At 49.3% G+C, this 259,963-nt stretch overlaps 2 protein-coding genes across 10 annotated transcripts; one reads left to right on the top strand and one right to left on the bottom strand.

The window, feature by feature from the left end:
• Positions 1-21,023: 21,023 nt before the first annotated feature.
• LOC116956577 (uncharacterized) lies at positions 21,024-174,435 on the bottom strand. Of its 8 annotated transcripts, none has more exons than XM_076054384.1 (26): positions 174,012-174,435; positions 132,039-132,982; positions 123,118-123,280; positions 119,508-120,267; positions 117,137-117,436; positions 115,532-115,682; positions 112,546-112,661; positions 107,116-107,271; positions 102,275-102,376; positions 99,436-99,586; positions 90,923-91,104; positions 89,834-89,993; positions 86,624-86,716; positions 84,338-84,372; positions 75,714-75,843; positions 71,124-71,245; positions 69,220-69,394; positions 61,327-62,439; positions 59,586-59,659; positions 57,548-57,668; positions 46,627-47,508; positions 39,815-39,957; positions 35,304-35,397; positions 32,474-32,788; positions 26,699-26,771; positions 21,024-24,948 (listed from the first exon to the last, which is right to left on the bottom strand). In XM_076054384.1, exons 2-26 carry the CDS (start codon positions 132,694-132,696, stop codon positions 24,039-24,041), a joined length of 7,179 nt encoding a protein of 2,392 aa, XP_075910499.1. In that variant the 5' UTR covers positions 132,697-132,982; positions 174,012-174,435; the 3' UTR covers positions 21,024-24,038. The 8 variants fall into 8 exon arrangements, with proteins under 8 accessions (XP_075910499.1, XP_075910501.1, XP_075910500.1 ...); XM_076054386.1 differs by lacking the exon at positions 174,012-174,435 and adding an exon at positions 159,193-159,213; XM_076054385.1 differs by lacking the exon at positions 174,012-174,435 and adding an exon at positions 158,661-159,137.
• Positions 174,436-218,760: 44,325 nt separating this feature from the next.
• On the top strand, positions 218,761-238,500 carry LOC116956647 (uncharacterized). Of its 2 annotated transcripts, none has more exons than XM_032978419.2 (5): positions 218,761-219,149; positions 221,667-221,786; positions 226,230-226,644; positions 233,282-233,460; positions 236,658-238,500. In XM_032978419.2, exons 3-5 carry the CDS (start codon positions 226,237-226,239, stop codon positions 237,127-237,129), a joined length of 1,059 nt encoding a protein of 352 aa, XP_032834310.1. In that variant the 5' UTR covers positions 218,761-219,149; positions 221,667-221,786; positions 226,230-226,236; the 3' UTR covers positions 237,130-238,500. The 2 variants fall into 2 exon arrangements, with proteins under 2 accessions (XP_032834310.1, XP_075910495.1); XM_076054380.1 differs by having other exon boundaries at positions 218,762-219,149; positions 236,910-238,499.
• The last annotated feature ends 21,463 nt before the right edge of the window (positions 238,501-259,963 follow it).

Raw genomic sequence — 259,963 nt, 5'->3', positions numbered from 1 at the left:
GTTAAATCTTGACTTAAAGTTTGGGTCTTTGGGTAACGTCAGGTAGATAGTTTCAAAGAAAATAACACAAAAAATAACCAAAGAATCTAAATTTTTATTTAAAGCTTTCGTGACTGCAGGGATTCATATTCTTGGTTCTTTCGGTAAAGTCACCACGTAGAAGGGAAACAATAAAATAATATAAATATAAAACAATATTTGTTTCAGACAGAAAACGAGCGGCCTTTCACTGGAAAAACCACCTCTGCGGTACAAAATTCTACTCACCTGGTATCGACAATCAAGGGTATTTCTCTGTCCCCAAACGACCTGCTTGTCAGTTTTGATGTATTTTCCTTATTCACCAAAGTCCCTGTACCTGACACCATCGCAATCATTGAAGACTTGGTTCATCAAGGACTAAACACTGAGGTACCCCCCCCCCCCCCCCCTGGTGAGACACTGCTAAACCAATACATACTTCACTTGGAATGGAACTTTCTACAAACAAACTGAGGGCACCCCAATGGGATCCCCCCTATCTCCGGTTATAGCCAACATTTTCATGGAGAAATTTGAGACTGACGCCATCCAGACTGCCATTCTGCACCCAACCTTATGGAAGAGGTACGTTGATGACACCTTTGTCATCTGGCCACATGACCGGCCTACTCTAGACCAATTCTTCGACCACATCAATTCCATACACCCAGCCATCAGATTTACCATGGAAGTCGAAGAAGATGGCAAGCTACCTTTTTTGGATGTCCTAATAAAAAAGAGACCTGATGGTTCAATGAGCCACTCTGTCTACAGGAAAGCTACCCATACAGATGCTTACTTGAAACCGGATTCCCACCACCATCCATCACAGAAGAATTATCTCATCAAGACTCTATACCATAGAGCCCAATGCATATCCGACCAGGAACACATAGGCAGTGAACTCAAGCACGTACACCAAGCTCTTAAGGTTACTCCGACTACAATCTGCAAAGCTATCACTCAAATCATGAACAAGGACCCTCTTGACGAGCCTTTCAAAACCATCACTTTACCCTACATTGCGGGGATCACAAAAAAGATCTCCAAAATCTTGAATAAACACAAGATCCAGGTCCGTTTCAACACATTACATAAATCCGTGATCTGGTTCCATCTGTAAAAGATGTGATTCCGGACATACAGTACCCTGGTGTCTACAAACTAAGTTGCCTCTGTGGTAGTAGTTACATTGGAGAAACCAAACGCCATGTCTCGGACCGCATTCGTGAACACAAAGCAGACCTGAAACACGGTAAGACCAACACCTCGGCCGTGGCAGATCACTGTTATAATTCAGGAGGCTCACATGACATTGACTTCTCCAAGACAGAGGTTCTTTGCAAGCCATCGGGCTACCATGAGAGATTCGTTCATGAGGCTATCCACATATACAAGCACAGAGACAATTTCAACCGAGAAGATGGATTCTGGCTTAGCAATCATTGGAAGGATTTGATAAACCATTTCGGGTCTTAATTGATTGTTCACGCTTACGGTGGCTTTCAGACAGCATACATTAATTTGTCGTCTTCCCCCTCCTCTTTTCCGAACATAGATGGACTCGTCCATCTAAACACACTGTCAAATCGCTATCCGTGGTGCTAACGTTTATAAATAAATAAATACAAACCGCGACTTCTTTCAAATGTTCTCGCCGTTGGGTTTCACACTTGATGATGACTGCTTGTGTTGCAGTCGAAACGTCGTGAGAATTTTATTGTTTTATATATATTTTGTTATTTTATTGTTTCCCTTCAACGTGACTTTACCGAAAGAACCAAGAATATGAATCACTGCAGTCACGAAAGCTTTAAATCAAAAGTAAGAATAGGTTTTAATAGCCTTTCTCTGCCAATAAAACAGTGCGTTAAGATTTTTCCAACATCAAATAAACACAGCTGTTGCGAGGCATCGTCAAATCTGCATTGATCACACATACTCTTGGCAAAGACGCGCAAACAAACGTGCTCTGATAATATAAATAATTTTACGAGACCTCCTTTGTCAGAAACAAGATATAGGAATAGGTTTTTACCCTTTTTAACTGGCACAAAAACTGACACCTTTATTCAAGGCATCATGTTTGCAATAACCACAACACAAGCAGTCAAAATGCAAACAAAAAAGACAACTCTGATAATAATATGCACTGTCCTTGAATTTGATTGGTCCACACCCGAGACGGCTTTTCTTAGAGCCCTTAAGTCTCCACTGGTGTTGGACCAGAAGACGCCAAAAGGCGTACAACTCAAACAACAGCGCACCATCAGAGTATTGAGGGCTCGGGGTGAGCATTAACATTATGAGACCTCCTTTGCCAGTAACAAGATATAGGAATAGGTTTTACCCTTTTAACTGGCACAATAAAGGTGTCAGTTTTTGTGCCAGTTAAAAGGGTAAAACCTATTCTTATATAAATAATGTTACACGCAGGGCCGGATTAATATTGCGTAGGCACCTGGGCTACAGGTGACTTGTGAGGCCCCCGGTAATATTTCCAAAAGAAAAACTAAATTTAAAAGGAAAATTAAATTTACTTTTTTACAAGGCTAGCAACAAATAAAATTCAGCATCCACAAATGAAAAAAAACTTTTTTTTTAAAATTCATCTCTGGAGGCCCTCCTGCTGGCAGAGGCCCCCTGGGCTGCTGCCGCTAAAGCCCCCGTGCCTCGATCCGGTCCTGGTTACATGCGAGGTCTTTGAAACCGATTGGCCTGCGCCATGCAGACTTCTCTATGGCTTTGTCTCTGCACCCACCAGTGTTAGTGGACCAGAGAGAGCAAGGCGAACAAGACAAAGGCAATGCAAGTGTAGTGCCTTGGATTCACTCGGACGACAATCGCCGTTCTTCCACCGTAACTTTTATTTCCATCGTTCCGCACACACACGCACTATATAATTTCACACACACACACACTATGTATAATTTCACACACACACTATATATATAATTTCACACACACACACTATATATATAATTTCACACACACACTATATATAATTTCACACACACACACTATATATATTTCACACACACACTATATATAATTTCACACACACACACTATATATAATTTCACACACACACACTATATATAATTTCACACACACACTATATAATTTCACACACACACTATATAATTTCACACACACACACTATATATAATTTCACACACACACACTATATATAATTTCACACACACACACTATATATAATTTCAAACACACACACTATATATAATTTCTCCTCTCCGCGCTCCGCCAACTCGAACACTCGAATTCCCCTCAGCACCGTCCGCTCATACTCCTTGTCTCCCCACACAGTCTCTTCTTGTCTCACCGCACACACAGTGGTTCTATCTCTTCACACACAGTGACTTGTCTATCTCTATCTCCTCACACACAGTGACCTGTCTATCTCTTCACACACAGTGACTTGTCTATCTCTTCACACACAGTGACTCTGTCTATCTCTTCACACACAGTGACCTGTCTATCTCTTCACACACAGTGACTTGTCTATCTCCTCACACACAGTGACTCTGTCTATCTCTTCACACAGTGACTTGTCTATCTCTTCACACACAGTGACTTGTCTATCTCCTCACACACAGTGACTCTGTCTATCTCTTCACACACAGTGACTTGTCTATCTCTTCACACACAGTGACTCTGTCTATCTCCTCACACACAGTGACTTGTCTATCTCCTCACACACAGTGACTCTGTCTATCTCTTCACACACAGTGACTTGTCTATCTCTTCACACACAGTGACTCTGTCTATCTCCTCACACACAGTGACTTGTCTATCTCCTCACACACAGTGACTCGTCTATCTCCTCACACACAGTGACTTGTCTATCTCTTCACACACAGTGACTTGTCTATCTCTTCACACACAGTGACTTGTCTATCTCTTCACACACAGTGACTCTGTCTATCTCTTCACACACAGTTACTCTGTCTATCTCCTCACACACAGTGACTTGTCTATCTCTTCACACACAGTGACCTGTCTATCTCTTCACACACAGTGACTTGTCTATCTCCTCATACACAGTGACTTGTCTATCTCCTTACACACAGTGACTGTCTATCTCTTCACACACAGTGACTCTGTCTATCTCTTCACACACAGTGACTCTGTCTATCTCCTCACACACAGTGACTTGTCTATCTCCTCACACACAGTGACTCGTCTATCTCCTCACACAGTGACTTGTCTATCTCCTCACACACAGTGACTTGTCTATCTCTTCACACACAGTGACTTGTCTATCTCTTCACACACAGTGACTTGTCTATCTCCTCATACACAGTGACTTGTCTATCTCCTTACACACAGTGACTGTCTATCTCTTCACACACAGTGACTCTGTCTATCTCCACACACACAGTGACTTGTCTATCTCTTCACACACAGTGACTCTGTCTATCTCTTCACACACAGTGACTCTGTCTATCTCTTCACACACAGTGACTTGTCTATCTCTTCACACACAGTGACTCTGTCTATCTCTTCACACACAGTGACTCTGTCTATCTCCTCACACACAGTGACTTGTCTATCTCTTCACACGCAGTGACTCTGTCTATCTGTTCACACACAGTGACTTGTCTATCTCCTCACACACAGTGACTCTGTCTATCTCTTCACACACAGTGACTTGTCTATCTCCTCACACACAGTGACTTGTCTATCTCCTCACACACAGTGACCTGTCTATCTCTTCACACACAGTGACTCTGTCCTTCTCCTCACACACAGTGACTCTGTCTATCTCTTCACACACAGTGACCTGTCTATCTCTTCACACACAGTGACTTGTCTATCTCCTCACACACAGTGACTCTGTCTATCTCTTCACACACAGTGACTCTGTCTATCTCCTCACACACAGTGACCTGTCTATCTCTTCACACACAGTGACTTGTCTATCTCCTCATACACAGTGACTTGTCTATCTCCTTACACACAGTGACTGTCTATCTCTTCACACACAGTGACCTGTCTATCTCCTCACACACAGAGTGACTTGTCTATCTCTTCACACACAGTGACTCTGTCTATCTCTTCACACACAGTGACTTGTCTATCTCTTCACACACAGTGACTCTGTCTATCTCTTCACACACAGTGACTCGTCTATCTCCTCACACACAGTGACTCTGTCTATCTCTTCACACAGTGACTTGTCTATCTCTTCACACACAGTGACTTGTCTATCTCCTCACACACAGTGACTTGTCTATCTCTTCACACACAGTGACTCTGTCTATCTCTTCACACACAGTGACTCTGTCTATCTCTTCACACACAGTGACTTGTCTATCTCTTCACACACAGTGACTCTGTCTATCTCTTCACACACAGTGACTCGTCTATCTCCTCACACACAGTGACTCTGTCTATCTCTTCACACAGTGACTTGTCTATCTCTTCACACACAGTGACTTGTCTATCTCCTCACACACAGTGACTCTGTCTATCTCTTCACACACAGTGACTTGTCTATCTCTTCACACACAGTGACTCTGTCTATCTCCTCACACACAGTGACTTGTCTATCTCCTCACACACAGTGACTCGTCTATCTCCTCACACACAGTGACTTGTCTATCTCCTCACACACAGTGACTTGTCTATCTCTTCACACACAGTGACTTGTCTATCTCTTCACACACAGTGACTTGTCTATCTCCTCATACACAGTGACTTGTCTATCTCCTTACACACAGTGACTGTCTATCTCTTCACACACAGTGACTCTGTCTATCTCCACACACACAGTGACTTGTCTATCTCTTCACACACAGTGACTCTGTCTATCTCCTCACACACAGTGACTTGTCTATCTCTTCACACGCAGTGACTCTGTCTATCTGTTCACACACAGTGACTTGTCTATCTCCTCACACACAGTGACTCTGTCTATCTCTTCACACACAGTGACTTGTCTATCTCCTCACACACAGTGACTTGTCTATCTCCTCACACACAGTGACCTGTCTATCTCTTCACACACAGTGACTCTGTCCTTCTCCTCACACACAGTGACTCTGTCTATCTCTTCACACACAGTGACCTGTCTATCTCTTCACACACAGTGACCTGTCTATCTCTTCACACACAGTGACTTGTCTATCTCTTCACACACAGTGACCTGTCTATCTCTTCACACACAGTGACTTGTCTATCTCCTCACACACAGTGACTCTGTCTATCTCTTCACACAGTGACTCTGTCTATCTCTTCACACACAATTACTCTGTCTATCTCTTCACACACAGTGACTCTGTCTATCTCTTCACACACTGACTTGTCTATCTCTTCACACACAGTGACTCTGTCTATCTCCTCACACACAGTGACTCTGTCTATCTCTTCACACACAGTGACTCTGTCTATCTCTTCACACACTGACTTGTCTATCTCTTCACACACAGTGACTCTGTCTATCTCCTCACACACAGTGACTTGTCTATCTCTTCACACACAGTGACTTGTCTATCTCTTCACACACAGTGTCTTGTCTATCTCCTCACACACAGTGACTCTGTCTATCTCTTCACACACAGTGACTTGTCTATCTCTTCACACACAGTGACTCTGTCTATCTCTTCACACACAGTGACTCTGTCTATCTCTTCACACACAGTGACTTGTCTATCTCTTCACACACAGTGACTCTGTCTATCTCTTCACACAAGTGACTCGTCTATCTCCTCACACACAGTGACTCTGTCTATCTCTTCACACAGTGACTTGTCTATCTCTTCACACACAGTGACTTGTCTATCTCCTCACACACAGTGACTCTGTCTATCTCTTCACACACAGTGACTTGTCTATCTCTTCACACACAGTGACTCTGTCTATCTCCTCACACACAGTGACTTGTCTATCTCCTCACACACAGTGACTCGTCTATCTCCTCACACACAGTGACTTGTCTATCTCCTCACACACAGTGACTTGTCTATCTCTTCACACACAGTGACTTGTCTATCTCTTCACACACAGTGACTTGTCTATCTCCTCATACACAGTGACTTGTCTATCTCCTTACACACAGTGACTGTCTATCTCTTCACACACAGTGACTCTGTCTATCTCCACACACACAGTGACTTGTCTATCTCTTCACACACAGTGACTCTGTCTATCTCCTCACACACAGTGACTTGTCTATCTCTTCACACGCAGTGACTCTGTCTATCTGTTCACACACAGTGACTTGTCTATCTCCTCACACACAGTGACTCTGTCTATCTCTTCACACACAGTGACTTGTCTATCTCCTCACACACAGTGACTTGTCTATCTCCTCACACACAGTGACCTGTCTATCTCTTCACACACAGTGACTCTGTCCTTCTCCTCACACACAGTGACTCTGTCTATCTCTTCACACACAGTGACCTGTCTATCTCTTCACACACAGTGACCTGTCTATCTCTTCACACACAGTGACTTGTCTATCTCTTCACACACAGTGACCTGTCTATCTCTTCACACACAGTGACTTGTCTATCTCCTCACACACAGTGACTCTGTCTATCTCTTCACACAGTGACTCTGTCTATCTCTTCACACACAATTACTCTGTCTATCTCTTCACACACAGTGACTCTGTCTATCTCTTCACACACTGACTTGTCTATCTCTTCACACACAGTGACTCTGTCTATCTCCTCACACACAGTGACTCTGTCTATCTCTTCACACACAGTGACTCTGTCTATCTCTTCACACACTGACTTGTCTATCTCTTCACACACAGTGACTCTGTCTATCTCCTCACACACAGTGACTTGTCTATCTCTTCACACACAGTGACTTGTCTATCTCTTCACACACAGTGTCTTGTCTATCTCCTCACACACAGTGACTCTGTCTATCTCTTCACACACAGTGACTCTGTCTATCTCCTCACACACAGTGACTCTGTCTATCTCTTCACACACAGTGACTCTGTCTATCTCTTCACACACAGTGACTCTGTCTATCTCCTCACACACAGTGACCTGTCTATCTCCTCACACACAGTGACTCTGTCTATCTCTTCACACACAGTGACTCTGTCTATCTCTTCACACACAGTGACTCGTCTATCTCCTCACACACAGTGACTCTGTCTATCTCCTCACACACAGTGACTTGTCTATCTCTTCACACGCAGTGACTTGTCTATCTCTTCACACACAGTGACTCTGTCTATCTCTTCACACGCAGTGACTTGTCTATCTCTTCACACACAGTGACCTGTCTATCTCCTCACACACAGTGACTTGTCTATCTCTTCACACACAGTGACTCTGTCTATCTCGTCACGCGCAGTGACTTGTCTATCTCCTCACACACAGTGACTCTGTCTATCTCGTCACGCGCAGTGACTTGTCTATCTCTTCACACACAGTGACTCTGTCTATCTCCTCACACACAGTGACTCTGTCTATCTCCTCACACACAGTGACCTGTCTATCTCCTCACACACAGTGACTCTGTCTATCTCTTCACACACAGTGACTTGTCTATCTCTTCACACACAGTGACTCTGTCTATCTCGTCACGCGCAGTGACTTGTCTATCTCCTCACACACAGTGACTCTGTCTATCTCTTCACACACAGTGACTTGTCTATCTCTTCACACACAGTGACTTGTCTATCTCCTCACACACAGTGACTCTCTATCTCTTCACACACAGTGACTTGTCTATCTCCTCACACAGAGTGACTTGTCTATCTCCTCACACACAGTGACTCTGTCTATCTCCTCACACACAGTGACTTGTCTATCTCTTCACACACAGTGGCTTGTCTATCTCTTCACACACAGTGACCTGTCTATCTCCTCACACACAGTGACTCTGTCTATCTCTTCACACACAGTGACTCGTCTATCTCCTCACACACAGTGACTCGTCTATCTCCTCACACACAGTGACTTGTCTATCTCTTCACACACAGTGACTCTGTCTATCTCTTCACACACAGTGACCTGTCTATCTCCTCACACACAGTGACTCTGTCTATCTCTTCACACACAGTGACTTGTCTATCTCTTCACACACAGTGACCTGTCTATCTCTTCACACACAGTGACCTGTCTATCTCTTCACACACAGTGACCTGTCTGTCGCCACACACACAGTGACTTGTCTATCTCCTCACAGTGACCTGTCTATCTCCTCACACACAGTGACTTGTCTATCTCTTCACACACAGTGACCTGTCTATCTCACACACAGTGACCTGTCTATCTCCTCACACACAGTGACTCGTCTATATCCTCACACACAGTGACCTGTCTATCTCCTCACACACAGTGACCTGTCTATCTCTTCACACACAGTGACCTGTCTATCTCACACACAGTGACCTGTCTATCTCCTCACACACAGTGACTTGTCTATCTCCTCACACACAGTGACTCTGTCTATCTCTTCACACACAGTGACTCTGTCTATCTCCTCACACACAGTGACCTGTCTATCTCTTCACACACAGTGACTTGTCTATCTCCTCATACACAGTGACTTGTCTATCTCCTTACACACAGTGACTGTCTATCTCTTCACACACAGTGACTCTGTCTATCTCCACACACACAGTGACTTGTCTATCTCTTCACACACAGTGACTCTGTCTATCTCTTCACACACAGTGACTCTGTCTATCTCTTCACACACAGTGACTTGTCTATCTCTTCACACACAGTGACTCTGTCTATCTCTTCACACACAGTGACTCGTCTATCTCCTCACACACAGTGACTCTGTCTATCTCTTCACACAGTGACTTGTCTATCTCTTCACACACAGTGACTTGTCTATCTCCTCACACACAGTGACTTGTCTATCTCTTCACACACAGTGACTCTGTCTATCTCTTCACACACAGTGACTCTGTCTATCTCTTCACACACAGTGACTTGTCTATCTCTTCACACACAGTGACTCTGTCTATCTCTTCACACACAGTGACTCGTCTATCTCCTCACACACAGTGACTCTGTCTATCTCTTCACACAGTCACTTGTCTATCTCTTCACACACAGTGACTTGTCTATCTCCTCACACACAGTGACTCTGTCTATCTCTTCACACACAGTGACTTGTCTATCTCTTCACACACAGTGACTCTGTCTATCTCCTCACACACAGTGACTTGTCTATCTCCTCACACACAGTGACTCGTCTATCTCCTCACACACAGTGACTTGTCTATCTCCTCACACACAGTGACTTGTCTATCTCTTCACACACAGTGACTTGTCTATCTCTTCACACACAGTGACTTGTCTATCTCCTCATACACAGTGACTTGTCTATCTCCTTACACACAGTGACTGTCTATCTCTTCACACACAGTGACTCTGTCTATCTCCACACACACAGTGACTTGTCTATATCTTCACACACAGTGACTCTGTCTATCTCTTCACACACAGTGACTCTGTCTATCTCTTCACACACAGTGACTTGTCTATCTCTTCACACACAGTGACTCTGTCTATCTCTTCACACACAGTGACTCTGTCTATCTCCTCACACACAGTGACTTGTCTATCTCTTCACACGCAGTGACTCTGTCTATCTGTTCACACACAGTGACTTGTCTATCTCCTCACACACAGTGACTCTGTCTATCTCTTCACACACAGTGACTTGTCTATCTCCTCACACACAGTGACTTGTCTATCTCCTCACACACAGTGACCTGTCTATCTCTTCACACACAGTGACTCTGTCCTTCTCCTCACACACAGTGACTCTGTCTATCTCTTCACACACAGTGACCTGTCTATCTCTTCACACACAGTGACTTGTCTATCTCCTCACACACAGTGACTCTGTCTATCTCTTCACACACAGTGACTCTGTCTATCTCCTCACACACAGTGACCTGTCTATCTCTTCACACACAGTGACTTGTCTATCTCCTCATACACAGTGACTTGTCTATCTCCTTACACACAGTGACTGTCTATCTCTTCACACACAGTGACTCTGTCTATCTCCACACACACAGTGACTTGTCTATCTCTTCACACACAGTGACTCTGTCTATCTCTTCACACACAGTGACTCTGTCTATCTCTTCACACACAGTGACTTGTCTATCTCTTCACACGCAGTGACTCTGTCTATCTGTTCACACACAGTGACTTGTCTATCTCCTCACACACAGTGACTCTGTCTATCTCTTCACACACAGTGACTTGTCTATCTCCTCACACACAGTGACTTGTCTATCTCCTCACACACAGTGACCTGTCTATCTCTTCACACACAGTGACTCTGTCCTTCTCCTCACACACAGTGACTCTGTCTATCTCTTCACACACAGTGACCTGTCTATCTCTTCACACACAGTGACCTGTCTATCTCTTCACACACAGTGACTTGTCTATCTCTTCACACACAGTGACCTGTCTATCTCTTCACACACAGTGACTTGTCTATCTCCTCACACACAGTGACTCTGTCTATCTCTTCACACAGTGACTCTGTCTATCTCTTCACACACAATGACTCTGTCTATCTCTTCACACACAGTGACTCTGTCTATCTCTTCACACACTGACTTGTCTATCTCTTCACACACAGTGACTCTGTCTATCTCCTCACACACAGTGACTCTGTCTATCTCTTCACACACAGTGACTCTGTCTATCTCTTCACACACTGACTTGTCTATCTCTTCACACACAGTGACTCTGTCTATCTCCTCACACACAGTGACTTGTCTATCTCTTCACACACAGTGACTTGTCTATCTCTTCACACACAGTGTCTTGTCTATCTCCACACACACAGTGACTCTGTCTATCTCTTCACACACAGTGACTCTGTCTATCTCCTCACACACAGTGACTCTGTCTATCTCTTCACACACAGTGACTCTGTCTATCTCTTCACACACAGTGACTCTGTCTATCTCCTCACACACAGTGACCTGTCTATCTCCTCACACACAGTGACTCTGTCTATCTCTTCACACACAGTGACTCTGTCTATCTCTTCACACACAGTGACTCGTCTATCTCCTCACACACAGTGACTCTGTCTATCTCCTCACACACAGTGACTTGTCTATCTCTTCACACGCAGTGACTTGTCTATCTCTTCACACACAGTGACTCTGTCTATCTCTTCACACGCAGTGACTTGTCTATCTCTTCACACACAGTGACCTGTCTATCTCCTCACACACAGTGACTTGTCTATCTCTTCACACACAGTGACTCTGTCTATCTCGTCACGCGCAGTGACTTGTCTATCTCCTCACACACAGTGACTCTGTCTATCTCGTCACGCGCAGTGACTTGTCTATCTCTTCACACACAGTGACTCTGTCTATCTCCTCACACACAGTGACTCTGTCTATCTCCTCACACACAGTGACCTGTCTATCTCCTCACACACAGTGACTCTGTCTATCTCTTCACACACAGTGACTTGTCTATCTCTTCACACACAGTGACTCTGTCTATCTCGTCACGCGCAGTGACTTGTCTATCTCCTCACACACAGTGACTCTGTCTATCTCTTCACACACAGTGACTTGTCTATCTCTTCACACACAGTGACTTGTCTATCTCCTCACACACAGTGACTCTCTATCTCTTCACACACAGTGACTCTGGCTATCTCTTCACACACAGTGACTTGTCTATCTCCTCACACAGAGTGACTTGTCTATCTCTTCACACACAGTGGCTTGTCTATCTCTTCACACACAGTGACCTGTCTATCTCCTCACACACAGTGACTCTGTCTATCTCTTCACACACAGTGACTCGTCTATCTCCTCACACACAGTGACTCGTCTATCTCCTCACACACAGTGACTTGTCTATCTCTTCACACACAGTGACTCTGTCTATCTCTTCACACACAGTGACCTGTCTATCTCCTCACACACAGTGACTCTGTCTATCTCTTCACACACAGTGACTTGTCTATCTCTTCACACACAGTGACCTGTCTATCTCTTCACACACAGTGACCTGTCTATCTCTTCACACACAGTGACCTGTCTGTCGCCACACACACAGTGACTTGTCTATCTCCTCACAGTGACCTGTCTATCTCCTCACACACAGTGACTTGTCTATCTCTTCACACACAGTGACCTGTCTATCTCACACACAGTGACCTGTCTATCTCCTCACACACAGTGACTCGTCTATATCCTCACACACAGTGACCTGTCTATCTCCTCACACACAGTGACCTGTCTATCTCCTCACACACAGTGACTTGTCTATCTCTTCACACACAGTGACTTGTCTATCTCTTCACACACAGTGACTTGTCTATCGCTAACACTCCATGTACCTACCTATACCGTAATCTCCACTCTGCTAACGCTAACTCTCACTATCTCTATTTATTGTCGTCTGGGTTCGGCTCTCAATCTATTTCTCACTAACACTTGCCGGCTCCCCTCTTCGCATCTCTCTCTACCCGCTGCTGTCTCCACTTCTTGCCAACAACTCCCCCACCGTCCAAATCACCTAGCGTTTTTATCCCCTTTCCAATCAGCCTTAATAAATTGCCACGTGCCTCGCTGGCGGTGACCACCAAACTAACTACACTAGTTACCACGTGATTGGTGTAGTTAGCCAGGTGGTGACCACCAGGTTAACTACACTAGTTACCACGTGATTGGTGTAGTTAGTCTGGTGGTGACCACCAGGCTAACTACACTAGTTACCACGTGACTGGTGTAGTTAGCCTGGTGGTGACCACCAGGCTAACTACACTAGTTACCACGTGATTGGTGTAGTTAGCCAGGTGGTGACCACCAGGCTAACTACACTAGTTACCACGTGACTGGTGTAGTTAGTCTGGTGGTGACCACCAGGCTAACTACACTAGTTACCACGTGACTGGTGTAGTTAGCCTGGTGGTGACCACCAGGCTAACTACACTAGTTACCACGTGACTGGTGTAGTTAACCAGGTGGTGACCACCAGGCTAGCTACACAAGTTACCACGTGACTGGTGTAGTTAGTCTGGTGGTGACCACCAGGCTAACCACACTAGTTACCACGTGACTGGTGTAGTTAGTCTGGTGGTGACCACCAGGCTAACTACACTAGTTACCACGTGACTGGTGTAGTTAGTCTGGTGGTGACCACCAGGCTAACTACACTAGTTACCACGTGACTGGTGTAGTTAGCCTGGTGGTGACCACCAGGCTAACTACACTAGTTACCACGTGACTGGTGTAGTTAGCCTGGTGGTGACCACCAGGCTAACTACACTAGTTACCACGTGACTGGTGTAGTTAACCAGGTGGTGACCACCAGGCTAGCTACACTAGTTACCACGTGACTGGTGTAGTTAGTCTGGTGGTGACCACCAGGCTAACCACACTAGTTACCACGTGACTGGTGTAGTTAGTCTGGTGGTGACCACCAGGCTAACTACACTAGTTACCACGTGACTGGTGTAGTTAGTCTGGTGGTGACCACCAGGCTAACTACACTAGTTACCACGTGACTGGTGTAGTTAGTCTGGTGGTGACCATCAGGCTAACTACACTAGTTACCACGTGACTGGTGTAGTTAGTCTGGTGGTGACCACCAAACTAACTACACTTGTTACCACGTGACTGGTGTAGTTAGCCAGGTGGTGACCACCAGGCTAACTACACTAGTTACCACGTGACTGGTGTAGTTAACCTGGTGGTGACCACCAGGCTAACTACACTAGTTACCACGTGACTGGTGTGGTTATCCGTGTGGTTATCCAGGTGGTGACCACCAGGCTAACCACACTAGTTACCACGTGACTGGTGTAGTTAGTCTGGTGGTGACCATCAGGTTAACTACACTAGTTACCACGTGACTGGTGTAGTTAACCTGGTGGTGACCACCAGGCTAACTACACTAGTTACCACGTGACTGGTGTAGTTAGCCTGGTGGTGATCACCAGGCTAACTACACTAGTTACCACGTGACTGGTGTAGTTAACCTGGTGGTGACCACCAGGCTAACTACACTAGTTACCACGTGACTGGTGTAGTTATCCAGGTGGTGACCACCAGGCTAACTACACTAGTTACCACGTGACTGGTGTGGTTATCCGTGTGGTTATCCAGGTGGTGACCACCAGGCTAACTACACTAGTTACCACGTGACTGGTGTAGTTAGTCTGGTGGTGACCACCAGGCTAACTACACTAGTTACCACGTGACTGGTGTAGTTAACCTGGTGGTGACCACCAGGCTAACTACACTAGTTACCACGTGACTGGTGTGGTTATCCGTGTGGTTATCCAGGTGGTGACCACCAGGCTAACTCCACTAGTTACCACGTGACTGGTGTAGTTAACCTGGTGGTGACCACCAGGCTAACTACACTAGTTACCACGTGACTGGTGTGGTTATCCGTGTGGTTATCCAGGTGGTGACCACCAGGCTAACCACACTAGTTACCACGTGACTGGTGTAGTTAGTCTGGTGGTGACCATCAGGCTAACTACACTAGTTACCACGTGACTGGTGTAGTTAACCTGGTGGTGACCACCAGGCTAACTACACTAGTTACCACGTGACTGGTGTAGTTAGCCTGGTGGTGATCACCAGGCTAACTACACTAGTTACCACGTGACTGGTGTAGTTAACCTGGTGGTGACCACCAGGCTAACTACACTAGTTACCACGTGACTGGTGTAGTTATCCAGGTGGTGACCACCAGGCTAACTACACTAGTTACCACGTGACTGGTGTGGTTATCCGTGTGGTTATCCAGGTGGTGACCACCAGGCTAACTACACTAGTTACCACGTGACTGGTGTAGTTAACCTGATGGTGACCACCAGGCTAACTGCACTAGTTACCACGTGACTGGTGTGGTTATCCGTGTGGTTATCCAGGTGGTGACCACCAGGCTAACTACACTAGTTACCACGTGACTGGTGTAGTTAGCCAGGTGGTGACCACCAGGCTAACTATACTAGTTACCACGTGACTGGTGTGGTTATCCGTGTGGTTATCCACGTGGTGACCACCAGGCTAACCACACTAGTTACCACGTGACTGCTACTGCGAACCGGGACCAACGACTTCGGCCCTGGTCCACGTGTTGGAGACTCGTTGAACGGAGATCGTAGACGAAGGGTTTCTTCCAGGATGAACAACAACAACCCCGGTCCCTCTCGGAGACCCGGCTGATATTCTCTGTAGCGTTGCCAGCTCCGCCCTTGGCCACGCCCACCTTCCAGAATCCTCGGGAAGGGTCTGGGTCCCAATCACGTGGCCCCCCCTAGCCCCCTCTTGGGGCCCCTCTGTCAACTTAACCGGTCACGTGTCCTCCCGGGTCAACCAGAGTGCCATGGACTCGAGTAACCTCATCCTTCCGTAGGCACCCACACACCCTGTCCTGTTAGGGCCGGCACTGCACTTACAGCCTGGTGCCACCCAGCGCTATTATCCAGCGCACGCCGTGCCCCTCTAGGGCCGGTACTACACCCGCAGCCTGTTGACATCATCCAGCGATGCCACTAACACAAGTGTCAGAGCAACGTATGGCTGTGGTTGAGCGGTTGTATCAATGGGAAACATTATTGTCAGTATCAAAAATGATGAAAAGCAAGAGTATCTTTTCATGGCGTTTCTCTGGCAATGAAACACGTGTTGTGTGAAGATGTTCGAATACCGAATATATTGCTTTCTGCAAGGGAAACAAGTCTGCATGATCCACACACATTGCTTCGTGGCAAAACATGCAAACGTGCTCTTATAATAATGCCATGCATTGTCTTTAAAACTGATTGGCCCACACCAGAGGCGGCCTTCTGCGTGGTCTAGTCTCACCAGCAGTGTTCGTCGACGATAAAACAACGGCAAAACGGCGAACGTTACAGTGACAATGCCAAATATCACAGCGCTTACAGCTTGAGTCGAGCGTGTGCCACGGTGTGTGTAACGGTGTGTGGGGGGGCGGTGGACACGAGTTCGATTCCTGCTCACGGCCAACACCGATGACGATTATTTGAACCGCTCCTGGACCTCCACTAGGTCGACTCGGCCTTAAATGATTACCTGATGCGTTGTGACATTATTGACATTGGCGATACAAAGGCGGCCGGGAGGGTTGTGCAGTGATGACCTTCATAGGCGCTGCTCGCTAACTACTTTCCCAACACTCTGCACAGGCTACACGGGGGGTCTTTGCCTTTGGTTGTGATGGTGCTGGTGGTTGTGATGGTGCTGGTGGTTGTGATGGTGCTGGTGGTTGTGATGGTGCTGGTGGTTGTGATAGTTGTGCTTGTGATCGTGCTGGTGATGATGGTTGTGGTGGTGATGTTGTATGTAATGTAAAACAAATCTAACTAAGGTTGTGCTGGAGACCCCGGGGGGACAGGCGTCTATGACGCCTCCTGGCAAAACCCCATTTGGCGGAGCCAGGAGACTGAATCCTTACCCTCGGGGCTCCTCCAGACACAACAAAAAAAAACACTGCGTGTGGCCACGTGGAATGTTCGAATGCTCACTGCGTAGCAGAGGCTGCCACTCCTCTGTCGGGAGCTGGACCGTTAACGCTGGGATCTCTGCGGTATTCAGGAGGTCCGGTGGACCGGCTCTGGCTCCTGCCTCCATGAGGGGTGGACAGTCCTCTACTCGGGACAGGAGACTGCCAAACAACAGGGAGTGGCTCTTCATCTAAACAAAATAATGAAGGGGGCGTGGGAGCGTGGCGGTGTGGGAAGCTGTAAGCCCCAAGCTACTTTGGGCTCGCCTTCCCTTCAACCATAGGGGAGGAGTGAAGGTTGTGGTTACTTATGCCCCCATCGAAGACGAACATCAGTGGAGGGATGCAGGCAAGGTCGATGAGTCAGATGCCTTCTATGACCTCCTGTCACAGGTGCTAGCTAAAGTGGCCCCTCGGGATAGTCATCATGTTGGGTGATTTTAATGCCTGGTTGGGTCATGATGCTGGCACCTGGTCTAGAGTGATTGGAAGACATGGACCAGATTAGGTCAATAACAACGGTAGGGGGCTGCTAGACTTCTGTGCAGCCCATGAGCTTGTTATTACCAACACGCTGTTCGGCACATCCACAAATCATGGATGCACACTGGGTCCAAGCAAGAACATCTGCTGGACTACATAGTGACGGAATAGCGGATGAGGGCCAATGTCCTTGACACCAGGACCTACCGTGGAGCTGATCTGCCCACTTACCATTGGCTTGTCATCTGTAACATGTGCCTGCCATTCTTCAACTCCGGTGGTGGGTGGAGATCCAGGACCCCATTCAAACCCACAATGGCCTGGTCTCAGCTAGCTGATGAAAGTTGTAAGTAAGAATTTCATCATCGTCCCCCCCCTCCTCCTTATGCCGAGAGGAAATGGGTGAGGTTTAGGACTGTGACTCATGCAGCTGTAATGGCTGCTTTGGATACACGGTCCAGACCTGCCCAGAGACCCGAGCTGACAGGGGAGGTGTTCCGGCTGGCTCAGAAAAAGCGACAGGCCCACTCTCATCGTCTACAGCATCCCACGTCAGAGAATGAGGAGGCTTACCACAGCCTTCGCTCATCGGTTCGGAGAGCCGTAAGGCGCTGCAAGGATGGGTGGCAGTCGCGGGTTGCTCAGGAGATGGAATCTGCCTCAGTACCCGGTGATCACAAATCGCTCTTTAATTCCATTAAAAAAGTAACTTGCAGCACCACACCAACCACCATTTTTAGGGGAAAGAAAGGTGATATGATCTCCGACCCCCAAGAAAAGGTTTGCAGATTTGCTGAGCATTTATTTGAGGTCTTGGGGGAGGGGAAATCCCTCAGCCTGGAAAACATTAATGGGACAAGGTTTTTTTCCCCTTTTTTCTGGCAACAAAAAAAAAAACCTTTTACAAGGAATCATGTCTGCATTAACCACAACGCATAATGGGGCAAATTGGGGGTGACCCTGCTGATGCTGCGGTGCCTAAAATATTGGAAGTCACCCCCTGTGAGTGGCTGGCTGAGGTGCCATCCGTTGAGGATGTACTGAAGGCGATCTAGAGTCTGAAACCAGGAAAGGTAGCGGGCAGAGATGATCTCCCAAGCGAAATGCTGAGAGAGGGTGGCGTTTGTGCGCAGACTGCCCTATATGACATCATAACAACAGTCTGGGCCACTGGACGGGTTCCGCAGGATTGGAAGGATGCCCTGGTGGTCCCCCTCTTTAAGAAGGGGGACCGCACAGACTGTAACAACTACAGGGGCATCTCACCCCTCAGTGTGCCGGGAAAGGTCCTGGCAAGGATTATTCAACATCGCCTGAGAGGCTTGCGGAACCCCAATGAGGTTTCAGGCCAGGGTGGTTCTGCACAGATGCCATATGTTTTGCCCGTCTGCTATAGCAGAGGTGTAGGGAATTCCAACATAACTTACATCTCTGCTTTACTGACCTGGTCAAGGCACTCTGAAACCATCAGGAGGCCTAGGCTCTGGGTTGTTCTTCGTGCTTTCGGTGGCCCTGACTCTGCTCAGAATCATTAAGGACCTTCAGGATGGTGAGCGGGACCGGGTAAAGCTACGTGGCCGGGAGTCAGAGCCATTCCCCGTTCACCTTGGGGTGCGACAGGGATGTCCTCTGGCCCGTAGTTCATGAAGCCTTCAATAGCTGTACCGGGGGAATCTCCATTTGGCACACATATAATGGGAGGCTGAGCGAGCTCGGGTGTAGTCAAGGGGATGGCTCCCGATTGGTCAACCACGTTACGTATGCTGATGATCTGGTGATTGCAGCTCACTCGGAGGAGTTGGAGGCACTGTTGCTGAACCTAGAGCGTGCCACTAATAGGTGGGGCCTTACCAGCAGCCCCACCGAGTTATTTAATCAAACACTCAACCCCTCAACTCCCCATTAGTGGGGCAGTTGTGGAGAGAGTGGAAAGGTTTCCATACCTGGGCAGTGTGCTCATGACCGGCTCCGGTTTGGCAGCAGAGGTCTCGAATCAGTCGCACGGCATTTTATTTTTATTGGCTGCATAACGCTGCCTGGAAGCTGCCTGGCATGTCGCTCCACACGAAGCCTTGGGCCTTCTCGGCCATGGTCACGCCCTCCCTTTTCTATGTTTAGCAAACGTGGACCCCCCTAATGGAACATCTTGGACGGTTAGAAATATTCAGCCTGGCCTGCCTACGATCCATTCTGGGTTTAACCAGGTGAGATTGTGAGGGGCTCACAAATCCTCGAAAGATCTGGAATAAGTCCCATCGGCGAGCTCCTCCAGCATGCTGTGCAGGCTGGGTCATGTAGCCCACATGCCCAGCCACCGCATGCCCGAACAGCTTTTGTTCGGCCAGTTCGAGGGGGCTAAACGGGCATGGCTCATGAAGGACGCAGATGGAGGCAGTCGCTCTCCAACAACAACGGAGGGCGGACGAGCGACGCTCACATCAACGAGCAGAGACCCGGGTGGCTAAAACACAGCAGGTTGGCACAGTAGGGGGCACAGGTGGTGCATCAGCCACTCATCTCAGTCAGTCGACCCGTGGCACCTGCTGGGTCTGTCCCGTGACCTCCTGCCAGCGGCGTTTGTCACTTCGCGTGGCCTCAACGTGCACATAGCCTGGCACAAACGACGTGGTGACGTCACCGTCACTTAGTGGCGATTGTTGTGATGGTGGTTGTCATGGTGGTGTGTGTAAGGTGGGTGTGTGTGTGTGAAGCAGAGACGCACACATACACACAGGCCTGAGCAGAAGCGGTTGTAGTGAAAATGACTTCTCATTTATTCTTCACAAGAACTCGCGACGGAAACTTTTAACTAAACGCGGCCGCGCAGAATTTACAGCGTTCCACCCACCCGCCCATCCCTACCCCTACCCACCTCTATCCGCCTACTCACCTCTACCCCTAACAACCCATACCCCTACCCACCAACCGCTACCCCTACCCACCTATACCCCAGCCATGCCCAAAACCCCATGCCCACCCCTCCCCATCGCAACCATGAACCCCCTCGGCCTGGGTGAGGAGGATGAAGCTCCCCCCCCCCCCCCAGTCGAGGAGAGAGCGAGGAGGGAGGCTCCGCTGTCTTTAGGACGCCCCCATGTCCAGAAACTAAAAAATGACGCACGCACACGGCTCGACGAATCGCCACAACAACAGCAGCAGCACCAGCAGCAAATGAACCCACAGAGACTTCAGGCTCAACACCCCCCCCCCCCCCCCCCCCCGAGTCTCTAGACCCTGAGAACCTGGTCCCACAGAGTCTCTAGACCCTGAGAACCTGGTCTCCCAGAGTCTCTAGACCCTGAGAACCCGGTCTCCCAGAGTCTCTAGACCCTGAGAACCCGGTCTCACAGAGTCTCTAGACCCTGAGAACCTGATCTCCCATAGTCTCAAGACCCTGAGAACCCCGTCTCCCAGAGTTTCTAGACCCTGAGAACCCGGTCTCACAGAGTCTCTAGACCCTGAGAACCTGGTCTCCCAGAGTCTATAGACCCTGAGAACCCGGTCTCCCACAGTCTCTATACCCTGAGAACCCGGTCTCCCAGAGTCTCTAGACCCTGAGAATCCAGTCTCCCAGAGTCTCTAGACCCTGAGAACCTGGTCTCCCAGAGTATCTAGACCCTGGAAACCTGGTCTCCCAGAGTCTCTAGACCCTAAGAATCTGATCTCCCATAGTCTCTAGTTCCTGAGAACCTGGTCTCACAGAGTCTCTAGACCCTGAGAACCTGGTCTCCCAGAGTCTCTAGACCCTGAGAACCCGGTCTCCCGGAGTCTCTAGACCCTGAGAACCTGGTCTCCCGGAGTCTCTAGACCCTGAGAACCTGGTCTCTCAGAGTATCTAGACCCTGAGAACCCGGTCTCCCAGAGTCTCTAGACCCTGAGAACCCGGTCTCCCAGAGCCTCTAGACACTGAGAACCTGGTCTCCCAGAGTCTCTAGACCCTGAGAACCCGGTCTCCCAGAGTCTCTAGACCCTGAGAACCTGGTCTCTAGACCCTGAGAACCTGGTCTCCCAGAGTCTCTATACCCTGAGAACCCGGTCTCTAGACCCTGAGAACCTGGTCTCCCAGAGTCTCTAGACCCTGAGGACCCAGTCTCCCAGAGTCTCTAGACTCTGAGAACCTGGTCTCCCAGAGACTCAAGACCCTGAGAACCTGGTCTCCCAGAGTCTTTAGACCCTGAGATCCCGGTCTCCCGGAGTCTCTATACCCTGAGAACCTGGTCTCCCAAAGTCTCTAGACCCTGAGAACCTGGTCTCTCAGAGTCTATAGACCCTGAGAACGCAGTCTCCCAGAGTCTCTCGACCCTGAGTCTCTAGACCCCTGAGACCCAGTCTCCCCAAGTCTCTAGACCCTGAGACCCAGTCTCCCCGAGTCTCTAGACCCTGAGACCCGGTCTCCCCGAGTCTCTAGACCCTGAGACCCGGTCTCCCTGAGTCTCTAGACCGAGTCTCTAGACCCTGTGAACTTGGTCTCCGTGAGTCTCTAGACCCCGAGTCTCTAGACCCTAAGTCTCTAGACCCTGTGGACCTGGTCTCAGTGAGTCTCTAGACCCCGAGTCTCTAGACCAGACGTGGGCAAAGTACGGCCCGTTGGGCTTTTTAATCCGGCCCGCCGAATTTGTCTAACCTGTTAATGTAGATAATCAAGAAGTTCAAGTGAGGTAATTGGTTTGGGCGCAGGCCTCAGATGTTTTCATGATGTTTGATCAGTCACGTTACGACGGGTTTTTGTATTGTTCATGTTCGTGCAATTTGTTAAATTGCCTTGCAAATTAATGCTTTGCTACCTGTTAAAGGCCAAATCCTTTCATGTAATAATATTTACACGTCATTTATATGAGTTCACACAAACACTCCATCCATCTGTTCTTGGCCCAGCCCCTCTGTCAAATTTTAGAACCCATTAAAGCCCGCGAGTAAAAAAAATTTGCCCACCCCTGCTCTAGACCCTGAGTCTCAAGACCCTGTGAACCTGATCTCCGTGAGTCTGTAGACCGAGTCTCTAGACCCTGAGTCTCTAGACCCTGTGAACCTGGTCTCAGTGAGTCTCTAGACCCCGAGTCTCTAGACCCCGAGTCTCTAGACCCTGAGTCTCTAGACCCTGTGAACCTGGTCTCAGTGAGTCTCTAGACCCCGAGTCTCTAGACCCTGAGTCTCTAGAATCTGTGAACCTGGTCTCAGTGAGTCTCTAGACCCCGAGTCTCTAGACCCTGAATCTCTAGACCCCGAGTCTCTAGACCCCGAGTCTCTAGACCCTGAGTCTTTAGACCCCAAGTCTCTAGACCCCGAGTCTCTAGACCCCGAGTCTCTAGACCCTGAGTCTCTAGACCCCGAGTCTCTAGACTCTGAGTCTCTAGACCCTAAGTCTCTAGACCCTGTGAACCTGGTCTCAGTGAGTCTCTAGACCCCGAGTCTCTAGACCCTGTGAACCTGGTCTCAGTAAGTCACTAGACCCTGAGTCTCTAGACCCTAAGTCTCTAGACCCTGTGAACCTGGTCTCAGTTATTCTCTAGACCCCGAGTCTCTAGACCCTGTGAACCTGGTCTCAGTGAGTCTCTAGACCCCGAGTCTCTAGACCCCGAGTCTCTAGACACCGAGTCTCTAGACCCTGAGTCTCTAGACCCTGTGAACCTGGTCTCAGTAAGTCTCTAAACCCTGAGTCTCTAGACCCTGTGAACCTGGTCTCAGTTATTCTCTAGACCCCGAGTCTCTAGACCCCGAGTCTCTAGACCCTGTGAACCTGGTCTCAGTGAGTCTCTAGACCCTGAGTTTCTAGACCCAGAGTCTCTAGACCCCGTGTCTCTAGACCCCGTGTCTCTAGACCCCGAGTCTCTAGACCCTGAGTCTCTAGACCCCGAGTCTCTAGACCCTGAGTCTCTAGACCCTGAGTCTCTAGACCCTGAGTCTCTAGACCCTGTGAACCTGGTCTCAGTGAGTCTCTAGACCCCGAGTCTCTAGACCTTGAATCTCTAGACCCCGAGTCTCTAGACCCTGCGTCTCTAGACCCTCTTAACCCGGTGTCTCCCTGACTCTCTAGACTCATTCACTGTCTGATTCTTCACATTCGTAGCCACCGGAGCTCCTAAACTCTAGCAACGTCTCATCAGCATCATCGTCATCATCGCCATCGCCACCATCACCCCCGTCGCCACCGGCCCCATCGCCACCAGCACCATCGCCACCACCGGCACCATCGCCACCGGCACCATCGCCACCACCATCACCACCTCGAGCCCTTCCCCTCCCTCGCCCCCTGCCCCGTCGTGGGGGCCTGCCCACTAAGCCCCTGCCCCTCCCCCTGCCCCTCACCCCTCTCCCTCTGGCCCTGGCCCTACCCCTAGAGGAGGGGTCGCCCTGCGGGGGCCCCGGAGCGGAGGCGGCGCCCCCCCCCACGGAGCGGAGGGGCGGGAGGGGTCCCGGAGGCTCGGGGGAGGGGTCGCGAGGGTCCTGGGTGGGGTGGGCGGTGGGGTGGGTGGTGGGGTGGGCGGTGGGGTGGGCGGTGGGGTGGGCGGTGGGGTGGGCGGTGGGGTGAGTGGTGGGGTGAGTGGTGGGGTGAGTGGTGGGGTGAGTGGTGGGGTGAGTGGTGGGGTGGGTGGTGGGGTGAGTGGTGGGGTGAGTGGTGGGGTGGGCGGTGGGGTGAGTGGTGGGGTGGGCGGTGGGGTGGGCGGTGGGGTGGGCGGTGGGGTGGGCGGTGGGGTGGGCGGTGGGGTGGGCGGTGGGGTGGGTGGCGAGGAGGGAGGAGGGGCGGGTGCAGAGCGCGCGGGAGAGGAGGGAGCGCAGGGCGGGGGCCGGCAAGGGAGTGGAGGAGAACCACGGAGTGGAGGAGGATGAGGAGGATGAGGAGGATGAGGAGGATGAGGAGGGACCCTCCCCCGCCGGGGAGTCCAGGGGGGTCAGGTAGAGGGGCCCAGGGGGCGCCCCCTGGCTGGCACAGCAGGATGAGCGGGGGCTGATCACACGGGGGGGGGGGGGGAGCACAAGGAGGAGGGAGAGACGGTGATGTTAGTGAGCAAGAGAGTGCCGGTAGGCAATTAACACTCGTTTGGTTGTTGTGGTAGTGTAGCGTAGTTGTTGTGGTGGTTGTGGTTGTTGTGGTAGTGCAGTGTAGTTGTGGTTGTTGTGGTAGTTGTGGTTGTTGTGGTAGTTGTGGTTGTTGTGGTAGTTGTGGTTGTTGTGGTAGTTGTGGTTGTTGTGATAGTTGTGGTTGTTGTGGTAGTGCAGTGTAGTTGTGGTAGTTGTTGTGGTAGTGTAGTGTGGTTGTTGTGGTAGTGCGGTGTAGTTGTGGTTGTTGTGGTAGTGCAGTGTAGTTGTTGTGGTAGTTGTGGTAGTGCAGTGTAGTGTAGTTGTGGTAGTTGTGGTAGTGTAGTATAGTTGTTGTGGTAGTTGTGGTTGTTGTGGTAGTTGTGGTTGTTGTGATATTGCAGTGTAGTTGTGGTTGTTGTGGTAGTGTAGTGTGGTTGTTGTGGTAGTGCGGTGTAGTTGTGGTAGTTGTGGTAGTGCAGTGTAGTTGTTGTGGTAGTTGTGGTTGTTGTGATAGTGCAGTGTAGTTGTGGTTGTTGTGGTAGTGTAGTGTGGTTGTTGTGGTAGTGCGGTGTAGTTGTGGTTGTTGTGGTAGTGCAGTGTAGTTGTTTTGGTAGTTGTGGTAGTTGTGGTAGTGCAATGTAGTGTAGTTGTGGTAGTTGTGGTAGTGCAGTGTAGTTGTGGTAGTTGTGGTTGTTGTGGTAGTACAGTGTAGTTGTTGTGGTAGTTGTGGTTGTTGTGGTAGTGCAGTGTAGTTGTGGTAGTGTGGTTGTTGTGGTAGTGTAGTGTGGTTATTGTGGTAGTGCGGTGTGGTTGTTGTGGTAGTGTAGTATGGTATTTGTGGTAGTGTAGTGTGGTTGTTATGGTAGTGCAGTGTGGTTGTTGTGGTAGTGTAGTGTGATAGTTGTGATAGTGTAGTGTGGTTGTTGTGGTAGTGCACTGTGGTAGTTGTGGGAGTGTAGTGTGGTTGTTGTGGTAGTTGTGGTAGTGCAGTGTGGTTGCTGTGGTAGTGTAGTGCGGTTGTTGTGGTAGTTGTGGTAGTGTAGTGTGGTTGTTGTGGTAGTGTAGTGTGGTTGTTCTGGTAGTGTGGTTGTTGTGGTAGTGCAGTGTAGTTGTTGTAGTAGTTGTGGTAGTTGTGGTAGTTTAGTGTGGTTGTTGTGGTAGTGTGGTTGTTGTGGTAGTGTAGTGTAGTTGTTGTGGTAGTTGTGGTTGTTGTGGTAGCGTAGTGTGGTTGTTGTGGTAGTTGTTGTGGTAGTGTAGTGTGGTTGTTCTGGTAGCGTGGTAGTTGTGGTAGTGTAGTGTGGTTGTTGTGGTAGTTGTGGTTGTTGTGGTAGTGTAGTGTGGTTGTTCTGGTAGTGTGGTTGTTGTGGTAGTTGTGGTAGTTTAGTGTGGTTGTTCTGGTAGTGTGGTTGTTGTGGTAGTGTAGTGTGGTTGTTGTGGTAGTTATGGTTGTTGTGGTAGTGTAGTGTGGTTGTTCTGGTAGTGTGGTTGTTGTGGTAGTGCAGTGTAGTTGTTGTAGTAGTTGTGGTAGTTGTGGTAGTTTAGTGTGGTTGTTCTGGTAGTGTGGTTGTTGTGGTAGTGCAGTGTAGTTGTTGTAGTAGTTGTGGTAGTTTAGTGTGGTTGTTCTGGTAGTGTGGTTGTTGTGGTAGTGTAGTTGTTGTGGTTGTTGCGGTAGTTACATTTTAGAGAGGTAGGTTTCGTAAATGCGGACGGGACAACGCTCACGGTCCCAGAGATTTTCTGACATAATTCCTGAAATTATTGATAACATCATGATCACCAATACCATCACAAACAATAACATCACCACCACCACCACCACAATCATCATCATCATCAGTCGCTGCAACAGGATAAATAACCCATAACAGAGTTGTTTTTATGGGGTTAGATCGCGTAAATATATAAAAGCGGCCGTGGAAACCCGCCATCACGAACGTGTCCCCATCGCCTGCTGCCGCTTTCGCGACGGCAGGAATTCATTTTCACGTGGACGGGGGAAAAAAAAAAATAACAAGAAAAAATCGACGTCTCCATCGCCACGCTGGCAGTCGACTTCAGGAATCCATCAAAGCGCTCGTGCGTCTGTTGTGATCACGTGACGTTGTGATCACATGACAAAGCGTGTCTACACGTGAGTTACTGCCGCTCGTGTCGCTAAGGCCCTCGCTCGTTTATTCAAGTTAATATTTACTTACAAATGTTTTGCTCGTCTTGCAAAACCACTCGCAGGGCCAAGTCACTCGCAATCCAAGGTGTTTACTGTACTGGCAAAGGAGGCATCATGATGTAGTTTAAACAATTTTTTTTTTATTTCTTACCAGGTAAGGCCTCACAAGTGAGCTCCTTTTCAGAAGTGACCTCGCCAACACAAATTAACTAAAGTGGCCGTAGCATCGTCGTCATCGTCGTCATCATCGTCGTCATCGTCGTCATCGTCATCATCGTCGTCGTCGTCATCAACGTCATCGTCATCATCGTCGTCGTCGTCATCGTCGTCGTCGTCATCGTCATCATCGTCGTCGTCATCGTCGTCGTCATCATCGTCGTCATTGTCATCATCGTCGTCGTCGTCATCGTCGTCATCAACGTCATCGTCATCATCGTCGTCGTCGTCATCGTCATCATCGTCGTCGTCATCGTCATCATCGTCGTCATTGTCATCATCGTCGTCATCGTCGTCGTCATCGTCGTCGTCATCATCAACGTTATCATCGTCGTCGTCATCAACGTCATCATCGTCATCAACGTCATCATCATCGTCGTCATCGTCGTCATCGTCATCATCGTCATCAACGTCATCATCGTCGTCATCGTCGTCATCGTCATCATCGTCATCAACGTCATCATCGTCGTCATCGTCGTTGTCATCGTCGTCGTCATCATCGTCGTCATCGTCGTCATCGTCATCAACGTCATCATCGTCGTCATCGTCATCATCGTCATCATCGTCATCAACGTCATCATCGTCGTCATCGTCGTCATCGTCATCATCGTCATCATCATCATCAACGTCATCATCGTCGTCGTCGTCATCATCGTCATCAACGTCATCATCGTCGTCATCGTCGTCGTCATCGTCGTCATCGTCGTCATCGTCGTCATCGTCGGCGTTGTCGGCATCACCATCGTCATCATTGTCATCATCGTCATCAACATCATCATCGTCATCATCATCGTCATCAACGTCATCATCGTCATCATCGTCGCGTGGACATTCATGCCAGAGAGGGGGGAAAACCGGAGGACACGGGGAGAGAGACGCAGACTGCAAATATACAGCAGCAGCAGCAGCAGGCAGGGGTCGGGATCGAACCCACGACCTCCTGTACACCAGGCGAGGTAGTCAACATCTCCTAGCCACCGTGATGATGATGGTGGTGGAACCCACGACCTCCTGTACACCAGGCGAGGTAGTCAACATCTCCTAGCCACTGTGATGATGGTGGTGGTGGTGGAACCCACGACCTCCTGTACACCAGGCGAGGTAGTCAACATCTCCTAGCCACCGTGATGATGATGATGGTGGTGTAACCCACGACCTCCTGTACACCAGGCGAGGTAGTCAACATCTCCTAGCCACTGTGATGATGGTGGTGGTGGAACCCACGACCTCCTGTACACCAGGCGAGGGAGTCAACGTCTCATAGGCACCGTGATGATGGTGGTGGTGGAACCCACGACCTCCTGTACACCAGGCGAGGGAGTCAACATCTCATAGCCACCGTGATGATGATGGTGGTGGTGGAACCCACGACCTCCTGTACACCAGGCGAGGGAGTCAACATCTCATAGCCACCGTGATGATGATGATGGTGGTGGAACCCACGACCTCCTGTACACCAGGCGAGGTAGTCAACATCTCCTAGACACCGTGATGATGATGATGGTGGTGGAACCCACGACCTCCTGTACACTAGGCGAGGTAGTCAACATCTCCTAGCCACCGTGATGATGATGATGGTGGTGGAACCCACGACCTCCTGTACACCAGGCGAGGTAGTCAACATCTCCTAGCCACTGTGATGATGATGGTGGTGGTGGTGGAACCCACGACCTCCTGTACAACAGGCGAGGTAGTCAACATCTCCTAGCCACCGTGATGATGATGATGGTGGTGGTGGAACCCACGACCTCCTGTAGACCAGGCGAGGGAGTCAACATCTCATAGCCACCGTGATGATGGTGGTGGTGGTGGTGGAACCCACGACCTCCTGTACACCAGGCGAGGTAGTCAACATCTCCTAGCCACCGTGATGATGATGGTGGTGGTGGTGGAACCCACGACCTCCTGTACACCAGGCGAGGTAGTCAACATCTCATAGCCACCGTGATGATGATGATGGTGGTGGAACCCACGACCTCCTGTACACCAGGCGAGGGAGTCAACATCTCCTAGCCACCGTGATGATGATGATGGTGGTGGTGGAACCCACGACCTCCTGTACACCAGGCGAGGTAGTCAACATCTCCTAGCCACCGTGATGATGATGATGATGGTGGTGGAACCCACGACCTCCTGTACACCAGGCGAGGTAGTCAACATCTCCTAGCCACCGTGATGATGATGATGATGGTGGTGGAACCCACGACCTCGTGTACACCAGGCGAGGGAGTCAACATCTCATAGCCACCGTGATGATGATGATGGTGGTGGAACCCACAACCTCCTGTACACCAGGCGAGGGAGTCAACATCTCCTAGCCACCGTGATGATGATGGTGGTGGTGGAACCCACGACCTCCTGTACACCAGGCGAGGTAGTCAACATCTCCTAGCCACCGTGATGATGGTGATGGTGGTGGAACCCACGACCTCCTGTACACCTGGCGAGGGAGTCAACATCTCCTAGCCACCGTGATGATGATGATGGTGGTGGAACCCACTACCTCCTGTACACCAGGCGAGGTAGTCAACATCTCCTAGCCACCGTGATGATGGTGGTGGTGGTGGAACCCACGACCTCCTGTACACCAGGCGAGGTAGTCAACATCTCCTAGCCACCGTGATGATGATGGTGATGGTGGTGGAACCCACGACCTCCTGTACACCAGGCGAGGTAGTCAACATCTCCTAGCCACCGTGATGATGATGGTGGTGGAACCCACGACCTCCTGTACACCAGGCGAGGGAGTCAACATCTCCTAGCCACCGTGATGATGATGATGGTGGTGGAACCCACGACCTCCTGTACACCAGGCGAGGTAGTCAACATCTCCTAGCCACCGTGATGATGATGGTGGTGGAACCCACGACCTCCTGTACACCAGGCGAGGTAGTCAACATCTCCTAGCCACCGTGATGATGATGGTGATGGTGGTGGAACCCACGACCTCCTGTACACCAGGCGAGGTAGTCAACATCTCCTAGCCACCGTGATGATGATGGTGGTGGAACCCACGACCTCCTGTACACCAGGCGAGGGAGTCAACATCTCCTAGCCACCGTGATGATGATGATGGTGGTGGAACCCACGACCTCCTGTACACCAGGCGAGGTAGTCAACATCTCCTAGCCACCGTGATGATGATGGTGGTGGAACCCACGACCTCCTGTACACCAGGCGAGGGAGTCAACATCTCCTAGCCACCGTGATGATGATGATGGTGGTGGAACCCACGACCTCCTGTACACCAGGCGAGGTAGTCAACATCTCCTAGCCACTGTGATGATGATGGTGGTGGTGGTGGTGGAACCCACGACCTCCTGTACAACAGGCGAGGTAGTCAACATCTCCTAGCCACCGTGATGATGATGATGGTGGTGGTGGAACCCACGACCTCCTGTAGACCAGGCGAGGGAGTCAACATCTCATAGCCACCGTGATGATGGTGGTGGTGGTGGTGGAACCCACGACCTCCTGTACACCAGGCGAGGTAGTCAACATCTCCTAGCCACCGTGATGATGATGGTGGTGGTGGTGGAACCCACGACCTCCTGTACACCAGGCGAGGTAGTCAACATCTCATAGCCACCGTGATGATGATGATGGTGGTGGAACCCACGACCTCCTGTACACCAGGCGAGGGAGTCAACATCTCCTAGCCACCGTGATGATGATGATGGTGGTGGTGGAACCCACGACCTCCTGTACACCAGGCGAGGTAGTCAACATCTCCTAGCCACCGTGATGATGATGATGATGGTGGTGGAACCCACGACCTCGTGTACACCAGGCGAGGGAGTCAACATCTCATAGCCACCGTGATGATGATGATGGTGGTGGAACCCACAACCTCCTGTACACCAGGCGAGGGAGTCAACATCTCCTAGCCACCGTGATGATGATGGTGGTGGTGGAACCCACGACCTCCTGTACACCAGGCGAGGTAGTCAACATCTCCTAGCCACCGTGATGATGGTGATGGTGGTGGAACCCACGACCTCCTGTACACCTGGCGAGGGAGTCAACATCTCCTAGCCACCGTGATGATGATGATGGTGGTGGAACCCACTACCTCCTGTACACCAGGCGAGGTAGTCAACATCTCCTAGCCACCGTGATGATGGTGGTGGTGGTGGAACCCACGACCTCCTGTACACCAGGCGAGGTAGTCAACATCTCCTAGCCACCGTGATGATGATGGTGATGGTGGTGGAACCCACGACCTCCTGTACACCAGGCGAGGTAGTCAACATCTCCTAGCCACCGTGATGATGATGGTGGTGGAACCCACGACCTCCTGTACACCAGGCGAGGGAGTCAACATCTCCTAGCCACCGTGATGATGATGATGGTGGTGGAACCCACGACCTCCTGTACACCAGGCGAGGTAGTCAACATCTCCTAGCCACCGTGATGATGATGGTGGTGGAACCCACGACCTCCTGTACACCAGGCGAGGGAGTCAACATCTCCTAGCCACCGTGATGATGATGATGGTGGTGGAACCCACGACCTCCTGTACACCAGGCGAGGTAGTCAACATCTCCTAGCCACCGTGATGATGATGGTGGTGGAACCCACGACCTCCTGTACACCAGGCGAGGGAGTCAACATCTCCTAGCCACCGTGATGATGATGATGGTGGTGGAACCCACGACCTCCTGTACACCAGGCGAGGTAGTCAACATCTCCTAGCCACCGTGATGATGATGGTGGTGGAACCCACGACCTCCTGTACACCAGGCGAGGGAGTCAACATCTCCTAGCCACCGTGATGATGATGATGGTGGTGGAACCCACGACCTCCTGTACACCAGGCGAGGTAGTCAACATCTCCTAGCCACCGTGATGATGATGGTGGTGGAACCCACGACCTCCTGTACACCAGGCGAGGGAGTCAACACCTCCTAGCCACCGTGATGATGATGATGGTGATGGTGGTGGAACCCACGACCTCCTGTACACCAGGCGAGGGAGTCAACATCTCCTAGCCACCGCATGGGCTCCCCCTCATTCCCCCGAAAAGTGCCTCTCCCTCCTCCCCGCTGCTCCCGCTGCCTCCGCTCACCTGCGACGTCGCTCCCCGCGTCCGCCCCGCTCCCCCGGTAGGCGAGAGCCCTCCCCGCGGGGTCCCCGGCCGCCCCCGCGGTGGTGGGCCGCGAGCGTGAAGGGGGGGAGGAGGAGGAGGAGGAGGAGCGGGACGGAGCGGACCGCACGAGGAGCGAGCGCGTGGAGAGCCGCTCGTGCTGCGACGGGGAGTGCAGCCCGAAGCCCCAGGTGAGGTAGTAGAGGAGGGAGAAGAGGAGAGACCACGGGGAATGGAGGCCCATCAGGCCGCTCGCCCACAGGTGCTCCTCGCAGACACGCGACGACGGCCATGGGCCTGTCACACGGGGGGGAGGGGGGGGGAGAGAGACGCGGGGGGAGACGCGGGGGGAGACACGGGGGAGACAAGCGGGAGACACGGGGGAGACGCGGGGGAGACACGGGGGAGACACGGGGGGAGACGCGGGGGAGACACGGGGGAGACACGAGGGGAGACACGGGGGGAGACACGGGGGAGACACGCGGGGAGACACGCGGGAGACACGAGGGAAGACACGGGGGAGACACGGGGGAGACAAGCGGGAGACACGAGGGAGACACGGGGGAGACGCGGGGGAGACGCGGGGGGAGACACGAGGGAGACACGCAGGAGACACGGGGGAGACACGGGGGAGATGCGCAGGAGACACGGAGGAGACACGAGGGAGACGCGGGGGACACGCGGGGGACACACGGGGGGACACGAGGGAGACACGGGGGAAACGCGGGGAGACGAGGGGAGACACGGGGGAGACACGGGGGAGACGCGGGGGAGACGCGGGGGAGACGCGGGGGAGACACGGGGGAGACACGGGGGAGACGCGGGGGAGACACGAGGGAGACGAGGGGAGACACGCAGAAGACACGAGGGAGACGTGGGGGAGACGCGGGGGGAGACACGGGGGAGACGTGGGGGAGACGCGGGGGGAGACACGAGAGGAGACGCGAGGGAGACACGAGGGAGACAAGCGGGAGACACGAGGGGAGACGCGGGGGGAGACACACGGGAGACACGGGGGAGACACGGGGTGGACACGGGGGGAGACACGAGGGGAGACACGGGGGAGACACGGGGGAGACACGGGGGGAGACACGGGGGGAGACACGAGGGGAGACACGGGGGAGACACGGGGGGAGACACGAGGGGAGACACGGGGGAGACACGGGGGAGACACGCGGGAGACACGGGGGAGACACGGGGTGGACACGGGGGGAGACACGAGGGGAGACACGGGGGAGACACGGGGGAAGACACGGGGGGAGACACGAGGGGAGACACGACGGAGACACGGGGGAGACGCGGGGGAGACACGAGGGGAGACACGGGGGGAGACACGCAGGAGACACGCAGGAGACACGAGGGAGACGCGGGGGAGACACGGGGGAGACACGGGGGAGACACGGGGGGAGACACGAGGGGAGACACGGGGGAGACACGGGCGAGACACGCGGGAGACACGGGGGAGACACGGGGTGGACACGGGGGGAGACACGAGGGGAGACACGGGGGAGACACGGGGGGAGACACGGGGGGAGACACGAGGGGAGACACGACGGAGACACGGGGGAGACGCGGGGGAGACGCGGGGGAGACACGAGGGGAGACACGGGGGGAGACACGCAGGAGACACGCAGGAGACACGAGGGAGATGCGGGCGAGACACGGGGGAGACACGGGGGAGACACGGGGGAGACACGGGGGGAGACACGAGGGAGACACGAGGGAGACACGCAGGAGACACGAGGGAGACACGGGGGAGATGCGGGGGGAGACACGCGGGAGACACGCGGGGAGACACGCGGGGAGACACGCGGGGAGACACGCGGGGAGACACGCGGGAGACACGGGGGAGACACGGGGGAGAAACGGGGGAGACACGAGAGGAGACACGAGGGAGACACGGGGGAGACACGCGGGAGACACGCGGGAGACACGCGGGGAGACACGGGGGAGACACGGGGGAGACACGAGAGGAGACACGGGGGAGACACGGAGGAGACACGGGGGGAGACACGGGGGAGACACGAGGGAGACACGCGGGAGACACGGGGGAGACACGAGAGGAGACACGGGGGAGACACGGGGGAGACACGAGAGGAGACACGGGGGAGACACGGGGGAGACACGAGAGGAGACACGGGAGAGACACGGAGGAGACACAGGGGGAGACACGGGGGGAGACACGGGGGAGACACGAGAGGAGACACGGGGGAGACACGGAGGAGACACGGGGGAGACACGCGGGAGACACGCGGGAGACACGCGGGGAGACACGGGGGAGACACGGGGGAGACACGAGAGGAGACACGCAGGAGACACGAGGGAGACGCGGGGGAGACACGGGGGAGAAACGGGGGAGACGCGGGGGGAGACACGGGGGAGACACGGGGGAGACAAGGATATTCAACATCGACCTTTGACACGCAGCACACCGAGGCCAGAGGCTTTGCTACAGCGGAGGTGCAAGAGAATTCCAACAGGACCCACGTCTCCACTTTATCAGCCTCGTCAAGACCCGGGTTCCATTCCCGCTCACGGCCAACACCGGTGACGATTGTCTGAACCGGTCCTGGGCCTCACCCTAGGTCGACTCAGCCTCAAACGAGTAACCTGGAGCAGTGTGTAGTAAACATCGCCACTGGGGAGACAAAGGCGGTCGGGCGTGGTGCTGGCCACCCACCCCCTCGTGTACCGTTACCGGCCTTCATAGGCGCTCGCTAACAGCGCTTGCCCCAACAGTCCGTTTAGGCTACACGGGGGCATCTTTGCGAGTTTGCCAGCGCCACCACTCCCACGTGTCTCCGGCACGTACCGTTGGAGCTGAGGGTCTCGGTGAGACGCAGCTGGAAGTCTGAGTAGCATGCGTCCGTGAAGATGTTGTCTTGCCTGCCACAGTCGCCGAGGTGCTGCGCTCACGGCAAAACACAGGGTGCACACACACACACACACAAAGTGCTGTGTATGTGTGTCACTGTGTGTGTGTGTGTGTCACTGTGTGTGTGTCACTGTGTGTGTCTCTGTGTGTGTGCAGTCCGGCAAAACAACCCCCTACCTCCTCGCGGTGTCGTGGACAGTGCTGTGGGGGGAGATCCAATTTTGATTGGCTCCTCCCCTCATGGCATATGTGTCCACCACAGGGGCTAAACGGGGGCTCTGGACGGGTGCGAGGGGCTGGTAACCCCTCCACCTTCAATTAATTACCACGAAACCACGAATTAAACTGAAATATGTAACTAATAAGCTTGTGCCGGAGGCCCCGGGGGGCCAGGCGTCTATGACGTCTCCTGGCCAAACCCCAATTGGCGGAGCCAGGAGATTGAATACCTACCCTCGGGGCTACTCCAGAAACAACGAAAAGCCACTACGGGTGGCCACGTGGAATGTTCGAACGCTCACTGCAGAGGAGAGGCTGCCACTCCTCTGTCGGGAGCTGGACCGGTACCGCCTGGATCTATGCGGCATTCAGGAGGTCCGGTGGACCGGCTCTGGCTCCTGCCACCATGAGGGGTGGACAGTCCTCTACTCGGGGCAGCAGACTGCCAAACAACAGGGTGTGGGTCTTCTTTTGAACAAAAGAATGAAGGGGGCGTGGGAGCGTGGCGGTGAGGTATGGGAAGCTGTAAGCCCCAGGCTACTTTGGGCTCGCCTTCCCATCAACCGGAGGCGAGGAATGGTGGTCGTGGTTACTTATGCCCCCACCGAAGATGAACATCCGTGGAGGGATGCAGGCAAAGCCGATGAGTCAGATGCCTTCTATGACCTCCTGTCACAGGTGCTGGCTAAAGTGGCCCCTCGGGATAGAGTCATCATGTTGGGTGACTTCAATGCCCGAGTTGGTCATGATACTGGCACCTGGTCTGGAGTGATTGGAGGGCATGGGCCAGATCAGCTCAATAACAACGGTAGGAGGCTGCTAGATTTTTGTGCAGCCCATGGGCTTGTAATTACCAACACGCTGTTCCAGCATCGGCGCATCCACACAACATCATGGATGCTTGCCGGGTCCAAGCAAGAACATCTGCTGGACTGCATAGTGACGGACCAGCGAATGCGAGCCCATGTCCTTGACACCAGGACCTACCGTGGAGCTGATCTGCCCTCTGACCATCGACTAGTCATCTGTAAGATGCGCCTGCCATTCTTCCACTCCGGTGGTGGGTGTACACCCAGGACCCCATTCCAACATAAAGTGGCCTGGTCTCAGTTATCTGATGAAAGTTGCAAGCGAGAATTTCATCATCGCTTGCGGCTGGGGTTGGCATCGTCCCCGACTCCTCCTGATGTCGAGGGTAAATGGGCGAGGTTTAGGACTGTGACTCATGCAGCTGCAATAGCTGCTTTGGGTACGCGGTCCAGACCTCCCCAGAGACCCTGGCTGACAGAGGAGGTGTTCAGGATGGTTGAGAAAAAGCGACAGGCCCACTGTCATCGGCTACAGAATCCCACGTCAGAGAATGAGGAGGCTTACCGCAGCCTTCGCTCGGAGGTTCGGAGAGCCGTGAGGCGCTGCAAGGATGGGTGGTGGTCGCGGGTTGCTGAGGAGATGGAGTCTGCCTCAGTGGCCCGTGATCACAAATCTCTATTAAACTACATCAAAAAGTAACCTGCAGCGCCACACGTATTACCATCATTAGGGGAAAAAACGGTGATCCAATCTCCGACCCCCAGGAACAGGTTCGCAGATTTGCTGAGCATTTCTGTGAGGTCCTGGGGGAGGGAAAATCCCTCAGCCAGGAAAACATCGTGGCACAAAGTGAGGATGACCCTGCTGAGGCTGCGGTGCCTCAAATATTGGAAGAAGTCACCCCCTGTGAGTGGCTGGCTGAGGTGCCATCTGCTGAGGAAGTATTGAAGGCGATCCGGAGTCTGAGACCAGGAAAGGCAGCGGGCAGAGATGATCTCCCAAGCGAAATGCTGAGGGAAGGTGGCGTTTGTGCACAGACTGCCCTATATGACATCATAACAACAGTCTGGACCACTGGACGGGTTCCGCAGGATTGGAAGGATGCCCTGGTGGTCCCCCTTTTTTAAGAAGGGGGACCGCACAGACTGTAACAACTACAGGGGCATCTCACTCCTCAGTGTGCCGGGAAAGGTCCTGGCAAGGATTATTCAGCATCGCCTTGCCAGGCACGCTGAGGAGAGGCTTGCGGAGCCCCAATGCGGTTTCAGGAAAGGGCGGTCCTGCACAGATGCCATATTTTCTGTCCGTCTGCTACAGCAGAGGTGTAGGGAATTCCAACAAGACCTACATCTCTGCTTTATTGACCTGGTCAAGGCCTATGATACCATCAGTAGGCCTGGGCTCTGGGTCGTTCTTCGTGTTTTTGGAGTACCTGACCCTCTGCTCACGATCATTAAGGACCTTCATGATGGTGAGCGGGCCCGGGTAAAACTACGTGGCCGGGAGTCAGAGCCATTCCCTGTACACCTTGGGGTGCGACAGGGATGTCCTCTGGCTCCCACATTATTTAACATCTATTTTGACCACGTAGTTCGTGAAGCCTTCAATAGCTGTACCGGGGGAATCTCCATATGGTACAGATATAATGGGAGGCTAATCGATGCCCGGGTGCGGTCAAGGGATGGCTCCCTATTGCTCAACCACGTTATGTATGCTGATGATTTGGTAATAGCTGCTCAGTCAGAGGAGGAGTTGGAGATGCTGCTGCTGAGACTGGAGCGTGCCACTAAGAGGTGGGGCCTTACCATCAGCCCCACCAAAACTAAGCACCTGCCTGGGTATTTTGTACCATCGGACACTCCACCCCCACAACTCCCAATCAGTGATGGGGCAGTTGTGGAGAGAGTGGAGAGTTTCCCATACCTGGGCAGTGTGCTTATGACTGGCTCCAGTTTAACAGCAGAGGTCTCACTCCGAATCAGTCGAGCGGCAATATCTTTTCATCGGTTGCGTAACGCTGTGTGGAAGCTACCTGGTCTGTCACTCCGCACTAAGCTTCAGGTCTTCTCGGCCACGGTCATTCCCTCCCTTCTCTACGCTTGCGAAACGTGGACCCCCCTAATGGAACATCTTCGCCGGTTGGAAACATTTAGGCTGGCCTGCCTACCATCCATCCTGGGTTTAACCAGACTGGATTGTGTGAGGAGCTCACAAATCCTTGAAAGATCTGGGCAGGGTCCCATCGGTGAGCTCCTCCAGCAGGCAAGGCTGCGATGGCTGGGTCATGTAGCCCACATGCCTAGCCACCGCATGCCGAAACAGCTTTTGTTTGGCCGGATTGAGGGGGCTAAGCGGGCGCGGCACGGGCTAGAGAAGAGATGGAGTGATGTGGTACAGGAGGACGTGGAGCTGAGTGGACTTGCCGATGACTGGTACCAGCGGTGTCAAGATCGGCCTCTGTGGAGGAGGCTCGTGAAGGATGCTACTGGGCAGTTGGAGACAGTCGCCCTCCAACAACAACGGAGGGCGGAGGAGCGACGCTCAGAACAACGAGCGGAGCGCCGGGTGGCTAAAGCACAGCAGGTTGGCACAGTAGGGGGCACAGGTGGTGCATCAGCCAGTCATCTCAGTCAGTCGACCCGTGGCACCTGGGTCTGCCCCGTGACCTCCTGCCAGCGGGCGTTCGACACTTCACGTGGCCTCAGGGTGCACATAGCCTGGTACAAGCGTCGTGGTGACGTCACCGCCACTTAGTGGCGAATGGCGGTTGTTGTTGTAGTTGTATCTGTGTGTGTCAATGTGTGTCACTGTGTAAGTCTCTGTGTGTGTCTGTGTGTGTGTCTCTGTGTGTGTCACTGTGTGTGTATCTGTGTGTGTCTCTGTGTGTGTCACTGTGTGTGTATCTGTCTGTGTCACTGTGTGTATCTGTGTGTGTCTGTGTGTGTGTGTACACGCACCTTGTGTACACGCACACACAGGCAGCATAACGGAGTGGTTGTCTGTGTGTGTGTACACGCACCTTGTGTATGCACACACACAGGCAGTATGACGGGGGAGTGGTTGTCTGTGTCTGTGTACACGCACCTTGTGTATGCACACACACAGGCAGTATGACGGGGGAGTGGTTGTCTGTGTGTGTGAGTGTACACGTACCTTGTGTATGCACACACACACAGGCAGCATGACGGGGGAGTGGTTGTCTGTGTGTGTGTGTACACGCACCTTGTGTATGCACACACACAGGCAGCATGACGGGGGAGTGGTTGTCTGTGTGTGAGTGTACACGCACCTTGTGTATGCACACACACACACAGGCAGCATGACGGGGGAGTGGTTGTCTGTGTGTGTGTACACGCACCTTGTGTATGCACACACACACAGGCAGCATGACGGGGGAGTGGTTGTCTGTGTACACGCACCTTGTGTATGCACACACACAGGTAGTAGAGGCCGTCTGCCGAGTACTCGCGGCCACTCGGCCTCCTGGCCTCCCGCAGGAAGCGGCAGAGGCCGAAGCAGAGCTCCTTGGACAGACACGCGGAGACACGGTCTGCACACACCGCTACGCGGGAGACACACGGGAGACACACGGGAGAGACACGGGAGACAATGAGGAGACACGCCGAGACACGGTCTGCACACACCGCTAGGCAGGAGAGACACGTGAGACAATGAGACACGGTCTGCACACACCGCTACGCGGGAGAGACACGGGAGACACACGGGAGAGACACGTGAGACAATGAGACACGGTCTGCACACACCGCTACGCGGGAGAGACACGGGAGAGACACGGGAGACAATGAGGAGACACGGTCTGCACACACCGCTACGCGGGAGAGACACGGGAGAGAGACACGTGAGACAATGAGACACGGTCTGCACACACCGCTACGCAGGAGAGACACGGGAGAGACACGGGAGACAATGAGGAGACACGCCGAGACACGGTCTGCACACACCGCTAGGCAGGAGAGACACGGGAGACAATGAGACACGGTCTGCACACACCGCTACGCGGGAGAGACACGGGAGAGAGACACGTGAGACAATGAGACACGGTCTGCACACACCGCTACGCGGGAGAGACACGGGAGACACACGGGAGAGACACGGGAGACAATGAGGAGACACGCCGAGACACGGTCTGCACACACCGCTAGGCAGGAGAGACACGGGAGACAATGAGACACGGTCTGCACACACCGCTATGCGGGAGAGACACGGGAGACACACGGGAGAGACACGGGAGACAATGAGACACGGTCTGCACACACCGCTACGCGGGAGAGACACGGGAGAGACGAGAGACACGTGAGACAATGAGACACGGTCTGCACACACCACTACGCGGTAGAGACACGGGAGAGACACGGGAGACAATGAGACACGGTCTGCACACACCGCTACGCGGGAGAGACACGGGAGAGACACGGGAGACAATGAGGAGACACGGTCTGCACGCACCGCTACGCGGGATAGACACGGGAGAGACACGGGAGAGACGAGAGACACGTGAGACAATGAGACACGGTCTGCACCCACCGCTACGCGGGAGAGACACGGGAGAGAGACAGGAGAATGAGGAGACACGGGGGGGGGGGGGGAGGGGGGGGATGAGAGTGGACAGAGAAGAGGAATTCGCGAGGAAGCACAGAGAAGAGATTCTGGGAGCAGGAGGACAACGGAGACGCAGCTGCGATGGACGTGGAGGCAGACGGAGCACAAGGAAGTGATGTAGTGGTTGTGCGGAGTTGGAGTTCGTGTGTCCGTGTGCACGTGGTGCTGTCTCCCCTTGTCTCAACCTGTGTCCCCATGCCGTCCCACTGTCTTTGTGTGCCCGTGTCGTAGCCTCGTGTCTCCCTGTGCGTCTCCCCGTGTCTGCCACCCTCTATCCCCATGTGTCCCCGTGTGTCTCCCCGTGTCTTCATGTGTGTCTCGCCGTGTGTCTCCCCGTGTCCCCGTGTGTCTCCCCGTGTCTCCCCGTGACTACCCGTGTCTCCCTGTGACTACCCGTGTCCCCGTGTGACTCCCCGTGTCTCTCCCCGTGTCTCCCTGTGTCTGCCACCCTCTATCCCCATGCGTCTCCCCGCGTGTCTCCCCGTGTCACCCTCCCTCCCCGTGTCTCACTGTGTGTCTCCCCGCGTGTCTCCCCGTGTCACCCTCCCTCCCCGTGTCTCACCGTGTGTCTCCCCGCGTGTCTCCCCGTGTCACCCTCCCTCCCCGAGTCTCACCGTGTGTCTCCCCGCGTGTCTCCCCGTGTCTCACCCTCCCTCCCCGTGTCTCACCCCGCCGTGTCTCCCCGTGTCTCACCCTCCCCTCCCCGCGTGTGTTCCCAACGCGTCCCCGTACCCTCCTCTTCCTCATCCTCCGACACGCAAGCACGGTGCCTTTGTGTACCATTTGCGGTTCCAAGGGGGCTGTCAAACGCAGCAGACGGTTCCAGTAAGCAGGGAAGCGCAGGACTTCACCACGGCCAGCTGCCATGAGCGCGTCCTGAGGTGACACCCCTTCAGCAGTGCCGGTATTTCAGCGAGTCTGTCTGGCTCTAGACAGGCCACGAGCTGACGAGCCGTGCCATACCCACGACCGTTTTCGACGTGAAACGCCGAAACTGAAGATTGGCCTGTAGTTGTTGCTTGTCGGAGGGGGTCTACGCTCCGGTCAACCCGTGCTGTGACTATAGCGTGGGCAGACGACATCACGTGCCGGGGGGGGGGAAGGGGGAGGGGGGTGAAGCATTTCACGCTGCGCGTGACGAAAGGGCCGGGGGAGAGCTCTGGAAGAGACTCCTTCAAAGAAATGTGCGCCCGCATCAAAGGAAGGTCCGGTTGTACCGTCCGGTTGTACCGGACCTTCCTTTGACGGAGGAGCAGGTCACGACCATCCTCGGAGCGATTTCCTCGGCTGCGGATGGCACGGACGTAGCCGGAACGGTCGGAGCTGGTGGCCACAAATGACTCGGGGGGGCGGGGGGGGCGGGGGGGGGGGGGCGGGAGTCACTGCCTCTCCGTTTCTCGACGGGACGGCGGGCGACCTTCCGGGCGAAACGATTCACGGGGGTCCCTGCGCCGAAGAGGGACGATTTCCTCCCTGGGTTTTTCACTCCCTTTGCCGCGTCCGTCCCGAGGAGAGTCGCCCCGCACGCACGCACGCACGCGGACCGGAGCTCCGCGTGCAGCGGAGCTCCGGTCCGCTACACGCGGACCGGAGCTCCGCGTGCAGCGGAGCTCCGGTCCGCTACACGCGGACCGGAGCTCCGCGTGCAGCGGAGCTCCGGTCCGCTGCACGCGGACCGGAGCTCCGCGTGCAGCTCGGCCCGGCCGAGCTGACCGCGGAGCGGGTTTGCGGTTCCGGTACGGGCGACCCCCACTTCTGACGGTGGGCATGGCGCCCCGTTGCCGATCGTGCATCCGCCCAGGCACCTGCCTCGTCCAGCGATAGGTTTGTTGTTGTTGTTGTTGGGTTCGACGAAGTTGCCGGTACTCCGCGTCGCACCGGGTGAGGAGCGAATCGGTGCAGGTAGAAAAACTAAAATCCACCCCCCACCCCCCGCACCATCTAAGCCGGTGAGCTCCACAGAGATTCGGGCTGATAATAGCGCGGCTTGAAGCTTTCGTAACTACGGGAATTCATATTCTTTGGGTATTTCGGTAAAAGTCACGTAGATGGAAAAAAATTAACGAGCGATATCGACGTTTCGATCGCCACGCAAAGCGGTCGTCTTCAGGAATTAATTTGTTTCTGTCTCCGTGGCTTTAGCGGAAGAAAGAATACGAGTTGTAATCACTGGCGGAACGTCGTACTCAGATTGTGAATGTTGTGGCTTGGCTCTCAAACTCGCAACCGGTGTGCTGTACTAGTACACTACAATATACACTACACTATACACTACACTATATATACACTACACTACACACTAGTGCTGTACTAGTATACTACACTAAACACTACACTATATATACACTATTATACACTACACTATACACTACACTATACACTTCACTATACACTAGTGCTGTTCTAGTACACTATACTATACACTAGTGCTGTACTAGTACACTATACTATACACTAGTGCTGTACTAGTACACTACACTATACACTACACTATATATACACAACACTACACACTAGTGCTGTACTAGTATACTACACTATACACTACACTATACACTAGTGCTGTACTAGTACACTACACTATACACTACACTATACACTAGTGCTGTACTAGCACACTACACTATACACTACACTGGTGCTGTACTAGTACACTACACTACACACTAGTGCTGTACTAGTATACTACACTATACACTAATGCTGTACTAGTATACTACACTATACACGACGTTATACACTACATTATACACTAGTGCTCTACTAGTATACTACACTATACACTACACACTAGTGCTGTACTAGTATACTACACTATACACTACGCTAGTGCTGTACTAATATACTACACTATACACTACACTATACACTATACTATACACTAGTGCTGTACTAGTACACTATACACTACACTAGTGCTGTACTAGTACACTACACACTAGTGCTGTACTAGTATACTACACTATACACTACACTATACACTACATTATACACTAGTGCAGTACTAGTATACTACATTATACACTACACACTAGTGTTGTACTAGTATACTACACTATACACGACACTATACACTACACTATACTATACACTAGTGCTGTACTAGTACACTACACTATACACTACACTAGTGCTGTACTAGTACACTACACTACACACAGGTGCTGTACTAGTATACTACACTATACACTACACTACTATACACTACACTATACACTACACACTAAGTGCTGTACTGATGTTAACGTGCAAAATTAGCTACGTACACGGACAGGTTAAACTTCTCACACTAACAGCCGCCTTGCGTTGCCGGCAAGGCAGCGGGGCTCTGCGATCTCACATGAACGCGTTAATCTCTCTCTCGAGTAAACATCACCAGCAAAGCCGACTCGTTTTCCCTCCTGATGGAGATTCGCCGCTTGCCTTGTGATCGAAACGCCATGGGGGGGGTTGGGGTTTACGCGCGTTTATTTTTTTATTTAAAACTCACTCCCGTCTGTTGTATCCTAAAAAAAAGAAATCTTCTAACTCAATGTTTGTACCCACGTCCCAATGGTGGTATCGACTGCAAACTTGAAATACCTGTGTGTGTGTCATCACGATGACAAGACTGTATTCTATCATTAACAAAAAAAATCCAAAACATATATTTTTAAAAACATTTTACACGCTTTTATTTAGCTCACTCGGTCTGTTGTCGCACCCTGAAATCTTGTAACTCAAATTCAGCCGTATTCCCAATGTGGTATCGACTGCAAACTTGTTATAGCTATGTCATACTGATGACAATACTATATTATATCATTGAAAATTAAAAAAAAAATATTTTAAAACAAACTTTTTTTAAGGCTCTTAAGTGTCCACGCTCAACTCACGTTGCCTGTAAAACACCACGGTCCCCTTACGTTACGGCAAGTCTCGGGGAGCCTCACCGAGGGGCGGGGGATGTGGAAGGAGGGGAGTGGCGATGGGGGAAGGGGGGCAGGGGGAAAAAGCAGCTCGGACGGTACATTTCATTAAAGCGTGTTGTTTTAAAAAAAAAAGTATTTTTAAATATTTTATTTGTTTTTATTCAGCAAGGAAAAAGTGGTTTTCACACCTGATGATGATTGCTTGTGTTGGCAGTCGAAACGTCGTGATAATTGTATTGTTTTATAATTTTCATTATTTTAGTGTTTCCCTTCTACGCGGTGACTTTACCGGAAGAACCACGAATATGAATCCCTGCAGCCACCAAAGCTTCCAATCAAAATTGCATCCGTTGTTATTTTCTCTCAAACTAATATCCGTGACTCTTACCGAAAGACCCAAATAATTTCATGATAGCAGTCCCGCAATTTCTCCTTCATTCGACGCACCCCCGAGCCGCTAAGCTCCCCCCGCTGTACCGTCGCGAGCGGCCAGCCCCCGGGCGAGCTACGCTCCTGGGTCCGTTGTCTGCGTGGCTCCGCTGAAAGGCCCCTCCCCCAAGAGTCTGCCCCGACTTCGCCGACACCGCGAGGTCCGACTGTGGCACCGTCGCTCCGCGCGATCGAAACGGGGCGAGCAACGCCGGTCACGTGGATGTTTTAAAAGTCGCCGGCCGCTGCGATCCCGGGCGCGATGGGAGTCCCGGACGACACGCGGGGCCGAGTTCGGCGAGCAAAGCGTCGGGCATTGACCCTGGACGGCCGAGCAGCAGCACAACATCGGCGCCAGACGGAGCGGGCGGCAGAGAAACACGGCCGGGGGTGGAGGTTCCAACTTCTTTGGATGGAGCGGCGGGAGCGACGCACCTCCGCGCCGGCTTCTTCAGACACGACGGCGGCTGACGACACCCCGACGTGGTCCCGTCCCTCTGTGGCACCGTTGCGGGATGGACGTGGTCAACATCCAGACAGGCGGAGGCCGGCCCGTGTGCAACGCGAGGCGACGAGGCAACAACGAGGCGGTCTTCGCTCGCCGTGGTTCCACGCCTCGGTGACCGGGAGCACGGCGCAGCCGCCTCCAAGGACGACGCTGGCAACTGTGGCGGATGCGTGTCCCAGCGTGTCCCCGTGTGCATCTCCCCGCGTCTCCGTGCGTCCCAGTGTGCCTCCATGTGTCTCCCCGTGTCTTCCCGTGTCTCTCCGCCATTGTGTCTACACGTGTCCCCATGTCTCCGCCATGTCTCCCCGTGTCTTCCCGTGTCACTGTGTCTCTCCCCCTGTGTCTCCCCGTGTCTCTACCCCTGTGTCTCCCCGTGTCTTCCCGTGTCTTCCCGTGTCACCGTGTCTCTCCGTGTCTCCCCATGTCTCCCCGTGTCTCTCCCCGTGTCTCCCCGTGTCTCTCCCCGTGTCTCCCCACGTCTTCCCGTGTCTTTCCCCGTGTCTCCCCGTGTCTCCTTGCCTCTCCCCCTGTGTCTCCCCACGTCTTCCCGTGTCTCTCCCCCTGTGTCTCCCCGTGTCTCCCCATGTCTCCTTGTCTCTCCCCCTGGGTCTCCCCGTGCCTCTCCCCGTGTCTCTCCCCGTGCCTCTCCCCGTGTCTCTCCCCATGTCTCTCCCCGTGTCTCTCCCCGTGTCATCCCATGTCCCCGTGTCTCTCCCCGCGTGTCTCCCCGTGTCCCCTTGTCTCCCCAGTGCGTCCCGCGTACCGTTCTCCTCCTCCTCCTCCTCCGTGCCGTCCGCGCGTCTCCGCCTCCGCGTGGTCTCCGCGTGGTCCCCGCGTCTCCGTCGCCGCGTCTCGGCCACCCACTGCCTCCACGCGTCCGACCCGCACTCGGGGATCAGAGCCTCGGCTCTCGGCGCCTCGGGACCCAGGGGCCTCAGGGGGGGACCCGGGGACGCCCCCGCCAGGGGACCCGGACTATGGGGGCCCAGCGGATCGGGGGGACCCCGGAGACGCGAGGGCTCACGATCGGTTTCATCGATGGAATTCGCGCCATCGGTTTCATCGGCGGGATCAAGGGCACGGGAGCGATCGATGCGATCGGCGGACCCGTGCGGATCAATGGCGCCGCAGGGCTGATCAATGAAACCGAAGGGGCTCATCGGGGACAGCTCCTCGGGGGCTTCGCAACCAATTGGCCCGGCGGGATCGAGGCACTCCAAGGGATCGCGGCGGGGACCTCCGGAGGTGATGGGATGGGAAGGATCAATGAGGTCATCAATAGGATCGATGTGACCGCCAGGAAGCCCCGGGCCGAAGGTGCCGCAGGAATCAATGAGCTCCATCGGATCGGCGGGATCAAAGAGATCGGTGGGCTCGATCAGATCGATGGGATCGATGGCGAGATCGATATTATCGGTGGGATCAATGAGGTCAATATCGGTGGGATCAATCGAATCGGCGGGATCGACGAGATGATCGGTGGGATCAACATCGGCGGGCCCCCCGCGATTAATAGGATCGGTAGAATCGGTGGGATTGGAGCGAGGTGTGCAATGGAGTCTGGCAGCGATGGGCCGAGGCCGTGTGGGAGCCAAGAGGTCTGGGTTGAATCTGGGACCATGGGCTCGGGGAGGCAAAGGTGGACCTGGAACAGCAAACAGGGGCCAGAGCTTAGTCAGCATCGCAGCCATCAGCATCTACGAACGATATCGTGACCCGTGATCATACGTAGACACACGCAGACACACACAGATACACACAGACACACACAGATACACACAGAAACACACAGACACACCTAGATACAGACACATACAGATACAAACAGACACACAGATACACACAGACACACACAGACACACCTAGATACAGACACATACAGATACAAACAGACACACACAGATACACACAGACACACACAGACACACACAGACACACAGATACACCTAGATACAGACACACATAGATACAAACAGACACACAGATACACACAGACACACACAGACACACACAGACACACAGAGACACACACAGACACACACAGATACACACAGACACAAATACACACAGACAGACACAGACACACACACAGACACACAGAGACACAAGTAGATACACACAGATACACACAGACACACACAGATACACACAGACACACGTAGATACAGACAGACACACACAGATACACACAAACACACACAGACACACACAGACACACACAGATACACGTAGATACACGTAGATACAGACACAGGCACACACAGACACACACAGACAAACACACACAACAACAACAACCGCCATTCACCACTAAGTGGCGGTGACGTCACCACGACGCTTGTGCCAGGCTATGTGCACCCTGAGGCCACGTGAAGTGTCGAACGCCCGCTGGCAGGTCACGGGGCAGACCCAGGTGCCACGGGTCGACTGACTGAGATGACTGGCTGATGCACCACCTGTGCCCCCTACTGTGCCAACCTGCTGTGCTGTAGCCACCCGGTGCTCCGCTCGTTGTTGTGAGCGTCGCTCCTCCGCCCTCTGTTGTTGTTGCAGGGCGACTACTTCCAACTGCCCAGAAGCGTCCTTCACGAGCCTCCTCCACAGAGGCCGATCTTGACACCGCTGATACCAGTCATCGGCAAGTCCACTCAGCTCCACGTCTTCCTGTACCACATCACTCCATCTCTTCTCTAGCCCGTGCCGCGCCCGTTTAGCCCCCTCAATCCGGCCGAACAAAAGCTGTTTCGGCATGCAGTGGCTGGGCATGCGGGCTACATGACCCAGCCATCGCAGCCTTGCCCGCTGGAGGAGCTCACCGATGGGACCTTGTCCAGATCTTTCAAGGATTAGAGATACACAGAGACCCATAGAGATACACAGAGACCCATAGAGATACACAGACCCATAGAGATACATAGAGACCCATAGAGATGCACAGAGACCCATAGAGATACACAGAGACCCATAGAGATGCACAGAGACCCATAGAGATACACAGAGACCCATAGAGATACACAGAGACCCATAGAGATACATAGAAACCCATAGAGATACACAGAGACCCCGTAGAGATACATAGAGACCCATAGAGATACATAGACCCATAGAGATACATAGACCCATAGAGATGCATAGAGACCCACAGAGATACATAGAGACCCATAGAGATACACAGAGACCCCGCAGAGATACATAGAGACCCATAGAGATACATAGAGACCCATAGAGATACATAGAGTCCCATAGAGATACATAGAGACCCATAGAGATACATAGAGACCCATAGAGATACATAGAGACCCATAGAGATACATAAAGACCCATAGAGATACATAGATACCCTTAGAGATGCATAGAGACCCATAGAGATACGTAGATACCCATATAGATACATAGAGACTCGTAGAGATACACAGAGACCCATAGAGATACATAGAGACCCATAGAGATACATAGAGACCCAGAGATACAGAGACCCATCGAGATACACAACAACAACAACCGCTATTCACCACTACGTGGCGGTGACGTCACCACGACGCTTGTGCCAGGACATGTGCACCTTGAGGCCACGTGGAGTGTCGAACGCCCGCTGGCAGGTCACGGAGCAGACCCAGGTGCCACCGGTCAACTGACTGAGATGACTGGCTGATGCACCACCTGTGCCCCCTACTGTGCCAACCTGCTGTGCTTTAGCCACCCGGCGCTCCGCTCGTTGTTGTGAGCTTCGCTCCTCCGCCCTCCGTTGTTGTTGGAGGGCGACTGCCTCCAACTGCCCAGTAGCATCCTTCACGAGCCTCCTCCACAGAGGTCGATCTTGACACTGCTGGTACCAGTCATCGGCAAGTCCACTCAGCTCCACGTCCTCCTGTACCACATCACTCCATCTCTTCTCTAGCCCGTGCCGCGCCCGTTTAGCCCCCTCAATCCGGCCGAACAAAAGCTGTTTCGGCATGCGGTGGCTGGGCATGCGGGCTACATGACCCAGCCATCGCAGCCTTGCCCGCCGGAGGAGCTCACCGATGGGACCTTGCCCAGATCTTTCAAGGATTTGTGAGCTCCTCACACAATCCAGTCTGGTTAAACCCAGGATGGATCGTAGGCAGGCCAGCCTAAATGTTTCTAACCGGCGAAGATGTTCCATTAGGGGGGTCCACGTTTCGCAAGCGTAGAGAAGAGAGGGAATGACCGTGGCCGAGAAGACCTGAAGCTTAGTGCGGAGCGACAGACCAGGTAGCTTCCACACAGCGTTACGCAACCGATGAAAAGATATTGCCGCTCGCCTGATTCGGAGTGAGACCTCTGCTGTTAAACTGGAGCCGGTCATAAGCACACTGCCCAGGTATGGGAAACTCTCCACTCGCTCCACAACTGCCCCATAACCGATTGGGAGTTGTGGGGGTGGAGTGTCCGATGGTACAAAATACCCAGGCAGGTGCTTAGTTTTGGTGGGGCTGATGGTAAGGCCCCACCTCTTAGTGGCACGCTCCAGTCTCAGCAGCAGCTCCTCCTTTGAATGAGCAACAATTACCAAATCATCAGCATACATAACGTGGTTGAGCAATAGGGAGCCATCCCTTGACCGCACCCAGGCATCGATCAGCCTCCCATTATGTCTGTACCATATGGAGATTCCCCCGGTACAGCTATTGAAGGCTTTACAAACTACGTGGTCAAAATAGATGTTAAATCATGTGGGAGCCAGAGGACATCCCTGTCGCACCCCAAGGTGTACATGGAATGGCTCTGGACTCCCGGCCACGTAGTTTTACCCGGGCCCGCTCACCATCATGAAGGTCCTTAATGATCGTGAGCAGAAGGGTCAGGTACTCCAAAAGCACGAAGAACAACCCAGAGCCCAGGCCTACTGATGGTATCATAGGCCTTGACCAGGTCAATAAAGCAGAGATGTAGGTCTTGTTGGAATTCCCTACACCTCTGCTGTAGGAGACGGACAGAAAATATGGCATCTGTGCAGGACCGCCCTTTCCTGAAACCGCATTGGGGCTCCGCAAGCCTCTCCTCAGCATGCCTGGCAAGGCGATGTTGAATAATCCTTGCCAGGACCTTTCCCGACACACTGAGGAGTGAGATGCCCCTGTAGTTGTTACAGTCTGTGCGGTCCCCCTTCTTAAAATGGGGGACCACCAGAGCATTCTTCCAATACTGCGGAATCCGTCCAGTGGTCCAGACTGTTGTTATGATGTCATATAGGGCAGTCTGTGCACAAATACCACCCTCCCTCAGCATTTCGCTTGGGAGATCATCTCTGCTCGCTGCCTTTCCTGGTCTCAGACTCCGGATCGCCTTCAGTAATCCCTCAACAGATGGCACCTCAGCCAGCCACTCACAGGGGGTGACTTCTTCCAATATTTGAGGCACCGCAGCCTCAGCAGGGTCATCCTCACTTGGTGCCACGATGTTTTCCTGGCTGAGGGATTTTCCCTCCCCCAGGACCTCAGAAATGCTCAGCAAATTTACAAACCTGTTCCTGGGGGTCGGAGATTGGATCACCGTTTTTTCCCCTAATGATGGTAATAGGTGTGGCGCTGCAGGTTACTTTTTTGATGGTGTTAAATAGAGATTTGTGATCACGGGCCACTGAGGCAGACTCCATCTCCTCAGCCACCCGCGACCACCACCCATCCTTGCATCGCCTCACGGCTCTCCGAACCTCCGAGCGAAGGCTGCGGTAATCCTCCTCATTCTCTGACGTGGGATTCTGTAGCCGATGACAGTGGGCCTGTCGCTTTTTCTCAACCATCCTGAACACCTCCTCTGTCAGCCAGGGTCTCTGGGGAGGTTTGGACCGCGTACCCAAAGCAGCCATTGAAGCTGCATGAGTCACAGTCCTAAACCTCGCCCATTTACCCTCGACATCAGGAGTCGTCGGGGACGATGCCAATCCCAGCTGCAAGCGATGATGAAATTCTCGCTTGCAACTTTCATCAGATAACTGAGACCAGGCCACTTTAGGTTGGAATGGGGTCCTGGGTGTACACCCACCACTGGAGTGGAAGAATGGCAGGCGCATCTTACAGTAGACTAGTCGATGGTCAGAGGGCAGATCAGCTCCACGGTAGGTCCTAGTGTCAAGGACATGGGCTCGCATCCGCTGGTCCGTCACTATGTAGTCCAGCAGATGTTCTTGCTTGGACCCGGCATGCATCCATGATGTTGTGTGGATGCGCCGATGCCAGAACAGCGTGTTGGTAATTACAAGCCCATGGGCTGCACAAAAATCTAGCAGCCTCCTACCGTTGTTATTGAGCTGATCTGGCCCATGCCCTCCAATCACTCCAGACGAGGTGCCAGCACCATGACCAACTCGAGCATTGAAGTCACCCAACAAGATGACTCTATCCCGAGGAGCCACTTTAGCCAGCACCTGTGACAGGAGGTCATAGAAGGCATCTGACTCATCGGCTTTGCCTGCATCCCTCCACGGATATTCATCTTCGGTGGGGGCATAAGTAACCACGACCACCATTCCTCGCCTCCGGTTAATGGGAAGGCGAGCCCAATGTAGCCTGGGGCTTACAGCTTCCCACACACAGACACACACACACACACGCAGACACATGCAGATACACACAGATACACAAACAGACACACACAGACACACACACAGATACACATACAGACACACGTAGATACACACAGACACACGTAGATACACACACAGACACGCGTAGATACACACACAAGACACACGTAGATACACACAGACACAGATACACGTAGATACAGACACAGACACACGTAGATCCAGACACACACAGATACACACAGACACACGTTGATACACACAGACATACAGACACACAAAGACACACGTAGATACAACAACAACCGCCATTCGCCACTAAGTGGCAGTGACGTCACCACGACGCTTGTGCCAGGCTATGTGCACCTTGAGGCCACGTGAAGTGTCGAACGCCCGCTGGCAGGAGGTCACGGGGCAGACCCAGGTGCCACGGGTCGATTGACTGAGATGACTGGCTGATGCACCACCTGTGCCCCCTACTATGCCAACCTGCTGTGCTTTAGCCACCCGGGGCTCCGCTCGTTGTTGTGAGCGTCGCTCCTCCGCCCACCGTTGTTGTTGGAGGGCGACTACCTCCAACTGCCCAGTAGCGTCCTTCACGAGCCTCCTCCACAGAGGCCGATCTTGACATCGCTGGTACCAGTCATCGGCAAGTCAACTCACTGTTACAACGCTGTGGGTGATCACGATATAGTTTTATCCGATACCAAGGTTCTCTGCAAACCCACGGGTTTTTATCAGAGATTTGTCCACGAGGCAATTCAGATTTACAAAAACAGACACAATTTCAACTGAGAGGATGGTTTCAAATTAAGCACTCATTGGAAAGATGTTCTAAATCAAACCAAACATTACACTAATTTTGCAATGGTACAGTATATTTATTCAAGAAGTGGTATTCCAAACTTTCACAGCAGCTTATTTCCCTTCACACCAACATTATGTAACCCCCCCCCCCCCACCGTGCCGGTCCAGTACATCATTTTATGCTAATTCCTTTGTCAAGGCGTTTTTTTGTTTCCTCCAACACAGCTTAAAGGACGTGACCTGGGCTTGCTGTCTTCACTCCAACGCTGTCCTCTGGACAGTCCAGTCCCTTCACCTGATGAAGGCCACTTGTGTCGTGGCCGAAACGTCGTGATTTTTTGTTATTTTATTTTTACCTACGTGACTTTACCGAATAGAACCAAAGAGTATGGATCCTTGCAGTCACGAAAGCTTCAAATCTAGAATTGATAACCTCTACGGGGAGGGCTTTCACCTATCTGTTAGAGCTTTCAACAGACAATGGGACAAGAAGTCAAAGCTCATCGAGACGCTGACCTTCCTCAAAAGATGCCACGACCACAAGGTAATACCCATCGCTTTCACATCCATCTGCTGCTGTATCCTCACCGAATTCTAAACAGATTCCGTTTAAGGCCAGCCTATCTTTAATCTCAGAGAGGATAAGACTACTCCGTTTTGAACTCGATACTTTAGACAGGACTCTCCTACAAGCTCATTTAACGCTAACACAAAAAATGTCACCTTCTGATTGGAACCACGTAGACAACATGACTGCTCCTTCTGCCAAATCACTTTCAGTCAAATACAAAGCTAACCTGATTTCTAAATTCAACCACCTATCGAAGAAGAACCCAGTCCCACATATAACAAAACTAGACGTGAACAAAATCGTCATTAATCAGAGTAGCACCCCGATTTCGGACAATCTGAAAACAGTACTGGCTAGAGGGCTAAATTTTGCTGTCACCCCGAAACATATTCCTGTAGATGATATCATCTCTCAGGTCGATGTGGCCCTTAAAGGCATAGGACACATCCAAGCAGACGTTGCGAGAGCTGATATAGCCACTATTCTTAAGAATGCTAAGAAACCCATTAGCAACATCAGCAAAAATGAACGCTCTGAACTCGCGAAGTCATCCTCTCAGCCGACAAAGGCAACGCTACTGTAATTATTGATAAAGATTCGTACAACAAAATCCAGAACCTACTCAACGATGGAAGTTACTAAAAAATAAAAAAATGACCCTACTAATAGCCTAACTATAAAAACCAACAAGATCATCACAAGTTCGACCTCCCTAATCGAACCAACTAAACGTCAGTCCTTAAAACCTTCTGCTGCAAGACCCCCTAGATTCTATGGTCTCCCCAAGATTCATAAAGGGACTCCACTACGACCCATCGCATCCTCGATCAACTCCCCTACCTATAAGCTAGCACGTTTTCTGTCAGATACCTTGCTACCTTTCACTGGTAAGACCTCCTCAGCAGTACTTAACTCAGCTCATTTGGTGTCTATGGTCAAAGACGTTGTACTGTCCCCTGACGATATCCTTGTTAGCTTCGATGTGGTCTCCCTGTTCACCAAGGTCCCGGTACCTGACACCATTGAAATCATTGAAAATTTGGTACATGGACTAGACCCCGATACACCTGCGCTGATTAGACACTGCCTCACCAATACCTACTTTACTTGGAATGGCACCTTCTACGCCATCCAGACTTCCACCTTCAGATCTTCCCTATGGAAGAGATATGTGGCTGACACTTTCGTCATTTGGCCACATGGCCTCCCAGCTTTGAACCTTTTCCTACACCACATCAATTCTAGACATCCCGCCATCAAATTCACCATGAAAGTAGAGAAAGATGGCAAGCTACCATTCTTGAATGTTCTGTTTGAGAGGAGACCTGATGGCTCACTGGGGCATTCTGTCTACAGGAAACCCACCCACACAGATTCCTACTTGAAACCTGAATCCCACCACCACCCAGCTCAAAAGAATTCTCTCATCAAAGCGTTATACCACAGGGCACATTGCATTTCGGACCAACACCACCTGACCAGTGAATTAAAACATGTACACCTGGCCCTCAAGAGAAACGGATACTCTGACTGTACCATCCGCCAAGCTGTTTCTCCCTCCATACAGAAACAACCACTTGATACTCCGGTCAAAACCATCACACTACCATATATAGCAGGCGTTACAAAAAATATCTCCAAAATTCTAAACAAACACAAGATCCAGGTCCGGTTCAATACAGTACACAAAATCCGTGACCTGATCCCTTCCGTGAAGGATGTCGTTCCTGACTTACAGTACCCCGGGGTTTACAAACTGAGCTGCACCTGTGGTGACTGCTATATCGGGGAGACGAAACGACATGTCTCTGACCGAATTCGCGAGCACAAATCAGATTTGAAACACGGCAGAACAAATTCTTCTGCCGTAGCTGATCACTGTTACAACGCTGTAGGTGATCACGATATAGTTTTATCCGATACCAAGGTTCTCTGCAAACCCACGGGTTTTTATCAGAGATTTGTCCACGAGGCAATTCAGATTTACAAACACAGACACAATTTCAACCGAGAGGATGGTTTCAAATTAAGCAATCATTGGAAAGATGTTCTAAATCGAACCAAACATTACACTAATTTTGCAATGGTACAGTATATTTATTCAAGTAGTGGTATTCCAAACTTTCACAGCAGCTTATTTGCCTTCACACCAACATTATGTAAAATCCCCCCCCCCCCACCGTGCCGGTCCAGTACATTATTGTTATGCTAATTCCTTTGTCAAGGCGTTTTTTTGTTTCCTCCCACACAGCTTGAAGGACGCGACCTGGGCTTGCTGTCTTCACTCCAACGCTGTCCTCTGGACAGTCCAGTCCCTTCACCTGATGAAGGCCACTTGTGTTGTGGCCGAAACGTCGTGATTTTTTGTTATTTTATTTTTACCTACGTGACTTTACCGAATAGAACCAAAGAGTATGGATCCTTGCAGTCACGAAAGCTTCAAATCTAGAATCACTCAATCTCTTCTCTAGCCCGTGCCGCGCCCGTTTAGCCCCCTCAATCCGGCCGAACAAAAGCTGTTTTGGCATGCGGTGGCTGGGTATGCGGGCTACATGACCCAGCCATCGCAGCCGTGCCTGCCGGAGCTCACTGATGGGACCTTGCCCAGATCTTTCAAGGATTTGTGAGCTCCTCAAACAATCCAGTCTGGTTAAACCCATGATGGATCGTAGGCAAGCCAGCCTAAATGTTTCTAACCGGCGAAGATGTTCCAATAGGGGGGTCCACGTTTCGCAAGCGTAGAGAAGGGAGGGAATGACCGTGGCCGAGAAGACCCGAAGCTTCGTGCGGAGCGACAGACCAGGTAGCTTCCACACAGCGTTACGCAACCGATGAAAAGATAATGCCGCTCGACTGATTCGGAGTGAAACCTGCTGTCAAACCGGAGCCGGTCATGAGCACACTGCCCAGGTATGGGAAACTCTCCACTCTCTCCACAACTGCCCCATCACCAATTGGGCGTTGTGGGGGTGGAGTGTCCGATGGTACAAAATACCCAGGCAGGGGCTTAGTTTTGGTGGGGCTGATGGTAAGGCCCCACACCTTAGTGGCATGCTCCAGGTTCAGCATCAGCGCCTCAAAAATACAGACAGACACAGGTAGATATAGACACACACACACAGACATACAGATACACAAACATACATACAACAACAACCGCCATTCACCACTGGCGGTGACATGACCACGGTGCTCGTGCCAGGCTAGGTGCACATTAAAGTCACGTGAAGTATCCAACACCCGCTGGCAGGAGGTCACAGGACAGACCCAGCAGGTGCCATGGGTCGACTGACTGAGATGACTGGCTGATGCACCACCTGTGCCCCCTACTGCGCCAACCTGCTGTGCTTTAGCCACTCGACGCTCCGCTCGTTGTTGTGAGCGTCGCTCCTCCGACCTCCGTTGTTGCTGGAGGGCGACTGCCTCCAACTTCCCAGGATGATGCTGATGATGCTGATGATGATGCTCATGATGCTGCTCATGATGCTGTTGCTGATGATGATGCTGTTGCTGATGATGATGCTGATGCTCATGATGCTGATGCTCATGATGCTGATGCTCATGATGCTGATGCTCATGATGCTGCTGATGATGCTGCTGATGATGATGCTGCTCATGATGATGCTGATGATGCTCATGATGCTGCTCATGATGCTGCTGATGATGATAATGATACTGATGATGATGATACTGATGATGCTGCTGATGCTTTTGCTGATGATGCTGCTGACGATGTTGTCAACCCCTCCCTCTCCTCACCCTCCTCATCGGACGAGTCGTCCGTGGTGCCCGACGAGGTGGAGCCCACCGATGGGATCGCGCAATCCATCCGTGCGGCAACACCACACTCGGAGTCCACCAGAGATCTCTTGTGGCGAAACTGAGAGACGTGGGTGAGGGAGAGAGGGAGAGGGTGAGAGCGTGAGTGAGAGGGGGGTGAGTGAGAGGGTGAGTGAGGGGGTGAGTGAGGGGGTGAGTGAGGAGGTGAGTGAGAGGGTGAGTGAGAGGGTGAGTGACAGGGTGACGGGGTGAGTGAGAGGGTGAGTGAGAGGGCGGTGAGTCAGTGAGAGGGTGTGTGAGAGGGTGAGTGACGGGTGAGTGACAGGGTGAGCGAGAGGGTAAGCGAGAGGGTGAGCGACAGGGTGAGCGACGGGGTGAGTGACGGGGTGAGCGAGGGGGTGAGTGACAGGGTGAGTGAGGGGGTGAGTGACGGGGTGAGTGAGAGGGTGAGTGACAGGGTGAGTGAGAGGTGAGTGACAGGGTGAGTGACGGGGTGAGTGACAGGGTGAGTGAGGAGGTGAGTGAGGGGGTGAGTGACAGGGTGAGTGACAGGGTGAGTGAGGGGTGAGTGAGAGGGTGAGTGAGGGGTGAGTGATAGGGTGAGTGACAGGGTGACGGGGTGAGTGAGGGGGTGAGTGAGGGGGTGAGTGAGGGGGTGAGTGAGGGGGTGAGTGACAGGGTGACGGGGTGAGTGACAGGGTGAGTGACAGGGTGAGTGACAGGGTGAGTGACGGGGTGAGTGAGAGGGTGAGTGAGAGGGTGAGTGACAGGGTGAGTGACAGGGTGAGTGAGGGGTGAGTGACAGGGTGAGTGACAGGGTGAGTGACGGGGTGAGTGAGGGGGTGAGTGACAGGGTGAGTGAGTGACAGGGTGAGTGACAGGGTGAGTGACAGGGTGAGTGACGGGGTGAGTGACGGGGTGAGTGAGGGGGTGAGTGACAGGGTGAGTGAGGGGTGAGTGAGGGGGTGAGTGAGGGGGTGAGTGACAGGGTGAGTAAGGGGTGAGTGACAGGGTGAGTGACGGGGTGAGTGAGGGGGTGAGTGAGGGGGTGAGTGACAGGGTGAGTGAGGGGGTGAGTGACAGGGTGAGTGACAGGGTGAGTGAGTGACAGGGTGAGTGACAGGGTGAGTGACAGGGTGAGTGACAGGGTGAGTGAGTGACAGGGTGAGTGACAGGGTGAGTGACGGGGTGAGTGAGGGGTGAGTGAGGGGTGAGTGACAGGGTGAGTGACAAGGTGAGTGACAGGGTGAGTGAGGGGTGAGTGACAGGGTGAGTGACAGGGTGAGTGACAGGGTGAGTGAGTGACAGGGTGAGTGACAGGGTGAGTGACGGGGTAAGTGACGGGGTGAGTGACAGGGTGAGTGACAGGGTGAGTGACAGGGTGAGTGAGGGGTGAGTGACAGGGTGAGTGACGGGGTGAGTGAGGGGTGAGTGAGGGGGTGAGTGAGGGGTGAGTGACAGGGTGAGTGAGGGGGTGAGTGACAGGGTGAGTGACGGGTGAGTGAGGGGTGAGTGAGGGGTGAGTGAGTGACGGGGTGAGTGACAGGGTGAGTGACAGGGTGAGTGACGGGGTGAGTGACAGGGTGAGTGACAGGGTGAGTGACAGGGTGAGTGAGGGGTGAGTGACAGGGTGAGTGACAGGGTGAGTGACAGGGTGAGTGAGGGGGTGAGTGACAGGGTGAGTGAGTGACAGGGTGAGTGACAGGGTGAGTGACGGGGTGAGTGAGGGGTGAGTGAGTGACAGGGTGAGTGACAGGGTGAGTGACAGGGTGAGTGAGGGGTGACAGGGTGAGTGAGGGGTGAGTGAGGGGTGAGTGAGTGACAGGGTGAGTGAGTGACAGGGTGAGTGACAGGGTGAGTGGCGGGGTGAGTGAGGGGTGAGTGAGTGACAGGGTGAGTGACAGGGTGAGTGAGGGGTGACAGGGTGAGTGAGGGGTGAGTGAGGGGTGAGTGAGAGGGTGAGTGAGGGGTGAGTGACAGGGTGAGTGAGGGGTGAGTCTCTGAGAGTGTCACCCACATTGTCGAGGGTTTCCGTGAGTCTCCGTTTCCGTGACAGCGTCGCCATGGCAACCGAGGAGGTCTCCTCCTCTCCTGTATCAGAGTGAGAGAGAACCAGATGTTGACTACCTCGCCTGGTACGCGGGAGGTCGTGGGGTCGATCACTGGGAGATGTTGACTACCTCGCCTGGTACACAGGAGGTCGTGGGTTCAATCCCTGGGAGATGTTGACTACCTCGCCTGGTACACAGGAGGTCCTGGGTTCGATCCCTGGGAGATGTTGACTACCTCGCCTGGTATACGGGAGGTCGTGGGGTCGATCCCTGGGAGATGTTGACTACCTCGCCTGGTACACAGGAGGTCCTGGGTTCGATCCCTGGGAGATGTTGACTACCTCGCCTGGTATACGGGAGGTCGTGGGGTCGATCCCTGGGAGATGTTGACTACCTCGCCTGGTACACAGGAGGTCCTGGGTTCAATCCCTGGGAGATGTTGACTACCTCGCCTGGTACACGGGAGGTCGTGGGGTCGATCCCTAGGAGATGTTGACTACCTCGCCTGGTACACAGGAGGTCGTAGGTTCGATCCCTGGGAGATGTTGACTACGTCGCCTGGTACACAGGAGGTCCTGGGTTCAATCCCTGGGAGATGTTGACTACCTCGCCTGGTACACGGGAGGTCGTGGGGTCGATCCCTGGGAGATGTTGACTACCTCGCCTGGTACACAGGAGGTCGTGGGTTCGATCCCTGGGAGACGTTGACTACCTCGCCTGGTGTACAGGAGGTCGTGGGTTCGATCCCGACCCTGACGACGCCTGCCGCTGTAGATTTGGAGTCTGCGTCTCTCTCTCTCTCTCTCCGTGGCGGTCGCCGCGTGGACTTTCCCCCGGGGTTCTGCGTTGTTTTTTTTCCCCCTCCACATTTAGCATCGACACCACAGCGCTGAGAGTTGTGTGGCTGTCGCTCGACATTTCCGCGTGATGCTGATGATGATGATGATGAGCCACTCTGGATGAGCTGCTATCCTTGGTGATGGCCAGGGGGCTTGTGGCAAGAGATCTACGCAGCTTAGCGGGTCCCTTACGGGGAACAATAAAAAAAATAGTTTAATTCGTAGTTTAGTCTATGGGTGACTGTGTATCTCTTTGGGTCTCTATGGGTCTCTATGTATCTCTATGGGTCTCTGTGTATCTCTATGGGTCTATATGCATCTCTATGGGTCTCTATGCATCTCTATGGGTCTCTGTATCTCTATGGGTCTCTATGTATCTCTATGGGTCTCTATGTATCTCTACGGGGTCTCTATGTATCTCTATGAGTCTCTATGTATCTCTATGGGTCTCTATGTATCTCTATGGGTCTCTATGTATCTCTATGGGTCTATGTATCTCTATGGGTCTCTATGCATCTCTATGGGTCTCTATGTATCTCTATGGGTCTCTATGTATCTCTACGGGTCTCTATGTATCTCTACGGGTCTCTATGTATCTCTACGGGTCTCTATGCATCTCTATGGGTCTCTATGTATCTCTATGGGTCTGTGTATCTCTATAGGTCTCTGTGTATCTCTATGGGTCTATATGCATCTCTATGTATCTCTATGGGTCTCTATGTATCTCTATGGGTCTCTATGCATCTCTATGGGTCTCTATGCATCTCTATGGGTCTCTATGCATCTCTATGGATCTCTGTGCACGCCATCGACCTGGTAAAGAGTTCCCTGTGTGGTTTGGTGGTGTGGAGGAGTCCACGGCCCTCACCGTGCGTGGACACAGCAGCAGCAGCAGCAGCGTCCCCCACGTCGTCCCACTCCTTCTCCGCTTGCGAGTCCGCGTGGCTGTGGGACAGCCTGCCGTCTGCCCGCCTGTCCGCCTGTAAGGTCGTCTGCTTGTCCGTCTGTAAAGTTGTCTGTGTGTCTGCCTGTAAGGTCGTCTGCTTGTCCGTCTGTAAAGTCGTCTGCGTGTCCGCCTGTAAAGTTGTCTGCGTGTCTGCCTGTAAAGTCGTCTGCGTGTCTGCCTGTAAAGTTGTTTGCGTGTCTGCCTGTAAAGTTGTCTGTGTGTCTGCCTGTAAAGTTGTCTGCATGTCCGCCTGTAAAGTTGTCTTCGTGTCTGCCTGTAAAGTTGTCTGTGTGTCTGCCTGTAAAGTTGTCTGCATGTCCGCCTGTAAAGTTGTCTTCGTGTCTGCCTGTAAAGCTGTCTGCTTGTCTGCCTGTAAAGTTGTCTGCATGTCCGCCTGTACAGTTGTCCGCATGTCCGCCTGTAAAGTTGTCTGCTTGTCCGCCTGTAAAGTTGTCTGCATGTCCGCCTGTACAGTTGTCTGCATGTCCGCCTGTAAAGTTGTCTGCTTGTCCGCCTGTAAAGTTGTCTGCATGTCTGCCTGTAAAGTTGTCTGCTTGTCCGCCTGTAAAGTTGTCTGCTTGTCCGCCTGTAAAGTTGTCTGCTTGTCCGCCTGTAAAGTTGTCTGCTTGTCCGCCTGTAAAGTTGTCTGCATGTCTGCCTGTAAAGTTCTCTGCTTGTCCGCCTGTAAAGTTGTCTGCTTGTATTGTAAAGTTGTCTGCTTGTCTGCCTGTACCACTGTCTGACTGTGAGACAGCCAATCTCCCCGTCTGTCTACCTCCGAGTCGGTGAGCGAGTCCGTCCAACCGACCTCCTCTTTGTCCCGGAGTCTGTCTGCCTGTAATGTTGTCTGCGTGTCTGCCTGTAAGGTTGTCTGCCTGTCCGTCTGTAAGGTTGTCTGTGTGTCTGCCTGTAATGTTGTCTGCCTGTCTGCCTGTAATGTTGTCTGTGTGTCTGCCTGTAAGGTTGTCTGCCTGTCCGCCTTCGACTCTGTACAACTGTTCTTGCCTGGGTTTGTCCGTGCGTCTGTCCGTGCGTCTGTCCAGAGGCAGAGACACAGAGAGAGAGAGAGACAGAGACACCGAGAGAGAGACAGCGGAGACAGAGACACAGAGAGAGGCAGCAGAGACAGACAGAGACATGGCAGTTGTGCGTTAGCGTGTCCTAGCGTGTGTTAGCATGTGTTAGCATGTCCTAGCATGTGTTAGCATGTGTTAGGATGTCCTAGCGTGTGTTTGCGTGTTAGCATGTCCTAGCGTGTGTTTGCGTGTTAGCATGTCATAGCCTGTGTTAGCATGTGTTAGCATGTCCTAGCGTGTATTTGCATGTCCTAGCGTGTGTTTGCGTGTGTTAGCATGTCCTAGCGTGTGTTTGCGTGTGTTAGCATGTCCTAGCGTGTGTTTGCGTGTGTTAGCATGTCCTAGCGTGTGTTAGCGTGTGTTAGCATGTCCTAGCGTGTGTGAGCGTGTGTTAAACGTGTCCTTGTACACTTGTCAACATGTAAACCGGTAGAACTCGTGGGGCGCTGGGGTGAGCACATCGCGTTACTCAGCTCAACGATTTTAGGGTTGGATCGCGTCAATGTATAAAAGCGTCGTTAAAACCACGCCACCACCCGAAGCACAGCCAACTAGTGAGGGTTGTCACGTCAACAGAACGTGGCCAATTTGTTACTGATGTGGTGGTGGTGGTGGTATTGGAACGCGCGGACACCAACCAACTCCGGTTAACTCCCATTACTTACCTGTGCAGGGCGCTAGTGACACCCCGCTAGCCGGGGGCCCTCCCGAGGGGAGGGGGTCGTGGTGCTGTCCCCCCCACAGAACCCCCGCCCCCTCTCGAGGGGAGGGGGTCGTGGTGCTGTCCCCCCCACAGAACCCCCGCACCTCGGGGGGAAATCCTATAAAAGGCGGGAGCTTGAGAGCGAGGGGGCAGTTGTGAACGGGTCAAGAAGAAGAACCAGTTGAAGACGGAAGTCCGGCTAGCTAGACCCTGGGACTCCTCTGGGTCGCTGTCCTTCTAAGGGCCGGCCCTAGCAAGCCACTGGAGCGACCCCAGAGCCTCGATGTCCTTCTAAGGGCCGGGTCCGCGTGGCTGGTCGCCCGGGACCTGTGCCTTGGCTGGGCCAGGTCAGGTGGTCTCCTTGAGAGGAGGGCTGTGATACAGATGGGGAGTAAAGCGCGACTTAGCTTGGGGATACTTGCCCCTGAGAGAGCGGGGCGAGAAGAGGCCGTTGCCCCTTCAAGTATTCAGCCGTGTACGCGTTGCCTCCCGTCGCCGCATTGCCACTAGAACTGGGAAGACTCGCTCGCTCCCGCCTCGCAGAGTTGCTCCTCGCCGCCACCGCCGCCTCCTCTGCGCTGGAGGAGATAACTCGGGGAGGGGTGGGCGGTCGCAGCAGAGCGCGGCGAGGACCGGCGGCCAACTGCTGCAGCGGAAGCCGGGCGCAACCCACGTGGGGGGAGCGCGCGGGGTCCAATCGACGCCGTCCCAATCAACGGCGTTTCAGGGGCGACCGTGGGCAGCCGGTGACGGAGACAACGTTCACAGCGGCGGACCGATCGTCTCGGCAGCGTTCCGCGGCAGGAGGCGGCGTATCGGGGAGCGCTTTTGAGCGGCGGTTCCTCGCTCGCCGCGCAGATGTCGGGTTGGAGCGACGACGAGGCGCTTGCGCGTCCTTTTCCGGCGGCCCTGGACGATGGACGCCCCTCGCCACCCTCGCGACGACTCCACGGCTCTCTGCTGGGCCCCCCCGGGGCTAAAGCAGCCTTCCCACGCACGGACTGCGAAGGCATCGACGCCAAAGGGCGGCAGAGAGGCTTTTGGCGCTGGAGCAAGAGTCGGGCATCCGTAGCCCCTTGCCGCGGGCGAAGCAGACGGACGCGCCTTGCGCGCCGCGGGGAAACATTCACGCGCAGGTGGCCCCGGAACGGAAGCCACCCGCCTCGTCGCCAGCGCTCTTGACTTCGGCGGACCGGCCGGCAACGTCGGGCGACCAAGCCTTCCGAGGTGGCCTTCGCCGCGGGTCGGCCTCGGGGGACTGGAGGCCGGGTGGCCGACCGTCCCAGCGGACCGGCGCGCGAGCAGGAGCAGCCGAGGACTGCCCAAGCCCTCGTGACCTCGTGACCTGCCACAACCGCGGCCTCCGAGGCCACGCTGCTTCGGGATGCCGGGCCCCACAGTCGACGCAGCATTCCTCCGGCAAGTCGCGGCACCGCACGTGCTCGGCCCCCCCCCCCCACGCACGCGGGGGGGGCGATTGTCGCGACCCGGGCGTCGAATCGTCGGGGGGGGGGGGAGGGTGAGTCGGGTTCGTTGCGGCCGCTCGAGCTGGCCCATAGGGCGGGTTGCTGCATCGGCCGCTTCGCCTGCGGTCACGGGACCCATCGATGGTGTCGCAGAGGTTCGCGTGCCGGTCGGTAACAGGGGCGTCGGCAACGATGGTCTCCGACCTCGCCTATAACTTTCTTCCCGTCCAATGTCGGCCGTTGCTACCGGTTGACGTCCCGCGCTATGCGGCGAACGGAGGACCGTCGGGCATCATTGGTCAAATCAGGGCGAAAAATTTGCATCGGAGACATTAAATTATCCGGTACGATCCTGGGCTCATCCTTCTCTCGCGGTCCCATGCTTATTGGGGACGGATTTTTTTTTTGGGTGCCAAGATGCCGATCAAAATCCTCACTGAACAAGGGTGCACCTCGAGCTTCCCTCGGGCCGGCCTCCTCGACGGTGCAAGTCTCTCGGCGCGGGTATGATGGGTCCCGGTGTCCTGTTGGGTCCAATCCCGTGAGCGCGGTAACGGGATTGGACCGGGCGGTTGCGCAAACGATAGTCCGGGCGGGACAGGGACCCCTTCGTCATGGTTCTCAATGCCGAACTGCGGACGGCTGTGGTCCCCCAGGGGACCGTGCTCGCTCACGCCGCGCCCGTGGAGGGCCCAGCAGGAGGGCGTGTGGGTACTGGTCCTGCTCCGGGTCCGCATTCGGAGGACCAGGATGAAGGGTGGCTCGGCTCGCTTTTATTCCGGATCCAGTCACCTGTCCGGCTCCTTCACTCGAATGTTCGGACGTCTTCAGCAAACGTAAATATGACATTGGATGTACCAGCTTACTGCGTCACCACGTCGACACAGGTGAAAAGGATCATGTCAAATTGGCTGTCGATGACATGTTATCTGCAGATAGTATCTCCCCTTCCACCAGTCCATGGATGCCTGAGATTTTGCGGAGACTTTCGCTGGACGCTTTAGCGGGAGCGCGGTATTTCTCCACATCGGACCTGCTGTCGGGGTTCTGGCAACTCCCTCTTGATGACGCCGCAGGGCCTATTCCAGTTTCACCGGTTACCCATGGGACTTCACACGGCTCCCGCAACGTTCCAGCGATAAATGGAATTGGGTTTTAGCCGGGCTCCAATGGGACGCCTGTCTGATATATTTGGACGATGTGATCGTCTTCAGCAAGACGTTCGAGGAACACCTCGAGCGTCTGAGGGCTGAATTCGTGAAGATGAGGCCCGCTAATTTGAAGTTGAAGCCACAACAGTGTCCTCCGGGAGTCCGTGCGGTACTTGGGACACATTGTGAGTCGTTCGGGGTATCTCCACGGATCCTGCTAAGACGCAGTGCGTCAGCTCATGGCCTACACCCACTCCGGTCGGCGAAGTCCGTAGCTTCATCGGATTTGCCTCGTGCTATCGGCGGATTCGTCGCCAACTTTGCCACCATTGCAAAACCTTTACAACGCTTTGACGGCAAAGGGTGTGAAATTTTGTTGGGGTGAGGAGGAGGAGGGGGAGGCCGCTTTTCGCTCCCTTCGCAACGCCCTGGTGAGTGCTCCGCCCCCAAGTTACCCCGACTTCACTGAGCCTTTTCTGCTCGACACGGACGCCAGTAACACCGACGTTGGCGGAGTGCTCTGGCAGGTCGTCGGAGGTGTCGAACGCGTCGTCGCCTACTACGGTAGCAGAGTGTTATCATCAGCGGAACAGCGCTACCGCGTCACCCGTCGCGAGCTGCTGGCTATAGGTTTTTTTGTACAAGAATATCGGCCGTATCTCTACAGACGGCACTTCACCGTCCGTACTGACCATGCGGCACTGCAACATGCCCTTCGTGTTGACCAACCATCGGGGCAATTCCCTCGGTGGCTGGAGGTCCTCCAGGACTACAACTTCACGACCACCTACCGTAAGGGCGTTCGTCGCACGAACGCGGACGCTTTGTCGCGATTGACACCCGGCACCGAGTGTGCCTGTTTTCTTGGCTCGGGACGCTGCAAACCGCAGAGTGATGTCCCGTCAAATCAGATTTGAAACACGGCAAAACGAATTCTTCTGCCGTGGGTGATCACTGTTACAACGCTATGGGTGATCACGATATAATTTTCTCCGATACCAAGGTTCTTTGCAAACCCACGGGTTTTTATCAGAGATTTGTTCACGAGGCAATTCAGATCTACAAACACAGACACAATTTCAACCGAGAAGATGGTTTCAAATTAAGCAACCATTGGAAAGATGTTCTAAATCGAACTAAACATTAAACCAATTTCAATGGTACAGTATATTTTTCAAGTAATGGTACCCCAAAAAACTTTTGCAGCTCTTATAAATTCCCTTTTCACACCATCAATAGGTAAACTCCCCCTCCCCCACCCCCGCGCCAAACGGCAAGTCCACCGGCACGTACACCACCTCTTTTCTAAAGTCGGCCAATCAAATGCTAATTTTTATGCTAATTCCTTTGTCAAGGCACCTTGTTTTCTCGCACACAGCTTAAAGGTCCGCGGTCTGAGCGTGACTGTGTTTCACTCCAGCGCTGTCCTCGAGATAGCCTGATCCCTTCACCTGATGAAGGCCGCTTGTGTTGTGGCCGAAATGTCGTGATTTTTGTTATTTTATTTTTTACCTACTACGTGACTTTACCCAATAGAACCAAAGAGTATGATGTCCCATCCACAGTTCTGGCTGCCGCTGCCGTTGTGCTGGTCCCTGAGATCCCTCTCTCGCCCGAAGGCAGAGATTCATTACTCAATTTGACCCTTACCGATTGGTAAGGGTCAAATTGAGGGCCTGGTCGGGGTTGACTCTTGGGTAGTGGCGGGGGGGGGGTCTCCCCATGCGATGGGACGGTGGGTCCCTTCGCTATAGGATCGTTGTACCGTCCGCTCTGCGGGGTAGGGACATTGTAGCCGCGCACGAGCGACTCCTGCATCTGGGATCTCACAAGACCCTTGCCATGCTTCAGCTTGAGTTCTTCTGGCCAGGCATGGCAAGGGATGTGTCGGACATCCTTATGGGTTGTACTCAGTGGCGCCCAGCGGAAACCGCCACCCAAGGCGTCCAGTCCGCCGCTACAATCGATTCAGGTCAACCGCATCAACGAACCCGCTGCGCTTGACATTTTGGGGCCATTCCCTGCGACACCTGGGGGTAGTAAGCACCTGCTGGTTGGCGTTGAATATTTCACTCGATGGCCCATGGGCCTGGCCGCTAGCCAACCAGTCGGCAGCAGCCGTTACCGAGGCCTTCGTCCAGGGCCACGTCCTGGACAAGGGTGCTCCGGAACGGCTGCTGACCGACCAGGGGAAAGAATTTCTCGAGCTCCCCGCTGCGCGAGGTGTGCGACCTGTTGGGTACTAAAAAAGGTGCGCACCTCTCCGTACCACCCTCAGACGGACGGGATGGGTGGAGCGGCTCAACAGGGCGCTCACGCGCATGTCGTTTCACAAAGTGCTGCGACTCGCAAGTAGAATGGGATCTTCAAATTCTCGCCGCCTATAGGATGGCCCCCCACGCGGCAACTGGGTTTTACCCCTTCTTTCTGATGTACGAGCGGGACGTTGACCCTCCCGTGGAAGCCCAGCTGCGGGTTTCCGCGCCTCATGCAAGGTCTAAATTGGCTGGCCACGTTAAATTTAACGGTCTGAAATTGGCCGAGGCTGCAGCCCAAAACTCAAAACTCTCGCCAGAGGGCGAACGAACGTCTGGGCGCGCGCAGCAGACACACGCATGAGTGGAAGCCGGGCGACAAGTACTGGTACAGCACCAGTGTATAGTGTAGTGTATAGTGTAGTATATAGTGTAGCATACTAGTACAGCACCAGTGTATAGTGTAGTGTATAGTGTAGTATATAGTGTAGTATACTAGTACAGCACCAGTGTATAGTGTAGTGTATAGTGTAGTAAACTAGTACACCACTAGTGTATAGTGTAGTATATAGTGTAGTATACTAGTACAGCACTAGTGTATAGTGTAGTATATAGTGTAGTATACTAGTACAGCACTAGTGTATAGTGTAGTGTATAGTGTAGTATATAGTGTAGTATACTAGTACAGCACTAGTGTATAGTGTAGTATACTAGTACACCACTAGTGTATAGTGTAGTGTGTAGTGTAGTATACTAGTACAGCACTAGTGTATAGTGTAGTAAACTAGTACACCACTAGTGTATAGTGTAGTGTGTAGTGTAGTATACTAGTACAGCACTAGTGTATAGTGTAGTATATAGTGTAGTATACTAGTACAGCACTAGTGTATAGTGTAGTGTATAGTGTAGTGTATAGTGTAGTATACTAGTACACCACTAGTGTATAGTGTAGTGTATAGTGTAGTATACTAGTACAGCACTAGTGTATAGTGTAGTATATAGTGTAGTGTACTACTACAGCACACCGCTTGTGAGTTGGAGAGGGGTGAGTTATTCTTACCCGGTAAGATAAAAACAAAAAAGTTTAGTTTCTATATATTTTCGAAAGCGACTTTGATAACTTCTCCTGCAGCTTGGCAGTCTGAAGAGTTGGCCGCCTCTCACCGTGCGTGGAAGTCTCCGCTGTGAGCCTCCGCCCGGCCGTCCTCGCGAGTCTCAATTCGGCGGCGGCGGCGAAGGATTCGGTGACCTCCTCCATCTCCGCCCTCCTCCGCTTGGTTCCTCCCGTCCAGATGGACGACGGCGATGACGATGACGGGATGAGTATGGGGACCGGAATCTTCGAGACCACAGACGGCGGGGCAAAGACAAAGATCCCCCTCGTAGCCTTTAACAGACTGCCGGGGGCGGGGCAAGTGCAGCCAGTGGTGAGTGTTGTGTGTGTGTGAGCGTTGTGTGCGTGTGTGTTGTGTGTGTGAGTGTTGTATGTGTGTGTGAGTGTTGTGTGTGTGAGCGTTGTGTGCGTGTGTGTTGTGTGTGTGAGTGTTGTGTGCGTGTGTGTTGTGTGTGTGAGCATTGTGTGCGTGTGTGTTGTGTGTGTGTTATGTGTGTGTGAGCGTTGCGTGTGTGAGCATTGTGTGTGTGAGCGTTGTGTGTGTGAGCGTTGCGTGAGTGGTGTGTGTGTGAGAGTTGTGTGTGTGAGCGTTGTGTGTGTGAGTGGTGTGTGTGTGAGTGTTGTGTGTGTGAGTGTTTTGTGTGTGTGCGTTGTGTTAACGTTGTGTGTGTGAGTGTTGTGTGTGTGTGTGCGTTGTGTGTGTGTGTGTGCGCGTTGTGTGTGTGTGTGCGTTGTGTGTGTGAGCGTTGTGTGTGTGAGTGTTTTGTGTGTGTGCGTTGTGTTAACGTTGTGTGTGTGAGTGTTGTGTGTGTGTGTGCGTTGTGTGTGTGTGTGTGCGTTGTGTGTGTGTGAGCGTTGTGTGTGTGAGCGTTGTGTGTGTGTGTGTGAGCGTTGTGTGTGTGTGTGTGAGTGTTGTGTGTGTGTGTGCGTTGTGTGTGTGTGAGCGTTGTGTGTGTGAGCGTTGTGTGTGTGTGAGCGTTGTGTGTGTGTGCGTTGTGTGTGTGTGAGTGTGAGTGTTGTGTGTGAGTGTTGTGTGTGTGTGTTGTGTGTGTGAGTGTTGTGTGTGTATCTGTGAGTGTTGTGTGTGTATCTGTGAGTATTGTGTGTGTGAGTGTTGTGTGTGTGAGTGTTGTGTGTGTGAGTGTTGTGTGTGAGTGTTGTGTGTGTATCTGTAAGTGTTGTGTGTGTGTGTAAGTGTTGTGTGTGTGTGAGTGTTGTGTGTGTATCTGTAAGTGTTGTGTGTGTGTAAGTGTTGTGTGTGTGAGTGTTGTGTGTGTGAGTGTTGTGTGTGTGAGTGTTGTGTGTGTGTGTGAGTGTTGTGTGTGTGTGTGAGTGTTGTGTGTGTGTGTGAGTGTTGTGTGTGTGTGTGAGTGTTGTGTGTGTGTAAGTGTTGTGTGTGTGTGAGTGTTGTGTGTGTGAGGTGTGAGTGTTGTGTGTGTGAGTGTTGTGTGTGTGAGTGTTGTGTGTGTGAATGTTGTGTGTGTGAATGTTGTGTGTATGTGTGAGTGTTGTGTGTGTATCTGTGAGTGTTGTGTGTGTGAGTGTTGTGTGTGTGAGTGTTGTGTGTGTGTTGTGTGTGAGCGTTGCACTGTACTGGCGGTGTTGTACTGTACCGGCGGTGTTGTACTGTACCGGTGGTGTTGTACTGTACCGGTGGTGTTATACTGTTCCGGTAGTGTTGTACTGTACCAGTGGTGTTGTACTGTACCGGTGGTGTTGTACTGTACCGGTGGTGTTGTACTGTACCGGCGGTGCTGTACTGTTCCGGTAGTGTTGTACCGATGGTGTTGTACTGTACCGGTGGTGTTGTACTGTTCCTGTAGTGTTGTACTGTACCGGTGGTGTTGTACTGTACCGGTGGTGTTGTACTGTACCGGTGGTGTTGTACTGTACCGGTGGTGTTGTACTGTTCCGGTGGTGTTGTACTGTACCGGTGGTGTTGTACTGTACTCACGGGCACCGGGATGAAGAGGGGGAGGAGGGGGCCCTGGGAGAGGCCGGGCACGGGGATCGGCACAAACACCGGGACCGGCACCGGCACGGGGAAGCCTCCACCACAGCAGCACCGTGCGCTCTCTACACACGGGGAGAGACACGGGGAGAGAGACACGGGGAGAGAGAGACACGGGGAGGGAGAGACACGGGGAGAGAGAGACACGGGGAGAGAGAGACACGGGGAGAGAGAGACACGGGGAGAGAGAGACGCGGGGAGAGAGAGACACGGGGAGAGAGAGACACGGGGAGAGAGAGACACGGGGAGAGAGAGACACGGGGAGAGAGAGACACGGGGAGAGAGAGACACGGGGAGAGAGAGACACGGGGAGAGAGAGACACGGGGAGAGAGAGACACGGGGGGAGAGAGAGACACGGGGAGAGAGAGACACGGGGAGAGAGAGACATGGGGAGAGGGAGAGAGAGACACAGGGAGAGAGAGAGAGAGACACGGGGAGAGAGAGACACGGGGTGAGAGAGAGACACGGGGAGAGAGAGAGACACGGGGAGAGAGAGACACGGGGTGAGAGACACGGGGAGAGAGAGAGACACGGGGAGAGAGAGACACGGGGTGAGAGAGACACAGGGAGAGAGAGAGAGACACGGGGAGAGAGAGACACGGGGAGAGAGAGACACACGGGGAGAGAGACACGGGGAGAGAGAGACACGGGGAGAGAGAGACACGGGGAGAGAGAGACACGGGGAGAGAGAGACACGGGGAGAGAGAGACACGGGGAGAGAGAGACACGGAGAGAGAGAGACACGGGGAGAGAGAGACACGGGGAGAGAGAGAGACACGGGGAGAGAGAGACACGGGGAGAGAGAGACACGGGGAGAGAGAGACACGGGAAGAGAGAGACACGGGGAGAGAGAGACACGGGGAGAGAGAGACGCGGGGAGAGAGAGACGCGGGGAGAGAGAGACACGGGGAGAGAGAGACACGGGGAGAGAGAGACACGGGGAGAGAGAGACACGGGGAGAGAGAGACACGGGGAGAGAGAGACACGGGGGGAGAGAGAGACACGGGGAGAGAGAGACACGGGGAGAGAGAGACATGGGGAGAGGGAGAGAGAGACACGGGGAGAGGGAGAGAGAGACACAGGGAGAGAGAGAGAGACACGGGGAGAGAGAGACACGGGGTGAGAGAGAGACACGGGGAGAGAGAGAGACACGGGGAGAGAGAGACACGGGGAGAGAGAGAGACACGGGGAGAGAGAGACACGGGGTGAGAGACACGGGGAGAGAGAGAGACACGGGGAGAGAGAGACACGGGGTGAGAGAGACACAGGGAGAGAGAGACACGGGGAGAGAGAGACACGGGGAGAGAGAGACACGGGGAGAGAGAGAGAGAGACGGGGAGAGAGAGACACGGGGAGAGAGAGACACGGGGAGAGAGAGACACACGGGGAGAGAGACACGGGGAGAGAGAGACGGGGAGAGAGAGACGGGGAGAGAGAGACACACGGGGAGAGAAAGAGACACGGGGAGAGAGAGACACGGGGAGAGAGAGAGACGGGGAGAGAGAGACACGGGGAGAGAGAGACACGGGGAGAGAGAGAGACGGGGAGAGAGAGAGACACGGGGAGAGAGAGAGACACGGGGAGAGAGACACACGGGGAGAGAGAGACACTGAGAGAGAGACACGGGGAGAGAGAGACACGGGGAGAGAGACACGGGGAGAGAGAGACACGGGGAGAGAGAGACACGGGGAGAGAGAGACACGGTGAGAGAGAGACACGGGGAGAGAGAGACGGGGAGAGAGAGATGGGGAGAGAGAGACACGGGGAGAGAGAGACGCGGGGAGAGAGAGACACGGGGAGAGAGAGACACGGGGAGAGAGAGACACGGGGAGAGAGAGACATGGGGAGAGAGAGACACGGGGAGAGAGAGACACGGGGAGAGAGAGACACGGGGAGAGAGAGACACGGGGGGAGAGAGAGACACGGGGAGAGAGCGACACGGGGAGAGAGAGACATGGGGAGAGGGAGAGAGAGACACAGGGAGAGAGAGAGAGAGACACGGGGAGAAAGAGACACGGGGTGAGAGAGAGACACGGGGAGAGAGAGACACACGGGGTGAGAGAGACACGGGGAGAGAGAGAGACACGGGGAGAGAGAGAGACACGGGGAGAGAGAGAGACACGGGGTGAGAGAGACACAGGGAGAGAGAGAGAGACGGGGAGAGAGAGACACACGGGGAGAGAGAGACACGGGGAGAGAGAGACACGGGGAGAGAGAGAGACGCGGGGAGAGAGACACACGGGGAGAGAGAGAGACGCGGGGAGAGAGAGACACGGGGAGTGAGAGACACGGGGAGAGAGAGACACGGGGAGAGAGAGACACGGGGAGAGAGAGACACGGGGAGAGAGAGACACGGGGAGAGAGAGACACGGGGAGAGAGAGACACGGGGGGAGAGAGAGACACGGGGAGAGAGAGACACGGGGAGAGAGAGACACGGGGTGAGAGAGAGACACGGGGAGAGAGAGAGAGAGACACGGGGAGAAAGAGACACGGGGTGAGAGAGAGACACGGGGAGAGAGAGACACACGGGGAGAGAGAGACACGGGGAGAGAGAGACACGGGGAGAGAGAGAGACGCGGGGAGAGAGAGACACGGGGAGAGAGAGACACGGGGAGAGAGAGACACGGGGAGAGAGAGACACGGGGAGAGAGAGACACGGGGAGAGAGAGACACGGGGAGAGAGAGACACGGGGAGAGAGAGACACGGGGAGAGAGAGACACGGGGGGAGAGAGAGACACGGGGAGAGAGAGACACGGGGAGAGAGAGACATGGGGAGAGGGAGAGAGAGACACAGGGAGAGAGAGAGAGAGAGAGACACGGGGAGAGAGAGACACGGGGTGAGAGAGAGACACGGGGAGAGAGAGAGACACGGGGAGAGAGAGACACGGGGTGAGAGACACGGGGAGAGAGAGAGACACGGGGAGAGAGAGACACGGGGAGAGAGAGAGACGGGGAGAGAGACACGGGGAGAGAGAGACACGGGGAGAGAGAGACACGGTGAGAGAGAGACACGGGGAGAGAGAGACGGGGAGATAGAGATGGGGAGAGAGAGACACGGGGAGAGAGAGACACGGGGAGAGAGAGACACGGGGAGAGAGAGACACGGGGAGAGAGAGACACGGGGAGAGAGAGACACGGGGAGAGAGAGACACGGGGAGAGAGAGACACGGGGAGAGAGAGACACGGGGAGAGAGAGACACGGGGAGAGAGAGACATGGGGGGAGAGAGAGACACGGGGAGAGAGAGACACGGGGAGAGAGAGACATGGGGAGAGGGAGAGAGAGACACAGGGAGAGAGAGAGAGAGACACACGGGGAGAAAGAGACACGGGGTGAGAGAGAGACACGGGGAGAGAGAGACACACGGGGAGAGAGAGACACGGGGTGAGAGAGACACGGGGAGAGAGAGAGACACGGGGAGAGAGAGACACGGGGTGAGAGAGACACGGGGTGAGAGAGAGACGGGGAGAGAGAGACACGGGGAGAGAGAGACACGGGGAGAGAGAGACACGGGGAGAGAGAGACAAGGGGAGAGAGAGACACGGTGAGAGAGAGACACGGGGAGAGAGAGACGGGGAGAGAGAGACGGGGAGAGAGAGACGCGGGGAGAGAGAGACACGGGGAGAGAGAGACACGGGGAGAGAGAGACACGGGGAGAGAGAGACACGGGGAGAGAGAGACACGGGGAGAGAGAGACACGGGGAGAGAGAGACACGGGGAGAGAGAGACATGGGGAGAGGGAGAGAGAGACACGGGGAGAGGGAGAGAGAGACACGGGGAGAGAGTGACACGGGGAGAGAGAGACACGGGGAGAGAGAGACACGGGGTGAGAGAGAGACACGGGGAGAGAGAGAGACACGGGGAAAGAGAGACACGGGGTGAGAGAGACACGGGGAGAGAGAGACACGGGGTGAGAGAGACACAGGGAGAGAGAGACACGGGGAGAGAGAGAAAGACACGGGGATAGAGAGACACGGGGTGAGAGACAGCCAAAAAGACAAAATGAGACAGGAGCACGTGACTCCATCATCCTCCTCCTCTGTCTGCATGTCTCTCTCTCTCCCCCTGTGTCTCCTGTCTCTTCCGTGTGAGCACACCCTGTGTCTCCCTGTCTCTGTGTGTCCTCATGTGACCCCGTGTGTCCCCATGTGACCCCGTGTGTCCCCATGTGACCCAATGTGACCCCATGTGACCCAATGTGACCCCGTGTGTGTCTCTGTATCCCCGTGTCTCCCCGCGTGTCCCCGTGTGTCTCCCCGTGTGTGTCTCTGTATCCCCGTGTCTCCCCGTGTCTCCCCGTGTGTCTCCCCGTGTGTGTCTCTGTATCCCCGTGTCTCCCCGTGTGTCTCCCCGCGTGTCTCCCCGCGTGTCCCCGCGTGTCCCCGTCTCCCCGTGTCTCCCCGTGTGTCTCCCCGTGTGTCTCCCCGCGTGTCTCCCCGCGTGTCTCCCCGTGTGTCTCCCCGTGTGTCTCCCCGTGTGTCTCCCCGTGTGTCTCCCCGTGTGTCTCCCCGCGTGTCTCCCTGTGTCTCACCGGTCTGCGTCTCCGTGTGTGCACACACCGGACGGCACTGAGTGGCTTTGGTTTTGTTGAGCGGGCGGCAGAGGACCGCCTTGTTCCTCATCACGCAGGCGGGGGCACTCGGCGGGGTCTGCACAGACACCTACACGGAAAGAGACACGTACGGGGAGAGAGACACAGAGACACGGGGAGAGAGACACAGGGAGAGAGACACGGGGAGAGAGACACAGAGACACGGGGAGAGAGACACAGAGACACGGGGAGAGAGACACAGAGACACGGAGAGAGAGACACAGAGACACGGGGAGAGAGATACAGAGACACGGGGAGAGAGACACGGGGAGAGAGACACGGGGAGAGAGACACGGAGACACGGGGAGAGAGACACAGAGACACGGGGAGAGAGACACGGGGAGAGAGACACGGAGACACGGGGAGAGAGACACAGAGACATGGGGAGAGAGACACAGAGACACGGGGAGAGAGATACAGAGACACGGGGAGAGAGACACGGGGAGAGAGACACGGGGAGAGAGACACGGACACGGGGAGAGAGACACGGAGACACGGGGAGAGAGACACGGGGAGAGAGACACGGGGAGAGAGTCAGGGAGACACGGGGAGAGAGACACGGAGACACGGGGAAGAGAGACACGGGGAAGAGAGGCACGCACACAGTCATCATCCCTGACGCCACAGTGGCTATGAGATGTTAGCCACCTCGCCTGGTACGCAGGAGGTCGTGGGTTCAATCCCGACCCAGACGCCTGCTGCTGCTGCTGTATATTTGGAGTCTGTGTCTCTCTCCTCGTGGCCGCGTGGATTTTTCTCCAGGTCCTCGGGTTTTGCCCTCCACGTGTGGAATCAACGTCACCACCACGCGTTTGGAGCAGTTGGCTGCTGCTAGAAACTTCCACGCGATGGCTGGGCCCACTTCGTTGAGCGATCGTTTGCGCTTGGCCGGGGTCGCTTCTGAATAGAGTGCTAAATAGCAGCTCAGTGGGGGACTTACACCCTGGTGAAAATAAAAAAAAAAATACAAATATTGTGACTGCAGTACATCTGCTAAGAGCTGCTCGCTTCCGGGAGGGAGTTGGCGACGGTGATTGAGCGCGTGGAGAGCGTGGAGAGCGTGGAGAGCGTGGAGAGCGTGGAGAGCGTGGAGAGCGTGGAGAGCGTGGAGAGCGTGGAGAGCGTGGAGAGCGTGGAGAGAGTGGAGAGTGTGGAGAGTGTGGAGCGTGTGGAGAGCGTGGAGAGCGTGGAGAGCGTGGAGAGTGTGGAGAGTGTGGAGAGCGTGGAGAGAGTGGAGAGCGTGGAGAGCGTGGAGAGTGTGGAGAGTGTGGAGAGTGTGGAGAGCGTAGAGAGTGTGGAGCGTGTGGAGAGTGTGGAGAGCGTGGAGAGCGTAGAGAGTGTGGACAGTGTGGAGAGTGTGGAGCGTGTGGAGAGTGTGGAGCGTGTAGAGAGTGTGGAGAGCGTGGAGAGTGTGGAGAGTGTGGAGAGCGTGGAGAGCGTGGAGAGCGTGGAGAGCGTGGAGCGTGTGGAGAGCGTGGAGCGTGTGGAGAGCGTGGAGAGCGTGGAGAGTGTGGAGAGCGTGGAGAGTGTGGAGAGCGTGGAGAGCGTGGAGAGCGTGGAGAGTGTGGAGAGTGTGGAGAGCGTGGAGAGTGTGGAGAGTGTGGAGAGCGTGGAGAGCGTGGAGAGCGTGGAGAGTGTGGAGCATGTGGAGAGTGTGGAGAGCGTGGAGAGTGTGGGGAGCGTGGGGAGCGTGTGGAGAGTGTGGAGAGTGTGGAGCATGTGGAGAGTGTGGAGAGTGTGGAGAGTGTGGAGAGCGTGGAGCGTGTGGAGAGTGTGGAGAGCGTGGAGAGTGTGGAGAGTGTGGAGCGTGTGGAGAGTGTGGAGAGTGTGGAGAGTGTGGAGAGTGTGGAGAGCGTGGAGAGTGTGGAGAGTGTGGAGCATGTGGAGAGTGTGGAGAGCGTGGAGAGTGTGGGGAGCGTGGGGAGCGTGTGGAGAGTGTGGAGAGTGTGGAGAGTGTGGAGAGCGTGGAGAGTGTGGGGAGCGTGGAGAGTGTGGAGAGCGTGGAGAGTGTGGAGAGTGTGGAGAGCGTGGAGAGCGTGGAGAGCGTGGAGAGTGTGGAGCATGTGGAGAGTGTGGAGAGCGTGGAGAGTGTGGGGAGCGTGGGGAGCGTGTGGAGAGTGTGGAGAGTGTGGAGAGTGTGGAGCATGTGGAGAGTGTGGAGAGTGTGGAGAGTGTGGAGAGCGTGGAGCGTGTGGAGAGTGTGGAGAGCGTGGAGAGTGTGGAGAGTGTGGAGCGTGTGGAGAGTGTGGAGAGTCTGGAGCGTGTGGAGAGTGTGGAGAGCGTGGAGAGTGTGGAGAGCGTGGAGAGCGTGGAGAGCGTGGAGAGTGTGGAGCGTGTGGAGAGTGTGGAGCGTGTGGAGAGCGTGAAGAGCGTGGAGAGTGTGGAGCGTGTGGAGAGTGTGGAGAGCGTGGAGAGCGTGGAGAGTGTGGAGAGTGTGGAGAGTGTGGAGAGCGTGGAGAGCGTGGAGAGTGTGGAGAGTGTGGAGAGCGTGGAGAGAGTAGAGAGTGTGGAGCGTGTGGAGAGCGTGGAGAGTGTGGAGAGTGTGGAGAGTGTGGAGGGCGTGGAGAGTGTGGAGAGCGTGGAGAGAGTAGAGAGTGTGGAGTGTGTGGAGAGTGTGGAGCGGGTGGAGAGTGTGGAGAGTGTGGAGAGCGTGGAGAGAGTAGAGAGTGTGGAGCGTGTGGAGAGCGTGGAGAGTGTGGAGAGTGTGGAGAGTGTGGAGAGCGTGGAGAGAGTAGAGAGTGTGGAGTGTGTGGAGAGTGTGGAGCGGGTGGAGAGTGTGGAGAGTGTGGAGAGTGTGGAGAGTGTGGAGGGCGTGGAGAGTGTGGAGAGCGTGGAGAGTGTGGAGAGTGTGGAGAGTGTGGAGAGTGTGGAGAGTGTGGAGCGTGTGGAGCGTGTGGAGAGTGTGGAGCGTGTGGAGAGTGTGGAGAGTGTGGAGAGTGTGGAGAGTGTGGAGCGTGTGGAGAGCATGGAGAGTGTGGAGAGCGTGGAGAGTGTGGAGAGCGTGGAGCGCGTGGAGAGTGTGGAGAGTGTGGAGTGTGTGGAGAGCGTGGAGAGCGTGGAGAGTGTGGAGAGTGTGGAGAGCGTGGAGAGTGTGGAGCGTGTGGAGAGTGTGGAGAGTGTGGAGAGTGTGGAGAGTGTGGAGAGCGTGGAGCGTGTGGAGAGCGTGGAGAGCGTGGAGAGTGTGGAGCGTGTGGAGAGTGTGGAGAGTGTGGAGAGCGTGGAGAGCGTGGAGAGCGTGGAGCGTGTGGAGCGTGTGGAGAGCGTGGAGAGCGTGGAGAGCGTGGAGAGCGTGGAGAGCGTGGAGAGCGTGGAGAGTGTGGAGAGTGTGGAGAGTGTGGAGAGCGTGGAGCGTGTGGAGAGTGTGGAGAGTGTGGAGAGTGTGGAGCATGTGGAGAGTGTGGAGAGCGTGGAGAGCGTGGGGAGCGTGTGGAGAGTGTGGAGAGCGTGGAGAGTGTGGAGCGTGTGGAGAGCGTGGAGAGCGTGGAGAGTGTGGAGAGTGTGGAGAGAGTGGAGCATGTGGAGAGTGTGGAGAGCGTGGAGAGTGTGGAGAGCGTGGAGAGTGTGGAGCGTGTAGAGAGTGTGGAGAGTGTGGAGAGCGTGGAGAGTGTGGAGCGTGTAGAGAGCGTGGAGAGTGTGGAGAGTGTGGAGAGAGTGGAGCATGTGGAGAGTGTGGAGAGCGTGGAGAGTGTGGAGAGCGTGGAGAGTGTGGAGAGTGTGGAGAGCGTGGAGAGTGTGGAAAGTGTGGAGAGTGTGGAGAGCGTGGAGCGTGGAGAGTGTGGAGAGCGTGTGGAGCGTGTGGAGAGTGTGGAGAGTGTGGAGCGTGTGGAGAGCGTGGAGAGTGTGGAGCGCGTGGAGAGCGTGGAGAGTGTGGAGAGCATGGAGAGTGTGGAGAGTGTGGAGAGCATGGAGAGTGTGGAGAGTGTGGAGAGCGTGGAGAGCGTGGAGAGTGTGGAGAGTGTGGAGAGCATGGAGAGTGTGGAGAGTGTGGAGAGCGTGGAGAGCGTGGAGTGTGTGGAGAGTGTGGAGAGTGTGGAGCATGTGGAGAGTGTGGAGAGTGTGGAGAGTGTGGAGAGCGTGGGGAGCGTGTGGAGAGTGTGGAGAGTGTGGAGCATGTGGAGAGTGTGGAGAGTGTGGAGAGTGTGGAGAGTGTGGGGCATGTGGAGCATGTGGAGAGCGTGGAGAGCGTGGAGAGTGTGGAGAGTGTGGGGAGCGTGGAGAGAGTGGAGCGTGTGGAGAGTGTGGAGAGTGTGGAGAGTGTGGAGAGTGTGGAGCGGGTGGAGAGTGTGGAGAGTGTGGGGAGCGTGGAGAGAGTGGAGCGTGTGGAGAGTGTGGAGAGTGTGGAGAGTGTGGAGAGTGTGGAGAGTGTGGAGCGGGTGGAGAGCGTGGAGAGTGTGGAGAGCGTGGAGAGCGTGGAGAGTGTGGGGAGCGTGGAGAGAGTGGAGCGTGTGGAGAGTGTGGAGAGTGTGGAGAGTGTGGAGAGTGTGGGGAGCGTGGAGAGCGTGGAGAGTGTGGGGAGCGTGGAGAGAGTGGAGCGTGTGGAGAGTGTGGAGAGTGTGGAGAGTGTGGAGAGTGTGGAGCGGGTGGAGAGTGTGGAGAGCGTGGAGAGCGTGGAGAGTGTGGAGAGCGTGGAGAGTGTGGAGAGCGTGGAGAGCGTGGAGAGTGTGGAGAGCGTGGAGAGTGTGGAGCGTGTAGAGAGCGTGGAGAGTGTGGAGAGCGTGGAGAGTGTGGAGAGTGTGGAGAGTATTGAGCGTGTGGAGCATGTGGAGAGTGTGGAGAGTGTAGAGAGCGTGGAGAGTGTGGAGAGTGTGGAGAGTGTGGAGAGTGTGGAGAGCGTGGAGCGTGTGGAGAGTGTGGAGCGTGTGGAGAGTGTGGAGAGTGTGGAGAGTGTGGAGAGTGTGGAGAGTGTGGAGAGCGTGGAGAGTGTGGAGAGTGTGGAGCGCGTGGAGCGCGTGGAGAGCGTGGAGAGTGTGGAGAGCGTGGAGAGTGTGGAGAGCGTGGAGAGCGTGGAGAGTGTGGGGAGCGTGGAGAGAGTGGAGCGTGTGGAGAGTGTGGAGAGTGTGGAGAGTGTGGAGCGGGTGGAGAGTGTGGAGAGCGTGGAGAGCGTGGAGAGTGTGGAGAGTGTGGAGAGTGTGGAGAGCGTGGAGAGTGTGGAGCGTGTGGAGAGCGTGGAGCGTGTGGAGAGTGTGGAGAGCGTGGAGAGCGTGGAGAGTGTGGAGAGTGTGGAGAGTGTGGAGAGCGTGGAGCGTGTGGAGAGTGTGGAGAGCGTGGAGAGTGTGGAGAGTGTGGAGAGTGTGGAGAGTGTGGAGAGCGTGGAGCGTGTGGAGAGTGTGGAGAGCGTGGAGAGTGTGGAGAGTGTGGAGAGTGTGGAGCGTGTGGAGAGTGTGGAGAGTGTGGAGAGTGTGGAGAGTGTGGAGAGCGTGGAGAGAGTGGAGAGTGTGGAGAGTGTGGAGAGTGTGGAGAGTGTGGAGAGCGTGGAGAGCGTGGAGAGCGTGGAGAGTGTGGAGAGTGTGGAGCGTGTGGAGAGTGTGGAGAGTGTGGAGAGCGTGGAGCGTGTGGAGAGTGTGGAGCGTGTGGAGAGTGTGGAGAGTGTGGAGAGCGTGGAGAGTGTGGAGAGTGTGGAGAGCGTGGAGAGTGTGGAGAGTGTGGAGAGTGTGGAGAGTGTGGAGAGCGTGGGGAGCGTGGAGAGCGTGGAGAGCGTGGAGAGTGTGGAGAGTGTGGAGAGTGTGGAGAGTGTGGAGAGTGTGGAGCGTGTGGAGAGTGTCGAGAGAGTGGAGAGCGTGGAGAGCATGGAGAGTGTGGAGCGCGTGGAGCGTGTGGAGAGCGTGGAGAGTGTGGAGAGTGTGGAGAGCGTGGAGAGTGTGGAGAGCGTGGAGAGCGTGGAGCGTGTGGAGAGTGTGGAGAGCGTGGAGAGTGTGGGGAGCGTGGGGAGCGTGTGGAGAGTGTGGAGAGTGTGGAGCGTGTGGAGAGCGTGAAGAGCGTGGAGAGTGTGGGGAGCGTGGGGAGCGTGTGGAGAGTGTGGAGAGTGTGGAGCATGTGGAGAGTGTGGAGAGTGTGGAGAGTGTGGAGAGCGTGGAGCGTGTGGAGAGCGTGGAGAGCGTGGAGAGTGTGGAGAGTGTGGAGAGTGTGGAGAGTGTGGGGAGCGTGGAGAGAGTGGAGCGTGTGGAGAGCGTGGAGAGTGTGGAGAGCGTGGAGAGTGTGGAGAGCGTGGAGAGTGTGGAGAGCGTGGAGAGTGTGGAGAGTGTGGAGAGTGTGGAGAGTGTGGAGCGTGTGGAGAGTGTGGAGAGTGTGGAGCGTGTGGAGAGCGTGGAGAGTGTGGAGAGCGTGGAGAGTGTGGAGCGTGTGGAGCGCGTGGAGAGCGTGGAGAGTGTGGAGAGTGTGGAGAGCATGGAGAGTGTGGAGAGTGTGGAGAGCGTGGAGAGCGTGGAGAGTGTGGGGAGCGTGGGGAGCGTGTGGAGAGTGTGGAGAGTGTGGAGCATGTGGAGAGCGTGGAGAGAGTGGAGAGTGTGGAGCGTGTGGAGAGCGTGGAGAGTGTGGAGAGTGTGGAGAGTGTGGAGAGTGTGGAGAGTGTGGAGCGTGTGGAGAGCGTGGAGAGTGTGGAGAGGGTGGAGAATGTGGAGAGTGTGGAGAGAGTGGAGAGTGTGGAGAGGGTGGAGAATGTGGAGAGCGTGGAGAGAGTGGAGAGTGTGGAGCGTGTGGAGAGTGTGGAGCGTGTGGAGAGTGTGGAGAGTGTGGAGAGTGTGGAGAATGTGGAGAGCGTGGAGAGCGTGGAGAGTGTGGAGCGTGTGGAGAGTGTGGAGAGTGTGGAGAGCGTGGAGAGTGTGGAGAGAGTGGAGAGAGTGGAGAGTGTGGAGAGCGTGGAGAGCGTGGAGAGCGTGGAGAGCGTGGAGAGCGTGGAAAGCGTGGAGAGCGTGGAGAGTGTGGAGCTTGTGGAGAGTGTGGAGAGTGTGGAGAGTGTGGAGAGCGTGGAGAGCGCGTGGAGAGTGTGGAGAGAGTGGAGAGTGTGGAGAGGGTGGAGAATGTGGAGAGCGTGGAGAGAGTGGAGAGTGTGGAGCGTGTGGAGAGTGTGGAGCGTGTGGAGAGCGTGGAGAGCGTGGAGAGTATGGAGAGTGTGGAGAGGGTGGAGAATGTGGAGAGCATGGAGAGAGTGGAGAGTGTGGAGCGTGTGGAGAGCGTGGAGAGTGTGGAGAGCGTGGAGAGTATGGAGAGTGTGGAGAGTGTGGAGAGCGTGGAGAGCGTGGAGAGAGTGGAGTGTGTGGAGCGTGTGGAGAGCGTGGAGAGCGTGGAGAGAGTGGAGCGTGTGGAGCGTGTGGAGAGTGTGGAGAGCGTGGAGAGTGTGGAGAGTGTGGAGAGTGTGGAGCGTGTGGAGAGTGTGGAGAGTGTGGAGAGTGTAGAGAGTGTGGAGCGTGTGGAGCGTGTGGAGAGCGTGGAGAGCGTGGAGCGTGTGGAGCGTGTGGAGAGTGTGGAGAGTGTGGAGAGTGTGGAGAGAGTGGAGAGCGTGGAGAGCGTGGAGAGCGTGGAGAGCGTGGAGCGTGTGGAGAGTGTGGAGAGTGGAGAGTGTGGAGAGCGTGTGGAGAGTGTGGAGAGAGTGGAGAGCGTGTGGAGAGAGTGGAGAGCGTGGAGAGCGTGGAGAGCGTGGAGAGTGTGGAGAGCGTGGAGAGTGGGGAGCGTGGAGAGTGTGGAGAGTGTGGAGAGTGTGGAGAGAGTGGAGAGCGTGGAGAGCGTGGAGAGCGTGGAGCGCGTGGAGAGTGTGGAGAGTGTTGAGCGTGTGGAGAGAGTGGAGAGCGTGGAGAGCGTGGAGAGTGTGGAGAGCGTGGGGAGCGCGTGGAGAGTGTGGAGAGCGTGGAGAGTGTGGAGAGTGTGGAGAGTGTGGAGAGTGTGGAGAGTGTGGAGCGTGTGGAGCGTGTGGAGAGTGTGGAGAGTGTGGAGCGTGTGGAGAGCGTGGGGAGCGCGTGGAGAGTGTGGAGAGCGTGGAGAGCGTGGAGCATGTGGAGAGTGTGGAGAGTGTGGAGAGTGTAGAGAGTGTGGAGAGTGTGGAGAGTGTGGAGAGTGTGGAGAGTGTGGAGAGTGTGGAGAGTGTGGAGAGTGTAGAGAGTGTAGAGAGTGTGGAGCGTGTGGAGAGTGTGGAGAGTGTGGAGCATGTGGAGAGTGTGGAGAGTGTGTAGAGTGTGGAGAGTGTGGAGAGCGTGGAGAGTGTGGAGAGTGTGGAGAGTGTGGAGAGTGTGGAGAGTGTGGAGAGTGTGGAGCGTGTGGAGAGTGTGGAGAGTGTGGAGAGTGTGGAGAGTGTGGAGCGTGCCAGCCGCACAAATAAGCCAACGTGTGAGGCCATCCCAGCACCAAACATCTTGCCCGAGAATGTGCACCTAGCCTGGCACGGGCGCCACGGTGACGTCACGGCCACTTGGTGGGGGAAATGGCGGTTGTCGTGTGTGAATGTTTATTTGAGTGTGTTAGTGAGTGTGTAAGTGAGTGTGTAAGTGAGTGTGTAAGTGAGTGTGTAAGTGAGTGTGTAAGTGAGTGTGTTAGTGAGTGTGTGAGTGTGTGAGTGCTGCGGGCTGTTCACTCACGTCGTTTGTATTGACGCTTCTTTTCGTGTGCAGAGCTGCTCAGACACAGACACACAGACACACAAACAGACACACACACAGACACACAGACACACAGACACACAAACAGACACACAGACACACACACACAGACACACCCAGACACACACACACACAGACACACACAGACACACACACACAGAGACACAGACACACACACACATACACACACACACAGACACAGACACACACACAGACGCACAGACGCACAGACAGACACGCACACAGACACACACAGACACAGAGACACACAGACAGACACACAGACAGACACACAGACACACACACAGACACACACACACAGACACACAGACAGATACACACAGACACACAGACACAAAGACAAAGAGACAAAGGTCATTGCTGCCTCCTCAGTGCTGTGTCTCCCTTTCCATCTCTCTCCATCAACCCTCTCTCCCTCTCTCCATCTGTCTCTCTCCATATCTCCCTATCTATCTCTATAGATCTCTATATGTAGATCTCTATATATAAATCTCCATATATGAATCTCTATAGATATATATCTCTATATATAGATGTCTCTATATATAGATCTCTATATATAGATCTCTATACAGTGAGGGAAAAAAAGCATTTGATCCCCTGCTGATTGTGTACGTTTGCCCACTGACAAAGAAATGATTAGCTCCATTTTGGTCTCATCTGACCACAACACTTTCACACAGTTGTCCTCTCAATCATTCAGATGTTCATTGGCCAACTTCAGACGGGCATGTATATGTGCTTTCTTGAGCAGGGGCATCTTACGGGCACTGCAGGATTTCAGTCCTTCACGGCGTAGTGTGTTACCAATTGTTTTCTTGGTGACTATGGTCCCAGCTGCCTTGAGATCATTGACAAGGTCCTCCCGTGTAGTTCTGGGCTGATTCCTCACCGTTCTCATGATCATTGCAACTCCACGAGGTGAGATCTTGCATGGAGCCCAAGGCCGAGGGAGATTGACAGTTCTTTTGTGTTTCTTCCATTTGCGAATAATCGCACCAACTGTTGTCACCTTCTCACCAAGCTGCTTGGCAATGGTCTTGTAGCCCATTCCAGCCTTGTGTAGATCTACAATCTTGTCCCTGACATCCTTGGAGAGGTCTTTGGTCTTGGCCATGGTGGAGAGTTTGGAATCTGATTGATTGATTGCTTGTGGACAGGTGTCTTTTATACAGGTAACAAGCTGAGATTAGGAGCACTCCCATTAAGAGTGTGCTCCTAATCTCAACTCATTACCTGTATAAAAGACACCTGGGAGCCAGAAATCTTTCTGATTGAGAGGGGGTCAAATACTTATTTCCCTCATTAAAATGCAAATCAATTTATATAATTTTTGACATGCGTTTTTCTGGATTTTCTTGTTGTTATTCTGTCTCTCACTGTTCAAATAAACCTACCATCAAAATTATAGACTGATCATTTCTTTGTCAGTGGGCAAACGTACAAAATCAGCAGGGGATAAAATACTTTTTTCCCTCACTGTATATATAGATATCTATATATACATCTCTATATATAGATCTCTCTATATAGATCTCTATAGAGATAGATCTATTAGAGGCCAACAACATTCGTTCGTTTGGCTATAATTACTAAGTAAGTAACCTAAAGATTTGACAGTTAGCGACTCTTACTGCAGGCTCTGAATGATTCGTTCTAGATTTCATTATATTTTTTATTAAAGTAGCATTGCATCGTGACATATTTAACTTTCGGCTTCGGTTTGATTTAAAGCTTTCGTGACTGCAGGGATTCATATTCTTGAGTTCTTTCGGTAAAGTCACCACCACGTAGAAGGGAAACAATAAAATAATAAAAATATAAAAAATTAAATTCTCACTACGTTTCAACTGCAACACCAAGCAGCAATCATCATCAGGTGATGAGCAATCATCATCAGGTGATGAGCAATCATCATCAGGTGATGAGCAATCATCATCAGGTGATGAGCAATCATCATCAGGTGTGAAAACCACAGCAAGAAAAATTTAAAGAAGTGGCAGTCTCAGCCGAAACCAAAAATTTAGATTCGGTCGGCCTCGACTCTCTATATAAATCTATTTACAAATATCGATAACTATAGATCGATATCTATAGATCGATATCTATAGATCGATGTCTATAGATCGATATCTATAGATCGATGTCTATAGATCGATGTATATAGATCGATGTCTATAGATCTATATTTATAGATCGATATCTATAGATCTCTCTCTCCGTGGTATTTTTCCGTCTCCTCACCGGGGGGTGATGAGGGTGGTCGTGGCTGCGGCTTCATCGGCACCGTCGCCAGCGAGACCACGCTCGCTATGATGGGCACGGTCTCAACGGAGACTGACAAATAAACATCACCATCACTACCATCATCACTACCACCACCATCATCACTACTATCACCACCATCATCACCACCATCATCACCATCGCCAGCGAGACCACGCTCGCTATGATGGGCACGGTCTCAACGGAGACTGACAAATAAACATCACCATCATCATCACCATCACTACCATCATCACTACTATCACCACCATCATCACTACCATCATCACCATCACTACCATCATCACTACCACCACCATCACCATCATCAACATCATCACCATCATCGCCAGCGAGACCACGCTCGCTATGATGGGCACGGTCTCAACGGAGACTGACAAATAAACATCACCATCATCATCACCATCATCACCACCATCATCAACATCATCACCACCATCATCACCATCATCACCATTGCCAGGGAGACCACGCTCGCTATGATGGGCACGGTCTCAACGGAGACTGACAAATAAACATCACCATCATCATCACCATCATCACCACCATCATCAACATCATCACCACCATCATCACCATCATCACCATCATCACCATCGCCAGCGAGACCACGCTCGCTATGATGGGCACGGTCTCAACGGAGACTGACAAATAAACATCACCATCACTACCATCATCACTACCACCACCACCATCATCACCATCACTACCATCATCACTACCACCACCATCACCACCATCATCATCAACATCATCACCATCATCGCCAGCGAGACCACGCTCGCTATGATGGGCACGGTCTCAACGGAGACTGACAAATAAACATCACCATCACCACCATCATCATCACCATCACCACCATCATCATCATCACCATCATCATCACCATCATCAACATCATCATCATCATCACCATCATCATCACCATTATCACCAGGGAGACCACGATCGCTATGATGGGCACCGTCTCCATGGAGACTGACAAAAAACATCACCATAATCACCATCATCACTACCATCACCATCACCACCATCATCATCACAATCACCACCATCATCATCAACATCACCACCATCATCATCACCATCACCACCATCATCATCATCATCTCCATCATCACCACCATCAGCATTATTAGCATCATCATCAGAAGCAGCATCATCATCATTATTAGCATCATCATCCGAAGCGGCATCAGCAGGATCAAAATCATCCACATCATCATTAGCAGGATCATCATCATCAGGAGCATCAGCATAATGTTCCCCATGTCTCTCTCTCCCTGAATGTCTCTCTCCCTGAATGTCTCTCTCCCCGTGTCTCTCTCTCCCCGTGTCTCTCTCCCTGTGTCTCTCTCTCTCCCCGTGTATCTGTCTCCCCGTGTCCCCGTGTCTCTCTCTCCCCGTGTCTCTCTCTCCCCGTGTCTCTCTCTCCCCGTGTCTCTCTCTCCCCGTGTCTCTCTCTCACCGTGTCTCTCTCTCCCCGTGTCTCTCTCTCCCCGTGTCTCTCTCACCGTGTCTCTCTCTCCCCGTGTCTCTCTCTCCCCGTGTCTCTCTCCCCCCGTGTCTCACTCTCTCCCCGTGTCTCTCTCTCCCCGTGTCTCTCTCTCCCTGTGTCTCTCTCTCCCCGTGTCTCTCTCTCCCCGTGTCTCTCTCTCCCCGTGTCTCTCTCTCCCCGTGTCTCTCTCTCCCCGTGTCTCTCTCTCACCGTGTCTCTCTCTCCCCGTGTCTCTCTCCCCCCGTGTCTCTCTCTCACCGTGTCTCTCTCTCCCCGTGTCTCTCTCTCCCCGTGTCTCTCTCTCACCCCGTGTCTCTCTCTCTCTCCCCGTGTCTCTCTCCCCGTGTCCCCGTGTCTCTCTCTCCCCGTGTCTCTCTCTCCCCGTGTCTCTCTCTCCCCGTGTCTCTCTCTCCCCGTGTCTCTCTCAGCCCGTGTCTCTCTCTCCCCGTGTCTCTCTCCCCCCGTGTCTCTCTCTCTCCCCGTGTCTCTCTCTCTCTCTCTCCGTGTCTCTCTCCCCGTGTCTCTCTCTCCCCGTGTCTCTCTCTCCCCGTGTCTCTCTCTCACCGTGTCTCTCTCTCACCGTGTCTCTCTCTCTCTCCCCGTGTCTCTCTCCCCGTGTCCCCGTGTCTCTCTCTCCCCGTGTCTCTCTCGCCCCGTGTCTCTCTCTCACCGTGTCTCTCTCTCACCGTGTCTCTCTCTCACCGTGTCTCTCTCTCACCGTGTCTCTCTCTCCCCGTGTCTCTCTCTCCCCGTGTCTCTCTCTCCCCGTGTCTCTCTCTCCCCGTGTCTCTCTCTCCCCGTGTCTCTCTCTCCCCGTGTCTCTCTCTCTCACCGTGTCTCTCTCTCCCCGTGTCTCTCTCTCCCCGTGTCTCTCTCTCCCCGTGTCTCTCTCTCCCCGTGTCTCTCTCGCCCCGTGTCTCTCTCTCACCGTGTCTCTCTCTCCCCGTGTCTCTCTCTCACCGTGTCTCTCTCTCCCCGTGTCTCTCTCTCCCCGTGTCTCTCTCTCTCCGTGTCTCTCTCTCCCCGTGTCTCTCTCTCCCCGTGTCTCTCTCTCCCCGTGTCTCTCTCTCCCCGTGTCTCTCTCTCCCCGTGTCTCTCTCTCACCGTGTCTCTCTCTCCCCGTGTCTCTCTCTCCCCGTGTCTCTCTCTCCCCGTGTCTCTCTCTCCCCGTGTCTCTCTCTCCCCGTGTCTCACTCTCCCCGTGTCTCTCTCCCCCCGTGTCTCTCTCTCCCCGTGTCTCTCTCTCCCCGTGTCTCTCTCTCCCCGTGTCTCTCTCTCCCCGTGTCTCTCTCTCCCCGTGTCTCTCTCCCCCCGTGTCTCACTCCCCGTGTCTCTCTCTCCCCGTGTCTCTCTCTCCCCGTGTCTCTCTCTCCCCGTGTCTCTCTCTACCCGTGTCTCTCTCTCCCCGTGTCTCTCTCTCCCCGTGTCTCTCTCTCCCCGTGTCTCTCTCTCCCCGTGTCTCTCTCTCCCCGTGTCTCTCTCTCCCCGTGTCTCTCTCTCCCCGTGTCTCTCTCCCCGTGTCTCTCTCTCCCCGTGTCTCTCTCTCCCCGTGTCTCTCTCTCCCCGTGTCTCTCTCTCCCCGTGTCTCTCTCTCCCCGTGTCTCTCTCTCCCCGTGTCTCTCTCTCCCTGTGTCTCTCTCTCCCCGTGTCTCTCTCCCCCCGTGTCTCACCGGTGGTCTCCGTGCCAGGTTGGGTGTCCATGTGAGGCGCCCTCTGGTGGCTGTAGAAGAGGAGGAGGCAGTTCTTGTCGCAGAAATGTCTCCGCTGTCCCCTCCACACGAGAGACTCTTCCAGACGGCCCTGGCGCTCACAGCCGTCGCAACGAGATACCTACACGTGGGAGAGAGAGAGACACGGAGAGAGTGAGACATAGCAAGAGAGACACAGGGAGAGAGACACGGGGAGAGAGACACGGGGATGGAGACACGGGGAGAGACCCATAGACTCATCACACAGGGACCCATAGTTTGTTGTGTATGTGTGTGTCTGTGTGTGTGTCTGTGTGTGTGTCTGTGTGTGTCTGTGTGTGTGTGTCTGTGTGTGTGTGTCCTGGCACAAGCGTCGTGGTGACGTCACCGCCACTTAGTGGCGAATGGCGGTTGTTGTTGTTGTGTGTGTCCGTGTGTGCGTGGGGAGCGATAGTGTAGCGGTTAGCGCTACGCTGTGCTATGAACCTGGCGACCCGGGTTCGATTCCCAATTTACGGCCAACACCAGTGACGACTATCTGAACCGGTCCTGGGCCTCCACTAGGTCGACTCAGCCTCAAATGAGTACCTGGTGCGGTGTGTAGTAAACATTGCCACTAGGGAGACAAAGGCGGTCGGGCGTGGTGCTGGCCACCCACCCCCTCGTGTACCGTTACCGGCCTTCATAGGTGCTCGCTAACAGCACTTGCCCCTACAGTCTGTTAAGGCTACACGGGGGCATCTTTGTCTTTGTGCGGTAGTGCAGCGGTTAGTGCACTGAGTGCCTGGCGTACCGAGCTGCGATTCCCGCTCACGACCAACACCAGTGGTAGCGATTATCTGAACCGTACCTGGGCCTGCTCCCCCCCAGGGTCGACTCAGCCTCAAACGAGCACAAGGTGCAGTAACATCGCTAGCACTGGGGGAGACAAAGGCGGCCGGGCTGGGCGCCGTGGTGCCGGCCTTGATAGCCGCTGCCGCTGCCGCTACCCACAGCGCTTGGCCCCTGCAGCCTGGCTACGCGGGGGGAGGAGGGAGGAGGGAGGAGGGAGGAGGGAGGCGGGGGGTGTACCTGCAAGTGCCAGGTGTTGAACTTGGTCATGCACGCCTGGCTGCAGAAGTAGACGCGGTGAGAGCCGGGCAGGGCGAGCGACAGGGCCGGCGAGCGGGGACAGCGCTGGGAGCAGTACTCACAGCACACGGGATGCAGACCCAGATGCCTGAGGAACACTTGCTTGCACAGAGCCCTACAGCCTACAACACACACGCACACACACGCAGGTGTACACCGTTATATATTTAGATACGTAGATAAACACGAAGACAAAGACACCCCCACTCCCCCACCACCCGTGTAGCCTGTAACAGACTGCAGGGGCAAGTGCTGTTAGCGAGCAGCACCCGTGAAGGCCGGCAACGGCACACGAGGCGGTGGGATGGCCAGCACCACGCCCGGCCGCCTTTGTCTCCCCAGTGGTAGCGATGTTTACTACTACACACCGCACCAGGGTGCTCATTTGAAGCTGAGTCGACCTAGGGGAGGGCCCGGGACCGGTTCAGATAATCGTCACCGGGTCGCGGGGTTCGTAGCGCTAACCACTACACTACCGCTCCCCACATACACACACACACACACAGAAACACAGAAACACAAAAAATAAAGATCCCCCGTATAGCCTGGGCAGGCTCTTGGGGCAAGTGCAGTTCACGAGCAGCACCTGTGAAGAACAGCACGGGCAGCTGCAGCTGCCTCCAACGCCACTGCCCGGCCACCTTTGTCTCCCCAGTGGCGATGTCTGCACAAGGCACTGGGGCCGTGTTCGGCCCTTCACGAGCCATCGCCGACAGCACTTGCCCCAGCAGGCCTGTTAAGGCTCTACGGGGAGTTAATCTGTGTCTGCATCTGCGCGTCTAGTAGTGCACGTGCAGTAGCGTAGCGTAGCGCGGCAGTGGAGAGCTCCCGCGCAGCGTGCCAGAGCAGTGCCGTTCGTTCGCTTCTCAAATCCGCTTGTCCTGCCGGCTACGGCCTCCGTCTCTTTCCCGGAGAATTCCCAGGCAACAGCCGAGCGACATCGCCCTGCCAGCAGAGTGTCCCTGGGCTGACCACCCCCCCCCCCCACACCCCCACCCCGGGGTTTCTGCCCGGTTGAGTTTCACAGGGCGAGTCTACCGGGGGCGGGGGGGGGGGGGGCATCCTCACAAGATGCCTCAACCACCTCAACCGGCTCCTCCCACTCCGTAGGAGGAGCAGCGGCTCCACCCCAAGGCTCTCCCGGATCACCGAGCTCCTCGCCCGATCGCGGCGAGCCTCAGCGGAGAAACCTCAGCTTGGCCCCGCCGTGCCCGCGATGTCATCCGCCGCCTCAAAGCTCGTGGACAGCAGGCGAGGGTGGGAACGCAGATCGACCTGTGAACCGAGAGCTGTGTTCCTCCTCAGTCGGAGGCATCGGCTTGACCCGGGATCCCTCTGCAGCCGGAGAACACCCTCTGGGCAACCTTAAACACGGGGACCACGACGCCCGTCCGCCAACCCAGAGGGACCGCGCCCGCCCCTCCCGTGCAACATTGAAGAGGCGCGCTAACCGCGGCACTGCTACGCTTTGTCCGGCGCTTCAAACAACCCTGGGCGAATGTCGTCCGGCGCGGCAGCTTTGCCGCTACGACTTCACAAGCCGTGATGGATGGACACCCTCCACCCCACCCCACCCCCAGCTGTTTCCAGGGCTGCCTCCTGAGAGGAGGGCACTTCTCCGTACTCTTTGCTTCTATCCGGTAAAGTCACCACGTAGGTAAAAAAAATTAAAACATCAAAAATCACGACGTTTCGGCCACAACACAAGGTGAAGGGACCAGGCTGTCTCGAGGACAGCGCTGGAGTGAAACAGAGCCAAGCTCAGACCGCGGACCTTTAAGCTGTGTGAGAGGGATCAAGGTGCCTCGACAAAGCAATTAGCATAAAAAATTTGCATTTTAATAGGCGGACTTGGCATGATGAAAGGTGGGGAGGGGGTCGACCTGTGCAGGCTGGCGAGGTGGCACGGTATAGTCCACATGCTGGTGGTGTGAAAGGGGGATTTTAAGAAGCTGCGAAAGTTTGGGGTACTACTACTTGAAAAACTATACTCCTTAGTCGAGTTCCATCTTACACCGCCACCCTTGCCGAGAACAGCCTGAGCCACACCCCGTCGAGCCCTCCCCCTAAGGCGACGGGATGCTTTTTGGCCGGAACATCTTTGAGGCTAAAATGTTGATGTAAAGCTTTCGTGACTGCAGGGATTCATATTCTTTGCTTCTTTCGGTAAAGTCACCACCACGTAGGAGGGAAACGATAAAATAATAAAAATATAAAACAATACAATTCTCGATTTAAAGCTTTCGTGACTGCAATGATTCATCTTCTTTGGTTCTTTCGGTAAAGTCACGTAGAATGAGAATAAAATAATAAATTGATAAAATAAAATAACACTAATATTCTCACGACGTTTCGGCCACAACACAAGCGGCCTTCATCAGGTGAAGGGAGCGAGACTGTCTGGTAGGACAGCGCTGGAGTGAGAGAGCCACGTTCAGATCACGGCTTTTAAGCTGTGTGAGAGGAACAAAGAGCCTTGACTAAGGAATTAGCATAAAATTTAGCATTGAAAAGGCTGAATGATTAGCTTGTGACTGGTCACAGAAATAGCTATGTTAAAAGTTAAAGCATACACATCCGCAGAGGCACCCATTGTTAAAAGGAATTAGCATAGAATTTAGCATTGAAATAGCTAAATTAAGGCATTCGCTTGTAACTGCTACAGAAATAGTTACGTTGAAATCAGAGCATACACATTCACCGAGGCACTTAGTACAAATCAAAACAGGAGAATTTAGCATTGAAATAACTAGGCGAATTTAGCATTGAAATAACTGGGTGATTTGCTGGTGACTGGTCACAGAATACTATATACTATATAGTGAACCAATAAAAACTAAAATATAAATTACCTTCATGTTATCAATAAACTCTATATTCTCCAATCAGCTAAGCTACCAACCATAAGTCGTTATATATCACAATGCTATATGGCGAAAAAATGGGTGGATTCTTACCCTCAAATTTCCGTACCACGGATAGCTACGGGCCTCGTTCAGACGGACGAGTTCGTCCATGGTCGGAACAGAGGAGGGGGAGAGAGACAGCTGCGAAGCCCTAGTATACTCCATGTTGTAAACCATACCATTAACCGTGGTGTGAGAGGTATTAAGAGGCAATGCTGGCGAAAGAGCTGCGGTCTGAAGGTCATCGTAAAATTACAATTAATTAAGAACAGAAACTACCCTTTCTGGATGTCTTAATTAAAAGGAGACATGATGGTTCAATGAGCCACTCTGTCTACAGGAAAGCTACCCATACAGATGCTTACTTGAAACCGGATTCCCACCACCATCCATCCCAGAAGAACTGCCTCATCAAGACTCTATACCATAGAGCCCAATGCATTTCCGACCAGGAACACATTACCAGTGAACTCAAGCACGTACACCAGGCTCTCAGGGCTAATGGCTACTCCGACTACACAATCCGCAAAGCCATCACTCCAGTCATGAAGAAGGATCCTCTTGTGGAGCCACTCAAAACCATCACCTTACCCTACATTGCAGGGGTCACTAAAAAGATCTCCAAAATCCTGAATAAACACAAGATCCAGGTCCGATTCAACACAGTACACAAAATCCGTGATTTAGTTCCATCTGTAAAAGATGCTCTTCCAGACATACAGTACCCGGGCGTTTACAAACTAAAGTGCCTCTGTGGTAGTAGCTACATTGGAGAAACCAAAAGACATATCTCGGACCGCATCCGCGAACATAAAGCAGACTTGAAACACGGTAAGACGAACTCCTCTGCCGTGGCAGATCACTGTTACAATTCAGTGGGCTCACATGACATTGACTTCTCCAAGACGGAGGTTCTTTGCAAACCAACTGGCTACCATGAGAGATTCGTTCATGAGGCCATTCACATATACAAGCACAGAGACAATTTCAACCGAGAAGATGGATTCAGGCTTAGTAACCACTGGAAAGATGTGTTAAATCATTTCTGTTCTTAATTAATTGTAATTTTACGATGACCTTCAGACCGCAGCTCTTTCGCCAGCATTGCCTCTTAATACCTCTCACACCACGGTTAATGGTATGGTTTACAACATGGAGTATACTAGGGCTTCGCAGCTGTCTCTCTCCCCCTCCTCTGTTCCGACCATGGACGAACTCGTCCGTCTGAACGAGGCCCGTAGCTATCCGTGGTACGGAAATTTGAGGGTAAGAATCCACCCATTTTTTCGCCATATAGCATTGTGATATATAACGACTTATGGTTGGTAGCTTAGCTGATTGGAGAATATAGAGTTTATTGATAACATGAAGGTAATTTATATTTTAGTTTTTATTGGTTCACTATATAGTATATAGTATTCTGTGACCAGTCACCAGCAAATCACCCAGTTATTTCAATGCTAAATTCGCCTAGTTATTTCAATGCTAAATTCTCCTGTTTTGATTTGTACTAAGTGCCTCGGTGAATGTGTATGCTCTGATTTCAACGTAACTATTTCTGTAGCAGTTACAAGCGAATGCCTTAATTTAGCTATTTCAATGCTAAATTCTATGCTAATTCCTTTTAACAATGGGTGCCTCTGCGGATGTGTATGCTTTAACTTTTAACATAGCTATTTCTGTGACCAGTCACAAGCTAATCATTCAGCCTTTTCAATGCTAAATTTTATGCTAATTCCTTAGTCAAGGCTCTTTGTTCCTCTCACACAGCTTAAAAGCCGTGATCTGAACGTGGCTCTCTCACTCCAGCGCTGTCCTACCAGACAGTCTCGCTCCCTTCACCTGATGAAGGCCGCTTGTGTTGTGGCCGAAACGTCGTGAGAATATTAGTGTTATTTTATTTTATCAATTTATTATTTTATTCTCATTCTACGTGACTTTACCGAAAGAACCAAAGAAGAATACAATTCTCACGACGTTTCGACTGCAACACAAGCAATCATCATCACCTGATGATGATCGTTTTATATTTTAATTTTTTGTTATTATTTTATTGTTTCCCTTCTACGTGACTTTACCGAAAGAACCAAGAACATCTTTGAGGCTGCCCGGAAGTCCCTCCCCATGGCACCCGGCCCCCCGCCTCCCCCCGCCAAACTCCTCCCACGCCCCTTGGGACTTCGGCTTCAGCGACCGCTGCAGCCGCCCCGCCCTCACGGCAAGCCGGTTACCTCTCAATCGACCGCGGAGAGCGCAGCTCAGAGAGCCTCCTTCTTTCAACTTGACAGCTTCACCCTCCTCACCACCACCACCACCGTTGTCCACCAGGGGGCCTAGGGTCGCCGCCATGACAGGCACCAACTGCCCTTCAGGCCAAACAGCTTCTCGCAGCTGCGTCGACAGTCGAGATCCCGAACATCGTCCGCTCGGATGTTCGTGTTTGCTGGTACGCGAGCACACTCATGAACATGCCCGCGTTCCAACGCGGCGTGCGCTATTGACAATCCGCGACTGGCGCAGAATTCCAGCAACATCTCACCGGTTCAGGTTCAGATGAGGGGAGGGGGCATTCCTCCCAATCACGCCCGCCCCTCCAGGTATCTCCCACGCGAGCACTGAAGTCGCCCAAGTAAGATTGTGGAGTCGGCATGCCTGAACTCTGGTCGGGCAGTGCACCCACCGTCTGCAAGCGGCCCGAATACTCTGAGCTGCTGTTTGGTGCATAAGCACAGACAACAGAGTTTGTCTTTCCGATACCCGAAGTCTCCCTTTGAGGCGACCCTCTCATCACGCTGGGACAAACTCCAACTGAACAGCACCCAGCCGCGGGCTTGCGAGTATCCCCCCCCCCCCCCCCACAATCTCCCGGGGGCCACTCACCGGGGGTTACTCCGCAATAGGAGAGAGAGACCACCCCCCCCCGATCGAGAAGTTTCGGTTCCAGCGGCGAACGTCGCGTGCGGAGGCAAGGCCGACCCGCGTCCCAACCGATACGTTTCCGCCTCCTCCATCAGATCTGGCCTCCCCATCCAGCGACGGTGGACATTCCCACGTCCCAATAGCGGAGTTACCCCCCGCGGTCCGGTCCGTCCCACCAGACCGTCCCCTCCTCTCCCTGCCACGCCGGCACCGCCCCCTCACCCATCGGCCTGCGGACCGTGGGGGCCCGCAGGACGGACGCCTCACGTAGCCATCTCGGGGCTGGGCCCTGCCGGGTCCCGTGGGGGGTTACCCGGGCCACCAAGGCGCTTGCCGGCCAACACCACCCCCACTCCCCCCCACACCCCCCAACCCACCCCAGGGCCTGGCTCCAGAGGGGTGCCCCGGGGATAACCTTGTCCGGACGAGGTTCTCGTAAATTTGTTACATTTCAGAACCGTTCACGAGGGGGCTTTTGTTTGGACGGCAATGTGTGTGGAACCTCCCCTCCCCCCCCGAGACTTGCTCGCCCAGGGAGACCCGACCAGGAGTAAACGACTCCAGGCGACGTAGCTCCGAGTGCCAATGGAACGCACAAACGCCGCCACCACGATCAGGTTATGATCCTTCGGCGGTGTGTAGGGTAGTGTGTGGAGTAACGTAGTACGTATAGTCGTGTAGTGTGAATAGTAGTGTGGTAATGTACAGCATTGTAGTGTATAGTAGTGTGGTACGTATACGAGCGTAGTATGTATGTTAGTGTAGTGTGTATAGTAGTGTAGTAATGTATAGTATTGTAGTGTATAACAGTATAGTGTGTGTAGTAGTGTAGTGTGTATAGTAGTGTAGTAATGTATAGTATTGTAGTGTATAATAGTATAGTGTGTATAGTAGTGTAGTGTGCATAGTAGTGTAGTGTGCATAGTAGTGTAGCAATGTATAGTATTGTAGTGTATAATAGTATAGTGTGTATAGTAGTGTAGTGTGTATAGTAGTGTAGTAATGTATAGTATTGTAGTGTATAAAAGTATAGTGTGTGTAGTAGTGTAGTGTGTATAGTAGTGTAGTAATGTTTAGTATTGTAGTGTATAATAGTATAGTGTGTATAGTAGTGTAGTGTGTATAGTGTTGTAGTGTATAACAGTATAGTGTGTGTAGTAGTGTAGTGTGTATAGTAGTGTAGTAATGTATAGTATTGTAGTGCATAATAGTATAGTGTGTATAGTAGTGTAGTGTGTATAGCAGTGTAGTAATGTGTAGTATTGTAGTGTATAATAGTATAGTGTGTATAGTAGTGTAGTGTGTATAGTATACAGGTTATGATCCTTCGGTGGTGTGTAGGGTAGTGTGTGGAGTAACGTAGTACGTATAGTCGTGTAGTGTGAATAGTAGTGTGGTAATCTACAGCATTGTAGTGTATAGTAGTGTGGTAATGTACAGCATTGTAGTGTATAGTAGTGTAGTACGTATACGAGCGTAGTATGTATGCTAGTTTAGTGTGTATAGTAGTGTAGTAATGTATAGTATTGTAGTGAATAAAAGTATAGTGTGTGTAGTAGTGTAGTGTGTATAGTAGTGTAGTAATGTTTAGTATTGTAGTGTATAATAGTATAGTGTGTATAATAGTGTAGTGTGCATAGTAGCGTGCATAGCATAGTATTGTAGTGTATAACAGTATAGTGTGTATAGTAGTGTAGTGTGTATAGTAGTGTATTAATGTATAGTATTGTAGTGTATAATAGTATAGCGTGTATAGTAGTGTAGTGGGTATAGAAGTGTAGTATGTATGCTAGTGTAGTGTGTATAGTAGTGTAGTAATGTATAGTATTGTAGTGTATAATAGTATAGTGTGTATAGTAGTGTAGTGTGTATAGTAGTGTATTAATGTATAGTATTGTAGTGTATAATAGTATAGCGTGTATAGTAGTGTAGTGTCTATAGAAGTGTAGTATGTATGCTAGTGTAGTGTGTATAGTAGTGTAGTAATGTATAGTATTGTAGTGTATAATAGTATAGTGTGTGTAGTAGTGTAGTGTGTATAGTAGTGTAGTAATGTACAGTATTGTAGTGTATAGTAGTGTATTATGTATATTAGCATAGTATGTATGCTAGTGCAGTGTGTATAGTAGTGTAGTAATGTATAGTATTGTAGTGTATACTAGTAAAGTGTGCATAGTAGTGTAGTGTGTATAGTAGTGTAGTGTGTATAGTAATGTATGTATAGTAGTGTAGTGTGTATAGTAGTGTAGTAATGTATAGTATTGTAGTGTATAACAGTATAGCGTGTATAGTAGTGTAGTGTGTATAGTAGTGTAGTATGTATGCTAGTGTAGTGTGTATAGTAGTGTATTAATGTATAGTATTGTAGTGTATAATAGTATAGCGTGTATAGTAGTGTAGTGTGTATAGTAGTGTAGTATGTATAGTAGTGTAGTGGGTATAGTAGTGTAGTAATGTATAATATTGTAGTATATAATAGTATAGCGTGTATAGTAGTGTGTACAGTAGTGTAGTATGTATGCTAGTGTAGTGCGTATAGTAGTGTAGTGTGTATAGTAGTGTAGTATGTATGCTAGTGTAGCGCGTATAGTAGTGCAGTGTGCATAGTGCAGCAGTAGTGAGTGTCACCGTCAGAACAGAACGCGAGCTGAGAGTCGTGGACGCGCGCCGTGAAGAGCGGCTCACTCTCCGAGCCGCAGTATGAGCAGCGCCCTCGAGCCCCATGCTGCTGCTTGAACTCCTCGCAGCAAACAGGGCCACAGAGCTCAACAGGACAGCCCTAGGCAGGTCACAGCGATACAGACACACGCAGTAAAACATTGGGATTGCGGGCAATAATTCGTTCCAATCTACAACTCATTACTAATCGTAACCATTCACTGATTACCAATCGATAATATCATTACAATACCCCCCCCCCCACCTACGCCTCAAATCACTGCACCTGATATGAGTTAAGTGATGACGTCACCCTGCTGCTCTATTTAAGACCGGGAGCAAGCGAGGGCTTTACCATTCTGGTGAATTGCCCGATGATGCTGGATGTATTTACCAGCGAAACGTCGAACTACTCAAAGCTGTCAATGTTGTGGATTCACTCTTCAACACACCGGTGGGCTAAAGTCGTGAACTATTTTTGTCTTTTGTCAACGTGACACTTTTTTTTTGCCGATTGGCCGTGTCGGGTAGTGGAGGGTTACGACGCATTTATAAATGACGCGATCTCACCCAACAAAAACCTTTTATTATGAGTAATATTGGTCGCGAAAGCCTGCGCGTTAAACTCGCGTTTGTAATCCAAAGCGCTCGTACATCAAAGCGCTCGTATAACAGTTGTGATCAAGTGACGCTCGGCAGTACAAAGCGTGTCTACACGCGCTACCGCCCGTCATTGCAAGCCCCAAGTTACTCGCAATCCAAGGTGTTCACTGTACTATCACAATCATTTAGATTGACGCATACAAATATACAGGGTGCTTCAATGACATTTGAACACTTCTGAGAATTTTGCAACGAAACAACGAGGAGTGTCTTCCCTCCAGGCTCTGGAGACCACCGGGAGGAGATTCCAGGGCACGCGTTGACAGCGATGGGAAGACTCTCTGACTTGTTGAAGCTATTAACATTAAGATTCTTGGTTCGTTCGGTAAAGTCTCGTAGAAGGGAAACAATAAAATAATAAAATATATATAAAACAATACAATTCTCACGGCGTTTTATTTTTTTCTTGCCGTTGGTTTTCACACCTGATGATGACTGCTTGTGTTACAGTCGAAACGTCGTGAGAATTTTTATTGTTTTATATATATTTTATTATTTTATTGTTTCACTTCAACGTGACTTTACCGAAAGAACCAAGAATGTGAATCACTGCAGTCACGAAAGCTTCAAATCAAAAATTTATATTCTTGGTTCTCTCGGTAAAGTCGCGTAGAAGGGGAACAATTTAATAATAATAAAAATATTTCTTTATTATTTTTTATTTTATTATTTCCCTTCTACGTGGCGACTTTATCAAAAGAACTCAAGAATATGAATCCCTGCAGTCACGAAAGCTTTAAATCAAAATTTATTAACATTAAATTTCGTTTTAAAGCTTTCGTGACTGCAGGGATTCATATTCTTGAGTTCTTTCGGTAAAGTCACCACCACATAGAAGGGAAACAATAAAATTATAAGAATATAAAACAAAAAAATTATCACACGACGTTTCGATTGCAACGCAAGCAATCATCATCAGGTGTGAAAACCACAGCAACAAAAACATTTTACCGCCACTTTTTTCAAAACTTCCTTGCTGTGATTTTCACACCTGATGATGATTGCTTGTGTTGCAATCGAAACGTCGTGAGAATTTTATTGTTTTTTAATTTCATTTATTTTCATTATTTCCCTTCTACGTTACTTTACTATTAACATTACTTTTGTTATCATGTTAAAGTGTTATTGTCCGTTCGTTTTTCATTAAAAACGAGAGTCCCATAGAAGTGTTGACACTTTGTTTGAAGCACCCTCAATACACGGATATATACCTGTGGGTGGGTGAGTGGGTGAGTGGGTGGGTGAGTGGGTGGGTGGGTGAGTGGGTGGGTGGGTGAGTGGGTGGGTTAGTGGGTGGGTGAGTGAGTAGGTGGGTGAGTGGGTGGGTGAGTGGGTGGGTGAGTAGGTGGGTGAGTGGGTGGGTGAGTGGGTGGGTAAGTGGGTGGGTGAGTGGGTAGGTGAGTGAGTGGGTGAGTAAGTGGGTGAGTGGGTGGGTGAGTGGGTGGGTGAGTGGGTGGGTGAGTGGGTGGGTGGGTGAGTAGGTGGGTGAGTGGGTGGGTGAGTGGGTGGGTAAATGGGTGGGTGAGTGGGTAGGTGAGTAAGTGGGTGAGTGGGTGGGTGAGTGGGTGACTGAGTGGGTGACTGAGTGAGTGGGTGAGTGGGTGGGTGTGTGAGTGGGTGGGTGGGTGGGTGAGTGGGTGGGTGGGTGGGTGAGTGGGTGGGTGGGTGGGTGAGTGGGTGGGTGGGTGGGTGAGTGGGTGGGTGAGTGGGTGGGTGAGTGGGTGAGTGGGTGGGTGAGTGGGTGGGTGGGTGGGTGAGTGGGTGGGTGGGTGGGTGAGTGGGTGGGTGGGTGGGTGGGTGAGTGGGTGGGTGGGTGGGTGAGTGGGTGGGTGGGTGGGTGAGTGGGTGGGTGGGTGAGTGGGTGGGTGAGTGGGTGAGTGGGTGGGTGAGTGGGTGGGTGAGTGGGTGGGTGAGTGGGTGGGTGAGTGGGTGGGTGGGTGAGTGGGTGGGTGGGTGGGTGAGTGGGTGGGTGGGTGGGTGAGTGGGTGGGTGAGTGGGTGGGTGGGTGAGTGGGTGAGTGGGTGGGTGAGTGGGTGAGTGGGTGGGTGAGTGGGTGGGTGGGTGAGGTGAGTGGGTTGGTGAGGTGAGTGAGTGAGTGGGTGGGTGGTGAGTGGGTGGGGTGAGTGGATGGGATAGCGATGGCCACCTTGCACTGTAGAGTGATGGCCTTGCTGTTGCCCAGGCCGCGCTGGCAGTGAGCACAGCGCCGGCGTGAGGCGCCGGTGGCCACATCCACAGAGCCGTTCGTCTGAGACACGCGCACACACAAAGACAAACATCCCCCGTGTAGCCTTAACAGACTGTAGAGGCAAGTGCTGTTAGCGAGCACCTATAAAGGCCGGCACGGCACACGAGGGAGTGGGTGGCCAGCGCCACGCCCGGCCGCCTTTGTCTCCCCAGTGGCGATATTTACTATACAGCTACACCAGGTACTCATTTCAGGCTGAATCGACCTAGGGGAGGCCCTGGACCGGTTCAGATAATCGTCACTGGGTGTTGGCCATGAGCGGGAATCGAACCCGGGTCGCCGGGTTCGTAGCGCAGCATAGCGCTACCCGCTACACTACCTCTCCCCACTGAGACACACATACAGATACACACACACATACAGATACACACACAGATACACACACAGACACTCATACAGACACACATACAAATACACACACACAGACAGTCACACAGACGCACATACAGATAAACACAACAACAGCAACCTCCATGCGCCACTAAGTGGTGGTGGACGTCACCACGACGCTTGTGCCAGGCTATGTGCACCTTGAGGCCACGTGAAGTGTCAAACGCCCGCTGGCAGGAGGTCACGGGGCAGACCCAGGTGCCACGGGTCGACTGACTGAGATGAGTGGCTCATGCACCACCTGTGCCCCCTACTGTGCCAACTTGCTGTGCTTTAGCCACCCGGCGCTCCGCTCGTTGTTGTGAGCGTCGCTCCTCCCGTTGTTGTGAGCGTCGCTCCTCCGCCCTCCGTTGTTGTTGGAGGCCGACTGCCTCCAACTGCCCAGTAGCATCCTTCACGAGCCTCCTACATAGAGGCCGATCTTGACACCGCTGGTAACGGTCATCGGCAAGTCCACTCAGCTCCACGTCCTCCTGTACCACATCACTCCATCTCTTCTCTAGCCCGTTCCGCGCCCGTTTAGCCCCCTCGATCCGGCCGAACAAAAGCTGTTTGGGCATGCGGTGGCTGGGCATGCGAGCTAACTGGCCCAGTTAACGCAGCCTTGCCTGCCGGAGGAGCTCCCCGATGGGACTTTCAAGGATTTGTGAGCTCCTCACACAATCCAGCCTGGTTAAACCCAGGATGGATCGTAGGGAGGGAGGGAATGACCGTGGCCGAGAAGACCTGAAGCTTCGTGCGGAGCGACAGACCAGGTTGCTTCCACACAGCGTTACGCTACCGATGAAAAGATAATGCCGCTCGACTGATTCTGAGTGAGACCTCTGCTGTTAAACCAGAACCGGTCATAAGCACACTGCCCAGGTATGGGAAACTCTCCACACTCTCCACAACTGCCCCATCACCAATTGGTAGTTGTGGGGGTGGAGTGTCCAATGGTACAAAATACTCTGGCAGGTGCTTAGTTTTGGTGGGACTGATGGTAAGGCCCCACCTCTTAGTGACAAGCTCCAGGTTTAGCAGCAACGCCTCCAACTCCTCCTCTGAGTGAGCAGCGATTACCAGATCATCGGCATACATAACATGGTTGAGCAATAGGGAGCCATCCCTTGACAGCACCCGGGCATCGATCAGCCTCCCATTATATCTGTACCAGATGGAAATTCCTCCGGTACAGCTTTTGAAGGCCTCACGAACTACGTGGTCAAAATAGATGTTAAATAATGTGGGAGCCAGAGGACATCCCTGTCGCACCCCAAGGTGTACAGGGAATGGCTCTGACTCCCAGCCACGTAGTTTTACCCGGGCCCTCTCACCATCACGAAGGTCCTTAATGATCGTGAGCAGAGGGTCAGGGACTCCGAAAGCAGGAAGAACAATCCAGAGACCAAAACTGATGGTATCTAATGCCTTGACCAGGTCAATAAAGCAGAGATGTAGGTCTTGTTGGAATTCCCTACACCTCTGCTGTAGCAGACGGACAGAAAATATGGCATCCGTGCAGGACCGCCCTATCCTGAAACCACATTGAGGCTCCGCAAGCCTCTCCTCAGAGTGCCTAGCAAGGCGATGTTGAATAATCCTTGCCAGGACCTTTCCCGGCACACTGAGTAGTGAGATGCCCCTGTAGTTGTTACAGTCTGTGCGGTCCCCCTTCTTAAAGACGGGGGACCACCAGGGCATCCTTCCAATCCTGCGGAACCCGTCCAGTGGTCCAGACTATTGTTATAATGTCATGTAGGGCAGTCTGTGCACAAACGCCACCCTCCCTCAGCATTTCGCTTGGGAGATCATCTCTGCCCAGTGCCTTTCCTGGTCTCAGACTCTGGATAACCTTCAGTCCTTCCTCAACAGATGGCACCTCAGCCAGCCACTCACAGGGGGTGACTTCTTCAAATATTTGAGGCACCGCAGCCTCAGCAGGGTCATCCCCACTTTGTGCCACGATGTTTTCCTGGCTGAGGGATTTCCCCTCCGCCAGGACTTCACAAAAATACTCAGCAAATCTGCAAACCTGTTCCTGGGGGTCGGAGATTGGATCACCGTTTTTTCCCCTAATGATGGTAATAGGTGTGGTGCTGCAGGTTACTTTTTTGATGGCGTTAAATAGAGATTTGTGATCACGGGCCACTGAGGCAGACTCAATCTCCTCAGCAACCTGCGACCACCACCCATCCTTGCAGCGCCTCACGGCTCTCCGAACCTCCGAGCGAAGGCTGCGGTAAGCCTCCTCATTTTCTGACGTGGGATGCTGTAGACGATGGGAGTGGGCCTGTCGCTTTTTCTCAACTATCCTGAACACCTCCTCTGTCATCCAGGATCTCTGGGGAGGTCTGGACCGCGTACCCAAAGCAGCCATTGCAGCTACATGAGTCACAGTCCTAAACCTCGCCCATTTACCCTCGACATCAGGAGGAGTGGGGGATGATTCCAACCCCAGCCGCAAGCGATGATGAAATTCTCGCTTGCAACTTTCATCAGATAACTGAGACCAGGCCACTTACAGATGACTAGTCGATGGTCAGAGGGCAGATCAGCTCCACGGTAGGTCCTGGTGGCAAGGACATGGGCTCGCATCCGCTGGTTCGTCACTATGTAGTCCAGCAGATGTTCTTGCTTGGACCCGGCATGCATCCATGATGTTGTGTGGATGTGCCGATGCCGGTACAGCGTGTTGGTAATTACAAGCCCATGGGCTGCACAAAAATCTAGCAGCCTCCTACTGTTTTTATTGAGCTGATCTGGCCCATGCCCTCCAATAACTCCAGACCAGGTGCCAGCATCATGACTAACTCGGGCATTGAAGTCACCCAACAAGATGACTCTATCCCGAGGGGCCACTTTAGCCAGCACCTGTGACAGGAGGTCATAGAAGGCATCTGACTCATCGGCTTTGCCTGCATCCCTCCACGGATGTTCGTCTTCGGTAGGGGCATAAGTAACCACGACCACCACTCCTCGCCTCCGGTTGATGGGAAGGCGAGCCCAAAGTAGCCTGGGGCTTACAGCTTCCCACACCTCACCGCCACGCTCCCACGCCCCCTTCATTCTTTTGTTCAAAAGAAGAGCCACACCCTGTTGTTTGGCAGTCTGCTGCCCCGAGTAGAGGACTGTCCACCCCTCATTGTGGCAGGAGCCAGAACCGGTCCACCGGACCTCCTGAATGCCACAGAGATCCAGGCGGTACCGGTCCAGCTCCCGACAGAGGAGTGGCAGCCTCTCCTCCGCAGTGAGCGTTCGAACATTCCACGTGGCTATCCGTAATGGCTTTTCATTGTTTCTGGAGGAGCCAATGGGTAGATATTGAATCTCCTGGCTCCGCCAATTGGGGTTTGGCCAGGAGACGTCATAGACGCCTGTCCCCCCCGCACAAGCTTTATTAATTACATATTTCAGTCGTAGTTTAGTGGTAATTAAATGAAGGTGGAGGGGTTACCAGCCCCTCGCACCCATCCAGAGCCCCAGTTTAGCCACTGTGGTGGACGCAGACGCCATGAGGGGAGGAGCCAATCGGAATTGGACCTCCCCCCACAGCACTGTCCACGACAGAGTTCCCACGGCACACACACACATACACAAATGCGCGTACACACAGAGACGCACAGGGAGACACACACACACACAAGATAAAGACCCCCCCCCCCCGTGTGGAGCCTGTAACAGACTATTGGGGAAAGCGCTGTTAGCGTGTAGCGGCACTTATGAAGGCCGGCCCTATGGCCAGCACCACGCCCGTCCGCCTTTGTCCAACTTTAAGTAACCTGTGAAGTGGGGTGTGCGTTCAGTAACTTGTGAAGTGGGGTGTGCGTTCAGTAACCTGTGAAGTGGGGTGTGCGTTCAGTAACTTGAGAAGTGGGGTGTGCGTTCAGTAACCTGTGAAGTGGGGTGTGCGTTCAGTAACCTGTGAAGTGGGGTGTGCGTTCAGTAACTTGTGAAGTGGGGTGTGCGTTCAGTAACTTGTGAAGTGGGTGTGCGTTCAGTAACTTGTGAAGTGGGGTGTGCGTTCAGTAACTTGTGAAGTGGGGTGTGCGTTCAGTAACTTGTGAAGTGGGGTGTGCGTTCAGTAACCTGTGAAGTGGCGTGTGCGTTCAGTAACTTGTGAAGTGGGGTGTGCGTTCAGTAACGTGTGAAGTGGGGTGTGCGTTCAGTAACCTGGGAATTGGGGTGTGCGTTCAGTAACCTGGGAATTGGGGTGTGCGTTCAGTAACCTGAGAATTGGGGGGTGCGCTTAAGCAACTTGCTGGGTATGTGATGCTCAGCTTATGAAAAGCGGATCATTGAGTAGCGGGGGAGGATGATGATGATGAGGAGGAGGGGGGGGAGAGTGGAGGTTCGCAGCAGCTTCTCACCTTGTGGGAGTTTGGGGATTCGTCGGAGGTGGATGAGGAGGGAGGTGGAGGAGGTGGAGGAGGTGGAGGAGGAGGAGGGAGAGGCAAGGGGATGGAGAAGCTGGAGGTGGTGGAGCTCTTGAAGAGATGAGACCCCAGCTCCGTCAGACACACTCGCTGCTCACACACACACACACAGACATAGATATACACACAGAGAGATATACACAGAGACACACACACAGAGACACACAGACACACTCGCTGCTCACACACACACACAGACGTGTATATATACACACACAGAGACACACACAGAGACACACACACAGAGACATAGATATACACACAGAGAGACATACACAGAGACATACACAGAGACACACAGACACACTCGCTGCTCGCACACACACACAGACGTGTATATATACACACACAGAGACACACACAGAGACACACACAGAGACATACACAGAGACACACAGACACACTCGCTGCTCGCACACACACACACAGACGTGTATATATATACACACAGAGACATACACAGAGACATACACAGAGACACACAGACACACTCACTGCTCACACAGACATAGTTATACACACAGAGAGACATACACAGACACACAGACACACTCGCTGCTCACACACACACACAGACATAGATATACACACATAGACATACACAGAGACATAGATATACACACAGAGAAACATACACAGAGACACACAGACACACTCGCTGCACACGCACACACACATAGATATACACACAGAGAGATATACACAGAGACACACAGACACACTCGCTGCTCGCACACACACACACACAGACGTGTATATATACACACAGAGAGACATACACAGAGACACACAGACACACTCGCTGCTCGCACACACACACACAGACGTGTATATATATACACACAGAGACACACACAGAGACACACAGACACACTCGCTGCTCACACACACACACGGACGTGTATATATACACACAGAGACATACACAGAGACACACAGACACACTCGCTGCTCGCACACACACACACAGACGTGCATACATACACAGAGACACACACAGAGACATACACAGAGACATACACAGAGACACACAGACACACACGCTGCTCACACACACACACACAGACGTGTATATATACACACAGAGACATACACAGAGACATACACATAGACACACAGACACACTCGCTGCTCGCACACACACACACAGACGTGTATATATACACACAGAGACACACACAGAGACATACACAGAGACATACACAGAGACACACAGACACACTCGCTGCACACACACAGACATAGATATACACACAGAGAGACATACACAGAGACACACAGACACACTCATTGCTCACACACACACAGACATAGTTATACACAGAGAGACATACACAGATACACACAGAGACACACAGACACACTCATTGCTCACACACACACAGACATAGATATACACACAGAGAGACATACAGAGACACATAGACACACTCGCTGCACACACACACAGACGTAGTTATACACAGAGAGACATACACAGAGACACACAGACACACTCGCTGCACACACACAGACATAGATATACACACAGAGAGACATACACAGAGACACACAGACACACTCATTGCTCACACACACACAGACATAGTTATACACAGAGAGACATACACAGATACACACAGAGACACACAGACACACTCATTGCTCATACACACACAGACATAGATATACACACAGAGAGACATACAGAGACACATAGACACACTCGCTGCACACACACACAGACGTAGTTATACACACAGAGAGGTATACACAGAGACACAGACACACTCATTGTTCACACACACAGACATAGATATACAGACAGAGAGACATACACAGAGACACACAGACACACTCACTGCTCACACAGACATAGTTATACACACAGAGAGACATACACAGAGACACAGACACACGCGCTGGTCGCACGCACACACACAGATGTAGTTATACACACAGAGAGACATAGACAGAGACACACAGACACACTCGCTGCACACACACAGAGATGTAGTTATACACACAGAGAGACATACACAGAGACACACTCGCTGCACACACACACACACACACAGACGTAGTTATACACACAGAGAGACATACACACAGACACACTCGCTGGTCACACACACACACACAGACGTGTATATATACACACAGAGACATACACAGAGACATACACAGAGACATACACAGAGACACACAGACACACTCGCTGCTCACACACACACACACACAGACGTGTATATATACACACAGAGACACACCCAGAGACATACACAGAGACACACAGACACACTCGCTGCTCACACACACACACACAGACATAGATATACCCACATAGACATACACAGAGACACACAGAGACATAGGTATACACACAGAGAGACATACACAGAGACACACAGACACACTCGCTGCACACACACACAGATATACACACAGAGAGACATACAGAGAGACACACAGACACACTCATTGCTCACACACACACAGACATAGTTATACACACAGAGAGACATACACAGAGACACACAGACACACGCGCTGGTCGCACACACACACAAACATAGATAGACACACAGAGAGACATACACAGAGACACACAGACACACTCGCTGGTCACACACACACACAGACATAGATATACACACAGAGAGACATACACAGAGACACAGACACACTCGCTGGTCGCACACACACACAGAGATGTAGTTATACACACAGAGAGACATACACAGAGACACACAGACACACTCACTGCTCGCACACACACAAAGACGTAGATATACACACAGAGAGACACACACAGAGACACACAGAGACACACAGACACACTCACTGCTCGCACACACACAGACATAGTTATACACACAGAGAGACATACACAGAGACACACTCGCTGCACACACACACACAGTCGTAGTTATACACACAGAGAGACATACATAGAGACACACAGACACACTCACTGCTCGCACACACACAGAGACGTAGATATACACACAGAGAGACATACACAGAGACACACAGACACTCGCTGGTTGCACACACACACAGATATACATATACACACAGAGAGACATACACAGAGACACACAGACACACTCGCTGGTCACACACACACACAGACATAGATATACACACAGAGAGACATACACAGAGACACACAGACACACTCACTGCTCGCACACACACACAGACGTAGATATACACACAGAGAGCGCAGAAGAGTGGTCACCACATCTACGCCTCTCTATAAGGAAGGAAACTGGTGGACTTCTCCACAAATCTGGCTGTCGCCTGATGAAACTGGTTGTAATTACTGGCGGAATGTCGTACTCAGATTGTGAATGTTGTGGCTTGGCTCTCCAACACACAACTGGTGTGCTGTACTAGTACACTACAATATACACTACACTTTACACTACACTTTACACTACACTTTACACTACACTTTACACTACACTTTACACTAGTGCTGTACTAGTATACTTTACACTAGTGCTGTACTAGTATACTACAATATACACTACACTATACACTACAATATACACTACACTTTACACTACACTTTACACCAGTGCTGTACTAGTATACTTTACACTAGTGCTGTACTAGTATACTACACTATACACTACAATATACACTACACTTTACACTAGTGCTGTATTAGTATACTACACTATACATTACACTATACACTAGTGGTGTACTAGTAAACTACACTATACACTAGTGGTGTACTAGTAAACTACACTACACACTAGTGTTGTACTAGTATACTACACTATACACTAGTGCTATACTAGCATACTACACTATACACTACACTATACACTAGTGCTATACTAGTATACTACACTATACACTACACTATACACTAGTGCTGTACTAGTACACTACACTATACACTACACTATACACTAGTGCTGTACTAGTATACTACACTATACACTATACTATACACGAGTGCTATACTAGTATACTACACTATACACTACACTATACACTAGTGCTATACTAGTATACTACACTATACACTACACTATACACTAGTGCTGTACTAGTACACTACACTATACACTACACTATACACTAGTGCTGTACTAGTACACTACACTATACACTACACTATACACTAGTGCTGTACTAGTATACTACACTATACACTATACTATACACGAGTGCTATACTAGTATACTACACTATACACTACACTATACACTAGTGCTGTACTAGTACACTACACTATACACTACACTATACACTAGTGCTGTACTAGTACACTACACTATACACTACACTATGCACTAGTGCTGTACTAGTACACTACACTATACACTACACTATACACTAGTGCTGTACTAGTACACTACACTATACACTACACTATACACTACACTATACACTACACTATACACTAGTGCTGTACTAGTATACTACACTATACACTACACTATACACTAGTGCTGTACTAGTACACTACACTATACACTACACTATACACTACACTATACACATTGCTGCTGCGATGGCATTGCTGCCCTGCCCACGCTGCTGACACACTTGGGCTACGCCCATCTCCAAACCTTTATATAAACAGTTTGCCTTTAGAGGCTAACACCCCAATGAGTTGTGTCTTTCTCTAAAGTCACGTAGATAGGTTGAGAGAAAATAACGAAAAACAACAAAAAACTACGACGTTTCGATTGCAACCAAAGAACATGAATTCCTGAAGTCACGAAAGTTTCAAGTCGAAATAAAACCTCTCTTATGGATATTGGTCGCGAAAGCCTACGTCTTAAATATATAGATACAGAGACACAGAGATACACACAGGCACACACAGACACACACAGACACACAGACACACACAGACACACTCACTCCTCTCACACAGGAGGTGCGGGGGATGGACAACAAACTATGGGTCTCTGTGTGATGAGTCTATGGGTCTCTGTGTGATGAGTCTATGGGTCTCTGTGTGGTGAATCTGTGGGTCTCTGTGTGATGAGTCTGTGGGTCTCTGTGTGGTGAGTCTGTGGGTCTCTGTGTGGTGAGTCTGTGGGTCTCTGTGTGGTGAGTCTGTGGGTCTCTGTGTGGTGAGTCTGTGGGTCTCTGTGTGGTGAGTCTGTGGGTCTCTATGTGATGAGCCTGTGGGTCTCTGTGTGGTGAGTCTATGGGTCTCTGTGTGATGAGTCTATGGGTCTCTGTGTGAGTCTATGGGTCTCTGTGTGATGAGTCTATGGGTCTCCGTGCGAGTCTGTGTGGAGGAGTCCGACTCCCACCTGTAGAGTGTGAGGCAGGTCTGTGAGCACAGGTTGTATGTATGTAACATGTATGTAACATGTATGTAACATGTATGTAGTACGTTGTTACCTGGTAGAGCGTTAGGCAGCTCTGTGAGCACAGGTTGCGGATGGAGGAGTCGGCCATGGTGAGGTGGAACTGGGGGATGGCGTTGACCTTGCAGAAGAAGCACGCTACCTGCACACCTACACACGTGACACACGTGAAACACGTGAAACACGTGAAACACGTGACACACACTCGTGACACACACACGCGTGACACACATGACACACACTCGTGACACACACACACGTGACACACATGACACACACTCGTGACACACACACACACGTGACACACATGACACACACACGCATGTGACACACGCACGTGACACACACACACACACACGTGACACACGCACGTGACACAACGACACACAAAGACAAAGATCCCCCGTGTAGCCTTAACAGACTGTAGGGGCAAGTGCTGCTAGCGAGCAGCACCTATGAAGGCCGGAACGGCACACGAGGGGGTGGGTGGCCAGCACCACGCCCGACCGCCTTTGTCTCCCTAGTGGCAATGTTTACACACCGCACCAGGTACTCATTTGAGGCTGAGTCGACCTAGGGGAGACCCGGGACCGGTTCAGATAATCGTCACTGGTGTTGGCCATGAGCGGGAATCGAACCCGAGTCGCCGGGTTCATAGAGCAGCGTAGCGCTAACCACTACACTACCGCTCCCCACAACGTGACACACAGGCACACACACACAGACGCACACACACAGACACACACAGACAATACACAGATAGACAACAATCACACGGACACACACAGACACGCACAGACACACACAATACACTAACAGATACACAACAACAACCGCCATTCGCCACCAAGTGGCGGTGACGTCACCACGGTGCCCGTTAAGGCTGCCACGTGCAGCGTCGAACGCCCGCTGGCAGGAGGTCACGGGACAGACCCAGCAGGTGCCACGGGGTCAGCCGACTCAAGACGGCTGGACGATGCACCACATGCGCCCCCGACTCTGCCAATATACCCACACGAATACGGAGATCCCCCGTGCAGCCTGCACAGACTTTTGGTGGAAAGTGCCAGCACCACACCCGGCCGCCTTTGTCTCCCCAGTGGCGATGTTTACTGCACACCGCTACACCAGGTACTCATTTCAGGCTGAATCGACCTTGGGAAGGAGGCCCAGGACTGATTCAGATGACCGCTATCACCGGCGCTGGTGGCCGTGGATGGGAATCGCACTCAGGTCTCTGTGTGAGTCTAGGGGTCTCTGTGTGAGTCTATGGGTCTCTGTGTGAGTATATGAGTCTCTGTGTGAGTCTATGGGTCTCTGTGTGAGTCTAGGGGTCTCTGTGTGAGTCTATGGGTCTCTGTGTGAGTCTATGGGTCTCTGTGTGAGTCTATGGGTCTCTGTGTGAGTCGATGGGTTTCTGTGTGAGTCTACAGGTCTCTGTGTGAGTCTATGCGTCTCTGTGTGAGTCTATGGGTCTCTGTGTGGTGAGTCTATGGGTCTCTGTGTGATGAGTCTGTGGGTCTGTGTGTGATGAGTCTATTGGTCTCTGCATGATGAGTCTGTGGGTCTCTATGTGATGAGTCTGTGGGTCTCTGTGTAATGAGTCTGTGAGTCTCTGAGTGATGAGTATGGGTCTCTGTGCTGACGGTGAACACCAGTGACGATTATCTGAACCAGTTCCTGAACCTTCCCTAGGTCGACTCAGCCTCAAATCAATACCCGGTGTAGCGGTTTGTAGTTAACATCGCTACTAGGGAGACAAAGGCGGCCGGGCGTGGTGCTGGCCACCCACCCCCTCGTGTGTCATGCCGGCCTTCATAGGTGCTCACGAACAGCACTTGCCCCAACAGTCTGTTAAGGCTACACTGGGGGATCTTTGTCTTTGTTACGTATAAGCACCTGCCTGGATATGTTGTGCCATCAGACACTCGCAATAGGTGACGGGGCAGTTGTGGAGAGAGTGAAGAGCTTCCCATACCTGGGCAGTGTGCTTATGATCAGTTCCAGTTTTACAGCAGAGGACTCATTCCGAATCAGTCGAGCGGCAATATCTTTTCATCGGTTGCGTAACGCTGTGTGGAAGCTACCAGGTCTGTTGCTCCACACGAAGCTTTAGGTCTTCTCGGCCATGGTCATCCCATCCCTTCTCTATGCTTGCGAAACGTAGACCCCTCTAATGGAACATCTTCGCCGGTTAGAAACATTTAGGCTAGCCTGCCTACGATCCATCCTGGGTTTAACCAGGCTGGATTGTGTGAGGAGCTCACAAATCCTTGAAGGATCTGGACAAAGTCCCATCGGTGAGCTACTCTGGCAGGCAAGGCTGCGTTGGCTGGGTCAATGTGCACGCATGGCCCAACCACCGCAAGTCTAAATTATTTTTGTTCGGCCAGATAGAGGAGGCTAAACGGGTGCGGCATGGACTAGAGAAGAGATGGAATGACGTGGTACAAGAGAATGCGGAGCTGAGTGAACTTGCCGATGACTGGTACCAGCGGTGACAAGATCGGCCTCTGTGGAGGAGACTCGTGAAGGACGCTACTGGGCAGTTGGAGGCAGTCGCCCTCCAACAACAACGGAGGGCGGAGGAGCGACGCTCACAACAACGAGCGGAGCGCCGGGTGGCTAAAGCACAGCAGGTTGGCACAGTAGGGGGCACAGGTGGTGCATCAGCCAGTCATCTCAGTCAGTCGACCCGTGGCACCTGGGTCTGCCCCGTGACCTGCCAGCGGGCGTTCGACACTTCACGTGGCCTCAAGGTGCACATAGCCTGGCACAAGCGTCGTGGTGACGTCACCGCCACTTAGTGGCGAATGGCGGTTGTTGTTTTATGTATGTGTATGTGCGTGTGTGTGCATGTGTGACTGTGTACATGTGCGTGCGTGCGCGTGTGTACACGCGTGTGTGCGCGTGTGTACATGCGTGTGCGTGCGTGTGTGCGCATGTGTACGTGCGTGTGTGCGCGTGTGTGCGTGTGTGCGTGTGTGTGCGTGTGTACATGCGTGCGTGCGCGCGGATACCTGCAGCGCTGATGGTGCGAAGGCGGAACGACAGCTGGCAGGAGTCGCTGCAGAAGTGCCGCGTGCCCTGACCATCCACGCTCAGCTCCGCCATGTCGGCGCGGATGCACCGCGCCTGGCACCAGGCACAGCTCTCCAGCCTGCCCTGGGCCTAGACAACGACAAAGGTCACCCCACACGCGTCGCTGTGGCAGACTCTTCGGGAGGCAAGTGGGCGGCTGGCAGGCACAGCGCCCGGCCGCCTTTGTCTCCCCCAGCGGTGACGTCTACTACACATCAGCACTGGCACGGGGAAATCATTTGAGGCGGAGTAGATCTGGGGGAGGGGGCCCAGGACCGGTTAAGATAATAATCGCTCTTCTTTGGTTCTTTCGGTAAAGTCACGTAGAATGAGAATAAAATAATAAATTGATAAAATAAAATAACACTATAATATTCTCAAATATTCTCAAATATTATTGTGTTATTTTATTTTATCAATTTATTATTTTATTCTCATTCTACGTGACTTTACCGAAAGAACCAAAGAAGATGAACCATTGCAGTCACGAAAGCTTTAAATCGAAATATAATAATCGCTATCGCTGGTGCTGCTGGCCGTGAGCGCGGATGGGACTCCGGTGGATTGAATCAAAGCGCGGCCAGGCTAACCGCTGCACCTGAGGTCGTGGCTCATTTACCAGCTTCACATTCCCTATTGCCGTACAAATACTGCAGGAAGGGCCTTCGCTATTGATGCCCCCCAGGGTCTGGAATGCTATCGCCAATAAAACTGCAACTTGGATCACTGGCTGTGAGATCTTCACTCAAAACTGCTCTAGACGAGTTGTACACCCCCAGCTGCCACTGCTATCGAGAGTGGCCTGAAATCAAATGTGTATCGCTCCGGATGACAAAGTATGATCTTGAGTTTTTATTATAATGTGCTGATCTTTAAAGGTGCAATGAAAAATGTAGATTCTGCTGATGATACTCCTGCTGTTATGGAGTGACTTCTTGCAGCCAGCTATGGCTGCAAAGTTTGGTCGTACATGTTATGTGTATATCGTTTATTGTTAAATTTGAATCACAGCTCCTATGATCACCGTTACATTGTTTTCATAGATTTATTTTGGTGATTCAGCCATGTTTGCTTGTTGTAGTATGGAAGTTAGCCTGATAAACTTTAATCTAAATTGTCTTATGGTTGTTATTGTTTGACTAGCATCCCACTGGGATTTTTTGCACACAGCGTTGAAATGCGGTGTTTTTTTCCGGAAGACTTTTGCTATTTTTTTTCCTGGATTTTTCTGTTGCGTGTAGTCACTTTAAGATGTTTTCTTGTTCGTGTTTTAGTTTTTTGTTGCGGTTGCACCCAAATCAAGAGCCGCACGGCTCACGGGGTTATACCAAATACATTAAACTGAAACTGCACCACCGCTCCCCCTACGCACGAACACACACGCACACACACGCACGCACACACACACGTACACACACGTACGAACACAAACGTACGCACAGAGAGCGAGTGAGAGAGTGGCGATGCACGAGGGGAGGAGAAGGGGCGAGGGAGAGGCAGGGGAAGAGAGCGACAGAGGGAGCGCCACTGGTCGGCACACTCACTTGTCTGTACGAGTCTCTGCACTGCAGCGAGCAGAAGCCGTGTGGCTGTGTGTCAGCGTGCGATGCAGCAGCACCGGCAGCAGCACCGGCAGCACCGGCAGCACCGGCAGCACCGGCAGCAGCACCGGCAGCACCGGCAGCCGTGATAGCGGCGCCGGCGGCCGTCGTGTGCAAGGCCGGCTTGCCACACCAGGTGCAGCACGGCTTGCCCAGGAGCGTCGAAGCACAGGCGTCGCTGCACACGGACGCAGCAGCGGTGGCCCCGGGCTGCTGTTGATGCAGACGCACGGAGCGTAGCACCTGGCCAGCAGAGCGGGGGGGGGGGGGGAGGATGGGAGGATGGGAATCAAAATGGGTCTCTGCGTGAGTCTATGGGTGTCTGCGTGAGTCTATGGGTGTCTGCGTGAGTCTGTGGGTGTCTGTGTGAGTCTATGGGTGTCTGCGCGAGTCTATGGGTGTCTCTGTGAGTCTATGGGTCTCTGTGTGAGTCTATGGGTCACTGTGTGAGTCTATGGGTCTCTGTGCGAGTCTAAGGGACCCTCTGTGCGACTCTATGGGTCTCTGTGTGAGTCTATGGGTCTCTGCGCGACTCTATGGGTGTCTGTGTGAGTCTATGGGTCTCTGTGCGAGTCTATGGGTGTCTGTGTGAGTCTATGGGTGTCTGTGTGAGTCTATGGGTCACTGTGTGAGTCTATGGGTCTCTGTGTGAGTCTATGGGTCTCTGTGCGAGTCTAAGGGACCCTCTGTGCGAGTCTATGGGTCTCTGTGCGACTTTATGGGTCTCTGTGTGAGTCTATGGGTGTCTGTGTGAGTCTATGGGTCTCTGCGCGACTCTATGGGTGTCTGTGTGAGTCTATGGGTGTCTGTGTGAGTCTATGGGTCACTGTGTGAGTCTATGGGTCTCTGCGTGAGTCTATGGGTCTCTGTGCAACTCTATGGGTCTCTGTGTGAGTCTATGGGTCTCTGTACGTCTCCCACACACACAAACTCACACTCTCTTAAATCACACACTACACTCACTCAACAACCGCCGTTCACCACTAAGTGGTGGTGACGTCACCACGGCGCTTGTGCCAGGCTAGGTGCAGGTTAAGGCCACGTGAAGTGTCGAACGCCCGCTGGCAGGAGGTCACGGGGCAGACCCAGGTGCCACGGGTCGACTGATTGAGATGAGTGGCCGATGCACCACCTGTGCCCCCTACTGTGCCAAGTTGCTGTGCTTTAGCCACCCGGCGCTCCGCTCATTGTTGTGAGCGTCGCTCCTCCGCCCTCCGTTGTTTTTGGAGGGCGACTGCCTCCAACTGCCCAGTAGCAACATCCTTCATGAGCCGATATTGACACCGCTGGTACCAGTCATCGGCAAGTCCACTCAGCTCCACGTCCTCCTGTACCACGTCACTCCATCTCTTTGTCCAGATCTTTCAAGGATTTGTGAGCTCCTCACACAATCCAGCCTGCAGGCTAAACCCAGGATGGGTCGTAGGCAGGCCAGCCTAAATGTTTCTAACCGGCGAAGATGTTCCATTAGGGGGTCCACGTTTCGCAAGCGTAGAGAAGGGAGGGAATGACCGTGGCCGAGAAGACCTGAAGCTTCGTGCGGAGCGACAGACCAGGTAGCTTCCACACAGCGTTACGCAACCGATGAAAAAATATTGCCGTTCGACTGATTCGGAGTGAGACCTCTGCTGTTAAACTGGAGCCGGTCATAAGCACACTGCCCAGGTATGGGAAACTCTCCACTCTCTCCACAACAGCCCCATCACCAATTTGGGAGTTGTGGGGGTGGAGTGTCTGATGGCACAAAATACCCAAGGCAAGTGTTTAGTTTTGGTGGGGCTGATGGAAGGCCCCACATCTCTTAGTGCCACACTCCAGGTGTGAGCAGCAATCACCAGATCATTGGCATGCATAACGATGTTGAGCAATAGGGAGCCATCCCTTGACCACACCTGGACATCGATCAGCCTCCCATTATATCTGTACCATATGGAGATTACCCCGGTGCAGCCATCGAAGGCTTCACGAACTACGTCCTCGAAATAGATATTAAATAATGTGGGAGCAAGAGGACATCCCTGTCACACCCCAAGGTGTACAGGGAATGGCTCTGACTCCCGGCCATGTAGTTTTACCCGGGCCCGCTCACCATCATGAAGGTCCTTAATGATCGTGAGCAGAGGGTCAGGGACTCCGAAAGCACGAAGAACAACCCAGAACCCAGGCCTACTGATGGTATCATAGGCCTTGACCAGGTTAATAAAGCAGAGATGTAGGTCTTGTTGAAATTCCCTATATCTCTGCTGTAGCAGACGGACAGAAAATATGGCAGGCACACACTCACTCACACTCTATAATAACCAGCACTGCTTACCGCTCTCACCTCGCCACACACAGAGCACTGGGCCTTGGGGATGGATCCTCCCATTCCGGGGGCGTGGCCTCCAAGCGAGAAGGTGGAGCCTACGGTCCCGGGGGCGTGGCCACCGACCAAGAGGGCGGAGCCTCCGGTCACGGGGGCGTGGCCAACGACCAAGAGGGCGGAGCCTCCGGTCCCGGGGGTGTGGCCACCGGCCGAGAGGGCGGAGCCTCCGGTCACGGGGGTGTGGCCACCGACCGAGAGGGCGGAGCCTCCGGTCACGGGGGCGTGGCCACCGACCGAGAGGGCAGAGCCTCCGGTCACGGGGGCGTGGCCACCGACCAAGAGGGCGGTGCCTCCGGTCCCGGGAGCGTGGCCACCGGCCGGGAGGGCGGAGCCTCCGGTCACGGGGGCGTGGTCACCGACCAAGAGGGCGGAGCCTCCAGTCCCGGGGGCGTGGTCACCGGGCGACAGGGCGGAGTTTCCGGCATCGGGGGCAGAGCCAGACGCCCTGGGGGAGTGTTCAGCGGCCACGGGGGCGTGACCATCCGTCTCTGGGGCAGAGCCAGAGACAGAGTGGGCGGAGTCGGAGATGGAGTGGGCGGAGCCGCTGGCGGCCTTGGGGGCGTGGCCCACGTCTCGCTTCGCCGTGATTGGCCGGGTGGCGGTGGGGTTGGGGCTGAGCTCGTGGGCCGAGAGGCACGGAGAGGAGCAGAACTCCAGGAAGCGGTCCCCGTCCTCACGGGAGATGGAGCGACGAGAGTTCACCATGTCCCTGTGAGCAGAGAGACAGAGTTCACAATGTCCCTGTGAGCAGAGAGACAGAGTTCACAATGTCCCTGTGAGCAGAGAGACAGAGTTCACAATGTCCCTGTGAGCAGAGAGACAGAGTTCACAATGTCCCTACACAGACAGACAGAGTTCACCATGTCCCTGTGAGCAGAGAGACAGAGTTCACAATGTCCCTACACAGACAGACAGAGTTCACAATGTCCCTGTGAGCAGAGAGACAGAGTTCACAATGTCCCTGTGAGCAGAGAGACAGAGTTCACAATGTCCCTGTGAGCAGAGAGACAGAGTTCACAATGTCCCTGTGAGCAGAGAGACAGAGTTCACAATGTCCCTGTGAGCAGAGAGACAGAGTTCACAATGTCCCTACACAGACAGACAGAGTTCACAATGTCCCTGTGAGCAGAGAGACAGAGTTCACAATGTCCCTGTGAGCAGAGAGACAGAGTTCACAATGTCCCTGTGAGCAGAGAGACAGAGTTCACAATGTCCCTGTGAGCAGAGAGACAGAGTTCACAATGTCCCTGTGAGCAGAGAGACAGAGTTCACAATGTCCCTACACAGACAGACAGAGTTCACCATGTCCCTGTGAGCAGAGAGACAGAGTTCACAATGTCCCTGTGAGCAGAGAGACAGAGTTCACAATGTCCCTGTGAGCAGAGAGACAGAGTTCACAATGTCCTTGTGAGCAGAGAGACAGAGTTCACAATGTCCCTGTGAGCAGAGAGACAGAGTTCACAATGTCCTTGTGAGCAGAGAGACAGAGATCACCATGTCCCTGTGAGCAGAGAGACAGAGTTCACCATGTCCCTGTGAGCAGAGAGACAGAGTTCACAATGTCCCTGTGAGCAGAGAGACAGAGAGATCACCATGTCCCTGTGAGCAGAGAGACAGAGTTCACAATGTCCCTACACAGACAGACAGAGATCACAATGTCCCTACACAGAGAGACAGAGTTCACAATGTCCCTGTGAGCAGAGAGACAGAGTTCACAATGTCCCTGTGAGCAGAGAGACAGAGTTCACAATGTCCCTACACAGAGAGACAGAGTTCACCATGTCCCTGTGAGCAGAGAGACAGAGTTCACAATGTCCCTGTGAGCAGAGAGACAGAGAGATCACCATGTCCCTGTGAGCAGAGAGACAGAGTTCACAATGTCCCTGTGAGCAGAGAGACAGAGTTCACAATGTCCCTACACAGACAGACAGAGATCACAATGTCCCTACACAGAGAGACAGAGTTCACAATGTCCCTGTGAGCAGAGAGACAGAACTCACCATGTCCCTACACAGAGAGACAGAGTTCACAATGTCCCTACACAGAGAGACAGAGTTCACAATGTCCCTGTGAGCAGAGAGACAGAGTTCACCATGTCCCTGTGAGCAGAGAGACAGAGTTGACAATGTCCCTACACAGAGAGACAGAGTTCACCATGTCCCTGTGAGCAGAGAGACAGAGTTGACAATGTCCCTACACAGAGAGACAGAGTTCACAATGTCCCTACACAGAGAGACAGAGTTCACAATGTCCCTGTGAGGAGAAAGACATGCAGAGAGACTGAGAGACACAGAGAGACACAGAGAAACATGGTGAGAGAGACACGGGGAGAGAGAGAGGGTGTAGTGTCTCTCTCTCCATTCGTGTCAGCGTGCGCGTGTGTGTGTGCGTGCGTGTATATGCGTGTGTGTGTGTGTCTGCGTGTGTGTGTGTGTGCGTGTGTGCGTGTGTATGTGTGTCCGCGTGTGTGTGTGTGTGCACGCGCGTGTGCATGCGTGCGCGTGTATGTGCGTGTGCGTATATGTGCGTGTGTGCGTATGTTCGTGTGCGTGCGTGCGTATATGCACGCGTGTGTATGTGTGTGTACGTGTGTATGTGCGCGTGTGTGGGGAGCGATAGTGTAGTGGTTAGCGCTACGCTGCGCTATGAACCTGGCGACCCGGGTTCGATTCCCGCTCACGGCCAACACCAGTGACGATTATCTTAACCGGTCCCGGGCCTCCCCTAGGTCGACTCAGCCTCAAATGAGTGCCTGGTGCGGTGTGTAAACATTACCACTAGGGAGACAAAGGCGGTCGGGCGTGGTGCTGGCCACCCACCTCCTCGTGTACCGTTACCGGCCTTCACAGGTGCTTGCTAACAGCACTTGCCCCTACAGTCTGTTAAGGCTATATGGGGAATATTTGTCTTTGTTTTGTATGTGTGTGCGCGTGTGTATGTGTGTGTACGTGTGTATGTGTGTATGCGCGTGTGTATGTGTGTGTGTGTATGTGCGCGTGTGTATGTGTGTGTGTATGTGCGTGTGTATGTGCATGTGTATGTGTGTGTGTATGCGCGTGTGTATGCGCGTGTGTATGCGCGTGTGTATGTGTGTGTGTGTATGTGCGCGTGTGTATGTGTGTGTGTATGTGCATGTGTGTATGTGTGTATGTGCGCCTGTGTATGTGTGTGTGTATGTGCATGTGTATGTGTGTGTGTATGTGCGTGTGTGTATGTGTGTATGTGCGCGTGTGTATGTGTGTGTGTATGTATGTGTGTATGTGTGTGTGTATGTGTGTATGTGCATGTGTGTATGTGCGTGTGTATGTGCGTGTGTATGTGCGTGTGTATGTGTGTGTGTATGTGTGTGTGTATGTGCGTGTGTGTATGTGTGTGTGTATGTGCGTGTGTATGTGTGTGTGTATGTGTGTGTGTATGTGCATGTGTATGTGTGTGTGTATGTGCGTGTGTATGTGCATGTGTATGTGTGTGTGTATGTGCGTGTGTGTATGTGCGCGTGTGTATGTGCGTGTGTGTATGTGTATGTGTGTATGTGTGTGTGCGCGCGTCTCCAACTGACACTCCACAACGGTGGCAGGCGCGTGGAGGCAGCGAGGAGGAGGAGAAGGATCTGAGGCAGGCGGTGGAGCAGAAGAGGCGTGCGGAGCCTCGCTTCTGGTAGGCGACGCTGCCCGCGTGGAGGCTCGAACGGCAGTGGGAGCACAGCACCGGAGCACAGCGACCTGCAGCCACAACCACCGCAGCCACAACCACAGCACAACCGCCACAACTACAATCAGAGCACCACCACCACCACCACGACCACAACATACACAACCACACTTGGCATGACCACACCATGTAAGCGACTCTGTGTGTGTGTGTGTTGAAATTATTTCGCACCCTGCGTACGAAAGCGCGACACATTTTACCTGGCAAAATAAGAAAAAACATTTGCGGGTCTCTATGAGTAGGGATCTCTGTGGGTCTCTAGGAGTATGGGTCTCTGTGGGTCTCTAGGAATATGGGTCTCTATGGGTCTCTATGATTATGGGTCTCTGTGGGTCTCTATGAGTATGGGTCTCTATGAGTATGGGTCTCTGTGGGTCTCTGTGAGTATGGGTCTCTATGGGTCTCTATGAGTATGGGTCTCTGTGGGTCTCTAGGAGTATGAGTCTCTATGGGTCTCTGTGAGTATGGGTCTCTGTGGGTCTCTATGAGTATGGGTTTCTCTGGGTCTCTGAGTATGGGTCTCTATGTGTCTCTATGAGTAAGGGTCTCTATGAGTATGGGTCTCTGTGGGTCTCTATGAGTATGGGTCTCTGTGGGTCTCTGAGTATGGGTCTCTATGTGTCTCTATGAGTAAGAGTCTCTATGAGTATGGGTCTCTGTGGGTCTCTATGAGTATGGGTCTCTGTGGGTCTCTATGAGGATGGGTCTCTTTGAGTATGGGTCTCTGTGGGTCTCTATGATTATGGGTCTCTGTGGGTCTCTAGGAGTATGGGTCTCTATGGGTCTCTATGATTATGGGTTTCTGTGGGTCTCTAGGAGTATGGGTCTCTATGGGTCTCTATGATTATGGGTCTCTGTGGGCCTCTATGAGTATGGGTCTCTGTGGGTCTCTATGAGGATGGGTCTCTGTGGGTCTCTATGAGTATGGGCCTCTGTGGGTCTCTATGATTATAGGTCTCTGTGGGTCTCTATGAGTATGGGTCTCTGTGGGTCTCTAGGAATATGGGTCTCTATGGGTCTCTATGAGTATGGGTCTCTGTGGGTCTCTATGAGTATGGGTCTCTGGGTTTCTATGATTATGGGTCTCTGTGGGTCTCTATGAGTATGGGTCTCTGTGGGTCTCTATGAGTAAGGGTCTCTATGAGTATGGGTCTCTGTGGGTCTCTATGAGTATGGGTCTCTATGAGTATGGGTCTCTATGAGCATGGGTCTCTGTGGGTCTATGAGTATGGGTCTCTGTGGGTCTCTATGAGTATGGGTCTCTATGAGTATGGGTCTCTATGAGTATGGGTCTCTGTGGGTCTCTATGAGTATGGGTCTCTATGAGTATGGGTCTCTGTGGGTCTCTATGAGTATGGGTCTCTATGAGTATGGGTCTCTATGAGTATGGGTCTCTGTGGGTCTCTATGAGTATGGGTCTCTGTGGGTCTCTATGAGTATGGGTCTCTATGAGTATGGGTCTCTGTGGGTCTCTATGAGTATGGGTCTCTGTGGGTCTCTATGAGTATGGGTCTCTGTGGGTCTCTATGAGTATGGGTCTCTGTGGGTCTCTATGAGTATGGGTTTCTCTGGGTCTCTGAGTATGGGTCTCTATGTGTCTCTATGAGTAAGGGTCTCTATGAGTATGGGTCTCTGTGGGTCTCTATGAGTATGGGTCTCTGTGGGTCTCTATGAGTAAGAGTCTCTATGAGTATGGGTCTCTGTGGGTCTCTATGAGTATGGGTCTCTGTGGGTCTCTATGAGGATGGGTCTCTTTGAGTATGGGTCTCTGTGGGTCTCTATGATTATGGGTCTCTGTGGGTCTCTAGGAGTATGGGTCTCTGTGGGTCTCTATGATTATGGGTTTCTGTGGGTCTCTAGAAGTATGGGTCTCTATGGGTCTCTATGATTATGGGTCTCTGTGGGCCTCTATGAGTATGGGTCTCTGTGGGTCTCTATGAGGATGGGTCTCTGTGGGTCTCTATGAGTATGGGCCTCTGTGGGTCTCTATGATTATAGGTCTCTGTGGGTCTCTATGAGTATGTGTCTCTATGAGTATGGGTCTCTATGAGTATGGGTCTCTGTGGGTCTCTATGAGTATGGGTCTCTATGAGTATGGGTCTCTGTGGGTCTCTATGAGTATGGGTCTCTATGAGTATGGGTCTCTGTGGGTCTCTATGAGTATGGGTCTCTGTGGGTCTCTATGAGTATGGGTCTCTGTGGGTCTCTATGAGTATGGGTCTCTATGAGTATGGGTCTCTGTGGGTCTCTATGAGTATGGGTCTCTGTGGGTCTCTGTGAGTATGGGTCTCTGTGGGTCTCTATGAGTATGGGTCTCTATGAGTAAGGGTCTCTATGAGTATGGGTCTCTGTGGGTCTCTATGATTATGGGTCTCTGTGGGTCTCTCCGAGTAGGGCCCTTACACTCTGGTTAGAACAAAAAAAACCAACAGTAAAAAATACAATAAAAAAATAGGTGGCATTTCCCAGGAGCACAATCGACCCCCCCCCAGACGCCCACGCTCCCAGTGGCTACCTGTGTGACTGTGCGTGGGTGGGTGGGGGGGGGGGGTGACACGGCGACGGAGGGTCAAAGAAAGCAAAAGGCGACGCAAGTCGTGAATGGCGGAAACGGGGGGGGGGGGGCGACCGTGAGGACGTCAAGACGCGGATGCGATGGCGGAGAAGAACAGAGGCAACGTTTCGCTCACGCCTCGTAGCCTCAACAGACTGTTGGGGCAAGCGGCTGTTGGTAGAGAGTAGCAGCAGCGTCTATGGAAGGGGTCGGTGGCCATCAACCACACCTTTGCCACCTCCGTCTCCCCCTAGCGGCGGCGATGTTTACTACAGACCGACGCACCAGGTGCTCACTTGAGGCCGAGTCGATCTAGGGAAGGCCCAGGACCAGTTCAGATAGTCGCTGCCACTGGTGTGTTTGGTGGGTGCTTATAAGTATAGATGGGTGCTTATAAGTATAGATGTTAATAAGTAAGGGTGTTCGTAAATATGGGCGTTCATAAGTAGGGGCGTTCGTAAGTAAGATAGTTCGTAAGCATGGATGTTCATAAGCAAAGGTGTTCATAAGCACGGGTGTTCCTATGTACGGATGTTCATAAATAGGGGCGTTCGTAAGTAGAGGCATTCATAAGTACGGTTGTTCATAAGAATGGGCGTTCATAAGTGTGGGTGTTTTAAGTACGGTTGTTTGTAAGTATGGGTGTTCTTAAGTCGGGTATTCGTAAGAATCGGTGTTCATAAGTGCGGGTGTTCGCAAGTACGGGTGTTCGTAATTACGGGTGTTCGTAAGTAGGGGTATTCCTAAGTACGGGTGTTCGTAAGTAGGGGCTTTCGTAAATACAGGCGTTCGTAAGTGTGTTAGTAAGTCAGGTGTTCATAAGTACGTGTTCATAAGTGCAGGTGGTTCGTAAGTAGTGGCATGCGTAAGTACGGGCTTTCATGAGTATGGGCGTTCGTAAGTAGGGGTGTTCATAAAGAGGGGCTTTCGTAAGTACGGTATAAGCACGGGTGTTTATAAGTACGGGTGTTCATAAGTGCAGGGTGTTCGGAAGTAGGGGGCATTCGTAATTACGGGCTTTCATAAGCATGGGCGTTTGTAAGTACGTGTGTTCATAAGTACGGGTGTTTATAAGTACGTGTGTTCATAAGTACGGGTGTTCATAAGTACGTGTGTTGATAAGTATGAGTGCTCGTATGTCTGGGTGTTCATAAATGCGGGTGTTCATAAGCATGGGCGTTTGTAAGTACGTGTGTTCATAAGTATGGGTGTTTATAAGTATGGGTGTTCATAAGTACGGGTGTTCATAAGTACGAGTGCTCGTAAGTCTGGGTGTTCATAAGTACGGGTGTTCATCAACAAGGGTGTTCGTAAGTACCGGTGTTCGTAAATACGGGTGTCTACTGTAGATACCTTTTGCAAGGCATCAAGTCTGCATTAACCACACATTACTTGTGGCCAAACATGCAGACAAACATTTTCCGATTGAAATCATGTTGTCTGTGAAATTGATTGGCCTACACCAGAGACAGCCTTCTTTATGCTTTATGGCCTTCTCTGACCACCAGTGTTAGTAGACCAGAGAACAACACCCAAAAGGCAAACAGTGCACAGACAATGCAAGTGTCAGAGCACCTATAGCTCATGATGAGCAGTCAAATCTGCGGCCTTTTCCGACGATCGCCACCTTGCCGTGGTGAAACTTGCGTGCGTCCCTGAGACCCCAAGAGCGATGTCGTCTGGAGCTTAGCCACGCATGTGGGCCTAAACTCCTGGTAGGGGGTCACCAATGGCAGTGAGGTCAAGGGGGAGGTTTTCAGACAAAGCGCGATCCAACAAAGAGACCTCAACGTCGGAGCGGGCAGAAGATGATGGGCAAAGTCACAATGGTTGTGAAGGCCAGCGTAAAGGCTGCAACAATCGCTGTTAGCCTCCATGCCATTGGACCCTGTTCCCTCTCTGTCACAGGACCGTGCGGTGGCTGCCTGTGCATCAGTCTCCCCACGTTAAAAGAAATAACGCGCAGGCGTCCAAAAACTCTTGCAAATCCTGGATTCAAAGCCCCGTGGCAATCGGCCAATGGTGACGGGAGCAGGCGAATGATAAGTCTGGCAGCTCCTAGCCAGGAACTGGCACGCAGGCGGTGGGTGCTTGATTCAGTCGTCTTGGTCGGGGACACAGGCAGATTAGAGCTTTTCGGGCAGCCGCACCCATGACTGAGCGGCCCTTTTTAGGGTCCGCTCTGCTCACCCCAGTAGGGGAAGGGGCTGGGAAAGGTGCCCTAAATATAGCCTGCCTCAGAACTCCCGACAGGTTTACCGCATCGAGCGGGATCACCTCTTTGCGGTCAAAAACAAAGAAAATTAAATTTTGGTAACCTTGAACGTGCGAAACTTGACAGGACAATGAAACCGGTGATCACCATGGGAAGACGTACTGCGATCATCGCAAGAGAACTGGGAAGATTTTTGATCGAGCTTACTGCGCTCTTTGAAACCCGACCAAGAGGATGAAAGGCAACTGAAGGAGGAGAAATAGCGCCTGCTACACCTTCTTCTGGAAAGGTTAAAGCAGACGATGAACCCAGGAAAACCATGGAGTTGATTTTGCTATTAAGAACAGACTCATCAGCCACATATGGGCATCAATGAACGCCTTATGACCGTCCGTCTGAAGCTTGCAAACAACCAAATGGGCACATTTGTGAGCGCCTATGCCCCAACGATGGACTCGCAGGAGGAAGTAAAGGAGACCTATGCCAACTTGGACATAATACTCTTAAGTATTCCTAAGGAAGACAACGAGATCATTCTTATTCTTGGTTCTTTCGGTAAAGTCACGTAGAAGGGAAACAATAAAATAATACAAGCATAAAACAATAAAATTCTCACGACGTTTCGACTGCAACACAAGCAATCATCATCAGGTGTGAAAACCACAGCAAGAAAAAGTAGTTTTCACACCTGATGATGATTGCTTGTGTTGCAGTCGAAACGTCTTGATAATTTTATTGTTTTATATTTTTATTATTTTATTGTTTCCCTTCTACGTGACTTTACCGAAAGAACCAAGAATATGAATCCCTGCAGTCACGAAAGCTTTAAATCAAAAGAGACCATTCTTATTCGGGATTTTAATGACAGGGTCGGCTGGGGACCACAAGCTTTCGAGAGGCACGATTGGAACAGAAGGTTTCGGCAATACCGACTCGAATGGAGTCTTTCTCCTAACCAAACGTACGGAACATGACCTCGTGACTACCAACACACTCTTCCATCAGAAGAAAAAAACTAATTCAAAACATCCCGGATGCATCCCCCCGCTCCAAACTGCGGCATCTCATTGACCACGTCGTTGTCCGAGCCAAGGATTGTCATTAGGTGAACATCGCAATGGACAAGTGCGGGCGACTGTGGGACAGACCATCGCCTTATGCGCCTCGCCGTGTCCAATAGACTGATGCAAAAAAAGGGCTGAGCTGGCCAAGACGCAACATTGAAAGTCTGGGCGTTACCAGAAAACTACAACGCTTCCAGACTGTTCTTGTTGCAGAACTTCCCAAACAAATATCCTTGATGATACCGAAACACACCGGAGCATGCCCAAGTCCATCATCCTCAACACCTGGAATAATAACCATTGCCTATAGGATGATGAGAATGATACCGACATTGAACGGCTAGTCGACAGAAAAACTAAGAACCTTTTGCGCGTGGCAGAACGACACAAAACTGCGAGGCCACCGTGAAGGCGGATGTCCAACGTCGGGTGAGGGAGCTCAAAAACAAACGGTGGACAGGGAAAGCCCTGGAGATCCAGCAGCTGGCAGACGCCGGCTAAACCAGAGGCTTCTTCAATGCCACAAAGGCAGAATATGGACCCAGTTACCGTGGCCGAAACCCCTTTCACTCAAAAGATAGACAAAATCTGCTTAAGGATGATGAAGCAATAAAATCCCGGTGGAGCCAACACTTCGACAAACTCCTCAACCGAAGGTACAACCGTTGCGATGGAGGTCATCGACCGAATCCCTCAGCTACCCATAAAAGAGGACATGGAAGAACCGCCCAGCATGCAGGAGGTACAAGATGCCATCGGGAAGATAAGACATAACAAGGCCGCTGGTCCTGGTGGGGTTCCAGCAGACATTTTTTAAAGGAAGGCAGGTCGGAGCTCTTACAGTACCCATGTGCATGTCCTGCTCCTGAAGATCTGGCAGAAGCAGGAAATCCCCAGAGAACTCAGAGATGCCCCATGACTGTCTTTGAAAAGGGGGACAACAAGGCAGATTGTAGAAACTACAGCGGCATCTCCCTCATGTCCACCACTGAGAAGATACTTACCCACATACTGGCTCACCGACTCCTACCCTGTTAAAATAAATCCTTCCAGAATCACTGTGTGTGGCTTTCGCCCATCCAGAGGCACAACAGACATGAGTTCAACAGTACGACAATTTCAAGATAAATGCCGGGAACCAAAGCAACCACTTTACGCGGCCTTTATAGACCCTTACAAAAAGCCTTCGACTCTGTGAACCATCACGCCCTCCCCAACTGATTCTATAAAAAAATAATTGGCGGCCCTGACGATTTCACGAGGGTACTGGGACTGCTGGATGACGTGTCAGCAACAGTGCTCAGTAACAGTGGTGCAGAAACTGAACCCTTCAAGGTGGAAACCGGGGGGGTTAAATAGGGCTGAATCATTGTAGTCCACCATTTTTACAATCTTCAGTGTTACTATTCTTCACCGCGCAGGCCTAAATCTGCCTCTGGGAGTCCAAATCCTTTACAGAACAGACAGTAGCGCCCTTCAACTTTAACAGATTCAAGACAAAGAACAAAGTCTCCACCACTCCCATGCAGGTGACAATGCCATCACTGCCCACTCGGAAGAATACCTGCAGAATTGCATCCTGGATGCCTTCACAAAAGCATACAAAGCTCCTGGGTATGGCTGACACCTAACAAGACAACACCGAGCCCCGGCAACACACGCTGACAATAACCACCCTCGAAAATGTGGATCACTATCCCTACCTTGGCGGTCATCTCTCCTCCAAAGCCGAATTATCGACGCAGAAAAACTCCAAGCGACAGTGGAGCCTTTGCCAGACTGAGGAAAACAGTTCAGTAAAACCTTGGATTGCGAGCAATAATTCGTTCCGGTAACGTGTTTGTAATCCAAAGCGCTCGCATATCAGTTGTGATCACGTGACGCTCGGCAGTACAAAGCGTGTCTACACGTGAACTACTGCTCGTATTGCTAAGACCCTCGCTCGTTTATCAAATTAAAATGTATTTACCAATTTTTGCTCGTCTTGCAAAACACCCGCAGACCAGGTTACTCGCAATCCAAGGTTATACTTTGTATTTGAAGGTCACGACATCCAGGTCCAAAACGGAGCTTCTCGTCTACAAAGCCGCAGCTCTTCCCACCCTACCGAATGGGGCCGAAAAATCCTGGACCGCGTACGTTGGGGGCACCACCTTAAAGCCCTGGAGCAGCACCAACAAAGATGCCTCTGCAAAAAATCGCGAGGATCAGTTGGGCAGACGGGCGCACCCAACACCAATGTCCTTGAGGAGGCAAACATTAACGGCATCGCCACTACCATCAGCTCAGATGGACTGGCCACGTTGCTAGGAAGCCCAGCTGCCTGTACTCCCGGCTAAACGCAGGACAGCCGGGGGCCCCCCAGAACACAGACGGTGCGTTACAAGGACAACATCAGGATCAACCTCAATAAGTGGTCACCGTCAACCACCGCCAACTCGGGAGGAAATTATGCAGGACAGAACCACGTGGAGGAAGACCGTCCCCACGAGGGGGAGCGGTCGCGCGCTCTACGAAAACGATCTTCGCCGTGTCGCGGAAGAGGCAACAACGCAAGGAGAGGCTCGCCACCAAGAAGGCCCCCAATCATCATCCACCACAACCATCACTGCACCCCCCCCTTGCCCATACTGCAGCAGAATCTGCGGCTCTCGGATCGACATTTTCAGCCATTTGAAGATCCACAAACAAGTCCCACCAGTAGGAGAATCACTCGACCCCGAGTGACCGTCGCCGATGATGATGATACACCTTATGAGACATTTTTTTGCGAACACAAGGGGCCCCCGGGACTGGACAATTCACGCTGAACGCATTTTTTAGTTGAGCGATGTTGGCAAACATCGCTCCACATGGACAACCGACTCAACAACAGCAGCAGCAACAGCAATAACAACAGCATCAACGGCAACAACAACAACAGCGGCTTCCCTCACCTTGCAGCGAGCGCCTTCCCTTGTCCCGGGCTCCGTCCGGCTCAGCCTCTCCACCAACTCCTCGTCCGTCCTGTCCCTTTGTCGAGCCACCTCTCAACTCCACTCCCGGCTCTCCGCTTTCTACCCCGCCTCCTCCTCCTCCTCCTCCTCCACCGTGTCTTTGTCCCTTTGTCATCTCTCCCCTCTTCTCTCTGTTTTCTCCACCTCGTCGTCCCCTGGTCAGCTCCTCCTCCATCTCCCCCGTCGCATCTTTCCTGGACTCTCCTCCTACTCCCTTTCGCAACTCGTCCCTCGAGTTCCCTCTCACACCCCCTCCTGCTCCCTTCGTCGTCTCTCCAATCTCGATGGGGCTACCTCCTCCACCTCCTCCATCTCCCCCCGCTGCCTTCACCGTCTCTCCCGTCCCTCCTCCACCGCCTCCTCCTCCTCCTCCTCCTCCTCGTGCCCTCCCCATCTCTCTCGCGTTCCTCGGATCGCCTCCTCCCTTGCCGTCTCCGTGGGGCGGCAGCAGCAGCGAGCGCACATCGCTGACCCGCAGCTCCCCGAAGGGGTCCCTCGGGGACGGAGGAGCTGGAGCAGGCGGGGGTTCCCTGAGCCGCCGGGCGGAAGCGGCACCCCCGGCGTCGTTACCCCACCCGTCCTCGCTCAGCCCCTCCATGGCGGACGAGCCAAGCGCGGAGACCCACACCCGGGGCGGGGACGCGGAGTCCCGGCGGGAGGCAGAGTTGCGATCGGGGTTGCGGGAGCGGCGATCGGGACTGCAGGAGCTCGAGTTGCGGTCGGGGTCGAGGAGTTGCGATCGGGGTTGCTGGAGTTGCGATCGGGGTTGCAGGAGTTGCGATCGGGGTTGCAGGAGTTGCGATCGGGGTTGCAGGAGTTGCGATCGGGGTTGCAGGAGTTGCGATCGGTCTGCAGTAGTTGCGATCGATGGTGTGGGAGAAAACCTGGCACAAGTCACGGAGCCATCGCAGTCAACATTTGTACGTTTTTGGTTGAACTTGGTGTCTTTGTGGCTATCGATGGGCGTCTGTGTGTCAGTGTATGGGTCTCTAGGTGAGTCTATGGGTCTGTGCGACTCTATGGGTCTCTGTGCGAGTCTATGGGTCTCTGTGCGACTCTATGGGTCTCTGTGCGACTCTATGGGTCTCTGTGCGAGTCTATGGGTCTCTCTGAGTCTATGGGTCTCTGTGCGACTCTATGGGTCTCTGTGCGAGTCTATGGGTCTCTTTGCGAGTCTATGGCTCTCTGTGTGAGTCTACGGGTCTCTGTGTGAGTCTATGGGTCTCTGTGTGAATCTATGGGTCTCTGTGCGAGTCTATGGGTCTCTGTGCGAGTCTATGGGTCTCTGTGTGAGTCTATGGGTCTCTGTGTGAGTCTATGGGTCTCTGTGTGAGTCTATGGGTCTCTGTGCGAGTCTATGGGTCTCTGTGTGAGTCTATGGCTCTCTGTGTGAGTCTATGGGTCTCTGTGCGAGTCTACGGGTCTCTGTGCGAGTCTATGGGTCTCTGTGCGAGTCTATGGGTCTCTGTGCGAGTCTATGGGTCTCTGTGCGAGTCTATGGGCTCTGTGCGAGTCTATGGGCTCTGTGCGAGTCTATGGGTCTCTGTGCGAGTCTATGGGTCTCTGTGCGAGTCTATGGGTCTCTGTGCGAGTATATGGGTCTCTGTGAGTCTATGGCTCTCTGCGCGAGTCTATGTATGTACCCATGCATGATTGAACTTCTTTCCACCGTACGCAGCCAACCGCGCTAATTGTAGGTGCAAGGAATCTGCATTAACCACGTACTTTTGGTGAACATGCAAAGAAACATGCTCTGATAATATATATATACACATTATGTTTGGTGTTGGAACATCTGAACATTCTCCCGTTTTATTGCCAGAATGGGTAAAACATCTTCTTGTCTTTAGTACTTTAATGCTTGCAAACAGGTCCCTTGCTAAGGAATCATCAGGTCTGCACTGACTACACATCATCAAACTTGATTTGGAGCTTTCGTGACTGCAGGAATTACCCTTTGGCTCTTCCGGTAAAGTCACGTAGCAAGAGAACATAATAAATGAAACAACAGCGCACGACATAGCAATAGGTTTTACCCTTTTTAACTGGCACAAAAACTGACAACCTTTATTCAAGGCATCATGTTTGCAATAACCACAACACAAGCAGTCAAAATGCAAACAAAAAGAGACAACTCTGATAATAATATGCACTGTCCTTGAATTTTATTGGTCCACACCCGAGACGGCTTTTCTTAGAGCCTAGTCTCCACTGGTGTTGGACCAGAAGACGCCAAAAGGCGTACAACTCAAAAACAGCGCACTATCAGAGTATTGAGGGCTCGGGGTGAGCATTTACATTATGAGACCTCCTTTGCCAGTAACAAGATATAGAAATAGGTTTTACCCTTTTTAACTGGCACTTTTGTTTGCATTTTGACTGCTTGTGTTGTGGTTATTGCAAACATGATGCCTTGAATAAAGGTGTCAGTTTTTGTGCCAGTTTAAAAAGATAAAACCTATGACTATATCTTATTACTAGCAAAGGAGGTCTCATAATGTAAACAGCATACGACGTTTCGATTGCAACACGAGCAATCATCATCAGGTACAACGAACCAAAGAGTAATTCCTGCAGTCATGAAGGCTCAAAATCAAGTTTTAACCACCTCTACCGGGAGAGTCTTAAGTTTGTGTTTCCTCTCTCTGTGTCTCTGTGTTGTCTCTCTCTCTGCTTGTGTGTCTGTCTTTGTGTCTCCGTGTCTCGTCTCTCTCTCAAATTTCACACTTAACTTCTAATTTAAGGAATCTTTGGAAGAACGTAATCAACCAGGCCATGCGTCAATTGTGTGTTGACCGACTCTCGTTGTTGCATTGCATTATATTTACACATTTTACTAAGTTTGTTTGATTTAGTGTGGTTTCTCTCTCTCTCTCTCTGTCTCCCCTCGTTTTGTTGCTCTTATTTCCAGCAGTTACAAAGGCTCCAGGTCTCTCATTGACATGCTAATTTCTCTACCCCCCTCTCTGTCTATTTAAGGCCTCGACACAGAGGCGTTGTTTCTCTGTGTGCCTATGTGTGTGTGTGTGTCTCTGTGTGTCTATGTCTGTCTCTCTGTGTGTCTCCGTGTGTGTCTCTCTCTGCTTGTGTCTCTCTGTGTGTTTCCAGTTCTGTGTGTCTGTGTTATCACTCTGTGTGTCTATGTTGTGTGTCTCTCTCTGTGTTATCTCTGTATCTGTGTTGTGTCTCTCTCTGTGTGTCTCTGTGCTATCTCTCTCTGTGTGTCTATATGTGTGTCTCTCTGTGTGTCTCTGTGTTATCTTTCTCTGTGTGTCTATATGTGTGTCTCTCTCTGTGTTATCTCTCTCTGTGTCTATGTGTGTGTGTCTCTCTGTGTCTCTGTGTGTCTCTCTGCTTGTGCGTCTCTCTGTGTGTCTCCGGTTCTCTGTGTCTGTGTTATCGCTCTCTGTGTGTCTAAGTTGTGTGTCACTCTGTGTCTCTGTGTTATCTCTGTGTATCTGTGTCTCTCTCTGTGTGTCTCTGTGTTATTTCTCTGTATCTATGTGTGTGTCTCTCTCTCTGTGTCTCTGTGTTATCTCTCTCTGTGTGTCTATGTGTGTGTGTCTCTCTGCTTGTGTGTCTCTCTGTGTGTCTCCGGTTCTGTGTGTCTGTGTTCTCGCTCTCTGTGTGTCTATGTTGTGTGTCTCTCTCTGTGTGTCTCTGTGTTATCTCTCTCTGTGTGTCTATGTGTGCGTGTCTCTCTCTGTGTGTCTCTCTCTGTGTGTCTCTGTGTTATATCTCTCTGTGTGCGTCTCTCTCTGCTTATGTGTCTCTCTATGTGTCTCCGGTTCTGTGTTTTGTCTCTCTCTCAAATTTAGCAATCTTTGGAAGAACATTAATCAACCAGGTAGGGTGTTGACTGTTATGTTAGCCGACTGTGTTGTACTGCATTACATTTCTAAGTTTACTAGGTTTGTTTCCTCTTTCATTTGTACCTGATGATGATTGCTTGTGTTGCAATCGAAACGTCGTATGCTATTATGTAATTAATTTTGTTCTCTTTCTATGTCACTTTACCGAAAGAACCAGAGAGCATACACATCATCATCATTGCTTGCGATAAAAACATGCGAGCGGACGTGATCTAATAATAATAATGTACCCGCTGTCTTCGAAAACGATTGGCCTAGTCTCTGCACCACCGGTGTTAGACGAGAGACCAACGTTAAAAGGCGTTCTCTCGTCCCGAACATCTTAACACACATTCTTGGTTCTTTGGGTAAAGTCACGTAGAAGGAAAACAATAAAATAATATTTTTATTATAAAGTCACGTAGAAGGGAAACAATGAAATATTTTTTTATTATTTTATTGTTTCCCTTCTACGTGACTTTACCGAAAGAACCAAGAATATGAATCCCTGCAGTTACGAAAGCTTTAAATCAAAATCTTAACACACCTCCTGTGTGATTGCCAGAAAAAGTTCATCATATTCTTATTTTTGATTAATGCCCCCTCATCCCCCCATCTCCTCTCCCCACCTAGAAGCAGAACTGGGATCTACATCACCTCTGCGCAGAAACAGTCCCACGTTTAGTACCCAAAACTCTTAAACTATTTATACTTTTTTTACCAGGTGAGTCCCCCACTGACCTGCTAAATAAAAGCTCTTCATTACACGCTTTTTATTAACTCACTCTGCTGTTGTTGTCGTTGTTGTATCCTCAAATCTTGTAACTCAATGTTAACCCACTTCCCAATGTGGTATCGACTGCAAACTTGTTATACTTATGTCACACTGATAACAATACTATAATATATCATTACAAATAGATATTTTAAAAAATTATTTTTTACACGTTATGTTTCGGCTTGGGTCTAATTGTCCACGCTCAACTGACGTTGGCTGTAATTGACCACGGTCCCCTTACGTTATGGCAAGTTTCGGGGCCACTTCCTGGAGTCGTGGAGTTCTGCCATTGCTCGTACCGTACATTTCATAAAAGCGTGTTTAAAAAAAAAAAATTAAAAAATATTACTCATTCATAAGCAAGCCGGCTATCACAAATGATAGCTCAACGAAGTGGCTTATCATCACGTGCAAATTTATAGCAGGAGCCAAATACTCTAAACGCATAGAGACAAATAGAGACCCATTAGAGATATACAACGACCCAGAGACCCACACTCATAGATACCCACAGAGATCCACGGAGATCCAAAACAGCTCTAAACGCATGTCGCTGAAAAAAAATATCAGTGGGCCTGGAGAACAATCCACGCGACCACGGGGAGAAAGTTATGAAAAATATACAGCAGGCGTCAGGGGTCATGATCGAACCCACGAACTCCTCTATACCAGGCAAGGCAGTTAGCATCACCTCTGAGCCACAATGGCACCCCCCCCCCCCCCCCCCCGAGGCTTCCGTCAAGAATTTGTGCTCCCTGCTGGAAAGCAGAGACCCAAGGACCTGCTCCAACAACACAACCACACCGGGCAGCCCACAGCTTGCAAAAGGACCCCTCGCTAGAGAGTTTTTAGACTCTTTAGACCAGGGGTGGGGAGACTTTTTTTTCTGCCGAGGGCCATTTGGATATTAATGACATCATTCGCGGGCCATACAAAATGATCAACTTAAAAATTAGCCCCGTTATATTTGGTCAAACGTTGAATTAGCTCGCCCCTAATGCCATGAGCTGGAACTGCTTCTCTTTGGCGAGGCGTGGTGATGATGTTAGCCGGCTACTGACGATGTTGCCGCTACTCGCGACTGATTCTCCAGGTTTGCTCTCCTAGATGTGTTGAATTTCGAGTCCCGCCTGCGGTTGCCTTGGCAGGGCCAGGACCAAATGAATTCCGCGGGCCTCATACGGCCCGCGGGCCGGACTTTCCCACCCCTCTGCTTTAGGCTCTTGAGCGACCAAACGTCACCAATACAATGATTGAGACCATGTTGGAAGGTCCCTGGACTCCACACACATGCCACACACTCCACACACACACCACTCACACGACAACAAGCGCCATTATCCACTAAGTGGCGGTGACGTCACCACGGCGCTTGTGCCAGGCTATGTGCACTTTAAGGTCACGTGAAGTGTGGCAGGTCTTGGGGCAGACACAGGTGCCATAGGTCAACTGATTGTGATGACTGGCCGATGCACCACCTATGCCCCTTACTGTGCCAAATTGCTGTTTTAGCCGCCCAGCGCTCCACTCGTTGTTGCGAGCGTCGCTCCTCTGCTCCCCATTGTTGTTGGAGGGCAACTGCCTCCAACTGCCAAGTAGTGTCCTTCACGAGCCTCCTCCACAGAGGCCGATCTTGACGCTGATCTTGACACCGCTGGTACCAGTCATCGGCAAGTCCACTTCGCTCCACATTCTCTCACACGACATCACTCCATCTCTTCTCCAATCCGTGTCATGCCCATTTAGCTATTGGCTGAACAAAAGCTATTTCGGCATGCGGTGGCTAGGCATATGGGCGACATGAACAGGCCAACGCAGCTTTTCCTGCCGGAGTAGCTCACCGATGGGACTGTGTCCACATCTTTCAAAAATTTGTGAGCTCCTCACACAATCCAGCCAGGTTAAACTCAGGATGGATCGTAGGCAGGCCAGCCAAAAGGATTCCAAACGGCGAAGATGTTCCATTAGGGGGGTCCACGTTTCGCAAGCGTAGAGAAGTGGAGGGAATGACCGTGGCCGAGAAGACCCGAAGCTTAGTGCGGAGCGACAGACCAGGTAGCTTCCACACAGCGTTACGCAACCGATGAAAAGATATTGCCGCTCGACTGATTCGGAGTGAGACCTCTTCTGCCAAACCGGAGCCGGTCATGAGCACACTGCCCAGGTATGGAGGGAAACTCTCCACTCTCTCCACAACTGCCCGATCGCCCCGAGCTCCCAATGTCCTGACAGTGGCATTGTCCTTGTGCTGCTCGCCTCTTGGCGCGCTCTGGTCTAACGCTGTTTGAGACGAGGCTCTAAAGAAAGCTGTCTCTGGTGTGGACCAATCAGTTTCAAGGACAATGCCATCATCATCATCATCATCTACTATCAGAGCGTGCTCTTTGATTCTTTCGGAAAAGTCACGTAGATAAGAAAAACAACGAAATAAAATAAAAGCACGACGTTTCGATCGCAGCACACAATAGCAGTCGTCGTCAGGTGAAAAAATACGGCAGGCGGACTGCTGAGGCAGGAAGAAATGTAGCGAGAGAGGGCTCCTGCAGCCAAGGGTTACACAGTTAAAACCTCGGGATTGCGAGCAATAATTCGTTTCCGGAAACGTGCATTGTAATCCAAAGCGCTCGTACATCAAAGCGCTCGTTATATCGGTTGTGATCACGTGACGCTCGGCAGTACAAAGCGTGTCTACACGTGCTCTGCTGCTCGTATTGCAAGACCCTAGCTCGTTTATCAACTTAATATTTATTTTAAAAAAAATATTTTGCTCGTCTTGCAAAACACTCGCAGACCAAGTTACTCGCAATCCAAGGTGTTTTACTGTATTTGTTTGAGATTATTTTGTTATTTTTCTTCTGCCTACGCGACTTTACCGAAACGCCCGAAGAGTGTGAATGCCTGCAGTCACCAAAGCTTCAAGTCAAGAGTCTACCAGAGCATGTTGTTTCTTTTGCATGTTCACCGCAAGTATATGTAGGTTAATGCAGACGTGATGCCTTGCAAAAGATCTCAGTTTGGTGTTTTAACATCTTAACACGACTGTTTCATTGTGGCCATAAAGGGTAAAACCCATTATTATATTTGGATACTGGCAAGGAATGTCCCCATGATGGATGCAACACGGTTCGGTGATCGGCACCAAAAACAATGTAGCTACTACGTCGATAAAACCACGCCATCACCCGACACAGCCAACTAGTAAGGGTTGTCACGTAAACAGAACGTGGCCAATTCGTCACCACAGAGGCGGAGCCAGGGGGGGTGACATTCTGCGTGTGAGTGTACGACACTCGGTCTGGCGGACTCCGTGCAACTGCATTGTCAGAGCGTGTCCGCCAACCGATGGTCGTATGGTTCAACAGCCTGACTCTCTCTAAATCATTCTTGAGATTAACATTTGTTGAATGTCACCCCGGCCTGGAATCCTGGCTCCGCCCCTGTGTCACCAGTACAGTACTAGTGTATTATGTAGTGTATAGTGCAGTATATAGTGTAGTATACTAGTATAGCACTAGTGTGTAGTGTAGTGTATAGTGTAGTATACTAGTACAGCACTAGTGTGTAGTGTAATGTATAGTGTAGTATACTAGTACAGCACTAGTGTATAGTGTATAGTGAAGTATATAGTGTAGTATACTAGTACAGCACTAGTGTGTAGTGTAGTGTATAGTGTAGTATACTAGTACAGCACTAGTGTGTAGTGTAATGTATAGTGTAGTATGCTAGTATAGCACGAGTGTATAGTGTAGTGTATAGTGTAGTATACTAGTACAGCACTAGTGTATAGTGTAGTGTATAGTGTAGTATGCTAGTATAGCACTAGTGTATAGTGTATAGTGTAGTATACTAGTACAGCACTAGTATGTAGTGTAGTGTATAGTGTAGTATACTAGTACAGCACTAGTGTATACTGCAGTATACTAGTGCAGCACGAGTGCATGGTGTAGTGTATATTGTAGTGTATAGTGTAGTATACTAGTACAGCACTAGTGTATATTGTAGTGTATAGTGTAGTATACTAGTATAGCACTAGTGTATAGTGTAGGGTATAGTATAGTATACTAGTACAGCACTAGTGTATAGTGTAGTGTATAGTGTAGTGTACTAGTACAGCACTAGTGTATAGTGTGGTGTATAGTGTAGTGTATAGTGTAGTGTATAGTGCAGTGTATAGTGTAGTATACTAGTACAGCACTAGTGTGTAGTGTATAGTGTAGTATACTAGTACAGCACTAGTGTATACTGTAGTGTATAGTGTAGTGTACTCGTACACCACTAGTGTGTAGTGTAGTGTATAGTGTAGTATACTCGTACAGCACTAGTGTATAGTGTTGTTTATAGTGTAGTATACTAGTACAACACTAGTGTGTAGTGTATAGTGTAGTATACTAGTACAACACTAGTGTGTAGTGTAGTGTATAGTGTAGTATACTAATACAGCACTAGTGTATAGCGTAGTGTATATTGCAGTGTATAGTGTAGTATACTAGTGTAGCACTAGTGTATAGTGTAGTGTATAGCGTAGTGTACAGTGTAGTGTATAGTGTAGTATACTGGTACAGCACTAGTGTAGTGTATATTGTAGTGTATAGTGTAGTATACTAGTACAGCACTAGTGCATAGCGTAGTGTATATTGCAGTGTATAGTGTAGTATGCTAGTATAGCACTAGTGTATAGTGTAGAGTATAAGTGTATAGCGTAGTGTATAGCGTAGTGTACAGTGTAGTGTATAGTGTAGTATACTAGTACAGCACTAGTGTAGTGTATATTGTAGTGTATAGTGTAGTGTACTAGTACAGCACTAGTGTATAGTGTAGTGTATAGTGTAGTGTATAGTGTAGTGTATAGTGTAGTGTGTAGTGTAGTGCGTAGTGTAGTGTATAGTCTAGTGTATAGTGTAGTGTACTAGTACAGCACACCGGTTGTGTGTTTGAGAGCCAAGCCACAACATTCACAATCTGAGCGCGACGTTTCGCCAGTGATTGCAACCAGCATCATCAGGCGACAGCCAGATTTGTGGAGAAGTCCACCAGATTCGCTCCTTACATGGAGGTGTGCGTTGTTGAATTAAAGAAGTGGTTCAACTATCCTCCGACTCCTCTTCCTATGTAAGAGAGGGCGCGGACGAGCCAGTTGCACCCGAAACGTCGTGATTTATTTTTTATATATACTTGCGGTGAACATGCAAAAGAAACAACACGCTCTGATAGAATCTTGACTTGAAGCTTTCGTGACTGCAGGAATTCACACTCTTTGGGTGTTTCGGTGAAGTCACGAAGAGAGAGGAGAAAAATAATAAAATTATCTCAAACAAATACAGTAAAACACCTTGGGATTGCGAGTAACTTGGTCTGCGAGTGTTTTGCAAGATGAGCACATTTTTTTTTAAAATAAATATTAAGTTGATAAACGAGCTAGGGTCTTGCAATACGAGCAGCAGAGCACGTGTAGACACGCTTTGTACTGCCGAGCGTCACGTGATCACAACTGATATAACGAGCGCTTTGATGTACGAGCGCTTTGGATTACAATGCACGTTTCCGGACACGAATTAATTTCTCGCAATCCCGAGGTTTTAACTGTGTAACCCTTGGCTGCAGGAGCCCTCTCTCGCTACATTTCTTCCTGCCTCAGCAGTCCGCCTGCTGTATTTTTTCACCTGGCGACGACTGCTATTGTGTGCTGCGATCGGAACGTCGTGCTTTTATTTTAATTGTTATTTGTTCTACCTACTAACTGCGTGGGGACTTTACCGAAAGAACCAAAGAGTATGGATTCCTGCAGTCACGAAAGCTTCAAATCAAAACGTAAAACTATTTTTATTTATTTATTGACCAGCTAGAGACCCATTGAGCTATATTTGCTCTTTATCAGAAGTTACCTGCCCGCAAATGATAGCTCAACGAAGTGGGCCTTTAATCATCATCATCATCATCGTGTTGTGTAAATTTAAAGCAGCCCAAACGCTCTAAACGCGTGACATCGATTCTAAATGTGGAGGGGAAAACCAGCGGACCCGGAGAAAAATCCACGCGACCACCACGGGGAGAGAGAGAGACACAGACTCCAAATATAAAGCAGGCGCCACAGGGCCGGGATCGAACACACGACCCCCTGCACACCAGGCGAGGTAGTTAACATCTCACCACCATGCACACACTTAGGAAAATTAAAATACTGCACGACATATAAATAAACTAATCACCCCTGTGATGCAGATTCTTAGACACTGGAGTGGTAAGTCAAGAATACAAATTATAATCTGTATCTATACTGTAGGAAGAATCCGAAGAGCTATAAAGCTTTTTGTTCACAGACGTGTCCAGTAGGGGCACGGCATAAGAACGTTACAACAAACACGATAGTACAGTGTGCGGCTAAATGCGGTAACTTTCTGTCTATAAGGGATATTTACTTTTTTTTAATCCGTCTGTGTGTGTTTATTTATGCCAATTTCACAGAGCAACCAGCACATTTAAAGCGCTAAACACACACAACATGTCGTGCGAGAACGCGCAAAAAATAAGCAATTTTAAACAATAAAAGTCACGATTCTAGATTTGAAGCTTTCGTGACTGCGAGGATCCATACTCTTTGGTTCTATTGGGTAAAGTCACGTAGGTAAAAATAAAATAACAAAAAAATCACGACGTTTCGGCCACAACCCAAGTGGCCTTCATCAGGTGAAGGGACCGGACTGTCACTTGTGTTGTGGCCGAAACGTCGTGATTTTTTGTTATTTTATTTTTACCTACGTCACTTTACCGAATAGAACCAAAGAGTATAAAAGTCACGATCATTTAGTTGACCATTCGCAGTCTTTGAAAAGTCTGTGCACCCCTGAAGCGTCCGGATAATCGACGATCTCCTGCATAATCCATGAACTACAATCGACGACCCAATGTGTAATCGATGCCCTATAGACCTATACAATCAATATTACACTGTACAACCGATCCATTGTTCAATCGACGATAATCCTCTGTCGAATGAGAAAACTGTTCCACTTTGGTTTGAACTGCCCGTGGCTGGGTGATGGAATTTCACTGCAACTCCTGGAATGCGAGCCTCATTGTGCGGAGCCATCATACCACACAAGGACAAAGATCCCCCATGTAGCCTCTAGCAGGCTGTTGGGTGGGGGGGGGCAAGTGCTGTTAGTAGCAAGTAGCACACACAAAGACAAAGATCCTCCATGTGGCCTTTAACAGACTGTTGGGAGCAAGTGCGGTTATGGCAAGCACCATGCCCGGCCACCTTTGTGTCCCCAAGTGGCGACGTTTTACTACGCACGCTACACTATGCATGTATGCACGTTGAACCTCTTTCGCACCGTACGAAGCCAACCACGCTAATCGGAGGGGCGGTGGAAGTATAACAAACTATGGGTCTCTGTGCGAGTCTACGGGTTTATGTGCGAGTCTGTGGGGTCTGTGTGAGTCTATGGGCCTCTGTAGAAGTCTACAATCAAAATACTCCGAACTGATGCTCCTGCTGCTGTGGAGTGGCTCATGCAGCCAGCCATGGCTGCAGGGTTTGGTGGTACATGTTGTGTATGTCGTTTATTGTGAAATTTCGGTCACCGTTCCTATGATCACTGTTACATTGCTTTTATGGCTTTATTTTGGTGATTTCGAAAACGTTTGCTGTTTTCGCCTGGGTTTTTCTGTTTGCGCAAAGTCACTTTAAGATTCTAGATTTGAAGCTTTCGTGATTGCAAGGATCCATACTCCTTGGTTCTATTCAGTAAAGTCACGTAGGAAAAAAATAAAACAACAAAATTCACGACGTTTCGGCCACAACACAAAAGCAGAACAGCTGAGGTGCACCGCTCTGTCCTCTGTTGCATTATAACTATGCTATAAACTGGACGACTATACAATACATGCTTGACAGTCTTCTCTCAAGCTCTGTCTCCTGGACAGACCTGTTTCTTCACCTGATGAAGGCCACTTGTGTTTGTGGCCGAAACGTCGTGATTTTTGTTGTTTTATTTTTTTTACCTACGCCACTTTAAGATGTTTTCTTGTTCACGTTTTGAGTTTTTGGTTTGTTGCGGTTGCACCCGATTCAAGAGCCGAATTGCTCACAGGGCTCTACCGAATAAATGAAACTGAAAAAAAAAGTAAGTACGTGTGCATGTCTTCTTGGTTCTTTCGGTAAAGTCACGTAGAATGGAAATAAAATAATAAAAATAAAACGTAAAAATAAAATTCTCACGACGTTTCGGCCACAACACAAGCAGCCTTCTTCAGGTGAAGAAACAGGTCTGTCCAGAAGACAGCGCTTGAGTGAACACTGCCAAGCCTGTATTGTATAGTAGTCCAGTTTATAGCATAGTTATACTGGTAGGAACGAAGTTGTAAACTGAGTGTACCAGCCTGCAATAGATTAATGTGTCCGTCCGTCCGTCCCCTTTCAATACTTTAACGAAGTGAAATCTCGTGCTGTTGGGTGTAAAATCAGCAATAGACAGCGCAGAGACTTGTCCTACCAGCCCACCCTGCAGGGACCTGTTAATGCAACACAGGACAGAGCGGCACACCTTGGCTGTTCTGCTTTTTTTCTGTGCCCAGCCGCCACCCTCCTCCGCTCCAGAGGTGGTGCTGGGTAACATGCTAATTGATGTTAACTCCGCCCACACAGCTGAAAAGACGCGGTCCAGGCTTGGCAGTGTTCACTCAAGCGCCGTCTTCTGGACCGACCCGTTTCTTCACCTGAAGAAGGGCTACTTGTGTTGTGGCCGAAACGTCGTGATAATTTTATTTTATTACCTTTTATTTTCATTATTTTATTTCCGTTCTACGTGGTGGTGACTTTACCGAAAGAACCAAGAAGATGAATCCCCGCAGTCACGAAAGCTTTAAATCGAAATTTATGTGCGTATGGTTGAACTTCTTTCGCAGCCAACCGTGCAAGATGGGTTGGAGTGGGGGTCGTGTCGCACGGTGTGTGTTGCTGCATGGGTCAGATCAGCTCAATAACAATGGTAGGAGGCTGCTGTACTTCTGTGCAGCCCATTGGCGCATCCACACAACATCGTGGATGCACGCAGGGTCCAAGCAAGAACATCTGCTGGACTACATAGTGACGGACCAGCGGATTCGAGCCCATGTCCTTGACACCAGGACCTACCGTGGAGCTGATCTGCCCCACTGACCATCATCTTGTCATCTGTAAGATGGCGCCTGCCATTCTTCCACTCCGGTGGTGGGTGTCCATCTAGGACATTCAAACTCACATTTGCCCGGTCTCAGCTAGCTGATGAAAGTTGCAAGTGAGAATTTCATCATTGCCTGCAGCTGGGGTTGACATCGTCCCCCACTCCTCCTGATGCTGAGTGGTCCCACGCTTTAAGAAGGTGGACCACATCGACTTTAACAACTACAGGGGCATCTTCCCTCCTCAGTGTGCCGGGAAAGGTCCTAGGAAGGATTATTGCCAGGCACGCTGAGGAGAGGCTTGCGGAGCCCCAATGTGGTTCGTAACGATTCCCGAACTGGGGTCACCGGTGACGATTTTCTGAACCAGCCCTGGGCCTCCCTTGGTCGACTCAGCCTCAAATGAGTACCTGGTGTGTTGTGTGAAATCATCGCCACCGGGGAGACAAAGGCGGCCGGGCGTGGTGCTGACCACCCACCTCCTCGTGCCGGCCTTCATTAGGTGCTGCTACTCGCTAACATTTACAGATTTTAATTCTGATTCTGTACCTATCACTCCAAAGTCGAAGGCTCTGCATCATGGCGATGATGCGTAAATATATATATACACAGGGTGCTTGAACAAATGTTAACACTGAAATGGGACTATTGTTTTTAATGGAAAAATAACGGATAATACACTTTATAACATGATAACAAATGTAACGTTAATAACTTCAAAAAGTCAAGGGAGTCTCCACGTGTTCACAATCGTTGTCAACACGTGGCCTGGAATCTTCTCCAGGTGGTCTACAGAGCCCGGAGGCGACAGCACATTTCTCCAGGTGGTGTTGTTGAAAATTCTCAGAAGTGTTAAAAAAAAACACGCACACATTTAAGCACCGTATGTAACGTACAGTATTTTCAGTGTCTAATTATGTTTGCTTGTAGTGTATAATGTAGTGCATATCGTAGTGTATAATGTAGTGTATATTATAGTGTACATTGTAGTGTATAATGTAGTGTATATTGTAGTGTATAATGTAGTGTATATTGTAAGTGTATATTGTAGTGTATAATGTAATATATAATGTAGTGTATATTGTAGTGTATAATGTAGTGTATAATGTAGTGTATATTGCAGTGATTAATGTAGTGTATAATGTAGTGTATATTGTAGTGTATAATGTAGTGTATATTGTAGTGTACAATGTAGTGTATATTGTAGTGTATAATGTAGTGTATATTATAGTGTACATTGTAGTGTATAATGCAGTGTATATTGCAGTGTATAATGTAGTGTATATTGTAGTGTATATTGTAGTGTATAATGTAGTGTATATTGTAGTGTATATTGTAGTGTATAATGTAGTGTATATTGTAGTGTATATTGTAGTGTGTAATGTAGTGTATAATGTAGTGTATATTGTAGTGTATATTGTAGTGTATAATGTAGTGTATAATGTAGTGTATAATGTAGTGTATATTATAGTGTAAATTGTAGTGTATAATGCAGTGTATATTGTAGTGTATAATGTAGTGTATATTATAGTGTAAATTGTAGTGTATAATGTAGTGTATATTGTAGTGTATATTGCAGTGTATAATGTAGTGTATATTGTAGTGTATAATGTAGTGTATATTGTAGTGTGCAATGTAGTGTATAATGTAGTGTATATTGTAGTGTGCAATGTAGTGTATAATGTAGTGTATAATGTAGTGTATATTGCAGTGATGAATGTAGTGTATATTGTAGTGTATAATGTAGTGTATATTGTGGTGATTAATGCAGTGTATATTGTAGTGTATAACGTAGTGTCTATTGTAGTGCATAATGTAGTGTATATAAATTTTGAACACTGAAATCAAGCGTAGTAGCTACTATGTTTTTGGTGCCGATGACCGGGCTGGGTTGCATCCCTTAAAGCGGTTTTGTCCATTTCACCGCCTGATAAATTTGACAATGATCGGTAAAGTGACGTAGGTAAAAAATACAAATCTAATCGCGACGTTAAGGCCGCCAAACAAGCGACCGTCATCAGGTACTGTGGTTGTCGCACCTGATGATGGACGCTTGTGTTTCGCCCGAAACGTCACGTGAATTCATTCATTTTATTTTCTACCCACGTCACTTCACCGAAAGAACCAAAGAGTATGGATCCCTGTAGTGACGAAAACTTCAAATCTAGATTACAATTATCGACGATGATGATGATCATCATCATCAACTATATACTCGAGAATATGAGACACTACAGGAGTTAGTACCGTAGCATATACCATTCCCTCGCTTAGCGTAGTAAGTAGTAGGATGCGTTCCTGAACAGCGCCCGTGTTAAAAATATTTTCCCGAACCCCGCCACGAAGCGGTAATAATGACGATAATAACGTTTCGCGAGATACGACGTGGGTATCGCCGTGACTACTGCTGATAGCACAGTACCTACTACTGTGCCCTGTTGGATAATACGGCTCTCGTGGGTGGGTGAGTGAGTGGGTGAGTGGGTGGGTGGATGAGTGAGTGGGTGGGTGGTTGAGTTGGTGGGTGGGTGAGTGGATGAGTGAGTGGGTGGGTGAGTGAGTGAGTGGGTGGGTGGGTGAGTGAGTGGGTTGGTGGATGAGTGAGTGGGTGGGTGAGTGAGTGAGTGGGTGGGTGAGTGGGTGGGTGGGTGGGTGGGTGAGTGGGTGGGTGGGTGGGTGAGTGAGTGGGTGGGTGGGTGAGTGAGTGGGTGGGTGGGTGGGTGAGTGAGTGAGTGGGTGGGTGGGTGAGTGAGTGGGTGGGTGGGTGGGTGAGTGGGTGGGTGGGTGGGTGAGTGGGTGGGTCGGAGAGTGAGTGGGTGAGTGAGTGGGTGAGTGAGTGGGTGGGTGAGTGAGTGGGTGGGTGAGTGGGTGGGTGAGTGGGTGGGTGAGTGGGTGGGTGAGTGGGTGGGTGGGTGGGTGAGTGAGTGAGTGGGTGAGTGGGTGAGTGACTGGGTGAGGGAGTGGATGAGTGAGTGGGTGGGTGAGTGGGTGGGTGAGTGAGTGGGTGGGTGAGTGGGTGAGTAGGTGAATGGCTGGGTGGGTGGGTGAATGAGTGGGTGGGTGAGTGGGTGGGTGGGTGAGTGGGTGAGTGGGTGGGTGGGTGAATGGCTGGGTGGGTGAGTGGGTGGGTGAGTGGGTGGGTGAATGAGTGGGTGGGTAAGTGGGTGAGTGAGTGGGTGAATGGCTGGGTGGGTGGATGGCTGGGTGGGTGAGTGGGTGGCTGGGTGGGTGAGTGAGTGGGTGAGTGGGTGAGTGACTGGATGGGTGAGTAAGTGACTGGATGGGTGAGTGACTGGGTGAGTGACTGGATGGGTGAGTGAGTGACTGGATTGGTGAGTGACTGGGTGAGTGACTAGATGGGTGAGTGAGTGACTGGGTGAATGACTGGGTGGGTGACTGGGTGAGTGACTGGGTGAGTGACTGGGTGAGTGACTGGGTGAGTGACTGGGTGGGTGAGTGAGTGACTGGGTGAGTGACTGGGTGAGTGAGTGACTGGATGAGTGAGTGACTGGGTGATTGACTGGGTGGGTGACTGGGTGAGTGACTGGGTGGGTGAGTGACTGGGTGAGTGACTGGGTGGGTGACTGGGTGAGTGACTGGGTGGGTGAGTGGGCCCTACGCACAGTGCCTACTACTGAGGCCGATTGGATAATTTGGCCCCGGATGCCAGCGCGCACCGGTGACGGTGAAGTGGGGTAACGTGTGGGTAACTCTTCACCCCTATTCAAACGTCTGGTCAGGATGGAAGAGTAGGCCAATTCCCTCTGGGTTGGGGGGAAATCCTCTCTGTAGAGCTACAGCAGTGCCAGCAAAGGCACTTGCAGGGCTTCAGCCCCTTGCAGTAACTCTGCCTTAACAACTAAACAATAAACTATTACTCACTATTTGTATTTGGATTTAAAGCTTTCGTGACTGCAGGGATTCATATTCTTGGTTCTTACGGTAAAGTCACCATCACGTAGAAGGGAAACAAAAAAATAATAAAAATATTAAACAATAAAATCCTCACGACGTTTCGACTGCAACACAAGAAGCAATCATCATCAGGTGTGAAAACCACAGCAAGAACATTTGAAAAAAGTGGCGTTTTTTTTAACGTTAGCACCACGGATAGCGATTTGACAGTCATTCAGATGGACGAGTCCATATATGTTCGGAAAAGAGGAGGGGGGAGACGAAAAATAATGGATGCGGTCTGAAAGCCACCTTAAGCGTGATCAATCAATTAAGACCCGAAATGGTTTATCAAATCCTTCCAATGATTGCTAAGCCAGAATCCATCTTCTCGGTTGAAATTGTCTCTGTGTTTGTACATGTGGAGCGAATCTCTCAAGGGAGCCAGATGGCTTGCAAAGAACCTCCGTCTTGGAAAAGTCAATGTCATGTGAGCCTACTGAATTATAACAGTGATCTGCCACGGCCGAGGTGTTGGTCTTACCGTGTTTCAGGTCTGCTTTGTGTTCACGAATGCGGTCCGAGACATATCGTTTGGTTTCTCCAATGTAATTACTACCACAGAAGCAACTTAGTGTCCCTTCTACGTGATTTTACAGAAAGAACCAAGAATATAACTACTTGTACTTCACCAGGTAAGGTCCCCACTGAGATGCACTGTAGCTCATTGTCCAGAAGTGACCTGGCAATCACGAATGAAAGCTCAACTGAGCGACCTAACATTATCATCATCACGGGGACATTTATAGCAGCAGCAAAATACATGGATACTCATTGAGATACATAGAGACCCATTGAGATACACAGACACCAGAGAGATACACAGAGACTCGTAGAGATACACAGAGACCCATACAGATACATAGAAACCCATAGAGATACACAGAGACCCATAGAGATACATAGAAACCCATAGAGATACACAGAGACCCATAGAGATACATAGAGACCCACAGAGATATACAGAGACCCAGAGATACATAGAGACCAATAGAGATACATAGAGACTCATTGAGATACATAGAGACCCATAGAGATACATAGAGACCCATAGAGATAGAGACCCATAGAGATGCATAGAGACACACAAAGACCCATAGAGATACACAGAGATACACAGAGACCCATAGAGATACACAGAGACGCATAGAGATACATAGAGACTCGTAGAGATACAAAAAGAGACCCATAGAGATACAAAGAGACCCATAGAGATACATAGAGATACATAGAGATACATAGAGACCCAGAGAAATACATAGAGACCCATAGAGATACAAAGAGACCCATAGAGATGCATAGAGACCCATAGAGATACATAGAGACTCGTAGAGATACAAAGAGACCCATAGAGATACATAGAGACCCATAGCGATACATAGAGACCCATAGAGATACATAGAGACTCGTTGAGATACAGAGACCCATAGAGATACAGAGACTCGTAGAGATACATAGAGACCCATAGAGATACACAGAGACCCGTAGAGATACATAGAGACGCGTAGAGATACATAGAGACCCATAGAGATACACAGAGACCCATAGAGATACATAGAGACCTATAGAGATACATAGGGACCCATAGAGATACATAGAGACCCATAGAGATACATAGAGACCCAGAGATACATAGAGACCCATAGAGATACATAGAGACCCATAGAGATACAAAGAGACCCGTAGAGATACATAGAAACTCGTAGAAATACAGAGATACATAGAGACCCGTAGAGATACATTAAGACCCATAGAGATACATAGAGACCCATACAGATACATAGATACCCATAGAGATACACAGAGACCCATAGAGATACACAGAGACCCATAGCGATACACAGAGACCCATAGAGATACATAGAAACCCATGGAGATACATAGAGACTCGTAGATATACATAGAGACCCATAGAGATACATAGAGACCCATAGATACATATACATAGAAACCCATGGAGATGCATAGAGATCCATAGAGATACACAGACCCATAGAGATACATAGAGACCCATAGAGATACATAGAGACCCATACAGATACATAGACCCATAGAGATACATAGAGATACACAGAGACCCATAGAGATACATACAGACCCATAAAGATACATAGAGACCCATAGAGATACACAGAGACCCATAGAGATACATAGAGACCCATATAGATATATAGAGACTCACAGAGATACATAGAGACCCATAGAGATACATAGAGATAAATAGAAACCCAAAGAGATACATAGAGACCCATAGAGATATACAGAGACTCACAGAGATACATAGAGACCCATAGAGATAGAGACTCGTAGAGATACATAGAGACCCATAAAGATACATAGAGATAAATAGAAACCCATGGAGATACATAGAGACCCATAGAGATACACAGAGACCCAGAGATACACAGAGACCCATAGAGATACATAGAGACCCATAGAGATACACAGAGATCCATGAAGATACATAGAGACCCGTAGAGACACACAGTGCTACCTCGGCATGTCGTTAATTCCTTCCAGCAGGGAGGACTTACACCGAAAGTGACGTCTACCAAACGAATTCTTCCCACAAGAAATAATGGGAAAGGAAATAATCCGTTCCAGAGTGTAATAAATAATATTTTAACTGGCATATTAAACATTAATGTGGCTGTATAACATAACTTAGACACTACTTAGCACTAAAATGCACACAGACATTAAAATGCATAAATACATTAAAATAAATTGAAATAAAAATTCAATGTAACGTCACGTTACCTTGCTGAGAGGAGTTGATATCCAGTCCTCCTCTTAAAATTATCAAACCAGCCATGGCTGGCTTTAAACGCTTCACTAAAATCTTCACTCGTTCCTGGCACGTCTTTTAAAAGATGAGCGTGCAACACTTTCGCCTTCTCGCAAATTACCGCCTCTGAAACACGATCGCCGGCTAACTGTCTTTCGTCCAACCACACCGCCAACAACTTTTCCACTTGCTCCAATGTCCCCGATCTTTGTTTCGATATAAACTTCACCCCCTTTGCGACGTCAGCCGATTTGATGGCTTCCTTATTTTTCACGATCGTCGAAATTGTCGATCTCGCCATGCGGTATCCCGCGGCGAGATCAGTCACGCGCACGCCGCTTTCATACTTTACTACGATCTCTTTCTTCATGTCAACCGTGACCCTAACCATTCTCTTTGCGGCTTGGCTTTTCGCGCGAACCTTCTTAGGCCCCATCCTTGAATGAATTCGCATGGGGGGGTGGGGGGGTGGGGGGTGGGAGAATCGCGTTCAAACGACGAAACAAAACACGTGGAAATTCGCGGAGGGTTACACACGGTAAGAAGGGTCGCGCGTGCACGCTCTGAACGAGATCTACTGTACAGGCAGACTGAGGAGCGGCGGCGGCTTTGTCTCAGTCGTGAACGGGGTCTAAGCGGGGACGCGGTGACTCATCCCGACCCAGACAAGTTCCAGCAAGCGCCTCGTATCCCTAGCAAGACGTATCCCAAGCAAGACGTATCCCAAGCAAGACGTATCCCAAGCAAGACGTATCACAAGCAAGACGTATCCCAAGCAAGACGTATCCCAAACAAGACGTCTTATCCCTAGCAAGACGTATTATCCCTAGCAAGACGTATTATCCCTAGCAAGACGTATCCCTAGCAAGACGTATCCCTAGCAAGACGTATCCCTAGCAAGACGTATCCCTAGCAAGAAGTATCCCTAGCAAGACGTATCCCTAGCAAGACGTATCCCAAGCAAGACGTATCCCTAGCAAGACGTATCCCTAGCAAGACGTATCCCTAGCAAGACGTATCCCTAGCAAGACGTATCCCTAGCAAGACGTATCCCTAGCAAGACGTATCCCTAGCAAGACGTATCCCTAGCAAGACGTATCCCAAGAAAGACGTATCCCTAGCAAGACGTATCCCAAGCAAAACGTACCCCTAGCAAGACGTATCCCTAGCAAGACGTATCTCAAGCAAGACGTATCCCTAGCAAGACGTATCCCAAGCAAGACGTATCCCTAGCAAGACGTACCCCTAGCAAGACGTATCCCTAGCAAGACGTATCCCTAGCAAGACGTATCCCTAGCAAGACGTATCCCTAGCAAGACATATCCCTAGCAAGACGTATCCCTAGCAAGACGTATCTCAAGCAAGACGTATCCCTAGCAAGACGTATCTCTAGCAAGACGTATCCCAAGCAAGACGTATCCCAAACAAGACGTATCCCTAGCAAGGCGTATCCCTAGCAAGGCGTATCCCTAGCAAGACGTATCACTAGCAAGACGTATCCCTAGCAAGACGTATCCCTAGCAAGACATACCTCAAGCAAGACGTATCTCAAGCAAGACGTATCCCTAGCAAGGCGTCGTATCCCCAAGATATTTTTTTCTCGCCAAAACATGACGTGTTACCAAATCCGACGTATTCCAAAGCGGTCGTATACCGAGGTATGACTGTATACCCATAGAGATACATAGAGACCCGTAGAGACACATAGACATACATAGAGACCCATAGAGACCCATAAAGACTCGTAGAGATACATAGAGACTCGTAGAGATATATACCCATAGAGATACATAGAGACCCGTAGAGACAGACATATATAGAGACCCATAGAGAATCGTAGAGATACATAGAGACTCGTAGAGATATATACCCATAGAGATACATAGAGACCCGTAGAGATACATAGAGACTCGTAAAGATACATAGAGACCTGTATAGATACATAGAGACCCATAGAGATACATAGACTCGTAGAGATGCAGAGACGCATAGAGATACATAGAGACTCATAGAGATACATAGAGACCCATTTAGATACATAGAGACCCATTTAGATACATAGAGACCAGAGAGATACATAGAGACCTGTAGAGATAAAGAGACCAATAGAGATACATAGAGACCAATAGAGATACATAGAGACCAACAGAGATACATAGAGACCCATAGAGATACATTTTTTCAGTTTAATTTATTAGGTATAGCCCTGTGAGCCATTCGGCTCTTGAATCGGGTGCAACCGCAACAAACAAAAACCAAAAACATGAACAAGAAAAACATCTTAAAGTGACTATGTGCGACCGTGCAAAACAGAAAAATCCAGGAAAAAAACTGCAAAGTCTTACATTACAGCAAAAGCACCGTGCACCAACGCTGTGTGCGAAAAATCCCAGTGGGATGCAAGTCAGACAACAACAACCACAACCACAAGAGAACTTAGAATAAAGCCATCAGTTTAACTCCGTACCACATCAAACATGGTCAAACCAAAAAAAGTTTTCGACATCACCAAAATAAAGCCATAAAGGCAATGTAACAGTGATCATAGGAAATGTGACCGAAATTTCACAATAAACGACATAAACAACATGTACCACCAAACCCTGCAGCCATAGCTGGCTGCATAGAGATACATAGAGACCCATAGAGATACACAGAGAGATGCGTAGATACAGAGACGCATATAGATACATACAGATGCACAGAGACCCATAGAGATACATAGATACCCATAGAGACCCATAGAGATACATAGATACCCATAGAGACACAGAGATACATAGATACCCATAGAGAAACATAGATACCCATAGAGATGCATAGAGACCCATAGAGACACATAGAGACCCATAGAGATACATAGAGACACAGAGACACATAGAGACCCATAGAGACACATAGAGACCCATTGAGATACAGAGACCCATAGAGACCCAGAGATACATAGAGACCCATAGAAATCAATAAAAACGCATGGAAACACCCACAGAGATACTTAACGATACATAGTGAACCCATAGACGTCAACTATTACGTTAACTATTTTTTTATTTTACCACGTAAGGCCCCACTGAGCTGATGTAGCTTTTTATTTTTTTCAGAAACGAGCTGGCCATCACAAAATGCTAGCGGCTCAACTAGCTGTACTGCCCGGCTTCGCCCGGGACTTGGATCCACCACGCGCGGCCGCCTTTGTCTCCCCAGTGGCGATGTTCACACACCACAGCAGTTACTCGTTTTGAGGCCGAGTCGACCTAGGGGAGGCCCAGGACCGGTTAAAATAATCGTCGCCGGTGGTGGCCGTGAGCGGGAATCGAACTCGGGTCGCCGGGTTCGTAGCGCGGCGTAGCGCTAACCGCTACACTACAATGCGTTACGCTTCCACACACACACAGATACACACAGACAACGCTAACCACTACACTACAATGCGTTACGCTTCCACACACACAGATACACACACACAGAAATACACAGACACACACACAGACATGCACACAAACACACACACAGACACACACACAGATACAACAACAACAACCGCCATTCGCCACTAAGTGGCGGTGACGTCACCACGACGCTTGTGCCAGGCTATGTGCACCCACACACAGATACACACAGACACACACACATACACAAACACACACACGGACACACACACAGACACACACACAGACACACACACAGACACACACACAGACACACACACACACAGATACACACAGACACAACGCTAACCACTACACTACAACGCGTTACGCTTCCACGTGTGCGGGTCACGTAACATAATTGACGTCACAGCTCACTTGCCGTGCAAAAAAATATATATGCATTAAATCGAAATATATCTGCATTATTGAGCTCCCCCCCCCCTATAAAAACACAAAAGTGTATTTGTATAATTGTTGCATGGTGTACAGTCTGGAAAGTACCCACATGCCAAATTTCAAGTTTGTTGCATGTCGGCAAGTACGCTAAACATTTGGAACAGACACACACACACAATCACAACCTTGCCTTTCATATATATGGAGACAACAACAGCTATCATCGACATCGTCACCACCACGGTGACATTTACAGCCGCAGCAGAGGCAGGCAGACAACTCGAAACGCGTGACCCGGAGAGAAATCCACGCGACCACCATGGAGCGGAGCGAGACGCAAACTCTCAATAATGTTCAGCAGCAGGCATCGCCAGCGTCGGGCTGTGGATAATCGCGAACTCCCCGTACACCGGGCGAGGTAGTTAACATCTCCTGGCGTATCATTTACTTTGAAACCAAAATAAATTATTTGTAGTTTGCTCTGTTGCTATTAAGGGCAACTCGACGACACCGCACACGCGCACACATCGACGAAAGGGTTTACGCTACTAAACGTTAATAAGAATATGTAAATTGTCGGTTAACAACAACAAAGAGACCGACCCCCCTCGGGCCTTGTCGCGCCTGCCGGCCGAGGAGCGCCCTCTCCCGGCAGAGGCGTCTATCCGAGCCCCGGTATCTCGATCCGAAACCCTCGTCGGTTAACAACAAAGAGACCCCCGGACCCCCTCGGGCCTTGTCGCTCCTGCCGGCCGAGGAGCGCCCTCTCCCGACAGAGGCGTCTATCCGAGCCGCGGTATCTCGATCCGAAACCCCTCGTCGGTTAACAACAACAAAGAGACCCCCCACCTCCCCCGACCCCTTCGGGCCTTGTCGCTCCTACCGGCCGAGGAGCGCCCTCTCCCGGCAGAGGTGTCTATCCGAGCCCCGGTATCTCGATCCGAAACCCTCGTCGGTTAACAACAAAGAGACCCCCGGACCCCTTCGGGCCTTGTCGCTCCTGCTGGCCGAGGAGCGCCCTCTCCCGGCAGAGGCGTCTATCCGAGCCCCGGTATCTCGACCCGAACCCCTCCCCCGTGCCACGTGAGAAAGCCGCGCGGCTTTGCTTGGATTCGCTTTTTTTATACTTTCTGACTTTTTTTATTGAAGGCGTCCGAAGCCATGAATAATAAAGTCACAGGGAACTCTTTAGCGTGCCACTCACACAAAGACAGACACACAAACATATACATACGTATACACATACACACAAAGACACACAAAGACACACACATATACACATACACACACAAACATATACACACATACAAAGACAAACACACAGAGACAAAGACACACAAACATATACACATCAACAACAACAACAACCGCCATTCGCCACTAAGTGGCGGTGACATCACCACGACGCTTGTGCCAGGCTATGTGCACCTTGAGGCCACGTGAAGTGTCGAACGCCCGCGGCCAGGAGGTCACGGGGCAGACCCAGGTGCCACGGGTCGACTGACTGAGATGACTGGCTGATGCACCACATACACACACACAGACAAAGACACACACAAACATATACACACAGAGACAGACACACAGAGACAAAGACACACACAGAGACAAAGACACACAAAGACACATACACACACGTACACCACAAACCTACATACACACCCCCCACATAGCACACAAACACTGCACACACCACATACGTGTTGGACAGGCTGGCAGAGTGGTGGTGGTGATGCTACACATATAATCTGCGTGTGTACATCCATGCGTGGTGGACGCTTTTTATTCCTTAGTTTAAAACGCAAAAACAGCAATAATCATCATCAGCTTTCACCTCGCTCGCCACAAACCAAATACCACCACCAACACACTACACTGTACATCACACCACACAGTACATTACACACTGCACTGTACACTACACTATACACTACACCACCTTTAGGTAGCCATCGAACAAAGCCGGTCCACTGGATCGCGCGGCGCTTTCAGATGAAGTTTCCGCAGCCGTCTGTAAGTTCTTCCTTCCGATATTAAGAAGCGACGGGGAGCTATGAAACTTTTAAAATCATCGTCTCGATCAGGGATGGGTAACGTCCGGCCCGCGGGCCGCATGAGGCACCGCGGAATTCATTTAGTCCTGGCCCTGCCAAGGCAACCCGCAGGCGGGACTCGAAATTCAACAAATCTAGGAGAGCAAACCTGGAGAATCAGTCGCGAGTAGCGGCAACATCGTCAGTAGCCGGCTAACATCATCACCGCGCCTCGCCAAAGAGAAGCAGTTCCAGCTCATGGCATTAGGGGCGAGCTAATTCAACGTTTGACCAAATATAACGGGGCTAATTTTTAAGTTGATCATTTTGTACGGCCCGCGAATGTTGTTAAAAATATCCAAATGGCCCTCGGCAGAAAAAAAAAGGGTTCCCCACCCCTGATCTAGATCGACAAACGAATCTCTTTAGAATTGCTTGTTGTGTTTGCCGTATTTTCCCGCATACAACCCGCGGGGTATACCACTTTTTACAAACCAAACAAAACCCTGCGGGCTATCCCAAAAATATTTTCATGACTCGTAGATGTTTTTTCATGGTAGGACGACTATCCACTATGCAACACTTGCCCTTGACTAAAGCACTGCTGAATAAACCACCCACACTAAAATTGCACACGTTATCACGTTTTAAATGAAATGTTTGTACAATTAAAACGACAATGAAGTGCGCGCACTGTTTACCGGCTACGGGAGAGCTGTGGGGAGAGGTGGGGGTGGGGGGTGGGGGGTGGGGCAGCTGGGGGGAGAGAGAGGTGGGGGGTGGGGCAGCTGGGTTGGGGGTGGGGCAGCTGGGGGGAGGGAGAGATGGGGGGTGGGGCAACTGGGTTGGGGGTGGGGCAGCTGGGGGGAGAGAGGTGGGGGTTGGGGGGTGGGGCAGCTGGGGGGAGGGAGAGGTGGGGGTTGGGAGAGGTGGGGGGTGGGGCAACTGGGGGGGAGGGAGAGGTGGGGGTTGGGGGGTGGGAGAGGTGGGGGGTGGGGCAACTGGGGGGGAGGGAGAGGTGGGGGTTGGGGGGTGGGAGAGGTGGGGGGTGGGGCAACTGGGGGGGAGGGAGAGGTGGGGGTTGGGGGGTGGGGCAACTGGGTTGGGGGTGGGGCAGCTGGGGGGAGAGAGGTGGGGGTTGGGGGGTGGGGCAGCTGGGGGGAGGGAGAGGTGGGGGTTGGGAGAGGTGGGGGGTGGGGCAACTGGGGGGGAGGGAGAGGTGGGGGTTGGGGGGTGGGAGAGGTGGGGGGTGGGGCAACTGGGGGGGAGGGAGAGGTGGGGGTTGGGGGGTGGGAGAGGTGGGGGGTGGGGCAACTGGGGGGGAGGGAGAGGTGGGGGTTGGGGGGTGGGGCAGCTGGGGGGAGGGAGAGGTGGGGGGCGGGGCAACGGCGTTACCGTATTGCCGCTATTGTATGCGCATTGCACAATCTACCAGTGCTAAAACTGTACTTACTTAGCTACCAGTTACGTGTTACTTATTGGATATTTTTGTTACTTATTTACTGTTTTAAGATCACTCGTTTCCCGTTAGTCTGTTTTCTTTGTGCACGTTATGATTTTAATGTTAACAATTGATTGCGGAATGTATTACAAATATAAACTTCTTATCAATATGATGGAATTAAGCTGCGGTAACGACGTTAAATATATGAATGCATGCGGGGTATATGGAGGTGCGGGCTATATGCGGGAAAATACGGTAGTCGTGTTGTCCTTCCACTCGCACCTCCCATTAGCGCGGTTGGCTACGTATGGTGCGAAAGAAGTTCAACGTACATAAACTGTCCATGAGAGGTTTTTTTGGGGGTTAGATCGCGACACAGCCAACTAGTACTGTCACGTAAACAGACCGTGGCCAATTCGTCACTAGTACAGCACTAGTGTGTAGTGTAGTGTATGGTGTAGTGTATGGTGTAGTGTAATGTATAGTGTAGTATATAGTGTAGTGTATGGTGTAGTGTAATGTATAGTGTAGTATACTAGTACAGCGCTAGTGTATAGTGTAGTGGATAGTGTAGTGCATAGTGTAGTGTATAGTGTAGTATACTAGTACAGCACTAGTGTATGGTGTAGTGTATAGTGTAGTATACTAGTACATCACTAGTGTATAGTGTAGTGTATAGTGTAGTGTACTAGTACAGCACTAGTGTATTGTGTAGTGTATAGTGTAGCATACTAGTACAGCACTAGTGTATAGTGTAGTGTATAGTGTAGTGTACTAGTACAGTACTAGTGTATTGTGTAGTGTATAGTGTAGTGTATAGTGTAGCATACTAGTACAGCACTAGTGTATATTGTAGTGTATAGTGTAGTGTATAGAGTAGCATACTAGTACAGCACTAGTGTATAGTGTAGTGTATAGTGTAGTATATAGTGTAGTATACTAGTACAGCACTAGTGTATAGTGTAGTGTATTAGTACAACACTAGTGTATAGTGTAGTGTATAGTGTAGTATACTAGTACAGCACTAGTGTATAGTGTAGTGTATAGTGTAGTGTATAGTGTAGTATACTAGTACAGCACTAGTGTATAGTATAGTGTATGGTGTAGTATACTAGTACAGCACTAGTATATAGTGCAGTGTATAGTGTAGTGTATGGTGTAGTATACTAGTACAGCACTAGTATATAGTGTAGTGTATGGTGTAGTGTAGTATACTAGTACAGCACTAGTGTATAGTGTAGTGTATGGTGTAGTGTATGGTGTAGTATACTAGTACAGCACTAGTGTATAGTGTAGTGTATAGTGTAGTGTATAGTGTAGTATACTAGTACAGCACTAGTGTATAGTATAGTGTATGGTGTAGTATACTAGTACAGCACTAGTATATAGTGTAGTGTATAGTGTAGTGAATAGTGTAGTGTATGGTGTAGTATACTAGTACAGCGCTAGTGTGTAGTGTATAGTGTAGTGAATAATGTAGTGTATAGTGTAGTGTATAGTGTAGTATACTAGTACAGCACTAGTGTATAGTGTAGTGTACAGTGTATACTTTAGTGTAGTGTGTAGTGTGGTATACTAGTACAGCACTAGTGTATGGTGTAGTGTATAGTGTAGTGTATAGTGTAGTATACTAGTACAGCACTAGTGTATAGTGTAGTGTACAGTGTAGAGTATAGTGTAGTGTACTGGTACAGCACTAGTGTATAGTGTAGTGTATAGTGCAGTGTATAGTGTAGTGTGTAGTGTAGTGTAGTATACTTGTACAGCACTAGTGTATAGTGTAGTGTATAGTGTAGTGTATAGTGTAGTGTACTAGTACAGCACTAGTGTATAGCGTAGTGTATTAGTACAACACTAGTGTATAGTGTAGTGTATAGTGTAGTGTATAGTGTAGTATACTAGTACAGCACTAGTGTATAGTGTAGTGTATAGTGTAGTATACTAGTACAGCACTAGTTTATAGTGTAGTGTATAGTGTAGTGTACTAGTACAGCACACCAGTGTGTGTTGGAGAACCAAGCCACAACACAATCTGAGTACGACGTTTCACCAGTGATTACAACCAGCTTCATCAGGTGACAGCCAGATTTGTGGAAAAATCCTCCGGTTTCGTTCCTTATTTAGAGGGTTAGATGTGATAGCATCACTTGTGAGCACTTCCTGAGCGATCTGGAGGGGGATTCATGAATACATATAAATGACGATGGCCATCCATTGGCGGTTGGGTTATTTTTATGGTAATCAACGTACATTATGCATGCACATTATGCAAGCCCATCGTTCTTGGACCTCGTGTCGTTTGTGTACTAAAATTGCCATACCAAAGGTAATCTCTATTGAAGTATGGTGACCTGTATAAGCATGCATTTAGTCAATGTATTATTTGATGATTCGCTTCCAAGCAGCATGAAGTCTGCAGCTATCATTTTTTATTTCTCTCAATTTCAATAGATTCTCTAATTAGCCTTGGCCAGTAGTAACTAGTTTTGCACAGAACTTCAACATTATCAAAATCAATTGAGTGTCATTGTTGGAACGAGTTTTCTGCCACTGCCGACAGTTATATTTGGGAGTATTTCAAATATTTATTTGGTGTTCTTTTAGTCTCGTGCTGATCATTCGCCCTGTTTGTCCAACATAGCATTTGCCACAAGTGCAATTAATCCGGTACACACCTTCTATTGGTAGCTTCGATAATACATCTTTTATAAATTTCTGTATTTTATGGAACGTGCCAAATCTAGTTTATCAGTTACTCCTGCAATGTACGGTATTTTAATAGTTTTAATTACATGGTCAGTTTCAACGGTCATGTTATTTTGATTTGGCCATGCCATTCAATTCCCTGTTGATTTGTGCATAATTGTAACCATTCAATTGCAGCGCTTCTTTAACATGTTTAATTTCACTTCTCAGACGATCGCCATCTGACACTTTCTTATCCCGATGTAAGAGCGTCTTGATGAGAGAGGATTTCTGTGCAGGGTGATGGTGTGACTCATTCAGATAGGTGTCAGTGTGAGTTTTCTTTCGTTGAACTCGGTGAGTTATTTTACCATTTAGACCGCGCCCGAGCAGACTATCCAGATATGGTAGAGTTCTGTCAGCTTCCACTTCCTAATAAGTAATATTTAAAAATAGTTTTTTTATAAACACGCTTTAATGAAATGTACCGTACTAGTAATGGCAGAACTCCGCGACTCCAGGAAGTGGCCCCGAAACTTGCCACAACGTAAGGGGCCGTGGTGATTTACAGCCAACGTCAGTTGAGCGTGGACAATTAGACCCAAGCCGAAACATCTCCATATATATTCTTGGTTCTTGAATCACTGCAGTCACGAAAGCTTTAAATCAAAATCTCCATATATATAAAAGGCAAAGTTGTGATTATGTGCGTCTGTTCAAAATGTTTAGCGTACTTCCCGGCATGCAACAAACTTGAAATTTGCCATGTGGGTACTTTCCAGACTTACACTATGCAAACAATTATAAAAATACACTTTTTGTTTTTAGGGGAGGGGAGGTGGGTAGCTCAATAATGCATTTATTTTTTGCACGGCAAGTGCGCTGTGACGTCAAATCTGTCACGTGACCCTCGCATGTGGAAGCGTAACGCATTGTAGTGTAGTGGTTAGCGTTGTCTGTGTGTGTCTGTGTGTGTGTCTGTGTATGGGGAGCGGTGGTGTAGCGGTTAGCGCGTTGCGCTATGAACCTGGCGACCCGGGTTCGATTCCCGCTCAAGGCCAACATCAGTGACGATTATCTGAACCGGTCCCGGGCCTCCCCTAGGTCGACTCTGCCTCAAATGAGTACCTGGTGCAGTGTCTAAACATCGCCACTAGGGAGACAAAGGCGGTCGGGCGTGGTGCTGGCCACCCACCCCCTCGTGTACCGTTCCGGCCTTCATAGGTGCTCGCTAACAGCACTTGCCCCTACAGTCCGTTAAGGCTATATGGGGGATCTTTGTCTTTGTCTGTGTCTGTGTGTGTGTATCTGTGTGTGTGTGAAAGCGTAACGCATTGTAGTGTAGCGGTTAGCGCTACGCCGCGCTACCAACCCGGCGACCCGAGTTCGATTCCCGCTCTCGGCCACCACCGGTGACGATTATTTTAACCGGTCCTGGGCCTCCCCTAGGTCGACTCAGCCTCAAAACGAGTAACTGCTGTGGTGTGAACATCGCCACTGGGGAGACAAAGGCGGCTGGGCGTGGTGGATCCAAGTCCCGGGTGAAGCCAGGTAGTACAGCTAGTAACATATAAAAAAGAATGCTTTAAAATATATTTATGATAGAATATAGTTATTGTCATCAGTATGACATAAGTATACCAAGTTTTCAGTCGATACCACATTGGGAAGTGGGTAAAAATTGAGCTACAAGATTTGAGGATACGACAACAACAGACAGAGTGAGTTAATAAAAAGCGTGTAAAAATAGTTTAGTTTAAAGTTTAATCTGTGAGTCTCTATGCGTATCTCTGCATTTAGAGTACCTGGCTGCTGCTATACATTTCTTCATGATAAGCCAACTTAACGGAGCCATCAATTTGTGACGGTCAGGCGCCCACTAAGCTGCTACATAGCAGCTTAGTGGGGGCCTTACATCGTAGTAAAATAAAATAGTTAAATAGAGCAGATTAAAGTTTTTTTTATAGATATATAAAAAAAACATTTGTAGTCCACATCCTCCCTCAAATCGTACATTGGAACATCCTGACGTTCTGGAATGCACTACCAGGCTCATCGGAGCAGGCGGGGTGGGCGAGGAAGGGATCTTCTTTGGGTGAGGAGGGGGTTTGTGGGCCAGGTCATTGCCATTTTGGGCTCAGGTATTTAAGGCTTCTCTCAGGTTTAGGAATGGACCCCCATGTACGTGCTGTATTCCTCTCGCTTGTCTCCGTGTTGATAGCTCAGATGGCTCCGGTGCTGAGATTGGGCCCTAATGGATACAGCCATTGAGTAATGGGATGGGGGGGGGTCGTGATTTTTCCACGTACTAAAGCAGACTAAACTAAAATTTTGATTTAAAGCTTTCGTGACTGCAGTAATTCATATTCTTAGCTCTTTCGGTAAAGTCACGTTGAAGGGAAACAATAAAATAATAAAATATATAAAAAACAATAAAAAATTCTCACGACGTTTCGACCATAACACAAACGGTCATCATCATTGAAGGGAAACAATAAAATAATGAAATATATAGAAAACAATAAAAATTCTCACGACGTTTCGACCATAACACAAACGGTCATCATCATCAGGTGATGACCGTTTCGACCATAACACAAACGGTCATCATCATCAGGTGATGACCGTTTGTGCTATGGTCGAAACGTCGTGAGAATTTTTACCGTTTGTGTTATGGTCGAAACGTCGTGAGAATTTTTATTGGTTTATATATTTTATTATTTTATTGTTTCCCTTCAACATGACTTTACCGAAAGAGCTAAGATCAGAATAAAGTTAGCACCATCTTTCCCATTCCCAGATCGATGGTGGTGGGGGGGGGGACACGGCATAAAAGCAAAGACGCACGATAACTTTAATCGGTGTTGTCGAGTTATTGTTACCTTTAAAAAAAATGTTTTATTATAACTGTCACGTGTAAGACCGTCTTTCCTTCAAACCCAACAATACGCGGTGCTAATTAAAAATAAATTACATACACAGTAGGACTCTCTATTATTCAAGTTTAAGGGTGTATCCGATTTGCGGATTAGCCGCGGCACCTGAGACTTCGACATGCATTAACAACGTATGGATTTTCCCTCGAGCCCAAATAAATATTCTCATGACAGTTACACATTGTGCGATTCTTGTAAATGTCTGTTACAAGTCACACACTCGGTGCTTATACTGAACAAATACACGTCCCTCGGGTTAATCCGAAATCCTCACGACCGCCTCTACAGTACAGTAGTTGCCATGTCTTAACAAAAGCGGGGCGGAGTTTGATTGTCTGTCCGATTCGCTGTGGCTCTGCTGTCATCCACTCAGTGAGCCGAGTCTTCTGCCGATGGGCGGGAGCCAGGAAAGTGTTATATCATCACTGAGCATGTGCATTAACGATCGGTCGATCGTTAAGCATCCATTACAAATCGATTTATCCGATCATTTATTTTGTGAATTTTAATTAACAAAACTCTGCAATGGCAGGGAAACGTCAGCATGTCGCTTTAACTTTAAATCAGAAACTGGATATTGTATACGTACATTGCAAGACAGCAGTTCCATAAAACATCTTTGCTGCAAGTCATGGCATTGATGTAACAACTGTCCTCAACATAACAAGTAACAAGGACCATGTCTTTGATTTAAAGCTTTCGTGACTGCAGAGATTCATATTATTGGTTCTTTCGGTAAAGTCACTTAGAAGGGAAACAATAAAATAATAAAAATATAAAACAATAAAATTCTCACGACGTTTCGACTGCAACACAAGCAATCATCATCAGGTGTGAAAAAAAATTATTGCTGTGGTTTTCACACCTGATGATGATTGCTTGTGTTGCAGTCAAAACGTCGTGAGAATTGTATTGTTTTATATTTTTATTATTTTATTGTTTCCCTTCTACGTGGTGACTTTACCAAAAGAACCAAGAATATAAGGACCTTTTGATTTAAAGCTTTCGTGACTGCAGTGATTCATATTCTTAGCTCTTTCGGTAAAGTCACGTTGAAGGGAAACAATAAAATATATAAAACAATAAAAATTCTCACGACGTTTCGACCATAACACAAACCGACACACCTGATGACGACCGTTTGTGTTATGGTCGAAACGTCGTGAGAATTTTTATTGTTTTATATATATTTTATTATTTTATTGTTTCCCTTCAACGTGACTTTACCGAAAGAGCTAAGAATATAATAAAAGGACCATGTCACAAACGTCACCAGCAGCTCAGATTATTCAAGTTATTTTAACTTAAACATCATTTACACCGAGATAATTGGGATTTGGCATAGAGATCCACTGGAAAATTGTTATATTTTTGGGTTTTGCCGCAATGTTTGAATTATCCACGGCTGTCCCTGCCCATCTTTAGAGCGGACAATCGAGCGTCCTACCGAAGTTACAGCCTACATATGATTGTGATATTACAGTAAAACCTTGGATTGCGAGTAACTTGGTCTGCGAGTGTTTTGCAATATGAGCAGTGCACGTGTAGACACGCTTTGTACTGCCGAGCGTCACGTGATCACAACTGATCTACGAGTGCTTTGATATACGAGCGCTTTGGATTACAAACTCGATTCCGGAACGAATTACGCTCGCAATCCCAAGGTTTTACTGTACAGGGTTGAAGAAACATGTTTCCACCTCCATGTTTGACGGTGGGGATGGTGTTCTTGGGGTCATAGGCAGCATTCCTCCTCCTCCAAACACGGCGAGTTGAGTTGATGCCAAAGAGCTCCATTTTGGTCTCATCTGACCACAACACTTTCACCCAGTTGTCCTCTGAATCATTCAGATGTTCATTGGCAAACTTCAGATGGGCATGTATATGTGCTTTCTTGAGCAGGGGGACCTTGCGGGCGCTGCAGGATTTCAGTCCTTCACGGCATAGTGTGTTACCAATTGTTTTCTTGGCGACTATGGTCCCAGCTGCCTTGAAATCATCGACAAGATCCTCCCGTGTAGTTCTGGGCTGATTCCTCACCGTTCTCATGATCATTGCAACTCCACGAGATGAGATCTTGCATGGAGCCCCAGGCCGAGGGAGATTGACAGTTCTTTTGTGTTTATTCCATTTGCGAATAATCGCACCAACTGTTGTCACCTTCTCACCAAGCTGCTTGGCAATGGTCTTGTAGCCCATTCTAGCCTGGTGTAGGTCTACAATCTTGTCCCTGACATCCTTGGAGAGCTCCACTGCCAGCCTGTTCTCTCTCACTCTCCTAGCCTCTCCACTGCTAGCCTGTTCTCTCACTCTCCTAGCCTCTCCACTACTAGCCTGTTCTCTCTCTCTCTCACTCTCCTAGGCTCTCCACTGCTAGCCTGTTCTCTCACTCTCCTAGCCTCTCCACTGCTAGCCTGTTTTCTCACTCTCCTAGGCTCTCCACTGCTAGCCTGTTCTCTCTCTCACTCTCCTAGTCTCTCCCCTGCTAGCCTTCCGCTATATACTCTGCAAGCTTCTTCACTGCTAGCCTTCTCACACTTAGGATTCCGCTAGCTTCTCTACTGCTAGCCTGTTCTACCCTCGCCTCTCCAACCTCTCCCTTGCCTCCAGTGGGGGTTAAGCCATCACCGCTGGAGAGGGCGAGGTGTGGAGAGCGGGGCCTTGGACGTATCTCGTCTTTCCTCTTATCGTCACTCTGACCAACTAGTCCACTCTCTCTCTCTCTCCCACGCTCCCGTTTATATCCCCCTCCTTATTAACTCCTCATTAAGCTGGCGACCTCCCGTCGCCTCACGCCCCGTGGCTGCCGCCGCTATCGCCTCAATCTCCCGTCAGCCTGGCGCCTGTTCCGCGCCTGCGTCTGCAGCCAGCCAGCCAATCACCGCTATGCATCTTAATTGGCTGCCTGCATTTGCAGCCAGCCAATCACCGCTATGCATCTTAATTGGCCGTCCCCTTTTGCTCTCTCTCGCCGCACCTGCTCGCCCCGATGCGACCTCACTGTCCGTAACTCGCACATGCGTGCACACCGCTTGCAAACCCCCCTCCCCTCCTCCCCCGCAGCGCGCGTTACTCCACTACAGATATACCGATAGCCCCCGAGTTACGATGGTCCGACTTACGATATTTCGATCTTACGATGGCGATACGACAAAATCGTTCAATATTTTAAATTTCCGCGCGGCGGGCAAACGTACAGCAGCGTACCACGAGGTACGATATTGTATGTTGGCACGCTGCCTGGATGTACGCGTCTCCCGCCTTGTGTGGTGATGCCTCACTCTCACCAGCGGTCGACGGAGTTAAGTTGTCTCGGCGAGGACAGTACAATATGATACGTTATGATACGTTCAATGCATGTATGATAAGTAGCTTCAGCGATTTCATTTTAGGGTTACCACGATACGTTACGATACGTTCAGTGCACGTTAGATGTTTTTTTATATATAGCAGATAGGATTGTTTCCTGAACAAAAACTTTCTATTAAATTGCAGTGCACATAGGTAGGCTAAGAATTAACCTTGTTTTTTTTACTTTAAATTTTACTGTGCAATACTGTATTGCAATTAATAAATACATACAGTATATAGTTTATACAGTACGGTACTGTAAATTGCTCTGTTTTTGCTAAATTATCACCATTCTTTAAGACTCCCGGGTAGGCTAAGGCCATCTTCGACTTACGATATTGTGGACTTACGATGGGGTCGTCGTAACGCATCTACATCGTAAGTAGAGGACTACCCTGTATAACTCCTTGAACCCGAGCTGTAAGTTCTCTGACACTTGGCTTGTCTCTGGTCTACTTACACCGGTAGCACAGAGACTAGGAATTCAGTTTAAGTAATATTTAAAAATACTTTTTTTAAAACACGCTTTAATAAAATGTACCGTACTAGTAATGGCAGAACTCCACGACTCCAGGAAGTTTCCCCGAAGCTTTGCCACAACGTAAGGGACCGTGTGGTGATTTACAGCCAACTTCAGTTGAGCGTGGACAATTAGACCCAAGCCGAAACATAACATGTAGAAAATCTTGTTTAAAAATATATATTTTTTTATTTTTTAATGATAGAATATAGTATTGTCATCGGTATGACATAAGCATACCAAGTGTGCAGTCGATACCACATTGAGAAGTGGGTTAAAATTGAGTCACAAGATTTGAGGATACGACATCAACAACAGACACAGTGAGTTAAATAAAAGCGTGTAACAAAAAGACAATGCTATATACGTTATCATTATCAGAGCATTGTGTGTTTGCACGTTTGGGTTAATGCAGTACTTGATGATGCCTCGCAATAGCTGTTTCTATTTGGTGTTTGAACATCCTAACTCCTATTTTATTGCCAGATGCCCATTATTATTTTTCATCAGCACCATCAGCAGCATCACGTAACGTAACTTTATCTATGGGACCTTTTCGCCAGTACAGTAGAGTAAAACCTTGGGATTGCGAGCATAATTCGCTCCGGAAACGTGTTTGTAATCCGAAGCACTCGTATATCAAAGCACTCGTGTATCATACTCTTTAGTTTTTTTCGGTGAAGTCACGTAGCCTCTCCACTGCTAGCCTGTTCTCTCACTCTCCTAGCCTCTCCACTGCTAGCCTGTTCTCTCTCACTCTCCTAGTCTCTCCACTGCTAGCCTGTTCTCTCACTCTCCTAAATTTAGTTGTTTTCATTTATTTTATTGAATTAAAACTAAATTGAGTTGTTTTCATTTATTTTATTGAATTCTACGTGACTTTACCGAAAGAACCAAAGAAGATGAATCATTGCAGTCACGAAAGCTTTAAATCGAAATAAAACAACTAAATTTAGTTGTTTTCAATTATTTTATTTAATAAAAACAACTAAATTTAGTTTTCATTTATTTTATTGAATGAAAACAATAAAATAAATGAAAACAACTACATTTATTTGTTTTCATTCATTTTATTGAATGAAAAAACTAAATTTAATTCTAGATTTAAAGCTTTCGTGACTGCAAGGATCCATACTCTTTGGTTCTATTTGGTAAAGTCACGTAGGTAAAAAATAAAACAACAAAAATCACGACGTTTCGGCCACAACACAAGCGCCCTTCATCAGGTGAAGGGACCAGACTGTCTCGAGGACAGCACTGGAGTGAACACAGCCAAGCTCAGACCGCGACCTTCGAGCTGTGTGAGAGGAAACAGAGCGCCTTGACAAAGGAATTAGCATAAAAATGAGCATTTAATTGGCGGACTTAGCATGATGAACGGTGTAGAGGGGGTGAACATGTACAGGTCGGGGAGGGGGAGTTTACTTTTGTCAATTTGGCCACATGGCCTCCCGGCTCTGAACCTTTTCCTAGACCACATTAATTCCAGACACCCCGCCATCAAATTCACCATGGAAGTGGAGAAAAATGGCAAGCTGCCATTCTTGGATGTTCTGTTTGAGAGAAGACCTGATGGCTCATTGGGACATTCTGTCTACAGGAAACCCACCCACACAGATTCCTACTTGGAACCTGATTCCCACCACCACCCGATGAAAAATAATTATCTCACCAAAACGTTATACCACAGGGCTCATTGCATTTCGGACCAACACCACCTGACCAGTGAATTAAAACATGTACATCTGGCCCTCAAAAGGAATGGATACTCTGACCGTACCATCCGCCAAGCTGTTTCTCCCTCCATACAGAAACAACCACTTGATACTCCGATCAAAACCATCACACTACCATATATAGCAGGCGTTACTAAAAATATCTCCAAAATTATAAACAAACACAAGATCCAGGTCCGGTTCAATACAGTACACAAAATCCGTGACCTGATTCCTTCCGTGAAGGATGTCATTCCTGACTTACAATACCCCTGAGTTTACAAATTGATCTGGACGTGTGGTGACTGCTATATCGGGGAGACAAAGCGACATGTCTCTGACCGAATTCGCGAGCACAAATCAGATTTGTAACACGGCAGAACGAATTCTTCTGCCGTAGCTGATCACTGTTACAACACTGTGGGTGATCACGATATAATTTTCTCCGATACCAAGGTTCTTTGCAAACCCACGGGTTTTTATCAGAGATTTGTTCACGAGGCAATTCAGATTTACAAACACAGACACAATTTCAACCGAGAGGATGGTTTCAAATTAAGCAACCATTGGAAAGATGTTCTGAATCAAACCAAACATTAAACTAATTTTCAATGGTACAGTATATTTTTTCAAGTAGTGGTATCCCAAACTTTCGCAGCTGCTTAAATTCCCTTTTCACACCATCAATATGTAAACTCTCCCCTTCCCTCCCCCCCTCGCCGACCTGCACATGTTCACCCCTCTACACCGTTCATCATGCTAAGTCCGCCAATGAAATGCTAATTTGTATGCTAATTCCTTTGTCAAGGCGCTCTGTTTCCTCTCACACAGCTTAAAGGTCGCAGTCTGAGCTTGGCTGTGTTCACTCCAGCGCTGTCCTCTAGACAGTCTGGTCCCTTCACCTGATGAAGGCCACTTGTGTTGTGGCTGAAACGTCGTGATTTTTGTTGTTTTATTTTTTACCTACGTGACTTTAGTGAATAGAACCAAAAACTACATTTAGCTGTTTTCATTTATTTTATTGAATTAAAACAACTCAATTTAGTTGTTTTCATTTATTTTATTGAATTAAAACAACTAAATGTAGTTGTTTTCATTTATTTCATTAATTGAATAAAAACAACTAAATTTAGTTGTTTTCATTCATTTAATTGAATTAAAACAACTAAATTTAGTTGTTTTCATTCATTTTATTGAATTAAAACAACTAAATGTACTTGTTTTCATTCAATAAAACATTTATTTTATTTTACCTACGTGACTTTACCAAAAAAAAAACAAAGAAGATGAATCCTTGCAGTCACGAAAGCTTCAAATCTACGCTCGTATATCGGTTGTGATCACGTGACGCTCGGCAGTACAAAGCGTGTCTACACGTGCACTACTGCTCGTATTGCAAGACCCTCGCTCGTTTATCAAATTAATATTTATTTAAAAATATTGCTCGTCTTGCAAAACACTCGCAGACCAGGTTACTCGCAATCCAGGGTTTTACTGTACTATCAAAATGATGATGGCACTAACACAGGCATTGGTGGTAAGGAATGTTCAAACACCAAATGGATACATTTGGCAGGGCTTAAAGTCTGCATTAACCAGACTAAATTAAAAGCATGTTTTATTTTACCAGGTTTGGCCCCAATGAGCTGTTGTGTAGCTATTCTGTCAGAAGCGACCAGGCCATCACGAATGATAGCAGCTCAACCGAGTGGCTCGCTTTTCATCATCACGTGGAAATTTACGTCAGCTGCCAAACACTTTAAATGCATAGAGACACACGGAGATACACAGAGACCCATACTCATGGAAACCCACAGAGATCCAGACTCATAGAGAACCAATACTCACAGAGACCCACACTTAGTACTCTAAATACATGCTGTTGCTTCTAAATGTGGAGGGAAAAACCAGAGGATCCAGAGAAAAATCCACGCGGCCACCACGGGGAGAGAAACACAAACTCCAAATGTACAGCAGCAGGCATCGTCAGGGTTGGTTGGGATCGAGCCCACGACCTCCTGCGTACCAGGCGAGGTAGTTAACGTCTCCTAGCCACCGAGACGCACACACATACGCATGTTGAACTTCTTTCGCACCGTACGTAACGTACCGTGCTTAATCACGCTCTGATAATAATAGTAGTAGCCGTTGCACAGCATGCTAACTAATCATGCTATAATAGTAGTAGTAGTACACAACATGCTCACTAATCATGCTATAATAGTAGTAGTAGTGTACACAACATGCTCACTAATAATGTTATAATAACGATGATGTTGTTACGCACTGTCTATGAAACGGATTGACCTTACAACAGGGGGGAGTGGGGGGTTAAGGGGGTACAGGGTCAGAGAGTGGGGGGTTAGGGGTAAGGGAGTGGGGGGTTAAGGGTAAGGGAGTGAGGGTCAAGGGGGTACGGGGTAAGGGAGTGGGGGGTTAAGGGTAAGGGAGTGGGGGGTTAAGGGGGTACAGGGTAAGGGAGTGGGGGGTCAAGGGGATAAAGGGGTAAGGGAGTAGGGGGGTTAAGGGGGTACAGGGTAAGGGAGTGGGGGGTCAAGGGGGTAAAGGGGTAAGGGAGTAGGGGGGTTAAGGGGGTACAGGGTAAGGGAGTGGGGGTTTAAGGTAGGGAATAAGCTGGGGGGGTCAAGGAGGGGGTGGGAGGTAAGGGGGTTAAGAAGGGGGGGTTAAGGAGGGTGGTGAGTTAACAGGGGGGTTATGTGGGGGGGAGGGGGTTAGGGGGGGGCGAGGGGGTTGGGGGGGCGAGGGGGGGAGGGGCGAGGGAGTGTAAAGGGGGGGCGAGGGGGTTAGGGGGGGGGGTGTTGTTAAGGGGGCCTCGTGGTGTCTGCGGGGGTGCCGCTGTGGTGGTTACCGGAGCGCGCGCCGAGCCTCAGCCGTAGACGGCGCCGATGCCGCGCGTGGACGCCGCCGCCGTGGGGAGGGGGCTGTAGTGGGGGGCTGTCTAGTAATGGGGGGCTGTAGTGAGGGGCTGTGTCTAGCAGTGGGGGGCTGTAGTGGGGGGGGCTGTGTGCTGTAGTGGGTGGCTGTAGTGGGGGGGCCGTAGTGGGGTGGCTGCAGTAGGGGGCTGTAGTGGGGTGGCTGTAGTGGGGGGCTGTAGTGGGGGGCTGCGGTGGGGGGCTGTAGTGGGGGGCTGTAGTGGGGGGCTGTAGTGGGGGGCTGTAGTGGGGGGCTGTAGTGGGGGGCTGGGGTGGTTTTGAGGCTTCACGCGCGGCCTTTCGCGCGCGCCGCAGCCGCCGCCATCTTGGCGCCTCGCCCACAATGCACCGCGAGCCCGGCGTTCTATTTATTTATTTATTTCGTAGCTCCTTTATATCTGTGTGTGTAAGTGGATGTGTGTGTGTAAGTGGATGTGTGTGTGTAAGTGGATGTGTGTGTGTGTAAGTGGATGTGTGTGTGTAAGTGGATGTGTGTGTGTAAGTGGATGTGTGTGTGTAAGTGGATGTGTGTGTGTAAGTGGATGTGTGTGTGTAAGTGGATGTGTGTGTGTAAGTGGATGTGTGTGTGTAAGTGGATGTGTGTGTGTAAGTGGATGTGTGTGTGTAAGTGGATGTGTGTGTGTAAGTGGATGTGTGTGAGTGAGTCTCTGTGTGTGTGAGTCGCTGTGTGTGTAAGTGAATGTGTGTGTGTGGATGTGAGTCGCTGTGTGTGTGTAAGTGGATGTGTGTGTGTGTGTGGATGTGTGTGAGTGAGTCTCTGTGTGTGTGAGTCCCTGTGTGTGTGTAAGTGGATGTGTGTGTGTGTAAGTGGATGTGTGTGTGGAAGTGGATGTGTGTGTGTGTAAGTGGGTGTGTGTGTGTAAGTGGATGTGTGTATGTAAGTGGATGGGGAAAAAACGGTGATCCAATCTCCGACCCCCAGGAACAGGTTTGCAGATTTGCTGAGCATTTCTGTGAGGTCCTGGGGGATGGAAAATCCTTCAGCCAGGAAAACATCGTGGCACAAAGTGAGGATGACCCTGCTGAGGCTGCGGTGCCTCAAATATTGGAAGAAGTCACCCCCTGTGAGTGGCTGGCTGAGGTGCCATCTGTTGAGGAAGTACTGAAGGCAATCCGGAGTTTGAGACCAGGAAAGGCAGCGGGCAGAGATGATCTCCCAAGCGAAATGCTGAGGGAGGGTGGCGTTTGTGCACAGACTGCCCTATATGACATCATAACAACAGTCTGGACCACTGGACGGGTTCCGCAGGATTGGAAGGATGCCCTGGTGGGGCATCTCACTCCTCAGTGTACCGGGAAAGGGCCTGGCAATGATTATTCAACATCGCCTCGCCAGGCACGCTGAGGAGAGGCTTGCGGAGCCCCAATGCGATTTCAGGAAAGGGCGGTCCTGCACAGATGCCATATTTTCTGTCTGTCTGCTACAGCAGAGGTGTAGGGAATTCCAGCAATACCTACATCTCTGCTTTATTGACCTGGTCAAGGCCTATGATACCATCAGTAGGCCTCGGCTCTGGGTTGTTCTTCGTGCTTTTGGAGTACCTGACCCTCTGCTCACGATCATTAATGACCTTCATGATGGTGCTTTCCGCTAATATCTTGATGTAGTTTTACTTACGTCTCTATATTTTAACTTTATTTATATTTCTGTATTTACTTTATATATCAATACATATTGTTACTTTATCTTTTATCTGTCATTTTCTTACTTTGTCTCTCTACCTCTATATATGCTTTATTTCTCTAAATATAATTTATATATATCTTTAAAAACTTTATTCCTCTATATATAATTTATGTATCTCGTTATCTCGACATATACCTTATCTCTATATATACTTTATATATCTCTATTTATATACTTGCTCTATCTCTACAGTATATATACTTTATCTCTACCTATCATATACGTTATTTCACTATCTCTCTATAACTTTATCTCTATATATATACTTTATTTCTCTATCTATATATACTATATCTCTCTACATATACTTCTCGCTCTAAATATACTTTATCTATATATATGTAGGGGTGCTATGGGGAATAAACACATGACACGGGAAGGTGTGGGTCACCCACACCTTGGTGGCTACAACAACGTCCGCTAAGGCTCCAGTGGGTATAAAGTGCGGGGAGCCAGGGAGCTCGGGGCAGAGTGTGGGGCCCGAGGCTGAAGCAACCAGTGAAGAAAGAAGGCCAGCTAGGTGAGACCCTGGAACTCCTGTGACCGCTGCCCTTTTCAGGGCCGGCACAGCAAGCCAGTGGTGCGGCCCCAGAGCCCCAGAGTCAGAGTCCTTCTAAGGGCCGGTCTGGTCGGCAGGGTGCCGAGATCTGTGCCTAACCAGGGCCGGATCTGATAGCCTCCCTTAGAGCCCTACCAGGAGGAACTGGGAGCCTAGAGCTTAGGCTAGAGAGCCTGGGGTGTGTTCCTGAGTTTTACGGGTGGAGGGGCCCCTACCCCTTCTAGTGTAACCCTTGTTAAGGTTTAAATAAATAGTGCTGCTTCTATTCTGCCGTCTCCGTGTCCTGGAACCCACTACAACTGGTGTCAGAAGTGGTCTTAAAATGGACACAAGGAGTACAAACCGATGACAGGAACCCCAGGAGGAGGACGGCTCGCCTGGGATTGTGCCAGAGGCCGCGGCCGACGATCCTAGGATGCCCCAGACGCCCCAACAGCAGCCGCCGCTGGAGGAGTGGCCGCCGATGGAGGACGGGTTGCAGGCGGCTCACTCTCGACTGGCTGAGCTGCTGTATGCCGCGGCTTCCACGCTGGAGGAAATCAACCGCGCGGGGCTGCGGGCGCAAAGGCGGCAGAGAGACGAACGCCGTTCAATGGCCATTCCCGCCGAAACACAGCCACCAGATTTCGGATTTGCCGCCATGACAGTGTCCACCACGGCGATTGGAGGGTCGCAGCCCCACGTGGACGCTGTGGGCCAATCAGCGGTGGTGACGTCATCACCAACGGACGCCCGCTGTCAGGACCAATCGGCGGGCGCTTCGTCATCACCTGCGCGACCGCCGATGGGTGTCCCCAGCCCCTCTATCACCGGCGGAGAGGCCGGTGATGGCGCGCGGCACCTCTCAGAGACGAAGCCATCGTTTCAACAACGCCTGCCGGTGTTGAAGGAGTTCGTTTCAGATGGCGGCGACTGGGGGTCCTTTCAACGCCGCTTTCTCGCTCATCAAGAGATGGCCGGCTGGACGGACAACGAGGCGTTGAGTGCGCTACCGGCCATGCTGGACGATGACGCTCTTGCTACGCTCATCACAGCTCCCAGATCAACGCGATCTACGCTACAGTCGGCGCTCCAGGTCCTCACCATAGTCTATGGGCCATCGTCGGACTGCCGCAAACTCTTCCACGAGCGGTGCAGGGGCCAGAAGGAGCCACCGCTGGCGTATCGCACGGCTCTCCTGGCCCTCGCAAAAGCGGCTTTCCCGCGGATGGACGGCGAAGGGGTGGACGCGATGGTGACGGAGAAACTCCTGGCGTTGGCCCAGGAGCTACAGATCGCCATCGTCACAGCGGACGACGCGGACATGTGCTCCTTGCGGGCAGCAAGACACATCCATGCGCACCTGATAGCGCAGCGTCGATCACCTCTCGTTCCCAAGGGCGCAGCTGCGGTGTGCGCTGGGACGCCGACCATCCCCCACTAGGAGGAGGTCTTCGCGGCGGGTCGCCCGGTGGAGTGGAGATCCGGAGGGAGGCCGGCTCGGACAACACTGGATCGCCAGGAGCACCCCAAGGCGCTCATCACGTGCTACAACTGTGGCCGCAAGGGCCACGTGGCTGCGGAATGCCGGGCGCCTCGTCAACGACAGCCGGGACGGTCGGACGGCGCTCCAGCCTACAGGCCTCCGCATCGCAACCCGGCAAGTCGCGGCACCTCACATGCTCGGCCTGTGCACACACCTGTCCCCACCTCGCGCGTTTCGGTGTACGGGCCTCGGGGTACGCCCATTGGTTTGTTGGGTGGCGGCGGGGTCGAGAGGGTGCTCGGGCCGGGGCAGTGGACGGAATTGGCCCACCGCATTGTTGCTGCGTCGGCAGGCTCGTCCGTGGTCGCGGGTCGCATTGACGGGGTCGAGGTGCGTATCCTCGTCGATACGGGAGCTTCGGCGACCATTGTGTCAGACTTGATTTATAATATTCTTCCCGTTCAAAGCCGCCCCTTGCTCCCAGTCACCGTTCCGTGTTACGCAGCGAACGGGGGTTCGCTGGGTATCATAGGCCAAATTCGAGCACAAATTTGCATTGGCGATATCAACCTCTCCGGGCCGATATTACTCTCGTCCTCGCTGGCGGTTCCGTGCTTGTTGGGGACAGACTTTTTGGGCAAAATGCCGATTAAAATTCTAATTGATCAGGGTTGCATCGAGCTTCCCTCGGGCCGACGGGTAACATTCCTGCCTTCCCCTGTCACCTCAAGGGCAGCGTGCGCGTCGATACAAGCGTTCGTCACTCGGACGGTGCGTGTACCTCCCGGGGCGCAAATGCTCGTGCCCTTTCGCTTGCGTCGGCCTTTCGTGCCCGGTGTTCTGGACCAGGGAATTCTGTTAGGGCCCTCGAGGGCTGGGGAAAACGGGCTGGATCTGGTGGCCGCTCAAACGCTCATTAAGGGGAGCGATGACCCGTTTATCCTCGTCCTTAACGTTGGCGTACAGACGGCCGTCGTTCCTCAGGGAACTGTGCTCGCGCACGCGACGCCGGTCCCCGTGGTAGACACGGTTATGGGTAATGTGGGGACCGATCCTCTGGCTCAACCGCATTCTGAGGGGGACGATAGTTGGATGGACGCACTATGTTCGGGCACGAGTGATCTGTCCGACTCCCAGCGTGCCGGCCTACGCACCCTTCTGACGGAATTTTCCGATGTCTTTAGTAAACACAAATATGACATTGGGTGCACGAAATTGTTGCATCACCACATTGACACGGGTGACAATGCCCCGGTACGCCAGAATCCTTTTCGGTTAAGTCCGGCCGAAAAAGATCATGTCAAATCGGCAGTGGATGACATGCTGGCTGCAGACATTATAGCCCCTTCCACCAGTCCATGGGGAGCACCCATAGTGCTTGTCAAAAAGCACGATGGGTCCTTGCGATTCTGTGTGGATTTTCGCCGCCTTAATAAGATCTCCGTGGCCGACGCGTATCCACTTCCCCGGATGGACGAATCTCTGGATGCTCTGGCTGGCGCACGTTTTTTTTCTACGTTGGACTTGTTATCCGGATTCTGGCAACTCCCATTGGATGATGAGTCCAAGCTAAAGACTGCGTTTCGCACACCACACGGCCTATTCCAATTTAACCGGTTACCTATGGGATTACACTCCGCTCCGGCGACATTTCAGTGCCTTATGGAACTGGTTTTGGCTGGCTTACAGTGGAACGTCTGTTTGATCTATCTGGATGACGTCATCGTGTTCAGCAAGACATTTGACGAACACCTTTTGCGCTTGCGCGCCGTGTTCCTCAAAATGCGTACTGCGAATTTGAAATTTAAGCCGCAAAAGTGTCACCTGCTACGGGAATCCGTACGCTATTTGGGGCACATCGTCAGCCGCTCGGGCATATCCACCGATCCCGCAAAGACGCAGTGTGTCAGCTCCTGGCCAACCCCCACCTCGGTGGCTGAGGTCAGGAGTTTCATTGGATTTGCGTCTTATTGCCGGCGGTTCGTCGCGGATTTCGCGACCATTGCTAAGCCCTTACACGCTCTGACGGCGAAGGGAGTGAAATTTCACTGGGGCCAGGAGGAGGAGGTCGCTTTTTGTTCCCTTCGCGACGCTCTCGTGCGGGCCCCTCCATTGAGCTACTCCGATTTTTCGGAACCCTTCCTGCTCGATACAGATGCCAGCAATACGGGCATTGGGGGTGTGCTCTCACAGGTGATCTGTGGTGTGGAACGCGTCGTGGCTTATGGCAGTAGGGTTTTGTCTCCGGCGGAACAGAGATACTGCGTCACGCGTTGGGAACTCTTGGCTATTGTATTTTTTATGCAACAGTATCGCCCATACCTGTACGGTCGGCATTTCACTGTCCGTACGGACCATGCGGCATTACAATATGCCTTGCGGGTGACGGAGCCTTCGGGGCAATTGTCCCGATGGCTCGAAATCCTTCAGGATTATGATTTCACGACCACATATCGGAAGGGTGCTCGGCACACTAATGCGGATGCGCTGTCTCGCCTGCCGCCCGCCTCAGATTGCGCTTGTCTCAGGGGATCGGGGCGTTGTAAGCCGCCAGAGGATAGCCCCCCCTTAGATATCCCGGTTCTCGCTGCTGCCACTGAGGACCCCTTGCCTGAGGGTCCTGTCGGGGAGGGAGGTGCGGACTCCTTGCTGGGGTTGTCCGTTGCGGAATGGGGGCGCCTCCAGATGGAGGACGCATCCCTCCTCGCGTTGCGTCGTCGCGCAGGGGGTTCCGTGCGGGGGGTCGCGGGGATTGATTCGTACGGGCTGCTCCAGGGGCTCCTAATGCATTGGGATGGGAGGGCCTGCCGGCACAGGCTTGTGGTGCCATCCGCTTTGCGGGGTAAGGCCGTTTGGGCCGCACACGAGCGGCTTTTGCACCTGGGGACCCACAAGACCCTTGCCGTGCTCCAGCTGGATTTCTTCTGGCCGGGTATGGCAAGGGATGTGGATGACCTCCTGGGTGCATGCACTCAGTGCGCCCAACAAAAACCACCAGCGAAAGGCGCCTGCCCACCGCTACAATCTATCATGGTCTCTCGGGTTAACGAACTCGTCGCACTCGATATTTTGGGGCCCTTCCCTGCGACCCCTAGGGGTAACAAGCACCTGCTGGTTGGCGTGGAATATTTCACCCGATGGCCTATGGCATGGCCTCTCGCTAACCAGTCAGCAGCAGCCGTTGCCGAGGCCTTTGTCCAGGGCTATGTCCTCGACAAGGGTGCTCCCGAACGGCTGCTGACTGACCAAGGGAAGAACTTCTCTGGCGTCCTTCTGCACGAGGTGTGTGCGCTTCTTGGTACGAAAAAGATTCGCACTTCCCCCTATCACCCAAAATCCGATGGCATGGTGGAGCGGCTGCATAGGACGCTTACATCTATGTTGTGTCACCAGGTGTGTGACTCCCAGACCGATTGGGACCTTCACATTCTGGGGGTTTTGGCCGCCTATAGAATGGCTCCTCACGTGGCAACCGGCTTCTCGCCGTTCTTTTTGATGTACGGTCGCGACGTTGACCCACCAATTGCGACTCAGCTCCGTGTCTCGGAAACCAGCAGAAAATCGAAATTGGCCGACCACGTTAAATTTAATATCCTGAGGTTGACCGAGGCGTGGGAGGCAGCGGCCCAAAACTCTTCCTCTCGACAGAAGGCCAACGAGAGGTTGCGATCGCGCCAATCACGCACACATGCGTGGAAGCTAGGCGATCAAGCCTGGCTGCACTGCCCTCAGGTGCCGTTGGCGACCTCGGCGAAATTGTTGCGGCCTTGGAGGGGCCCTGTGGTTATTGTGAAGGTTATGCGGCCGCAGTGCGTTCGTATCCAGTGGGGGAAACGCCGCTGGTACGTACACCCCTCGCGTCTGAAGCCGTTTGTGGCGCCGCGCGTCCCTCCACCACATTACACGGGCCGAGCATGTGATGTGTCCGCTGACTCCCGGACGGCGTCTTCGTCACCTGTCCTCGATGCTTCGCTAACTGTTCCACCTTCAGGCGCCTCAAGAATGACGGCTTCCAGCGCGCCTGCGCCACCCGGTGGGGACGGAGTTTGCCCTTCCGGGGTGACGGAAGACGGTGCACCTGCACAGCCGGTGCCCACTGCCGGGCCGACCGGACCCTCCCCCTACGATGGACCCGCAAAACGGACTCGCGCCAAAACGCGCCGCTTGTTGTAATAATGGTTCTTGTTACTCTTGTTGTTCACTGTTAAGTTTTCTTGCTGCGTTGATGGGGGGGGGGGGTACAATGTATATGTGTATATAGTGTAATTTTGTATAGGTGGGTTGGGTTATTTATTGGGGTGTTCGTTCTTATGAGGCACGCATGGGTGGGGGTTTGTTGTGTTTATTGTTCGAGTATTGTTGCAGCCGGGACGGCTGCGGGTTACACGGGAGGGGGTGATGTAGGGGTGCTATGGGGAATAAACACATGGCACGGGAAGGTGTGGGTCACCCACACCTTGGTGGCTGCAACAACGTCCGCTAAGGCTCCAGTGGGTATAAAGTGCGGGGAGCCAGGGAGCTCGGGGCAGAGTGTGGGGCCCGAGGCTGAAGCAACCAGTGAAAAAAGAAGGCCAGCTAGGTGAGACCCTGGAACTCCTGTGACCGCTGCCCTTTTCAGGGCCGGCACAGCAAGCCAGTGGTGCGGCCCCAGAGCCCCAGAGTCAGAGTCCTTCTAAGGGCCGGTCTGGTCGGCAGGGTGCCGAGATCTGTGCCTAACCAGGGCCAGATCTGATAGCCTCCCTTAGAGCCCTACCAGGAGGAACTGGGAGCCTAGAGCTTAGGCTAGAGAGCCTGGGGTGTGTTCCTGAGTTATACGGGTGGAGGGGCCACTACCCCTTCTAGTGTAACCCTTGTTAAGGTTTAAATAAATAGTGCTGCTTCTATTCTGCCGTCTCCGTGTCCTGGAACCCACTACATATATACAGTAAAACCTTGGATTGCGAGCATAATTCGTTCCGGAAATGCGTTTGTAATCCAAAGCGCTCGTACATCAAAGCACTCGTAGTATTCATAAAAAAAGGTTTTTGGGTTAGATCGCGTTTATTTATAAATGTGTCGTAACCCTCCACCACCCGACACGGCAATCAGCAAAAAAAGTGTCACGTTGACAAAAGACAAATAATTCACTACTTTAGCCCACCGGTGTGTTGAAGAGTGAATCCACATTTACAGTTTGAGTACGACGTTTCGCTGATAAATACATCCAGCATCATCGGGCAATTCGCCAGAATGGTAAAGCCCTCGCTTGCTCCCGGTTTTATATAGAGCAGCAGGGTGACGTCATCACTTAACTCATATCAGGTGCAGTGATTAGAGGCGGAGGGGGGGGGGTATTGTAATTATATAATCGATTAGTAATCAGTCATTGGTTATGATTAGTAATGAGTTGTAGATTAGTAATTCTTTAAATCAAAATGTAATGTGTATTATTTAATAATACGCTTACAGGCCGCACTAAGCCGGTAGCTGTCAGAGCGATTAAAGTTATTCTTGTTCCTCTCAATTTCAATGGATTCTCTAATTAGTCTTTGCCAGTAATAATTAGTTTTACACACCACTGCAACATTGTCAAAATCAATTGAGTGTCCTTGTTGACAAGCATGTTCTGCCACTGCCGACAGTTGTGTTTGAGATAATTTAATATTTCTCTGATGTTCTTTTAGTCTTACGCTGATGTTACGTCCCGTCTGCCCAATGTAGCAGCTGCCACATGAACAATTAATCCGATATACACCTTCTGTTGATAGTTTAGGTAATGCGTCTTTAGTGCAAGATACTAGTTTTTGAATTTTGTGTACTGTACCAAATCTTACTGTAATGTTTTGCTTTTGCAAAACACGGGCTAATTTGTCAGTTACTCCTGAGATATATGGAATTTTTATTGTTTTAACAATCTGGTCGCTTTTAGCAGTATTGCTTTGCGATCGTGATTTGGCAATAATACTTAAATTAACAGCGCACTGAATGCCAAATCACGATCGCAAAGCAATACTGCTAAAAGCGACCAGATTGTTAAAACAATAAAAATTCCATATATCTCAGGAGTAACTGACAAATTAGCCCGTGTTTTGCAAAAGCAAAACATTACAGTAAGATTTGGTACAGTACACAAAATTCAAAAACTAGTATCTTGCACTAAAGACGCATTACCTAAACTATCAACAGAAGGTGTATATCGGATTAATTGTTCATGTGGCAGCTGCTACATTGGGCAGACGGGACGTAACATCAGCGTAAGACTAAAAGAACATCAGAGAAATATTAAATTATCTCAAACACAACTGTCGGCAGTGGCAGAACATGCTTGTCAACAAGGACACTCAATTGATTTTGACAATGTTGCAGTGGTGTGTAAAACTAATTATTACTGGCAAAGACTAATTAGAGAATCCATTGAAATTGAGAGGAACAAGAATAACTTTAATCGCTCTGACAGCTACCGGCTTAGTGCGGCCTGGAAGCGTATTATTAAATAATACACATTACATTTTGATTTAAAGAATTACTAATCTACAACTCATCACTAATCATAACCAATGACTGATTACTAATCGATTATATAACTACAATACCCCCCCCCCTCCGCCTCTAATCACTGCACCTGATATAAGTTAAGTGATGGCGTCACCCTGCTGCTCTATATAAAACCGGGAGCAAGCGAGGGCTTTACCATTCTGGCGAATTGCCCGATGATGCTGGATGTATTTACCAGCGAAACGTCGTACTCAAACTGTAAATGTGGATTCACTCTTCAACACACCGGTGGGCTAAAGTAGTGAATTATTTGTCTTTTGTCAACGTGACACTTTTTTTGCTGATTGGCCGTGTCGGGTGGTGGAGGGTTAGGACACATTTATAAATAAACGCGATCTAACCCAAAAACCTTTATTATGAATAATATTAGTCGCGAAAGCCTACGTGTTAAACTCACTCGTAGTATATCAGTTGTGATCACGTGACGCTCGGCAGACAAAGCGTGTCTACACGTGCACTGCTCGTATTGCAAGACCCTCGCTCGTTTATCAAATTAAAATGTATTTAAAATATTTGCTCGTCTTGCAAAACACTCGCAGACCAAGTTACTCGCAATCCAAGGTTTTACTGTACTGTATCTCTCTCTGTATATATATAAAATGTATCTCGCTATATATACTTTATCTCTGTATATATAATCTATCTCTGTATATAATCCATCTCTGTATATAAATCTATCTCTGTATATAATCTATCTCTATATATAATCTATCTCTGTATATATAATCTATCTCTATATATTGACTTTACTCCTATCTCCAATGTGTGTGTCTGTTCGGTCAATGGGGAGCGGTGGCGCAGCGGTTAGCGCTACGCTGCGCTCCGAACACGGCGGCACGAGTTCGATTCCCGCTCACGGCCAACACCACCAGTGACGATTATCCGAACCAGTCCTGGGCCTCCCCTAGGTCGACTCAGCCTTAAATGAGTACGTGGCGAGCTGTATAAACATCGCCACTGGGGAGACAAAGGCGGCAGGGCGTGGTGTTGGCCACGCTCCCCCTCGTGTGCTGTGCCGGCCTTCATAGGTGCTGCTCGCTAACAGCACTTGCCCCTACAGTCTGTTAAGGCTATACAGGGGATTTCTTCTTATTATTTTTTTCGGTAAAGTCACGTAGAATGGAAATAAAATAATACAAATAAAACATAATAAAATACAATTCTCACGACTTTTTCGGCCACAACACAAGTAGCCTTCTTCAGGTGAAGGAACAGAACTGTCGGGACGACAGCGCTTCCATGAACACTGCTAAGCTTCGCAGCATCTTTTAAGCTGGGTGGGAGGAGCAGAGCGCCTTGACAAAAGAGTTTACATATCAGCAGCAGAGGTTAGGGGATTTATTTTCGAAAAGTCGTGGGATTTTTGCTCTTATTTTTATTTTGTATTTTATTTTTTGAATTTTATCTTCTATTTACGTGACCTTACCGAAAGAACCAAGAATATACAGGGGATCTTTGTTTTTGGTCCGCCTAGATTTTTCTTATTCGTAAAAAAAGAATTTGGTGAAAACCGAACAAGCTTTCCATGCACGCATGTTATTTTAACCCCGGAATTAACATGCCGTGTTAACCCACATGGTTTACCCCGTAATATTGTCCAGGGAAATTGAGTTTTCAGGTCCATACTGCATACAGCCGTTTCAATACGGGCAAAACAAAGAATGTGTCCATTTGTGTTTCTCCCTTGTGATGGGACTTTGTAGGATGAACGTTGAGATTTATAAGGCCACGGGGTGACCAATAAGGTCTGATTTGGTCTGTTATAAGGTAGGCATTGATTCCGTTTCTTTATTTCAGTTTCTTTATTTTGGTATAGCCCTGTGAGCCATTCGGCTCTTGAATCGGGTGCAACCACAACAAACAAAAAAACAAAAACACGAACAAGAAAAACATCTTAAAGTGACTATGTGGCTGTGCAAACAGAAAATCCATGAAAAAAACACGGCAAAATATTCCTGAAAAAAGCACCGTACACCAACGCTGTGTGCAAAAAATCCCAGTGGGATGCAAGTCAAATAACAACTTAGAAAACTTAGATTAAGGCCATCAGTCTAACTCCGTACTACGACAAAAACAATCATGTCCAAACCAAAAAACGTTTTCGAAACCACCAAAAAATAAAGCCATAATTGCAACGTAACAGTGATCATAGGGACTGTGACCGGATTTTTACAATAAACTACATAAATAACATGTAACACCAAATCTTAGAGCCATAGCTGGCTGCATGAGTTACTCCACAACAACAGAAGCATCAGTCGGAGTTTAAAAATTTTCAATGCACCTTTAAGATCAGCACGCAAAATCAAAATACAGATAATACTTTGCTGCGTCATCCGGAGTGAAAACATTTTATTTTATTTTACGCCAATGAATAGCAGTGGCAGCTAGGGGTGTACAACTCCTCTAGAGCAGTTTTGAGAGAAGATCTCATTGGTGGCGATTCAAGTTACAGTTTATTGGCAGTAGCATTCCAGACCCTGGGGGCATCAATAGCAAAGGCCCTTCCTCCAGTTTTTGTACGGCAATAGGGAATGTGAAGCTGGTAAATGAGCGAAGGCCTGAGGTCAAATTTGTTCTTTGAAACAGAGAGGAGATCCAGCAGGTAGTCTGCGGATTTTTTTGTAAGTACATCGTGAATAAATAAGATCTGGTGCACAAGCCGTCGAACATTAAGAGACGTTAAGTTTGACCCAATGTAGAGATCACAGTGGTGAGTGCTATATGAGTGATATATGGAATCAAGCTTCTTCAGTACAGTACTTGGGGCTGATTTATACACGCTGTCACAGTAGTCAATCCGGGGTAAACACAGATTAACACACAAGCGGAAAAGAAAAAATATATATATACGTGTAGGCCGAGCGCGAGAAAACGTCTTGCCGCACTCGTCACACATGCACGGCTTCTCGCCCACGTGCTAGGGTTGAACAGCGCCCACCCCCTCCCCCCCAGACAGGGACAGCAGATTCTTGGCTGTTGTGGGCTCGGCTGAACCGCTTGCACCGCCTCCTTTCCCCGCCGCAGGATGGTGCTCGAGCTAGCCCTCCTTGAGCTCAGCCCACGACTGGAATGTCGTTTCTTGGCCTCTCGTGTCTCTGAAGCCCGACCAGATGACACCCCACTGAAGCCCACACAAGGGACTCTGCATTCACGACCCTTGGCCGTCTTGACGATCTCAACCCATTGATGATGGGTTGACAAGTAATGTTGTTAATTCCTCATAGTTTTTGTGCGTAATTGTTGGTCTCGCGCTAAAGGAACAAGAGGGCAGCCCGCAGCTGCCGCTTGGGCGCCATAACAAGCAGCGATATTTGCGCCCCTATCATTAGTCATAGGCTGGCCCAGCAACAGCTGCTCTGCTTAGAGCAGACATTTTTTCTTCGTCGGTGTGAGCGCGACTATTAGTGATTTCAAAAAGGAAGGGGGGGGGGGGGTGTAAATATATTATTAATTCAAAAAATTGTACGATTTTTAATTTGTAAGATGCAGTTCAAAACTCGAATAGGACCTGGAGCGTTTTTTTTTCCCATGAAATCTTCAATTGTCACACGAGGCGGTGGGTCTGTGTAGAAAGTTTTAGCTCGTTAGGCTTCGTAGATCTGAATATGTTAAGCGTCAAATATTCCAAACATTATAAACAGACAACACGTCGAGTTCAATAAAAGTGTGTAAAAAATAAACTATCTCCCGCGCCGATGGCTTTTCTTTAATGAATAAATTTACCTAGGGTGCCGCAGTCCCTCTGAGATGTTAACTACAGTACCTCGCCCTGTATACAGGAGGTTGTGGGTTCGATCCCAACCCTGACGCCACAGTGGCTAGGAGGAGATGTTAACTACCTCGCCTGGTGTACAGGAGGTCGTGTATTCGATCCCGAACCTGACGCCTCTTGCTGTATATTTGGAGTTTGCGTGTCACTTTGTCTCTCCCCGTGGTCGCGAGGATTTTTCTCCGGGTCCTCCGTTTTCACATTTAGAATCAGGCGTTTGGAGTTATTTGGCTGCTGCTATAAATTTCCACGTGATGATGATAAGCAACTTCGTTGGGCGATTATTTGTGGCCAGGTCACTTCTGAAAAGCGCTACATAGCTCAGTGAGCCTTACCTGATAAAATAAAAATAATTAATAGCTTCGGATGCTCTGCTACTGCAGACGTCTGGAACGCTATTTTTTCCGATATTAGGGAAAAACTGAGGAGCTATGCCACTTTTAAAAATCTAATATTAACAAATTCATTTCCTTAAAACTGTTTTGTTGTACAGTAAAACCTTGTATTGCGAGCATAATTCGTTACAGAAACGTGCTCGTAATCCAAAGCACTCGTATATCAAAGCACTCGTATATCAGTTGTGATCACGTGACGCTCAGCAGACAAAGCGTATACGTACTACTCGTATTGCAAGACCTCGCTCGTTTATCAAATTAATACTCACTTAAAATTTTTGCTCGTCTTGCAAAACACTCACAGACCAAGTTACTCGCAATCCAAGTTTTACCATATTTAGTTTGTTGTTCTTCCCTCCGCACCTCTGATTACCACGGTTGTCAACGTACAGAGCAAATGAAGTTCAATGTATATACTGTACGTGTGCAGTGCAGTGACTTCGGAGGCGATATTTGTCGAGGCACCTTTTATTAACACCCACGATCTCACTTGCACATACCCTGTACTCGCTAGCCTATGACACAACACAAGCCACCTAGCAACGGCGGCGCTGACTCAGACAGTTAACAGGCTATCTAGGGACGCAATGTCGAGGGAAGCCGGCAGCGACGATGGTGATGAGACAACAGCAACGACGAGTCAATGCAATTCCCACAACGACAGCCTCAAGCTCCCGCTGTCAGCCCCTTTTATCCTAGCAGCGTGGTCTGGCTCCGCCCTGGCCGCGCCTCCCTTCTCGAACCCACTAGCAGGTTCCAGGGGCGTCCAGATGGGCCCCTCCATGACCCTTGCCCCAGTTTTTCCGCCCTGCCGACACACACACCGTGTATACGCTCACCGGCGTGTGCACTGTTTGTGCACCGCAGTTGCCGCTGCTGGTCACCAGCCGGCGCTATTATACTACACGTGCACTGGAATATGTTTGCAGTACATTTTTTACTTAAAACTTTCGTGACTGCAGGAATTCATATTCTTTGGGTTTTTGGTAAAGTCACGTAGATAGGTTCAAAGAAAATAACAAAAAAACTACGACGTTTCGATCACAACACAAGCGATTGTCATCAGGAGGAAAGATGACGATCGCTTGTGTTGTGATCGAAACGTCGTAGTTTTTTGTTATTTTTCTGTTCTTTTCTTTGAACCTATCTACGTGACTTTACCGAAAGACCCAAAGAATATGTTTGCAGTTGTTTTGAAGGGTTTGTTATTATTATTGTGTTTACCTTTCCTATACTTTGCACTCCTCTATCAGTGTTTTGTGAGTGTTATGTTTGGTGTTGTAGATTTACACACACATATCGACTCACACACACACATACATAAACTCAACAACAACCGCCATTCACCACTAAATGGTGGTGATGTCACCATGACGCTTGTGCCAGGCTATGTGCACCTTGAGGCCACGTGAAGTGTTGAACGCCCGCTGGCAGGAGGTCACGGGCAGACCCAGGTGACACGGGTTGACTGACTGAGATGACTGAGATGACTGGCTGATGCACCACCTGTGCCCCCTACTGTGCCAAGCTGCTGTGCTTTAGCCACCCGGCGCTCCGTTGTTGTTGGAGGGCGACTGCCTCCAACTGCCCAGTAGCGTCCTTCCCGAGCCGCCTCCACAGAGGCCGATCTTGACACCGCTGGTACCAGTCATGGAGTTCACTCAGCTCCATGTCCTCCTGTACCACATTACTCCATCTCTTCTCCAGCCCGTGCCGCACTCGTTTAGCCCCCTCGATCCGGCCGAACAAAAGCTGTTTAGGTATGCGGTGAATGGGCATGCGGGACACATGACCCAGCCAGCGCAGCCTTGCCTTCCGGAGGAGCTCACCGATGGGACTTTGTCCACATCTTTCAAGGATTTGTGAGCTCCTCACACAATCCAGCCTGGTTAAACCCAGGATGAATCGTATGCAGGCCAGCCTAAATGTTTCTAACCGGCGAAGATGTTCCATTAGGGGGGTCCACGTTTCGCAAGCGTAGAGAAGGGAGGGAATGACCGTGGCCGAGAAGATCTGAAGCTTCATGCGGAGTGATAGACCATGTAGCTTCCACACAGCATTACGCAACCGATAAAAAGATGCCACTCGACTGATTCGGAGTGAGATCACTGCTGTTAAACTGGAGCCGGTCATGAGCACACTGCCAAGGTATGGGAAACTCTCCACTCTCTCCACAACTGCCCTATCACCAATTGGGAGTTGTGGGGGTGGAGTGTCCGATGGTACAAAATACCCAAGCAGGTGCTTAGTTTTGGTGGGGCTGATGGTAAGGCCCCATCTCTTAGTGGCACGCTCCAGTCTCAGCTCCAGTCTCAGCAGCAATTGCCAGATCATCGGCATACATAATGTGGTTGAGCAATAGGGAGCCATCCCTTAACTGCACCCGGGCATCGATCAGCCTCCCATTGGCTCTGTTCCAGATGGTAATTCCTCCGAACGACGTGGTCAAAATATATGTAAAATAATGTGGGAGCCAGAGGACACCCCTGTCACACCCCAAGGTGTAGAGGGAATGGCTCTGACACACGGCCATGTAGTTTCACCATAATGAAGGTCCTTAAGGATTGTGAGCAAAGCATGAAGAACAACCCAGAGGCCAGGCCTACTGATGGTATCATAGGCCTTGACCAGGTCAATAAAGCACAAAAAACAAAGACAAAGATCCCTCGTATAGCCTTGACAGACTGTAGGGGCAAGTGCTGTTACCAAGCACCTATGAAGGCCGGAATGGTACACGAGGGAGGGTGGGTGGCTAGTACCACGCCCGACCGCTGTTCTCTCCCCAGTGGCGATGTTTACACACCACACCAGGTACTCATTTGAGGCTGAGTCGACCTAGGGGAGGCCCAGGACCGGTTCAGATAATCGTCACTGGTGTTGTCCGTGAGCGGGAATCAAAAACAGATCGCCGGGTTCATAGCGGTAGTGCGCTAATCGCTATACTATCGCTCCCCTACTGATGGTATCATAGGCCTTGACCAGGTCATTAAACCACACACATGGACTCACACGTACACATGGACCTAGAGACATGCAAAGAAATGGACTAACCCACACGCACATGGACTGACACACACACACATATCGACACACACACACATATGTCGACTCACACACACAAACACATCGACTTTCACACACACACACATATGGACTCACACACATAGACATCCACTTTAAATACACACGCATGGAGTTACACACACATATCGACGTACACACATACAGTGACTCACACACACACACATCGACTCACACACAGACATACGTGGACTCACAGACACATTGACGTAAACACACATATGTACTTACACACACACACACATATCGACTAAGACACACACACATGGACTTACACACGCACACATTGACTGACACACATAGACACACAAACGCACATTGACTTACACACTCACATGGAGCCATGCACACACACAAACACTTCGACGTACACACACACATCGGGCGGTGTCCGTTTGAAAATGACAGACACACACGTGGACTTACACACACGCATGGACCTACACGCACACACATATGGACTCAAAACACACACACATCGACTTACACACACATCGACGTACACAGAAATCTCCGATGATGGCACAGCTATCAGCATCGCAGTACTACGTGTCAGTAAATAGCGTGACGTGTAGTAATAGGTTTTACCCTTTTAACTGGCACAAAAACTAAAAACCTTTATTCAAGGCATCATGTTTGCAATAACCACAACACAAGCAGTCGAAATGCAAACAAAGGAGACAACTCTTGATAATAATTTTGGCACTGTCCTTGAATTTGATTGGTCCACACCCGAGACGGCTTTTCTTAGAGCCCTTAAGTCTCCATTGGTGTTGACCAGAAGACGCCAAAAGGCGTACAACTCAAAAACAGCGCACTATCAGAGTATTGAGGGCTCGGGGTGAGTATTTACATTATGAGACCTCCTTTGTCAGTAACAAGATATAGGAATAGGTTTTACCCTTTTAACTGGCACAAAAACTGACGTGATCAATCAAAACACTAGCAATGCATTGAAGAAATAAGCTGAGATAAGTATACATTAAAGAGCAGCAGTACACACAGGTATATTGAGAAGCAGGCTTCAGGCTAGATTATAGACTGCCAGTACGCCGACTCAATGACATAAGCCTACGTGTTAAACTGACATAAGCGTTGCTACAGTCGACATAAAAATCTGGCAATACGGTCAGCAGCTGAAAATGCAGAATACAGTTGACATGAAAGGCTGGCAGTACACTGAGTGAGGTAAAGAAGCAGGCAACAGATTATAGACTGGCATACACTCATAATGGCCAAAATAAAAATTAGCAGTGTAGATAATAGATTGCCAGTGCACTGACGTTAATTAATGAGCAAGCAGGAGGCAACAGCACAGACTGGCAGTACACAATCGCAGTGTCATATAAACACACCTAAAAAAAGGAAATATTTAGGAACCTAATAATGAAATATTAGTTTTATATTTGCCAACTTATTCGTTTCATAATAGTAAACAATGAACCAAAGTTCTTATCTGCACACAAACATAATTACTGTAATATGTGCCAACTTATTAGTGTCATAATAGTAAACAATGAACCTGAGTTCTTAGCAAAAGATTCAATAAAATTGTACTTTACATTGCCGTGGTGAGGCCTAGTCCCATGCAGAGCCAGCGGCCTAGCCTAGATTTCCCAGCCGGAGGAGGCGACACATTGCCAGGCTGGGGGCTGGGCCATTAACCCCCCCCCCTCCACCATCTCCCTGCCGCGCTACAATAATACCATCTTAGTGCTATAATGTTAGTATCTACCGACCCTATAGTAGTAAGTGCACACATTGGGGTGGGGGGGTGGGAGAGAAGAAGACATGACACTTTGATGAATTTACCTCAGCGTTGCGTGCATTTTTTTACATGCTTTCATTTATCTCACTCTGTTGTTGTTGTCGTTGTTGTATGCTCAATTATTGCAACTAAATTTTAACCCACTTCCCAATGTGGTATCGACTGCAAACCTGGTATACTTATGTCATACCGATGACAATACTTGATTATATCATAAAAAATATATATATTTTTAAACATGATTTTTTAATTTTTTTTATTTAAACCTTTCATGACTGCAGTAATTCATATTCTTAGCTCTTTCGGTAAAGTCACGTTGAAGGGAAACAATTAAATAATAAAATGTATATAAAACAATAAAAAATTCTCACGACGTTTCGACCATAACACAAACGGTCATCATCATCATTGAAGGGAAACAATGAAATAATAAAATATATATAAAACAATAAAAATTCTCACGACGTTTCGACCATAACACAAACGGTCGTCATCAGGTGTGAAAAACCGACACACCTGATGACGACCGTTTGTGTTATGGTCGAAACGTCGTGAGAATTTTTTTTATTGTTTTATATATCTTTTATTATTTTATTGTTTCCCTTCAATGTGACTTTACCGAAAGAGCTAAGAATATGATTTCTTATTTTATATTTCGGCTTGGGTCTAATTGTCCACGCTCAACTGACGTTGGCTGTAAATCAGCGCGCGGTCCCCTTACGTTGTGGCAAGCTTCGGGGCCACTTCCTGGAGTCGTGGAGTTTTGCCATTGCTAGGAGGGTACATTTCATTAAAGCGCGTTTAAAACAAAAGGATTTTAAAATATTACTCATTTGCATTTTGAACGCGATTGAGAAATCCCCCCCCACCCTCCACCGATGATGTGCGTGCGTTGCCAGGGGCAACCCCCATGCAGCTTGAGTGGGGGGCGGGGAAATAAATAAATAAATAGACATAGATACATCGCACAAAAACACTATTTTTATTTAATTTAAAGGTGACGGACGTGGAAAAGGAATAGCCTATGCCAAGCACGGGGCTTACGGCGTGGTACCCGGCTAATTTTATTACGTAAACCCCACGGTTCACGAGCCAAATCCTTCGGAAGCGCGCGTACGCAGACAGACGGACAGACAGACGGACAGACAGACAGACAAAAAGTGACGTTTATAGGTAAGATACTTAAGCCTCTTTGGGTGCTAGTTATTTACTGTTATTATTATTTGGGTTTATAATTAAAAAAAACTTCCTTGGTGCGTGGTATTTGCAGCAGCGGATGCTGGCAGGGTTGTTACCGCTCCAGCTCCACCCGCGTATATCTGTTAGTATTTTTAGTTTAACCTTTTTAAAAACTTATTTTTATATTTTAATTGCTTAATTAAACATTCCTTAGTGTTATAAAGTCGCCCTCCAGTTTTGAGTTTAACACAATAGAGTACATCTTGACTTAAAGCATTCGTGACTGCAGGAATTAATATTCTTTGGGTCTTTTGGTAAAGTCACAGAGATAGAACAATAAAAAAATACAAATGAAAATAAAGTGAATTAAAAAAACCCTTTAAAACAGCCTGCCTTAGCAGCTTTCCCCCTATTTTGTCTCCTGATGACGATTGCTGGTGTCGAAACGTCGTGATATTTCTTTATTTTTTTATTCACTTTAATTTAATTGTTATTATTTTATTGACTTTACCAAAAGACCCAAAGAACACATTAGAGTAGTTATTTCGAATTAAAGCTTTCGTGACTGCAGGGATTCATATTCTTGGTTCTTTCGGTAAAGTCACGTAGAAGGGAAATAATACAAATAAAGCAATCAAATTATCACGACGTTTCGATTGCAACACAAGCCATCATCATCATCATCAGGTGTGAAAACCACAGCAAGAAAATTTTAAAAAGTGTCGTTTTTTTCTTAACGTTAGCGCCACAGACAGCAACTGGCGATTTTTCAGACGGACGAGTCCATCTATGCTCAGAACGGAGGAGGGGGGGGGGGGGATAGAAATAGAATGGAATGCGGTCTGAAAGTGACCGTAATCGTGAACACAATCAATTAAGACCGGAAATGGTTTATCACATCCTTCCAATGATTGCTAAGCCAGAATCCATCTTCTCGGTTGAAATTGTCTCTGTGTTTGTATATGGGCATCCTGCGGCCACTGTCTGAGCGTACTCAGCACATGACATCACCTGATGTACCTGACAGCTCCACACGTGTCGGCGCTTTTAATTTGCACTCTCTGAGTTATAAGGCTCCTTTGATTGGTGAGTTGATCACGGATGGCCATCTTGATTAGCTATGCCTCACAGAGACATGGCACCAGCCAGATGATCACCTCCTTCTGAACTAGGTATTACCCAGCGAATACACATTTAAGGACACGGTGGAGGTCTTGCAGTTCTCCATCGCTCATCCACCATTCTCCGCCAAACTTCTATGTCGACCTTCCAGTCGTTTGAGCATCTAGTTCTGGAATGGAAGGCTACCCAGCCTGTCACAATGGTGCCCCTTTTATTGTCCCCCCAAGGCCGCCGATTCTTTTATTGGGGTGATAACCGAGCTTTCTTCCGCACCCTGAATTGTTTTAATTTAACTCAGCATGTAATAATAGGGTTTTTTTTCCCTTTTTTCTAGCAACAAAACTGAAACTTTTTTTTACAAGGATTCATGTCTGCATTAACCACAATACCTGCAGTCAAAATGCAAACAAAAAACATACTATGATAATATATGCATTGTCCTTGAAACTGATTGGTTCACACCAAGGGACAGCTTTCTTTTAGTCAAATTGGGTCGAGGCTCAAATGAAAGCCGTCCCTTGGTGTGGACCAATCAGTTTCAAGGACAATGCATATATTATGATAGTATTGTTTCTGTTTGCATTTTGACTGCAGGTATTGTGGTTAATGCAGACATTGAATCCTTGTAAAAAGGTTTCAGTTTTGTTGCCAGATAAAAGGGGAAAAACCCTATTATTACATTTTGGTACTGGCAAAAAACCACAATGGCCAATAGCTCCCGGCGCGTTACGCTGTACCACTGCTCGGCCAGAGACAGCACCCTGCTGCCATATGTTACCACATGCTCCATGCCATTTACGACTTGGGATAACACCGCACCCATGCCGGTATTACTGGCGTCCGTGTCCAACAACAATGGCAACGAAAAGTCGGGATAACGCAGGAGAGGGGCGTTAACCAGCCCATCATGAATAGAGCAGAACGCAGCTTCCTCCTCTTCCCCCCCAATTACATTTTTGGCCCTTTGCTGTCAAGGCATGGAGAGGTTTTGCTATAGATGCGAACCCCACGACAAATCGGCAATAAATTTCGATTTAAAGCTTTCTTGACTGCAAGGATTCATCTTCTTTGGTTCTTTTGGTAAAGTCACGTAGAATGAGAATAAAATAATAAAATAAAATAAAATAAGACAATAAAATTCTCACGACGTTTCGGCCACAACACAAGTAGCCTTCATCAGGTGAAAGAATAGAACTGTCGGGACGACAGTGCTCCAATGAGCGTTGTTAAGATTAATCTCTTCAAAAAGGTGAGAGACTCAATTAGTTGAGCCTTCTTGTCACCTTTGCGAACCCCACGACAAATCGGCAATAATAAGAGGCAAAGCCGATAAAACTGCGCACCTTGCTGACCGAGGTGGGGGTCGGCCACGTCCGAACGCAAGCAGTTTTCTCCGGGTCTGCCGCGATTCCCGATTCGCTGACTATATGGACCAAGAATCGAACCGATTTTTGGAGTAAGTGACATTTTTGGGGCTTGAATTTCAGGTTGGCTGCACGCATCTTAACGGAAACAGCCCGCAGGCAATCCAAATGGTCATCAAATGTGCAAACGAAAACAATGACGTCGTCCAAATATATTAGGCATGAATCCCACTGGAGGCCCTCCAAAACCAATTCCATCAAACGCTGAAAGGTGGCCGGCACGGAGTGGAGCCCCATCGGAAGTCGGTAAAACTCGAACAACCCTTGCGGTGTTCGAAAAGCCATCTTGGGCCTTGAAGCCTCGTCAAGCGGCAACTGCCAAAAGCCCGACAGAAGGTCAAGGGTAAGGGTATGCATCGGCAACAGAAACCTTCTTAAGCTTACGGAAATTGACACAAAACCGCAAACTGCCGTCGTGCTTCTTAACAAGGAGGATCGGAGCACCCCATGGACTGGTGGATGGCGAGATGATATCTGCGGCCAACATCTCATCAACCGCCGCCCGAAAGTGTTCCTTTTCGGCCGGGCTCAGGCGGTAAGGATTCTGCCGAATGGGGGCGGCATTTCCCGTGTCGATATGGTGGCTCAAAAGGGACGTGCGACTGATATAAAATTTACTTTTACTAAAAATGTCGGCAAACTCCCGCAGGAGCGCTCTCAGCTTTCCCATTTGCCCCACGGACAAATCACCGCATTCAGAGCACAGTCTATCCATCCAGCCCTCATCCACATCCCGAGGTCCGTGAGCCCAAACACCGACCCCGACATTCTCCACGACATCCACCTCCGGACACGCTGGAGACGCATGTGCAATCACGGAACCCTCCTGAATGATCGTAGTGTCCGACCCACCATTAAAGACTTGGATGGTGCCTGGTCCCGGGACACCAGCGTGTGAGCGGCTACAAGAGCCATCCCCCGACTAAGCTTATTGGAGGGACCCAACACGATACCGTCCTCCACAGCGTGCGCATCGAGTGGTTTACGCAATCGAAGGGGCACCAACATTTGCGCACTGGGCGGAATCCGCACCATTCGGCACGTAAGCGCTCACACCGTGGCGTTAGCAGAACACATGCGGGTCGGAGACGGGAGAAATGCCATACGCCGTCCCGACGGCAATTCCAAACAGCCCTGATCGATACAAATCTTCAGACGCATTTTGCTGAGAAAATCAGTCCCCAGAAAGCACGGAATAGCAAAGATTGCTAAATTAGAAGTAAAGTGTGAGTTGTGAGTAGTAAAGTGTGAGTTGTGAGTACGTTAATCAACCAGGCTATGCGTTAACTGTGTGTTAGCCGACTCTCTGCGTTGCATTACATTACACTCTCTAATTTTACAAAATATGTTGTCAAACTCCCTACATCTCTCTCTAAATTTATCCTTGCTTGTCTGTTCCACACTTAACTTCTAATTTAGCAATCTTTGGAAGAACGTTAATCAGCCAGGCTCTGCGTTAACTGTGTGTTAACCGAGCCTCTGTATTGCATTGCATTACACTTCTTAATTTTACTAAATTTGCTTTCTAAAACTTTCGATTTTCTTGCTCTAAACCATTGTCTCTCCTGCGGCCACTGTGGTCCGGAATTCCACACTGCTCCACTCATTTGCCCTCCGCAGTCCTCTCTCTGCCCCAGCCCCTCCCCCCCCATCTCTCTATTTAAGGCCTTGGCACAGAGTCGTTGTCCTCCTGTTTGTCTTGGTGTGTGTCTCTCTCTGCATGTGTTTCTGCCTGTGTTGTTTCTGTGTTTTATCATTCCTTCTTACATGATGACGGTTGCTTGTGTTGCAACCGAAATGTCGTATTCTATTATTATTTGATTTGATTTTCTACGTGACTTTACCAAAAGAACCAAAGAGTAATTCCTGCAGTCACGAAAGCTTCGAATCCACTGAAAGCTCTTATGCACTTTGAAATCATCATCTAGATTGACAAACTAATTTCTTTAGAACTGCTTTTTGTTGTGTTTTTGTTTCCCTTCCTCCCGCGAGCATGCCCCGTATGTGTGTGTGTGAGTGTGAATGTGTCTGTGTGTGTCTGTGTGTCTGTGAGTGTGCCTGTGTGTGCATCTGTATGTGTGTGTCTGTGGGGAACGGTAGTGTAGCAGTGAGCGCACTGCAGATTGAATCCTTACCCTCGGAGTTCCTCCAGAAACATCAAAAAGCCACTACAGGTGGCCACGTTGAATGTTCAAATGCTCACTTCGGATGAGAGGCTGCCACTCCTCTGTCGGGAGCTGGACCAGTACCGCCTGTATCTCTCTGCTATTCACGAGGTCTGGTGGACTGGCTCTGGCTGGGACTTTACAATCAGCCCCACCAAAACTAAGCACCTGCCTGGGTATTTGTACCATCAGGCACTCTACCATCAGACACCCCCACAACTCCCAATTGGTGATGGGGCAGTTGTGGAGAGAGTGGAGAGTTTCCCATACCTGGGTAGTGTCCTCATGACCGGCACCGGTTTTACAGCAGAGATCTCACTCGAAATCACTCGAGCAGAATTATCCTTTCATTGGTTGCGTAACGCTGTGTGGAAGCTACCTGGTTTGTCACGTCACATGAAGCTTCAGGTCTTCTCGGTCACAGTTATGCCCTCCCTTTTTTACGCTTGCGAAACGTGGACCCCCCTAATGGAACATCTTCGCCGGTTAGAAACATTTAGGCTGGCCTGCCTACGATCCATCCTGGGTTTAACCAGACTGGATTGTGTGAGGAGCTCACAAATCCTTGAAAGATCTGGGCAAGGTCCCATCGGTGAGCTCCTCCGGCGGGCAAGGCTGCGATGGCTGGGTCATGTAGCCCGCATGCCCAGCCACCGCATGCCGAAACAGCTTTTGTTCGGCCGGATTGAGGGGGCTAAGCGGGCGCGGCACGGGCTAGAGAAGAGATGGAGTGATGTGGTACAGGAGGACGTGGAGCTGAGTGGACTTGCCAATGACTGGTACCAGCGGTGTCAAGATCGGCCTCTGTGGAGGAGGCTCGTGAAGGATGCTACTGGGCAGTTGGAGGCAGTCGCCCTCCAACAACAACGGAGGGCGGAGGAGCGACGCTCAGAACAACGAGCGGAGCGCCGGGTGGCTGAAGCACAGCAGGTTGGCACAGTTGGGGGCACAGGTGGTGCATCAGCCAGTCATCTCAGTCAGTCGACCCGTGGCACCTGGGTCTGCTCCGTGACCTCCTGCCAGCGGGCGTTCGACACCTCACGTGGCCTCAGGGTGCACATAGCCTGGCACAAGCGTCGTGGTGACGTCACCGCCACTTAGTGGCGAATGGCGGTTGTTGTTGTTGTATCTGTGTGTATCTGTGTTTCAGTGGCCACTTGTGTGTGTTTGTGCACGCGTGTGTGTGAGAGTCGACGCGCCCCGTGTGTCTTTGTGCGTGCAATTATAGTGACTCATTACCCCCCTTCCGACAAGCAAGCCAGTATCCAGGACTCAAAGTAAGTTAAAATAAATAAATAAATCTTCTATTTGTGTTACATTACTGTATGTTACATTTACTGGAGAGTAATGTTTTGCTACGGCATTCCATCCAAATGTACAACATTTATTTTTTATTGATGAGCTTAACATGCTTCCCGTTTTCTTATTGTTGAACCGTAAAATATTTCATCACACTGACTGCATGACGCAGTGCATACATTGGTGTGTCTCGACTTACGAACAGGTCTCAGTAACGAAGTGCGTTCGTAAGCCGAGGACGGCCCATACACATTTTTTTGATTGATGAGTTTAGCAATGTTTACCTTTGCTTGTTCCACCGTAAAAAAAACATTTCATAACACTGACCTTATGGCGGGTGGGGGGGGGGCATTTAAATGCAGTGCATACATTGTTGTGTTCCGACTTACGAACCGTTCCACTTACGAACGGGCCCCAGAAACGAATTGTGTTCGTAGGTCAAGGAGGATTGCCCCAACCTCAACCACAATTGGCAAACTATTAGAACGCCTCGGCCTGAAATGGCTTCGCCCTCATCATATTCCGTCAAGCTACGATTTCAGGCCTGTCCAATCAGTACATGTGGCCAGCTGTTACACTCAGATGGCTCCAGTAGTCCCTCAGTTCATCGTTTTTTAATCCATTACATGTTCAAAACATTAATCCATTACCAAGACGATCGGAAGTTGACCTTTTTGACCCTAAAAACGTAGTTCATAACGTTTAAACACTCAATATTAATAAAGAATCACAAGAACATGTTAAAGGATTAATATGAACATAAATATTGCAATCTCTATTAATTCTCTTACAAGTTGAATAATGAAAATCACTGAGTCTGCAAGAGGAGCTGTTTTTTTCCACTGCCAAAAACAGAACGCGACTAATGTTAAACAAAGCCAAGTTGAGGTCTCAACGGCTCATAAATGGGCATAATTGATTGGTTGAGGGCATGGCTCAGCCCCGCTTACGAGCACGCTCTGATTGGCGGAAATTAGCGCCCCTGCGTGCAAACAACGTGAACACAGCGTTACCGTTACATCAAGATGTTAACGTTATTCAAAACCATAGTGGTGTCACGATGGGAGGACGAAACGTTAACCGAAATGTAAAAACCCAATGGTTACCGTTAACCGAGGGACAACCATACTCTGAACGAATACACTGCATGTGTTCTTGTCACAGCAGCCCCTTTTGCCCACTTCAGCAAATTGCATCTTGCTTTGGTTGTCCCGCCTGATGACGGACGCTTGTGTTGCGCCCGGAACGTCACGTGATTTCATTTATTTTATTTTATACCTTACGTGACTTTACCGAAAGAACCAAAGAGTATGGATCCCTGCAGTCACGGACACTTCAAATCTAGATGTGTTCATTATTGAGAAGAAGAGATTTTTTTGGTGGTCTGCATGTGTTCATTGACACACTGCATGTGTTTATTGTCACAGTCCTGTACAAAATGCACACCAACCACTGCCCTCCCCACCCAGATCTTCAGGCCATGCTTCCACCCCATATCATAGATGCTGTGCCACCCGATTATACACGACCCTGCCCAGCCACGCTCCCCCCGCCGCCCCCACGTTGCCAGACAATTGCTCCATGGACACAAGCTCCCTTCTTCAACTCTGCTGTCCGGATATGGAACTGCCTCCCTGATTAAGACATTGTCAGCAAAGTCACTGATTCTGTACTCTTTGTGTTTTTTTTTTCCGGTAAAGTAACATCGGTAAAAAAAATAAGTGAAATAAATGAAAACAACTAAATTAAATCACGACGTTTCGGGCGCAACACAAGCGTGCTTCTTCAGGTGGGGACAACGTAGCGAAAGCACAAACGCTTCAGTGTGTCCCAGAGATGGTTTGTGACGAGGGATTATATAGAAGTCGTGGGGCATGGAGAGAGGGGGGGGGCATGGTGAGTGTGGGGGCGGGGTGTGGGCTGGGAGGCAAAGTTGCGAAACCGAGGATGCGCTGGGAGGCAACTGGTGGAGCCGAGACTGAGGCTTTGTGATGTAGATGGCGGAATCAGATAAGCAAGCTAGGATTAAGCCGCCTTTTGTTATGCTGCCGGGTGGGTAAGTGAGAAGTGCGCAGGCTAACAACGTATGGAGTTCAAACTGAAATGTGCAAGCTAAAAAACAACTTGTGGTACACACGACCATGGCAATGGTAGTGTGTAAAACTAGGGGTAACACTGATTCTGGCCTTCAGGCCTTTAAATGCCGAGCTGTGCACACGGGACATTCTCCTAACTTCACCGCACGCCTTGTAGGGTACTGAGTTTTTGAGCTGCAGTGAACCATTGATTATGCTGATTAGATTGTACTCATGTCTGATATGGCTATTGTTAACAATTGCACCTAAATAGAAAAACATCTGCATCTATCCTCGTGGCACTGGACCAATCCTGCAGCTTTCGACTCGACAAGACCATGGAACATTGGATTGTGTCATCCGCTTCCAGTTCGAACGCAGGTTGTCAATGTGTGACAAGCCGTGTTTGACACAACTTATTGATCCCATACAAACCGGAATTTTAAGACGTTGTATTACTATTCGGCCTATATATATAAAAAAAAATAACATAATGGACAAATTGATGCGAAAGTAGCACCAAAATAAATCCACAAAACAGGGCTTTGACTTTGTAAATATGCAAATTTATATTTTTATCCTCACAGATATAATTTACCAAAGGCTTCCATACTGCTAAAACAGGGAAAAGGTTCTGAGCTGGTCAAAATGGCTGCGACCAGGGAGCTCACCTTGCCCAATTACACCGAGGCTGGACAATGGACGAAGTAACAAAAAACAGCAACGGTATTATGTCCAGCTACGAGACCGTGTGATGGAAGGGTCTCTTGCTGAAGCTGACAAATTTCACAACTTGGTGTTCTCCCAACGACCGGAACGGGGTAGGTTTCGAACTCCGTGCCCTGGTCCACGGTGAGATGCTCGGGGTTCTCGTGCGCGCGCACACGCAAAGAGTAGCCAATGCCTCCGCCACTCTTTCTGTACACGTGTCTCGTATGGCCACTGCCACCAGCCAACGTGTATTAGTACTCCATGGCCACCGGGGTGTACTTGTTCCTTGCCTCGGCGGTCAGGAATGGCCCCATCAGGCCCAACCCAACCGGCTGATTCCTCCGGGTTACCCGACGAGGCCTCAGTGGCACCGGGTAGCACGCTCGAGCTTCCGATCCTGTCGCTGGCAGTCCTGGCACCATTAGACCCAGGCCTGTGGCATCCTCGTGCCAACTTAGGCGAGCGGTACGAGCGATGGAGGACGTCCCGCGTACGTCGCTCTCTATCACGTCTACCGGGAGGATGTCCATGCACCAGATTGAGTAGATCAGACCGCACGTATATCTGCAGCCTCCCTCCGTCCTCCCCTGGGCCGCCCTCTTTCACTCGTCACAGGACTTTACAGAGGTTAATGCGATGAATATATATATCATAGATATGATATGTATGATAATACAAATGATAGCCGGAATTGGTGTAGTATTAAATCTTGACTTGAAGCTTTCGTGACCGCAGGAATTCATATTCGTTGGGTCTTTCGGTAAAGTCGCGTAGATAGGTTCAAAGAAAATAACAAAATAGCAAAAAACTACGACGTTTCGATCGTAACACAAGCGTTCGTCATCAGGAAAAGGGAGGTTAGTTGTCTTGAGAAGCTAACCTCCCTTTTCCTGATGACGACCGCTTGTGTTGCGATCGAAACGTCGTAGTTTTTTGTTATTTTCTTTGAACCTATCTACGTGACTTTACCGAAAGACCCAAAGAACACGTAGGTGCAGTATTATAGTTGAGTGAGGCAAAGCGTAGCATTATATAGGACAGCTATAATTAGTATGACATTATGAATCATAGATAAGTATAGGGAATTTACAATATTGTCAAGCTATATATTTACATAATACCGGTCACGTGACTGCTGGATAAGGAGATCTTGACGAGAGGAAGGCCCGCATTGAGGGCCAATAGTGACGCCAGCAACGTCGATATTACAGGCTCCATTGGCATACCCCGTGTGTGTGTGTTTGTGGGGAGCGGCAGTGTAGTGACGAATATCTGAACCGGTCCTGGGCCTCCCCTAGGTCGACTCAGCCTCAAATGAGTACCTGGAGCAGTGCGCAAATATCGCCACTTGGCAGACAAAGGCGGCCACCCACAACCTCGTGTACCGTTCCGGCCTTCATAGGTGCTCACTAACAGCACTTGCCCCAACAGTCTGTTCAAGGCTATACAGTGGATCTTTGTCTTTGTGTACATGTGTGTGCTTGTATGTGTAGTGACATAAAATTAGCGCTGGCTGCTGGCAGGGAAGGGGATTTGCAGAGTGAAGCAGCCCTGATTGAGAGCAGGCAACGTGATAGACCAGAGAGGGATCTAGAGTAAAGATTACGGAGGAGACGCGTCGAGAGCCCACTCGTGGGTTCCAGAAGGGGGTGTGGCCGGGGCAGAGTGAGGCTACGCTAAGAGGATAAGAAGGGGACCCTGAGTAAAGGCTCGGGGCCGTCGTTGGAGTAGGATCCCCTCGCCTTCGCCGCTGTCGCCGTCCACTTGATTTTCGTGCTGCTAGCAGTAGTTGGCTGTCTTAGCTCAGCGCCGTCAGTATCAGGCGGCTAGCGTTGCGTTGTAGGCTAGCAACCAGAGTAGAGTTGTGTTTAAGCGAGAGACAGAGCATTGTGTAACAGTGTAGGGTGTGTATTGTATAGAGCGTACAAAGTGTGCTCGTTGTTAAATTAAAGAATTGTCTCAAAGAGTTACGTCTCCAAGTCAGTTCGATTCCGATCCTGACGCCTGCGTATTTGGAGTTTGCATCTCCTTCTCTCTGTGGTGGATTTTCCCTTCCAACATTTTAGAATGGACATGCGTTTAGAGTATTTGGCTGCTACTACACACGGTGAGCTACTTCACTGAGCTATCATTTGTGGCCAGGTCGCTCCTGAAAAAGAGCTACACAGCTCAGTGGCCCTTACTTGATTAAAAAAAAAATATATTGTCTTCTTGGTTCTTTCGGTAAAGTCACGTAGAATGGGGATAAAATAATAATAATAAAAATAAAAATTCTCACGACGTTTCGGAGGCAACACAAGCTTCCGTCTTCAGGTAGGACAGTCACAGCAAGATCGCTGATATTGTAGCGGACTGTTGGGGCAAGTGCTCAGACCCCCCTCAAATATGACGTCACAAAGCTCTGCCCCCCCCCCACCCCGCAAAAAAAATAAACATGCTTCAAATCGATTTAAAGTATTGTCATTGTAGTGCGTATTTAACGTGGCGCTGCACTCTGATGTTGTAGGAGAAAACATTTATTAACAAAGTCTATTTAATTAAGTAGAACGTGTTGTCTGTGTTTATTTAAAGTTGCGCATTTTGATGTGACGTCACATTTCTCAAACTCCCTCCCCCCCTTGTCACACATCGTCACAAATGTCGTCACCCCCCCTCCCCCACTAGGTGCGTGACGTCATTTATGGACGGTCCCTAGGAAGGCCAGCACGGAACATAAAGGGGGTGGGTGGCCAGCATCATGCCCGGCCGCCTTTGTCTCCCCATTGACACGGGTTGGATCGCGTAAATATGAATGTGTGGTTAAAGCCAATTATATTTTATCAAGGGTTTGTCACGTTATCACCGCGTAGTCAATTAGTTACTACTTCAGCACACCTCGTTGAATACACAATAATAGTTTAAGGTGTTCTTGATAGTATGATTAATTAAATGAATGTCCCCGTGTCCTCGCCTAGCCCCAGTGTGTCCCAGCCACGACCCTGACACCTCCATAGTGCCGTGTGCACACGGGCACGTCAGCAGAGGGCAGTGCAGCTCAATCCTGCAGATCCACAGTGCAGGTTCCCCATCACAGCGTAGTGGTGGTGGGGGGGTAGTGGTGGTGGGGGGGTAGTGGTGGGGGGAGGTGGTGGGGTGTGGTGGGGGGAGGTGGTGGGGTGTGGTGGTGGTAGAGGTGGGGGGAGTTGATGGGGTGTGGTGGTGGTGGGAGGAGGTGGTGGGGGGGGGGGTAGTGGTGGGGGGAGGTGGTGGGGGGAGCGGGTGGTGGTGGATGTGGGGGTGTTGGGGGTGGTGGGGGGTGGTGGTGGGGGTGGTGGGGGTGGTGGTGGTGGTGGTGTTGGTGGTGGGGGTGCTGTTGGTGGTGGTGGGAGGAGGTGGTGGGGAGGTGATAGTGGTGGGGGGAGGTGGTGGGGTGTGGTGGTGGGGGTGGTGGTGGTGGTGGTGTTGGTGGTGTTGGTGGTGTTGGTGGGGGAGTTGGGGGTGGTGTTGGTGGGGGAGTTGGGGGTGGTGTTGGTGGTTGTGGCGGCTTTACAATATCCGATTGTGGTGGTCCCCACCTCTCCTTTTTGTCTGAAAAAGCTACTGCGGATGGTTGTAGCCCACCCTGTATATATATACAATATGATAAGACTAACTAAATGTTATTTGAGTTGCACTGTATATTGGTGGGTTCAGAGGAATCTTCTTTGGTTCTTTCGGTAAAGTCACGTAGAATGAGAATAAAATAATAAATTGATAAAATAAAATAACACAATAATATTCTCACGACGTTTCGGCCACAACACAAGCGGCCTTCATCAGGTGAAGGGAGCGAGACTGTCTGGTAGGACAGCGCTGGAGTGAGAGAGCCACGTTCAGATCACGGCTTTTAAGCTGTGTGAGAGGAACAAAGAGCCTTGACGAAGGAATTAGCATAAAATTTAGCATTGAAAAGGCTGAATGATTAGCTTGTGACTGGTCACAGAAATAGCTATGTTAAAAGTTAAAGCATACACATCCGCAGAGGCACCCATTGTTAAAAGGAATTAGCATAGAATTTAGCATTGAAATAGCTAAATTAAGGCATTCGCTTGTAACTGCTACAGAAATAGTTACGTTGAAGTCAGAGCATACACATTCACCGAGGCACTTAGTACAAATCAAAACAGGAGAATTTAGCATTGAAATAACTAGGCGAATTTAGCATTGAAATAACTGGGTGATTTGCTGGTGACTGGTCACAGAAATGACTACACATCTGAGCTATTCACAGTACTATATAGTGAACCAATAAAAACTAAAATATAAATTACCTTCATGTTATCAATAAACTCTATATTCTCCAATCAGCTAAGCTACCAACCATAAGTCGTTATATATCACAATGCTATATGGCGAAAAAATGGGTGGATTCTTACCCTCAAATTTCCGTACCACGGATAGCTACGGGCCCCGTTCAGACGGACGAGTTCGTCCATGGTCGGAACAGAGGAGGGGGAGAGAGACAGCTGCGAAGCCCTAGTATACTCCATGTTGTAAACCATACCATTAACCGTGGTGTGAGAGGTATTAAGAGGCAATGCTGGCGAAAGAGCTGCGGTCTGAAGGTCATCGTAAAATTACAATTAATTAAGAACAGAAATGATTTAACACATCTTTCCAGTGGTTACTAAGCCTGAATCCATCTTCTCGGTTGAAATTGTCTCTGTGCTTGTATATGTGAATGGCCTCATGAACGAATCTCTCATGGTAGCCAGTTGGTTTGCAAAGAACCTCCGTCTTGGAGAAGTCAATGTCATGTGAGCCCACTGAATTGTAACAGTGATCTGCCACGGCAGAGGAGTTCGTCTTACCGTGTTTCAAGTCTGCTTTATGTTCGCGGATGCGGTCCGAGATATGTCTTTTGGTTTCTCCAATGTAGCTACTACCACAGAGGCACTTTAGTTTGTAAATGCCCGGGTACTGTATGTCTGGAAGAGCATCTTTTACAGATGGAACTAAATCACGGATTTTGTGTACTGTGTTGAATCGGACCTGGATCTTGTGTTTATTCAGGATTTTGGAGATCTTTTTAGTGACCCCTGCAATGTAGGGTAAGGTGATGGTTTTGAGTGGCTCCACAAGAGGATCCTTCTTCATGACTGGAGTGATGGCTTTGCGGATTGTGTAGTCGGAGTAGCCATTAGCCCTGAGAGCCTGGTGCACGTGCTTGAGTTCACTGGTAATGTGTTCCTGGTCGGAAATGCATTGGGCTCTATGGTATAGAGTCTTGATGAGGCAGTTCTTCTGGGATGGATGGTGGTGGGAATCCGGTTTCAAGTAAGCATCTGTATGGATAGCTTTCCTGTAGACAGAGTGGCTCATTGAACCATCATGTCTCCTTTTAATTAAGACATCCAGAAAGGGTAGTTTGCCATCTTTTTCGACCTCCATGGTAAATCTGATGGCTGGGTGTATGGAATTGATGTGGTCGCGGAATTGGTCTAGAGCAGGCTGGCCATGTGGCCAGATGACAAAGGTGTCATCAACGTACCTCTTCCATAAGGTCGGGCGTAGAGTGGCAGTCTGGATGGCGTCAGTTTCAAATTTTTCCATGAATACGTTGGCTACAACCGGAGATAGGGGGGAGCCCATTGGGGTGCCCTCAGTTTGTTTGTAGAAAGTTCCATTCCAGGTGAAGTATGTGTTGGTTAAGCAATGTCTCACCAGGGGGGGTACATCAGTATGCAGTCCTTGATGAACCAGGTCTTCAATGATAGCGATGGTGTCAGGTACCGGGACTTTGGTGAACAAGGACACCACATCAAAACTGACAAGCAGGTCGTTTGGGGACAGGGAAATGTCTTTGATTGTCGATACCAGGTGAGTAGAATTTAGTACCGCAGAGGTGGTTTTTCCAGTGAAAGGTCGCAGTATATCAGCCAGAAAACGTGCCAGTTTGTAGGTGGGGGAGCTGATAGTAGAGACGATGGGACGAAGGGGTGTATCTTCTTTGTGTATCTTTGGAAGGCCATATAATCTTGGTGGTCTGGCAGCAGAGGGTTTCAACAAGAACTGTTTGTTCTCATCAATTAATGCTGTTGAATCAGATATAATTTTGTTCGTTTTGGTGACCAGGCTGTTGGTGGGATCTCTTTTTATTTTTGTATAGCTGCCATCGTTGAGTAGTTCTTGAATTTTGTTGTTATATTCTGTTTTGTCCATGATGACAGTGGCATTGCCTTTGTCGGCTGAGAGAACGACAATATCATCCCTCTTTTTTAATTGAGATAATTCAAAACGTTCGTCTTTGCTGATGTTGCTAGGTGGCAACTTAGCGTTTTTGAGGGTTGCAGCGATTTCAGATCTTGCTACGTCTGCAGAGATGTGACTCAAGCCCTTGAGTGCAACGTCGACATGGGCAATGATATCATTAACCGGTAAGTGTCTCGGTGTGACAGCAAAGTTTAGACCTTTAGCTAAAACGGATTTCAGACCATCAGAAATGGAACTGTTACTGCGATTAATTACGACTTTGTTGACGTCTATCTTTTCGGTGTGTGGATCCGATTTTTGCTGGAGAGGTGATTGAATTTGGAAATCAAATTGTCCCTACATTTGTTCGACATAGTGGCAGCCGAAGAGGTAGTCATATTGTCTACATGTTCCCAATCCGATGTAGACATTGTTGCTGTCAATTTTAAGTGTGATTTGTAGAGTGTCTTGTCTAACTGATCGAGTTCGGTGCGTGTAAGTCTGATTTTTTCCGAGATAAGAGCGAAGCTAGTTCTAGCTAGAATTCGTTTTGCATTGAGAGAAGTTGCAACAGCAGAGGTTAGTGTAAATGCGGTTGGTATTACCTTAGAGTCGCGGCATCTCTTCAGAAAGGTGAGAGACTCGATTAGTTGAGCCTTCTTATCCCGAAGTCTGTTGAATGATCTTAAGGATGTGTGGAATCCCTCCCCGTAGAGGCGGTTAAATTTCGATTTAAAGCTTTCGTGACTGCAATGATTCATCTTCTTTGGTTCTTTCGGTAAAGTCACGTAGAATGAGAATAAAATAATAAATTGATAAAATAAAATAACACAATAATATTCTCACGACGTTTCGGCCACAACACAAGCGGCCTTCATCAGGTGAAGGGAGCGAGACTGTCTGGTAGGACAGCGCTGGAGTGAGAGAGCCACGTTCAGATCACGGCTTTTAAGCTGTGTGAGAGGAACAAAGAGCCTTGACGAAGGAATTAGCATAAAATTTAGCATTGAAAAGGCTGAATGATTAGCTTGTGACTGGTCACAGAAATAGCTATGTTAAAAGTTAAAGCATACACATCCGCAGAGGCACCCATTGTTAAAAGGAATTAGCATAGAATTTAGCATTGAAATAGCTAAATTAAGGCATTCGCTTGTAACTGCTACAGAAATAGTTACGTTGAAGTCAGAGCATACACATTCACCGAGGCACTTAGTACAAATCAAAACAGGAGAATTTAGCATTGAAATAACTAGGCGAATTTAGCATTGAAATAACTGGGTGATTTGCTGGTGACTGGTCACAGAAATGACTACACATCTGAGCTATTCACAGTACTATATAGTGAACCAATAAAAACTAAAATATAAATTACCTTCATGTTATCAATAAACTCTATATTCTCCAATCAGCTAAGCTACCAACCATAAGTCGTTATATATCACAATGCTATATGGCGAAAAAATGGGTGGATTCTTACCCTCAAATTTCCGTACCACGGATAGCTACGGGCCCCGTTCAGACGGACGAGTTCGTCCATGGTCGGAACAGAGGAGGGGGAGAGAGACAGCTGCGAAGCCCTAGTATACTCCATGTTGTAAACCATACCATTAACCGTGGTGTGAGAGGTATTAAGAGGCAATGCTGGCGAAAGAGCTGCGGTCTGAAGGTCATCGTAAAATTACAATTAATTAAGAACAGAAATGATTTAACACATCTTTCCAGTGGTTACTAAGCCTGAATCCATCTTCTCGGTTGAAATTGTCTCTGTGCTTGTATATGTGAATGGCCTCATGAACGAATCTCTCATGGTAGCCAGTTGGTTTGCAAAGAACCTCCGTCTTGGAGAAGTCAATGTCATGTGAGCCCACTGAATTGTAACAGTGATCTGCCACGGCAGAGGAGTTCGTCTTACCGTGTTTCAAGTCTGCTTTATGTTCGCGGATGCGGTCCGAGATATGTCTTTTGGTTTCTCCAATGTAGCTACTACCACAGAGGCACTTTAGTTTGTAAATGCCCGGGTACTGTATGTCTGGAAGAGCATCTTTTACAGATGGAACTAAATCACGGATTTTGTGTACTGTGTTGAATCGGACCTGGATCTTGTGTTTATTCAGGATTTTGGAGATCTTTTTAGTGACCCCTGCAATGTAGGGTAAGGTGATGGTTTTGAGTGGCTCCACAAGAGGATCCTTCTTCATGACTGGAGTGATGGCTTTGCGGATTGTGTAGTCGGAGTAGCCATTAGCCCTGAGAGCCTGGTGCACGTGCTTGAGTTCACTGGTAATGTGTTCCTGGTCGGAAATGCATTGGGCTCTATGGTATAGAGTCTTGATGAGGCAGTTCTTCTGGGATGGATGGTGGTGGGAATCCGGTTTCAAGTAAGCATCTGTATGGATAGCTTTCCTGTAGACAGAGTGGCTCATTGAACCATCATGTCTCCTTTTAATTAAGACATCCAGAAAGGGTAGTTTGCCATCTTTTTCGACCTCCATGGTAAATCTGATGGCTGGGTGTATGGAATTGATGTGGTCGCGGAATTGGTCTAGAGCAGGCTGGCCATGTGGCCAGATGACAAAGGTGTCATCAACGTACCTCTTCCATAAGGTCGGGCGTAGAGTGGCAGTCTGGATGGCGTCAGTTTCAAATTTTTCCATGAATACGTTGGCTACAACCGGAGATAGGGGGGAGCCCATTGGGGTGCCCTCAGTTTGTTTGTAGAAAGTTCCATTCCAGGTGAAGTATGTGTTGGTTAAGCAATGTCTCACCAGGGGGGGTACATCAGTATGCAGTCCTTGATGAACCAGGTCTTCAATGATAGCGATGGTGTCAGGTACCGGGACTTTGGTGAACAAGGACACCACATCAAAACTGACAAGCAGGTCGTTTGGGGACAGGGAAATGTCTTTGATTGTCGATACCAGGTGAGTAGAATTTAGTACCGCAGAGGTGGTTTTTCCAGTGAAAGGTCGCAGTATATCAGCCAGAAAACGTGCCAGTTTGTAGGTGGGGGAGCTGATAGTAGAGACGATGGGACGAAGGGGTGTATCTTCTTTGTGTATCTTTGGAAGGCCATATAATCTTGGTGGTCTGGCAGCAGAGGGTTTCAACAAGAACTGTTTGTTCTCATCAATTAATGCTGTTGAATCAGATATAATTTTGTTCGTTTTGGTGACCAGGCTGTTGGTGGGATCTCTTTTTATTTTTGTATAGCTGCCATCGTTGAGTAGTTCTTGAATTTTGTTGTTATATTCTGTTTTGTCCATGATGACAGTGGCATTGCCTTTGTCGGCTGAGAGAACGACAATATCATCCCTCTTTTTTAATTGAGATAATTCAAAACGTTCGTCTTTGCTGATGTTGCTAGGTGGCAACTTAGCGTTTTTGAGGGTTGCAGCGATTTCAGATCTTGCTACGTCTGCAGAGATGTGACTCAAGCCCTTGAGTGCAACGTCGACATGGGCAATGATATCATTAACCGGTAAGTGTCTCGGTGTGACAGCAAAGTTTAGACCTTTAGCTAAAACGGATTTCAGACCATCAGAAATGGAACTGTTACTGCGATTAATTACGACTTTGTTGACGTCTATCTTTTCGGTGTGTGGATCCGATTTTTGCTGGAGAGGTGATTGAATTTGGAAATCAAATTGTCCCTACATTTGTTCGACATAGTGGCAGCCGAAGAGGTAGTCATATTGTCTACATGTTCCCAATCCGATGTAGACATTGTTGCTGTCAATTTTAAGTGTGATTTGTAGAGTGTCTTGTCTAACTGATCGAGTTCGGTGCGTGTAAGTCTGATTTTTTCCGAGATAAGAGCGAAGCTAGTTCTAGCTAGAATTCGTTTTGCATTGAGAGAAGTTGCAACAGCAGAGGTTAGTGTAAATGCGGTTGGTATTACCTTAGAGTCGCGGCATCTCTTCAGAAAGGTGAGAGACTCGATTAGTTGAGCCTTCTTATCCCGAAGTCTGTTGAATGATCTTAAGGATGTGTGGAATCCCTCCCCGTAGAGGCGGTTAAATTTCGATTTAAAGCTTTCGTGACTGCAATGATTCATCTTCTTTGGTTCTTTCGGTAAAGTCACGTAGAATGAGAATAAAATAATAAATTGATAAAATAAAATAACACAATAATATTCTCACGACGTTTCGGCCACAACACAAGCGGCCTTCATCAGGTGAAGGGAGCGAGACTGTCTGGTAGGACAGCGCTGGAGTGAGAGAGCCACGTTCAGATCACGGCTTTTAAGCTGTGTGAGAGGAACAAAGAGCCTTGACGAAGGAATTAGCATAAAATTTAGCATTGAAAAGGCTGAATGATTAGCTTGTGACTGGTCACAGAAATAGCTATGTTAAAAGTTAAAGCATACACATCCGCAGAGGCACCCATTGTTAAAAGGAATTAGCATAGAATTTAGCATTGAAATAGCTAAATTAAGGCATTCGCTTGTAACTGCTACAGAAATAGTTACGTTGAAGTCAGAGCATACACATTCACCGAGGCACTTAGTACAAATCAAAACAGGAGAATTTAGCATTGAAATAACTAGGCGAATTTAGCATTGAAATAACTGGGTGATTTGCTGGTGACTGGTCACAGAAATGACTACACATCTGAGCTATTCACAGTACTATATAGTGAACCAATAAAAACTAAAATATAAATTACCTTCATGTTATCAATAAACTCTATATTCTCCAATCAGCTAAGCTACCAACCATAAGTCGTTATATATCACAATGCTATATGGCGAAAAAATGGGTGGATTCTTACCCTCAAATTTCCGTACCACGGATAGCTACGGGCCCCGTTCAGACGGACGAGTTCGTCCATGGTCGGAACAGAGGAGGGGGAGAGAGACAGCTGCGAAGCCCTAGTATACTCCATGTTGTAAACCATACCATTAACCGTGGTGTGAGAGGTATTAAGAGGCAATGCTGGCGAAAGAGCTGCGGTCTGAAGGTCATCGTAAAATTACAATTAATTAAGAACAGAAATGATTTAACACATCTTTCCAGTGGTTACTAAGCCTGAATCCATCTTCTCGGTTGAAATTGTCTCTGTGCTTGTATATGTGAATGGCCTCATGAACGAATCTCTCATGGTAGCCAGTTGGTTTGCAAAGAACCTCCGTCTTGGAGAAGTCAATGTCATGTGAGCCCACTGAATTGTAACAGTGATCTGCCACGGCAGAGGAGTTCGTCTTACCGTGTTTCAAGTCTGCTTTATGTTCGCGGATGCGGTCCGAGATATGTCTTTTGGTTTCTCCAATGTAGCTACTACCACAGAGGCACTTTAGTTTGTAAATGCCCGGGTACTGTATGTCTGGAAGAGCATCTTTTACAGATGGAACTAAATCACGGATTTTGTGTACTGTGTTGAATCGGACCTGGATCTTGTGTTTATTCAGGATTTTGGAGATCTTTTTAGTGACCCCTGCAATGTAGGGTAAGGTGATGGTTTTGAGTGGCTCCACAAGAGGATCCTTCTTCATGACTGGAGTGATGGCTTTGCGGATTGTGTAGTCGGAGTAGCCATTAGCCCTGAGAGCCTGGTGCACGTGCTTGAGTTCACTGGTAATGTGTTCCTGGTCGGAAATGCATTGGGCTCTATGGTATAGAGTCTTGATGAGGCAGTTCTTCTGGGATGGATGGTGGTGGGAATCCGGTTTCAAGTAAGCATCTGTATGGATAGCTTTCCTGTAGACAGAGTGGCTCATTGAACCATCATGTCTCCTTTTAATTAAGACATCCAGAAAGGGTAGTTTGCCATCTTTTTCGACCTCCATGGTAAATCTGATGGCTGGGTGTATGGAATTGATGTGGTCGCGGAATTGGTCTAGAGCAGGCTGGCCATGTGGCCAGATGACAAAGGTGTCATCAACGTACCTCTTCCATAAGGTCGGGCGTAGAGTGGCAGTCTGGATGGCGTCAGTTTCAAATTTTTCCATGAATACGTTGGCTACAACCGGAGATAGGGGGGAGCCCATTGGGGTGCCCTCAGTTTGTTTGTAGAAAGTTCCATTCCAGGTGAAGTATGTGTTGGTTAAGCAATGTCTCACCAGGGGGGGTACATCAGTATGCAGTCCTTGATGAACCAGGTCTTCAATGATAGCGATGGTGTCAGGTACCGGGACTTTGGTGAACAAGGACACCACATCAAAACTGACAAGCAGGTCGTTTGGGGACAGGGAAATGTCTTTGATTGTCGATACCAGGTGAGTAGAATTTAGTACCGCAGAGGTGGTTTTTCCAGTGAAAGGTCGCAGTATATCAGCCAGAAAACGTGCCAGTTTGTAGGTGGGGGAGCTGATAGTAGAGACGATGGGACGAAGGGGTGTATCTTCTTTGTGTATCTTTGGAAGGCCATATAATCTTGGTGGTCTGGCAGCAGAGGGTTTCAACAAGAACTGTTTGTTCTCATCAATTAATGCTGTTGAATCAGATATAATTTTGTTCGTTTTGGTGACCAGGCTGTTGGTGGGATCTCTTTTTATTTTTGTATAGCTGCCATCGTTGAGTAGTTCTTGAATTTTGTTGTTATATTCTGTTTTGTCCATGATGACAGTGGCATTGCCTTTGTCGGCTGAGAGAACGACAATATCATCCCTCTTTTTTAATTGAGATAATTCAAAACGTTCGTCTTTGCTGATGTTGCTAGGTGGCAACTTAGCGTTTTTGAGGGTTGCAGCGATTTCAGATCTTGCTACGTCTGCAGAGATGTGACTCAAGCCCTTGAGTGCAACGTCGACATGGGCAATGATATCATTAACCGGTAAGTGTCTCGGTGTGACAGCAAAGTTTAGACCTTTAGCTAAAACGGATTTCAGACCATCAGAAATGGAACTGTTACTGCGATTAATTACGACTTTGTTGACGTCTATCTTTTCGGTGTGTGGATCCGATTTTTGCTGGAGAGGTGATTGAATTTGGAAATCAAATTGTCCCTACATTTGTTCGACATAGTGGCAGCCGAAGAGGTAGTCATATTGTCTACATGTTCCCAATCCGATGTAGACATTGTTGCTGTCAATTTTAAGTGTGATTTGTAGAGTGTCTTGTCTAACTGATCGAGTTCGGTGCGTGTAAGTCTGATTTTTTCCGAGATAAGAGCGAAGCTAGTTCTAGCTAGAATTCGTTTTGCATTGAGAGAAGTTGCAACAGCAGAGGTTAGTGTAAATGCGGTTGGTATTACCTTAGAGTCGCGGCATCTCTTCAGAAAGGTGAGAGACTCGATTAGTTGAGCCTTCTTATCCCGAAGTCTGTTGAATGATCTTAAGGATGTGTGGAATCCCTCCCCGTAGAGGCGGTTAAATTTCGATTTAAAGCTTTCGTGACTGCAATGATTCATCTTCTTTGGTTCTTTCGGTAAAGTCACGTAGAATGAGAATAAAATAATAAATTGATAAAATAAAATAACACAATAATATTCTCACGACGTTTCGGCCACAACACAAGCGGCCTTCATCAGGTGAAGGGAGCGAGACTGTCTGGTAGGACAGCGCTGGAGTGAGAGAGCCACGTTCAGATCACGGCTTTTAAGCTGTGTGAGAGGAACAAAGAGCCTTGACGAAGGAATTAGCATAAAATTTAGCATTGAAAAGGCTGAATGATTAGCTTGTGACTGGTCACAGAAATAGCTATGTTAAAAGTTAAAGCATACACATCCGCAGAGGCACCCATTGTTAAAAGGAATTAGCATAGAATTTAGCATTGAAATAGCTAAATTAAGGCATTCGCTTGTAACTGCTACAGAAATAGTTACGTTGAAGTCAGAGCATCTCACGGTGTCAGCTATTAAAAATAGTAAAATAATATTTTAATGTTATAATTACTCATAATTAAGTTATCGTGCGTTTTGGATTTCATGCCATGTCCCCATCGGTCGAGGATTTCCTCAAAACGAGTGGATGGATCGCCGCGACTTTATCCTACTCTATTGTTGATATGATGATAGCCACAGGTGCGCCTTAGTCGGGGCTTGGTCCATGGTAGACCGGAGGTATTTTTATTTATTTATACATTTATTTGAATTATTGTTCTTAACATGTGTACTTATATTTATGTACAAACACGGAGACAATTTCAACCGAGAAGATGGATTCTAGCTTAGCAATCATTGGAAGGATTTGATAAACCATCTCGGGTCTTGATTGATTGTTCACGCTTACGGTGGCTTTCAGTCCACATCCATTACTTTTCGTCTTCCCCCTCCTCTTTTCGGAACATAGATGGACTCGTCCATATGAATAACTGCCAAATCGCTCTCCGTGGTGCTAACGTTAACAAAAACCCGCCAGTTTTTTTTCAAATTTTCTTGCTGTGGTTTTCACACCTGATGATGATTGCTTGTGTTGCAGTCGAAAAGTCGTGAGAATTTTATTGTTTTATATTTTTATTATTTTATTGTCTCCTTTCTACATGGCGGTGACTTTACCGAAAGAACCAAGAATCTGAATCCCTGCAGTCACGAGAGCTTTAAATCAAAATTTATGTGTGTGTGCTTGTTTATGTGTTGATTCGGGGGCTCCCTTGTGGCCGACTTAGACGAGCAATGCGTGGCAGAACGTTGCCACACAGCCACCCACGGCCACACACCCTGACACACCATACCCATAACAACACCCACCCATCCCCTTCCACGTCCACTGACACCCACGCCCACCCCTCCCCCCAACATCCACCCCCATCCCCAAACACCCATCCACACACGTCCATAGTTGCGCCCTCTACTGGTGCGACTCCGTCTCTCCACGCTGCTCACTGCGAGTCGGTGAAATGCGAGGCGCCAGGCAGGCACCTTATCAGGAGCTGTCAACCATCCTCGCAGCAACGGAGACGTCTTTTGGCTTAGCCATCGCACAAAGACGGTCACCACATCGCCCTGATGAGGCGTGTTGTGGTTGTTGTTGTTGTTAAGGGTGAAACGTCACGGTTACTCGAATTGTGAATGTTGTTGTGGGTTTACTCTCCAACACTCAACCTGTTAGTGCTGAACCAATGACTAATTGCCAAAGTTTGTGCTACGTGACACAAACCTTACAATATTTACGTGATCTCACCCAAAAAACCTCTCATGCGATGTGTGTGCGTCTGCGGCCGTCTGGAACGCTCTTCCAAAATTCGGAAGCCACTGGAGCCATGCACTTTTAAATCATCATCTCGATTTTTTTTATATATATAGAACTGCTTGTCGTGTTCATTTTGTTGTCCTTCCCCCGTACGGTGCGAAAGAAGTTCAACACACATACGTGTACATGCGTATCGCTCAGCGGCAATGTTGGCTTCAGCCGTGGCTGCCAATCAAAAGTCTCTGGCCGGCCTGGTTTGCAGCGCAGTTTCTCTATCCACTGCGCCACCGATCCACTCTGCCGCAGTTTCTAATCATCGCCGCGTGCAGAACCCCTGGGATTTCCTGTTGCACAGTCTACACTGAACGTCGTTTAATACCCGAGCCTCGGTCAGGTGCGGGTCGACTACAACGCATCGCCATGGGTTTGGTCGGCTGGCAGGCGCAGGGTTACCTCTTGGAATGCCATCTCAGTACGATTACACAGCGGAGAGTTTGAACGCGACCACCGCATCTCAAGACGCCGTACAGAAGTAATGGGGTGCGTGTTTATATTTAATCATTTGAGGGAGGCAATCTTAGGGCTCTACACGAGTCCACTGCGAATCCGTGAATCTACAGTTAAATGTAAGCCTGTGGGGCTTGCATGTGCGTGTGTGGGTGGCTACGTGCATGTGTGGGGAGCGGTAGTGTAGCGGTTAGCGCTACGCTGCGCTACAAACCTGACCACCCGGGTTCGATTCCCGCTCACGGCCAACACCAGTGAGGCAGTGACGATTGTCTGAACCGGTCCTGGGCCTCCCCTAGGTCGACTCAGTCTCAAATGAGTAGCTGCTGCGATGTGTAAACATCGCCAATAGGGAGACAAAGGCAGCCGGGCGTGGTTCTGGCGGCCCACCCCTCGTATGCCGTGCCGGCCTTCATAGGTGCTCGCTAACATCACTTGCCTCTACAGTCTGTTAAGGCTACGTGGGGGATCCTTGTATTTTTCTTTTGGGTAAGTACATATGCATGTCCATGGCTCGGTATGAAATTATTTGAGTTTCTATGCGAGTCTACAGGTGTATGCGTGCATCAATAGATGTGTATGTACGATTTTGAGTCTATGTGAGTCTTTGCGTTTGTGTGCGTCTCCTCTGAGTGTTGTGGGCTTCTATGCTCGTTGGGTGGTTGACATGTAAATTACGCGAGTGCGTGGGTCTCTATGCAATGTAAAACATGACACGTACCTCTCGTTTTATTGTGGGAGTTGTGTTCTTGATAAACTGCGCGGTACTCGGAAATCATGTAAATGGTTGGTATTCTTGGTTCTTTCGGTAAAGTCACGTAGAAGGGAAACAATAACATAATAAAAATATAAAAATGTGTTTATTATTCTATTGTTTCCCTTCTACGTGACTTTACCGAAAGAACCAGGAATATGAATCCCTGCATTCACGAAAGCTTTAAAAACAAAATTTAAATGGTTGGTGTTAGGGAGAGCACGCTACTGAGCCTCATTCCCTTACGTCTGCATATTTCACCGGTTACAGTGACATATTCACAATACCACCACACACGTTGTAAATATAGTAACAGCCTATTTAAAGAAAACAAAAATACGTGTAACATGTAAGTGAGATGCTCGAGCGATGGAGCCCCCCCCCTTGTCCTGGGGCTGGTGGAGGGGAAGAGTAGAGTTTGGTGGAGTTAGTGGGGAGAGAGGGGGGTGGGGATCATCTTCATTGAGACGCCGCATCCTTGGATGGAGCTGGACATATTTTAACCTTGTGGCCGGACCCCGGGGTCCCGAATAAACGAAAGTCTGAATCGTAATTGATTTGTTTCATCCTCTCCTCGTTCTTCGCCAAGCACCCGTCGTTGCCAACATTTCCGTAGTCACAAACAAAACTTTGAAACTTTGATTAGCGCATTGTGTAGAGCTCGTCGTGAGGAACAGCTTGCCGTATCATTCGCCTTCACCAGACATAAAATTACGTCGCAACGCAGTTTTACGTGAGAGCCGGGGGCTTTCGCAACCCCAAGGGTCCCGCCAGGAGGTTCATTTATTGGATGCACGGGTAGGCGAATCCGTGCACAAAACAAAGTTCACAAGAGCTTCAAAATGGGGCACGAGATGCTGTCCCGTGGCTTGTGGTTTTTCTCTCGCTGCTGCACCCTCAGGCACCATCGGTTCATGAAACTTTGCCGCCCTGAACTAACGATTCAGCTCGCCGTGCGTTACGCGACAACCGTGGCCCAATGCACTGGGGCGCGTTATTCCACCGACAGTTTGCAAGCGCAGAACTCTAATAAGTGTACATTATAATGGAACGCAACGCTTGAAAGTCGCAAAACGCGAGGCGACTGCATTTCGAATTCCTCTTGTTTCATGACACCACTCTCGTCATAGCAGCCCCCCGCCCATAGCACGTGGTCTCTGTCTCCATAACGAGCAATATTCACGTGTGCCAACATCAATCTAGATTTGTAACAGACAACGGGACGAGAAGGCGCAGCTAATCGAGTCGCTAACTTTACCCACTTCCGCAATTGTGTCTTGCTGTGGTTGTTCAACCTGATGACGGACGCTTGTGTCGCACCTGAAACGTCGTGATTTAATGTATTTTATTTTATACCTACGTGACTTTACCGAAAGAACCAAAGAATGTGTCTTCTTTGGTTCTTTCGGTAAAGTCACCACGTAGAATGATAATAAAATAATAAATTGATAAAATAAAATAACACAATAATATTCTAACACGACGTTTCGGCCACAACACAAGCGGCCTTCATCAGGTGAAGGGGGCGAGACTGTCTGGTAGGACAGCGCTGGAGTGAAAGAGCCACGTTCAGATACGGCCTTTAAGCTGTGTGAGAGGAACAAAGCGCCTTGACAAAGGAATTAGCATATAATGTCAACGTCATCCACACCTAGGCTCTCTCTCCTCGAAACTTTTCCCTCCACACGTGCAGATCTGCTGATGGTGTATAACGATGATAACAGTTCTATCCTGCAGTGGGCAGATCGTGGCTGTCGATGATTGATGATGACGCCTTCTTGTCTCACCCTCCATAGCGACGGTGATGGCGGGTTCGTCTAACGACGAGAACGACGTCGAAGACATCAACATTACCAGGAACCGCGGAGTTGTGGTTAAATAACAAATAACACGAAGTTCACGTTGGGAGATGCGAGGTGAGCACCAAGAGCAGCTAAAAGTGTAGCCGGACCGCCCTGTCCCTCTCCCCCCCCCCCCCCCCGTCGTGAATCCTAACAAGGGGGACAGGTCGGCTACATAGCAATAAAAATAATAAAGTTCGGACACAATGACGAGTAGATACTCCGCATTGCATTATGTCCTCTGGAGAAGTGGGCGACTCCACAGCTGAGCACCGGAGATTTGTGGAACGGAATTTTTTTTTATTTAAAAGTATTTTTATTCAGGGCTTTTGTGCATCTGCAATAGTGACCAGACACAGCCTCCACGTCACAACACCGCAGCTCAATCCCTCAGCATGGACAAATCTCAATTACGATAACAGCACCTTATATCGACTGACATTTAACATACAAACATCCGCCCAAAAACATCTGTAATGCCCCCTAAATTTCCTACTTCCTGATCATACTTTAAACGAAACAATACGTGCCTACATAATGAATAATAAGTAATAATACATAAATTTCGATTTAAAGCTTTCGTGACTGCAATGATTCATCTTCTTTGGTTCTTTCGGTAAAGTCACGTAGAATGAGAATAAAATGATAAATTGATAAAATAAAATAACACAATAATATTCTCACGACGTTTCGGCCACAACACAAGCGGCCTTCATCAGGTGAAGGGACGAGACCAAAGAAGATAATAATACATAGTTTTTTTACATCAAATTATATTAACAATCTGTAAATCCGAGACGTATTTTACTGACAACATATAAAACAATAATAATTTGTTTTTATATAATATAACCTCATGAGTGCAATGTTAAAACCAAGCGCTAAGTGTGCCTTCCCAATGAACATCACAACGCAACACGACGACACCAGAAGTTATCAACTATTACAAAAACAACCTCTATTTGGATCACCAAAACACTCTAATCATCTCCCAACTCCATTTGAGCTACTTAGTCAAGTTGGATTGATCAAAATAAACAAGTTGTTAATACTCGTAACAATAATTAACTCCCCACGAGGACGGTGCCATCTTATTATAAGATTCCCCACGAAAAAACGGCAAACAATATAATAGAACTAAAAAATAAGTGAACATCTCGTACCTGCAAGTAACCAGACACAGCCTCCACTTCACAACACAGCAGCTCAGTCTCTCTCTCTCTCAATGGGATTGAGCACCAGTGTTAATATTCTAGAGCAGTGGTTCTTAACCTTGTTGGAGGTACCGAACCCCACCAGTTTCATATGCGCATTCACCGAACCCCTCTTTAGTGAAAAATAAAATGTGATTTTTTTCAAATTCAAGACATAGATATGTTTTTTACTGGTACACAAAATGAGCCGTGCATGAACATTACCTTGTTCAAAGAATAAAACCAACACAATGCATAAACTCACAACAAATTACATACCTGGAAATCAATGTGACTTCTGCTGTTGCCTTTGAGAGATCAGTTCAGATATGCGTGGCTTCACCTTGGCAAGTGCCACTCTCATGTCATTTTCACAGCAAAGTCTGTTCCTTTTCTTCGTTTTTATGTCCAGCATCCTCGAAAAGGATTGCTCACAAAGATATGTTGTAACAAATGGTATAAAAAAAATCCAGGGCTTTCTTAGCAATAACTGGATACTTGTTCATTTGTCGACACCAAAACGTTGAGAGCGTTGTTGTTCTGAAGAGTTGCTGTTGAACCTGGCTCTGCTGAATTTCAATGATTTCGTCGAGGAATTCATCATTGACATCTGCTGTTTCAACAGCAAACGTGAACGGCTGTCTCACCCATGCTGGATATGACTCTCTTGTAGGGAAATATCCGTCGAGAGACTTTGCAAGCTCATCTAAGTGCGTGGCAATTGTTTGCTTCAGTTCCGTGGATACAGAAATATCTCCGATTCCAGACACATCTTCGATCTTACTTGCACAGTCGTCCAGAAGCGGGAAGTTTGCGAAGTTATTGTTCTCTGTTCGTCGTTTCCATAACGGTAGCTTTTTTTGAAAAGCCTTCAGGTGTTCTTCCGCTTCCATGATATTGACTCCACCACCCTGCATCTGCTGATTGAGATGATTGAGAGCTGCGAATATATCAGCCATGTACGCTAAAATGAGAATGAACTCAGGATTTTTGAAGCAATCTGCATGGTAGTGTTGGTGCTCTTGCAAAAACAGGGCTAATTCCACACGCATGGCAAAAACACGATTCAGCACCTGTCCCCGGGATAACCACCGAATATTAGAATGGAGCAGAAGTACCTCAAATTCAGAGCCCATTTCTTTACACAGCTCACTGAAGATGCGGTGCCTCAGAGCACTTTTTCGCACATCGTTCACACATTCCACCACAGTTTTTAATACTTCTGCCATTTTTGGAGGTAAGGTTTTTGTTGCCAACGCATGCCTGTGCAGAATACAATGCGTCACAATGATGTGTGGTGCATCGGCCTTTACTAGCGCACCAAAACCAGACTTTCTTCCCAGCATGACTGGAGCTCCGTCCGTACAAACTGCAGAAACCATATCCCATGAAAGATTGTTGTCTCTGAAGAAGTCATCCACAAGCTTCTTCACATCGGCTGCCTTCGTTGTTGTTGTAAGAGGCTTACAAAATAAAAACTCTTCTTTTATCATGTCGTCTTTCACATAGCGTACAAAAACAGCAAGCTGGCTTAGATCAGAAACGTCTGTGGTTTCGTCGAGTTGAAGGCTGAATTTTGCCGGGCTTGAAATCAGATCCGCGACTACTTGAGCCAAGATGTCTTTACTCATGTCTTCTATTCTGTCACTGACGGTGTCATTTGAAAGGGGAATTTGGGATAATTTACCTTCGGCCGCTGTTCCGAGTATCAGATTCGCCATCTTTAATGCAGCTGGTTTCACAAGTGTTTCACCAATGGTGTGTGGCTTGCCCTGCTTTGCGATCAGGTAAGCAACTTCGTACGATGCTGTCAGGATCGGTTTGTTAACAGGTACAAATCCAAGAGCAGGCAGAGTGGCCCTTTCATCGAATCTGGCTCTCTTCACCCTGAATTCAGCAAGTGTTGTGTTCTTGTATTCCCCGTCTCCATGCAGCTTCAAGAAGTGTTCCTTTAGTTTTGCCGGTGCAAGACTAGAGTTGCTCAACTTGGCGTTGCAAATCATGCAGATAGGACGCTCACTCCCATCACGTTCCGTGATACATGAGAATCCATGTTGTACATATTCGTCCGACCACTTTCTTCTTTTGCCCGACATAGTATGGATAAAATATTAAAGAAATCACACGACGTACGACAACAACAATCACACGTTGACTACTGAGTACGCACTAAATTCCCCGCAGCGCTGATTAGCCAAGCAGTGTAGCATGATCATCTGCAGCCAGTGATGGCCAAGCGGGCCGTGTGTGTCATCACAAATTTACACAATAATTCAAGTGTGTCCGGACCTCCGTGGCGGGGCTCTGCCGAACCCCTGAGATCGACTCACCGAACCCCTGGGGTTCGATCGAACCCAGGTTAAGAACCACTGTTCTAGACCCAATTATTATAAGTATTTCATATATTTAAATCAACTTTAATATCAAAGTATTAATTGTGCATATCTTCATTGCCACCAATAACGTAATCAGTAGTCAATTAACATGACCGAATTCCTATCAGTCGATTAACATTCAAATAATATCAATTTAACAGTTATATATTATTGGAGCTTGTGTAACATGCAGCTCACCAACACGGAATCGGCCGAAATTTAAATTGGAGCCGTGCCCCGTACACTACAGTGTACGTGGGGCTCGGGGTCCTATGCCGAGTAATCATTGCCTTTTCATAGAATACAACATTTCACTTGGCTCTCCATAGCAATTAGCAGTGCGCAATTATGCGTGTGATTAATCAAAGTTGAGCTCACACCAGCTACACATGCACATTTCACACACAGCCACACACTATGAAGGAGATCAGAGACACGGACATCGACAAATAAAATGCATATTCTTAGCTCTTTCGGTAAAGTCACGTTGAAGGGAAACAATAAAATAATATATAAATATAATATGTATAATCTATATAAATATATAAAAAATATAAGTATATATTTTATTGTTTCCCTTCAATGTGACTTTACCGAAAGAGCTAAGAATATGAATTACTACAGTCACGAAAGCTTTAAATCAAAAAATAAAATGCAGCTAAAAACGACAACTGCGGAAAGAGGCACACGTTTGGAATTCGACTGAGAGGCAGAGGGGAGAGCATGGGGAAATCGAGAACACACACAAGTTGAGAGACATCATGTTGACTGTTAAAACAATGGCTTAGGCAGGACATGGATGATGGCCGGTTGGAGAGACCAACCATGTAGTGGCAGTGAAACGGTAACACGCGAGCTTAAGGAGACATTCATGAAGCAATGGATGGCTGCTGCGAATGATTGGCTGAAAGAGGGTTTGGTGTGAAATTGAGTTGTTGTTGCTGTCCTAGGTACTACATGGAGAGTGGAACTCACAAAGCCTTCCCTAAAGCCCCCATAAAGCCTGGAGGGCAAGGCCTCTACGGCTTCCATAAGAAGATTGGGCTGAGCGGCTGTCATGGGACCATGGCTCTCCGCTTCAGCGGCCACGATCCCTGCCTGAAAATCTTCTTCAAAAACACACCGGGTCCCGGCTCCAAAACGTTATCCGTGTGCGTCGAGAATGACCCCGTGTACGACATCGGCCCGCGCACGCAAAATGAGATGATCAGGAACCAAAAAATCCCGAGCAGCACGTTCAGACAAGTGCCGGCGGGCAACGAGGTGTCGGTGACGAATGAGGAGCTCGCGGTGCGGACGAGGGCATCAATGAGCGAACAGAAGAAGGCGGTTATCTTGTTAACGGTGGAGTCGATGATGCCCAAGGTAAGATGAGGATGACGTTACATCCCCTTCATTGATTTAAGATACGGGGTGGGGGAGGGTAAGGGGGATTCCAATATTCGTCGAGGGCTTGGGACCGGAAAGTTGCGATTTATATTGAAATGAACCACAGAACCATTTTGTTCGGCTGAGCAATCCTCTACGACAATAGAAGTTTTTGTTTGGGTTAGATCGCGTAAGGGTTGTCACGTAAACAGCACATGCCAATTCGTCACTAACTAGCAATATGTTTGGAAAAACAAAACATCCACGTCAGATTTGGCATGGTACATAAAATACAGAAATTAATATCTGGTACAAAAGATGTAGTACTGAAGCTATCAACAGAAGGTGAGTACCGGATTAATTGCACTTGTCGCAAATGCTATTTTGGGCAAACATGACGAACGATCATCACGAGACTAAACGAACACCAAAGATATATTAAATACTCGCAAATACAACTGTCAGCAGGAGCAGAACACGCGTGCCAACGAGGACACTCAATTGATTTTGATTATATTGAAATTCTGTGCAAAACTAGTTACTACTGGCCAAGACTATTTAGAGAATCTATCGTAATTGAATTAAAGAAAAAATATTTGAACCGTTCAGATAGCTACCGACTTAGTGCTGTGTGGAAGCGAATAATAAAATAATACATTCGTTAAATGCAGGCCTATACAGGCCACCATACTTCAATAGGGATTACCATTGGTACGGATATTTTAGTACCCACAATGGGCAAGAAGGCTCGCATGATACGCGTGCATAATGTAAGAATAGTGCACAAGTGTAGTCACTACATCTATGCGTCTATATAAGGAACAAAACACGTGGACTTCTCTACAAATCAGGCTGTCACCTGATGAAGCTAGTTGTAACTATTGACGAAACGTCGTGCTCAGATTGTAGATGTTGTGGCTTGGCTCTCCAACACACAACCGGTGTGCTGTACTGGTGACGAATTGGCCACGTTCTGTTTACGTGACAATCCTTACTAGTTGGCTGTGTCGGATGGTAGTGGGTTTGACGACACATTTATATATTTATGCGATCTAACCCAACAAAAACTCTATTATGGATGATATTGGTCGCGAAAGCCTCCTGCGTGTTAATTCCTCTACGAGATGTGATGAGTCAGCCTCGCGCTGGGAGTGAGTGTTTGTGTGTGTGTGGGGGCATTTGAAACAGTCCATTGTCGTGTTCTAACTTACGAAGCAGTCCGACTTATGAACGGGTCCCAGGAACGAATTTTGTTCGCAAGTCCAGAACTGTCGCGTGCAAATAAACTGGCCGAAGCCCCAAGGGAGGAGTCACCGACGCTGGAAATGCGAGGCCGATCCGAGGAGGAGAAATGAGCAAAGCAGCCAGGGGATAGGCCAGCAGGGAATTCAAAAGGAAAATAGCAGGAAAGGGAGGACGGGAAAGAGAGACGGTTAGAGGTGGTGGAGGGAGAGAGGTGAAGAGGGGATTGGTGAGAGAGGTTAGAGTAGAACTAGGGGCTGCGGGATAATATAATCACTAACGCATACCATATTGTGTATATTTTTTAGTGCTTAACATTTGTTTACAAATAGACAACAATTAATATCCCTACTGTAAAAGATTACTGTAATTACCGTATCGTACTTACCACTCCAATCTCGAAGACTCTGCATGGGCTGATGTACGTAGTACTACTACGCTCTTGTTTCAACAACATGTGTTTGACGATCGCCGAATTTCACACACTTTTCGCCGGATCGCAGTGTATATTTTCGGTTTTTATTACTGTAGTTATTAGTCATGAAAAATGTATATACGTGCAGTATTTTCATTGTTTAAGTTTTTGTATTTAGGTGTATAGTATACCGTATGTCATATTTGACACTGAAATTAAGCATAGCTACTTTTTTTGTCATGCACATGGTGCCAATTGCTGGACTTATAAAGCCTTTGGAGCGGTTTTGCCGGATCAGTACAGGACCGCCGGATAATGTTGGAAGCCAAATAACTGCGCGCCGGATAATCGATGATCAACTGTATAGTTAATGTGATGGGGGGGCCACGGGTCACATGGCTGGCGGGAATTTCCAGCAGGTGGGCAACCGCTAAATATGACAAAAATCCTACTCTTGGCATCTCCAGGGACTGGGCAACGCAAATGCCGATGGGGGCTTTGTCCTGATGCCGTAGATCCCTGTGCAATATGGGGGAGGGCCGATACAAGAAAGAATAAACTATCAAAACGTTTCATTTTACCAGGCAAGGCCCCACTGAGCTGCGTAGCTCTTTTTACGAAGCAATTTGACTATCACAAATGATAGCTCAACGAAGTGGCTTATCATCACCACGTGGAAATTTATAGCAGCTAAACACTCTGAATACGTATGTTAATTCTAAATGTGGAGGGTAACACCTGAAGTAAAACCCACGACCACCACGAGGAGATATACAGCAAGCTTCAGGGTCAAACCCACGACCTCCTGTATATCAGGCAAGGTAGATAACATCTCCTTGCCACCGTGGCCCCCAGTAGACACAGGTGACCAAGACCTAAGGCCAGATAGTGGGAGAGACTACGTGGGTAGATCTTGGAAGTCACATTGAGATAATTTTGCTGCTTTAAATACCCATGTTGTAAGCCACTGTGTTGAGCTATCATCTATGAGAGCGAGGTCACTTCTAAAAAAATAGTTACATAGCTCAGTGGGCTTTGCCTGGTAGGATAGCGATGGTTTAGTATGGTATTTGTATGTGTCTAGGTGAATTGTTTACCTCTCTTGTACTGTGCACTCCTGTCATGTGTGTGTATTGATTGTTGTTGTAACGTTCTTAACTGCTCCTCATGGAGATATGTGACAAAGACCCTTTATAGCTCGTCGGATTCCTCCTGCAGTCAAAATGCATTTTCTTATTCTGACACGCCGACCATGCAGCAAAATTAACGGGCGAGTTGTGATGCAGCTCTGGGCCACAGTAGCATCTGAAGCTCGACTCGCGGTACACATACAGAACCGTAGACACACTGAGAGTAGGCGAGTGCAGTAGGGAGGAGGAGGAAGAGGAAAAGGAGAGAAAAGAGGACAAACAATCAACAACCTTCCTCATTGGCTCGTAAAGTTGTTCGCGAGTTCGGCGGATGAGGAGGAGTCGGATTTAAAGGGAGCATCCAAGGAGGAGGTCTCCACTCACTCCCGGCCACACAGCGCTCAACCTCTCTCCGCACCGAGCACCACCGGGTTCACTGCTCCCCAGGAGTCTCGCTCAGGGCGGTGAGTCGATCACCTAAACGACTATTGGCCATTTTTTATTTTATTTTACATGGTAATGCCCCACCACTTGAGCTATGCAGTAGCTCTTTTTTTTCAGAAGCGACCTGGCTATCACAAATCATAGCTCAACGGAAGTGGAAGCTGATATCATCATCATCATCATATGCTGAAAATGTATAGTGGCAGCCACATACGCTCGACGCGCCGTGATATTTGATTCTAAAATGTGGGAGGGTAAAAAAAAACCTGGAGGAGATCCAGATACAAATTCTACGCGACCACAGGGAGAGAGACGCGCACTCCAAATACACGGCAGGCGTCAGGGTCAGGATCGAACCTACGAATTCCTGCATACAAGGCGAGATAGTTAACATCTAGCCACTGCGGCGTCAGGGTCGGGATTGAACCCACGACCTCCTGCATGCCAGACGAGGTAGTTATCATCTCCTCCTGGCCACCGTGGTGTCAGGTTGGGATTGAACCCACGACCTCCTGGATGCCAGGCGAGGACGTTAACATCGCTTTTTTGCTGCTGCATATGAAGGCCTCCGCCCACACCGTGTGGGCCACGAGCGTTGTTATCCATACTACTTTTTTTGGGTTAGATCACGTAAATATAAATGTGTCGTTACAAGATGAAGGCCGCTTGTGTTGTGGCCGAAACGTCGTGAGAATTTTATTGGGTTATTTTATTTTATCAATTTATTATTTTATTCTCATTTTACGTGACTTTACCGAAAGAACCAAAGAAGATGAATCCTTGCAGTCACGAAAGCTTTAAATCGAAATTTAAATCGAAAAAAAAAATGGCTCTTATAATTATGGTTTTTCGAGCCCCTGCAGACCTCAATGTAAGTAAATTCGTAACAAGCTACATCCCCTTTTGTTTATCAATTGCTGGATGAAAGCGTACTTAGGGCGCCACGGTGGCTATGAGATGTTAACTACCTTGCCTGATATACAGGAGGTCGTCGCTTCGATGCCCGGACCCTAAGGCCTTCCATATATTTGGAGTTTGCGTCTCTCTGCCCCCCGTGGTTGCGTTATTTTTTATCCGGGTTCTCCGGTTTTTTACCTCCACATCACGGCGTTTAGAGTATTTTACTGCTTCAAATTTCCACGTGCTAACCCACTTCGTTGAGATATTATTTGTGATGAGCAGGTCACTTCTGAAAAAAAGAGCTATATAGCAGCCATAAAAGAGGTTTTTTTTGGTTAGATAACATTTTTTTAAACGTGTCGTTAAGCCCGCCACCACCCAACACAGCCAACTATTAAGGGTTGTCACGTAAACAGAACATGCCAACTCATTGGTTTTTTTCGGTAAAGTCACGTATGTAGAAATACAATAAAATTATATTAAAACAAAAAACTATCACTACGTTTCGATCACAACGCAAGCGATCTTCATCAGGTGTCAAGAACAAATCACGGAGGTAAATACAACAAAAAGATGAGAGACGAGAATTCAACAAACCTGAAAAAACATTATGTGAAGCACAACCAGTCAGGACAACAACACAGTTAGACACTTCCTGGCGGACCACGAATTTCACGTAATGTTTTTTCAGGTTTGTTGAATTCTCGTCTCTCATCTTTTTGTTGTATTTACCTCCGTGATTTGTTCTTGACACCTGATGAAGATCGCTTGCGTTGTGATCGAAACGTCGTGATTGTTTTTTTGTTTTAATATAATTTTATTGTATTTCTACGTACGTGACTTTACCGAAAAAAAGCAATGAGTAATTTTATGCAGTCACGAAAGCTTTAATACTTTATTAGAACATGGCCAATTCGTCACTAGTACAGCACACCGGTGTGTTGGAGAGCCAAGCCACAACATTTACAATCCGAGTACGACGTTTCGCCAGTAATTACAACTGGCTTCATCAGGCGACAGCCAGATTTGTGGAGAAGTCCACCTGTTTCGTCCCTTATATAGAGGAGGCGTAGATTTGGTGACCACGCTTGTGCACTCTTCTTGCGTAAAGTGGGGGGATTAATGATTAATGCGTGCGCATTATGAGTGCCCATTGATCTTGTCCTTTCTGTCCATTGTGTGTATTAAAATAGCCGTACCAACGGTAATAAGAATTTTACATCTATAGGTTTTTTTGGGTTAGATCGCATAAACACGCGTAGTTAAACCCGACCACAGCCAATCAGTAAAGTTTGTTTTATAAGCAAAAACATGCCAATTAGTTACTAGTTCAGCACACTGGTGTATTGGTGAGTGAATCCACGAAACTTACAATTACAATCATCCTCATCAGACGACAGCAAGATGTGTGGAGAAATCCTCCCTCCTGTTTCGGTCGCCTCACGTAAAATGTGATTTCGTCACTCGTGAGCCAATCAGAGTCTGGATTGCGTCAGTCACAAGGGGTTGCTTGGACCACACTCTACCGCGTCGGTCAGTGCGGATTACGAGGCCGCTGCGCGTGTCTCTACTCCTGTGCAGCAGCCGATTGGATCTTCCATTTAAAACGTTGGCAGCACGCGCTGTGTGGTGGCGTCACTGGATTCGATGGCATCAACGGATTTTCAGAAGCAAAACCTCGCCACCACAAATGATAGCTAAACGAACTGGCGTATCATCATCACGTGATAATTTATGGCAGTCACATATTGTAACACGCATGTTTCTAAATGTGGAGGGGAAAATCAGAGGACCCAGAGAAAAATCTACGTAACCAAAAGTATAGACATGCAAACTTCATGTACAGGTGTCAGGGTCGAGATTGAACCCACGACATCCTATATACCAGGCGAGGTAGTTAATATCTCACCATTGAACCCCAATGAAAAGATAATCTATTTTTTATTTTACCAAGTAAGGTCCACGGAGCTGCTGTATAGCTCTTTTTCAGAAATGTATAACAGCAGTCAAATACTCTGGAAGCCGTGATGTTGATTCTTAATGTGGACGGGAAAAACTGGAGGACCCAGAGAAAAATCCACGCGACCACGGGAGAGAGAGAGAGACATGCAAACTTCAAATACACAGGCGTCTGGGTCGGCATCGAACACATGCCCTCCTGTATACCAGGCGAGGTAGTTAGCATAGCTTATAAACGTGATAACCTCCACCACCCAACCGTTCATGAGTGGATTCAGTCTGCGAAGGCAGACAATGTGATTATAAACGCGTTTCACGGATTTCTGCAGTGTCTAAATGAGGCTGTGCGATTGATGCACAGTGCTCAATCTTTGGTTCTATTGGGTAAAGTCACGTAGGTGAAAATAAAATAACAAAAAATCACGACGTTTCGTTTATTTTCACCTACGTGACTTTACCCAATAGAACCAAAGAGTATGGATCCTAGCAGTCACGAAAGCTTTAAATCTAGAAGTGCTCAATCTCCCCGTTCGCCCCACCTCAGGTCGAAGAAGAAGAGACACAGGGGCATAGCCACGTCCAGATGGCGCACACAAGGCCGGTGACCGACTTGGTGGTGTACAAAGGCAAGACTGTGGAAGCAATCCTGGCTGGAATGAGCACAAGCATCAAAGTGGCCATCGAGATCAGCAACAAGTCGAAATACACCCTGCACAAACAATCGTGAGCATAACCCTATCGCTCGGACACTACTTACGTACACTGCTTTGTGTATCTTAGTTTGTCGTCCTTCCCCCCACACCTCTGACGGTTGGCTACGTATGGTGTGGAAAATGTTCAACGTGCATACGACTAGCTCACACATACTTACGTAAACGCAATCAGTTTTTTTGTTCCAGGTAAGAATAGGCATCACAGCAATATTTTCATCTCAACATAGCGTCCCCGTCCCATGTAAAAATTCTTCACCCAGCCTTGTATGCATGTATGTTGAACCTATTTCTCACCGTGCTAATCGGAGGTGCGGGGGAAGGACAAACTATGGGTATCTCTGTGAGTTTATGGGTCTCTGTGTGAGGCTTGGTAGAACTTTTGTCACACCGTTTGTATCAAACCGTAGGTGCTGGCTAACAGCGATTGTTAGCCGGTAGGGGTGGCTTAAGAGGTCATAGTGGTGAGCTGCCACCGCTGAGGTTCTGGATTCAAATTCAATGTTCAGCCACCTTTGATTAAACTGGGCTTGTCCTTTGTAGTGAGCCGATGCGTCCAGCCTAGTGACTAATGACTGCACGCAGCAACATCAACAAAAAACAATACATCAAATTTCAGTCTGAACTTCATTTGGCTAAATTCCAGCTGCTATAATTACATTGGCTGGTGTGGCTGTCATGTGACAACGACATTTTTCTGTGGCAGGACGGGTCAGAAAGTACTACCCCACGACATTGTAGACCAGTTGGTCACGTGAAGGACCCGAGGTAGTGCTGTGATATACGCTTCTTTAGGCACATTAAAACAAACACACACACTTCTGTGCGATGACATCACCCGCATCCCTCAGTGACCTGTGCCGGGCGCATGCATCGTGCTAAATGTCACGCCCTACCCACCCTATGCGGTCGCCACGGTGGTTAGGAGATGTTAACTACCTCGCTTTGTGGGCAGGAGGTCGTTGGTTCAATCCTGACCCTAACACCCCGGTGGCTAGGAGATGTTAACTACCTCGCCTAGTATGGAGAAGTTCGTGGGTTCAATTCCGACCCTGACGCTTGTATATTTTGAGTTTGCATGTTTCTCTCTCTCTCTCCGTTTTCACGTGGATTTTCTCCAGATCCTCCGGTTTTTCCCTCCACATTTACTATCAACATGCGTTTCGAGTGATTGGCTGCTATACCTGTAGCTCAGGGCCTTACCTGGTAAAGTAAAAACAAGTTGAGTTTCGTTTAAAGTGAAATGGAGGAGAGAAGGGAGGGATGGATGAAGGAGGTAAGAGGTGGGAGATAGAGGAAGGAGGAAAATAAATCCTTCCGTTTCCATCTTAATTAGAGAGACAAATGTGATGTTATCACGTAAGACAATCGGGGCGAGACGTCGTACTCGAATTGTAATGCCGTGGTGAGTTCACTCTCCAACACACCGGTTAGTGCTCAACTAGTAACTAATTGACATGTTTTGTTTAAGTGACAAACCTTACTAATTGGCTGTGTTGGGTGTTGGTGGGTTTAATGACACAATTATATTTATGTGATCAAACCCAGTTAACCCTCTTATGGCTAATATTGGTCGCAAAAGCCTACTACTACTACGTGTTAGACTGATGGAGGAAGAGAGGGAGAGGATTGGAGAGGAGATGCACGGGCCAGGGAGAGAGAGGGCGTCAAATGGAGAGGAAAGATGAGAGAGATGGAAAGTGACACGCAGTGGGAGGGAGAATTAGGAAGAGGCGAGAGAGATCAAGACGGGGAGAGGTGGGAATAAGGAAAATGATGGGGTGATAGGTGACAGATACAGAGCGAGATGGGGGGGTGAGATAGAGTGGAGGGAGAAGAGGAATAGAGGGAGGGAGAGGTAGAAGAGGGATAGAAGAAGCGACAAAACGAGATTGAGATAATCGGGACGTACAGCACAGAGAAGGTGAGAGAAATGTGGAGAGAAGAGACAGGGCTTCATGTAAGATTACAAGTTTTGTTGGCTGAGAGGGACAGATGGATGGTCATGTGCAAAGGACTTGCGGTTAGCCAGTACTACTTAAAGTGGTTTAAAATACAATTTTCTTCATCTGATTAAAACACTACAATAATATTAACAATCTGTTATGGTGGGTTTCCAATTTTGGCGTCACTACTCAAAGGGAGTCCACCAGGGCGCATTCGAGCATGGGTGTTAGACTGCAACTTTGCCGGTAATGAGGCAACAGACTAGGGCCGAGGCAGTACAAAGGGTCTGAACAATGTATTCAGGTTTAGCCAGGTTAAAGGGGGGATGGGGTAGTAATGGTCACTGCCACATCAAAGAGAGGCACCATGCCTTGCCTACACTATTGCACAAACACACTTAACCCCTGCGCAATCCCGTCAGTCACCACTGAGAACAGCATGGTGCTATTTGCCAGGTAGGTATGACATACCCACACCTCGTCTAGGTACTTCACGTTCTCGCCTGGGTCGCGCACAGGTGCCAAACAGTGGCATGCTCATGCCCCCCCCCCCCCCCCCAGCCATTCACTATGGCAAACCCCCTTCGTCCACGGTATACTACAGTGGGCACTCCTGCACGGTCACCCAGTGTACAGCACTCCCACCGTACACTCGGGCAACAGCAGCAACAGCACCAGCAGCAGATGTGCACCACACGGCAGCAGCACTAGCAGCAGGGGTACACCACACAGCAGCACTAGCAGTCTGAAGCAGACGTGGTTGGGCTGAGCAGAAGCGCCTGGTTGCGCCCTCATCTTACTTCTCGGCTCTGTGGCCCGTCTCTTCCACCACGATCCTCCCGTCCTGGCCTGCCATCCTCACGTGGACTCGGCCGCTGGTAAAACAAAGTAGAAAGGCCTTATTACTTTGCCCTAACATTCACCTTACCACGTCCTACCTCGAGAACGCGGGGTTCTACTCACGGCTCTTGTTGCCGCGTTGTTGCCGCCTCCTTGACGCCGCATACGCTGTCGTGCATTGCTGGAGAGGGATTCTTTCCTGTGCTCCCTTCCTCTCGAGCTCTGTTAACAGCCCGGTCTATAATACTTCACTACACAACAGGTGGTCCTACACCTGGACCTGCTCGGGAACTTTCTGAGCCCTTAAATTCGTCACCACCTGCTGTGAATCTGCTCCCCCGACCTAATTTAACTCACCAACACAATACACATCCATTTCACCCATAACAATTCCCCCCCCCCCACCCCCCCTCACATACCTTAGATGTTTCGTGGATTCAGGTGTGGAGGAATACTCCCCACACTCAGAAATCAGCCCCGGGGAGAAGCGAGCCTGTGGCTTCTGTAAGTTCAACATGTCGCTGAAGGGCTGCTACGGGGTCCTGCGCTACTGCATCAAGGACAACAGAAAGTGCCTGGACATAATGTTCAGAAACCCCTACTCGAGCGTTGTGTTCAGCAGAAAGGTGGCCATACAGCTGCAGGACCTCGCCAACGTGTCCGCACCGTCCGACAGGCTCCTGGCCGAGATGTACAACTCGAAGGTGACGGAGGGTATGTTCGACAAGAACGGAGCGGGGGACTCCGACGCCGTGGTGGAGGACAAAAGGGAACTGAACGTCAAGGTGACGGCCAACATGCAGAACAGCGCGGAGTCCATCGTCCGCGTGGAGCTGACGGATATTCCGCGCGCAAAGCAGAGCATTGTAAAGAGCTCTCCAGCCATGAGTGAGTAGGGTTGCGCTTTTACTGGTAGGAACGAAGTTGTAAACTGAGTGTACCAGCCTGCAATAGATTAATGTGTCCGTCCGTCCGTCCGTCCCTTTTCAATACTTTAACGAAGTGAAATCTCGTGCTGTTGGGTGTAATAAAATTGCGCAAAATTCCAATGTTTCTACCAGCCCACCCTGCAGGGACCTGTTAAATCACCATCATCAGATTGACTAAGGCATTTTTCCTTAGAACCTCGGATTAGCACGGTTGGCTATGTACGGTGGGAAAGAAGTTTAACATATATAGATTCACACAGAGACCCATAGACTCACACAAGAGACCCATTGACCCACACAAAAAACCCATAGACTTACAGAGACCTATAGACTAACACAGAGACCCATAGTTTGTTGTCCTTTCCCCGCACCGATTAGCACGGTAGGCTACCTAGCGTTGCCACCTTTGAATTGAACAAAATGTGGATATAGATTACCCATGGCTTTAAATCTTGTATTTTTTTAGTGCTCTGCATTGGGGGTTATATTAAAATATAAATATTACATAAAATGAACGTAATTAAGTGAATTTAATTATACAAAGAATATTGTAAGAACTTACAGGTGTGGTAGAGTGATATTGTATGCCACATTCTATGATTACAACTGGAACAAGCTATGAGGCGCAGCACCTGGCCTGCCTCAGGTGGTAAATCAAATCTGTACATGATGAGTGAATCCCAATCCCATCAGAATAGAATTATTGTGCAGGCCGGAACACCACACGCACTACCTCAAGACATGCTGATTCTTATTAAACATAGGCATAGAGGCGCTATAGCCAAAGATGTGAACTACATCGCCTAATATGTAGGAGGGTGTGGGTTCGATCCCGACCCTGACGCCTGTGTATTTGCAGTTTTTATCTCTCTTTCCCTGTGTTTGCGTGGATTTTTCTCTAGATCATCCGATTTTCCCTCCATTTAGAATCAACATCACGCTTTTCGAGTATTTGGCTGTTATAAGTTTCCACATGATAAGCCACTTCTGTGGCCAGGTCGCTTCTGAATAAGCTATATAGGTAAGTGGGCCTGATCTTGCAAAATAAACGTTTAGTTAGTTTAGTTTTCACACACACACACCTCCGTTGGCTACCTACGGTGCGAAAAATATTCTACACACAATATTGCGTGTGTTATTTGTTTGACACCGAAGGTAGTTGTGTAAATTCCACATTTCTATGCTGGGGGGAGGATGCTTATCCCTGTATCGTGTGTACTTTTTGTATCATCATCATCATCATAATCCCATGCATCTAACTTGTTGTCTCATATAAGCTTTGTGATTATAACAATAAATCAAAGAAGAAATTTACCACCCCGTGTCAATGCACTGTTTGACCATGCTGATGGGCCCAGGAACGGTTCAGATATCACTCGCCATTTATGGACAGTGGTGACCTATAACGAAGTTGCTCGGTGCAAAAATTAAACTTCACAAACTATTTTTTTTATTTACCAGGTAAGGCCCAATGAGACATATCGCTCTTTTTCAGAAGCGACCTAGCTATCACAAATTATAGCTCAATTAAGTGGCAGCTTATCACGTGGACATTTTTAGCAGCCAAATACTCTAATTGCATGTCGATTCTAAATATGGAGGGACAAATCGGAGTACCCAGAGAAAAAGCCACACGACCGCAGGGTGAGAGATCATGCAAACTCCAAATATACAGCAGGCGTCAGGGTCGGGATCGAACCCATGACCTCCTGTATACCCTTCCCTGACCTTCACATATGATTTGTTCTGATACACGTGTAGTGACATAACGCTGACTGTTTTACAGCAGCTGCAAATGTTGTATATATAGGCCTTTTTCCAAAAATTTATATTAAAAAGAATTCTGCCAAAATATGTTTTGTTAATTAATAATCATCGATAAAAAAATAAATAAAACAAAACACCCTCAAACCCGCTACCTCCCACAAGCACCGAGCATCTGGAGGCCGTAAAAGGCCATTAAATAATAAACTCCGGGGCAAAAGGAAGGTTAACGACAATCTGAAAAATCTTCAGATTGTCAAAGGACTGCATGCCATGACCTCCCCGGACGTTTTGGACAGTTCACAAACAAATTTCCAGAGCCATAAAAAAAAAAGACGGACACAGAGCAGAGACAAACCGACATTACAACTGGCGTTTTCTCTAACGGTAAAAGTTTGAAACTCAGCAAAAAGAATAAATCGATGTTATAAACTAGCAGTCTATATTAGTGGATTTATTATTACTTGTTTTATTTCACCCTTACTCAACTCATATATTATTTTGTATTGCATCTTTCTATCTATTGACTTCACCCAGAGAACCAAGGAATGTGAATTCTGGTAGTCAAGAAAGTGAGGGCTTGGTTATATCTCCAGCCTCGGGATATCAAAATATAACTCCAGAATACAACACCGATCCCTGGTGACACAGACTTATAACAAAGCTTGGAAAACCCTCGGAATAATTTCGATTTAAAGCTTTCGTGACTGCAATGATTAATCTTCTTTGGTTCTTTCGGTAAAGTCACGTAGAATGAGAATAAAATAATAAATTGATAAAATAAAATAACACAATAATATTCTCACGACGTTTCGGCCACAACACAAGCGGCCTTCATCAGGTGAAGGGGGCGAGACTGTCTGGTAAGACAGCGCTGGAGTGAGAGAGCCACGTTCAGATCACGGCTTTTAAGCTGTGTGAGAGGAACAAAGAGCCTTGACAAAGGAATTAGCATATAATTTAGCATTGAAATGGCTGAATGATTAGCTTGTGACTGGTCACAGAAATAGCTATGCTTTAACTTTTAGCATAGCTATTTCTGTGACCAGTCACAAGCTAATCATTCAGCCATTTCAATGCTAAATTATATGCTAATTCCTTTGTCAAGGCTCTTTGTTCCTCTCACACAGCTTAAAAGCCGTGATCTGAACGTGGCTCTCTCACTCCAGCGCTGTCCTACCAGACAGTCTCGCCCCCTTCACCTGATGAAGGCCGCTTGTGTTGTGGCCGAAACGTCGTGAGAATATTATTGTGTTATTTTATTTTATCAATTTATTATTTTATTCTCATTCTACGTGACTTTACCGAAAGAACCAAAGAAGACCTCGGAATAATGGTGGTAACAACTAGGGGCATGCGAATCTTGGTTAAACATAAACCAAATAATAACCACGAGATTCTAGATTTGAAGCTTTCGTGACTGCAAGGATCCATACTCTGGTTCTATTCGGTAAAGTCACGTAGGTAAAAAAATAACCACGAGATATTTGACCGGGGTAACGCATAAGAGATACAAGAAAATCGGTTAAAACACACAAGAACCAGATAATATGTATTCCATGAAATCAGAGCCTCCCCGGCCACCTTTGTCTTCCAACAATTTGACACAAACACATGGTAGCCATAAAATACATATGAAGGGTGCCTGGCCTCGAGATAACAAACACTATGAAAAGGGGGGTGAGGAATGCAAACAAAAACATAGCCAGTCAAAGGTCAAAAGGGGGGGGGGGGGCAGCCAGGCCGCTGCGGCCACGGGAGGAGAACGGTGACATAGGGCATCTGTTTTTTTTCGCAAGAGACGCGCAAAGAGGGGAGAGAATTTCACATTCAAGCACGGACACAGATCATGCAAATCAGTCTTGCAAAGGGGCAGGCTCCGGGGCATGGCCTCGAGATCAACCATGGGTGTCGTGTCTCGCGGAGAGAAGGGACAATGTGTTATTAAGAGCTGAGTTCGGGATGAACCGACAGAGTATCGCTGAAAGTTTTATTATACATTCATCCTGATGTTTTGAGTCGCTTGCAGAATCGAGGATTGCGATAAGCTGTACTGTACTAAGCTATCAGAGTTGTGTAAGAAGTGTGCTAATACAATTTTCAAGTTTTGAGAGTGAGTGATCCAGCCAGCGACGAACAGCACGCAGCAAGAGCCCTCTTGGAAGAAGGGCGGAGAGCACGAAAGTTGAGCAACGACAAGGCGAAGCCCTGAACTAAGGGCGGGTGTCCGAGTGAAGCTGGCAGCTGCACGATAAAGGAGAGAGCACGGAGCAGGGGAAAGAGCCTGACCAGTCGCCCGTGAGCAAGAGTGCCAGCGCCAGCGAGAGCGCCGTGGGTTCGACCCACACACCCACCGACCAGCACCAGCTGGGACCCAAGACAAGAGTGAGGAACGGCGACCAGCGGACGAGCTGCGAGCGCTATCTGACGACGGAATCATCGCGCACCGCCGACGGCGAGCACTGCGCCAACTCAACCAGCAGTGGAGAGAGCTGCAACGCCAAGAGTAAGAGTGTTGGCGCAGACAAGAGCACCGTGTGTTTAATACACACACACACGCCGTCCCAGCGGCCCTGCTGGGAACCCGAGGTATTTTCAGCACAAGGAACGCCGTACCACGTCAGCCGCCAAGTCAACAAGTGGCAAAGAAGGCACACAACACGAATATATCGGGACTAATAAGATTGTTTCAAAAAGTTTTCGTTATGTTTCAAGAAGAGTTGCCATTCCAAGGTGGTGCGTTAAAAATCAACTGATCGTGGAAAGCATTGCTGCCCGTCGAGTTACATGCATGCGATTTTTAGAAGTATTTTAGTCATTCGTTTTCGTTAATTGCATAATCTTGCCAATGAATTAATTGATAACTACTCTTGCTTTAGGAACAGGTTCCTTCATTACTGTTTGTATGAATATTGTTACATTCATTTTTAAGGACTTTTTCCCATCGCCATGTATGCTCGCGTTACTCTGAGGAATTAACCGATTGTTCTGTTACCCAGTTTGACAAACGTGATCATTGAGGGTTAAATGTACGGATCAATGAGGAGAACATCTCCAGGAGTACTGTGTTGACAATTCCAAGCATAAGAGTTCATATATTAGAGTGTTATGTTTTTATATTCTTAGTTCTTTCGGTAAAGTCACGTTAAAGGGAAACAATAAAATAATTAAATATATATAAAACAATAAAAATTCTCACGACGTTTCGACCATAACACAAACGGTCGTCTTCAGGTGTGTCGGTTTGCATAAATTTATTTATTTTTAAACGGTGTATTTATTTATTTATAAAAAACCGTTAGCGCCACGCGCAGCGATTTGGCAGTTTATTTAGAAGGACTAGTCCATCTATATTCTGAAAAGAGGAGGGGGGAGACGAATTTTTTTTTTAATGTATGCTGTCTGAAAGCCACTGTAAGCGTGAACAATCAATTAAGACCTGAAATGGTTTATCAAATCTTTCCAATGATTGCTAAGACAGAATCCATCTTCTCGGTTGAAATTGTCTCTGTGCTTGTATATGTGGATAGCCTCATGAACGAATCTCTCATGGTAGCCAGATGGCTTACAAAGAACCTCTGTCTTGGAAAAGTCAATGTCATGTGAGCCTACTGAATTATAACAATGATCTGCCACGGCCGAGGTGTTGGTCCTACCGTGTTTAAGGTCTGCTTTGTGTTCACGAATGCGGTCCGAGACATGGCGTTTGGTTTCTCCAATGTAACTGCTACCACAGAGGCAACTTCGTTTGTAGACACCAGGGTATTGTATGTCCGGAATCACATCTTTTACAGACGGAACCAGATCACGGTTTTTATGTAATGTGTTGAAATGGACCTGGATCTTGTGTTTATTCAAGATTTTGGAGATCTTTTTTGTGATCCCCGCAATGTAGGGTAAAGTGATGGTTTTGAAAGGCTCCTTAAGAGGGTCCTTCTTCATGGTTTGAGTGATAGCTTTGCGGATTGTATAGTCGGAGTAACCATTAGCCTTAAGAGCTTGGTGTACGTGCTTGAGTTCATATATATTTTATTATTTTATTGTTTCCCTTCAACGTGACTTTACCGAAAGAACTAAGAATATGAATTACTGCAGTCACGAAAGCTTTAAATCAAAATTTGTTATGTTTTTGTTTAGAAATTCAAGTTGCTTAACACAGAAGTGTCTGAGTGGTGCCTTCCTAAGTTAATGCATAATACTCTTAATTATAAGAACTGTATCCTGCGGTGAGATTTGAATTTGGAGACCTGACATAAACACACTAAGACAGTAAAATAATCAGTAAATCTTAATGCGAGAATAATTGTATTATCCCGATTGATAATACAATCCTAGACAACGAAGCCGAGCTTAATCAGCATACTTACTTCATACCATTTATTGTATCATTTATTTATTGTATCATTCCGATTTATAATACGACCCTAGACAACGAGGCAGAGCCTAATTATCATAACGACATGCATTAACATAATTGCATGCATTTGCATAACTTAATACAATCACACCTTCATACTTAGCATAATGTATGCAACATCATTACATAAATTTTGATTTAAAGCTTTCGTGACTGCAGTAATTCATATTCTTAGTTTTTTCGGTAAAGTCACGTTGAAGGGAAACAACAAAATAATAAAATATATATAAAACAATAAAACATTCTCACGACGTTTCGACCATAACTCAAACGGTCATCTTCAGGTGTGTTCGTTTGCATAAATGTATTTTTAAACGGCACATTTATTTATTTATAAAAAAAAAAACGTTGGCGCCACGCGCAACGATTTCACAATTTCTTTAGGACTAGTCCATCTATATTCTGAAAAGAGGAGGGGGGAGACGAAATTTTTTATAATGTATGCTGTCTGAAAGCCACTGTAAGCGTGAACAATCAATTAAGACCTGAAATGGTTTATCAAATCTTTCCAATGATTGCTAAGATAGAATCCATCTTCTCGGTTGAAATTGTCTCTGTGCTTGTATATGTGGATAGCCTCATGAACGAATCTCTCATGGAAGCCAGATGGCTTACAAAGAACCTCTGTCTTGGAAAAGTCAATGGCATGTGAGCCTACTGAATTAGAACAATGATCTGTCACGTCCGAGGTGTTGGTCCTACCGTGTTTAAGGTCTGCTTTGTGTTCACGAATGCAGTCCGAGACATGGCGTTTGGTTTCTCCAATGTAACTACTACCACAGAGGCAACTTAGTTTGTAGACACCAGGGTATTGTATGTCCGGAATCACATCTTTTACAGACGGAACCAGATCACGGATTTTATGTAATGTGTTGAAACGGACCTGAATCTTGTTTACAAAAGACCGGACCCACACACCAAAAAGTTAGACGTTAACAAAGTCGTAATTAATCGCAGTAACAGTTCTGTTTCCGATGGTCTGAAATCCGTTTTAGCTAAAGGTCTAAACTTTGCAGTCACACCTAAACACATACCAGTTAATGATATAATTGCCCAAGTAGACGTTGCTCTCAGGGGCCTGGGTCACATCGCTGCAGACGTAGCAAGATCTGAAATCACTGCAACCCTCAAAAACGCTAAGATGCCAGCTAGCAACCTCAGCAAAGATGAGCGTTTTGAATTATATAAATTAAAAAAGAGGAATGATATTGTAGTCCTCTCAGCTGACAAAGGCAATGCTACTGTCATCATGGATAAAATAGAATACAACAACAAAATTAAAGAATTACTCGACGATGGTAGTTATACAAAAATAAAAAGAGATCCCACCAACAGCCTCGTCACACAAACCAACAAAATAATTTCTGATTCAACCGCATTAATTGATCAATCTAAACAGTTTTCGTTGAAACCTTCTGCTGCCAGGCCACCAAGATTATACGGCTTACCAAAAATACATGAAGTAGATACACCCCTTCGTCCCATATTCTCTACTATCGGCTCCCCCACCTACAAACTAGCTCGTTTTTTGTCTGAAATCCTGCGTCCTTTCACTGGAAAGACCACCTCTGCGGTACAAAATTCTACTCACCTGGTATCGACAATCAAGGGTATTTCCCTGTCCCCAGACGACCTGCTTGTCAGTTTTTATGTAGTTTCCTTATTCACCAAGGTCCCTGTACCTGACACCATTGCAATCATTGAAGACTTGGTTCATCAAGGACTAAACACTGAGGTACCCCCCCTGGTGAGACACTGTTTAACCAATACATACTTCACTTGGAATGGAACTTTCTACAAACAAACTGAGGGCACCCCAATGGGCTCCCCCCTTTCTCCAGTTATAGCTAACATTTTCATGGAGAAATTTGAGACTGACGCCATCCAGACTGCCACTCTGCGCCCAACCTTATGGAAGAGGTACGTGGATGACACTTTTGTCATCTGGCCACATGGCCGGCCTGCTCTAGACCAATTCTTCGACCACATCAATTCCATACACCCAGCCATCAGATTTACCATGGAAGTCGAAATAGATGGCAAGATACCTTTTTTGGATGTCCTAATTAAAAAGAGACCTGATTGTTCAATGAGCCACTCTGTCTACAGGAAAGCTACCCATACGGATGCTTATCTGAAACCGGATTCCCACCACCATCCATCACAGAAGAATTCTCTCATCAAGACTCTGTATCATAGAGCCCAATGCATATCCGACCAGGAACACATAAGCAGTGAACTCAAGCACGTACACCAAGCTCTTAGGGCTAATGGTTACTCCGACTATACAATCCGCAAAGCTATCACTCAAACCATGAAGAAGAACCCTCTTGAGGAGCCTTTCAAAACCATCACTTTACCCTACATTGCGGGGATCACAAAAAAGATCTCCAAAATTTTTAATAAACACAAGATTCAGGTCCGTTTCAACACATTACATAAAATCCGTGATCTGGTTCCGTCTGTAAAAGATGTGATTCCGGACATACAATACCCTGGTGTCTACAAACTAAGTTGCCTCTGTGGTAGTAGTTACATTGGAGAAACCAAACGCCATGTCTCGGACCGCATTCGTGAACACAAAGCAGACCTTAAACACGGTAGGACCAACACCTCGGCCGTGGCAGATCATTGTTCTAATTCAGTAGGCTCACATGCCATTGACTTTTCCAAGACAGAGGTTCTTTGTAAGCCATCTGGCTTCCATGAGAGATTCGTTCATGAGGCTATCCACATATACAAGCACAGAGACAATTTCAACCGAGAAGATGGATTCTATCTTAGCAATCATTGGAAAGATTTGATAAACCATTTCAGGTCTTAATTGATTGTTCACGCTTACAGTGGCTTTCAGACAGCATACATTATAAAAAATTTCGTCTCCCCCCTCCTTCTTTTCAGAATATAGATGGACTAGTCCTAAATAAACTGCTAAATCGTTGCGTGTGGCGCTAATGGTATTTTAAAATAAATAAATAAATGCGCCGTTTAGAAATAAATTTATGCAAACGAACACACCTGAAGATGACCGTTTGAGTTATGGTCGAAACGTCGTGAGAATTTTTTTATTGTTTTATATATATTTTATTATTTTGTTGTTTCCCTTCAACGTGACTTTACCGAAAAAACTAAGAATATCATTACATAAATTAAAATAAATTTGGATAACTACGGATTTTCACGTTTTCATTACATTTGTATTATTTTCATAAATTTTTCAAGACCCGGCATATACAACAAACTGCAGGTGGCCACTTAACGCACACGCCGTTGAGCATATACGCGGGTGTGCCGGCAGGGCAGAGGAACTGGGGCAAGGGTCATGGTAGACCTTGTGTGGAAGCCCCTGGAACCTTCTACAGGGTTCTAGAAGAGAGTCGCAGCTAGGGTTGAGCCAAGCCACGTCGAGGGGATTAAAAACAGTGGAGAGCGACAGCTCTGGGCTGCCGGTTCTGGGAGTGGACTCGTCTCGTTGTCGCCGCCTTCATCGCTGCTGCCTGCGCCCGATCATTGCGCGGCCGGACAGCGGTTGGTTGTCCCGGTCGATGCCGTCGGTGCAACGTGGACAGGGTCGTGTCTGGGCCGGGTCGCGCGGCAGTGTGGCATGAGAGAGGGGTGGGCCGAGTGGGTGACGAGAAACTCCTGAGACTACCTCGTCTCAGACCGAGTGTGTATATGATGCACGCCAGCCGCACACACACACACACAAGCCTCGAGCGAGAAGGAAGAAGAGACCTACGACACTACACACGTGCTAGACTGATATATAAAAAATATATATAAACGTTCTAGCTCATATGGCACTTCTTATTAAGCCATGAAGTCGGGGGATCCAGTCTGATCAAGAGAGCTTAAGTAAAAGTTTTATCCATAATAAAAACAATTTTGGGTTAGATCGCACAAATGTGTAGTTAAACCTGCCACAGCCAATCAGTAAGGGTTTGTCATGTAAACAAAACATGCCAATTAGTTACTAGTTCAGCACTAACGGGTTGTGTGTTGAAGAGTAAACCAGCAACGATATTTACAATTCGAGTACTGTGACATTTCATTGGTGATTACAACAGCAACAACCAGCAGCATCAGGCGATAGCCATAATTGTGAAAAATTCCTCCTGTTTTTAATTTTAAATAGGAGTAATGGTGTTGTCATCATTGCAGGCCTATGGATAATTTTGGTTGTGAAAGCCTTCTATGCATTAAAAAGTGTTAGAGTCGGCGTTCAACAGCAAGATCGCACCGTAGTCTCAACGCTGTCGCAACTGCACTTGCCTTCGTGGATGAATATTATTTTCATTTCCCTCTTTGAGAGAGGAAGTAGAGCACATCCTTCTTTACCGAGCTTGCCCGGGTCTGACAGAGAGGTTTGAGTACACAGTAGATAATCAATTATCCGGTGCGCGATTATCTGGCTTCCAACATTATCCGGCAGTCCTGGGCGAATCTTTTGAAACTAGCAAAACCGCTCCAAAGGCTGTACTAGTCCAGCAATTGGCACCACGTACATGACAAATAAAAGTAGCTGTGCTTGATTTCAGTGTCAAATATTATATAGTGTCTTAATCAATACATACATACAACTTAAACAATCCAAGTATATACATTTTTCATGACTAATAACTAATAAAAATAGTAAATATACAATGTGATCGGCAAAAAGTGCGCGTAATTCCGCAGTCACTGGAGCACTGGCTTAAAGGCTGCATCAGTCCGGCGATCGTCAAACACATGGTTGTTGAAACCGGAGCGTAGTATGTACAGTAGGCTCCTTAAAAGCAATGTGTTTGATTGCGTTCGCGAGAAATATAACTTTTTAACGTAGGATATTTATTTTGTGTCTATTTGTATGTTCATTCATTACAATTTCACATAGTAAACACATTTTAAACAATAAAAAAACATATGCTCAACTCCTAAAAACAATGTTAGTAAAGAATGTGCAAAAATAAGTGTTTTTAAATAATGATGAGTGATTATCTCACCTTTTTGAAAATCCGGCACCCCCTTCCCCACCTAAGCCACGGGAAAATGTAAATTGAAACCCCATTTGTTTAGAAACTGCTTTTTAAGTTTAGTTTGTTGTCCTTCCCCCAAATCGCCGATTAGCATGGTTGGCTATGTACGGTGCGAAAGAAGTTCAATCATACATACTCGATTATACTATAGTAACGCCCATCGCCCTGTAAAACAAAAAAAACTCCACTGGAAACCATCCAGATCTGTTAGGGCCTATTAGGGGTATGGTTCATTGAGTGATCGCTCCCTTCCTACTCTGAAACTGCATCACGTAACGCCTCCGCTTCGCCGTGACCCCAATTGAAGGAGAGGTTAGTAGCCGATTTCCTAACTTGGCACCGTACTAACGAGTGTAGTTCAAAGAATATCGCACTGAGGATGGTCTTATAACAATAAAACTGCGGGAAGAAAATGGTTCGCCCCTTGTAACATGACGACAATTCGTAAATATTCATACCTGTCAACCCATACGTTTTACCCATATTCTTATAGAAGGAAATTGAAGTTTCAGGTCCATACGGCATACAGCCGTTTCAATACGGGAAACATGTTTTTTTGTTTATTTGTGTTTTTCCAATTTGATGGGACTTTGTAGGATAAATGTTGAGATTTACAAGGGCATGGGGTGACCAATGAGGTCTGAATTGGTCTGTAATAAGGTAGGGACTAATAAGGGGTTGACAGGTATGGAAGTTGTCTACAAGACTGGAGTCTGTTTCCTAATCGGGCACCTTGCTAATGAGCATAGTCAAGAGATGATAGCACTCAATTTTGTAAATATAAAACTTTTATATAAACTAAATACGCCAACAACCACCACCACTACCAAGTACGGCTCACTGCGACTCACGCTGTTAGCTCCACCCTCTCCTGTTACAACATGGTTCCGCCCCATTTAACATGGCCAAAAGGTCGTAGGAATTCATCTGTGGAGTCTGCTGGTGTCAGAAATCGTTCATTAATTCTAGCAGCGGTTTTATGAATATCTATGGGACCTTTTTTGCAAGTTTCAAGAATGATTTAAATAAGATAGTGTAAAACTATTATTTTAATAAGAAAGGGTTAAACCCTATTCTTATTTTTCGTCATTTATTATCATGGCAGAAAGATCTCATAGATATAACTGCTCATCCCGAGCTATTGATACTTTCATACGTGCGAAACGACATGAACAACGAACTACTGGGAGCCTCTTTTATTGGCATAGTAACAAAACTAGGTCAAGGCTTCACGCTTGTTTTTGAAGCGCGTCCCTTCCCGAGAACGTCCCCTTCCCTTGTGCTTTGCCCTTTTATATCATTCCCTAAGCAATTCCTGTCCTTCTCCTCTAACGGATCCCAAGCATCGCCTCTGGGTTCCACTTTGTTTCCTGCCTATTCTTGTTCAAAACCTTTTCCTCCAATCACTTCAAAAGGCAATCACTGTGGAGACCTATCTCGGCCTACTTTTGAATAACCGATAGGCTGCACATTGGCTTGAGGTGAGTGTTTGTTAATTTCGATTTTTAGGCTTGCATTGGCTTTGTGCTGTTCCCCTTTTGGCTTTGTTCTCTGGTCTACTAACACTGGTGGTGAGACAAGGCGTAGGCCAATCAGTTTTAAAGACACAGCATATGTAGTGACAGGGTGCCATCTGTTGACCAGGAGGGATAATTACGGATATGGGTGCATTATATAATAGCCAACCATAAGGGGGGAGTAACTGGGCTAAAGGTCAGAGGCGGGGATCAGTCGGGAAGCTCCGGGAACCTGCTCGAAGGTTTTAGAAGGGGGCGTGGCCGGAAGTGGGGCTTGGCCACGCCGAGGAGTATATAAGGGGGACGTAACCGGAGGTTCGGGGCTGTCGTGGGGGTCCGGGTTCTGGCTGCCGTCGCTGTCTTCGCTGTCATCTCTTCTTCATCGTCCGGCCGCACGGCCGATCCGCTGTACGGCTCCCATCGTCGTCGTCACTGTATTAGTCAGCCAGCTATATGGTTAGACGCCGGCGATGGGGCTGTATGAGTGGGTCAGCTATGCGTAGCCCAGTACATATATATGTCGCTCAGTGATTGTGCCTGTGAAGTGTGAGAAATAAACAAGGAGCCCTCTACACGTCGTGTCTCGGAAGTCGCTCACTGCACATATATATCACTGTGTAACAAAAACAGATGATTATTTGGTTCCTGGATAGTAAGTATTATTTCCTCATTGCTTATGCCTCAAAAGTACAGAAACTGGCTATTTTTCCCCACAAACTTTGCTTTTCTGATCAGGACATTGATATTTGAAATTTACCTGTTTTAAATGAAAAAACGTGTGCATTTGTGTCATTCCTTCACGTAAAGTCCTGGTCACAAAAGCAACGTTTGTGGGGAATGTGTAATTTTCTCTACTTTTGAGGCATAAGCAATTAGAAAGTAACACTTAGTACCCATGAACAAAATTCGTGTTACATAGTGAATAATGCTCAAAGCACGTTTGTTTGCATGTTTTTCCCCGAGTAATGTGTGCTTAATGCAAACTTGATGCCTTGCAAAAAGTAATCCATTTGGTGTTAGAACATCTTAATTCAACTCCTGCTTCCTTACCAGAGAAGGGTATACAAATTTTTATTTTTATTTTTAATAATTATTATAGATCTCTCCCGAGGAGGGTTTAATCAGGGAGGTATTTTCGTTTCATGGGATTTAATCTTCATTAGACGCACTTCCTCTTTTCCGGCGTTAAGCTCACGAGTATTGCAGTATTTTTTGAGAATTCAGCTGCTGCGGGTCTCTCTGAGTCGATGGATCTCTGTGTGAGTCTATGTACGTATATATGTTGAATTTCTTTCGCACCGTACGTAGCTAACCGTGCTAATCGGCGGTGCAGTGGTCCTTAGATAGACTCGTGCAGATATGTTATCTACTTCTCCTGGTATTCCGGAGGTCGTGGGTTCGACCTCGACCCTAACGCCACGGTGGGTAGGAGATTTTAACTTCCTTACCTGGGTATTCATGCGGTCGTGCGTTCGATCCTCCGGTTTTTCCCTCCACATTTATAATAAACATCACGGCGTTTAGAGTATTCGGTTACTGCTATACAGTAAGTGTATACATTATAAGCCACTTCGTTGAGCTGTCATTTGTGATAGCCAGGTCGCGTCTGAAAAAGAGCTATACAGCTCAGTGGGGCCTATATTGGTAAAATAAAAATAGTTTAGTTTACTTTTTAAAAGATGTTTACAAGTCTAAGTCACTTAATCTGTGACATTAAAGAGTCGGTGTAGTTCATGGCTAGTTCATTGTGTTGAGGCTATCATACTCTCAAATTATACATGTAGTTTTGGTGATATGTGCCTAACTTCTGACACTGTCACTGTGTGTAACGCTGGGTAGGCGACGTGGATTTTCATGCAATTTTACATACATTTTTTCTTTTTCATGAGAAGAGTATATTAAAATTGTAAATAGTTATTAGTTTGTTGCAAGAATAATATTTTTTTTCCAAAAATATACCTGCGCCGCTTTTAATAAAATCTAAGCGCGCCCCTGTTTTTAGTATTTTGTCTTTTCATTTTGCACATCATACATAATAATAATAATAATAGATAATCTATTTTGTTAATTTGTGTGACAACAGGTTTTTTTTGGACATCGAATAGAAATTGAAATAAAGAAACAGAATCCGCTTTTAATTTTAACGCAGTGCAGTTTCACTTTGATGACTCTTGCTCACACTTCAAGTGAAAATTTTTGACATTAGTGAACGCCTCCCTCTAACGTTCTTATCCCGTGTGCCTACTGGACATCTGTGAAAAATCGGTATAGCTCATCGAATTTCTCAAGTATAAATACATATTCTAATGTTAATTCTGTATTAATCGGTGTTGGATTTCATATATTACAAATAATGAATGGGATATCATTGACATGACTACGAACAATGACGGATCGGCCCATCACGATCTGCAATTGATCAAGTTGAATCAATAATCAATCTTCAGTTTACGTGCCAATGTCTTCATCAATTAAGTGGAAATGAAGGAATGTTTTTTGTGAGTGAGGATGACGACACCTCTGCTAGTATGAGGCTGACGAAAAAATAACGTCGCTTACCCAACCTGAGTGATTAACAAGTTACCTTGGTGTTTCTACTTGCAGCAGCACGCAAAGGTTTGTTCTTCATTTTGTCCATGAAAATGCGACAAAGGACTCCGACACCACGAATCAAATGCATCCGTATTCGCCCATGCATGTATTATCAGGCTATCAGGTGTTAACGTCACTAAAGTGCTATTGGGAACACTTGCCATATTCGCAACGTTATATGCTGGACGAATGCATTACCCACAAAGTGCTTGTCACAAATGAACCACGACACTTTGCTGATCTTGTCAAGGAGCAAAATCCATAGTCACGTGAACTCCGATAATCCTCGCAGCAGCGGCTTTTTGACTTAGCCATCAAACAAAGACAGTCACTGCATTGTGTGCTTTCTGCGGCCATCTGGAAAGCTCTTTCTTACAATATTAGGAAGCCACTGGGACCTATGCACTTTTAAATAGTCTATATTGAAAACTAATGTTTTTAGAACTGCTTGCTGTATTTAGTTTGTTGTCCTTCCCCCGTATGTCTGATGAGTACTGTGTTGGCTACGTGTGGTGGTGGAATAGAGGTTCAACACACACACATACGTATCGTTAAACATATCTTAATTTGCTTAGATAATCCGTGGCTATGTGGTGTTGAGCTAGACCAAAGCCAATCTTTCATCGGCAGCCATTTCCGCATCTCTCCACTGCTTCCGGCTGTGCCATACCGATTTCCATGGTTGGGTGGTGCAAAATAAGTTCAGCACACGTACATATACTTTACAAGAAAAAATAAATTTCCAACCACCATCGCATTTTTTTTCCCTCCAGATGCTATCGGAAACTCGGGTCAAAACCCACGCGCGTGCGGCGGCACCCTGATAACCCTAACGGGCTTCGCCATAGAAGGAAACAAAAGGGTTCACTGAGGTTACCATTCATTCTGAGAATGCTCAAGCCGGTAGTCGTGGAGGGGGTTCGAGCCATAAGGTGAAAGCGCCGAGAGGAAAGAGACCTCGGGCCAGCAAGTTAGCCATGGCCACGTTTTCTTTTTTTTCTGGCCATAATTCGGACACTTGGCAGAACCGGCCCAGAACTGTTGAAAGCATTGCCCCCAAGCTAGAGTGTGTGAGGCATTGCTCTCTTTTCCTTCCCATTATGAGGAAACAACTGGAGCTGTGCACAATTAAATCATCATCTAGATTGAACACTCATTTATTTAGAACTGCTTTTAATATTTAGTTATTTTTTGTCCTCCCCCCCCCCCCCCACACCTCTGATTGGCATGGTTGGCTACATATGGTGTGGAAAGTAGTTCAACGTACATACATAGATTGACTCACACAAGAGACCCAGAGACTCACACAGAGACCCATAGAATCACACAGAGACCCACAGACTCACACAGAGACCCACAGACTCACACAGAGACCCACAGACTCACACAGAGACCCATAGACTCACCACAGAGACCCATAGACTCACACAGAGATCCATAGACTCACCACAGAGACCCATAGACTCACACAGAGACCCATAGACTCACACAGAGACCCACAGACTCACACAGAGACCCACAGACTCACACAGAGACCCATAGACTCACACAGAGACCCATAGACTCACACAGAGACCCACAGAATCACACAGAGACCCATAGACTCACACAGAGACCCACAGACTCACACAGAGACCCACAGACTCACACAGAGACCCACAGACTCACACAGAGACCCACTAGTAGGTTCCAGAAAGGGGGCGTGGCCGGGGCGGAGCAAGGCCATGCTGGGAGAGGGGCCCTTGTGGGGGACCTAGTGGCTGTTGCTGGAAGTGGGATGCCCGTCGTGCTGCTATAGTCCATCGTCGTCACCATCTCGTCATCGTCACTATTCTCCTCGTCGTCATCTCCGTCTTCACCGTCCCGGGGCGCTGCTAGTTAGACAGCCTACCAAGTGTTCTAACTAAGTAGTGTCGCCAACAATAGACGGTCTTAATAATAATAGTGTGTACTCACAGCCTACCAAGTGTACTAACTAAGCAGTGTCGCCGACAATAGACGGTCTTAATAATAATAGTGTGTACCCACAGCCTACCAAGTGTACTAACTAAGTAGTGTCGCCGATAATAGACGGTCTTAATAATAATAGTGTGTACCCACAGCCTACCAAGTGTTCTAACTAAGTAGTGTCGCCGATAATAGACGGTCTTGATAATAATAGTGTGTACCCACAGCCTACCAAGTGTTCTAACTAAGTTGTGTCGCCGACAATATACGGTCTTAATAATAATAGTGTGTACTCACAGCCTACCAAGTGTACTAACTAAGCAGTGTCGCCGACAATAGACGGTCTTAATAATAATAGTGTGTACCCACAGCCTACCAAGTGTACTAACTAAGTAGTGTGGCCGATAATAGACGGTCTTAATAATAATAGTGTGTACTCACAGCCTACCAAGTGTACTAACTAAGTAGTGTCGCCGATAATAGACGGTCTTAATAATAATAGTGTGTACCCACAGCCTACCAAGTGTTCTAACTAAGTAGTGTTGCCGACAATAGACGGTCTTAATAATAGTGTGTACCCACAGCATACCAAGTGTACTAAGTAGTGTCGCCGACAATATACGATGTTAATAATAATAGTGTGTACCCACAGCCTACCAAGTGTTCTAAGTAGTGTTGCCGATAATAGACGGTCTTAATAATAATAGTGTGTACTCACAGCCTACCAACCGTTCTGACTAAGTAGTGTCGCCGACAATAGACGGTCTTAATAATAATAATGTGCACTCACAGCCTACCTACATGCAAAGGTTGCAAGCTTTTCAGTTGCAACCTTCGCAGGGTGGTCAAAGATGACTGCCTTCAGGTCTTAGAGAGGGGGTAATGAGGATGATCTCCAAGGCATTACTAACTGCAGAACAGAGCTTCACAAAAGTTGATGCATTCGGCAATGAGACAAAACTAACTCCATAACAGAAACAACTGCACAAAGGTTTAAGTGGTAAACAACAAACCATACTAACTATGGGTATATTATTGGATAAATATACCCCACAAGTAACCAAAAAATCTTCATCAAGCTCCAAAAGTTATACAGTCTTCTTCAGGACTACACACTATCTACTGAAATACCTCTGTCATTCATCAAGGAAAATATTCACATAAAGCCATAAATTCCTATTCAGGACTTAACAATCCCAACAAAATACCTTGGACCTTTAAGTACCAATCTTCACACAAAATTACTTCATCCCTTTTCACGGAGCAATTCAATAGACAATACGGGTTCCAAAAACATCCCAAATTGGGACGTTGCTCCTCCTCACAGGCAAGAAGGAGGCAGCAATTGAGCGAAGAAAGACGTCTATGATTTGAAGCTCAGAAAGTTAGAGACGCAAGAACCAGAGCCATTGCAACTCCATCAGCTAGGCAGTCACGTCTGGATGATGAGAGGGAATGAGCCTCAACTTATAGAGCATCTAAGAAGGCTACAGCAACACAGGCACGTCAAGAATCTGAGAGGACAACTTCTAAGGCAGCTGAGACACCTGAAGCTAGGCAGTCACGTCTGGATGATGAGAGCGAAAGAGCATCTAAGAAGCCTACAGCAACACAGCCATGTCAAGAATCTGAGAGGACAACTTCTAAGGCAGCTGAGACATTTAAAGCTAGGCAGTCACGTCTGGATGATGAGAGGGAAAGAGCCTCAACTTATAGAGCATCTAAGAAGGCTACAGCAACACAGGCACGTCAAGAATCTGAGAGGACAACTTCTAAGGCAGCTGAGACACCTGAAGCTAGGCAGTCACGTCTGGATGATGAGAGCGAAAGAGCCTCAACTTATAGAGCATCTAAGAAGCCTACAGCAACACAGGCACGTCAAGAATCTGAGAGGACAACTTCTAAGGCAGCTGAGACACCTGAAGCTAGGCAGTCACGTCTGGATGATGAGGGAAAGAGCCTCAACTTATAGAGAATCTAAGAAGCCTACAGCAACACAGGCATGTCAAGAATCTTAGAGGACAACTTCTAAGGTAGTTGAGACACCTGAAGCTAGGCAGTCACGTCTGGATGATGAGAGTGAAAGAGCCTCAACTTATAGAGCATCTAAGAAGGCCACAGCAACACAGGCACGTCAAGAATCTGAAAGGACAACTTCAAGGCAGCTGAGATACCTGAAGCCAGATAGGCACGTCTGGAAGACAAGAGAACAAGAGCCTCTATTTCAAGGGCCGATAAAAAATCGTGAGGTAACACAGGCACCTCTGGAAGATAAGAGGATAAGACAGCCAGCCTCTAGAATCAGAATTTGCCAGCGTTAGAAAGGGCCAGCATTCTTCTGTGACCCAGACATTTACTATGAGGCACATGCCTTGGTCAGTATTGGAGGAATGACGATACTCTGCACCACATGTGGGGCCAAAAAGTGGAAGGGGGAGACAAAAGGCACATGCTGCAGAGACGGCAAGGTAAATCTACCTATACTGCCCCCAGAGCCACTCAAGTCATTGGCGTTGGGCACTCACCCAAATCCTCAGCAGTTTCTTAGAAACCTCAGAAAATACAACTCTGCTTTGCAAATGACATCATTTGGAGCAGACCACATTGACACGGAAACACGTGTATGGAAATTCAAGGTTCAAGGTAAGGTCTACCACAACATTGGCTTCCTGCTGCCACTTTCCAATGAGCAGCACAAGTTCCCTGCAACTTTACTTCATGGGAGACACACATTGACAGGCTCGGCAGCGACAGAGCAATACGCTAGACTTAATTTTGTATGTGGCCATGACGCTACAGGACATGTTACAATGAAAACAATCCCGATGTTAAGCTTTTCAAAACGGCCATTGAAAACATGACCTCAGATGAGTACAAAGTTGTCATCAGAGCAGACAGGACACCTGCTCATGAGCATGAGCGCCCCTTTAATGCCCCAACTACAAATGAGGTTGCAATTATCATAGTTGGCAATGAATTCCAGAATAGGGATATTGCCTTGCATAAGAGAACTCCTGCAGGTGCATATTCTTTCCAAAGAATTGCTGAGAGTAACAGAGCCCATGAACCTCTGTAATATCCTCTTCTGTTTCCCTTGGGGGAAGATCGCTACCACTTACAGTAAATTCAAGGCCACAAGGTTACTGCCCTGCAATTGTATGTCTTTCGACTGATGGTAAGAGAACAAGAGTCAAACCACTTTCTTCGATGTGAATCTCTCTTCCACCAGTTTGTCCTTGCTATGTACGCAAGCATTGAAAGTGAAAGACTTCGATATTTAAAACTTAACTGAAGCAAACTTGAGATGGGGAATCATGAACACTTGAGAGATGCCATTGCCAATTATAGAAATACAGACAACATTGGACATCTGACCATCTTGCTTTACTGGCGGTCACAGATACATGTGTAATGAACGACTTCCACGGCGATTGTTGACTGGCGTCTTTTTTTACTAACATAACTTCTGCACAGCTCCGCTCCCCCTCTTTCCGGTTGATTCCCCTCTCTTTCTCTCTGCTGTTGATGAGCCGTTCCCCTGTCTACCGTCGTGGCGTGCCTCGCTCTCTCCCCCATCCGCCGCTGGCTGACGGCGTGCTGGGAGGAGAGGCTGCTTCGCTGGGAGTTCGCCACGTGGCCGTTGGCGAGGAGAGGTTGAGCGGCAATGCAGTCTGGACCCGAGGCTTCCCCACACCGACACCGAGTCCTCTCCTGCCTCCGCTTATATTCCTCTCAGCAGAGCACAGCGCCGCCTCCAGCTACACCCTTCGTGGAACCCTCTAGATGGTTGCTGTACATTCTCTCTAACTCCGCCCGTTAACTTTGGCCTAGATGGAATCCCCGCTTTGAATTGGATACAGCTTACCCAGCAGTGGCCATGCAGATACCCCTAGTCGCCGCCTAGATGGCGCTCTCTCATTACATCACTCTCCCCCGTGATGAAAAGACTAGCGATCGCGGCCAGGAATGAATTTGGCATGAGTAATGGAGAGGCGCGATGTAAAACTCCGTGGTAACGAGCGTAGGTCCATACTTAACAAGGATGAACACAAGAACAATCATGAGGAACGGTAAGAGCAAAGAAGTAAAAGGCGAATCCCCAACACAGGAAAAGAAAAACATGTGGCGACGTTAACAAAATCGAGATGTTTTAGAACGGATCCGAGACGCCGGACCAGCCACGGAAGCCGTGTCCAGTTCTGCATAGGTCGGCTCGGCAGACAGCAGGGCGGTCGACGGAAGGGTGGTAGAGTCCGTCGTAATAGGGCTGGACTGAGCAGGGCCATCGTCCGCAACGGCAGTTAAAGGCTCGGATGCTGTTGGCGGCAAAACAGATTCCCTCGGGGGATCATCCTGCAACCGCACCGCCCCCGTATCGTCGGACACGCCAGACCCTGGCAGACCAATTTTTCGGAGATGACGAAGCAAGACGCGGAGGAATGAACGATTTCAACCGAGATGGATGGACGAACTCAACGACGGCGACCCACCCGAATGTGTACACACTGTGGACGCTTAACCTCAACCACTTCAACAGGACCGTGCCACGGCTTGTGTAATTTGGGAGAGGTGCCAACAGGCACCTGACGGTAATGTAGCCAGGCCCTGTCGCCGACGTACCATGTCATGTCGTGGCCGGACCTGTGTGCACAGCGCTCATTGCGCGCCTGTGTTTTCACGGTGCTAATGCTAGCCGCCTCGCGCGCCTCAGAAAATCCGGCGCAGTGATTCTCTAACATGGTCAGGCAGGGTACGTTTAGTGCCCCCAACAGGCGTTCCCAATTGGGTATCAATAGGTGGCATGTTTTCCCTTCCGTGGAAGCGTGCGGGGCCATCTTAAACGCGGTGAGCACGCTCGGTACATGTAAATCCCAATCGGGCTGTTTCGCATTCACAGCTTGGCAGAGCGTGGCGGTCAAGGTTCCGTTCAGACGCTCGACCATCCCATCAGTCTGAGGGTTGTATGGCGACGTTCTCATTTTCCTACTGCCCAAGGCGTCGCAAATGTTTAGGGGACAAATTTCGACCAAATTTCCGGAGCACCCTTGTCCACAATGTAACCACTCAAAAATGTATCTGCGATGGAGGACGCCGATTGGTCAGGTAAAGGCCAAGCCATCGGCCACCGAAAAAAACATTCCACTCCCACCAAAAGGTATTTATTACCCCTGGGAGTGATTGGGAAGGTGCCCAGGACATTGAGTGCCAACAACTCGTTGATGCGCGTAACCGAAATAGATTGCAGCGGCGGATGGCACCTCTGCCATGGCGGTTTCTGCCGAGCGTAATCAGGGCATGAACGAATAAGTTTAGAGACATCGGCCGTCATACCGGGCCAATGATAATCCCGTTGCAATGTTAGCAAAGATTTTTGAACGCCGAGGTGCAACAATTTTTCTCCGTGCAACACACGAATCAAGCCATCACGGAGAGTAACGGGGAACCACAATCCGCCATCGGTCCACCATATCCTCCCTCCACATCAAAAGGCTGTCATGAAAAGCCAATTGGCCACCTTCCCCTGACACAGAAGACTCATGCGTATGTTC

This window comes from Petromyzon marinus, chromosome 66 (assembly GCF_048934315.1).
Source record: "Petromyzon marinus isolate PM22_M1 ecotype Great Lakes invasive population chromosome 66, UKy_Petmar_22M1.pri1.0, whole genome shotgun sequence".
In the NCBI taxonomy this organism is placed as follows: domain Eukaryota; kingdom Metazoa; phylum Chordata; class Hyperoartia; order Petromyzontiformes; family Petromyzontidae; genus Petromyzon; species Petromyzon marinus.
This window is presented reverse-complemented; position numbering and strand designations above follow the sequence as displayed.

Excerpts from the sequence above, each read along its gene's own strand:
- LOC116956577 (XM_076054381.1), bottom strand. The coding sequence starts at position 153,067 with ATGGGGCCTAAGAAGGTTCGCGCGAAAAGCCAAGCCGCAAAGAGAATG. Across the intron at positions 115,683-117,136 it reads GCAGAGACTCGTACAGACAA|GCCCAGGGCAGGCTGGAGAG; the intron begins GTGAGTGTGCCG and ends GTCGTTGTCTAG. Across the intron at positions 26,772-32,473 it reads CGCGGGGAGCGACGTCGCAG|GAATTATGTCAGAAAATCTC; the intron begins GTGAGCGGAGGC and ends CAATAATTTCAG.
- LOC116956647 (XM_032978419.2), top strand. The coding sequence starts at position 226,237 with ATGGAGAGTGGAACTCACAAAGCCTTCCCTAAAGCCCCCATAAAGCCT. Across the intron at positions 226,645-233,281 it reads TGGAGTCGATGATGCCCAAG|GTCGAAGAAGAAGAGACACA; the intron begins GTAAGATGAGGA and ends GCCCCACCTCAG. Across the intron at positions 233,461-236,657 it reads TACACCCTGCACAAACAATC|ATGTTTCGTGGATTCAGGTG; the intron begins GTGAGCATAACC and ends CACATACCTTAG.